At 44.7% G+C, this 288358-nt stretch overlaps 3 protein-coding genes and 1 long non-coding RNA gene across 12 annotated transcripts; 1 reads left to right on the top strand and 3 right to left on the bottom strand.

Annotated features, from left to right (window-relative positions):
• Positions 1 to 7722: 7722 nt before the first annotated feature.
• Positions 7723 to 21083, bottom strand: LOC142495904 (proteinase-activated receptor 3-like). Its single transcript, XM_075602009.1, has 2 exons — positions 20798 to 21083; positions 7723 to 9396 (listed from the first exon to the last, which is right to left on the bottom strand). The coding sequence occupies exons 1-2, from the start codon at positions 20892 to 20894 to the stop codon at positions 8354 to 8356; spliced, it is 1140 nt and encodes a 379-aa protein (XP_075458124.1). The 5' UTR covers positions 20895 to 21083; the 3' UTR covers positions 7723 to 8353.
• Positions 21084 to 56687: 35604 nt separating this feature from the next.
• Positions 56688 to 66739, bottom strand: LOC142495903 (uncharacterized). Its single transcript, XR_012801846.1, has 3 exons — positions 66568 to 66739; positions 56858 to 56950; positions 56688 to 56759 (listed from the first exon to the last, which is right to left on the bottom strand). It is a non-coding gene; the product is annotated as an uncharacterized LOC142495903 (long non-coding RNA).
• FCHSD1 (FCH and double SH3 domains 1) lies at positions 64830 to 153332 on the top strand. 8 transcript variants are annotated; one of them, XM_075602005.1, is made up of 23 exons: positions 66219 to 66334; positions 66681 to 66745; positions 68730 to 68827; positions 76177 to 76274; positions 79441 to 79483; positions 101792 to 101837; positions 105023 to 105096; positions 113915 to 114059; positions 114321 to 114457; positions 118216 to 118279; positions 119711 to 119839; positions 132595 to 132717; positions 135141 to 135236; positions 137200 to 137319; positions 140766 to 140870; positions 143473 to 143634; positions 144283 to 144408; positions 145970 to 146053; positions 148331 to 148511; positions 149494 to 149699; positions 151772 to 151874; positions 152083 to 152150; positions 152322 to 153332. In XM_075602005.1, exons 4-23 carry the CDS (start codon positions 76178 to 76180, stop codon positions 152385 to 152387), a joined length of 2175 nt encoding a protein of 724 aa, XP_075458120.1. In that variant the 5' UTR covers positions 66219 to 66334; positions 66681 to 66745; positions 68730 to 68827; position 76177; the 3' UTR covers positions 152388 to 153332. The 8 variants fall into 8 exon arrangements, with proteins under 8 accessions (XP_075458117.1, XP_075458116.1, XP_075458119.1 ...); XM_075602002.1 differs by lacking the exons at positions 66219 to 66334; positions 66681 to 66745 and adding an exon at positions 64830 to 64956 and having other exon boundaries at positions 148331 to 148505; XM_075602001.1 differs by lacking the exons at positions 66219 to 66334; positions 66681 to 66745 and adding an exon at positions 64830 to 64956.
• Positions 153333 to 159018: 5686 nt separating this feature from the next.
• Positions 159019 to 207373, bottom strand: RELL2 (RELT like 2). Of its 2 annotated transcripts, none has more exons than XM_075601999.1 (8): positions 206766 to 207373; positions 180147 to 180354; positions 177693 to 177758; positions 177539 to 177602; positions 173878 to 174066; positions 170853 to 171291; positions 161891 to 161927; positions 159019 to 160803 (listed from the first exon to the last, which is right to left on the bottom strand). In XM_075601999.1, exons 2-7 carry the CDS (start codon positions 180346 to 180348, stop codon positions 161895 to 161897), a joined length of 993 nt encoding a protein of 330 aa, XP_075458114.1. In that variant the 5' UTR covers positions 180349 to 180354; positions 206766 to 207373; the 3' UTR covers positions 159019 to 160803; positions 161891 to 161894. The 2 variants fall into 2 exon arrangements, with proteins under 2 accessions (XP_075458114.1, XP_075458115.1); XM_075602000.1 differs by lacking the exon at positions 206766 to 207373 and adding an exon at positions 199121 to 199296.
• Between the last annotated feature and the right edge of the window lie 80985 nt (positions 207374 to 288358).

The raw sequence follows: 288358 nt of genomic DNA, 5'->3' as shown, positions 1-288358 counted from the left end.
GACTCACTCCTACCTAACACTTCCGATCCCTGCAGCAACGCACTGCAACCTCACACGATGCCCTCTAAGCACTGACCGCTGTGACATGACAAGAATGCACCCACTAACCTAAGGGCAGAGTCCCTAACCTAGGGGCCGTCCCTTATCACTTACCCACTAATCTGGTGGGGAGTTGGGGCCTGTCTGGGACCTGTCTGGGACCTTACCTGGTGCAGGAGCCACTTGCTTTCTGCACCCTTCCTTCCCCTTCTTGCTCCCAGCTCCAACTGCCATTCTCAGCACGCGAAATGTATCTTTTCCTCTCTGTGCAGGGAGATACTCTAGCCCAGCGTTTCCCAAATGGTGGGTCGCGACCCGGGCCACAGCACCAAAATTGCCGGGTCGCAGCGAGGCTGGCCGCGCGGTGTCTCCCGTCCCCCGGCACCAAAATTGCCGGGTCGCAGAAAGGCTGGCCGCGCGGTGTCTCCTCCCCCCCCCCCCCAGTCAAGTTAAAAAAAATGGCGGCGATTCCCCCCGCGGTCCCGCGCGCATGCGCAGGGCCCGCTCCCTTCCTCCCCCCGCTCCCAATGTGGGACGGAGGAGAAAGTAGCAGCTCCTCTGCGGCCCGCACGTTATGTGGGACGGAGGGGGAAGTACAAGCTCCTACTGCGGCCTGCTTCCCCCCGCGGCCAGCTTCCCGAGCTCACCTCCCATGGCACCCCCTCCGAGCCCATCTCCCGTGCCCCCAAGCCCACCTCCCGTCCCGGGCAGCAGGGGATATCGGGGGCAGCAGGGGAAAGCGTCCGGCAGCAAGGTAAGTCACCCCACCCAGTCACTGTCACCCAGTGACTCTCTCCCACCCAGTCACTGCCTCCCACCCAAGTGTCCTTGGCCCCCTCCTCCCACCCACCCACCCACCCAGGTGTCCCTGGCCCCCTCCACCCACCCACCCACCCACCCAGGTGTCCCTGGCCCCCTCCTCCCACCTCCGTCATTGCCTGTAATTCACTGTTTGTGTCTGTGTGCGTATAGGGGAGAGCGAGTGTGTGTGTATCTGTATCTGTGTGTGTGTGTGTGTGTGTGTGTGTGTGTGTGTGTGTGTGTATCAGTGTGTGTGTATCTGTATCAGTGTGTGTGTATCAGTGTGTGTGTATCAGTATCAGTGTGTGTGTGTGTGTGTGTGTTTATCAGTATCAGTGTGTGTGTGTGTGTGTATCAGTGGCTGTGTGTGTATCAGTGGCTGTGTGTGTGTATCAGTGGCTGTGTGTGTGTATCAGTGGCTGTGCATGTGTGTGTGTATCAGTGTCTGTGTGTGTGTGTGTGTGTATCAGTGTCTGTGTGTGGCTGCGTGTGTGTCAGTGGCTGTGTGTGTGTATCAGTGCGTGTCTGTCAGTTGCTGCGTGTCTGTCAGTGGCTGCGTGTCTGTCAGTGGCTGCCTGTGTGTGTGTGTGTGTGTATCAGTGGCTGTGTGTGTGTGTGTGTGTGTATCAGTGGCTGTGTGTGTGTCTGTGCAGGCCCTATAGGCCAGTATAGGCGATAACATTTTTAGTGGGTCATGAAGGAGAAGTTCAAAAATAACCGGGTCACGGAAAAAAAAGTTTGGGAAACCCTGCTCTAGCCCTATTGGCTCCCTGGCATCACGTGGGGTGCGCAGAGGCTCATGGGACTCGTATTTCCTGCTTAGAGCCTTCCCTGGTAGGCAAGGGTTTCGCGGGCTCATCCCTGCGCATGCATGAGCTGTTTGGGGTCCTCCCGGCGCCTGGCTCTCACTAGCCTCTTCCCTACTCTGCTCCGCGCATGCGCGATCGCGCAGCATGCGCGCGCACCTGCAATGGCGGCCCCCGCTAACCGGGTACGCCGCCGAGCCTCCTGCAGCTCGGCTCACTCCCTGCTCCGGCCTCCACCTTTGGGAACAGCCGGCGGGTCCATCGCTGCCTCCGGCGGAACCCGCGACCGCGCTGACCCAAAGGAGGGGGTCTCTGGGAGCCGGAGAGCACCAAGGCTACACTTCCATTAGAGAGGAACAAATTCCTTTTCAGGCATGTGGAAGACATTAACTTCAGGTCTGGTCATGTTGCATATTATCATAACCCCCTCCAGAAGTGCCTGAGTTACCACACAAAATATCCAACGTTACTTTCCATCCTTGACTACAGAGAGATACATCAGTTCCTGTGTGTTAGTATGTCCATGTCGCTGAGGATCCAATAAAGTTTTTTCTGCTGCTGAGCGTTCCAGTCTCCGTAATTTTTTTTACTTGACACGCAGTGCACCGCTTAATGCTTCCCCCACGGGATGCCACTTCCGTGTTCCTGTTTGGGCTGAGAGCACGTGGATTTCTTCGGTTGCTTTAGTACCAACTGTGAGTACTTTATCTGCTTGAGATCTTTTAAGGATTGCATTATTGATTTATGGTCTATCTCCAGGGGAGAGATGGCCTAGGCCAACCAGGGGGTCTAGGTACTCTCCTCACGGGTGCGCAGATACACCCCTCAGGTTCCAGCAGTGTTCTGCTTTTCCTCCACATCGGAGCACATGTGACTTGTCCTTATTCCACTTATGCTCCGAGGTTACTGTCTACAACAATTACATATCCAATATTGCTGAACATTCAATTTCCAATCACTTATAAGTTTTTTATGAATAACTCTGGGGTGCTTTAGGAACTTAATGTTTTCACATTTACATAGAGATACGACTGGGTAAGGAACCCGTTTATGCCTGTTTCATCTAACTTAGGGGCTCATTCGCTAAACTTCTATAAGTGACTTATAGCACTATGAATGCCCTTAACGTGTGATATTGCATGTCTAGCTATTCACAAAGCTCCAATAATATGACAATATCTCACTAAAACGGCTTTTTATAGTAACATTTTTGGGGCATTGTTTAACACTATGCCAATCAATGGGTAGCGGGGTGGAGGTAGTTGCAACAGGAAGGGTGGGTGGGCCTCCTAGGTGGGTAGCGGGGGAGGGAGGTTAACCCCTTAATTACTATAGCGGCTACTAACCGCTAAGGTGATTAAGAGGTTAGTGGCCAGTAGTTTTTTTTTATTGTAATGTTGCTGCCCATGGAGGACGAAGAAGACAGGGAAGAAGACGAGGGCAGACTTCATCTTGGCCGGGGTAAGTAGAACTTTAATTTGCTTTGTGCTGCCTGGTTTTATTTTTAATGTGAAAATGCACTATTATCCATATCTGGATAACAGTAATTTTGACCATTACTTTACTCTTTGTTGGAGGGGGTTGTTGGGGGTACAGAGGGTGGGTGGGTTATTTATTGGTAGGTAGTAGGTATTTTCATGTTTATTGTGGATAGAGGGGGTCAGTGAAGGGGGTACTTGTTCCAGGGTGGGTGGTTAGGCCTACCAGGTGGGTAGTAGGAGGGGTTTACCCCTTAATTACCAAAGCGGTTACCACCGCTATGGTAATGAAGGGGTTAACTCCTCCCGCAACCTTCCTGGTAGGCCTAACCACCCACCCTGGGTCAAGTACCACCTTCACTCACCCCATCTACTCCCAATAAACCAGCTATTGTACTTTAACCCCTTCATTGCCTTAGCGGCTAGCCGCTAAGGTAATGAAGCTGCTTTAATATGAATTTTAATAATAGTGTACAGAAGCAAGGGGTCTCCTGAGCTGAACCTTATGTATTTCAGCTTCGGCGACCCCTGCTTCCCAAGTTATAGGGGTGCCAGTATCTTCTGTAGTATTTAAATCCTCTGGGCTGTGGGCCGTGGGCCGTGATGCCGAGGATTTAAAAATGGTGGGGATACCGGCACCACATACCGGGGCCTGTGACTCGGGAAGCACGGGCTCCCCGAGGCTGAAATCAATGCGGTTCAGGTCAGGAGACACCCTGCTTCCTTACACTATTATTAAAATGAACATTTGAATTGCACGATCGCCTTTAAGAGCTATGTACGGATATGCAGCTCTCTCCATGCTTAAGTTTATACAAACACTTTTAGTCCGATAAGACTTATGTAAAGGTGTTTCCCCCACCCGATGGGAGATTCTGCCATTACAGCGTGAGTGGTGCATGCTACCTGTTGGTAAGCAGGACGGCTGAGTCATCCGCAGATGTTTGTGGGGACACAGGACAGGTTTCTGGGGTACATACCCCACATGGTTCTCTAGCAGTGCAGCGCCTCCATCTGCTGTAGGCTCCAGATGTATGGAGGCAATCTCCTACGATAGAACGATCACCTCTCACCCCAGTAAGATCACAAACCAGGCAGGAGGTATATGAAACAGGAACGGTTCATTCTGTCAGCACTCAGTCACGGCAGGCTTCTGCCCAATGCAGTCTCTGGCTCGGATATCCAGCTGTAGGATGGTCTCTGGACCTGCACTACGGGACAAGGGCCACCACAGCAGTCCTAGCTCTTCCCTGCCCCTCTAGCAGAAGCAGGGGAAAGGTACACACTTACTCTCCCCCGAGGGGAAGAGGCACAGAGAAGGGCCAATGTCCAGGAAACCTGTGGTGTGACCTGCCTCTCTCAAGTGGGGAGAGGCACTGCCTAAATTTGGGCGGCACTCCCCTTAAGTACAGCCAGGAGGAGGGCACCAGGTCTGACCCAAGATTGGGCAACCCAGGCCTGGTTCCACCTCCTCCCCCTGTAACTCAAAGGCACTGCTGGGAGTGGCGAAAACCCATAAGTACTGGCAGGCATGCTCTTACCAGGGCTTACCAGGGAGTGAGGGCAGACTGCTAGTCAAGAACCAGTCCTGGCTACACTTAGGGGAAAAAAAACAATCATTTTTTTTTGACTATGTTAAAAACGTGTGTTTTTTTCTTGGTGAATACCGTTTTGACACGTTTTTATAGTACGGTAAAACAATGCAATGTCGATCGGCAATGCACTGAATTTATCGAGGTTTAGTGAATAGGTACCTTCATTTCTATTTCAACTGATTGCAGTCTTAAAATCAAACACACAAGTAATCTCTGGGTATGTTCTGAATTTCTGTTAGAGAAGAATATTCTGAAATTGCAAAAAAAGCTTTAACAGTTTTGTGGTGATTTTCTACAACCTATTTATGCGAGTTGGGATTTTCCACACTTACGAGCATTAACTGCAATAAAAAAGGGAAGTACTACACTGTGTTGAAGATGAAATGAGAGTATGCTTATCACGTATATGTCCTGATGTCAACGAAATCACACAAAAACATTAAGCTCGTGTCACATTAATATCAGCATAAGCTTTTTATGTTCTATAGATAACAAAAAATGATTCTGACTTAAGGATCATTTTATTTGGTCAATTAGGTACATATCAAGATTATATAAATTTTACAAAAATGTGTAATTTTATTTGTAAACCTAAATCCTTATTCTCAATTTTCTATCCAGAGATCCAGAGTTCGAAACCCGGTCAAGGTGAAATACGTATGCGAGTTTCTTTGCCTTAGCTCACTTAGCAGTATTGGTGCTAAATGACAATTTGGTCCCAGTTCCTGGCTATAGGCCAAAACTCCATACAATGAAAATACTCCTTGAGAAGGCGCCTGTTTGGTGCAAATTGCGTGGGTTTTTTTTCCTCTGTTTTTGTTTCGTCTTTTTAGCATGCAATGAACTATTTATCTATTTTTCAAGTTCCTTTTCCTTGGGGTTTGTGTCCGCTACCGATCTTCTTTCTTTCTTTCTTTTTCTTTCTTCTTCTCATGATTGGAGAGTTGCATACGGGTTCTATGGATCCACTCACAGTACCAGCTGATCAAGCACACAGCCAGCAGATGAGGAAGCGGTGCACGGCAGGAGTATATGTAGCTCCACACCAATTTAAAAATAAGAGGTAATGGTTAAGACTTGCGATCCCAGCTATCATGGAAGGGTAATGTCTATGCCCTTTACAGACCAGCTGGGTAGGTCACTTATATAACCCTCTATGTACTCTCTCTTTTCCTCTAAAAGGCAATTATATTGTAATTATCCCGTTCTTCAAATGATACCCCGCTACATATACCAGAGACTCGACTTCCTTTTCTATTTTCAAAAATCCATACAAGCCAATCAATTTTACATTTAGTGTGCTGCAAAGCAAAATGATATATTATTATTATTATTTATTATTTTCCTAGTCTGCCACCAGCACCGAAAGGTTGAGAAACACTGGTTTAGAGAGACGTTCTTCAAAATGAAACCAACAGTATTATTTTGCGTTGTTTGACCTTCCTCATTCACACCCAGGCTATATAAGTTGTACTTAGAAAAGTCTGACACTGCCAAAAATAGTACCAGGTAAAGAGGAAGTAAACAGAAGTGACTAGAACTAACTTGTTCCTATGTGGTAAGATTCAGCTACGGAGTTGCAGCACGGCTATGCCTTAGTTATTAGCAGAGGGAGCAAGTGTATTACTAAACATGTTCTCAAGTGCAAGAAGAGCTGTTTCCCCTCAATATAAACACAGGCTTCAGTATTTAACATTTTTTATTCAATGTCAAAAACGTTACATTGTCACACCAATCAATGTTGGTTCATGCTTTATTTTTCTTGTCAGTTACATATTCACAGGAATGTTGTTTTAGTTATGAACTAATTACGATTTACATATCATTAACTATAGAATATATTAACAGGATTCCTCCCCTCCCCCCGCCCCAAATACTTATCATTATACAGTTATTTAATTGGTACAGAAAATTCCCCAAACTTCCTTTTTCCATGTGACTTAAGTAGGATGTTTGTTCACAGCAAAGGAGAAGGAGCTGCTACAGAAACTCACAGAAGCTGCAGTCAATTGCTAAATCTTTCTTAAACACACAGCCGATAAAAAAAATATTGTGTTTGCTAAATTGTAATTTTTTATTATCAGAAGTATTAGGAGTGGACTCTGTGTAGTCGTTAGGAAGCATAATGAACAATTGCTTAATTACTGGCACATGAAGTGGACTCACAATCACACACTGGTCAGTTACGTATTTAATGATTCCTCAGATCCTCCACAATGCATAATGCCAGGGATGCTCAATTCCAGTCCTCAAGGGCCACCAACAGGTCATCCTTTACAGATATTCCTGCTTCAGCACAAATGTCTCAATCAGTGACTTATGGTCACCTGTGCTGAAGCAGGGATATCCTTAACACCTGACCTTTTGGCTGCCCTTGAGGACTGGAGTTGAGCACCCCTGCTCTATGCTATTAAAAACCCAAATGGGCTGATTAAAAATCCCCCTTTTAGTTGAATCTAACCAAGGAGATGCTGTTTGATGCATGATATCCATTATTTGCAGATATAATGTAACACCTTGATTGCAATCTATTGCTGCCCATCTGGTACGAAAGGGGTAGATATTTCTAATTCTTGGGGTTTTGCCATAACCAAAAATGACTGCTTATAGCTTCCATGTCAGCAAGTCTGTTCATAGTTGCTACATTATTTGATGTCCCCTCTTGATTGGAATACACAAACTGTTTGAAAAACTCTGCTATAGTAAATATACAGTCAATCCCAGTATTACTTTACTGATGTACAGTATGTTCCTATTATGAACTGTTAAGTTTGAGTTACGTGTTCATTCTTAGCACTGAGACAAAACTTAAATTGTTAAAACCCCAATGGCCCAAACAGCCACTTTGGGCGATATAGACTAAGGCCTTTAGGGCCAAAGCGGCCACTGGTGGAGTTTGTGGTCATAATTCCCCATTGATTTCAATGGGGAATTTTGGCCAAACAGGCCAGATCTGCCACTTAGAGAGATACAGAATAAGCCTCTTAAAGCTGCAGTTCAGTCTTTTTTTTTTAAATTTATTTTTTTACTTCAATAGTTTCATGTGTGCAATCTCTAATTACCTAAAGAACTGTATAGCTGCAGGTCAATTCGTTCTCCATGTATTGATCTGCAAAATTTGGTGAAGGGATCTGTTTTTTTTCTGCTTCTGTCTCTCAGTGGAAGCTCATGAATATTCATGAGCACTCCTGCACTGACATGTGCTAGAGGGAGGGCAGGGCTGACAAAAGGGGTGTGCCAGAGCTTGTGACAGGACATGAAGGGGCAGTGCCTTAGCAAATGGCTGTTAAAATAGAATACAAGAAAATTTGTCTTTCAAAGTTGTTTTTTTAAAACAGAAAATGCTAAAAGTATTTTTTCTTACTACAGAACTGATTTATTAAAAAAAACATACATGCAGGATATTGACTGAACTGCAGCTTTAATGTGCAACACGTTTTGGACATTGACAACATACTTAAAGTTCTCAGGCATGCAACATCTAGTCTAGATATTTGAAGATTTCTGAATTAAGAATTGTACAATGACATGTTATTCAGATAAAAGGTAAATACAGTATAGAGATAATTTATGAAAAATTTATACATATTATTTGGTCAGCATCAGTGGACATGAGAAACACGTGTGTTGTTTTTTAAGTCTCTATTTTTATTGCCTCTTTATTATCCGAAGACATTACAAGATTAGATTTTTTGGTGCTCCCTGATGCCTCGCTGTTTGATTTTGTACCACAAGAAAATGTATCTTTCAGTATTGTCCTGAAGTCATGGGATATGTAATAGTAGATGAAAGGGTCAATACAACTGTTAAAAGAACATAAGGACACTGCCACCATGTACCAAATGTACAGTTGGTTATGACATTCCCACTTCTGTTCCTTGTAGTGAAGGAAAAGCAAGATGTTACTAGGTGTGAAGCAGAGAGTAAAAGTGAGGAGCACCAACACTATGAGTTGTATAACGTGTCTGTGAGATTCCCTCTTTCTTGTCAGTACTACCAGAATGGACACATAACAGAACAGAACTACAGCCAAAGGAATAGCAAATCCCAGGCTAAAAAGTCCAAGAAAATATTGTGTGTACCATTCATAGCCATTGCATGTTGCCCAAATGTCATGGCATGTTGTAATACTTGGTTCTTCAAAACTTTTGGACTGTGGAACAAATAGAAATAGAGACATTGCTGCTATTACCACCAACCAAATTCCTATAGAAATTACTATTGATATTCTCCATCGACGTAAGTCCATTGCGACGAATGGATGGACCAAAGCAACGTAGCGGTCAATACTGATGCCCATCAGAAATAGGATGGAGCAATACATGTTTCCATAGAAAATGGCAGTGACCGTCCTGCATAGAGTCTCACCGAAAATCCAGTTGTTTCCTAGGTAGTGGTATGTTATCTTAAAAGGCAATGCCAGCATGAACAAGAGGTCGGCAAGTGCCAAATTAAGTAATAGAAGAGTGGAAGGCATCTTCTTGGTTTTTGCAGTGAGCACCCAGAAGGCTATACCATTTGCTGGAAGACCAATGAGAAACACAACCAAGTAAACTGTTGGTACAATAATGGTTGTAATAGGAGATTTCAAATGCTTCTGAATGTGTCCTTCAAGTATTGAAGAGTTGCAATTATCTTGTTTTATTGATCTTCCCTTTGAAACCGGTATGTCAGCCCCTGAAGAAAAAAAGAAAAGAGACAATATTTTAATGATAAATTTGTTGTAGTGTCTCTGAAAGGCCCTGGTTCAATATGCTATGAAGTCAATTCTTCATGTCTTTGTGCAGCATCTTGAATAGGGGCCAAATGTCTAAAGCAGGAATCTTACCAAATTGAAATTGGAGATTGTTTTCCAGTTTACCAGATCTAGGAGGATCAGCACAAAACTAGTCCTAACTTTATAAGGCCAAGGTTTATGAGTTAATCAACTCCAAATCTCTCTTTTTGTGTCAAAACGTACTGATTTCAGTACTTGGGGAGGTTTACATCTCTTAATGGGGGGGGGGGGAACAAGAGCTTAAAAGGTTTGTTGAGGCTTACGGAACATAATGGAAGCCCAGAGCCATAAGCAGATGGCGTTGTTATGCGGTAGCTCTCATTGGTAGGGAGCTATGGCCAGTTCCTGAACCGAGGTGACTTGGGGCTGGGTGGTACAGAGGTAAAAGGAAGGGTTCACAGTTTACTGTTATGACCTGCATTAATTTTGGTTTACCATGGCATGGTATGCAGGCATACAGTATGACGCTTTGGCCAAAGGGTTTAACTAAATAACCAAGTAAATATTATTATTATTATTATTATTGAAGTATTTAAACTTTATACTTATTACTTTATGTTTTGTCAATTGGTTTTAGCATTGGGCACCCCTTTCTTTTGTTTGTATACATTGGCCACGCTCAGTATATGTGTGTGTGTGTATATACTGTATATATATATATATATATCCGCCAAACAGAGGTGGCTAAGGCTACGTGGTCAATACAAAAAAAGTGTGCTGTTATTATTTTTTGTATTGACCACGTAGCCTTAGCCACCTCTGTTTGGCCTGTTGCCAGCCCCACTGTGTTAACCGTGTCAGATACATTAGAGCAGGGGTGAGCAAACTTTTTATGCCGAGCCCCCCTTTTCATCCATGAAATTTCTCGGGCCCCCCCTGCCTGATGTAATCAAAATCACATGACGTCAGTGCATGTGCAGTGCATGACGTCAGTGCGAACCAGCTTTGTAACGCCCCCGCCACGCGTCTACAAAAAAAGTATTTATAGCACAAATTACATAACTTAAAAATAAATATTATAATATTTGTCTAATAGCGTTCCCATTTCTGCTGTATTATTAATCTCTCTCTTCCCGCCGCATTAGAACACCTCAGGACCTCTCTAACCTCTTCCAGTCTCTCCCTGTATTTCTCACTCCCCCTCCAGTCCCTCTCTATTCCTCCCCTCAGTGTCTCCCCCTCCCCCCCACTCTCTTTCCCTCCCCCCAGTGTGTGTCTCTTTCTCCCTCCCCCCATTGTCTCTCACTCTCTCCCCTCTTCCAGTCTCACACTCCTCTTCCAGTCTCTCCAACTCCCTGTATTTCACACTCCCCCTCCAGTCCCTCTCTATCCCTCCCCTCAGTGTCTCCCCCCACTCTCTTTCCCTCCCCCTGTGTGTCTCTCTCTCTCTTTCTCCCTCCCCCTAGTGTCTCCCTCCCTCCATTGTCTCTCACTCTCCTTCCAGCCATTGCCTCTCCCTCCCCCCAGTGTCTCTCTTGCACTCTCCAACCAGCTATTGTTTCTCCCTCCACCCGGTGTCTCTCTCACACTCTCCCTCCAGCCATTGTGTGTCTCTCTCCCTCCTGCCAGTGTCTCCCTCCCTCCCACCAATGTCTCTCTCATCCCCATCCCCATGTAGCTCTTTCACCCCCCCTCCCCATGTCACACTCACTCTCACCCCCCTCCCCATCTCACACTCTCACCCCCCTCATGTCACTCACACCCTCCCCATGCCTCAGTCTCACACTCACTCCCCCATGTCCCAGTCTCACACTCACTCCCCCATGTCCCAGTCTCACTCTCCCACCCCCCCATGTCCCAGTCTCACTCCCCCCCCATGTCCCAATCTCACTCCCCCATGTCCCAGTCTCACTCCCCCCCCCATGTCCCAGTCTCACTCCCCCCACATGTCCCAGTCCCCCCCCCACATGTCCCAGTCCCCCCCCCCCCATGTCCCAGTCTCACTCCCGCCCCATGTCCCAGTCTCACTCCCGCCCCATGTCCTAGTCTCACTCCCCCCCCATGTCCCAGTCTCACTCCCCCCCCCATGTCCCAGTCTCACTCCCCCCCCCATGTCCCAGTCTCACTCCCCCCCCCATGTCCCAGTCTCACTCCCCACCATGTCCCAGTCTCACTCCCCCCCCATGTCCCAGTCTCACTCCCCCCCATGTCCCAGTCTCACTCCCCCCCCCATGTCCCAGTCTCACTCCCCCCCCATGTCCCAGTCTCACTCCCCCCCCATGTCCCAGTCTCACTCCCCCCCATGTCCCAGTCTCACTCCTCCCCCCATGTCCCAGTCTCACTCCCCCCCCATGTCCCTGTCTCACTCCCCCCCATGTCCCAGTCTCACTCCCCCCCCATGTCCCAGTCTCACTCCCCCCCATGTGCCAGTCTCACTCCCCCCCCCATGTGCCAGTCTCACTCCCCCCCATGTGCCAGTCTCACTCCCCCCCCATGTGCCAGTCTCACTCCCCCCCATGTGCCAGTCTCACTCCCCCCCATGTGCCAGTCTCACTCCCCCCCCATGTGCCAGTCTCACTCCCCCCCATGTGCCAGTCTCACTCCCCCCCCATGTGCCAGTCTCACTCCCCCCCATGTCCCAGTCTCACTCCCCCCCATGTCCCAGTCTCACTCCCCCCCATGTCCCAGTCTCACTCCCCCCCATGTCCCAGTCTCACTCCCCCCCATGTCCCAGTCTCACCCCCCCATGTGCCAGTCTCACTCCTCCCCCCATGTCCCAGTCTCACTCCCCCCCCCATGTCCCAGTCTCACTCCCCCCCCATGTCCCAGTCTCACTCCCCCCCCATGTCCCAGTCTCACTCCTCCCCCATGTCCCAGTCTCACTCCTCCCCCCATGTCCCAGTCTCACTCCCCCCCCATGTCCCAGTCTCACTCCTCCCCCCATGTCCCAGTCTCACTCCCCCCCCATGTCCCTGTCTCACTCCCCCCCCCATGTCCCAGTCTCACTCCCCCCCATGTGCCAGTCTCACTCCCCCCCCCATGTGCCAGTCTCACTCCCCCCCATGTGCCAGTCTCACTCCCCCCCCATGTGCCAGTCTCACTCCCCCCCCATGTGCCAGTCTCACTCCCCCATGTCCCAGTCTCACTCCCCCCCATGTCCCAGTCTCACTCCCCCCCATGTCCCAGTCTCACTCCCCCCCATGTCCCAGTCTCACTCCCCCCCATGTCCCAGTCTCACCCCCCCCATGTCCCAGTCTCACCCCCCCCCATGTTCCAGTCTCACTCCCCCCATGTCCCAGTCTCACTCCCCCCATGTGCCAGTCTCACTCCCCCATGTCCCAGTCTCACTCACCCCATGTCCCAGTCTCACTCCCCCCATGTGCCAGTCTCACTCACCCCCTCTCCCCATGTCGCTGATGCAGGAAGCAACGAGATGCTGCTGTGTACTGTAGCACAGCGCAGCACAGCGCAGCACAGCGCAGCACAGCGCCACCTAATGGCCAAAAGAAAAATTGCAGCTGCAGACGGCTTTTTTCCCTCTGCTCCTGGCAAAATCGCCGCTGCTTCCTGCGCCCCCCCTAAACAATCTTGCGCCCCCCCAGGGGGGCGCGCCCCCCAGTTTGCGCACCGCTGCATTAGAGCATTTATCTTGTCAATTTTGGCAATTGTATTGTTCCCATTGGGATATACTTGTTGGAGGATTTATCAAGTTTTGCTACAGACAGGGGATCCATGCCCTATTTTAATTTTCTGTGCGTTGTTTTTTAACTTTTGTTCTGTGACAACCTCTAATAAAAATTGTGTGATTTTGTACTGCCAGGCATACCAGAGTGCTTTCTGTTCAGGGCTCTTTCTCTCTCTCACAGTATATATATATATATATGTGTGTATATATATATATATGTGTATATATATATATATATGTATATATAGTGTGTGTGTGTGTGTGTGTGTGTGTGTGTGTGTGTGTGTGTGTGTGTGTGTGTGTGTGTGTGTGTGTGTGTGTGTGTGTGTGTGTGTGTGTGTGTGTGTGTGTGTGTGTGTGTGTGTGTGTGTGTTGGAGTTAAAGCGTGCTGGGATTGTGTGTGTTAGCTATGGCCAGTTCCTGAACCTAGGTGACTTGGGGCTGGGAAGGAGCCTCATGATTAGTCAGGTGTGAAAAGAGTGTTTTATATTTAATAAGTTTGTTAGCATTTTTAACACAGCAAGCAGAAGACCCTGCCAGAGGTTGTGTGACTTAATGTTATGTAAATTAGTCCCATGTTTGGAGTCTTTCGGAAAGGTGGGCCTTGGTAATTGGTTATGGGTCTGGGCTTGAGGCTACCTAACTCTTGGGTTAAGGGCCACCAACAGAAATCATGGGGCCCAGGACAAATGAAAGGAGCAGGGCATTCTCTCAACCCACCCCCACCCTCCCCACCCCCAGTGCACCAACCACGAAAACATTTTTTTAGCGCACAACTTTTACTTAACTGTTTTCTTCTTATTGTAATACGGAAAAAAACATTACAATGCAATATGTTTATTTTTATATTTTTTAAAAAAAGACAAAGATACCCAATGCTAAATACAATGTGACAACAGGCCTGAGGGGGATTCAGTATGGGGGTGGGGAGGGGGAGGTGGTTAAGTATGGGCCTGAGGGGTGTTAAATATGGGTGGGTGACTAAGTGACTGCCTTTGGGTGACTGAGTGACTCTCTGGGTGGGTGACTGAGTGACTGACTGCCTGGGTGAGTGACTGCCTGGGTGGGTTACTGCTGACCTTGATCAGGTGGATGCTGCTTCCTGCTTCCCTGCCTGCCAGAAACTTGCCCCATAGCGCTGCTGCTCTGCAGGAGGTAGGCTGAGGGTGGGGCAAGACTGGTGGGCTAATTCCCGTGGGAGCATACCCCCCCCCCTGGACCGCGGCTGCTGCGCGGGGGGAGCAGGTTGGTGGGTGCGGGCACGCAACTGCGCTTCCCCTCTGTCTCACGTTGGAAGCGGGGGGGAGGGAGCGGGGGGAGGAGCGGGGGGGAGGGAGTGGGGGGGGAGGGGGCCCACAGGCAACAGGCCGGACACCCTGCTTTTGCTGCGCATGCGCACTGAGACCTCTGCTCTGCGCATGCGCACGGGGATCGGCAGCAATTTTTTTTGTTTTCTGGCTTTAAAAAAAAATATATAACGGACACGGTTGCGCAGGGGGCCCGGGACGCCAACCCCGGCAGACCCCCCATTGGCGGGCCTGCTTGGGTTTATATGGTTTTAGATTATCGAAACATAAATTCCCTCTTGGCAGACGGAAAGAGCATTGGTGTTATATATAGTCAGCTACTGAGATGCAACACGCTATGCCTTATTTATTAGCAGAGTGAGCAAGTGTATTACTAAACCGGTCCTCAAGTGCAAGAAGAGCTGTTTTCCCACAATATATACACAGTCTTCAGTATTTAACATGTTTTATTCAATGTCAAAAACGTTACATTGTCACATCAATCAATGTTGGTTGATGCTTTCTTTTTTTTGTCAATTACATATTCACAGAAATGTTGTTTTAGTTCTGAACTAATTACTATTTACATATGATTAACTATGGAATATATTAACAGGATTCCCAACCTCACCCCCAAATACTTTTCATTATACAGTTATTTAATTGGTACATAAAATTCCCCAAACTTACTTTTTCTATGTGACTTACAGTAAGTAGGATGCTTGTTACAGCAAAGGGGAAGGAGTAACTCGAAGTCTAGACTCTGCTGCAATCAATTGCAAAATCGATCTCTCTTAAACACAGCAAATAAAAATAAAAATTCTGTTTGCCAATTATTAATGTAAAACAAATATATAATCACTGCGCTTCTCCATGTAAAGAGCATGCAGCTAGTGAAGGAATTGGCCATACAAATGTGCAAAACAGAAAGTGAATTCACTTTCTGTTTTGCCAATTATTAATAGAAGTATTAGTAGTTGACTCTGTCTAGTCGTTAGGAATCATAATGAACAATTGCTGTGTATGTGTGGAGCTGATGTGTGTGCATAGAGCTGCAGTGCGTGTGCGTGTGTCAGTGTGTCAGTAGCAGCGTTTGTGTGTGGTGTGCTTTTGTGTTTTATGGGTGTAGCAGCAGCAGAGTTTGAGTGTGTGTAGACCTGTTGTGTGTGTGTGTGTGTGTGTGTGTGTGTGTGTGTGTGTGTGTGTGTGTGTGTACACAGAGGGGGCGGCAGTGTGTGGATATAGATAGCTGCAGTGTAAGTGTTTATAGAGGTGCTTTAATGTATTTACCATTTTATTTTATTTAAAAATTCTATAAAACAATACAAAACTGTCTATTATTTATGCAAAAAGCCTACATTTAGCCTATAATAGTAATAATCCCTGAAGAACAGGGCATTACTGGCCAATAATGCCCTGGCTGGGTTAAAGTCCCTCGGTTTCGCCTCGGGCCTTCAACTCATCCAGCCAGGGCATTATTGGCCAGTAATGCCCTGTTCTTCGGGATTATTACTTAAAAATAGACAGTTTATTAAAAAAGAGGAGACAAATGACCACTAACAAGATGAACAATAAAAACAAGCATTGGCTATAACACCCGGTTACAGGCAACCGGCTGGAGACTCCGCAGTCCACTGGAGAAAGATTTCGATCCGTGCAGAACCTGCAGTAGCAATGGAGATCCACGAACCTCAGCTTGAGTATACCAATATCCAATTGGCACAAAAATGTCCTCATAGAAATGTCCGCATGTAAACTACCCAGGACAGTATACTCATTAAGATGAAATCCCAAAGGTAAATGGGGAGCAGCTGCCTGCTATGGGAGTATCATGCACGGGCGGCATTGCCTGTCCAGGCTGCGTGATGATGCAATAGCGGGCTGGCGCTGAACGCAATATACTGCGCTGGCTTGTGTAGTTTACATGCGGACACCGTGTTTTTAAGCCCGGGGAAAGTTCCTCCAACTGCCTCCCCCATTTCACCTACCTGAAGGTGTGATGAATGGGCATCACAGAGAGGTCTGATCACGCCAGAGCGCCAGACCATCGGTACCCAAAACAGCGGGTCACCGGTATACTGAGTCTATCCAGACTCCGCCCGCTGGGAACGTGCCTCGGTTCTACTGACTGCGAGGTTTCTCACTCTGGCTAGGGCAAAAAGGTGCCCAAAAACATCCACTACCATACCTAGCCTCACTTTGCCAGGATGGTAGCATCACTCCACAGAACCATTAGAGGGCCCACTACAAGAGCCACGCTCCTATACCCGTGATACCCCCAACCCAATCCTGGGAATACTGACTATACCTTGGGAATCCTAGCCTGACTTTGTTAGGAGGCTAGCTACCACCCATAATGACTAGGCCCCACCCCAAGAGACACACTCCTATGCCTGGGACCCAGATTACATGACCTTACCATGATACCCATATGGGTTCTGGGGAAAAAGGGACCTCCATGAATGCAGAGGGTCCCCAGAACACGCAAAACAATTCCGCAATCCCTGCACCAAGATCACAATGATCCCAACCTCTATCACCCTGGTGATCTCTGGGACACTGGAATTTCCACTTAGAGAATTCCAGATCACCCAGTGAGCACAAAGCAAGTACATGAATCACAAGGCACATAAAGCAACAACCCTAGCCGAACTCACTAGTGGGAAGCGTCTGAGCAAATATCCCAATATACAGTAGGTCACAAGTTACACAAACCATGTGGGCTAACAGTCAGGCATGATAATAGAGCGATTGAACAAGAGTGTAATCTAGTGGCTATAGTACACAAAATGGAACATGCAGTCAGCATCAGGAAATGAAATGGGAGGGTATTATAAATGACAAGAGTTTTTCTCTGACTTGCAAGGAGTCAGTTTCACCTGGGGGAGCAGGAATAAAGTATTTGGGATGGTGCAGGGCAGAAAGGTAACTGTGCAGGCCACTATGTTCCACAGAGTTCACAGCATCTCAAATGTCTTCCCCAAGTGAGTCAACTGGCCGGCTGAACTGGCTCCTTTTAGGAAAGTGGCTCCATTCAAGCCTATGGGAGTCCGCTGCGCCAATCAGGGACTGGTTGCTAGGGGAGGGGGCCAATCAGGGGACTCTGTATCATGCTAAACTCATAGCCCTGCTCCAGGGCAAATAATTTGGGAGGGGGTGTGGCTTGTAGCAGGCCAATTGGAAGGCCCAGATTAACTAACACAGAACTCTCTCCCTGGTGTGAAACCCCAGTGCCTGCACAGGGAGAGAGAGGTACTGGGGTCTGGGAGGGTTACACTTTAAACTTTATTCTCTGACAATTAGAGATGGACGAATCATTCGCGGACATTCGACTTCGCTGCACATGTGGTGTTTATTCGCATGCACGAATATTCACAGTTTGGTTTAAAAAAAGGGACAGCATATGCAACGCATATTGAAATGACCATTCAGAGGATTAACTAGGTGTTTTTTCTGCCCGGGGCAAGTTCCTCCAACTGCCTCCCCCCATTTCAACTACCTGCTGGCTCTTCTCCCACGACATCGTGGCATCGTGCAGTCACTGTGTCACATGACAATGCATTATCATGGCAACGCATCGCCATGACGATGCAGCATCACATGACACTACAGCGTCCATGGAGGAGGGCTGCTCTGTTACAGAGGCTCGACTCTCTGCCCTGGCAATCTGTTTCATTGCTGTTGGAAAGAGGGTGCAACCTCTGTAACCGCGATTCAAAGCGCCTGCTGGCGTGCTGCGGGTGTGCTGTTGTGGCACCGACCCACTGGCCCACTGGGCATTTTCCTAGTGTCCCGATGGGCCAATCCGCCCGTGTTCCAGAAGTCACCTTACTACTAATAATAATAATTTCACAATCATATGGATAAAAAAATTATTTAAAACAATATTTCATTTTTGGAGATAGGGTGCCCCATAGGACAAGAGTGAACTCATTGCAGTAATAAGTTTATTTGATGACGTCAAAGTGATCATCATATTTTCTTTTTAATCTGACAATCATAAATATTTAAAATTGTGTGTGTGTGGGTACATAGAGGGGGCAGCAGTGTGTGATATAGATAGCTGCAGTGTACGCGTATATAGAGGTGCTTTAATGTATTCACCATTTTATTTAAAAAAAATCTATATAACTATACAAAACTGTCTATTATTTATGAAAAAAGCCTACATTTAGCCTATAATAGTAATAATCCCCGAAGAACAGGGCATTACTGGCCAATAATGCCCTGGCTGGGATAAAGTCCCTCGGCTTTGCATCGGGCCTTCAACTCTTCCAGCCAGGGCATTATTGTCCAGTAATGCCCTGTTCTTCAGGGATTCTTACTTAAATAATGGCTTTTGCACTTCAATGGATACATATCCACAATGTGTTGCTCACTCCCCCCACCCCCCCCCCCCCCCGCCTCCCCCCTGGCAGCAACGGGTTAAAAATAGGATTTACTTCTCAATCTTAGGTCAAAGTGATATTGAAAAGCAGTGGTACTCTGTTGCTAACCCCTCAGACTCTTACCATTACCTCTGATTACTGATATCACTGAGCATTCCCTGGTAAAACTTGTACTACATAAATGAATAATAAATAACAATAAATTGATAATAAATATAAAACATGCCTCTTTTTCAGTACTACAGACTACATTCAAGTAGGACTTCTCAAGTTACCATTTGAAGAACGTTATGCAAAGAGAGGCACATTTCAATGTACTGTATAACATACTAATGGCATAGAATTAAAATTATTATTATTATCATCCTTTATTTGTAAAGCGCCAACATACTCCGAAGCGCGGTACAGTGGGTGTGCAGAGTGACATCAATGACATAAACTGAATGACATACAAGGACAGCCAAGCGCAAGCAGATACAGAAGGTAATGAGGGCCCTGCTCCGGTGAGCTTACTCTCTAGAGCAGGGGTGGCCAACTTCAATCCTTAAGGGTGACCAACAGGTCAGGTTTTCAAAATATCCCTGCTTCAGCACATGTGGCTCAATCAGTGGCTTAGTCGTTGCCTGTGCTGTGCTGAAGCAGGGATATCCTAATAACCTGACCTGTTGGTGGCCCTTGAGGACTGGAGTTGCCCACCCCTGAGCTAGAGGGACATAAGGGGCAATGTTGAAACAAAAGGTAAAGTGCCTGCTCATTGTGGTGTTAACTATGCTTCAGGATGGAATATGGCATAGCCACCCTGCTGGATCTATTAAGGTTGGGGGAGGGGGGGTGGATGTTAGGGGTTGTTGAACCTAGTTACATAATCCCTTGCTGGACCAAGGTGTACCAATTGTTAATTACATATTTAATATAGTAGGTTGAATGTAGGTGATTGCCAATAAAAAATAAAAATAATCGGACAAGCATAAGTCTTTTTATATATTTATTTCTATCTTTTAATGTCTGATGGTAACCAAATGCTTTGAAGACGTTTTTGTGATCTTAATGGAAATTGTCAATAACCATTGTTTTTCTTTTGATCTTTTTTTTTGTAAGGTAAGTATAGATCGCCCATTACTTAAACAGGTAAGAGCATTTGAAAATCATTATCAGAAAATCATTATCTGATAAGAACAAAGTATGTAGGGTTTTAGGGACAGATAAACACATGAATTATTAAGCATCCTAGTTTACGTGTGATCAAATCTTTTTAAAGTGGCTGATTACGTTGATAAATTGTTAAAATGATATATTTTTGCTTATGATGACTAACCCTTTACGTGTCAAAGTTGAATAGCTCAATTTATTTAGCAAAAATCAACATATCTGTCCCTATACAGACTGTAATTAGTAGTATAGGGCCAGTTATATGTTCTTAAAAAATACTTTTATACAGTACAGATGTAGCCAATGTTAGTACACCAGTTACCGTGCAGTAAGCCACTAAAATGTGCAATGTGTTGTTTTTTTTTGTGAAGCGTGAATAGCTATCACTTTTCCACAGGAATACAGAATTTTATCATATCGGCTACCTAAATTAATCTGTGTGACTAACGATCGAATTATAATGGCTTTATAACCAAAGTAAAAAGCAAAAAAGGACAATTTTTCAGTGGCTTGGACAGTCTCAGTATCAAAATACATTAGATAAAGATTGTAAAATAATAAATATAAATAATAAATATGCTCCAATGTTTCTTTACCATCAATATGTTAAAGGTTTAAAAAAAAAATATATATATATATATATACGGTATATTTATATATTAATTTAACCTGTCTGATTTCTTTATTTTTTTATAACATCGCTTAAGACACTATGAAACCACTATCTCCCAATAAGCAGTACAACCACTTTTAAGCTATTATACACGCCACTGTCCTTAGTTCACTTTCCTACTAGGCTGGATTGCCCCTTCAAATTGAAGATAACAGTTTTAAAGAAGATTCCTTACATTACCTATTGAACAGGCTGCTCTGGAGAGACTTGAGAGAGTAAGAAGAAGCATGGATGTATGCAGAACAGATGTGGTCATTGCAAAGTGTCGCAGGTCCATACTGTATCTTTCTGAGGCTCCTCTTGAGAGTTGCTTCTTGCTGCTTTGTCTGCTCTGACGGAAATCTTGCAGGATGTCAGCTAACCCAAAAAAGCACTAATTCATGAAAGATTAAAGTGTGACATTTGGTCACCAAAGGGTTTTTTTAGGCTGTAAAGAAAAAGTTACATTCCATTTCCCTTTTTTGGTCATATGACATGAAAATGAGTTACAGCGTTTCATTACTTTTTTTTTTTAAGTCTCACACATAACGCTGACATAACCAACCTGCGGTGAGACATAACCAAACAAGAAATATATGTGCCATATACAAATGAACATACGTTTTCAAAAGGGTCTTGTGTTTATATGGTAATGTTATGATTATGAGAACCAAATCCTGGTCTATCTGAGAACCAGTTAGTGTAAGAATAGATATCCAAAAATGGTAATGTAATACAAAACTAACCAATGAGCCACAGCCCTCAATCCAAACACTTACAGTGTATCCGTATTTCATAAGATACAAATACATTTGAATGAATGAAGCTTAAGGGGCCTATGCACTAAACGGTGATAAAATCAGTGCATACTCGAACGACGTTGCATTGATTTATCACACACTAAAACATGTGGGCAAAAATATTATTCACTAAGAATGAACGCCATTTTTTTAAATGTGCGTTTAAAAAAAATGCACTGTCGCCCGACCAGTTTTTTTTTTATCAGTGCTATCGCGCTATAAATCCTATAGCGTGGCAATTGATAGAAAAAATCAGCCTGGAAGAGCTGCATGGAGACGCTGTGTCTCCATGCACGGCCCTTAAAGAAGATCGTGCAGTTGAAATATGAATTTTAATAACAGTCTACGTCAGCAGGGGGTCTCCTGAGCAGAACCACGTTGATTTCATCATCGGGGACCCCCCTACAGTACTTCCCGAGATACAGCCACTGGTATGGGTGCCGGTATCCCCTGCGCTTTTAAATCACTGCACAAGACCCAATGCTCCCGCACACTAGAATCAAAACCCAAATAAACTTTAAAAAAAAAAAAAAACTCAGGAAGCATGGGTCCCTGAGGCAGAAATCAAAGCGCTTCAGGTCAGGATACCCTCTGCTCCTATACACTAGTATTAAAAATTACATTAAAGCAGCTAAATTACGTTAGCGACTGGCCGCTAAGCCACTAAGGCAATGAAGGGGTTAAGGAACAATAGCAGGTTTATTGGCGGCAGAGGGGGTGAGTGAAGGGGGTACTTGGTCCAGAGTGGGTGGTTAGGCCTACCGGGAAGGCTGTGGGAGGAGTTCCCCTTCATTACGATAGCCGCTATGGTAATGAAGGGGTTAACCCCACCACAGTGACCCAACCGGTAGGCCTAACCACCCACTCTGGGCCAAGTACCCCCTACCCTTACCCCCTCTACCCTCAATAAACATAGCAATACCTACTACCCACCAATACACAAACCACCAACCTCCTGTACCCCCAACAATAACTCCCCCCCCCAAAAAAAACACATTCAGTACAGTAATAGACACAATTACTATTATCCATTAGCCCATTTAAAATAAAACATAAACCAGCAGCAAAAAGTAAATAAAACTTGCACTTACCTCTGCCAGCCAGCCAGGATGAAGGGCGCCCTCATTCTCATCACTGTCCATGTCCTCCGGCAGAAACAATACAATAAAAAATACAATTCTAATGGCCCCTAACCCCTCAATCACCTTAGTGGTTAGTAACTGCTATTGTAATTAAGGGGTTAACCCACCCTCCACAACTACCCACCCGAGAGGTCTAACCATGCTACCCGGGAACACTACCCCCACCCTTGCTACCCATTGATTGGCACTGTGTTAAAGCATGTCCATATAATATGGGCATGCTTTACCACTATGACAGTCAATGGTCAACTTAAAAAATTAACAACCACCAAAAATATAAAATTCAATCAACAGCCAACAGGGGCAGGATGGGAATATGTAGTTTCACCAAAGAACAAGGCCAGAGGCAAAGGCCACACTGGGGAGTTACAGATATCGGGATCCCCACCTCGAATGCCTTTGATACACTGACCTGTGGGGACATAATGGATAAAATAGAGGATGGAGAAACACCAGAAGCCCCCAAAAGTGAGCAAGAGGAAGGGGAGGAAATAGCAGATACTGTGAGAAAGAAAGATGTATCTGCCCACTGACCCCAAGCAGCCTATTCAGGTGACACTGTGAATGGTAACAATATTGAGTCTGGCATTCCTCGTGGTATCGCAGAGTGGGATAATGTGAATATTTGAAATGTTGTATTTGTGTATTTTTCTCCCTTGTATAGTATGTAATATTTGATGTTTTTGTATTGTATATATGTAACAGTGTTTCCCCCACCCAGTGGGAGATTTGGCCATTACTGGTTGTGTGGTGCATGATACCTGCTGGTAACATGAGGGCTGAGTCATCCACCGGTGCTAGTGGGGACACAGGACTAGGCTTCTGGGGTTCATACCCTACATATCTCTTTAGCAGTGTAGCGCAGGGGTTCTCAACTCCAGTCCTCAAGGCCCTCCAACAGGTCAGGTTTTCAGGATATCCCAGCATCAGCACAGGTGGCTCAGTCATTGACTGAACCGCTGATTGAGCCACCTGTGCTGAAGCCAGGATATCCTGAAAACCTGAGGGCATTGAAGACTGGAGTTGAGGACCCCTGGTGTAGCGCTTCCATCTGCCGTAGGCTCCAGGAAACTGAAGGTGATCTCCCACGGTATAACTATTACCTCTCCCCCCAGTAAAGTCACGCACCAGGCAGGAGGTATAAACAAACAGGAACAGTTTACTACTCTTCTGTACAGTACAGGAAAAATGGCATGTTTCTGCCCGATGCAGTGTCACAGTTGTCATTAGATGATGGGCCCTGGACCGTCACTACAGGCCAAGGGCACCCGCAGCCGTCCTAGCTCTTCTCTGCCTCCCTAGCAAAGGCAGAGACATGGTCCACATTCACTCTCCCCTGGAGGGAAGAGGACTGGAGAAGGCCCAATCTCAGCCTCTCCCCTATGTGACCTGCCTTCCTTAGTGGGAGAAGGTACAACTAACAAATTTGGGGTGGTACTGCCCTTAAGTACAGCCAGGAGGAGGGCACCAGGTCTGGCTCATGATTGGAATATGTAGAATGCCAGTGCATCAGAAAAACAAGTCCTGTTTACTATAATAAACTGCGGTTGGAATAAACTCCTTTCATATAAGGATATACCATAACATAGCCCTAATAGGGTTAGGGGACTAGTACCTAATGCCACTGGCACCATTAATGATTAGTACAGACCAGAGTCCCATTGTGGTAGAAGGAGAAAAAGGGTACAGCGACCCATAAAGTACACTCATTTTATTTCTCCTGGAGTATCCAACATCAGATGTTTTCTTTTGATAGGCGTGCAATCTCCCAGGTAAGCAGCAGGAACAGGTAGAAAAATTTGTCAGTGCACTGCCAGAAGGAACAGAAGGAGGCTCATGGTATGCAGAAGCAACAATTATTTATTACATTAAAAAATGGACCAAATGTCCCCCTAAGCCACAGCAAAGGTCCACCAACGCGTTTCGGGCAGTATGCCCTTTTTCAAGGTGTACATAACGCCATAAGAAGCCGAAATTTATACCCTGGCGCCGATCGCACTAACGGGTGACGTCACGGACAGTCCAACCAATCAGATGGCATCTCCTCCTAGACGCATCCTGATTGGATAATGGGATCGCGTCATATCAACAAACTTTATTGTAACGAACACATCCCTCCTTATAATGCAAGGGACATGAGCTTAAGGGTGATGCCCTCCGATTGGTGCACTGAGCCCTAGAACAAAAACAACTTTATTAATTATGACACAACAGTTTATCTAAAAAAACGTCTGTGACATCAAAAAACGGCTTCATACCCTGGTGCAAAAAGAAAAGAAACATAACAAACACAAACATTTTTCAAAAGATCTAATACTAATAATAATAATAATAATACTAAATAATATACAAAAAGAAGAAAACAAAAGTTAAAACTAAAGTTAAGAGTTAAATAGCACTTTTTAATTTTTAGTTTTAACTTTAACTTTTGTTTTTCTTCTTTTTGTATATTATTTAGTATTATTATTATTATTATTATGCTGGGTACATGCTGCAACATTTCTGTGACATTTCTGCAGAGACTAATGGCCCATCGGATTAACACAGCAGGGGTCCCTGGCAGTCCCATTCAGTTTGAATGGGACTGCCAGGGGGGCTGTTAATCCGATGGGCCATTACTCTGTCTGGAGAAATGTCACTGAAATGTTGCAGCATGTACCAAGCATGTACCTGGGTCTTGTTGGTGATTGCCCCAGATTTGTTTTAGAATACTCGTCGGCACTACAGTATAAGGTGGCGAGAATAATGTGATTTTTACTGTAACATGTATTGCAATAGCAGTGTATTCCCATAGCCGCGCAAAGTAAAAATGGCTATAAAACCCAGCAGCTTGCTGCACAACGCATAAGCGTTTAGCTGACTTCTGCTAGGAAGGTCCTCGCACGCTGAGATTTGCTGTGAGCGCTGAGGGAGTAAAATCATAAAGAAGGGTATAACTCAATTTTTATAAAGTTTCATAAAAATTGATGAATGAAAGTCCCCTTATTTTACTAGTTCTAACATTATGGGTGTAAGGGGATTTTCCTTTAGAGGAGCAGACATTGTTATTGACAAAACACAATACAGTATAGGTTGATTAATGTTTATGGACACCAGAAAAAGAGTATGACGAAACTTATTTGAGCACATAAAGCCATATTTATTTCCAAGTAAAACGGTGCTATTAGCTGGAGATTTCAATTGTGTAACGTAATCAGGATCGGGCAGGGAAAAATGAAAAGTTATTATATGATGAAGTTTTCCTAAATCAAATGTGTAGAGATGCAAACCTAAAGGATGGATATAAGGCTATGTTTCCAGGCAAGCCTGGGTATGCCTATAGTAGGGGGGAATACAGTAGTCGTATAGATAGAATGTATGTGACCAGCGCTGTTGACATTGGTACAATTGGTTTAAAGCCAGTAGCATTTACGACCACCTCTTACTAGAGGCCACTATTAACCTTAAAGAAGCCATACGTATAGGTAGAGGAGTTTGGAAATTAAACTCCAATCTGTTAGAGCAGGAATCCTTGAAGCGGCGATTTGAAACCTTTCTGATAACTATGCAGAATGGTGGGAAAATGTCAAATTAGATATAAAAATGTTCTTCAAAAAAGAAGCTAGGGTTTGTATATCAAATACACAACAGAAGTATATTCAAGTGAGAAATAAACTTACAAGACTGTATTCAGAACTACAACTGGGGAGAGAAGGTTTGGGAAAGGAGATAGCAGAAATAAAGAGTAAAATGCTAGAAGTCCAGTATAACAGGTATAAAACTCTACAGGAGGAGAGCAATTTTGGGATCCAGACCCCTTTGAGTCATGTAAGGGGAGGAGAGAGAGGGAAATAATTCCAGGTCTGTTAAATGAGGAGGGTGTAATGATGCAGAAAAATAGGGAGATATTAGACCTAGTCTCAAGATTCTACAGTGATTAATATACATCAGAAGACCTGATGAGGTCACAGCAAGGTAAACACCCTACAGACACTGTGTTTGTAGAGCCCCAGACAGTATGCACTCTAATCTATAGAATCATAGTATAAGAATAGTGAGTGGATAACCTTATACTATGATTGTATAAGTTACAGTGCATGCTGTCTGGGGTTCTATAAACACCTTGTCTATATTGTGTTTACCTTGCTGTTCACACTTAATTTACGCCTTTTGCACTTACCTAATTCCTGTGCCTGGGTCGAGCGAGCGGTCTAGGATGCTTCAGCGCTGCCAGTTTGCCACAGTCGATCAGCCATAGGCATTTAGCCGCCACAAATCAGACTCAGGGTACAGCTAACCGCCGGCTGTTTCACCATGAGGGTAAGTCCCTAACCTTAACCCCTTAAAGGTAATGAGACCCCTTACCCTAAAAACACAACGCCTTACCCGTTAACCCCTTACCCTACAACCCCTAACCATACCTTTTAATCCTAAAAAATTAAAGTTAAATCCAACTACTAATACTAACCCCTCTAACTTACCTTTCTTACTTACCTTCGTGGTGAAATGGCCAGCGGCTAGCTGTCCCTTGCGGCTGATCGATGCTGAGTAAATGTCTGCGGCTGATCGGCTGCAGCGAGATGGCCGCGCCGAAACGTCCCATTTCGTAGAGCAAGTGTTGTCCCCTCAGCTCTTTTTTAAGCATGAACTCAGCGTGCCTAAAATGTTTTACAATGCATTTATATGTGGATGATCTATATACAGTAATAGTGTGTGTGTAATATAAAACACCTTAAAGATCTCTTGGGCTTATATACTGCATGGCAGAAGCTGTACTATACGTGATGATCCCTTTCACTTTAGTGGGCTTGGTGCTGCTTAATAAATAAGTGTGTATTTGTGCTAACATGACTTGCCTAAATAGGATAGCATCCTACATTGCTTACAACTTCAGAAAGTAGAAACATGAGACTCAGCAAAGGGTTCACTAAAATCTGCTTAGACGTGCAGCTAAATCAAAAGGTACATTAAAGAATTCCCAGAGCCATTATCACAAGGATCATAACTGTGGCCTTCAACAACCTGTAGCTAGCCCTAAAGATAGTGGCCCATATTTACTAAGCAGTGCTATTGCATAACGCATCTTTCGGCTCAAAAAGGCACCTTACCCATTGACTTGATGTCACCAGTATGTGTACATGGCATATAAATGTAGCCCCCTTTCCCTATGACTAAGGGAACTATGTGTGCTGATATACCAGTTTGCTCACAGGACGCTAAGCCTCTGCCACTGGGAGCCTCGGGTGAGCTCTTTCTCCTCTCGGTACAGCGCCTCCACTTATGAGAGATCCCAGCGTTGGCAGGATAACACCTCACAGGAAACAATCACAGTAAAGAGCAATACACACACAGGTATATAACTAATATTTACTGACAAACGCACATACAATAACAATATAATTGTCCAATGCACTATCCCAACACAATACCCAACACCCAGGTGTGATCCCGTCCAAAGTACTGAGGGTGCCATAGGCACCCAAACACCCGGTGTCCATAGAACAGTCCCCACCCAAAGTATGAGGTAGCGCTACCTCTGTGTGAATCATTGGTGCACTTAATACCTCCCTGGGCACTCCTGTACCCAGGTACAGCTGATGGATCAAAGGGGTCAGTCAGGTCACACGCCATGGGGCCTCCGATACCAATCCCCTCGCTGCTTACACGTCCCGACCTGTCTTGTGAGGCGAGCTCCAGCTGGAGTGTCTCACCTAATGTCTTAGGGTCCTGTCGTCTGGTCCACTCAGGTGATGACTCAGGGCCTAGCTGGGGCCTTAGGGGCAAGTTTAGGCCTAGCCCAGGGAAGCACTACTCCCTGGACACCACCTGCTCCATTGCCTCCCTCTGTCAGACTGCCTCGCGGGGTGTTTGTGTGCCAAACATCTATCCCTTCCTCATAGAGGATCCTGGGACTTGTAGTCCTGCAGTATGCTATGCAGAGACACCTAAGATGGCCGCCGCAACTTACACTGCGCATGCGCACCTGTGCTTGTACTGTGCATGCACAATCACTTAAGATGGCCGGACCCGCAATCCCGGTCCGCCGTGAAGCTCCGGCGGCTCAGATCAATCCGGCAGCTCCCCCTCCGCACCGGAGGTAAGAAGGGGGCTCGGTTACATAAACTATATATTGGAGTGGGTAGGGTTAAGTTACAGAAAGAGTGCAGGAGGAAATGAGGTGAGGAAGTGAAATGTTCTAGTATTCATGTAAGTAGGTTACAGAATTAATTAGGTATACATTGTTTTGCTGTTTAATTAAAAACTCATTTAGTTTGAGTTAGTTCATGTTTATTTATGGAAAACAAATACTCTATTATACCTGCGCTCCTCCCTTTGTGAAGTATGCAGCTGGTGTAACAGTGTTTCTATCCCCCCTCCACCCCCACCCAATCACAGATAGGGGCCATTACAGGGTGTGTGTGGTGCATAAGTGCTGGTAACAAGAGGGCTGAGTCGTACGCGATGACTTTGGGACACAGGATCAGGCTTCTGGGGTCCATACCCCAGATAATACTTAGCTGTGCAGTGCCTCCATCTGCCGTAGGCTCCAGGGATGTATGGAGATGATCTCCCATGGTAGAACTAATACTCTCCCCCCAGTTAGATCACGCACCAGGCCGGAGGTATATTGCAAACGGGAACGGTTTATTACTACACACTTTGCAGTAACACAGCTACGCAGCAGTCGTCTGCCGGATACAGTCTCCTTAGATCAGCTCTCACTGGAGATGGTCCCTGGACTGTCCTAACTCTTCCCCACCTCCCTAACGGAGGCAGAGGTATAATCACACTCACTCCTCCCCGCAGGGAAGATCACATGGGAAGGCCCCAATCTCAGGCTTCCAGTCGTGTGACCTGCCTTCCTCAGAGGGAAGGAACAACCTCTAATTTTAGGGCGGTCTTGCCCTTAAGTACAGCCAGAAGGCGGGCACCCCTTGTCCCAGCTACAACAGGAGGTACCACCCCCTGCTGTCACTCAAGTGCAGTACCTTTGTTGTTGCATTCTCCAAACAGACTGAAGAATGGAGGCTGCTTGATTCTGGCGATAAAGCTGACGAGCTTTCATCCCTCTGTAGGCAGCTTGTATGACGACGGTTACGGGGCATTTATGCACATAGCTTTCTCGCTCTTTTCTCCTTTGTACACAAGCTCTATAGTATTTCTGAAGGGTCAGAACGCTTTCCTTCTTTCTCTCAGAATCCGCTTGGATCTGAGACAGTTCCCATTGAAGACATAGGGATTTGTTCTCTTTATGCATCAACGCACCCTCTGACTATTCCAATACTAACAGCAGGTCTGACTTTTCTTGTTCCATTTGCTTCTTCACCTTTCCTACTTTGAGAAGCTTCTCATTTCTTTCGCTGATCTGGTCAGTCAAATCTGAAATCTCCACTGTTCTTTCTATTTACAGTCTCTAAAATAGTCAGGGTCTTTTCATCAACATCCTTCAATTTACACGGCTCTGTGCCGAGAGTGCGAACCTCTTTCTGAGAGACTTCCAGCTTTGCGGCGAGACTGTAGACCTCCTTCTTAGAGACTCCAAGCTCTGTGGTGAGACTACAGGCCTTTTTCTGAGAGTCTCCAGCCTCAAACTTGGCCTCGTCATACTTCTGTTTCAGGTTAGCAATAATTTTTCAGAATGACTCTACTTCTCATCCATGGCGGTAACAGCAGCATTTGCTGTATCCAGATCCATCATCACGTCCTCCAACTCAGTTCATAAGAGACAATCTGTCTTCTCCAAAGTGTCACACTCAAAGGTGACTGTGAACAGACACCTCAGTAGCTCACCGTTAGTTTCTATCTCTTTATCCAATAATTCACGGAGGAGATCACAGTCATGTCTGGCAGTTTTCAGCACATTTTCTGTGTGGGTCAAAGGATTGTCACTCATTTGCTCCTGCTCTGCTTCTATGGTACTGTTTGCTGAGGGATTCTCACTGGCAGAACCAGATAGAAGCACCTTCTGGGTACACAACGTCAGCATTGGACACCCTGCTATTCCCGGGACGATTACGCCAGTCTCACTACACTGCAGAACATCTCGGCTCCCTTCTGACGTGCTTTTCTGACATCACAGGCTGATCATAAAACATTTCTGTAACTTCCTTGGTAGACTTTGATCCATCAGTAGTACTGAGTTCCCCCTAATTGCTTGAAACTTTCACTGTGTCCACCTTTGCTTTTATTGCAGTAGCTGGCGATAATATTCCTCACACTGCTCGTCCTGCTCTTGCTGCCACCGTTCATGTTCAAGGACGTAGGGACACGACTCTTCCGTGTGCCCGGGGTCCAGGCACCCCCTATAAAGGCATTTTGCTGGTGGGTCTCACTCTCGCCATGCAGGCTGGAGTTCAGCGAACCAGCCAGTTAAAACTTGAACACACTTTTTTTGGTAAACTTTCACTTCTGCTGTGCAGCCTTTTTGAAACCCCCTTTTTTTCCCAACACATGTGTTGGGGCAAACTTTACTCCCAAATTCCGTACCTCATATGGGTCCTCATCTTACACGTCATACTGGCTGTTGCAAAGAAAAAATAACCTCTAGCATCCCACTAAAACAAAATGTAGGCGATGCATGCAGAGGTGAAGACAGGAGACTTGTTTTGGGGGAAATAATGTAGGCTTTTATTCAACCGCAGTTCCAGCAACATAAAGTATAGGCTTTTCCTAAGGTTCAGGGTTTCCAGTGGATGAAAGTAATATAAATGAAATACTACCCCGCTACAACTTGGTAATGATGATGGTAATTAATGTAGGGAAAGGTGCTATGGGTGGTTAACAGATGAGTATGTACAAAGAGCAAGATCCCAGTACTCAATACCCTATTGTGAATGTTAATGAATGATATAAAATAAATGTTTAATGATCATCAGGTTAGAAAATTGGGGGTTAAAATCCAAGGATTGGACACACACAGTATAATCCAATGTCGAGTGCTTAAGGCACTCTGGATAAATACAAATTGAACAAATTGAGTGGAATTAAATCAATGTTCCAAAGGGAGCTGACGCGCAGCTTACCCTAATAGGGTGTTTCTGAGACAGCAGGGATAGGATGAGAATGGTGAGACGTGGACTGCCTGTACAACTGGTGTAGCCACTAATAGTTGTATGACATAAGGCTACAGACGTGTATAGGTGCCTTAGGAATCCCACAATGATATCCTGTGAGGGCACCACATTGTACCAGTACCGTCCGTGTACTGGTAAAAGGCAAATGAGTGTGTGAATGTACAGAGCCTGCCAATGCTTCTATAGCTACCACTTATACCAGAAGCACTATGGTATTGGTGTTAAGAACAGTGGATTAATAGCATACAAGTACCAGCAGAGCGGTGTGGCTAATGTGGCGGTGTGGCGGTGTGCCTATGCCCATATTAAGGGGTGGGTTCTACCGCCAGGTACTGTGCATAAGCTAGTAAAGCAAGGGAACCTAAGGATAATACACTGTAAGTGCGTCCCTGTAATGGTACATAACCTCTCATATATATCAACTGCAGTGCAACGGTGTGGCAATGTGTATGCCCGTGTCCATATTAATGAATGGACTCAACCGTGCAGAGCAGAGGTACTATCTCAAAAAAGCACGTCCTCACCTACTGTGTGCCGAGTGAACACCGTTACTCCTGCTCATGTAAGTTATGTGCGAGCGCGGGGTCTGGCAGCTGCTCGCTGTGCGAGGCTAGAGGCTGCCATGTCAGTACTGACCCTGTGTGTGCACGTGTGGAGAGCCGACGCGCGCATTTCACGTAAGAAACGCTTTCTCAAGGCTGAGATGAGAGGGGCATGTACATTTATAGACGTCTACATAGTTACCGGCGGTCCCTATTCATCTGGAACATGGATAGCCTGCATGCCCTGGTGTCCCTAGGAAGCAAGGACATGCACATGTGGTCTATGTGGAGACCAGAGAGAGATAATAGAGAAACATTTTCCTTTGCTGCCTTTTAAATCCCTGCTAGACTCAGCTGGGCTCGTTAGTAGTCCTGTCTTCCTCCAGGCAGGGATTAACCACTACCTATCCGACACACAACAGCCCTAGCTGTTGTAAACAGGCTTGCCCCTGTTACAAGAAGGTTTAATGTTTCACTAATATCATCAAGTATCATTTTTGATGGTGCTAAGCCCAATATACCCATACAGTAGTCAGTAATGATAACTGGTGTCAAAGACTGCATGTTGCAAAGAGTTGTACTTGAATAATATTGCCAGTGAGCCACACTGTGAGAGTTGGGGCAACTGAATTGATGGCCAATCCTGTAAGAGAGACCGAGAGAGGATGCAGCAGAGGTTGTTGTGATACTGTAACGGACGTGCTCACCACAAACCGGGACCGGACCAGGGGGCTGAGGTGGGGATGTGAATACAACAACCACAAAGCCGGTTCTGGATTGCGCAGTCCGTAGTCAATCGTAGCCGGTTTGGGGTTGGAGAAGGCAGGGTAATCTATGGACAAGCCGGGGTCAGAGTTGGAGACGTCAGAGTAATCGATATCCAGGCTGGGTTTCGGCAACGGATAGGCTAGTGCGAAGCGCTTCAGGGTAGCAGCTGAAACGCGTGAAAGGCCCCTGCGCGAGGAGCAGGAGCGGCCCATGATAAAGGTCTCTGCAAGGGGAGAATGCAGGCTGGCCTAGGAACACCGCAGGGTAGCACTGGGAGACCAGAGCTTCAGCACAGGAACCAGGAAGCAGACCTCTGCCAGGAGGGAATGCAGCAGGTCTCAGGAACAAGGCAAGACAAGCCCTTTGGATCCAGCGCTTCAGCACAGGAACTAGAGAGGGCACTGCAAGGAGGGAATGCAGCAGGCCACAGGAACAGACTGGCTAAGGCAAGGTAGCTTCTGGCAAACAGAGTTACATCCAAGTCCAACTTGGTTTATGCTCAGCAATGAGGAATTGGGAGAACCCAGTACAAGAAGGGCAGGGAGCCAATCCATAGACAGGGGTGTGTGGGAATTCCTCCAATGACAGAACAGAGAGACAGAGCTGCAGTGATTGCACGCACAGGTGATAGTGCAGGTCCAAGGGGAGGTCTGTCTGAGAGCTCACCAACTCTGCAAGAGTGAGCTCCAGCCAAACCCAGGAACGGATTCCTTACAGATACTGTATGTATTTACACCCCACACAGAGAGGATTGAAGCCCAGTAGATTTCTCCACCGATAGCTTGCCGGTGTTTTTATTATTTATTTTTTATTACTTTAATTTGTATTGAATAGTTTTCAAAGATTATGGGGAAAGGGTACATAAAAGAAAAAAAGGGGGGGGGTGCATAGATACAGATAGTTGGTAATATCACATTTGGGGGAAGGTTAAGGGAAGGGAAGGGGGGAGGGGACAGCATTGCTTACAGGTGGTTTGAGCAACTAACACAAGAGCAAGCCACAATAGGGATTGATGTAAAGTATTTCAGAAACAGGTGGCCACCCAGGACTAGTCACTCAATATCAAAGACGGCAAGGGTGCAAGGGCTTTGCATTTCTCTCCAGTGAACGATGAGTAATACTTACTTTCTTAGTAATGTTACTTTTTGTATCTAAATCAGTGTTTTCCAACTTTTTTTGGTTAAAGATAGCTTTGTGAATTTCTGAGGAACCCCCAACCCTCTCTAATAAAGCGTTTGAGATCAGATGCATTGTAAGGAACCCTGACCTTCACTAATAGCGTGTGTGAAATCGGATGCATTGTATTGAACCCCAACCCTCTCTAATAAGCACGTTTGAGATCAGATGCATTGTAAGGAGGCCCACACCCCTCTAAAAGCGCGACTGAGATCAGATACATTGTAAGGAACCCCAACCCTCTCTAATAGCGCGTCTGAGATCAGATGCCTTGTAAATTCGGATTGTGAGATACACCCCATGGTACACCCCCAATTGAAGTACCATGTGATAGCAGCCATTTAAGATGATGTCACATCCTTTTTTTTTTTAAATGGAAGCTGTCACATGGTACTTCAACCAATCGGATTGGGAGTGTACCTTGTGATGCCTCACATGGTATATCTCACAATCCGATTGGTTGTAGTACCATGTGATGGCAGCGATTTTTTTAAGCATGTGACGTACCTCCCTTTAAGATGTCACATCCTTTAAAAAAAAAAAACCTGTCACATGGTACACCAGCCAATTGGATTGGGGCTTATTTTTCAATTATTATAAAGGCAAGCATAGGGGCTTCACCTTGTACCTTTGTGAAACATTAATGGAGACCTTCACAGCGCTGGAATTTCACAGTGCTGGAGGGCTGGAATTTGTAAGGCAACTACCAGGTGTGGGCTATTCTTCCACAAGCTGTTGCCAGGTGGCAAACATCCTGAGAAAAATACCTGCGCTTTCAGGAATCTATGATCTGCAAACTGCATTGGTTCTAGGGAATAGGATTGCCACCTAGCAACAGCATCCTCCCTCCAAGTATTTGCTGTGGTCCTGTTAGTTGCAGTTTCCTGCTACATTTTCCTAATATTAATACGGCACTTAGTACTGTATTTGCATCTCTCAGGTAAAGTCCAGAATTCTTAAAGGGACTAGTCTTTGATAAGCAAAGACAAGTCAGTCTGAGGTAGCAAAAGGCTTTGATGCTTTCCCTTCTTTTGTCCAATCTATACTCTACTAACAAAAGTCTTACATTTACATGTATTTATTTTGCTACAGAACGTTCCTGTTACAGATTTGTAAGGACATTTGCCACTGCCTCTGATTTTGCTACATGTGCTTTATCTCTCCTATAGGAGTTATAGTGTTCTTCTGTTAGTGGTGCACAAACTCGGTCCTCCAGGGTCACCAACAGGGCAGGTTTTAAGGATATCCCTGCTTCAAAACAGGTGTCTCAATTAGCAGCTCACTCATTTTGACTGAAGCACCTGTGCTGAAGCAGAGATAGCCTTAAAACCTTTTCTGAAGCAGGGATATCCTTAAAACCTGGCCTGTTGATAGCCCTTGAGGACTCCGTTTGAGCACCACAGTTCAGTGTTATTACGGACAAGTTTGTTTATATATTGGCATGGGAGACCAGTACTTTTAAACACATTTACCTGCCGGGATCAATTCACTAGGCAGGACACAGTATTGGAATTAAATGGGGTTTATTCTGGTAAAACCAGCAGGCATACAATGGAAAATACAGGGAATACATGCTTAACTGGGGCCTGGGATGGGGCTCTAGCCTCACTAGGTGCAGAGCGCCTGCTTCAAGAAGGCTTACCCTGTCCGCTCCGCGTCCAGGAACACCACCGTACTATATACGGGATAGATACCTGGCTTACCCCGCTGACCGTGTCCTCATTCGTATCAGACCTTGGCCGCATCCCTAGCACTTGTTCTCAGCTTGGCTAGGCTTCTCCGGCACCTCAATGCCCAGTGCTTTGCTATTGCGAGCAAAGCACCTTTGAAAAGCCTGCCTCTGCTTCACCGGACCCAGCCTAGGAATAGTCAAGATGGCCCGGTTCTCTGGCCGGGCAGTCTCCTTACCATAGACCTTGGTATCCTATGTGTAACATGGAACAGGGACTGCCGACCAACCAGCGCACGGATCATAGTGCAAGCGCCAATCACAAGCGGGAGGCTTGGCTGGTTGCACTCGTCAGAGGAGGGGGTGTATCGAGGGGCCCAGGTAGTTGGCGAGCCGGAAATTTAACTTGGCCAATGGGAACCGTGCCTATGAGCAACTGTTTTCCCCTTGCCAGCCCCCATACCTCCCGTTGGGTTGGCTCCACAGTGGGAAGCCTTGTTTCTGGACCTGTTTCTTCGTCCTTCGCCGCTCAACCAAATGGCCCGACACCTCGCTACTCCCATCCTCCCCTTTGATTCAACATCTCTATGCAGACATCCCGGCTAATCAAATTACCAGGGCTGCCTTCATAGCAATGAATACACAGTTTAAACACATTTTATTTCTCTATCTTGGGCTCTGGGCTTTTGAGGATAAAACCTTGGGTTTGGGGCAGGCAAGCTTTAATACCAAGTTTCAATAACTGGATGGCAATATTACTAGGGTACATAACGGGATACCGAGCATATGCGTACCCGTAAATCAAGTGTGATTTGCGGTTAGAATTATGGGACAACTGGTCACTTTGCCCCAGAATATTTTATACATATTTTAATCCCTTTCCCCCCCCCCCCCCCCCCAATACCAACTATTAAACTCCCGCTCCCGAAGGCCCAGTTTGGTACTGAAATCACATAGAGGGTCAAAACACACACATTGTCCCCGGTTTATAGCGCTAAGTCGCCAGGGAAACACGGTTTGAGGGGTAGCTAGCCGGGCTGCCCCTTTATTATAAAGACTGACTACCCCCGCCATCGCATATATCATAGAGTAATTAAAGTTAGTTCAGGCATTCCTGGCTTTTTCCCCCCAACTCTTCTGTTTTGGGGCTGAATCATAGATCTTATTATCTAAATAAGGGGATGTCATGTGAGTGTGGTGCATACTGTAACTCTCAATATAAATCTGCTGTTATCATGCATAGGGGCATTTGTTCTTCTGCACGCTTGCCACCTAGCAACAGCTGGTGGGACCCAAGCCTCCCAAAGAATACATGCTGCAGGCAAAACTGTTCTAGTTGTGGCTGCCTAGCACATGACACAGTTTCTATAACTATCACAGACTTCATGGTGTTTTCATCTAGGAGTTTCTCCATTTCCTCTTCTAAACAGTATAAAGTGCCACAAATCACTCTTTCCTTCTGATGCCAAGTTTAGAGGATAAAATGCCCATTAAAGGAAAAAATAATGGGTCAGTCGAAGGAGGAGTCCTAGCTCTCCAAAAACAGAGCATAATTACCCCATAAACCTTGTTCGAGGGAGCAAAGTAAGGGGTTCCATATAATTCGGTGGTCCACTTCTGTCAGTTTAACCCTCACGTGCATTCTGTCAGTTTAACCCTCACGTGCATTCTGTCAGTTTAACCCTCACGTGCATTCTGTCAGTTTAACCCTCACGTGCATTCTGTCAGTTTAACCCTCATTTGAATTCATTCCGACGAGTGGCCTGCATATGGAAATTTAAATGCATGAGCTATATTGTTCCTTTGTAGCATAATAAAAACCAATACATACCATATTGTTCCTTTGTTTAGTAGATAAAGTAGACTGCACACTATAGTAGAACAGTAGAAGTAGACTGCACGCTATCATAGCGAATGCACGGTAGACCACAGATCACCGGTAGACTGCACGCTATAGTAGACTGTTAAACAACTGACTGTGCTTGGTAATGGCTGCTTTTTAGAAGAGCTCCTCACAGCCCTCCTGTATAAACACCAAAACAGACCATAACACACAAAAAAATAAAAGAAAACAGGAGAAGGGCGAGGATAATCAGGCAGGCAAGCGTGACGACTACAGTGCAGCTCTCTGCCAAAACCACGGGGAACCAAGGCAGATGAGTGGATGTGCGATGGGAAGGAGAAACATTTTGCACAGTATCTCGGAGATCGAGGAGGGTGTGCATGCAGTCGGACACATTTGGGCAAAGGCGCGAAAGCGGAGGATGCCGGATGGAGAGGTATAATCAGCCGGAGTGGTGGGGAGGAGGCCCGGTGGGGATTACCCTCCTACACCGCTAAGAACAGGCGCCGCGGCCAATAGAGTGGCTGGTGGGGTAAAACACAGACAGGAAGGAGCTCATGAGGTGCTGCAAAACAAAGGTATTACCAGCCGGTACACAAGCCCCAAGGAATCAAGGGGCGGTCGGCTGAAACACGCGGCTGACGGCCTGTCCTCCCACCATAGCCCTGAGCAGGCGGCCATCTTGGTTGGGCTGGTGTGGGCTGCGGTGAGTCCACCCCTTCTCCCCCTAAAAATTAAAGCCATACACAATCACAGAGCAGATAAAATACATCTAGTTGAGTTTACAACACACATCTGAGTGCAAAAAGCAACCCAAACACATTTTAAAATGGACTAATTCATAGATAACGCAGGCACCAGCAAAAAGATTCATATACAAAAAGACAAAGAAACCAGGAAAAAACGGTGGCCCTAGAGACACAATCCCCAGATATATCTGAAGGAGAAAATACAACACCAGTACCCAAAACACAGGAAATGTCCCCGGTGGAGGCCACAGGCAGAGAAATGCTGAAACTAATCTCGCCACTTTTTGAGGAAAAAATATCAGACCTTAAAAATATTATGCAAGAGACGTTGTCACAGTTGGCCTCGCACGGACAGAGATTGGAGGAGGTGGAGAGCAGAACTCTGGTGTGTGAGAAAGAAGTCCAGCAACTGCAAATCAAAGTAGAAGCACCATCTAAAACCATAATATCTATAAGGGAAACACTAGACGACCTGGAAAACAGGAGCCGTAGGAAGAACCTACGTACTGTATAATAGGAATTCTAGAAACTGAGAGGGAAAGATCTATTTCAGTTGCTCTCAAAATGGCTGCCACAAGCATTGAAAATACCAAGTTCAGCTGAGGAATTGAAGATAGAGAGAGCTCACAGACTGGTACCAGAAAGGGATTAAAACAAAATCAGATCTAGATCGGTCATAATGAGGTTCCTGAATTTTGCAGACAGAGCAAATGTGCTAGCAGCCTACAGGAAAAAAAATCAGACTTGCACTATGAAGGCAACAAATTACTAATCTTCCAAGACTTCTCAGCCCAAGTGCAGAAAAAAAGGAGAGAATTCTCCCCCCTATGCAAAGAATTGTACCAGAAGGGAAAACAATTTGCATTACTTAAACCCGGCAAAACTGAGTTACATAAGGTTCCAAGACTTTTCTTTTGGAGTCACTAGAAAAAACGCAAGTGCACTTTAAAGAGGGGCCAAAGTCACCACAAAAAGAATCATGAATCATACAAAAGACAAATTTGGCAAGTTTGGGTTGCCAGAAGCAAGCAAGGTTGACCTGGTTGGTAAGACGCCACAGAAAATGTGCTACTGTACAAAGTTTAAAGTTACAGCCTGTTGCTGTTTGTTAAGATGGACCAAGCAAGATATAATCGAAAAAGTCAACCACAATCAACATTTCTCTCAACTCCGAAACACCAAACACCTGGAGGGAGCCGCTCGCTGGGAAGTCTCACCTCCAATGGAAAGTAAGCAAAACAAAGAATCCGCCCTCACAAAAGAGATTGGATAGATGCAGCCACAAGGAAAAGCTAAAACGGAAACCGAGAACTCCCAAATCTGGATAGATAACCTCAAGATGGTCTCATGGAATGTTGGGGGTCTATATTTACCATTAAAGAGGAGGATAGTCTTCCACATCAAAAGATCCAAAGCGCAAGTGACATTTCTCCAAGCGACCCACTTCCTGAAGGCAGATACCAAAAGACTCAAAGCACCATGGATCAAAGAAATAATTGCGGCACCATATACTGGAAAACAAAGAGGAACTGCAATATTAATAAACAAAAATGTGAACTATGACATCCATAAAATTCTGAGAGATCCTGGTGGAAGATACCTCATGGTTGACATCACCATGGAAGACTTGAGACTGTTGTTGGTTAATGTGTATGCTCTGAACTTGCCTAACCACTTGTTTTTCACAGATCTCTAGCAAAGAATCTTGGATTGGCGACCGTTGTTGTAGGTGATTTCAACCTGGTGGAGGACTGGACCCTCAACAGATCTGGAGACAATAGGGTGGAAGCTCAGCGGCATGGGGTAGAGAAAGAAAGAGGCTTATAGGCAGCTGAGAGACGGGGCCTGGCTGTGACCGGCAGCAGGGCCTGGCCAGAGGTCGGGGGAAATGTGCAGTGCCAGACGGCAACAACCCCAGCAGACCCGCCCAGTTGGCGGCCCTGATTATATTGGACACCAGTAGTGTCATAGGCTATGGCCCCAGTCACCAGTTTAAGCCGCGATCTGAGGTCTAGGGGTAGCGATGGGATGCGCATCTTGAGTAGGGCAGGAGGAGGCATGGTGGGGGCGCGGCCAGGACATCACGCAGCAGGTTCACCCTCATTGGCTAGAATGCCGCCATGACGTGGCCAACGTTCGGCCCCCACGCGAAAAGCCCAAAATATTGTCAAAGGCATTCGCGCATCACGCTTTGTGCGCGCACGCACACATGCCAACTGGTGCCTGCACCATAGAGGCTGTACTTTGTGTGCGGTGTGCACGCCATCGCACATGCAGCTGCGGCCACCTGGGACGAAGCCTTAAGCTGTAGATTAGGTAGGTTAAAAAATGCCTAAATAAATAACTAATAATATAGTGATAATGCACATATTAGAGCATATATGAAGCCAGTATGGTCTGGTGTATTATAGCTTATATTGGCTTGAGGTATTCATCCAGTATCTGCAAATATATAATGCCTCGGTAAACAATGAGTTAAATCTCATTAGCAGCCGGATGCTACACAGAGTACTCAAATCCTTGTGTTGGGTGTATGCACTGTGTATGTATGCAACATACTGTACATAGGGTAAAAGTTCAATAAAGCTATACTTTCATCGCCATACGACCAGTGCTTCAGTAGCTCAGCTCCAGATCAAGCAGCTCCCTCCACCGGCATCACCGATGTGACGTAAAAAAGATGGTGCGTTTTGCGTGTATTCTCACGCTTCTTCATGGGAGTTGTTCCCTTATGCACCGTGTGAACTTTATTTATCGCCCGCCAGATTTGGCAAGAGGTACAGTAGGTAGAACTTTGTATACACAATATGTTTTCAAGAATAGATCGTTTTCTAATCTCAGCCGATGTACTGTAATGCAGAGAATAAACACAGCTAAAATAGAAAATATAATTTCAGACCATGTGCCGACATGGATCAATCTAAGACTCAGTAAACCTAAAAAACATCTCACGAAGCTGGCGCATGCCTACGTATTTAGCGGACTCAAAAGAGTTCAAATCTTATCTACAAACAGTGGTCCAACTATGTGTGAGGATTGCACCTCGGTCCCCCCCCATGACGCATTGGGTGATGCCCCTCATGCGAGCGCCGCAGTAATCCTGCCGGCACTGGACCTAGGATTCACACCCCCCCCCCCCCCCGGCGCAATGGAGGACGCGCCTGTCTCCAATACACGGCGGCGTCGCATGACCAGAAACACTTGAGGGGTTAATGCTAACTCCCTTCATTACTCCACAGCTGGGATACACTCCGCCCCTGCCTATCAGTACACAGTCTATGTGTGATGACTCACTGCCTGCAGCCTTCCCATTGGCTCCCTGTGCTTTATATGCTCAGCCAGTCCCTAGGCCAATTGGCTGAGCATAAACCTTGTTTATGTTTCTAGTGCTTGCCACACACATCCTGCTGCCCTGCTTTTGCCTTTTCATTCTGCCTTGTTTCTCAGTTACCTTTGGCCTCAGCTTGGACCCAGACTTCTACCTTCTCTGATCCCTGGACCTTGGCTACCCACTACGACCATTCTGACCTCTGTACTCTAGACCCCGGCTACGCGCAACGACCTTTCGACTTCTCCAATCCTAGACCACGGCGAGTATCATGACTAATCTGACCTCTCCTACCCTGACCCAGCTACACGACTACGACTCTGCAATCCGGACACGGTTGTTGGTCGGTGTACTCTAACATCCCCACCTCAGCCCTTCGGTCCCGCCCTGTTTGTGGTGAGCACTTGTTATGCTATGAGAGAGACAACCAACAAGCACACTGTAGAACCAATTCTGTACTGGGAAGCATCCAAAGTAGTACTCAGAGGGCATATCAGGAAAAACAGAATCCTAAACACAAAACTGAACAATCTAAGCACACACCTAGCACTGGCATTCCAATTATACAAGTCAAATAATACAGAGCAAAATAAGAAGCACTATCTAGAAACCAAAGAGTTGTACGAAGTACTACTTACAGAGAGAGCACAAACCCAAATTACAGTATGTATAAAAAAAATTGTTATTTTAGGTGGGGCAATAAACCATGGAAATTGTTGGCCAATCTAACAAAAGAAACCAAGATCGCTAATTAAATAGTGTCCATTAGCACTTAGGAGGACAGCAGAACAATAAATGCCAAAGAAATTTGTGTAACATTCCTAAATCACTACAAAGAACTTTACACAACAATCCCAAATGAAAAAGAAATGGAAGAAAATGTTATAAAAGAAGCAAATCTTCCCCAAATATCCCAAACAAATAGGGAGGCACTGGACAAACCTATAACAACCCTGGAAGTACAGGAAACCATTAATACACTTAAAAACAATATCACCAGGACCGGATGGTCTTAGCACAGAATATTACAAATTATTAAACCCTGAAATAACAATATCACTGACTACCAGCGGTGAGCAAACTTTTTATGCCGAGCCCCCCTTTTTAACCATGAAATCTCTCGGGCCCCCCCCCCCTGCCTGATGTAATCAAAATCACATGAAAAAAAAAAACTTTATTTAGCGGTATACAATGTAAATACAGATATGTCTAAATACTTACATATTTCAACAGCTCGCAAATGCAAAATTAGGCTGCGTTCACGCTGCCTCTGAGAGTGGTGACATCACCAACTCTCCAAGCATGAACACAGGGTGTCCTGCATAATTTTGCAAGCACGAGCGAGTATGATTGATATAGTGGCAGCCTACCCTTTCACTTGCAGAGGATCGCAGCGAAGCAGGTTGCCAGCGGAGGAGAGCAGGAACACAGCCCTATTTCAGGGCAGACCCCGGAAAGAGGGGCGTTTGACATCACAGCGCTCGGGCGTGCTCCTCCCCTGTACCTTCGAATCACGTGGCTGCCACCTGCACTATCATGTTCGGCCACCCGCGCACATCTTCGGCTGCCCGCCCGTGCAGCTTTTTCGCCTGCGCACCCAGGTTTTGCCGCACGCGCCCCCCTAAATAATCTTGTGCCCCTCCCAAAACACACACAATCAACACTCAATCACAACCAACACACAAAACTCAATCACAACACCCACACACTCAAACACAACACACACACAGACAACCAACAGACACAACACACACAGACAACACACATAACACATACTCAATCACAACCAACACAGACACAACACACACTCAATCACAACCAAGACAGACACAACACATACTCAATCACAACACAGACAGCACACACACACACACACACACACACACTTGTCTCCAGTCAATTATTGGTTTGTGGGAACGTAACCAAAAAAGGCCCAATACCACAGGTGCTCAGGGTGAGTGGATTACCATGAAAGGGAGTAGTTCCTTGTGTAGAACTCCAATGTTCACTACCAGGGAAATAGACTCTTGGTTGACGGTCCCGGGTGCTAGAGGTCTTCTGTCGATCACCAGAATCTCTAATGGAATCTCCAAAGAGCGAAGGGGAATTGCGTGCTGTTTGACGAACGAAAGATCGAGGAAATTACCGACTGGTCCGGAATTCACAAAAGCCTGAGTAGAGACTGAGGCCGAACCCCATGAGAGGGAGACTGGCAGAAGAATCCGAGAAGACAGAAAGGGAGGAGGGATGGTAGTGATGTCCAGCGAATGCTTCTACACATGGGCATATCCCGACACCGCAACGATCGGGCAGTCACGGATCCGGTGGCCCTGGGCTCCACAGTATAGGCACAAGCCCAAGGTACACCACCTGTTTCTCTCCTGACAGTCTGTATTACCTAGCTGTATACACTCGTTATCCAAAGGGGGCGGAGAAACGAAGTTGGGAGCCAACCGAGTAGTCGGGTTCCTAACAGCACAGCACTTAGACAGGCGTTCCTGCATTCTGAGATCGATCCGTACGCAGAGAGAAATTAACTCCTCAAGGTCCTTAGGGAGGTCCCGGCAAGTCAACACATCTTTTTTAGGTGCTCCGATAGACCCTGCCAAAAGGCCGCTACTTGAGCTTCATTATTCCAGCTGGTCTCTGCCGCGAGGGTGCGAAACTCAATGGTGTACTGGCCTACTGTGCGAGTTCCCTGGCGAATCCACAGGAGTGAAACTGATGCTGAAGAAACATTTCCTGGGGCGTCAAACACCAACGTGAAGGTTCGGATGAAGGCAGGGGAATTGCTGAACAGGGGCGAATCCCTCTCCCATAGCGGAGAGGTCCAGGCCAGTGCCTTGTCAGTGAGAAGAGAAATTATGTAGGCCACCCTGGCTCGGTGCATGGTGAACATGGTTGGTTGTAATTCAAATTGAATAGAGCATTGATTAAGAAATACCCTGCATGCCAAAGGGTCCAAACCATACTGTAGAGCAGGGGTGCAAAAACTGGGGGCGTGTCCCCCAGGGGGGTGGGAGATTTTGCTATGGGGGTGGGGCGTGGGCGGTTACAGGGGCCCACGCTCTTTCCCATGGCTGTGAAAGTGAAAGGGTTAACCAGGCTTACTAATAATGGTTAAGCCCAATTGGTTATCCCTGATATGTGAGTTGAGGTTCTAGAGTGTCAGCTCTTGGACCCAGATGTCAGAAATGCATTACTGTGACTGTGTGCAAATTATGCGACATTAAAGATTTATTTGTCTTTTGCCTTTCCTGGGGTGCTGGGACCGGGAGATTTCTAGGCTGTAAGTTTCAGGGTGGGTTTGCCAGAGAAAGTCTTTACAGAATCTGTCTATGTATCGGGGTTCCAGAGTTATGGGATACCCCAAATGTTTGATCCGGAAATCGAGTGAGATTCTCGGATACAGCCAAGCACATTGCTCCGGGCAAACTGACTCTGAAAACATTCTTACGGCTCACCTCCAGGATTCCTGCTGCAGCATCATCGAGACAAGGTAAATGGGCATAAAGCGGTTAATGTATACCTGCAACCATACAGGGGGTCCCTATTAGAATTTATTTATTTTATTTATTTATAAAATGTTTTACCAGGAAGTAATACATTGAGAGTTACCTCTCGTTTTCAAGTAAGTCCTGGGCATAGAGTTAAGACAAATAATACATGGTTACAAACACAGTTGCATAAATGAACAGGGTATACATTATATACAAGAAATTGCATGCACAGTTAAAGAAAATATGTATTATAGGCTTATGAAACAGTTACAGACCAGATTTCAATGTGAGACAGCCTTAGTTTTGAAAGAACTTAAACTAGTGGTGGATGTGAGATTCTCCGGTAGGTTTTTCCAGTTTTGGGGTGCACAGTAAGAGGAGGAGCAGCCAGATACTTTGTTGAGCCTTGGGACCATGAACAGTCTTTTGGCGTCTGATCTCACATGATAAGTGCTGCATTTGGTAGGGATGAGGAGCTTGTTCAGATAGGCGGGTAGCTTGCCCAGAAAGTATTTGAAGGCAAGACAGGAAAGGTGAACTTTGTGCCTAGACTCGAGTGATGACCAATCTAGTTCTTTGAGCATTTCGCAGAATGTGTGTTGTAGTTGCATTGGAGAACAAAACGGCATATTTAAATGTAGAGGGTGTACAGTTTGCTAAGGTGGGTTTGGGCTGCTGAGCCATATACTATGTCTCCATAGTCGATAATTCGCATTAGCATCTGCTGTGCGATACGCTTTCTGACCAGCAGATTTAGGGAGGATTTGTTCCTGTAAAGTACACCTAGTTTGGCATACTGTAGGTCTTGGATGTCAGGGTATCAATGTGCATTCCGAATGTTAAGTGGGAGTCAAACCATATGACCAGGTATTTAAAACTAGTAACAGGAGTAAGGGTGGTTTTAGCGTTGGTTCTAATTTGGAGCTCAGTCACTGGAAGCTTTAAAAATTTAGTCTTGGTTCCAAATACCATTGTTACAGTCTTGTCACTGTTTAAAAACAATAGTGATTTGATATTAATGACATGCAGGCTATATAGCCTAATTGGGCAATTAATTTTTAATTGGTTAGGGTATATGTACATGTCATTCAGTGTCAGTCTTTGTAGCCCCTGAGGAAGTGGAGTAACATCCACGAAACGCGTAGGGCAGGTGACACAGTCACTTTGAGCTTGGTATTGGACTTTTTGGGACACTTGGTCACATTTGAGCCCCATTGCAGCCGTTAGTTCTTGGCATACAGGACGCTTGTACTGTCCCTTCAAGGGCACGTGCACACTCGCGTGCAGGCACGCTGAGACAGCCTGTGTAACCGGAGGAGGAAGTGAGGAGAGCAGCCTCACGTGGAGGAGAGCTGTGAGCCCCACAAGCAGGCTTCCAACACTGCCACTGTTCCTGTTAACCCCTGGAGGGAGAGTCAGCACGAAAGTCACGGTGCAGCAGGAATTACATCTCTGCAAAGACATCAGCAGCAGCCGGAAGACTCTTTGTTGCATTGCCTGTATTTGTCTTGCTGCTTGTAAGTAGGGCTCTGATTTTTCACATCTGGATGACCAGCGGTGTTCTCATTTGTCCAAACCATTTTATGGCATAGTTCTTTTTATTTAATAAATAGTTTTTATAGTCACTAGGAGTCTCTATGTTATATGTGCAGTGTGTGTATTAGTGTAGACCTGTTTTAACCCTACAGTGTTGCACTATGATCTGTGTCTGTTTGTGTTTTTTCCCCTATATGGCCTGTCAAGCAAGTGTGCTGATCCCCTGAGGAGTACAGGATTATCCAATGAACTTTTGGCGCCAGGTTTTTCTTTGTTTTCACTTTCACTTTCTCTGTCAGTACTGACAGTATTACTAGGCAGCCTTTATATATATATATTGTGCAATTGTCACACTGGTGTTTTAGTCTTTAGCGCTTGTGCACATTTTATCTTTTTCACTGTTTAAAAACAGTTTGTTTTGGGAAATCCAGTTTTCGAGTCTCAAAAAGTCAGACTGAAGCATGTGTTGAAGGTCGGCGAGGCTATGGCTGTGTGCATATAGGATTGTGTCATCTGCATACATGTGTATTGAAGCTTCCTTATAAGCTGTGAGAAAGAGGGGTCCCTAGTATAAGGAGGGGTGCCCAGATAAATGCCCAGGTACCCTGAACCTGATATAGGGGTTCAGGGGGTGCTCCAGCTATGTGATAAAGCTGAGAGTGATTTCTTGTGTGTAAAAAGTTTTAAAAGTTGTTTCTAAAGTGTGCCAAGAATGAGGCTAGTGAATGTAGGCAGTATATACCCTCACTCCATCCCTGGCACCAGAATAGGAAAGCCTTAGGGATGCCAAAGTGTTAGAACAGGAGGGGAAGTCCTGCTTTTTGAGAACGTAGCGGTCGCATCGGGCATTGCATGCCGAAATCAGTTTTAGGATTTTGTGAGTACCTCTCGGTCGTTGGAAAAGGCTCCTACAGAGGTCATTTTTGTGAATTTCGTTTAAAGGACAGTAAGTGTGTTATCCCTGTAAATTGTGTTACATTGTGTATGTCTTTTCCTGAAATAAATTACAATTTATTTTACCTCCTTGCTTTCCACAATCAATGATCCTGGTATAAAAAGGTGTTGATAAACCTGGTATCCCGTGACAATGGCATTTAAATTAATTGCTGGGGGAGGCGTGAGGCCTCTGTAACTTACTTACCTGCTGCCAGCCGGGTCTTCGGCAACGCGTCGCCATGGCAATGTGGCGTCAAATGACGCCGCAGGGTCATGGCGTGACATCACATGACATCACATCACATGCGGGGGGCATGCCGGAAAGGAAGGTAGGGGGTGTGAGCACCAGGGGCGTAGGCAGGGGGGGCGCAGCACGAATAGTTTGCACACTCCTGTTGTAGAGGAGTCTGGATCCGAGGTTCTCTGATCGCTGGGGATAACAGGAATGGTATCGGAGCCCCATCTGCAGCCCTCAAGTCTGGCTGGTGGGTGCCCATTTAGGTGACTAAGTCCTGCACCGCATGACACATTCGTGCCAGTTGTTGCTCGTGTAGGGCGAGGCGTTGCTCATGAACCCCCAAGTACTGTCCTTGCAGGGTAACAGCTCATCCTACCTCAGTGGGGTCCATATTTTGGCAGAGCAAAATATAACGGTGCTCGTCTCGAGCAGGGCTGAGGTTGGAAAGTGAAAGAACCAACTTGAGCTGAGGGACAGAGTACTGATAAAGTAGTAGGCTGAAGGTCAGGGCTGGTAGCAGAGTTGCAAAGTTTGTGTGGATTCAGAGGTCGAGGCAGGCTTAATTCAATGGTAGTCAAGATACTTGCAGTCGTCGGGGCGGGCTGAAGGCAAGGGTAGTCGAGGTACGTGAGCCGGATCTGGTAACACGAAAGACAATGAGAATAAACGCGTTGCATGAACACAGCTGGAAACTGGAACTTTATAAGCTCAGCGTTTGCCTCTGCAAATTGGCTTAGCATACTGTAACAGCTTGTTACTTGTGACGTTGTGCTGGTCACAAGCACTCTGTTGTACCTTGTCCTGCCTTGCTTTGCTGTGCCTTGTTTTGCCTTGCAGTTTCACATGAACCTTGACCACGGACATTTATCAACTACCCTCCAGTCTCCTACCCTTGACATCTGCTGGTATATCTACTACTCTACCTTCTACTACGTGACCTCTACTACCCTCCAGTCTCTTACCCTCGACCTCTAACGTGTAGCTCACCACAAACGAAGTGCGACCGTGGTGATGAGGTAGGGAATTGGTTAACGCCGACCCACAGCCACGCGGAGGAGCCTAGGATGTAGAGTAGTCGTTCAAGCCAGGACAGGATTACAGATTGGAGAATAGTCAAAGTACTTGCCAGTGCGTAGCCAAGTTCAGGATTGGAGAGTAACGGATTGTCGGGGTTCGTAGCCAGGTTCAGGATAGGAGAATATCGGATTGTTGGAGTACTTAGCCAAGGTCAGGACTGGAGTCAGGAGAATGGTCGTTCGTAGCCGGATCAGGAGAGGAGAGGTGCGGAATCCAAGAGACAAGCAGGGTCAAGCAACAAGAGGTTAATCAGAAAGGCAAGGCAAGGTCTGGAGGTAGAATGCAGCAAGGCACGGCGTCACACTAGACTATGCTCAGCAAGGAATGAGAGCAGACTGAAGGTATATAAAGGCAGAGCCTCCAATAGCCAGCCAGGGCGGAACCAGGAAGTAAGCACCGATAGGCTGCTGGTGCACACAGGTGTGCCCTATGATGCAGCCTAATCGGAGATGGGGGCGGAACTGCTCGCGCGCCGTCCTGCGAGCGTCACGGAGGTACAGGGGCGGAGTCTGGAGCGCGCGTCACTCCCACGCCGATTCTGAGTGACCTTAGGACAAGAGGGGGGGTGGGATAATCGCACATCGACCCGTGCGTGTCACGGAGGTCAGGGGGCGGAGCCGAGAGCATGCGTCACTCCCACGCCGGTTCTGTCCATCACCAGACTGGGGGTGGGGCTTGTACCGCATGTCAGCAGGGAGGCCGGCCGAACGCACCCATCGTGCGTCAGAGCGGGGGGCAGGGTCCGAATCCGCGGGCGGAGGATCAGGCCGCGCAAGGTCCGCGCGTGCGTACTGAGACCACAAGACTGCGCATCCTGTGTGTCTGCGACGGAAGGCTTGTTGTGGTGAGGAGACGGTCTGCGACCGCCAGGATGGCGAATCCTCACAGTATCACCCCTTTTGGAGCAACCTCCGGGCGACTCCATGATGGCTTCTCCGGAAATTTGGCGTGGAACATACGGACCAGTTTGGCTGCGTGGACCCGGTGATTCAGAATCCAGGATTTCTCCTCCGGGCCGAAACCACTCCAATGCACCAGATAGTGTAGCGAACCTCTGGAGATCTTGGAGTCAAGGATGGATTGGATCTCGTATTCCGGTTGTCCTTGAACCATGAGGGGAGAGGTGGGGGCCACTGGAACTGAAAAGGCATTCTGGACCACCGTTTTGAGAAGAGAAACATGAAATACAGAGGGGATCTTCATGGTAGGCGGGAGAGCAAGACGGAATGCCACCGGATTAATCCTTTCGGATATAGCAAAGGGTCCAAGAAATCTGGGTGCGAACTTCATAGAGGGTACTTTCAGCCTGATGTTCCTGGATGACAACCAGACATTGTCCGCAGGTTTAATGTCCAGAGCAGGTCTGCGGTGGCGATCTGTCTGATTCTTTTGCCTATTGACTACTTGCCTGATATTGACCTGGATCTTTTTCCATAGGTCTTGTAAGGTTTTTATTCTGTCACCCGCCAATGAGACCCCTGAGGAGGGTAGAAGAGGAAGAGTGGAAGGGTTGAAACCGTAATTTACGAAGAACAGCGACTCCAGGGTAGAGCTGCTTCGTGCGTTATTGAGGGCGAATTCGGCCCAAGGTAAGAGTTCCGCCCAGTCATCTTGGGAATCCGACGTAAAGCAACGTAGATACTGTTCAAGTGACTGGTTAGTCCTCTCCCTTTGACCATTGATCTGTGGGTGGTATACCAACGAGAAATGGAGGGCGATACCTAGCTGGAGGCAAAACGAACGCCAGAAACGAGAAATAAATTGTGATCCTCTATCTGAAACAATTTCCAAGGGTACTCCATTTAACCAAAAAACTCCCTTATGAAGATGTCAGCTAATCTGGGAGAGTTGGGCAGGCACTTGAGGGGTATGAAATGGGCCTGCTTCGAAAAATGGTCTACTACTAAAGAATCGTGTCCATACCCTTGGAACTAGGCAAGTCCACAATGAAATCCAAAGACAAGTGTGTCCATGGCCGATCCGGAACAGGTAAAGGTTGAAGGAGACCTGCAGGAGGTATTCTGGGTGTTTTAGTCCTGGCACACGTAGGACACGCAGCTACAAAAATGTTGATGTCCTTTTGCATTCCTGACCACCAAAAGGTGCGAGAAATTAGGTCCAAGGTCCTTTTGGTGCTGGAATGGCCTGTAGATTTGGACAAATGACTCCATTCGAGGACCTTCTTACGGTGTAGGGGTGAAGTGAAGAGACGGTCCTGCGGAGACGAGATGCCAGGAGGGATGTGGCTTTGTTGACGGACAATGTCCTTGAGCGATCCAAATGATGTGGCCGAGAGAATACATTTGTGTGGTAAAATGGGTTTTTGCTGATCTGCAGTCTTGTCGTCCAAGAAAAATTGTTGAGAAAGAGCGTCATCTTTAATATTCTTGGATCCGGGAAGGTAGGAAATTATGAAATTAAACCTAGAGAAAAACAGTGACCATCTGGCTTGACGGGCTCCCAGGGGGCGTGCGCCTTCAATGTAAAGCAAGTTCTTATGATCCATGAGGATGGTTATCGGATCTTCAGTACCCTCAAGCAGGTGTCACCATTCTTCGAGAGATAGCTTCATGGCCAAGAGTTCTCGGTTCCCGACATCGTAGTTGCATTGGGCCGGATAATTTTTTTTTTTAAATGCACAAGGATGCAACCTGGACAAGGAATTCTTTCTTTGAGACAGAACGGCGCCTACGCCCACATCTGAGGTGTCGACCTCAAGGGTAAAAGGAAGTTTGGGATCAGCATGAATGAGAATAGGGGCGGATGCAAAGGCCTTTTTGAAACAGGCGAAACACTGGAGGGCAGCAGCAGACCAAGAAGCTGGGTCCGCTCCCTTCTTGGTTAATTCCATAAGTGGAGCAACTAGAGAAGAAATTTTTTGGATAAACCTACGGAAATAGTTTGAGAATCCAAGGAAGCGATGTACTGCTTTCAGGGTGGTAGGTTGTGGCCAATCTAGGACAGCTTTTACCTTGGCGGGATCCATGGTGAGGCCGGTATCAGAAATGATGTAGCCTAGAAAAATGGTGGATGTTTGATGAAAATGACATTTCTCCAGTTTAGCAAAAAGTTTGTTCTGGCGTAAGCGAAGGAGCACCTGTTTCACATGAGAGATGTGTTCCTGTCTGGATTTAGAGAAAATTGAAATGTCATCAAGATAAACGATTACAAAGAGTTGAGGAGATGTCTGAAAACTTCATTTACGAAATCCTGAAACACGGCTGGGGCATTGCACAGACCAAAAGGAATGACCAGGTACTCATAATGTCCATCTCTGGTGTTGAAAGCCGTCTTCCATTCATCACTCTGACGGATCCTGACAAGATTATAGGCACCTCGTAAATCCAACTTAGAAAAGATACTAGCTCCTTGTAATCAATCAAACAGTTCAGAAATGAGGGACAAGGGATATCGTTTTTTGACGGTGATTTTGTTAGGGACCGGTAGTCTATGCAAGGGCGGAAGGTCCCGTCGTCCTTCTTCTTCACAAAGAAAATCCCTGCGCCTGCAGGAGAGGTAGATTTACGAATAAACCCCTTCTGTAAGATCTCCGCAATATACTCCTTCATTGCCTTGGTCTCAGGCATAGACAATGGATAGGAAGTCCCTCTGGGGTGTAGTGCCTGGAAGCAGATCGATGGGACAATCGAACGGGCGGTGAGGGGGAAGAATCTCCGATCTGACATTATCGAAGACGTCCCGAAACTCAGCGTACTCATCTGGCAACTGTACCTTCTCCTTCTCTTCTCCTCGGACACGTTGGTACCCTCGATGCTACTTGCTTCCAGAATGCAGTTCTTATGGCAAAAGGGGCTCCTTTGGATGGGTTCCTTGTTGAGCCAATCTACCCAAAAGTTGTGAATCTGTAGCCAGGGTAACCCGAGGATCACGCTGATGGATGGAGTGTGGATGACATTGAATTGGATCTTTTCCAGGTGTGTCTTGCACCTTGAGTTGAAGCACCTCTGTCTCCAAGGAGATGAACGCCGGCTGCAGAGGTCTTCCGTCAATGGCTTCAAGAGCGATGGGCTTCTTTCTGTGCCTGGTCAGAACCAGATGGCGTTCTGCGAAAGCTTGTTCTATGAACTTTCCTCCGGCACCTGAATCGATGAAAGCAAGCGTACATACTTGAAAAAGAGAAAAAAAATGGGAGTAAACGCCATAAATCCGATGCTCCTAATTCGTGTGTAAGACTGTTTAGATGTCTTTTAACCTCTTGTCAATATATAATCACCAGGTATGGGAATCTTACTGCAAATATGAAATAATAAAAGTCATAAAGGAGGGTAGTATATAGAATGAATACCTGGGTGGAGGGCTAGTGCACAGGAAAATGGTTAGAGGCAGGAGAAGAAGCATTCGCAGATGCCTCTCTCATGAACTCACGAATCACCCACAACCTGCTGCCCTTACCCGACCCGGTGTCTTCACTGCCCGTCCCTCCGGTCTCAGCTCAGGAACACTCCAACGGTGTTGTCTCTGGTAGGAGGCTGTTCGTCCGGATGAATCCCAGCTTGCCGTGCGCTCCGTCACGTCCCCCCATTCCAAGGGACGGCGCCAGAAGTTCACACTGGGAAGGGATGTGAGGCTCCCTTATAGTGCAGTAAGATGCCTGCGTACTCCAGCCAGAATAGCAAGTAGTAGAATAAAGATGATAGGCGGTCACTGCAAAACGGGAGTCAGCCAAGCTTGGGATAAAATCAGCTTTATTTAATCAAAAGTGCTGCACATCACAGAGAAAAATACTCTGACGCGTTTCGTCCCGTCATGGGACTTTATCAAAGAGTAAGGAACTCTCAATACACAGACACCTTAACTTAAGTAGGTAATTGCTCCTCCCCCTATTTGATCAAATAATGATAAGGCACAGCAATTGACAATCAACCTGAGGGCTGGGACCCGCTGCGCCCGGCGGCGCGGGCGGCTGCACAGGCTTTCCCCACCAGCAGGGGAATCCTCCCGAGCCGGTCCTGGTCCCCCCTGGCTGCACAGCTCACTACACGCTGTGACGCGTCAGCCGCTAGCGGATACAAGAGAATTGTGATCCCTAGCGTTGACGCATCACGTGGTGTGGCTGTGAGCCAATGAGGAGGGGAGGCTTCGGGAGGAGGAGAGGCTTCGGGAAGCGGGGAGGAGTGTGGAGTGAAAGCAGCATGAGTGCCTGTCTGTGTGTGTGCCTGAGTGCGTGAGTGCCTGTCTGTGTTTGTGTATGTGTGTGCCTGAGTGCGTGAGTGCCTGCCTCTGTGTGTGTGTGTGTGTGTGTGTGTATGAGTGCCTGCATGTGTGTGTGTATGAGTGCCTGCGTGTGTGTGTGTGTGTGTGTGTGTGTGTGCCTGCGTGCGTGTGTATGAGTGCCTGTGTGTGTGTGTGTGTGTTGCTTTATTTACCTTCAATCAGCAGCTCCAGCCCGAGCTCGTGGAGGCAGGGGGGGGAGAGTAGCGGGTCCCTCTGCTCAAGCCACGCCCCCCCCTCCCGCTCAAGCCTCCCACTCCCTCCCACTCCCGCCCACCTCCCGCTCCGGCTCCGGCTCCCTACAGAACGAATATCGCGGTCTGTGTATGTCAGCGCCCCGCCTGTCTGCAGTGCGGGAGCGCTGACGGAGGGAGCGGGGCCTTAGCCTAATGAGCTGAAAGCCAGGGATGGAGTCAAATTACTCTGTACAAGACATCATGTGTTTGACAAAATTAAATAAAAACTGCCCTAATACTACAGTACATATATATATCTATATATATATATATATAGATATATAGATATATATACACAAGAAAAAAAATAAACAAAGAAAGGAAAATAAAAAATATATGTATGTTGTTTTTAACATACATATATTTTTTATTTTCCTTTCTTTGTTTATTTTTTTTTCTTGTGTATATACATGTAGTATTAGGGCACTTTTTATTCAATTTTGTCAAACACATGATGTCTTGTGCAGAGTAATTTGACTCCATCCCTGGCTTTCAGCTCATTAGGTTGATTGTCAATTGCTGGGTCTTATCATTATTTGACCAAATAGGGGGAGGAGCAATTACCTACTTAAGGTGTCTGTGTATTGAGAGTTCTTTACTCTTTGATAAAGTCCCATGACGGGACGAAATGCGTCAGAGTATTTTTCTCTGTGATGTGCAGCACTTTTGATTAAATAAAGCTGATTTTATCCCAAGCTTGGCTGACTCCCGTTTTGCAGTGACCGCCTATCATCTTTATTCTACTATAAGCGTAGATACTTGAAAGCCCTCCCCACAGAGTGTAATGGGGACAAGAATGCGAGACGGGTTGTCAGTAGAGGGTTGTTCCCTTCATTATTATTTTTTGTTTATTAATTCCTCAGCAAGGAATGAGTGCAGACTGATGGTATATAAAGGCAGAGCCTCCAATAGCCAGCCTGGGCGGAACCAAGCACCGATAGACTGCTGGTGCACACAGGTGTGCCATATGATGCAGCCTAATCGGGGATGGGACGGAACTGCTCGTGCGCCGTCCCGCACGCGTCACGGAGGTCCGGGGACGGAGTCTGGAGTGCGTCACTCCCACGCCGATTCCGAGTGACCTTAGGACAAGAGGGGGCGGGATCAATCGCGCGTCGACCCGCGCATGTCACGGAAGTCAGGGGGCGGAGTCGAGAGCGCGCATCATTCCCACGCCCGTCCTGTCCATCACCAGAGCAGGGGCGGGGCTTGTACCACGCGTCAGCAGGGAGGCTGGCCGAACGCACCCATTGTGCGTCAGAGCGGGAGGCGGGGTCTGAATCCGGGGATGGGGTATCAGGCCACGCAAGGTCCGCGCGCTCGCGCGTACTGGGACCATGAAACCGCGCATCCTGAGTGTCCGTCACGGAAGGCTTGTTGGGGTGAGGAGACGGTCTGCGACCGCCAGGATAGCGAATCCTCACATGACCACATCGAGTATATCTACTACCCTACTTCTCCTACCCTGACCTGGCTACACGAATATGAACCTGCACACCAGACCTGGCCTCTCGGCTTCTGGTCGGTGTTTACTAATCCCCACCTCGGCCTCGTGGTCCCGTCCTGTTGTAGTGAGCACTCGTTACAGTATCCTCAGTCTCGCAAGCATGGACCCCGCTGAGGTGGGTCGAGTTTTAACCCTGCACGCAAACATGTTCGATCAATTGCAACAGTACCTAGATCAGAATAACAAACGTATGGACCAGATACAATCCACTATAGACCAGCGTTCAATCTTGCTCCCCCAGCAGCGGCTGTCCCGACACCGAGTTCACCCACGCCGCCGCTTAACCACGACTCCCTACGCCGAATTGCTATGGCGGGGATCCCCTCAGCTGTCGTGAGTTTCTAAACCAATGTTTTATTCAATTCGAACTTACCCCTTCTCGTTTTGTGTCTCAGCGTTCAAAAGTCGCATACATAATGTCCCTGTTAACTGATGATGCCTTGGCTTGGGCATCTCCTCACTTTGCCAAGTAACAAGATACTCCCCCTCCATAGAGTTTTAGGTAATCCCGCTGCAAATATTCCAAGACATCTCCCCTACTACCTTAAATAAGAGGCACACTCCAACCCATAACAAAGATCCTTTGCGACAATGGTGTGCGTTATCGTTGGACCTTTTCCTTTGGGCTGCTGCTGCTATAAAATGGAAATGCTATTGCCATGAAGAGTCTGGAGGAGGGGGCCAACTTTCTTGGAAAACTTAAAAGATAAAACTTAAAAGATAAATTCACCCACCCAACCGAAGAAGGGTCCTCACTCGAGACGTCTTGGAGGAAAGTGAGGATCACATCACGAGGTAGAAAGGAAGTGGAGGTGATCTGAGTCCAATTATCTAATTGAGCAGTTAAAGAAACAGGGTTACATTTCAGTCTGTTCTGTACTCCAGCCATTAAAGACACAGTACCTTGATTCACTCTCTACAACTCTCACCGATCCAGAGGGCTGGCTCGGGTTTGCCTCCTTGTTTCCCACTGCTGCGGATCCATCAGATGCTGTGGTCGAGCCAAGATGCAGTAGCGGCCTCTGTGGAGATGAAGGAAGAGAGGGCCCATCAGCACAAGCTGAGAGGAAGATCAGGGGATCCGGAGGGGTTTCCAGGACGTTTGAGATCTCAAGATAACTGAAGGGCTGCAAAGAGGGCCCCGATGGAGGTGCCGAGATAGGGGGTTACTTGGAATAGATGAGGTCGAGGCTGAAAGGAAAGGTTCCATTGGGAGGGGGGTGAGGGAAGATACCAGTTTGCTTGGGGTAAAAGGCCTAAGTTGGGACCTAAAAGACTGAATACGCTGAAAGTTTGAGGGAATGGGGCATTAAAATCCGGGTAAGATGGGCCGGAAACTGGCAGAAATGTTCGTCTTATATCCTGTTTCTTGCGGGGTTGGGATCCAAGTAGAAAGTGGGTGGGGGTGTTTCTTGTGTTAGTCATGTCTGGTAGGCAGGTCAGAATAATTGGTCACCTATGAAGGCCTAACTCAGTCCTACCAATCACAGGAGTCAGGGAAAGGGTTATTAGGGTAATTAGCCCTCAGCTCTCTCTCTTCCCCCAGCTCTCTCTCCCATGCCTACCTTTGGTGAGAGGAGATAATGAGGAGCCGGCAGAGGAGCTGTGGCAGCAGACACCGGAAGTTATATAGACTTCAGGGTCAGACTGCTAGAGGGCGCTCATCCCCTGCCTTGCTGATTCCTCTACCAGCTTCTGTTTGCCGGGGCCCGCCGCAGCATACCATCACCCCCCGCCTGTCTCTACAGGGGGAGGGAAGAGAGCGGGCTCACAAAAAATGCGGCCCCACAGGCTTTGCCTGGGCTATAGCTATGCCCCTGGCATGTGTTCTTCATGAGGCTTGCATACCACCAGCTGTTACTAGGTGACAATCCTTTATCCTACAGCAAAACCAAAAAACAAGTTATGGTGAGTTAATAAATGACAAAAACCCTCCACCGTACTATGCGTAGCAAATAAAAATACCACTTGTGGCTACATTTGCATGTCACATTGCATAGCCAGTAACCCAGTGGTTGTCAACCGGGGTTCCGAGCACTCCTCAGGGGTTCCGCAGTCATCAGGGGGGGGGAGAGCTGGAACAACTCTCCCAGCTGTCCTAGACACGACAGCGCGGCGGCACCCCCACATTGCAGTGACCGGCGGCTCCTGAGCTAACCAGAGGCTATGTTTCCTCTCTGTGCCTGTTCCGGTCTGCGCCGGATGACAACACCGAGAGAGAGAATTGGGTGCGTGCGGTCTCGCAAGGGGGAGGTCTGTGTGGAAATATTTTAACTCAACTCCTGTAAATGCCCCTTGTTGCAACACTACAAGTGTGTGTGTAAGTGTGTGTGAGTGTGTGTGTAAGTGTGTGTGTAAGTGGGAGAGAGAGTGTGTGTAAGTTGGAGAGTACATGTGTAAGTGGGAGAGAGTGTGTGTTTGTGTGTTTATGTGGGAGTGTGTGTGTGTAAGTGGGAGTGTGTGTGTGTGTGTGTGTGTTTATGTGGGAGAGTGTGTGGGTGCGTGTGTAAGTGGGAGAGAGAGAGAGTGTGTGTATGTGAAGTGGGAGGGAGAGAGTGCATGTGGGAGTGTGTGTGTAAGTGGGAGTGTGTGTATTGTATGTCTTTATTTATATAGCGCCAAAAGTGTACTCAGCGCTTCACAAAGAATACAGTACAGGGAATTATAATAATACATTAAGTGCAGCAAAATTATACAATAGGAAAGGAAATCCCTGCCCCTAAGAGCATACAATCTAAGTGGTTTGATGGGAGACTTACAGAGACAGTAGGTGAGTCAATAAGTGCTGTGGGAGTGAGTGTGTGGGAGTGGGTGTGTGTAAGTGGGAGAGGGTGTGTGTGTAAGAGGGAGAGGATGTATGTAAGTGGGAGGGTGTGTGTAAGTGGAGAGTGTGTATGTGTAAGTGGGAGAGTGTGTATGTGTGTGTGTGTAAGTGGGAGAGAGAGAGTGCATGTGTAAGTGGGAGAGATAGTGTGTGTGTATGTGTGTGTGTGTGTGTGTGTGTGTGTGTGTGTGTGTGTGTGTGTGTGTGTGTGTGTGTGTGTGTATGTGGGAGAGATTGTGTGTGTGTGTGTAAGTGGGAGAAAGTGTGTGTGTGTATGTGGGAGAGAGTGTGTGTGTGTGTGTAAGTGGGCGTGTGTGCGCGTGTAAGTGGGCGTGTTTGTGTGTAAGTGGGAGGGTGTGTGTAAGTGGTGAGTGTGTATGTGTAAGTGGGAGAGTGTGTGTATGTATGTGTGTGTGTGTGTGTGTGTGTGTGTGTGTGTGTGTGTGTGTGTGTGTGTGTGTGTGTGTGTGTGTGTGTGTGTGTGCAAGTGGGAGAGTGTTTGTGTGTGTGTGTAAGTGGGAGAGAGAGAGTGTGTGTGTTGGTGTGTGTGCAAGTGGGACAGAGTGTGTGTGTGTGGGGGGGAGTGTGTGTGTAAGTGGGAGAGTGTGTGTGTGTGTGTGTGTATGTGGGAGAGTGTGTGTGTGTGTGTGTGTGTGTATGTGGGAGAGTGTGTGTGTGTGTGTGCAAGTGGGAAAGAGAGTGTGTGTAAGTGGGAGAGTGTGTGTGTGTGTGTGTGTGTGTGTGTGTGTGTGTGTGTGTGTGTGTGTGTGTGTGTGTGTGTGTGGGAGTGTGTGTAAGTGGGAGAGAGTGTGTGTGTGTGTATGTGGGAGAGAGTGTGTGTGTGTAAGTGGGCGTGTGTTTGCGCGTGTAAGTGGGGGAGAGAGGTGGCGTGATGGGGAGGGGGGGGAGGCGAAAGGCGGGGCTATAGGGAGGGGGGGCGACTCCATAGGGTTGCCAGGTGTCCGGTATTGAACCGGACAGCCTGGTATTTGGTTACTCTGTCCGGTAAAAAATGGAGATAATACCGGACATGTATGTGTGCAGGGGGTTTGGACATGTATGTGTGCAGGGGGTGGGGACATGTATGTGTGCAGGGAAGGGGTGGGGACATGTATGTGTGCAGGCGGGGGGGGGGGTGCCATGTATGTGTATTACCTCTCTGGACTTAGTAACCAATAGTGGGATTTCCCCTGAGAAGGGATAGAGCAGGGCTGCTGCTGCTAGGGGGCTGGACAACTTCCTCCATCCTGATTGGCTACTGCTGTGTAATGCAGCCAATCAGGAGGAGGTGGTAGGAGTCTGGAGGTGGGGCCAAAGTGCGGTGGAAAAGCATGAACCAGAGAGAGGTGAGGCTGTATCCTGTCTGTGTCCTGTGTGTATTTATTCTGTTTTGTCCTGGTGTGTGTGTGTGTATTTGTACTTTTCCTGTTGTGTGTATGTCTGTGTGCGTGTGTGTGTGTGTGTGTGTGTGTGTATCTTCTCCGGCTGTCCTGCGGGGTGATAATGACAGGGAGGGGGGGTGAGAGAGGATGAAAGGAGAGGGATGTGAGAGAATGAAGGGAGGGGGTATGAGAGAGGATGAAGGAAAGGGGACGAGAGAGGATGAATGGAGGGGGGTTGAGAGAGGATGAAGGGAGGGGGTGAGAGAGGATGAAGGGAGGGGGGTGAGAGGATGAACAGAGAGGGGTGAGAAAGGAGGAAGCGAGGGGGTGAGAGGATGAAGGGGGGGTGAGAGGATGAAGGGAGGGGGGTGAGAGGATGAAGAGAGGAAGGTGGGAGGATGAAGGGAGGGGTGGTGAGAGAGGATGAAGGGAGGGGTGGTGAGAGAGGATGAAGGGAGGGGTGGTGAGAGAGGATGAAGGGAGGGGTGGTGAGAGAGGATGAAGGGAGGGGGTGAGAGAGGATGAAGGGAGGGGTTGGGAGGATGAAGGGAAGGGTGAGAGGATGAAGGGAGGGGGATGAGAGAGGATGAAGGGAGGGGGGGATGAGAGCATGAAGGGAGGGGGGATGAGAGAGGATGACGGGAAGGGGGGGTGAGAGCATGACGGGAAGGGGGGATGAGAGAGGATGAAGAGAGGGGGGATGAGAGAGGATGAAGGGAGGGGAGGATGAAGGGAAGGGGATGAGAGAGGATGAAGGGAAGGGGATGAGAGAGAATGAAGGGAGAGGGGTGAGAGAGGATGAAGGGAGAGGGGTGAGAGAGGATGAATGGATGGTGTGAGAGAGAATGAGGGAAGGGGGTTGAGAGGATAAGTGGAGAGAGAGGATGAGGAGGGGTGCAGTATTGCTCGCCATGGGCCTGTATGACTGCAGATCAGTTATTTATAAAGGATCTGACCATTACATAATTTGTTCTAAATTTCACTAGCAGCATGCACCAATTTGCACTATTTCATATTCCATTTCCTAAAAAAACCTCGGAAGGGCACTCCCTCCCAAGACCCCTCCCCAGATTTTTTACAAAACAGAATATGAATTGGTGCAAATTTGTGAATACTTGGAGTGAAATTTAGAAAAAATTACGCAACAGTCAGGTCATTTATAAATAACACTCCTCCCCACCAACGATTCTCCCGCGCGTCGCACCTTTCACCATTTTGTCACCTTTCACCATTTTGTCACCTTTTACCATTTTGTCCAGTATTTTTGGACAAGCGACCTTGCAACCCTAGGGACGAGAGACGGAGACGAGGGTTGGGATTCCCCAGAATTTCAAAATCGAATTCCCTGTGTAAGGCTGCGCTTATAGTGCCGGCGACAGCGATGCGACGTCGTGGCAAAAACAAATGCATTGCCGCCGTTGTGTGCGCTTATAGCAAGCGAGACGCGATGGAGCGACGGATTGGTCGTTATCGCTGGAAGTCATTTCTATTTGATTTTCCATCGACCGTCGCCTGACCGTCGCGTCGCTGTCGCCGGCACTATAAGCGTAGCCTAAGTTGGAGAGAGAGAGTGTGTGTGTAAATGTGAGAGTGTGTGAGTGTAAGGCTGCGCTTATAGTGCCGACTACGGATGACGTCACCCGTCTTCGTAGCCCTTGCGAAAGTTGTAAGGCTGCGCTTATAGTGCCGGCGACAGCGATGCAACGTTGCGGCATAACAAATGCATCGCCGCCGTCGCGTGCGCTTATAGTTTGCGCGATTGGTCGTGATCGCTGGAAGTCATCTCTATTTGATTTTCCAGTTACCGTCGCGTGGCCGGCACTATAAACGTAGCCTAATTTGAGTTTGGGAGACCGTCTCTTGCTACAAGGGGAGGGACGTCAGGCAAGGGGGAAGGCAGAGAGGCGGAGACAAGAGCAAGGGGGAAGGCTGAAACGGAGAGGAGTTGTAATTTCTGTTTGTATGCTGAATTTACTTTAAATTACGGGAGAATTTACTATTTTAAAGTTGTTAATGTAGTGTGTTTCAATTGACAGACACACAATCACACACAGGGCCTCCAACAGAAATCATGGGGCCCAGGACAAATGAAAGGATCAGGCCCCCCCCCCCCCAACCCACAGCGCACTTATAATGTAAAAAAAAATGTTAGCGTGCAACTTTTACTTAACCCCCAATACATATAAAAATACACCCCCAACCCCCAATACATATAAAAAATACATCCCAACCCCCAATACATATACAAATATACCCCAACCCACCAATACATATACAAATATACCCCAACCCCCCCAATACATCTAAAAAATACCCCAACCCCCCCAATACATCTAAAAAATACTCCAACCCCCCCAATACATATATAAAATACACCCCCAATCTTATTATATATTTGTGAAAGCACTGTATGCCTGTCTGCATCTTCCTGTGTCCCTAGGGGAAATCTCATTGGTCCCTTGGCCCGCCCGCCCCCGCACCTCTGATTGGCCTGAGGCGGAGTGACCACACACACACACACACACACACACACACACACACACACACACACACACACACACACACACACACACACACACACACACACACACCTCTCTCTCTCTCTCTCCTCTCCCACCCCCCATCACACTCACCTTCCCCCCCGGTGCTCCGCTCAGCTCCCCGCTCAGCTCCCCCCCGGTGCTCCGCTCAGCTCCCCGCTCAGCTCCCCCCCGGTGCTCCGCTCAGCTCCCCGCTCAGCTCCCCCCCGGTGCTCCGCTCAGCTCCCCGCTCAGCTCCCCCCCGGTGCTCCGCTCAGCTCCCCCCCGGTGCTCCGCTCAGCTCCCCGCTCAGCTCCCCCCCGGTGCTCCGCTCAGCTCCCCGCTCAGCTCCCCCCCGGTGCTCCGCTCAGCTCCCCCCGGTGCTCCGCTCAGCTCCCCGCTCAGCTCCCCGCTCAGCTCCCCCCCGGTGCTCCGCTCAGCTCCCCCTCGGTGCACCGCTCAGCTCCCCCCCAGTGCTCCGTAGCGGGAAATTTAACTCACGGGCAACGCCGGGTCTCTCAGCTAGTACATATATAAAATACACCCCCAATACATATAAAAATCAGGCTTACCTTGGCTTTACCGGTGACTGCAGGAGTAGGGGCGGTGCTGCGGGGGGCTGTGACTGCAGGGGCTGGCAGTGCTTCTGGGGGGCCCAGTGGCTGCGTGATTCGGGGGACGGTGGCAGGGTGCTGTGGGGGTGGAAGTCCGACGGCTGGCGTTGCTGCGGGGGGGGCGGTGGTTGGCGGGGGCCCGGTGGCTGGCGGTGCTGCGGGGGGTTGGGGGCGGTGCCGGGGTGGTGTTTGGCGGCGGCTGGCGGGACTGCGGGGGGCAGGTTACAGCAGTTGCTGCTGGCCCTACCCCACTGCAGGCACCTGTGTTTCCCACGCTGGCTGCTCACGTGCACGCCGTTCCTCCCTCTCAAGCCGGCGCGCCGGAAGCTTAGCACAGCTGACTTCTGGCACTGCCGTCAGAGAGACCTGGCACCAAGTGCAGCGTTTTTTGTGTTTTTAATGAACTGGCCTGGCCGCACAAGGGGCCCAGGACGCCAACGCCGGCAGTCGGGGGACTGCACACAATCACACACATATACAACCACACACATATACAATCACACACACACAATCACACACACACACAATCACAAACACAATGACACACACACACACATCCCCCCTCTCCCTGCATCAGAAGCTATCTGATTGGTTTACAGCCCTTCAAATGGTGAGACCATCGCTGTAAAAATCAAATTCTACTGACTACAGAGATTCAGGTTGCTCCATCGCGCCTACTATAAGCTCATGCTTATAGTGACTTGCGACGGTGACCCAACGTCGCTCCAAAACAAATCAATTGACTCCGTCGCAAGCGCTTATAGTAAGCGGGACAGAAGGACGGAGCGTTCAAAAATTTTGAAGCCGGGTAAATTTGATTTTTTTAGAGACAGTCGCCACATGGGTCTGTCTCTAAACCAATCAAGAGAGCGCTGCCCGCCCCCTTCGTGACGTCACTGGCCTTGTCGCCGTCGACGTCACTGTACACTAAATTATAACTTTCGCTAGTGGCGACAGGTGACATCATCGGTCGTGTCACCGTCACTATAAGCGCGGCCTAAGTGGGATAGTGTGTGGGAGTGTGTGTTTAAATCGGAGAGTGTGTGTGTGTAAATGGGAGTATGCGTAAGTGGGTGTGGGTGTGTGTGTGCGCACGCAAGGGGGAGAGTGTGAGGGGGAGAAAGGCAGGGCGATGGGGAAGGGGGACAAGAGGGGGCGAGGGTTGGGGTTCCCCTGAATTTCAAAATCGAATTCTGGGGTTCCCTAAACCAAAAAAAGGTTGAAAACCACTGCAGTAGCCAAAATCTCACTGATGAGACCCAAAAGGTCTAAACCGCTGTCTGTGAGCAGGTTTACTGGCTATGCACTCATTTAACCCAGGCTGTGCTGAAAAAGCTGTGATGTGGCAGGCATAAGCTTATAGTGGTCCATGTTAAAATGGACAAGAAGCTAAAGGTGATAGTACTGTATGCTCATTTGCCTATGATTACCCAGAATCCCTGGCTGCAGTGGAAGCATTGTATGCTAAGTGATAATAGGGAAATACAGGATTGCAGACCTGTTTTTAGACATATAAATGTACCCACAAGTCGTATTTTTCTTTTCTCTACCCTACAACAAAGGAAGTTTGCAGATCATTGATTCCTGCAAACTGGATTGTACATGCACATGATGGCTTCATCACGCGTGCGGTCACTGGTAAGCTGGTGTTTCCTTAGAGGCCTGCATCTCCCACCAGCAAGTGCTACAGTAGGTGACAGTCCTATTCCTGTAAACAAATAAAGTCTACAGATCATGTATTCCTGCAAACGTTGCTGCTATGCCCCTCTCTGCAAATGAACTGTGTCTTTTTCGTGAGCTATTTGCTTGTATTTGTTTAATCGTTGGAATTTAAAAGACTGTTTCCTGTCATAGAAGTCATTGCAAGGTCTTCCTGCCTATCAGTTAAATGGCCACTCAAAAGCTTCATAATTAAACATTTAAAATACGTTTAATATTTTACAAGTGCCAGCCTTTCCTGTCATTTCTTAAAAACATGAAGTCTTCCTGGTTTAGTACTGTTTTAAGTAACCTAATTTGTAACCTAATTTTCTTTTTTTTTATTACTTAAGCTTTTATTTATCATTTTTCAAGAATAATGGGAGGGGGTACATAAAAGAACTGGGGGGACGGGGGGGACGGGGGGGACGGGGGGGGAGAACATTGGTACATATAATCTAGAAGTATCTTATTTGGGGAGGGATTAGGAAAGAGGGGAAGGGAACAGCATTTGTACATATATGATATATGATATAGTGAGCATCAGTTTATTTACAACATAAATCACAACGTTCATAGTATTTTAATCTAGATATGGGGATATACTATATGCCAGATTTTATTGTTTATTTCATTTAAAGGTGGGGGGGGGGGGAGAGTGGGGGGGGGGTAAGATTACTTCCAGTTCTTGGCGATTGTGCACCTAGTGGCATTTAAAATTTGAGATAACTTTGGCTTCCTTTTTGTTTTGGTTGATCATTGGTTTATAGAGGATCATGAGAGAGTGATCCCCAGGACCTAATTTTCAATTGATGAGTGTGTATATATACACTATCTACATTTAAAACCTGTATATACACTATCTACATTTAAAACCATCACTATTTTTTTTTGTTTTGTTGCAAAGATTAGGAGCGAGCACAACACGAGGTGGAGCAGTGAGAATGGACGTGTGAGGGGAATGAATTGGGCGGGGTTATTGGTGGAATGGACTGGACTGTCAGTGACGTGGGGTGGTTATACATACGATGGGCGGGGCTGTCGGTGAAGCGGCGGTGAACACCGTGGGCGTGGCTATACATAAGATGGGCGGGGATGTCTGTGAAGCAGCGATGCACAGTGGGCGGGGTTTTAAAAGAGTTGGGCGGGGCTGACGACGAAGCACGCGTGGCTGTCAGCGAGGTTGTTATGGGCGAGATTGGCGGCGCTGTCAGTGAAGTGCATGGTGGTGGGCGGGGCGGGTAGTAATGGGGGAGGACGCCAGACAGAGAGGTGAAGCGAGTTCCGGCCACCTTCGCTGCAGGAGCCCTGTGGATAGATTTTGCAGCGCAGAGAAGAAGCAACTAGGATGCAGCCGCCTCCTCGTAAAGTGAGTGATTTACCCCCCTCGGGGGGACCGTGAAATACTTTGTGAGAAGCTCACCTGAGGGGGAAGGGGATGTGACAGGGGGAGGGAGAGAGCTGCCTGTCCCACACACCGTGGTATCTCTGTCTCACTCCAAGGAAGAGTCATATACTTCCCAGGAAGGGAGAGAGAGAGATACCTAAACCTGTCAGAGGGAGTCATGTTTCCCAGGAAGAGAGAGAGAGAGAGCGACCTACCTGTCGGAGGCATCTGACTCCCAGGCAAGGAAAGAGAGACATACCTGTCCTGGGCAAATGTAGGGACCCTGTGCCACTAATCTTTCCTACATACATTCTCATCTGTGTACCAGGAACAAGCAAACCGAATCATCCCTATCCCAGGAAGAGAGAAGGAGCTACAAATACAATCCAGAAGGTGTGTGTGTGTGTGTGTGTGTGTGTGTGTGTGTGTGTGTGTGTGTGTGTGTGTGTGTGTGTGTGTGTGTGTGTGTGTGTGTGTGTGTGTGTGTGTGTGTGTGTGTGTCAAAATACTAAGACACACCTCTCTTTGGCCCAAGCAGAGTGATTTTGACAGGGTGACTGTCCCAGACTAGAACATGCAGTCTTCTTTCCAAGTCATTGGAAATGGGTCACCTAGCTTTCTCTGTGCACTGTCAGAGGCACAGTGATCTCCTGTAGTGTGAGAGGTGAGGGGACCTCAGTCCCAGCATGTGCAGGCGTAATAAATAGGTATTTGTCCTGGTGCAGAAAGATGGAAACTTATCAGACCTGACACCTGCAACAGAAACATACTTTGCACCTTAAATGTGCAAAGCAGAGTACTTTTTTATTTAAGGTTCTGCACTCCGAGAGTTTGGTCTTTTGAGGCACGCATTGTGCCACTGCATTGTATTCATATTGTCATTGTATTACTGTATATACCATTCTGCAAAGTAAATTTATTTTTTACATGTCTTGCTAATTAATAATTGCTATACCCTCTTTTTTTTTTTTTTTGCACTGACAAACCAATCCTTTGCTTTTAACTCTACACAATACATTCAGGACCGAAGTGCAAAACATATGGAGGTGTTATGGCATATGACTTGGGTGTTGGTCGGATGCGCTGTCAGTCTTCCACCCTAGAAGAGGCTGCACGAGTGCTGCTTGGGTATAATTGTTACAGATCTTTAGAAATGAAAGATGCTTTATACATACACGATAATATTATAAATCACAATAATTTAATTTATTTTTAGGTGGGTGGTTGCAGAAAATGCAGTAAAATGTATTAATTTTGTTATAAAGTAATCGCTCAACTGTTGAAATGCTTGAATGAGGTAGATTATGAAAAGCTGGCACTCACAGGAAATATTACAAAAAAGGTAAATTAATGTCTCGTCTTGTGTATGGACCTTTGTCAAGATTCAATTTATTAAGTGAACCTTTCTTAACATACAAGTTAAGTGCCAGACTCTACAGACCATGAGTCCTTGTTTGAGTGCTACAGTACTTCTTACTAGTTTAGAACAGATACGTTCATGAAAAGTTGTTCATAAAGCAAAATTCTGCATATCGAACTCTATTTTCCCATTGACTTCCATTATATAACGAGCTGTGTTCCTACAGAAAAAAAAAATCATGACCAATCCATAATAAAATTGCACTTAAGAATGCAGTTAACTTTTTTCTTTTTTAAAAAAAATGGGAAATTGATAATTGTACGATAAAATATTAATAATAATCATTGTCAAAATGAAGAGCGTGGGGAAGCCAGTTGAGTATGAAAAGCGCGCGCAAACTACCTAGAGCAGTATGAACTGCGTTAGGACAAACGACAGACCGTGCATTGTACGATCTCCCCCCCCCCCCAAATGTATAGTTTAGAGATTAAAAAGTCTTTAAATGTGATTTTCTTAACATTCCGTATGTCTAATTTCTTCCCTAATTTATAAACACATATGGAATTTCGTTATATTGAGGGATACCTATGCTTCAGTGTTGGCATACTGATAAAAATACATCAACTATTGACATTTTATTTTACATTTCTATTCCTTTTTGTATCATATTTTAGTTTTTTTATCCTGATAAAGATCCACGTAGAAGCCCGAAACATCAAAGCCTCAATAAAACCTTTTTGTTGTTGTTGCAATGGTCCACGTGAGTGCCAGATTAATGATGGTCCACCCTGTTTTCAGTCAGAAACTGCTTAGTGCTGTGACTACATTGTTGCCCCCTACAAGACCACAACCGTGAATCTCCAGACCTGGTTTGGAGCCAGTAAATGTTTTATAGTGTCTTTAAACCATCACCATTTTAAACAGAACAATTTGGTGCTCCAGCAGCGAATTGTACAAAGAGGATATGCATTTAGTGCAATGACGAACAAGCATCATGCTGTTTCTGTACCTTTCCAGGTGAAGGTTACCCAAGAGGTGAAGGTTCGTTTTGGGGAACAGCTATCTAGCCTCCAGAATAAGCAGCAGCAAGATACAGAACTCCTGGAGGATATCAGGTAACCTGATGTGTGCTAGAAACACCGTAAATATGAACTACAGTACACATTCTGCTGGGAAGCCATATGTGACATGGTGATTATTAAGGTGTCAAACATGAATATTCAAAGTTTTGCCTTGAATACCCATCTCATTCACCTGATCGTCTTTTTACACTTGCTGTAGACTGCTTGGCTAAAACTTGACTGTACAAATGACCTTGTTACCATTCTGAGATATATACATATACATACACACATTTTAAGTTATGATGGGTGAAAATGCAACAAAAAACCTGCAACCCTGCCTTTCAACCATATCACCTACAGTAGCATACAGTGCTCCCACTGAGCAAGGGATTCTGGGATTCTGCATGTCATTTCCCAGAATCCATTGCTGCAGTGGGAGCACTGTATGCTAGGTCAGCCGTGACTGCCTGCGGGGGGGGGGCGCGCGGTTTACAGAGCTGCCGGGCTTCTGTAAACCTTTACTTACCTTGGCTCCACACACGTCGCCATGGCAACGCAGCATCATTTCAGGTGACATGACGCCTGAGGGGGAGGGTGCGGGGGTGAGGTGACCGCCGGCAGGGGGGCCCAGGGAAAAAAGTTTGTGCCCCCCCTGTGCTAGGTGATAATAATGTATATAAAAAATAAATAAATATTTTCTTTAAATTTATTTAAACACTGCTTGAACTTTTATTTTTGCTGCACCCCTCTCTTTGGAAACTGTCATTCAGAGTTTCTGAAACGAGCAGCTAGGATTCCACCCTACAACAAGCCTTCATGCTAAATTAGGATTATAAATGTAACTAGTTTTGCTATGCAAAGGGATCTGTCCAGCTCAGAGGTGTGGGAATCCTAATTAAGACTCTGGGGCCTATGCAGAGAGCAGCGAATTTTAAAAATGGCGAATTTAGTAAAAAGTAGCTTTTTTGGAGAGTTTTATTCTCCATATGCAGAAAAGTGCGAATTCTGCTATGTTTAACATGGATGCGTGTGGCGAGTTTAAATTGGCGAGATGCGCGCTTCAGAAACGTGTAAAAACAAATTTGCGCCTTTTTTTCCCTTTGCTATGGCCGCGAGCGGCAGCTTCTTGCCAATTTTTTCTGGCGAGGCAAAAAGGAGACAATCGTGCCATTTTATTGGCGCGAACAGCCGCTAGATGGCGTTCGCGGCTCTCTGCATTAGGATATTTTTAAAACTGGCGAGATTGAGGTTCTCGCCAGCCGCGAGGCGAGTTTTACAAATAGAAAAGAAAAATTGGCGCGTTTTTCGGAACTCGCCATTTTCTGCTGTTTTCTGCGCGATTTTCTCCAAAAAATGGCGAATTTCGAAATAGCGCTGCTCTCTGCATAGGCCCCTCTGTCTGTTAATATGCCTTCAGTAGTAAAAATAATATTCACTTATAGTATTTCAATTTGATATGAATACTTTATATTTAATGTTATAGACCAGAAGACTTTAATTTAAATAATTCTACGGCTGCTGTTGATGCAAATTGGGGGATATTGCCTTTTTACATGCACAACATTAGCTTTACCTTTTTCTTATCGTTGTTTAAGCATAGGTATCTAAAGCGTACTGTAACACTTAACTGTAAAATTGCCTATATTTTGTCATTTTTGATGTATTGTAATCGCAAAAAATATAAATACATATTATAATAGAACAGTAGTAGGCACTCAAAGTGCATGTAGGTTTAAGAAACAATCCACATATCTTTCAGTGGGTGCAAGCTGGACTGTCATAGAACCCCCCCCAAAATGATGAACATACAAAAAAAAAAAAAAAAAGTTGTCCGCAGCACTCCATTAATAACAGGTGTTTTTTTTTTTTTTTAACTTTATTAATGGGCTTATTTCTTATATTTTTGTATATGACGGTTAATAAAGTTAAAAAAAATGTTGATGGCGTGCTGCGGACAACTTTCTATATCTTTCTATCTCTCTCTATATCCTATCTATCTCTATCAGGGATGTAAAAATCCAACGCGCCTAAAATGTTCCCCCTTGCACCGGAGATGCAGCGCTGACTGACCTGTCAGTGACCGCTGTTACCGGCAACAGCGCACCAAATCCTGCTTTACTACTGCTACATGAAAGCAGGATCGGGCGCACTGTGGCTGACTGCGGCGGTGGTTACCAGGTTAAGGGGAGTGCAAGTGGAATCTGAGAGCAGGAGGCAGGTGCACAAGGACTGGGGGAGGGAGCGGGGGAGGCAGTGAGGCAAAGTTTTAGGACTCTGTCCGTCCCTGCTCTCAATGTTCATCAGTGTGTGTTTTCAGAGACACACACACAACCTGCCGGGGTTGTTACCAGAACATACGCCCCCACCACTCGACAAAAGTTTGGCTCCTAAAAATTCTAGCTGGCTCCTATGCTAGCATTTTTTTTGTCCACCCACGGTAGAGATTTTTATACAAGTGTGTGTATAGTATAGTGATAATGTACTTTATGAAGACAGATACAATGAGTCCCTTCACTGATTGTTGTCAAATTTGTTGCTTGAGGGACTCAAGGTGATTTGTTCTAAATTGCAGGTTCTGCCTCATAAAAATAGTTAATAACCACCCATAATTTTATCACCCTGCTATTTATCGTTTTCTAAAAAATCATTAATCTTCATTGCGTCTTCGTATGTATCCTCTGAGGTTGACAGGTGTCTCCTTGCACAGGTAGGTCTGTGACGTCTTACTGTAGCTGGTACATTCCTCAGTGGAAAACAGTTACACGGGAGGTACTGTATTGTAAAGTAAATCGGAGGAGACCTGCTTGAGGAAATCATGTTCTCTGCGCCTCCTGTAATTCTTTATGAAGCATATTTTAACAGTGCATTCACTTCCTTTCAGGGGAGAGCTAAATAAACTTCTGGCTTTTCAGGAGTTTTAGTGAGTGGGTGGTTAGCAAAAATTTCTGTAATTTAAAGCAGTCGTCCCATCTAAAATGCATTTGGTGTCAAGTTCATAACATGATGTTCCTTTAAACATACATTTTTTTCCTCCCCGACGTTCATAAAGATGACAGTGTTACAGATGCAAACACAAATCCTAAATACACGCACACATAAAAAGGAATAAATGCAGTAACTAAAACAATTCAGAGACGGAAGCCACATTCTCCACCATAAATCACATGGTCCTAATGTATAGAAGATAATGAAAGTAACCCACCAGACTGGGATGAATAGAATATATAGTGTTTAAAAAAATAATAATAATTTACATGGCTACAGTATGTTTTCTATTCTTTTCAGTCTGGTGTGGTACTCTGATTCTCTTGTAAGTTATAGCTGTAGCAAACCTTGCTGTTCCCACTTGTGTGCGATGAGGTATATATTGTAAAATTCTGCACCAACACTGCCATTGAATCCTACAAAAACTCTGTGATATTCTGAGTTACAGATGTAGCAGGACTTGCTGTCTCCGGAGCCGCGCCTAAAAAAGCTTAAAGTCACGGCTCCGGAGATACAGATGTAGTAAGACTTACTGCCACAAGTGCCGCGGACGAACAATCAAAAGTGTGCGGCGCTGGGTGCAGTGTCTACAGTGATCATGCTCTGAGGGGTCCATGATTCTGTTTGGGACCCCCCACAGAGTTAATATTTCGTTGCTACGATCACTAGGGCTAAGGCACTGAAGATAAGTCTTGCTACATCTATAGTACTTCTGCAACACCGCTGTGGGGTTCCATGCTTAACGCAGGTTTCCCGGTCGCCGGAAACAATATAACTTGCACTACAGATGCAGCGGCCATTATTTGAACATATCACGCGGTGTATACCTCAGAATAACCATGTCATGGTGCGAGATTTCTTCCAACTGTACCACCTTAATACGCGTGTGCAGGCGAGTGCATAAAATGGCATTTTAGTGTTCTGGCTTTTAAACACCTGAAATTTACACAGTAGCACAGTACTGTACACATTACAATTCATTCATTTCATTGCACACAATCCATGAAATTCAAACAAAGCAACCGCGATAAACATATGTGCCTGGGGCGATTGTCCGCGTTCATGCCGCGTGGAGTACAGCAGCTCACACAAACGGTGCCGTGATTTGTTAAAATAATGGCCGCTACATCTGTACATCTGTGTAATGAATTATATAGTGTTATCCATGAGAACAAAGGCACGCTATACCATCTGCGTCATTATATTTTATTTTTTATATGGCTTTGATTACTGTGGCAATCCATGAGGCCATTTTATTCCATCTCGTGTACGCTGGTTTTCAAAGCATCGTACCTCGGGAATGGAAAACATTGATGCTGAAAATGGGATTGAAAAGAGGAGAACAATGGCTTCAAAGGTTAAGGACAAAGTAATCGGTTTAGTGCTTTGTGAATATGTGTATGTGTGTGTTAGAGGAGGTGGAAACTAGGCTGCCTAATCTTGTTAGAGACATCCCCAATGATTCCGTGTTATTGAACTTGGACCTATTCAATATAGTGGGTGAGTAAAGCATTCCCTTCTGGTCCCTTGAATGGAAGTGAATGTATTCCAGCAAGAATGTTTCCATCATAAGAAATCAACATATTCACCCCTTTATCAACATTGTAGAGTTATTTAGCTCTAAATGTAACGCAAAGGCCTCGTGCCAACAATACTACGTTGTCATGGCAATAGTCTGTGCAAGATGTGATCAACAGAGCGGCCATGTTGAAAATGTGACGGATTTGGGAAATTTAGAGTATACTTTGAGATGATGATACATAACTGCCAATTAGATAATGATTTAGGCTGTGACTAAGAGACCAGTAAGAATTGAAAATCAGGAGTGGATCACTATCACACTGCTGATGTGGAGATAATTGTTTAGCCATGGCATACCTGGCAGCCAGTGACGGTTTAGAAATAGATGATAGAATGTTTTATAAAAAAAAAGGTGTTTTTTATTTAAGCTACAATGCCTCTAAGGCTGCACTTATAGTGCGTGTCATGATAATGTCATGAGATATTGGGTATTTTTAATCCCTTTTGGTGCTTGAGGGGTTAATGAGCTACACTTGTGTACAAAATACCAAATGCTGGGTTTGAAACTGGTCAGGACTGTTTTCTGTCTGCTCTGAATTTCAAAGTATTCTGTAGAAAGGGGTGGGCTTATGACGGTGCCTTAAGAAAATATTGTAGCTAAGGCTAAGGCCCCGGTCACGCCGCTGTAACGCGCGCCCGTGCTTTTGGCGGTGAGTTCAGCCGATTCCCCGGTCTGCAGATCACTGCAGGAGGAGAGACCGGGGGGGGCGTGGCGGAGGAGTGACGGGGCGCGGCCATGACGTCACCCGGCAGGTTCGCCCTCATTGGCTGAACCGCCGGGGGGCGTGCCTAATCGCTCGACGCGGGTCCTTCTCTGAATTCTATTGAGAGCAGGAGTAGCTCTCGCGCGAGCGCTGCGGCCCCCCCTCGCAGCGGGCCCGGCGGCATTGCGGGGAGGGCTCTCGTGCGTGTGGCGGACGCTGTAGTAGGCAGCGGGGGCAAGGCCTAAGTCTGGAGGAGATTGTTACTGGGCAGATCTGACTAGGGGCATGCTTGGATAGCATAGCAGACCTCATCTTCTGAACCAGTGCCTCTCTGGGGAAAATCCATAGCATGTGGTAATGTACTGTATAGGATTTTCTGTTTTACCCCTTTTATTTTAAGAAGCTGTTCTGCCTTATATTGTAATTGTATGTTTATTTTTTAATACCTTTTCTGTAATTCAAGCACTGTATTTTTATATATATTAAACCATTTAATAAGTAATGCTTTGGGCTCTGAATGAACTTTGTGCACGCTGGAGAGAATAACTTGCTAAATTCAGGCACATGTTACTACAGCTGATTTTGTGTTAAAGTGCATAGTTTTTCCTATAATAAACAGGGACCTGAGGCCCTGGCGGATATTTTAGTCTAAGATCTTTTATCATATCTGCATAACCTCAGGTGGTGGCAGGGGATGGTTATGATGTGCAATTGAGTAGGGGTTAATACTAACTCGCTGGTTCCTTGCAGAGGAGAAAGGGGGGTTGCTAGAGAAGCCTTTGTGTATTAACCCTGATTGCATATCTAAAGTCACGTGCTCACTTGTGTGCTGTTCGTGGCGGTGGTATATTGGGACGGCTTGGAGGAGAGATACAACTCATTTGAGGGACCCTTGAGGGGGTGAAGAGTGAGGCAGCTTGCGGGTTGTGTATTGATCCTTGATCCTGTAAGAGGGGATACTGTCCATTTGACGGACCTTTGCGGAGGTGAAGAGTGGGTGCGCTTGCGAGCGTCTGTATTAACCCTTGTCGCGTGCTAGCAGGGGGTCGTACGTGACAGTGCGCGTGACGGCGCCACGACGGGTGACATCACCCATCGCAGTAGCCGCTAGCGACAGTTGTCATTTGCTTTGCGGCGACGTTGGGACCTGGTCATTGATTGGTTCAGAGGCTGTCACATGTGGCGACAGCCTCTGAAAAATCAAATTTGACCGGCTTCCAAATTTTGCATCGCTTGCGTCGCGCTTACTATAGGCGCACGCGACGGCGGCAATACATTTGTTTTCGGGCGACGTCGCTGGCACTATACGCGCAGCCTTAGATACTAGACATCTTATACTATAAAGCCAACGATAAGGAAGGTGTTGAATACCTGAGTGCTTTTAATTGGGATGCGGTGCGGGTGTAGGTGAGGGTCTGGAAGGGGGAGGGGAGGCAGCGGTGCAGGTAACCAGCTGGCGGCGCTCGTGATGGGGGTGCGCTCCCTCTTGGGATGCGTTGTGGGTGGAGGTGAGGAGATGAGGGGAGGCAGCGGTGTGGGTAACCTGGAGCGGCGGCGGCCGGGTGTAGCGTGTGAGGCGGGGGGGTGGCTGGTGGAGGTGAGGAGCTGCGGGCGGGTGCTGTGTTTCATGCAGCGGGGTGTTGGGGTTGAGGTGGCGGTCCCGCTAGGGTGGGTTTGCTGTGGGTTTAGGGAGTTGGCTGCACGGTATGTGTCTCTCGGTCAGAGCGGCACGCGGTGTGTGGAGGCTGAGGGTGTATGTAGCCCTGTTTTGTGACGACAACCCACCCCGCAGGTCAATCAGAGCGTGAGCCACCGCCAACCAATCAGCAACAACCCATAGACAAACAATTTTTCACTTTTTATATATAGATATAGATTATATACTTTGCCAAGAGGGATTAAGATTTAAGAAGCAATCCAATTTAGCTGATCATTTTAAAAGATATCCTATCTATCCATTAAAAGTACATACACAATCATAAAAAAAATACATATATTCAGCAGAAATCCATAAGCAATGTATGCACTGTTCGATCCACAAAGATTAATGGTGATATTAAATATCCAGTTCAGGTAATGGTTTTTATATGCAGCGTAAATGTAAACAGCCCTCTCCCCGCTTCTTCACAGCATGCCTGAAGAAAATTTCAGCATACAACGACATGATAAAGATATGGATAGACTGGACAACCACAATTTAGACCGCCTCCAGGACCTATCTTCGGATGGTACCCATTTAGAAATACAAAATAGTGGCCTGAAACGCAAGTCCATATCCTATATATTCCCATAGCGACAATATTAAAGTCTCTTTTTTTTTAACCTTGTCATATAGATGTAGACCTTCTATGTACACAAGGAAACACAAAATATAAATAGAACACGACGAAAGAGAACAGCCCTAGAAAGGCTAGCACAAAACAATACAATACCTCCTCTTTTGATTACAAATGTTGTTGTTATACTAAAAAGATGTGTCTACATAAAAGAAGCCTATACATCAGGAGTGGCCAACTCCAGTCCTCAAGGACCACCACCATGTCAGGTTTTTAAGATAGCCCTGCTTCAGCACAGTTGGTTCAGTTGAAGTAAAGCTTCATCTGCAGGTACAGGCCAAGCTAAAACATACTCATACTCCAAACAGATTAATTGTAATTTCTTCATCTACAGATTAACCTAGGGGTGTGCAAACTGGGGGACATGAGCGGCTGAAAAAGTCTAGCGCTCTTCCCAAAGGCATTTAAATTAAATGCAGAGGGACTGCGCAAGGCCTGTGCAACTTCTACTTACTGGCTTCAGGACGCGTCACCATGGCTACGCTGTGTCAAATGACGCTGTAGGGTCATGTGTTCCCGTGGTGTCATTTGACGCCGTGTGTCACGTGATGTCATGTGACCCCAAGTGATGCCGCACCGAGATAGGGGGGGGGGGGCGCCAGAATGGAGGAGAACAGGCAAGGGGGCACAGCAACAAAAATTTGTGCAGCCCTGGATTAACCTATGCATGGCTTGCTAACATGAAACAATAATAAAATAAAACAATAACATATACTCATCCTTGGAAAAGTTTGGGCACAAAGCATATAACCTTGATAGGGTACAAAATGGAACTCACTTGTTCCTATTTACCTATTAGTCAGTTGTCTTCCTTTAAAAGTGGGAGATTGTGGAATGTGAGAAAAACACACCATGAAACGAACATCACAAAATTAGTCTAGGAAAACTAAATGGATTATTGCAGACAAGAAGGATTTTGAATAACATTCTGAATCACAGAAATCCATCTTCAAACACAGCTATTTTTATTTTGAAGGAATTTTTTATTCAGTGTTGTGGGACTGTAATGGGCACCAGGTTCGCCCCTGCATATGAAAATCTATATTTAGGATCATGGGAGGAACACACGATTTGGAAACGGAATCCATTTATTGAGCATACTGTATACAGTAGAACTATACAAATGCTACATTGATGACATTATCATAATTTGGAAAGGTGGCAAAGATCTTTTGGGATCCGTTCTTTCATACATTAATAATGTTAGGGTTCTTGTTTTTGTGTGTCGGGAGAAAATAGCATTTTTAGATATCCAATTGTTAATAGACGAATTGGGGAACATCCTCAAGAAACTTTGCACTATAAAAAAAGTGGCTGTCTTGATGCCACAAGCGGAAGGGCAACTACAAAGAACACACCCAAATTTCAAGGTTTCAAGAAAAAAATTGTAATTAGCAATTCATTCTTTTAAACAAAGGTTTTGAAGCAGGGGCTCTCCGTAGTTGAATCCCATTAATTTTAGCAATGGGGACCCCCTGCCTCTTGACATACAGACTGCCATATGGGGTGCCGGTATCTCTAAAGTTTTAAAGCTCCTGCGTCATGTGGGACAATAAGAACCTGCACCTGATGATGTCACAGCTTCCTATTGGCCCATAGTGCCGGGAGCTTTGAAACTCCACAGTACGTGATCTCTGCTAGCAGAGCAGCTACTGGCACCCCTATGGAGGGAAGTGTCTCCGGAAGCAGGGGGTCCACGGAGCTGAAATGAATGAGGTTCACCTCCGGAGACCCCTTGCTTCATTCCCATGCTAAAAATAAAAAAAAGAAATTGTAAAAATCGGCCACATGGATTGTCTATTTTTTTTAATAGAGCATATGAAAGTGTTTAAAATGGACAGACACACACTGACACAATTAAAATAAACGAGACCAATGGAGTAAAATTTATTACAAAATATAATAGACGCAACAAAAATACATGGCATTTAAAAAAAAAAAAGAAAAGGACTGGTCTATCCTGCAACCGGATGGAATCCTACATGGGATATTCCAAAAGAATCCAACCATCATATTCAAGAGAAGCTTGAATCTCAAGAAAAGGACAGCACCCAGTGAATGAAGGAAAAATACAAATTGGAAAAAGTTCAAACCACACTATATGCAAGGCCTCGGCCAGGGTTCCTGCTGGCGTGCGGAGGCGCGCTGAGGCTCAGGGAAAGCGGGTGCTTTCCCTGGCCTTAGACAGCGCGCCGTCCGAGGGCGTGTCGGCGGGCGGGCCAGTGACGTCACGGAGCTGGTTTGCCCTCATTGGGCGAACCGCTCACGTGGCCGGCCCTGCGCTCCGGCAAGCGCTTGGTTTAAAAATTTACCTAAGACCTACGCTTCCGCGCACTTGCGGAAGCGTAGGCGAGCCCCTACTAAAGCCGCTTTCATTGCGGCTGCAGGGGCTCACTGGTAAGTATCAGCATGGCGCGCTGACCATGCCCGAGGCTTAAGGGTGAATCTGATATTTTAAAGGGCAGTTTTAAATGTAATGCTACGAGATGCTTAACATGTACATTTATAAATGTAGACAAACCGTTGTATTCTTAAATGAATGGTCGCTGTTTTAGCATCAAACAATTCATCAACTGTAGTTCCTGCTACTACGTTGTTGACCTATTGGTGTCCCTGGGTGCTAAGATATGTATGACGCACCACAATAAGTTTTAAGAAGCTTTTTCTTTGGGCATGAGAAATATTGTGACCGGTCTCACCAAGCGTGGAGTGTCAAAGCACTTCCTGACGCACCATAACAAAGACACTACAGGAATGCATGTAAAGGGGATTTAACGGGTTGCCTTGGGAAATAGGAATTTTCACTCATTAAACTGAGACCATGTGAGATTTTTTTGGGATCCATTCCATGCAGACCATAGCACAAATTGGTTTGAATCAAGACACAGATCATGCTGCTTTCATTGAGGGAGCCCGACTACACATGCAATCTTGTTAGAGGACACTCCTCTTTGGTTCTGTTACCTTTTTTAATCATTTATTTGTTTAATGTTTCATGACATTTCAAATTCTTTTACCAATAATTTTTTTTCCAATTTTTTTTTTGATCCCTATACAGGCATACCCCGCTTTAAGGACACTCACTTTAAGTACACTCACGAGTAAGTACATATCGCCCAATAGTCAAACGGCAGCTCACGCATGCGCCTGTCAGCACGTCCTGAACAGCAAAGTTGAACTCCCTACCTGTACCAAAGCTGTGCGCAAGCGGGGAGACTATAGAGCCTGTTACACATGCGTTATTTACATCAGTTATGCACGTATATGATGATTGCAGTGCAGTACATGCATCGATAAGTGGGAAAAAGGTAGTGCTTCACTTTAAGTACATTTTCGCTTTACATACATGCTCTGGTCCCATTGCGTACGTTAATGTGGGGTATGCCTGTACTGTTGTTTTTATCATATAAATGTATTTTTTATGTTGGCAATCTTAATATGGCTTTTATTATACATTCTCAAGCCTGTATTGTTATTTTATATCACTGTCTAAATCAAATCTCTTTTTTGATCAGCTTTGTCAGAATTTTTTTTTCATGTGTCTTTATATTTGGAAATGTACACGTATGTGTATTAGAGCTGTTTTACCTTTTAATATCGGAGTTGCACAACTTTTTTTTCAGTCATCTAGCCACTGGTGCCCATACACATCTGGATCCAGCAAACTAACAGTTTAACATTATGAAGTGATTCTATAATCAAGTGCTCAGCTGCTCACCACACAGCCAATGATCTCTTGAGAAAGGAACGAAGTTGTTCCGAAATGCATTGAATTGCTGTGGCAATGATTCTACCACCTGGTTGCAACTCCGACAGTGATGCTGTGACGTCGGCTTTCTGTACCCCTTCAGAGGTCCGAACCGAGACTTTGGCAAGTGAGTAGTGTGGTGGCTGCAGATGGACCACCGCAGGACAAGGGAATCGTGTTTCTGGAACAGTCGGTTGTACGATCTCTCTAAATGCTATTATTTTAGCTATGTTTGTGAGTATTGCATTTGCATACATTAATATTAAATTGATCTACACCATGGAAGAGTTTTTGGTTTTTTTTGCGCTTATCTTCTAGGTGTGTGTGTGTGCGCGCTGTATATCTCTCAATGTAACTGGCTTCCTTGGAATGGTCCCTGGCCATATTCACTGTAGTTCTAGTCCACATGACAGTTTTTGGCGCTAGAAGACACCATGCCCATTCACGTGAATCCAGCACTAGAGTAGCACCACTTAGTAAATATGGCCCTATATTACCAATAAAAGTAACTGTTCTACTTATTTGTCTTTTCAAAAGTGAATATGCTTTTCTGTTCTCCTAGGACATTGATTCAAGCTACTTCTGTTTGATCTATTTGTCAAATGCTGACTTCATGATTTAGCTCTGAGCTCTGAGCACTGACGAACAGTCTTATCACCAAAAAACATTAACTAAAAGTTGTAAAAACTCACCAAACGATTCTCTATACAGTATTTAACTTATTAAAGCCACAAGCCAATGTGGTTTAAAGGAGTGGTTCCTTTTACATTTTTAAGGAGTTTTTCACCTTACAGTAGGGTATCTTTGTTCACTTCTAGTTTATTTTTCTGCTTGCTGATTTAAAAATAAATAAAAATAAAACGATTTCAAACCAAATCCTCCAACAATCGACACGTAAAACTAAGTACATTGTGTTTGCTGTTTCCGTGATCTCTAGGAAGGTGACACAGAAACATATTTACTATAAGCAAAGATCATATTAGCAATATGTGTATATATTTCTACAGTATATTCTTGTATACACACACAATAGAAGTGGTGTTAACCTCCCTCCTAACCAGCTGATTATTAGCAAAAATGTAATCAATTGTCCAGCTGCTTTAATTAGCTGAAGTTTCAGGAGCCTTTGGCAGAAATTGGTAGGGACCGCTGAATTAAATAGGTACTGGACATAAAAAAAACAAGCACAGTATCTGCTCAATAAGTACAGTTGGATGGTATGGTATTGTATTCCTAAAAAAATCAACACAAACCCTAAATGAATATGGCTGTTAAGCCCCTCTCACTTCATGATAGTATTATACCTTTTCTGGTCGGCATGGAAAAAAAGCTGTGTTCTGCCTGGTGGAGCAGGAATTTCTGTGTGAACACTTTACTGCAGACTTAGGCCGCGCTTATAGTCCTGGCGATGCTGCAGTCGCTGACAAATCAAATGTAATTGACTTCCAGAGATCACGACCAAGCCATCGCGTCTCTCCTATAAGCGCACGCGACGGATTCAATACATTTTGTTTTGACGCGTCGTCGGGACTATAAGCGCGGCCTTAGGCCTTCCCAAATAAAAATGTACCTAAAAGCAAAAGCAGCTGGGGAATAAAATGACATCCGTTTTGGCGCACTAGTATGTACACTGGCGACACACTTTATTCGAGCTCGGCTAGTCCCACGAATTCGGGTATACCCGGGTGTATTGAGGTTTGTGACTGTTTTCTGCCCGAGTGCATTGAGGTATTTTCCAGGCAGGGATTGAAGCATTTTATTCCTGCTGGCTGCAATACTGCACAGTATATATATATATATACTGCATTACAATTCATGAATTTATGCCATCTGGTAGACACGCGAAGCATTGCAGCCTATTAAAGCCTAATCATTATCATTTAACAGATCAGCCGCCCATCAGCCAGGCATGAACCCAGGCTGGGAAGGCAAACGCAACGGGGCTTGTCAGAGGTGAGGAGCGGTGCATTCCAGGTATCTGCCAGGTACATACTGGGTATTTGCTCGAATAAAGTGTGTCGGTGCAGTAGGTACTATGTCATTGGATCTGGCACTCCAGGGGTCCCGTGGCGACGTTCTGTAGCTACACTGGCGACACACTTTATTCGAGCTTGGCTAGTCCCACGAATTCGGGTATACCTGGGTGTATTGAGGTTTGTGACTGTTTTCTGCCCGAGTGCATTGAGTTATTTTCCAAGCAGGGATTGAAGCATTTTATTCCCGCTGGCTGCAATACTGCACAGTATATATATATATACTGCATTACAATTCATGAATTTATGCCATCTGGTAGACACGCGAAGCATTGCAGCCTATTAAATCCTAATCATTATCATTTAACAGATCAGCCGCCCATCAGCCAGGCATGAACCCAGGCTGGGAAGGCAAATGCAACGGGGCTTGTCAGAGGTGAGGAGTGGCGCATTCCAGGTATCTGCCAGGTACATACCGGGTATTTGCTCGAATAAAGTGTGTCGGTGCAGTACCTCTGAAATTCCCACTCATTTTTGGTAGTGGAAATCGCCCATAGAACACAGGATACAATGTGCACTGATCAGGAACGGAAGGAGCATTACTCCTCCCCATCCGTCCTATAATCAGTGACTGAGCGATCACGATTGCTTCGGCGTGCCGTAAGGGAAGCCACCCAGTGGCTAAAAGGCTTTACGTGGAGCTCATCTAAGTTATACTGTATTTGGGGGAACTGAAAACTTGAATTCAAGTTTTTGTCCTGGACAGGATGGCCTATTTATGTGGGGGGTCCTTAAGTTCAAGGCCATTTCTGTAGGACATCGGGCAAGCCACTTATGGCCTTCAGGGTTAATTTGAACCTGTATGTTTCTCTCATACAAACAAAAAAACATTGTCTTGCTGTTTAAAAGCACGCTGACCATTTTGTGGGATAGTAAGCATCCTTTTGTAGTTTGTACATAATGGCAGCAATTAGCTAAAAGCAAGTTAAAAATAGTGTCGGTGTCAGGTAAGGTAGACTCCAGATGCCAGTTCTATTTTTATGGATGTGCAGTTGTAGGACAGAAGAATGATGCAGTCAGCAGGTCTGGAAAGGACGGTTTGTTTGAAACCTGTCAGGATGGAGCAACAAAAATAAGGCTGACACTCTCATATAGGATTTTTTAGATAAGCAGTTTTTGTTTCTTCAACCTTCCCATCCCGTCGTCTGGCTTGATTCTAATGCTGTCGCTCATTCATATAGATATTTATTTTTCCACTGGTGCAAAAAGTGGGATTTTAATCGTGAACATTTCTTCTGGGACTCCCACCCAATGGGCACCAAGCACCTTCGCTATCGAAATTCAAAATCAACCTGAAAACTCACTTCTTAAATAAAGAGTATAAATAATCCCATAGACTAAATAGAGCTACTACTCGCTAAACTATATAGTATGCTCTTATACACACACTACCCAATGCACTGAAATGTATTGCTACTGTCTCTGCTAGTATCCATACATGCTCATTAGATTGTAAGTTATTTAGGGGCAGGACTCCTTTTTCCACATGTCACATGTGAGTCTTGATACACGTATCCCATCTGAATTGTTACATTCCCAGTATTGTAATGTTTGTTAAAAATGTAACATACTTCGTAGACGGTTGGCTGTATAAAAATATACATACTTACTTTTCTGTCCCCATTTGGATGTCTTCAATCTGGCTAGCCTTTGCTAATGAAGCGTTCCTATTTGTATTTAGTTTCGTCTTTTCCCACAGAGGTTAACATGTGCTGTATTCTTTAAGCTTCAGTTGTTTTTGAGATAAGAAAACCAAGATTCCAAAGAACAGTAACATTAGTTAGAAGGCTCATTAATCACAATCCATCCCCAGCTTTTGAAGAGCAGTGGTGGTGGGGAGGGAGGAGGAGAAGAGACAGAAATAAAATGGTAGAGACTATTGACCCAGCGACTCGGGTAAATGAGACCCTTGTTCAGCCTTCTTTAACTGGCAGCCGGACAAATAAGAGACATGATCAACCTTCTTTTATCAGTCTTACCCTTACTCTACCTGAACAGTAACATGCCAGCCTAACCCTTTCCCTAACTGTTACCCTAATCTGCAATCTCTAAATCCTAATCCTAATGATTTCCAGCTAAATAATGGGAGGAAGGAGGTTTCTAGAGACAGCTGCCAGGTGAATAGATATAGATATATTGATGTAGAGGTATCTGTACCGTGTTACCTGAGCTTTAGTAATCAAGAATGAATAGATGATACCGTTCTGTGGCTAACGAAATGCTTTTATTTGTGCGAGATTTCGCGATACACTGATCTCTTCTTCCGGCGATGTTACATTGAATAAAGTAGGCAAGGGTTTTACTTAAAAACAGTGTCTCTTGGAATGTAAAAAATTAGAACATACAGTGCGCTACTATAGTGATCCTCTAATGTTAATGTAACTACTTAGTTACCCAATTAAAACACCTCAGTGGTAAAATATATTAAATACCAACAACCTCTGATTGTTGAATTGGCGTCTGCAGCTGTTAAGTGCATAGAGGCTCAGCACCCCTAAATAACAGTGAAACAGAAAAAAAACAGCGCAAACGCAATCTGGTTGGTCAACCAGATGTGCTCCTGGGGTTTAAATACCCTTTGGCCACAACCATTAATAATCCCCGAAGAAGTGGCTACGGCTACGAAACGCGTAGGATTAATGCTACACGAGTGACTCCTGAATTATGTTTGGGCACCTTCAGTCACTACCTCTCTACGGAAGAAGAGTGCTATCGCGAGTGACATCACTACTAGCTGACGGCTGTTCTCACTTGGCGGCGTGTCGTGAAGCTGCGCGGAGTAATTGAACTGCAGGCTGGACAGCGGCTCTTGCTGCCTCTGCAAGTTCTTCCCCCGACCTCACGGATTAGCTGGACGGAGGTTCTTCACACGCCGGAGGGAGGTCCTTCGATGCAAGCACAGGACTAGCTATCTAAATCCAGACACCCACCCTGAATGCCCAGCTGCAATACATCCGAGGGACCGTATACAGGAGTGTTCCATTTCCCTACGGCGAGCGGTGCCTGGTAACATATGCCTGATTTATTCTAACTTGATGTACGCAGATAATATTTCTTTTTTATAATATACATGTTTTGAAAGTACTCACTATTGCGTTTGCGCTGTTTTTTTCTGTTTCTCTTGGAATGTAATCTGTGACCAGAGCCTATCCCTCCCCCATGTGTAGTATGCGATTTATGACTTCATACAACAAGTCATAAATTGCATACTACAAATGGGGGAGGGATAGGCTCTGGTCACAAATTACATTCCAAGAGACACTGTTTTTAAGTAAACCCCTTGCTTGCTTTATTCAATGTAACATCGCTGGAAGAAGATCAATGTATCGCGAAACCTCGCACAAATAAAAGCATTTTGTTAGCCACAGAACGGTATCGTCTATTCATTCTTGATTCTCTCTCTCTCTCTCTGTGTCTCTGTGTCTCTGTGTCTCTGTGTCTCTGTGTCTCTGTGTCTCTGTGTCTCTGTGTCTCTGTCTCTCTGTCTCTCTGTCTCTCTGTCTCTCTGTCTCTCGTCCTGCCTAAGGGGAAAGAAGTACAGTGGCATGTTTGATGGATTAAAATTAATTGGCACATTTTGATCTAAAAGAAACGTTTTGTTTTTAATTTTTTTTAGATGTTCAACATTTCTATGGTATACATACAGATGTAGCCAGATTTAATGTCTACGGTGTCGCAGTCATGGCACCGTAGGGTTAATACAGCGGTGGGTCCCATTCAGAAGCACAGACCCTCCCACAACTCCATTGCGGCAGGCTCTGTCCTCAGCACCGCAGACTTTTACTTGATCGTCACGGTGCTGGTTTTAGTACATCGGTATGCTTTAGAGGTTTTCATTTAATGCATTTTCTGTGATGAGACTGTTTGCCAGTCCTCAAAGCCGAAGGTATAGGGCTTTCCTCTGGTCTTGGTTTGCCAAGTAACAAAGATGCTACAATTTGGTCAAACTCCAGTTTTTGGGCTTAGGACTCAACAAATCTCGCTCATCTGCGTAACCTGGATACTATATATATATATATATATATAATATATATATATTATATATATATATATATATATATATATATCCTTACTACAGTCACACAAGTAGACATGCTATATTTAGATGTATTAAGAGAACTGTAATGCATGTATCCAATTCCCATAGTGGGTGTTTTGGCTTTTAAATTATAATAAAAGACGCCGCTTAAAATACATCTAAAGGTCAGTATCTTAACAATTCATTGATTTGGATTTTATGTGAAGCTGTAAGAGGTGTTACAGGAGTTACTTAATGTACATATTGATATTTACAGTTTTAAGATGTCATTATTTTGTCCACGTATCAAATAACGTGCCAAGTCTAAGCTGGCATTAACCTTTCTACCCATGAAACTGGCATCACAAAAGGAAAACGAAAAGATAATAGCCTTTGTCTCTGACTATTTGACCTCCAGCTGTGTAAACAATTGCAGTATATATAATATAAAAGATCATTTATTTATTTTTACATTTTTTTTAAATTTTTTCTAATCGTGATTACACAATGTCATTCTTTTTAATGTAGCCCTTTTTGTGAACCGGCCGACCCACCCAATCTCACATTGGCCCCTCGTGGTCTAACCGGGTCCCTTTCCCCGCAACACACCTGCTCTAAGGGACTACTGGTAACTGCATAACACCTGTGGCTCCAGGAGATCTGAGCCTCCGCTAGCTGGGAGCCTGGGGAAACCCTTACCATTACCTGGTGCAGCGCCTCCACTTACCCAGGATCCCCGTTATGAAAGATAGCCCTGGGTAAGAAATACAATAACACTCATAGATAAAATACTAACACTTTACTAACACGACATGTCACACATCACATAACATAACATAACCTGATGCTCTATCCGCATCACCTCGGCCCAATGTCTGGTGTTCCCACCCAGTGTCCTGTGATCCCCCACACCCAATGTCCCGTAATCCTACGGAGGTCGTGGGTGACTGCGCAGTCACTAAATTAAGCTAGGGCCCAGTTGGTGCACTTATAATACTGAAGTACCGCTTCCCGGGAACTCAACCGTCTCTCGGTAACACCAACCGCATGGGAACAGCAACCGCCGCTATCCCTTCCTATCACTAACTACTCCTAGAGTGACAGTAACCCTAACCTAGGGCCTGTCCCTGATGAACCGCAACCTGGGATGGCTTGGGGAAATCTCCTAGGGCCTGTGGAACAATAACCTGCCCCCCCCCTTCCCCTAGCTACCCAGTCCTATCTGTAACTAACAACTAGCTATTAACTAGCTAACAGTCTGCAGCAGACACACAGCTCACACTGTCAGCCTGCAGACATCCACACACGCTGCACACACTGCGCCCAGCACATGCAGCAACACACACAGAACGATACACACCATTCACTGGAACCCGCAGCAAATCCACTGCTCGCACGCTGTGCCTATTTGCCAGTGCGCACAGCTCTATCCGCTGTGGCACTGCCAAACTGCACCTTCCACACCTAAGGGTAACCTCCCTAGCTAGGGCCGTCCCTCTTCAGTTACTCCCTGCCCTTACCGGGAATTGGGGCCTGCCTGGGGACCTAAGGAGAACCCTTACCTGGTGCAGGAGCCACGCGCTCCCTACACCCCTCCTACTCCTTCCTTCTCCTCTTCCTGACTGACTCTGCAAAGCCCGGGAAATGTATCTATATTCCCGGGCTGAGCTTCCTCCAGCCCTATTGGCCACAAGGGAGCACCTGACCTCTGTCTCCCTAAGCCTCCTGGGAATTGTAGTTCCCAGGGGGCTGCCTAAACACTGGGGCCGCGTGCGCGCTTCTCCCGCGCATGCGCGAACGCCTAATGGCCGCCGCAACCTCTCTCCTCCCTGTCCTGCCCTCGCGCGATCTCTCTGGGGCCTTCCCTGCACTTTGTGCCTACTGCGCATGCGCGAGCTAACGCGCAATGGCGGCGCCCTCTTCTCAAGCCGCCGGGCCAGTGGCAACGCGATCGCGGCCTTAGCGACGGCCCGATCGCGTCCCCGGCAACCGGCCTGCACCGCACAGTCCCGCTCTGCTCCCTGCAATGGCCCCCACCCTCGCGTTCTCCCGGCGGGTCCACCGCTGCCTCCGGCGGCACCCGCGACCACCCGGTAAGCGCGGAGGGAGGTCAGGGAGCCAAATTTTACCTCGGGGCTATATTCTCCCCTTCGCAGAATCCCAACGCCCTCGCTTGGGTAGCAACCATACAGTGGATTATATAATGGAAAATGCATTGTAACCGATACATCACACACAAGCAATTCCCCATTTGTACCCAACATCCCCGCATGGATACCCGAGGCCAGCTGAGTCTCAGAGTGGAGTGCCTCTAACAGACTGGGTGAGGGTATCCCACCTTGACTCCTGTGAGTCTTTTGGAGCTCAAGACCTGTCCCTTGCACCAACCCACCTTCTCCCTCTCGCAGAAAAAAATGTACGGGGTCCTGGGTGTTGACCCTTTCCGGATCCTCCGGTCTCGTCTCACGGGAGACAGGGAGACTCAGTCTCTTTCCTCGGTCCACCACATGGCGAACATAGCGCTCCATCGCGCACCTGGGAGAGGCCACAACTACCAGAGCGGTCTCAACACAGTCCTTGTCCGCTCCAGCAATCCCTTTAACGGTGACTTCTTCCGCGGACGGCACCACTTCTTCGGGTAGGCCCGGATCTTGAGAAGGCCAAGCTTGGAGACTCCTCGTGCAGGAGTATGTGTCGCTCCGGTCCGCTACACCGGATACCTGGATGAGGTCGGATTCGTTCCATGATCCGCAGAGATCTTCTGGGGGAGACACCTCCACCAGGACGCGATGACGGGGTGAGCCCATCGCCCGGGTGACCCTACCTCTGGAGTCACCAGGCTCCACGACCACCGGGGAGCTCACACCCGACACCCCTGGGGCAGTCAACTTACCCCTATCGTTGTCGGCAGGTACTGATCCCAAGCCTGGGACCGCTGGTACATCGGTGGTAGGCCGGACTGGCAGTTGCAGGGCACACGGGCCCACATCATGGTCTGCATCAGTTGAGGGGGTTGCCGCGGTGACCTCACTGGAGTGGTCCGCCAGCAGGCGCATCACCACGCTCGGTTGGTCGCTAGAATCACCACACATGGGCGGGGGTATAAACACCTTACCCTGGCCTTCCGGGATCTGTGGTTCTGGCATCAGTGGTTCTTGCTCGGGAACCGGGTCTGGAACCGACATCGGGGGTTCCGACATCTGAAGCTCCGCCTTCAGCGACTCCGGCTCAGCATCTAGAAAGTCCATTTGGGCACACGGCCCCTCCACCACCTCCATCGCTGAAGTGGGAAAAATTAGTAACGGCTTCACCCACCTTGATAGCACCATCAAGCGCATCTTTCTCCGTAGGTTCCGCCATCAGAGGTTCCTGCTCTTCCTTCTCAGGGAAAGAACAATCCAGTTCTGCTACAGTGTCCTCCCCCACTGGCAGCTCGGTAGGCTGCGGCAGTTTGGGTTGCAGGAACTGCGCCGCACAGTCAGGGCACTCGGGCCCTCGGGTCAGTTCACCCACAGGACACTCAAATTCATGCAGACGGCCGTGCAGGCATTCTTCCCCGTCTACCACGGTCATCGTGAGGGCGACGGCTAACTCAGTGGACCCGTCCGCCCAGCCACCAGTCGCTTTCCAGTCTCTTAATGCACACGGGCACACCACCATTGGCAAGACTAAATGGGGGGCCCGTACGATTCTATACAGCCAAGGGTGTTTTTCTCGGCATCCCTTGTTTTCCTTAGGGGGAACAGAATTTTCTGATTTCTGCTCAAGACACTCCCTCCCCCTGGTGGACTCTATAGGAGGAGCAGCACAGTCTTTCAGGGAATGTTGCGAGCTCTGTTCTGAGTCACTCACAGTGTGGGGGCGGGGCTCTGGCTTTCCCGCCAGTCCTGGGAGAAGGTTTGCAACATTTTCCGGTGCATGCTGGCAGTCAGCCGCACACGTGCCATTTTGATTTGGCGGGAGCCGCCATTTTAGGTGGGGCTCACTATCAATGTCAATAGGGCTCTCGGTGCAGGTAGAAACTGCCAAGTCAGGGTAGATAAAGGGGCACCCATCGGTCGGACCCCCGGGCAAATTTAAGAACTTAGGGCCATCTTCCTCGCTTAGGGTCTGGCCTACATATATCAGGACAGTACTCCATTGCACGGTGTCATCATACCTTCGCCCTCTGACCCACGTACCCGACAGTCCAGGGAGCTTCCGAACCTGCGCCTGGACTTCTAACAAGGGCACGCCAGCCGGGACTGCCCCCACGGCAATCACGCGGTTAGGAGTCCCGTTCACCTTCAAGGCCCAAGCGTAGACCTCCTGCTTTGAGAGCACCCACATGGTGGAACAAAAATAGGACACAAATTAGAAAAACATGTACAGGGCACCCCAGGTCTGATATCTCAGCAGCGCCTCCAAATGTAGCCCTTTTTGTGAACCGGCCGACCCACCCAATCTCACATTGGCCCCTCGTGGTCTAACCGGGTCCCTTTCCCCGCAACACACCTGCTCTAAGGGACTACTGGTAACTGCATAACACCTGTGGCTCCAGGAGATCTGAGCCTCCGCTAGCTGGGAGCCTGGGGAAACCCTTACCATTACCTGGTGCAGCGCCTCCACTTACCCAGGATCCCCGTTATGAAAGATAGCCCTGGGTAAGAAATACAATAACACTCATAGATAAAATACTAACACTTTACTAACACGACATGTCACACATCACATAACATAACATAACCTGATGCTCTATCCGCATCACCTCGGCCCAATGTCTGGTGTTCCCACCCAGTGTCCTGTGATCCCCCACACCCAATGTCCCGTAATCCTACGGAGGTCGTGGGTGACTGCGCAGTCACTAAATTAAGCTAGGGCCCAGTTGGTGCACTTATAATACTGAAGTACCTTCCGAGCACTCCGATGCTCGGGACCGCAACACTCTTCTAAAAGGGTCAGACGTCCGTCTGATCCTATCCAGGTACTTCTCTCCGTGGACCCCAACGAGGGTCCCACCGCTTCCCGGGAACTCAACCGTCTCTCGGTAACACCAACCGCATGGGAACAGCAACCGCCGCTATCCCTTCCTATCACTAACTACTCCTAGAGTGACAGTAACCCTAACCTAGGGCCTGTCCCTGATGAACCGCAACCTGGGATGGCTTGGGGAAATCTCCTAGGGCCTGTGGAACAATAACCTGCCCCCCCCCCTTCCCCTAGCTACCCAGTCCTATCTGTAACTAACAACTAGCTATTAACTAGCTAGCAGTCTGCAGCAGACACACAGCTCACACTGTCAGCCTGCAGACATCCACACACGCTGCACACACTGCGCCCAGCACATGCAGCAACACACACAGAACGATACACACCATTCACTGGAACCCGCAGCAAATCTACTGCTCGCACGCTGTGCCTATTTGCCAGTGCGCACAGCTCTATCCGCTGTGGCACTGCCAAACTGCACCTTCCACACCTAAGGGTAACCTCCCTAGCTAGGGCCGTCCCTCTTCAGTTACTCCCTGCCCTTACCGGGAATTGGGGCCTGCCTGGGGACCTAAGGAGAACCCTTACCTGGTGCAGGAGCCACGCGCTCCCTACACCCCTCCTACTCCTTCCTTCTCCTCTTCCTGACTGACTCTGCAAAGCCCGGGAAATGTATCTATATTCCCGGGCTGAGCTTCCTCCAGCCCTATTGGCCACAAGGGAGCACCTGACCTCTGTCTCCCTAAGCCTCCTGGGAATTGTAGTTCCCAGGGGGCTGCCTAAACACTGGGGCCGCGTGCGCGCTTCTCCCGCGCATGCGCGAACGCCTAATGGCCGCCGCAACCTCTCTCCTCCCTGTCCTGCCCTCGCGCGATCTCTCTGGGGCCTTCCCTGCACTTTGTGCCTACTGCGCATGCGCGAGCTAACGCGCAATGGCGGCGCCCTCTTCTCAAGCCGCCGGGCCAGTGGCAACGCGATCGCGGCCTTAGCGACGGCCCGATCGTGTCCCCGGCAACCGGCCTGCACCGCACAGTCCCGCTCTGCTCCCTGCAATGGCCCCCACCCTCGCGTTCTCCCGGCGGGTCCACCGCTGCCTCCGGCGGCACCCGCGACCACCCGGTAAGCGCGGAGGGAGGTCAGGGAGCCAAATTTTACCTCGGGGCTACATTAATAATAATGTTAGAGGTTGTGTCTGGGAGGAACATGACACCATGGTATTATAGGAATATGCTGATACGAAGGCACCACATTTTTATTCATATTACCCTTGCGTTCCTCTTACAATCTAACTTCAACTTAAGGCTCAAAACAATTTTCGTTTTGGATCTGGCGTTGTGTTATATATAATGCAATTGTAGCTATAGGTTAATGTGATCTAAATCACATTGTGCACTAAAACGCAGCATATTATGATTAAAATGAGGGTTATTTGCACTGTTGGTGTGAGTTTTCCTCGAACCTTTTTAGTGCCAGCAAGACATTTTGCTGGCTACTCCTGACACTGATGTGGTTTAAACAACCTTTTATTTTATCTAAATGTTCCTATCAACATCTGAATCATAAACCTCAAAACGGTCTGATCTACAATTTATGCACATCAACTCTGGTCATTGTCTGCTGAGCTGGTTTCGGTCATACTTCCCGTTTTCTTAATGCTGGTTGTTTATATTGCACCCTGCTCATAACATCATCTTATACTGTACTGTATCTTATTTGACTTCTCTGAGTCCTCTAAAGATGTCACAGTACCCACTGTACCTTTCTTTGTTTCAGGAACATCCAAAAAGGCCCTCTCTCCCTACTTCTGTTTCCTTCTCATCCTTTCTTTTCCTTTCTCTTACCTTTTTTCTTTCCCCTGCTCTTACTCTGTTGCTCACTTATTCTTTTTGTCACACTTTTTAAAAAAAATTTTTTTCACGTAAAGCTGTGGTTTCATATTCTACGCTACAGTAGGTTTGAGAGGAGTCATTTCATAATTAATACTAATAAAGAGCGTTATTGATACCTTCAGACGTGGCTGGAGTTTCCGAACAACGGCATATTGAGACACCCATGACCTCTTTATTCTGCACCCGTGCAACGTTTTGCTTTCAATCTTTGTTTCTGAATGCCAAAGAGGAACATGTTTTCTAGAACAGTACAAAGTACCCTTTTTCTTAGCGGACAAGGTGGTAATAGAGCAGCTAAGGATAGAGCATGTATAGTCAAGTTACTTTCCTGACAATATCAGTAATAGAGTTAATGATTTATTAAAGTTTACACTACTTATATGATTTTTGAGTCTGTGAAAATGCATGTACAGTACTGTGTGTGAAAGCTATTCTACAGGGCAGACCATTTTCTTGTGGAAAAACCATATGGTCATTCATAGTATACATAGGGTTCCCAGGTGTCCAGTACAGGCATACCCCGGTTTAAGGACACTCACTTTAAGTACACTCGTGAGTAAGGACATATCGCCCAATAGGCAAACGGCAGCTCACGCACGCGCCTGTCAGAACGTCCTGAACAGCAATACCGGCTCCCTACCTGTACCGAAGCTGTGCGCAAGCGGGGAGACTATAGAGCCTGTTACAAATGCGTTATTTACATCAGTTATGCACGTATATGATGTTTGCAGTACAGTACATGCATCGATATGTGGGAAATAGGTAGTGCTTCACTTTAAGTACATTTTCACTTTACATACATGCTCCGGTCCCATTGCGTACGTTAATGCGGGCTATGCCTGTATTGAACTGGACTGTCCTGTATTTGGACAATGCCCAGTAAAAAAAATTAGAGGTAATATTGGACGTGTCCGGTATTGTCTCTTTGGACCTAGTGACCTGATCGGCTTGGGGGGCCCGCAGGATTTCCCAGAGGGAGCTAGCAGGGCTGTAGGGGGCTGGGAAGGTTCCTCCATCTTGATTGACTGCTTTAGCCAGCAGCAGCCAATCAGCAAGAGGTACCAGGAGCCCGAGGTTGAGGCCAAGGAGAGGAGAAAAAAAAGCATAGAGCAGAAAGAGGTGTGTTTGTGTCGTGAGCGTATCATATTTTTCACCAGTTTTTTTTGGAGAAGCCAACTGGCAACCCCAAGTATACAGTACATTGGTAGGTGGCTATTGGAGCAATTAGAGAAGGGTTTGTTTGTGCAATGGCATAATCTGTAACTGCTACAGTTTTCCTTTTTCGTTCTGTCAATTACATTTATCAGATCTGGGGTAGCATAAACCTCTTCACTAGACATTAGTATTAGAGGCAAGAAATTACACCTTTTTTATATATTTAAAAAAAAAATCTGGTGCCAATAAAAATGGAAATTATTGGGCTGTGCTGAAAGCACAAATTGACATTAAACTCAGGAGGATATTCCATACATCACCATTTTCTACTTTCTCACATTGCCCCGAGCCTCCCACCCTTCAGCTTGAGTACGTGACCTTCTTCTAATGCTATTCTCTCTCTGAGATAGGCTTCAATCCAGTACTTTGTTGAAACCCTGTATGCATTTGAAAGTTTCTATCATATCGCCCCTCTCTCCCCTAAGATGTGGATATTAAAACCTATTTAGGCTTTCCTGATGAATCTTATGTTGTAGGCCATATAACATTTTGGTAGGCCTTCTTTGTACATTCTCTTATTTGTGCCCTTCCACCAGAGATATGGTCTCCAGAACTGAGCACTGTACTCCTAGGTCTTACCAATGATCTATAAATTGGCCTCCTGTTTTCTTACCCCAGTGCTTTTGTGATATTACTTGCCTACTTTTAAGTCAGTTGAAAGTATGACTCCTAGGTTCTCTATAATAGTTGACATAATGCCATTTATCTTGTATTCTACATTTGTAATTTTTTTGCATTATTTACCTTTTTTGGCATTCAATTGCAATTGCCACTGTCACGGTAACTTATGACACGATATAATGAACACCAAATATCTGGGTTGAACTGAACGAGGCTTAGATATAATAAAATATATTTATTCCTTAAAAAAGGTGAACACAGCAATATAGTACAAATAACAGGCAAGAAGGTAACACTTACTTAGGGTTGGGGGATGGAGAAGTATCAGCTAGCAATTCTCCAGCAATCCGGTGACATCCCAGGTGGAATCAGAAGCACAACTAAAAACTGTAGGGTTGACACAGTTTATATACCTGTGTAACCCTATTCTTAACATTGAATACAGACTATTGGTGAAAAATTATCTGTATCCAATCCCTAACGTGGAGACACAGATTAACCCATGCCCCCCAGCTAATTAGCCCATGTGTACTGGGACTCTATGGGTAGCCCCATAATTAAATCAGGGGCGACGACCAATCTACCAAATGAAGTATCTGCATTGTTTGTAGGTGTAGACATAACACTTACAAACCACTCCAGTTTGATGATTCTCCGCCCTCAGGTAACAATTAGAGTGGCAGAGTCTTGTTGATTAGTACTTGGTCTGTTGATTAGTACTTGGTGTAAACAATCAGGGCAGCTACCTTTTGATCACAGTGCTTAGGCTCAATCAGCCGACTGCCCTTCATGACCTATTTAGCATAGCAGATGGAGTCTGCATTTTTCAGAGCAGATCCAAAATACCATACATATACACTTTAATATCTACACATATTAATAAGTTCCATTTTGGTGGGCTCAGTGGGTCGAAATTTGTCAGTTTTTAATGCCTACAGTGACTCCACATATTGGCCAAATATCAACTCTCTGTGACCTCCAGAACTGGAGATACAGAAATGCACTTTAAAACATTAAAATACAGGATTATAATGAAACATGGGAACAGGGGAACATACAGTTTCCTGACATGACAAGGTGTAAGCCACATTCCTGGCCCGCAGTCCAGTTAACAGCTTGCCTCCCTGGTGAGGTCAGGGGGTGGCCATATGGGGTGCAACCCCTTTAATACCAGGCCAACCCCCCTCTCCCTCTACAGCCACACTCTTGACCATTCCTCTAGCCATCCTAAATCATTAATCATTTCCCACCCCCACCCCCTTCCAAAGGCATACGTTCCCTTCCAGACAAATTATAATGTCACTAATAAAGATATTAAGGCAGACCAATTCTTCCAGTACAGATTCCTGAGGTACTCCACTGGTCAACTTTCTCTAATCCGAATTTACTGCATTAACCTCCATCCTCTGTTGCCTGTCCATCAACCAATATATTATCCTCTGAACCACCTTAGAATGTAATCCAAGCATTTCAATTTATTTTGTCGTCTGTGTGGGAGGCCCTATTAGAATCTAGGTAAATTATAGCCACTGCCCTACCCTGATCTATTACCTTGGTCGCTCAGCTAAAAAAATTCTTTGTTTGACATGATCTCCCCCCAGTAAATCCATGCTGCCTGGGATCTTGTAATGCTTACTGGCATACTGGTGCCTGCCTCTTCCTTACACTTTTTTTTTTCGCGAAGAGGGACTGCGTTTGCTCTTCAGTCCTCTGGAACTACACTTGTCAGTTACTAGTTTAACGGGTAACAAGAAGTACAAAATATAAAACAATTTTATTGCCAACGTTTTGGATGTTCACGTGGCATTCTTGCTCGGGCTAATAATATCTTCTATGCCTCATCTTATTGTGTCACTAAATATGCTGATACAAAAATATTAACAAGTGGGCGAATGCACTATGTGTCAGTCTTCCTAGACATCCTGCTCCTAGCCACAGTTCCCTTCTCTGTTGACCGGGTGTGCTGCTGTTTTTTGTCTGCTCTGGGGTTCCTCTGTCTGTCTCCTTGTTGCTCCTGTCCTCTGTCCTTTTATAGCTTCCTGTTTCCTGTTCCTCCCTTGCCTTTCTTTTGTGTCCAGACTCCCTCTGCCCTGATCTGTTTATGTTCCTGTTCATATTAAAGGCCTTTGCTATTGAACTAGATTGCCCCGTCTGTTTCCTGCTAGCAAGTTCCAGTCCTGTTCCTGCTCCCTAGTCTCAGTTCCTGCTGCCCTGCTCCTGCCTTCCTGTTGCCGACCCTGCCCGTGACCATGACGATCCTGCTTGCTGCCTGCCACTGAACCCTGCTTGTGACCCTGACAATCCTGTTTGCTGTCTGCCACAAAATCCTGCTTGTGACTCCCAAAATCCTTGCCTGCTCCCCGCTGTTCCAGCCACCGAGGTCCTACCTGCTCCAGGAGTCTCCCCTTGACAAGATGCAGGCAAGGACGGAGGCATAAGAGGAGAGTTCTGCATGCAACTGGGGGGAAAGCAAATAAAAACCGGTTCCAGACTTCATGAAACGTGGTGAAAACTACCCTGCAAAGCAAGTGGAACCCTCCAGCCACACCAAGAATGCCAAAAGGGAAGAAATCACAACCTGCAATGGAGGTAGCAGACTTCTGCAGGAGATGAGGTATCTTGAGCATGGTGGCCATCTTAGTGTGAGTCAGAAGCAGCCCCAGCACCAGACCCTGAGCCACTCTCGTCTGTAGAACATATAGGCATTTATTTAATCATAAAGGCTATGTTCCAGATGGAAATAAAAACTGCCCTGAAAGAAAATGGCATGGAGATCTCTCCATTTGGGGAATGGACAGACATCCTGGAGGCCAAGATGGATGACCTTGTAGGGGAATATAAATATCTCTCCCAAGCAGTCCCAGGAACTAATCGTAGAACAGCAGGAAAAGCATTAAGATTTAGAAATCCGCTCGAGGAATAATGTTCGGATCCATGGAATCCCTGAGCAAGTAGACTATCTTGATTATTACCTACATAGACTTTTCTCCCAGTTACTCCCAAATACAGACTCAGACGTGTATTACTTAGGGTGCCCAGAGCCTTGCAGGAGAATTAAAAACACACAGATGGACCCAGTGATACCATTTTGTGCTTGCACTATTAAAGGATTAAAGAAGACTTTCTAAAAGTGTCCAGGCAGGCTGGACCTATTGTACTTGAGAGATCAAGTCTCAAAATGTAACCTGATCTCTCCGCTCTCCTCCTTGCCCACAGAAAGCAGCTGAAACCTTGCAACTACGTACTAGCGGAATTTAATATTGCTGGTGCGTCCTCTTTGGTTTAATGGTTTTGGCATACTGTATGGGTAAGACCATAATGGCGTGGAGCCTGCGGGAAGTGGAGGATATACTTAAAACGATAAGTCTAAAACAGGATTTGCCAAGTTGGGGAGCCAGATAAGGACGGGCTGGAACGCCTGCCACCCTAGAGAGAACCTGAAAGCAAGTCTGAAGAGTAGTGCAGAAAATGTACTCGCTATGAGAGTTTTAGACCTCTGATCACTCGTTTATAGGCCGCTTAAATATAGCATTGAACTTTTTACTAGACAGGCCAGGAAAACGCTCTAACTCATTTAGGCCCCCCAAGTAGAAATCAGAGGCTACTTTTCTCAACCCTTATCAAACATTAAATAATTGATGCGTGGAGGTGCTTACATCTGGGTCTGAGGGATTATTGATTCTATTCTAATACACATAGCTCCTATTAATTTCACAACATGTATTCCCACTCGTCCTCAGGTAAAATTCATCCCATAACATAGTGGAATCATGATCCAGTTTAAATTTGTTTAAAAGGGTGGCAGATTGACAAAACTGCCGCCCTTAGGCTATGGTTAGAATGCCGGCTACGGTCGCTGGAAAAATCAAATTGAGATGACTTCCAGTGATCGTGACCAAGCTGTCGAGGTGTCACGCTTACTATAAGCGCACGCGACTGCGGAAATGCATTTGTTTTTGACGCAATGTCGCTGTCTCCGTCGCCAGCACTATAAGCGCAGCCTTAGACACTTAACTGGTGCCGTGCTCCTCCTTCATGCCACCCTCCTCCTTTAGTACCAAGTGATGCTGTGATGCCACGTTGCAACCGCAAGACTGGATCGCACTGCATCTTGTTGCCATGATAATGTGCCGTTGCGGTTTCATTTGCTGTGGCAATGCGATGCCATGTTATGTCGCACTGTCATTTCATGCTGAAGGAGGAGGGCTGCAAGAAGGTAAGAACTTAAGAGAGGCCCCACGCTTTCCCCTGGAAATCGGTGGAGAGGAGAGCAGGGCCGCTGTGTATGGGCGGAGAAAAACGGAAATTTGCTGCCCCAAAATGTTGGCGCTTGGTTGACAGGGCTCATTACCATTACACTCGTGGAGACTAAATAATATGCTACCAACTAACCAGGATATTATCCTGCAAGTATCCAAAGAGTTGGAACTATTTTTAAATCCCACACCACTTCTGATATTTTACTAAGTTCTACCTGGGTAACATATAAGGTCTTTTCACTAGAAGAGCCTCGGAGGAAGAAGTGTAAATCTCAAAAGATACAGTACCTTCATTTGAAAATAGAGTATCTTTAACTCCAGAGCACCATAGCCCCTCAGTAACCAAATAAATAGTATAAAGGAGTTACATTTACTATTGATAGGACAGGCAGAAAATTCACTGAGTTGGACCGACCCAGAGGTTCTGTGAGAGGCAATAAACCAGACACTATGTTGGCTAGAAAACTCAGTACAAACAGTAAATCAGATCACCGCTTTAAAATTAGAATTGTGAATTCATTTAAAACAAAATATATTTTATAACAAACTTTATGATGGTCAGAAAACAGATTTGCTCGAAAAATATAACGGACTTGATTGATTTCCTTAAGGCAAGTAGACTCCCACAAATATCTCGGCCCGAGAATGACAAACTCAACCTCCCAATCAAACATGATGAGGTGGAGTTGGCCATTCAATCTTTGAAAGAATCTAATGCTCTAGGCCCGGTCAGGTTCCTTGGGTCATATTAGAAGACCTTTTGTAATGTACTCATTTGCAAACTACAGTAACTAGCTTGTTTAACAAATTCAGGGCACTTCAGGATATCTCACGTGAGATGTTCCTAGCGGCCATCTCGGTGATCCATAAAACTGGGAAAGACCCTAAAAACTGCAAGTTTTACTGCCCTATATCACTGATAAACGTAGATATCAAAATTCTTCCAAAGCGTAATCCATCCTTATCAAGTGGGGTTAATCCTGGATAATATAGGGAAGATTATAGATCTAATCCACAGAGCTAAAATAGTAAAAATCGGATATGCCTCTATACGACACTCCAAACTTTTTGCCTTGCGGGGAATTTTGTTAATTGGGCACCGCGTATTTTGCTCCTGTATATAAGTAAATTTTCTTCACACTATGGGGTACTGCGAACGTTTCCATTTTAGACAATGGTAGGAGGATGTTGGTGAACTGTTGGAGATACAGGAGCGGATGGAAATATTGGCCACTGTATCTAGGATCTTATTAAATACATTGGTAAAAGGGAATCGCTATAAACTTCTATATAGATGGCATTTGACCCAGGTCTAAATATACAAGGTCCACAAACAGACGTCTCCTTTTGTGTTTCTGAGGATATAGCCAGGGAGGTACCGTTTTCCATATTTGGTGGCAATGTCCAATAATTAAAGAGCTCTGGTCTGAGGTGTTTACGCTTCTCAATGACACACTGGGTACATCGTTCATGCCCTCCACTTAGGAGGCACTTCTCTATAGAAAACCAGCAAAGACGAATGGCAGGTAGGGGAAATTGATTTAACCATATTTTCTTGGCGTCAAGGTGTATTATTGCAAAGCCATGGAAATGACCGACCCATAGTCATTAATAAGTTGTGGCACATCATGAGTCTCGAAGCTTAGCTTGGTTTACTGACTGATAGATGTATGATGACTTGGGACCCCTGGGTTATGAAATGGGAGCGCTTGTCTTTCTAGAGGAGCACATTGTCACTGTAATGTGTGATAGAACGATGAGATGAATAACCTCCCTGTTAGCACTTCGGACCACAGATTTATACATATACTCTTTGAGATGTATAGATATGCTAATATTGTTGGTTACCTACCCGTATCTATCAGAGTTTGCATAACCCTCCCTAGCCCACCCCCCTCCTACCGCAATACACACACGATAAATTGCTTTTAACTGCACGTATATATACTTTTGAGCTGTCCCCTTAACTGAAACTTTCTAAGCCACTCCATTGCTGCAGAGGAATGCAATACACTTCATTCCATTGCCACTTTAAGGCACTGGTCAATGCAATCTTATAGTGCTTGTGATGTGTCTTTCTCTTCACAATCAATAACTGTTACAGACCTTGGGTGAAAAGCTCAGCGAGATATATTTTTGTTGCTTTGATTCTTTATTGAGTTTACCGTGTTTTTTTTTTTTTTTCCACATGAAAACCTTTGCATAAGATATATGTATTTACAGTAGAAATACGTGTAATATTCTGATTGCTTGATTTCACTGCAGGCTTCTATCTGCTTAGAGCTACTCCTACCTATGCATCAGATTCACAGTTACAGGTTATTGAAGCCCTCTACTAATTACAACTGCTAAATGACAGATGCTCTTAATCTCTCTACCCTCTCCAATATCATTTATTTATTTTTGGTAAGTACAGCACTCTCCTATTGGTTTTAAGGGTGATGGTGAGGACTGGCTCTATTACTCTATGGAAGAAGATAGAAATAAAATGGAACTTTTCATTGCAGCATGTTCACTGTCATGTGGCAAAATTACTACTCCTCGCCTGCAGATCTGAAATGCTGCTTTTAAATGTGTTCTGTAAAAAGATCTATTGAACCTTTCACATATTTGTAAGACATACAGCATGACCACCTGTTCTTGTTTCTCTCCTGTCAGGTCCTTCTCCAAGCAGAGGGCAGCCATTGAAAAGGAGTATGGACAGGTAAGATGCTGATTGCTAGTCTTGGTTAGGGTAACATCTGGTAACGGTAACAATTATTTGGTGGAAGACCAAAGCTTTTGGAGGCTGTGAAGCATTTTATTGGTCCAATGTGAAAGTTGTCTTATTGTACCAGTCTCCACTCTTTAAATCAGAAGAGAACACCTTCTTGGTCTGAAGCATTAGAATACAACAATGAGGGAGAATGCTTATGTTTGACCAATACAAGGACAATAATCAAGGACTGAGGCTGTGTGATTAAGCTGTCCAGATGCTCCATTTAGCGCTGCTTACATTCTTCCCAATAATGTCTAATTCATGGACATTCCAGATGATTAACATTGATTGATTGACGCATGCTGTTCTAATTTATACATTGAGTCTGTCTTGCCATTCAGCTCTCAATACATAATTGAGTAAATTAATAGATCATTATATTTATGGGGGAGATCTACATTTCAATGTTAAATACACACAATTTGTCTTTTAAAGATTTAATAAATATTTACTTTAATAATTTTTGATAAAGTAAACCCTCCTTTAATCCATGTCACACAGGGGTTTGGCCCAGTATTTCAGGAGGGACCTGTACCTTGTGAGGCTCAGACAAGGTGACAATCCCCAAGATCGAAAGGAGTAAACCCCTCTGTTTGATCTTGGGGCGGGGGGGTCCAACAGATTGATTGCCCCAATGTGACGTGGTATTCCCCATTGGCTGTAAAAAGCAGCTGAGAGCAGCTTTGTCTCTTGTATTGCTCAGAGGAGGGTGGCGGGGTTGTCTTTGTGGCTAGTGTTTGTAAAAGGGAAGCAGCTCTTGTCTGTGCCAGCTCCCTAGGGTCAGAGATAGAGTTGGGGTTATGGTTAAAAATAGGGTTTGAATTCGAATTTGGTCTAAAAATAGGGTTAGGAATTTGTGTTGTAGTTGAATTTGACTTTATGATAGGGTTATTGTTGTGTTTTTTTTTTTTTTTTTTTTATGTTTGGGTTTTATATTAACCTTTTTGTTTTTAAGGGGTTTTGGTTCTGGTGTGGGTTAGGGTTGGGAATACATTTTGAATTAGATTTCATGTTTAAAAATAGGATTTATTTTCTTGGTAGCATTTTATCTTCTCATAAGTATTGAATGTGAAGTTATGTTTTGGCAAACCACTTTTTTTTTTTTTTTTTAAATCTTAATTTTGGTTTAGAGATTGGATGTTATTATCTTTTATATCACATTCACTTCCCCAGATAAATGTGGCATGCTTTATTTGTTTCTGCAAAGTTAGCAGTGATCATTGACATTAACATTCATGATGTTATCAACCTCCGGGAAGCCAATTTTCTTTTGTAACGTGTCTAAACATGTTATACTTGTAATCAAGTGACTCCAGAGATCAAAGTCTTTTATGTGACAATGGTACACAGGAATAAACGTTAAAAAAAAAAAACCTTTGTGTGCATTTGTTTTTTTCACAATATTGACATTTTATTTTAGATGGGTACAGGCAGAAGGGACGTTGCATCCACACGTTATATATGCTCTCTCCCTGCTCCAGTCCGTTACATAATGCCACTTACATACACACTTGCTAATACTGTCCGGCTCTCTGGCTTCCACTGGGAACTATTGATTAGCACAGGAGAGGAGCAATATTTATCAGCGTAGTGACATTAAGCAGCTGGGAGAAGCCATGATCCACGCCAGCAGAATCTCTGCTTTTTCTGCACTGGCCAGCAGGCAGAGGTTGAGGGTCGCAGGTGAAGCTTCAGGGGGTCACCTTTTACCCAGCAATGGTCTTCAATTACTGGAGGTTGCAAACGCCTTCAGTTCAATGTTAAACTTTGACACACACATTTTTAAATTCCACAGAGAGGATGTTACATGGAAATATGTAATCAGGCTATTGCAACACAATAATACATTGCTACACACAGTTTGAAAGCTGCTTATTTTCACAAGCAGTAAACGACAGGAGGAAATGAAATAAATGCATCTGGCAAGTGGTACTAAATGGCAAACAAACATAAGGAACTGGGATAAAAGAAGGAGCCCATGCAGTTAGCTGTACACAAGGACTCTGTTTACTTAGAGGCAGCAGCAACAAACAGTGGGATGTTGAAGGGAAATAAGAGTGGAGACATCAGGGGGCTGCTTATCATGCACATTATAATCATGATAATCATTGGAAACATGTGACGGCCTTTGTTGGGGTGGAGTGGGAGAGGAGTAAATGGAGCTACTAGTTTTCCTCTGACATGCTATGCTTGTTGATGCTTTCAGGAGGGAGAGGACCATTTTTTTGCATCTTTTCAATTAATTACTGGGACGAGCTTGCAAGCATGAAGGTTTCTTTTCTTGAAACGCACAGGGTTCTAACAATGGGATCAAACTTGCATAGTTGCACAACACAGAGGATTCCGCCCTGCCAGCCTGAATAAGGAAATGCTGATATTACACCACAGAGAATATTAAATTAGTGTACAATGTACACATCACTCGCCTACAGTATGTCTGAAAATAAGATAAAACTGGTCACTTCCTTTTAGCTTCTACCTTTTTGTGTGATGTCACTGTGTGTTGAGAAGGTTGTGGCTGCCTCGTTCCTCATTCTCCTTTTTTGTATTTGGTCTTATGGCAGGGATGGGTCATACATAACACAAACAATATGGCATCACCCAAGGGGCAGGGAAATGCAATAAAAAGACCTCGCAGAAGACAAAACCTAATTTATTTAAAAAAATTCTAATGATTATTACATTTGTTTAAGGATTTTTACTACAGTTTTTAAAAATTGCTCAGTTTTTTGCGTGAGCTTAACCAGACTGCTCTATAATTTTCTTATCTTTAATAAAAAAAAATATATACTGTACATATTTTGATGACCCGTTCTTGGCTGTCAGAGTGGGGTTTTTATTTAGAGAAATGCATCAACATTTTTCTCTTGGTCAAGGGGCAGTCATGTTCCTGTGTGAACTGTGTTACTGGCAGCTAAAGCACACATCCTGCCTGACTAGGATCAATATTTGTGAGACCAGTGCTGACCTCCTGGGCTGTTGGTATAAATCCGACTTGTAGGTGGAATGTGTGGGCCTCATACACTAATGCAGAATGTGGAGAAACAGTGTTAAAAGCGCAAGATGTTCCAGTAAACAAGTGTAGCAGAGAGAGAGGGCTTTTATGAACATGCTGTTTTTGTGACCCTCAGGCACTGCAGAGGCTGGCGGGTCAGTACCTTAAAAGAGACTGGACTCGTGGGAAAAATGAAACCGATGAATGCAGGTAGGTGAAGTGGGGAGAGCCTTTTAATCAGGCCTAATTATTGCAGCATTCTTTTCCCAATTGGACAGCAACATTGACCAAAAGCAAGAGAACAGAGTTTCAAATATTAGTGCATCAGAGTATTCTTTGTATGACAATGTATAAATGTAATCCTTTTTACTGAGGACATAAATGTTATACACCTGTGAGTCTATTGAAGTATTTCTTTAACCAATGAGCTCATATATAAAAGGGTATGTCTAATCTAATACCTAGATCAGAAGGAAAAATAGAACGAACTTCTGCCTGTGAGAGCAGCTATGGCTCTAATCTCCTCCTATACTGATCAGGCTATATACCCTAGAGAACAAAAAATTGAGGAATAAACCTCCAAGTCTGGTGCTCGATCAATAGCAATAATATAATGAATGTCATGTAATGGGCATGATCTTGAATCCTTCGGATGTGTCGGTGTATAGGGGTAGTAGATACTTGATGGCTTGCAAATGTCTTTAGTGTGTTTTTAATAAGACTCAGCTGGGGTGGGGGGCTAGTAAGCTATTTGCAGTCCAAAGCATCTATGGAAACACTGCTGCAAAGTGTCCCACAGAATACTCACGGAATCCTTGGTAGCTACCCTCACCGCACCCCATCCCACATCCCCATATCCCACACTTCTAGGATCAGCTGCTCGGTATCCACGATGATTTCTCCGTGTCCGCATGTTGCTGCTGATGAATGCCAGAACGTCCCCGTAGACCGCCGACACTGCGTGCTCCAGTCGATGAGTAATGGAAGGAAAAAGTCGGAATAGTTACATAGTAGATGAGGTTGAAAAAAGACATAGGTCCATCAAGTTCAACCTATGCTAAATTTAGACAACAGATACTTTATCCTATATCTATACTTACTTATTGATCCAGAGGAAGGCAAACAAAAAACCCCATTAAGGGGAAAAATTAATTCCTTCCTGACTCCAAGAATAGCGGTCACTGCTCTCCGAATCAGGATATAACCAAGCGCAGTAAAATCAGGTAATTATTTATTCATCCAAGTAGGAAAAAAGACATACACAGAGTGTATAACTCTGACGCGTTTCGTCTCCGTAGAGACTCTTTTGACTCTTTGATAAAGTCTCCTCTACGGAGACGAAACGATATTGCGGTGCGAAACGCATCAGAGTACCCCTGCCACCTTCCCATGTTGTCACCCCTCCAATAAAATGCATTTTGAACCACATACTGTATTTGTTTGCTAAGCCCCAGTTTCTGCTATAGTTCTGCTCTGCTTTTTTTCTCCTTCATTGGATCCATTCTCTGGATAGCCACATTCCCTGTGCCTAACAATTTGTTCTCGGCTCAGGTCTTCATGTCTGGAGTTCTGTCAAACCTCTTAGCAGACCTGAGCAATATCCTGTACTTTGGGGTGTTGGTTATTGGCATTATGCAGCTAGGACTGTAACTCTAAAGTAGCCATGACATGGCCCCCAACCTGTGCAACGATGTTCAGAATTGAAGAAGTCATTTTCTTCTCTTGTGATCTTGGCTGATCTTTGCTATTGTGATACAAGAGTATTCTGCTTGTTTCTTGTGACCTCAAAAGGCCACCACAGTGACAACTCTTCTAATGTTTGCTCAACATCATAGGGCACTCAAGTGCTTTAAACAAATCTCTGTGTATCAAGTAATTCTTAAAAATAGTAGCAAAGGGGTTAAATGGCAGAGGGCTTTGACTTGAAGCCTAATTTAGCAACATAATCTATTCTTGTATAGATTCACTTCTGCTTCCATAATGTATTTGATAATATTTTGATGGCCAACAAATACAATTTGCATTGAAAGCCAAAGTCCTATTATTATAGCACAGGAAATTCAGCGTAAACCTTGCAATGATATGGACACCTCCAATGATGACCCCTCATGGCCCATGTCAGTAAATGGACCAGTACAGGTCTTGTGGAGTAGCACCACTAAACAAGTGTAAAAAAAATGGCACACAATTTATCCGAGGGAAAAGAAATCCCATTTGCTTTAAATCTGGTCATTTTTCTTGTATAAATCCGGTGCTGAATTTTGCATCAGTTGTGCAGCTGGCAGACTACAGTATATAACCCCCCTCAGTATGTTGTTGTTGTTTCCCCAAAGCTTAATACTGCGGAATTTAGTTTGAGATAACTGGTCCGAAAACAGTAACCATTTCAGAAATCTCTCTGAATTTGGCAGGGTTGTGTAGTATGATCCACAGTGATAAATAGCAGCTCTGTACTTTGGACTAGGGATACTAGATGCTGCCAAACATCACAGACACTCTTCCAACAAATATTGATGACATCAGTGGAAGAAGCTGGGGAGAATCGGACTTGTTGTGTAATGAGAAATCACAAGAGGACGGCGTTGCTGGTTTCAATTACGGTTTGCAAGAGCATTTAAACATGGTTCATTGACTCCTGCTTCTGTGCTTACTGCCAAAGCTCAGTCCTGTTTTGCCTTTGATTTGTAGTGGCACATACAGTATGATCCTGCAAACTTTCATTTATGATAAAGTATAAAGGGAAGCTCTGTGAACCCTAAATGGCTCACTGAAACATACTTGCTAATTTCCCTACTTAGCGGCACTACATGCTGCATTGCAGGTTTTAACATTTTCATTATTATAATTACAGGGGGTCTCCGTGGCTGAACCAAGTTAATTTCACCTCCGTGGACCCCATGCTTCCCAAGATACCTCTGTAGCAACCCCCCTCCCCCCTGGTGTGTCAGCAGCCTGGCAAGCCCCCCTTTTTACACCTCACTCTTACCCCTCCCTCTATTCATCTCCCTCCCTTCATGTATTTCTCACTCTTACTCACGCCCCCTCTCTCCTCTCACTCTTCCCCCCCCCTTCGTTATCATTCCATGAGCCCCTTCTAACTCAATCCTGCTCCCTCAATCCCCCCCTTCTCACACTCATTCCGCTCCCCTCCTCCGAAACACATACCTACACTTCCCGCCTCCACAATAAACACAATACAATAACGCACACAATCTCTCCCCTCTACAATACAATACCTCCCATACAAAATTCAATAATCCCCCCCCCCCACAAAATACAATAACCTCTCTCTGTTCCATGTAGTTTCCTCTTCTCCTTGGCCCCACCCCAGTCTCCTGCCACCTCCTGCTGATTGGCTGCTGCTGAGTAATGCAGATAATCAGTATGGAGGAAGCCCCCTAGCAACAGTCATGCTCTGGGAAATCTCATGCCCCCCAAGCCGGTCAGGTCACTATGTCCAGAAAGGTAATAACAGACACATACATGTCCAGTATCATTGCAAATTATTTTTTTTTACTGGACAAGGTGTCCAAATACAGGACAACTCAGTTAAATCCTGGACCAGGCAACACCAGTTGTTATGTGTGGGGTGAGAGTATGACTGTAGGTATGTTATTTATAAATGATTTGACTGTTACGTCAAGTGTGCACCAATTTGCACTATTTCATATTCTATTTCGAAAAAAATTCTGGGGAGGGCGTTCCATTCCCAGAATATTTACAAAATAGAATATGAAATGGTGCAAATTGGTGTACACTTGATGGAACAATCAGATCATTTATAAATAACATGCTCCCCCATGGATTTTTATCAGACGCGTTGCACCTTTCACCATTGTGTCCAGTGTTTCTGGAGAAGCCACCTAGCAACCCTACGCACAATTACCCCCCCACCCCTTCCCCACGCATACAATTCCATACAAATCCCCACACACAATACCCCCCTCCCCCTGACACACACACAATACCATAACCAACCCCCACCCCCACCCCAAAATACAATTAAAGAAAACACACACTTTACCTTGGGGGGGGGGGGGGGAAATTCAGTGCGCAAACCTCGGGTGCTTCTGAGAGGGCCTTGCTGGCTTCAAGTGGGGGAGAGGCCACAAAAGCTGGAGAGAGCTAAGGCCAGGTGGCAATCAGAGGCCTGGCAGCCGGACAATAACATTGGGCCGGGCCAAACTTCCAGCGCCGGCCGGGCCCCCCGCAGCCATCGTGCTTGGGACGTTTGTCCTGGCTCTCCCCCCCCCCCTCCCTTTCAGAAGCCCTGGTCCCCTTCTGCTTGCCTGTAGTCTCGCCTCTGTAATCTGTTGTGATGACGTCCAGATTCTTATCTAGACTATGGATCACTACAGGGGCCAAAATACATCCAAACACGTTTTACACTTTGTGCTTCATCAGTGGATGTTCAAAGAATGTGGGGTTGCTTGTATTTGTAGCAACAGCTGATTGCGGCCCCTAATCTCTTACTCAATTTAAATAATTACAAATGTATGAGCTCCATACTGGGCTCTACAAGCAATACTGATAAGCATGGCTAACATGCACCAACCTCATGCAGCCTAATTAAAATCACAAAACATAACAAATCGGGGTGAAGGGTGGGAGGGGGGTGCAAGGGTTAGGTCCCACATTTACGTAGAGAAAGTAAGTAAATGTACCTCTGTTCGAGTGTTGAGTGGGCACTAAACAAATTATTAGTTTACAATCTTGGTAACTCATCGCCCAACAACCTGAATCCAGCCCCTGAGTCAAGCGAACACATGTGGAGTAGTCCTACATAACACACTGATGTAATATCCCTACAAGCCAGGCAGGGAGGGTTACATATATATATATTTACATATATATACACACAGAAAAAGAAATGAAGTAGCGCCCACCCATATCTAAAACCAACACAGATTGACTCTCAATAAAGGTCTGTGAAGCTGATTAATATACAGACCATATAAATTTGGAGATTATTGCAAATACATGAATGAATATAAGCAATACCAAATAATATCGTATAGATAAATAGCTATAAATGAACAAATAACAATTTTATAATAAAAAATATATAAAAAAGAAAAATACGATACAAATGAAAATCCAGTCCCAAAAACACTTTCCATCAGTCTATGCAGCCTGATTATAGGGATCACCACTCCCTCAAGGATATTTATGGAAAAAACAAACAGAAAACAGGCACATTCATAGTGTAGTAAAGTTACAAATTTATATGGAACTGGATAAAATAAAAAATGCGCACTCACATGCTCATGTTCCTGATTTTGTTTGTATGAGATCAATTCTCAATCGCCAACATGACAGCAAGCTCCCAGCAAAGTGGGATGTCGATGTGGGATGTCGATCTGGTGTCTCATTCGTGTGCTGCAGAAACGCCCTACGCGTTTCGTCATTTAGACTTCGTCAGGGGAGTCCCTGATGAAGTCTAAATGACAAAACGCGTAGGGTGTGTTTTTGGAGACTTAAGTGCAAGTATAGCTTGTTTTTAACATTGTATGCACGATCGTACAGTCAGGAACATATAGCCCCTTCTTTGTGAGGACTGCTAAAGCAGGGATTCCTTGCTGGGAATTGCTACAGCCAGTCCGGAGAGCCCTGTGACGTCACTAATAACTAGAGGCTTTGGTAACCGGAGAGAATCATCTGTGGGCGGAGGGTTTGAGTTGGTGGCGCGCACGCCCTGCATCCAGTACACAGAGACTCGGATATATCCACCGGATACTGCAGCACACGAGTGAGACACCAGATCGACATCAGAAGTTTTGCTGGGAGCTTGCCGTCATGTTGGCGATTTGAGAATTGATCTCATACATGCTCATGTTCCTGATTTGTTTGTGAGTGCGCATTTTTTATTTTATCCAGTTCCATATAAATTTGTAACTTTACTACACTATGAGTGCGCCTGTTTTCTGTTTGTTTTTTCCATAGATATATATACACACAGACAGTGTTTCTATATTATATAAACAAAAAAGAAAATCAGATCCAGCAACTTGGGATGTCCAAACTGGGGTCTGGTAATGTACCAGGTAATTAGGGTGGGTACTAAGGCAAAAAATCTGGTCAAGATGTAATGGTCATAGGAAAACAGAGTCAAGCACACTAAAGGGTATTGGGCTTTGGTCCCGCTGCGTCCGGCGGCGAGCGCAGCCGCGTTCCTCACCAGCAGGGGTATCCTTCTGAGCCGGTCCCTGGTCCCCCTCGCTGCACGGCTCACAACGCGCTGTGACGCGTCAGCCGCCAGGGGATGCAAGAAAATTGCGATCCCGAGCGGTGACGCGTCACGTGGTGCGCTGATGAGTTTATCAGCGGCGGGAGCTGTCAGAGAGCTTCCTCCACAAGGTAGGGGGTGGTGTGTGTCAGCGTGTCGGCACTGAGAGGATGAATACGACCGTAGTGATGCGCTGGTAACCAGATGCTGCCGATGCACAGCTGATTCAGACTGCCTCCTGCAGCCCGGGAGACTGACCCCCTGCTGCAGCCATCCGCGGGGGGGGGGGGGGGGGTTTATTGGAGCAGCAGAGGGCTTGTGGAGGGAGGGAGGGGGAGAGTAGCGAGTCCCTCCGCTCAAACCACACCCCACGCCCGCCACTCCCGCACCCTATAGACCGCATTTAGCAATTGCCTGTCAGCGCGCCGCCTGTCTGCAGTGCGGGCGCGCTGACTGAGGGAGCGGGGCCTTAGAGTTCATTGGGTTGCAATTTTTTTAATTTTTAATAGCTTAAAGAAGCCATAGTAGCATCCAGCGTTTTGGTGCTACTATGACCTCTTTAAGTCATTAAGATTACCTTTTTTTGCAACCCATTGAACGCTTTTATTTTATGGTGTGCTTGACTCTGTTTTTATACAGTATATCATATCAAACATATTACATTACAATATAACAAATGTACTTGATAAAGTGAAAACTGAAGTCATAAGGACTTGTTACAACAAGGTCTGTTACTACCACTTCAGAGGACATAAAATTAGACACGACTATTCACCTATATTGTTTTTTCATAGGATTTATTGCTCTGTTTTAATCCTTGGCTATAAGGATAATGTAATTGTTTAGAAGTTAGATTATACTTTCAAGTGCCATTTACCTTTGAACTGCTCTTTAAGTTTTACATTCAACTTAAAGAAACTGGGATCGCTGCCTCGCCTTTTTGCTGCTACTGAACCTTCCTATAAAACAGATTTCATTTAATTATATAATTTTTAAAAAGCACCCCTTATATCCAAAGATTCACCATCAACCCCTTCACGGCTATGTCTGTCTAAAACAAAAACATTGCCTTTCTGCCCTGAGATTCACATGAAATTCAAGTTCCCTCTACCTTTAAAATAGAACTCTCCATGACTGTAAATTCTCCACTTTGGAGTAGATAAAAACAAGGTACTGGACTGTACTGTGGAATACTAGAATCATCCTCTCTGAATCTATTCTTCACGTGCCTAAAGATACCATCTGACTTTCTTTGGTATTACAGCAAATAACCCTACTTCAGAATAATCAACTAACATACTGTAATCTTAGATATAATCTGGGATTAATATACAATTTAACACCCAACACCCCAGAAGAATTCTAGAAGCCATACTACCACTGGGTTACATTATCAGATAACGTGGCCAGGCTATCACTGCTTTGAAGATGACACACAACTCTACTTGTCCTTTGCACCGGGCATTAAGGACCCATTATCTTTCCTTGCTTGATGTCTAGCAGAGCTCCTAAAGTGTACTGTATGTGTGACAGATTCTCGTGGTGGGAGCTCGTGGTCTGCAGAAGACTGCAGCTAGGTCAACCAACTTGCACTCTGGGGTTCCCAGTTGCTAAGCTCTGACGGTGTGGAGAATTTTTGTTTTGCCCTTTATTGTTGTTTGACACGTGAACGCAGCTGACACATGATGTTTAAGTTCTCATTCTTTCACCTGAGGGACATAGCCAGGATTAAGCACTTGATTTCCCCCAGAGGAATTTCCTTCCCTGGTTCACAGTCTAGGACATTCCGTTACGCATCTGCAGGAGCCGGGGGTATGTAACCTCTAAACCTAACCCCTGATCTACCTCCGGCGACCAAATGATGGTGGTGGCAAAATGGCCACATCAACCATCCCGCAGCAGCTAAACGGAAACAGCTAACTGTCGGCGGTTAAATGGCCGAGACAAAGAGTTCCATGCCGCCTGGTTCATGGTTTTGTGTCCTCACAAGGAAACAGGGTAGTCACTCTGCACTGGTGCTGTCTGATGGAATGAAGGGGAACGGGGAAGAGCTGTCTTGCAGCCGTCTGCCTATAAGGGACTCCACACCCCTAGAAACGTGAGCTCCTGGAGGGGAGCTCACAGACAAGAAAAACAAAGAGGCAGAATGGCGCACTGAGAGATCTAATATTTAATAACCCTTTTCGGGTTATTAAATATTAGATCTCTCAGTGCGCCATTCTGCCACTTTGTTTTTCTTGTTTTTTTGTGTCCTCACACCTGGACTACTACAAGGACCTGGGATTTCTGGAAACAGAGCTGCACTGCCTGCTGTTGGTACAGAATGCTGCTAACCAGACTCGTTCTTGCCACATCATACAACGACTCCATTCTCTGCATAGAGCACCTACGTATAATACGGATAAACCTATTTAAATATAGGCCTTTTGATATGCAAAGCATGACAAAATGAGACTACTAATCATTCCCAGAATCTCCTTGACTTCCTTTGGGACCTGAATCTTTAGCCATAGTGCGCCTACTCTGTCTTCTACAGTATGAGAGGCCCCCTCTCTGGACATCTTTAATCTAGGTTTTTACCCAGCCATTTTATGAATGAACTACAACCTGTCCAGCATCTAATACTTGTCTTTCCATTATGTATCCTGTTCATCTTAATGGTTTATCTTGCATTACAGCTGTAAAAAAAAATGGTGTAATTTATGAAGCTCTCTAAGTCCCATTGTGAGAAAAGCGATTTAAAATAAAGTACTGTACAGACTATTTCATTCAATGGTAATGTATGATGCATTCCTTTTTTAGGAGTGTGTTTCTGGTATGGAAGTCCGTGGTAGAACGCACTGCATCCATTGGACAAACCAGAGTGACGGCCGCAGAAAACTATAGGAACTTGACTACAGAAGCTGCAAAAACAGCTAGAACTGCAAAGGAGCAATTGCTAAAAAAGGTAATGGGTGTTAGCTGTTTGTTTGGCTCTGCTAATAAGTGAAGGTGTACAGTATGTATCTATGCTGGGAGTTGGGAGTTGGTAGACCTGAAGGTCACAAGTTGAGCATATATCATATTAATCTAATATCTTGATAGAAGTTGAACAACTATCCACTATGAGCTGAAGTGGTCCTTTTTTCCCCCCCCCAAGAATAGGAATTTTCTGACGGTTTTAGACGTAATCAGTCAGACATAAATAATAAAATGAATGTGTTCCTAGAGCATCGAGCAGCTACTTAAAGTGCAGAATGAACTGCTGGAGACGGTGAAAGAAGTCAGCAAAACCAAGAAACGGTATGTCCAGTTGGAGCGTGTCAGTGAGGTGGCCAAAGAGAAGGCAGCAGACGCTGAGGCTAGGTGAGCAACCTTCCATGTACCCCAAGTGAATAGATGGTCTTCAGAGGTGATGAGCATCCCGACCGCTGCCTTGAACTGCTGCTACCTTTTTGGATCGTTTAAGGAAAAGAGAGAGGATTGCTTTAGTGGCAAACCGGCAAAGAATAGTTGTTTTGACTAAAAGGGAACAGAAGGGCCTGGCTGTATTGCCAAAGTATAGGACAGTGAAGACTTCTTAAAGCAGTAATGGGACTTGGGGGTGCGAGGAGGGAGGGTCCTGAGATACCATTTTTTTTTTTTTTTTAAATCTGTGTCTGTACTGTATACCTCCTCACTCACGTGGCCAGTTTAAAATATATAGATCGGAAAAGCACGGTTTAGTGGTGATAGAAGATGCTCAGTATATCGATTCAAATAGTTGGTAAGGATAGAAAATGTTTTCTGTATTGGTTTGGATATACTGTATATTGTAACTTCTCTTTGATTCAGTGTGAATGCACAGCATTTTAAATCGGTGCATAGAATGACCCTCAGAAATAAAAGGCTATGTAACTTTAGTATCCAACGTATACAGTTTTAGTAAACCATTGATAATTTCACACTAACCACTAAAGGACTACTTGTTTTTTTGTTGTTGGTTTTTTTTCTGTAAAAATGTCTATGTCCGAGTTGGAGATCTGAGGATCGTATTTTACTGTATATCAGCCAATTGGCTGGTTCACCTTTTATAGAATAAGCCCCTCAGTCCTACAAAATGTCCACATGTTTGTGTTACCTATTTCTCATGCGAAAAAGAATTCTATTTTGGATTATGCGAATGTGTATGTTTAAAAAAATAAATAAAAAAGTAGAGGTACTTGGTACTACCTAATAGTGCCAATGTTGCCCTGTAAAGGCCTCACAGCTGGCAAACATCTACAGTATTTTCCTTTTTAGGATGCAGTTCTGCACTGTCCATTTGCCACAGTGCTTGTATTTTATTTTGATGCAGCACCTTCATTCTGTTCGAAAGTGGATAAAGGTCTCCAGAGCTGCTGTTTTAGTGACTTTCTTGTGGTTCAGAATGTCAAAATTGGTAAACATGAAATTTCCCAGAATCCCTTGTTGCAGTGGAAGCACTGTATATGCTAAAGATAATGGTGAGAAGCAGGGTCGCAGACCTGTCTGAGATATATGAATGTGCTCACAAGGGATATTTGTATGTGCTGTACACTGTACGGTGGAGGGATTTTGTCACTTTTCTTTCCCTACCATAACTTGTAGTATTATGTGTGGTTGCAACCTATTCCAACTTCACAGTGCAAAGCCAGTATAACCTCACACTGAAGAGAAACAAAAGGTCAAAACCGGTCTCTGTGAGTAGGTTTACTGGCTATGCACTTTAACCCAGACGGTGCTAAAAAGACAAAGCAAAACTGTGTAATACGGCATGCATAATCTTATAGGGATTGATGTTAAAATTAACATGAAGTAAACGTTGACACTGTGCTCATTTGCATGTCATTACCCAGAAACCCCTGGCTGCAGTAGAAGCACTGTGCATGCCAGTGTTTTCCAAACCTCTCCTCGTGACCTATGGCCACACCAGGTTTTGGAAATAACCAATGCACTTGCATCCAGGTGAATGCCCCCTTTTATTTTGTTTTTTTTTTGCACATTAATAGAATGTTAGGTGGTTGCCTCAGAAACCTGGTGTGGCTGCGGTTCACGAGCAGAGGTTTGGAAAACACTGGTGTCTGCTAAGAGATAATGGTGAGAAACAGGGTTGCAGACCTGTCTGAGACAGGTAACTGTGCTCTCAAGTGATTTATTAATTTTTTGGATTGTTTTATGGTAAACAAACAAAAAAAGTACTGTATTATAATTTGACCATCATAAAGGCAAAAACTGGTGCCAGAGTTCTCAGATACAGACCTAGCAAATCAGGTCCATACTGTATGCAGAATAAAACCATTTCTAGCGCCTGGCATAGCAAAAACTAAATCAATTAATGTATATTTAATGTACCCAGAAGAACAAGCTAATGTTTTGTTCCGTTAAAGGGCGTTTAATAAGTATGAAGAGATTTATATTTTTAACCTCCCTAGTGCTGGTGGTGCTAGCAACATTTCTTTGATATTTGTTGCAGGCTCCTCTATAAACAGAAGAAGTTAAAGATGACAGGTTTCTTATTGGAGTGTGATAGCTGTTATTGATCATTCAGAGCCGCTAATGAATGGTAATAGCTATTGCACGTTCGTGAATTCATCCCTAAATATATGTCCCTATTTTAGATGCTGTAGGGCAGGGGTGCTCAATTCCACTCCTCAAGCCCCCCCAACAGGTCAGGTTTTCCCTGCTTCAGCACAGGTGGCTCAATCAGAGGCTCAGTCCTGGACCTGCACCCCTGCTGTAGGGTATCCTAATTATATAGTGCAGACAGGGCTGCCATCTCTCTGTGTTTGACCCGGAGATCCAAGGTTCTGGACACTTCTTTAGGCTTCGGGTTTACCCTGTGAATCTATGGGTGGGGGCCGGGTTCATCGGCATCTCCGGCAATTCCCCTCCAACTGCAGTGAACATGGCCGCACAGCGTCAAATGATGCGGTGTTGCCATAGCAACGGGCCGTGACGTCATGACGCTATGCGGCATCACGTCTCATGGCAGCGTGACGCCGTGTAGCGTCATGACATCACGTAGCATCCCGTTGCCATGGCAATGCAGCATCATTTGACGCCGTGCAGCCATGTTCACTGCAGCTGGAGGGAAAATTGTAGGAGGATGCCAGGAGACGCAGCCGCACCAAGTAGAGATATATATATATATATATATTTTACTTTGTTCTCCGGGTTGGCCTTCAGTAGAAGGTGGCAACCCTGGGTGCACACCAGAACGTCATTTATGTTTCCTAGCAGTTTTTTCTGTGTAAAGATTTGCCATAGCAAATGCAGAAATACTGCAGTAATGGGAGAGAGGAAGGGTGCTTGTTTTGGAGGCTGCTTCTTTGAGTCTAAAGGGAATTGATAGCAGCCCAGGCCAGGGGGTATTTATAAATTATTATTTTTTTGAATAACGTTTTATTGTGGTTTTTACACAATCATAGGTTTTTTGGGGGGGGGGGACGGGGGGTGTTTAACCGTGAATTGATAAGTGGGGGGTGATGTGTGCTTAATGTCTGCTATGTGCCACAAATTCTGGGCATTGCTGACCTATTAATGCGCTACATTTTTAGCCAATCAGAAGGCAGCCTACAATGCGGTTTAAACAGCGTTGGCTGAATATCGTTGTCATAGAAGTAAAACTTATTAAGTGCATTTTTGGCAAAACTCCCTAAATGCACTTCCCAACTTGTAATGTTTTGATATTTGTGTTGAAAAATCTCATTCAAGACACCTAATCTAAAGAATTTGACCAATTTGAACCAAACTACCTTTTTTTCCGGTCAAAAAGAACATTTAATCACCCTTTCCTCAGTACTCAAAGAATGTAGTTAATTACACATACTTTTACCTCTACAACGATGATGTGTCAAGCCTAAATATGGTCTTTGTATTCCTTTTTTTTTAAGGTGAATGATCAGAAGATTCTAGAGATTATCTGTATCATTGTACAGTGCAATGTGTTCAAACAATATTTTAGTCCCAAAAATGGCTCCTTAAAATTAATGGATGCTTTAATTCCTTCAGTACTCTGAATAGATTAATACTAGCTTGAACTAATGAAGGACCAAGTGTCCAGATCAGATGTCAGATCGGTACGTCAGAGTAACATCAAGAAAAATATTCTCTATCCTGAACAGGTTGAAGAAGAGTGATCATGGGATCTTTCACACAAAGGCCAGCCTACAAAAGCTCAGTGCCAAGGTATGGATGATTCTGCGATTCTGGAATAGTTTCTTGATAGGAAATTATTTGTTGGTACATACATATTTTTAAAAGGACCAGAGTGAACTGTATCAAGCAGATTGTATTAATGTAATTCATATTCCCTACCAACTACAAACATTTTATTTTAGGTAGACCTGATCATTTTATGGGGACACACAAAGTGGGGGAAATGATGCCAAAGTCTTGTGTATCAATTATGTACAAAGGAAAAACCAGGGGAGCGAAAATACCTAGGAAAGAATATATAAAACTACCATGGTGCAGTATTATTAAAACAAAACACAGTGATAGGAAAGCTCTCAATATGGCTATAATGACACACTAAATGATATCAGCAATGTCCAACAGCAAAAAATATCCAATAGCAAAAAATGGGAGCAAAAATAGGAGGTAGTGTAGATTCCAGAAGAGAAACCCAGAGCCCAGATAAAAAGTAACCAAAGCAATTTATCCAACACTGATAAAATGAGAGGCTTACAGGATTCCAAATGGGTAACAGCATAGGTAGTGGGGTCCAGATGGTAGCCGAGTAGCGATCTCGGGATCCCGTCACACCGCCGCTGCAGCCACAAGTCTCCGTCCTGCGTCTCTGCTAGGAGCCGATACGTCACTTCCGGTTCCTCCGCCGATCGAAATTGACGTCACGGGACTTCCCAGCAGGTTCTCTCCCTCCAGATCACACACTGAGGGTCACGCTATACGCGTTTCGCCGTTCTTAGTGATGGCTTTGTCAGGACGGAGACTTGTGGCTGCAGCGGCGGTGTGACGGGATCCCGAGATCGCTACTCGGCTACCATCTGGACCCCACTACCTATGCTGTTACCCATTTGGAATCCTGTAAGCCTCCCATTTTATCAGTGTTGGATAAATTGCTTTGGTTACTTTTTATCTGGGCTCTGGGTTTCTCTTCTGGAATCTACACTACCTCCTATTTTTGCTTCCATTTTTTGCTATTGGATATTTTTTGCTGTTGGACATTGCTGATATCATTTAGTGTGTCATTATAGCCATATTGAGAGCTTTCCTATCACTGTGTTTTGTTTTAATAATACTGCACTATGGTAGTTTTATATATTTTTTCCTAGGTATTTTCGCTCCCCTGGTTTTTCCTTTGTATGTATCCGTTTGGACCTTGAAACAGTCCTCCAAGGGTTTGAGTGTTTTATTACCTTTTTTCACTTTTTGCACTGCACATTATATTGATTTATTTATTGTCACTATATGTTCACTTGCACTGCTTAGAGGTCTAGAGAGTTTTAGAGCGCCATCTAGTTTATTTTTATATTGTGTATCAATTATGCCTTGAATTGAATTGTCAGTGGATTGGACAGGTCCATACAGATTTGATGACTGCAGAGATAATGAGATGAGGTATTGTCATGCAATGTAATATATCTCTCATATTAGTTCTCAACACAGTTGGTGGATTGCACCCAGCAGCTGGCAGAGGCACGGAATGAATATCTTCTGGCACTAGCAGCAGCAAATGCCCACCTGAATCATTACTACCTAACACACCTGCCCAATATCATGAAGGTGAGTTAATAATAACTTTATTTCATAGAGCACTTTTCTCCCAATGTGATGCAAAACGCTTCACAACTAAGGTATAGCGCGCAGGACACAGGAATTTTTACAGACACAGTCTCTGCCCAGATGAGCTTACAATCTGTTTTTTTTGTCTGTGGCACAGAGATAACGTGACTTGCCCAAGTTCACACGGAACGGACACCGGGAATTGAACCAGGTTCCCCGGATTCAAACTCTGTGTCATTGCTTTTTTTAGAGTCCGTATTTTTACTCGCTGAGCAATCCTCGTTCTACCTGTCATATTTTCACCCGACTAGAAATAAAATCCGGGTTATTAGGTTCTGGGAGCCTTGTCAGTCCAGTTGAAATTGTGCAGCAACTAATAAGTTCTTCAATAGTAGATGATACCTAATTTGTTTTGACTGACAGAATATACAGTATTTGAAAGATATTTTGTCAAAAGGAAAGTTCTCAGGTCAGGTAGTATGGGTCTTCAAATGAGGTGTATCAAGTTAAAAAGCATACTTTCCAGTGTTTATCTCCGTTACCCTGCTTGTTTTATTTATAAAATATTTAACCAGGAAAAACTGACCTCTCATCTTCTCCCATTCTCCTGATCTTTATCAGCACGCCCTTTCTGCTTTTTTACTTGTTACAAATAATTTGTCCAGGTTAAGAAACAAATGCCAATACCTTGAAAATGGCACGGCCGTGGCAGAGTTGTCCAACTCTAGTGGCAAAAATTCAGTGAGATTTTGGGATTCCAAAAGGAAATTACAAAGACCCCTCCTGGGACTTCATAATGAGTTTTTGTCTTGGACTATTACTATTTTTTGTGTATGTGTCATTAAGGAATGTTGTTGTACTTTTTCATAATCGGGGTTCCTGTGCTATTACCGGTTTCTGCTATCTGGTTTGCTGCTGCTACATATTCTCTTCCTTTTCATTCTTAAAGTGTGTTACTAACTCTAGTGGGACTGACTCCAAATCAGAGACTCCCCGATTGGGGGACTCCCCAATGGGTCATTGAAACTCTGTTGAAGACCCAGTAAACTGATGGGTTCTCGGACATTGCACTACTTTATACAGTCATTTAAAAAAAAACAATTTAAAATGCCTTTTGATGTCACTCATTCAAATTTAGCCTCTTAAACATGTCACAAGTACAGGTGTAGAAGATGTGATTGCTCCCTCTGGCGTGTTTTAGCGGGACACACATGATGCAGGAGCAGACACCATTGTCTTTGAATTAGCCGTGCATGAAAAGGGGCTAATGCTTTATCATACCCACTGGTGCGTGCCAACAATGGCAGTAACCTCTTCTACAACTGTAACTGGAACTCTCTCAATGAAAGCAGAATGTATTGCAGTCTGTGAAATGTTTTTTTTTTTTTTTGTTATTTTTTTGAGTTGGGTTTTTTGGTCTACTGTAAATGTAAAAAGTTATTGAACTAAAAAAATAGCTGAGAAGGGTTTAAATGCTCGACTGCTTGCACTCTGTCATTGAATTTCTGTGCATGTGAGTTTAGCTTTAGCTATCAGACAGATGGCCTCACATTTGACTCTAGAATACTTTGGTATACAGAGAAGTTCATGGTGGACTCAATGACTGCAAGGTTCCCAGGTCCTGTGATTGCAAAATAAGCCCAAATCATCACCCTCCACCACTGTGCTTGGCTGTTGGTATGAGGTGTTTGTGCTGATATGCTGTGTTTGGTTTTCGAGAACGTGGCGCTGTGCATTATGGCCAAACATCTCCACTTTTTGGTCTAGTCTGTCCAAAGAACATTGTTCCAGAAGTCTTGTGGTTTGTTCAGATGCAACTTTGCAAACCTAAGCCGTGCTGCCATCTTCTTTTTAGAGAAGAGAATTTCTCCTGGAAACCCTTCCAAACAAACCATACTTGTTCAGTCTTTTTCTAATTGTACTGTCATGAACTTTAACATTTAACATGCTAACTGAGGCCTGTAGAGTCTGAGATGTAACTCTTGGGTTTTTGCAATTTCTCTGAGCATTGCACGATCTGACCTTGGGGTGAATTTGCTGGGACGTCCACTCCTGGGAAGATTGGCAACTGTCTTGAATGTTTTCCACTTTTGAATAATCTTTCTCACTGTAGAATGATGGACTTTAAATTGTTTGGAAATGGCCTTTATAACCCTTCCCAGATTGATGGGCAGCAACAATTGCTTCTCTAAGATCATTGCTTATGTCTTTCCTCCTTTGTATTGTGTTAACACACACACACTTGAATGCTCCAGACCAGCAAACTGCTAAAACTTCGGCTTTTATAGAGGTGGTCACACTTGCTGATGCTCAATTAATCGAGGGAATTTGATTAGCAGCACCTGTCTGCTACTTAGCACCTTAATTCCTATGGAAGCAGTAAGGGTGTACTTAGTTTTTCACACATAGCTTCTCCATTTTGGCTTTATTTTTGTTAAAAAAAATCATGACACGGTGTAGTATGTCATGTGTTGTTGTTCATCTGAGGTTGTATTTAACTAATTTTTAGACCTGCTAATGAACAGATGATTGTTATTATGTCCTGATATGTAAAACCATGGAATTCAAAGAGGGTGTACTTTCTTTTTCACATGACTGTACTGCTTGGGTATGTCCCTACGGTGCCCACTGCCATGGTGAACAGGAAAAGGTCAAATTTAACCAACTTACTGTAATTTTCTTTTCCTGGAACCCTGGCAGTGGGCACATATCACATATAAGTTGTATTTTTCAGCTATGGGAGAATCCAAAGTTTATCTGAAGGGGGGGGGGGGGATGCTTTTTATGGCCTACCGGCAAGAATTCAATTTCCTGTCCTACTTAGCTGGGGCTAGAATTAACCCGGTGCCCACTGCCAGGGTTCCAAGAAAAGAAAATTACGATAAGTTGGTTACATTTTCTCTATTCTTAGGCCCAGATTCACTAAGCTCTGTTAGCCTATTTAATGTAGCGTTAACCCAAGGTAACGTCCCTTTAATAGGAAATCTGTATTTGATAAAAGCAAATAATGTGACATTAACAGGCTGTTATTGGCCAGCTTAAATATTGTTTGCATATCCTTTTCACGAAATGCTACAAAGGAGTTAATATTCCTTTAACACTAAACTACCTACCCACCCTTCCTTACCAAAGTGGCTAGTAAGGTATAGCATTTTGCCTTTGTCAAACAATGGGTTAACCCACATCTCCCTCCATCCCGGAGGCCTAGCCACCAACCTAAATCACCCATCCCCACTACTTCATCAGGGAAAGGTGCCTTATTGTCCTTAAGTTTTTCTTGCCACCTGTACACTTCTTTCCGTGTTTGCCAAATGTTAGTTAAATTTAAGGCTGTGGCTGCTATCGCAATATTTTTGTAAGTAGCTCCTCTTTGGTATATACAGAGGCAAATCAGGCTCAGGCATGTACTGTATCATCATTGGCAGTAATAACCGCTAGTTCCTTTAGGGACAGGGAAGAGGTGTTACACTTGCTTTCTCTTTCATGCCCAAATTCACTAATGGATGCTATCACATCTTACCCCATCCCTAATTTGAATGGGAGTTTGGAAACGGTAAAGTGTAGCACCCTTTCGTGAACATGGGCCTTGCATGCTCAACTTCTGTCTTTTTGGTTCTCATCTCACAATCCTCTGCTGTATTTCACTCTAGGTAAAATACTGTGACACACACAGAGGAAATGCGCACACGCACATATATTCACGTGTAAACACACACATGTACACACCATAACACAGCACCAGACATAGCTTGCTGGAAACGCATCATTCCCCATCCACATTAAAAACACTAAGAGGGAAAGGTGATGTAGAAAATAAATACACTTAATGTCGTTCTTATTTATAATTACAATAAAATGCTGGTAATTAAACCTCCTTGTGCTATGGATTCAAAATAGGGTACAAAGCAAAATATGACAAGGTTTTTTTTTTTTTTTTTTTTTTAGGTTTTTAAATATGTTTGGGTGGAGATGCTACAACTGCTCAAGTTCTTCTTCCTCCACTTAGGGGAGATGTGTTAAGACAAAAAATGTTTTGTTTTTGCATTGTGCAATTTTCTGCTTGTATTACACCAGATGTAAGGGAATTTCTTACATTTTGTCATTTTTAGCAAGGGAAGAACATGGGTTTACCCACATCTCCCTCCATCCCGGAGGCCTAGCCACCAACCTAAATCACCCATCCCCACTACTTCATCAGGGAAAGGTGCCTTATTGTCCTTAAGTTTTTCTTGCCACCTGTACACTTCTTTCCGTGTTTGCCAAATGTTAGTTAAATTTAAGGCTGTGGCTGCTATCGCAATATTTTTGTAAGTAGCTCCTCTTTGGTATATACAGAGGCAAATCAGGCTCAGGCATGTACTGTATCATCATTGGCAGTAATAACCGCTAGTTCCTTTAGGGACAGGGAAGAGGTGTTACACTTGCTTTCTCTTTCATGCCCAAATTCACTAATGGATGCTATCACATCTTACCCCATCCCTAATTTGAATGGGAGTTTGGAAACGGTAAAGTGTAGCACCCTTTCGTGAACATGGGCCTTGCATGCTCAACTTCTGTCTTTTTGGTTCTCATCTCACAATCCTCTGCTGTATTTCACTCTAGGTAAAATACTGTGACACACACAGAGGAATTGCGCACACGCACATATATTCACGTGTAAACACACACATGTACACACCATAACACAGCACCAGACATAGCTTGCTGGAAACGCATCATTCCCCATCCACATTAAAAACACTAAGAGGGAAAGGTGATGTAGAAAATAAATACACTTAATGTCGTTCTTATTTATAATTACAATAAAATGCTGGTAATTAAACCTCCTTGTGCTATGGATTCAAAATAGGGTACAAAGCAAAATATGACAAGGTTTTTTTTTTTTTTTTTTTTTAGGTTTTTAAATATGTTTGGGTGGAGATGCTACAACTGCTCAAGTTCTTCTTCCTCCACTTAGGGGAGATGTGTTAAGACAAAAAATGTTTTGTTTTTGCATTGTGCAATTTTCTGCTTGTATTACACCAGATGTAAGGGAATTTCTTACATTTTGTCATTTTTAGCAAGGGAAGAACACGCACACACGCACACACGCACACACACACACACACGCACAGCCAATGACAAAATGATGCATTGCGATGCAGAGTTTGGTATATCCAATTACAATAAGTACAGTGTGTAATCCCCTAACGCCTTCCACTGCCACCACCCAAACTGCAAACTGACACACAAGGCAACATGGGAGAAAAGTACCTTAATATATTAATGCTAAGAAGTGCAGATGTAATCACTTTGTTCCCACATTTTTTGGATGTGCCTTAACCATTTGTTCTTTGTCGCTATAAGCATCTGGTAGCACTTTTCTAGTAACGTTACATTCAACAGTGGGCCACTGAGCATTGTAAAACTGCAGTGTCTTTATTTTGTGGTTTAATTTCCTGGTATAGAACAGGAAGGAACACCAGAGTGACAGTTTTATGTGTGCAAATTATATTTTCATTACAGTTATTTAAATGTTTGTATTTGGGGGATTTTTGTTGACTTAAATACTACACAATGTTTTTTTTTTTTTTTTTTTTTTAATTCATTCATTAAATTCCACGACATTATTCTGTCGTTGCTGTAAAGCCTTCAACTACAGCAACAAACTTTAGTACGTGAATGAACATGAATATGGGCTATAGCCTATTGCTGCAGAGGATTAATTTCACACCTGTCTTACTGTAGTTACTGTATGTTTGTCACGGCTGTGCTCGCCACAAACCTGGGTCGGACCGCGTGGCTGAGGTGGGGTTGTAAAAGCACCGACCTTAGACCGCGCAGGCGGATCCGGATTGCGCAGTTCGTAGTCGTACGTAGCAGGATCAGGATAGGAGAAGACAGCATCGTCGGTGGACACGCCAGGGTCAGGACTGGAGACATCAGGGTAAACGTTGTTCAAGCAGGCGTTCGGCAACAGGTAGTCAGTAGAGCCCCGCTTCAGCTTAGGAGCGCGGGAGTGGCTTCTGCGCGTGCGGCGACCATGGCCCATGGTACTGGTCTCAGGAGGTGGTAGACAGACCAGAGTAGCACACCGCCTAGCTGCACTGGTAAACCAGTGCTTCAGCGCAAGAGTCCTGAGCGGGCTGGGGAATCCTCCGTTTCAGCGCAGGAACCAGGACACGGCCTCTCTAGATTAGGGAAAGAGTAGGCCCCAGGAACCAGGAAGATGAAGATACACAGGGAAACCTCCGCTTCAGTGCAGGAAACATGAACAGACCGCTGCGTGACTATAGCAGCCGGTCACAGGAAACGAGGAGCTGAAGTAACAAGGAGAGTACTCATCTTCAGCACAGGAAACAGGAACTGACCACTGCATGAGACTAGCAGCCGGTCACAGGAACCAGGGAGCTGAAGACAACAAGGAGAGTACTCCGCTTCAGCACAGGAACAGACCGCTGCGTGACACTAGCAGCCGGTCTCAGGAACCAAGGAGACAGACAAGACAAGGCTTAAGGCAGAACACAGAGACATCCAGGAAGGACTATGCTCGGCAGGGAGCATTGTGGGAAAGCAGTACTTAAAGGTCAGAGAACCAATGGCAGAAGGGGCGTGTGGCAGTATTGCTTTGATGAGTGAATCCAGGCTGCAGTAAATATCCGGGAAAGTGTTCCAGGACTGCACAGGTCTGCAAGTTAAGGCAAACAGTAAACCGAGGAGCGGATTCCTTACAATGTTAAAGCAGCTATCCCAGCTGCTTGGTTTCTTTTGGGGGTTGGGGGGTGTAGTTTGGACAGCCATTCCCAGAAGAAACCAGCAAGTAATGCAGGTAACCTCATTGGTGAGTGTCTCAGAAACCAGGTGATCCCCAGAGCTAAAAATAAAGCAGTTCAGCTCCCTATCCAGTTAACCAAATATCATTTTTTGTCAGAATTGCTGATTTAAGCTCTCATTTGTATTCCGTGTCTACTGCTCCGTCATGCCTGAAATCTTTCGCTAATATCTCTCTCGGAAGCACTATATACATAAAAATACAATACAATGATTTAGACCTTCATCAACAGAAAAAGATTACATAAGCTTGTGTGTTTCAGAAGATTTTGTTAACATACAATTTCATACGATGTGTTTTGCAGAACAAAATTATAGGTGTCATATTGGTTCTGGAGAGAACTACATTCTTAAATTTTGGTGTCTTCTAATTGGCCAAGGTGAAATCTTCATACTTTAAATGAGATTTAAACAAATGTAGTTTTGTATTTGAGAATTTCTAATGCCTGTTTTACAGCTCCATATTTCTGATTCAGAATGTAACTTTTGGCTTTGCCTTATTTAGCTGCAGTACAGGGCTTATTTTTGTTTCTTTAAATTACTCGAGGTAGAACACTGCATATACCATCAGCCCTAGTCTATTCAATGCTGGATGAAGGCCTCACCAAGGATCTTCCAGGTACTGCGGTTGCAAGCCGCTTCATGTTGCTCCAACAAATTTTCTGATTACATCCTCCCATGTTTATTTTGGTCTTTTAATCTCTCTTGGAATCCAGTCGATTTTTTTTTTTAATTTCTTCACCCTTGTGATGATGTCACAGACTTTTTTGTTTGGTTTCGTACCCATTCATTCTTTTCCTATTTCTTTGGTAATAACCATCATACATCTCTCCATACTTCTTTTGAGGTGTCTGAAGCTTCTAAATAATCTTTGCATTTTGTGTCCAGGTTTCACATTCATACGTGAGCACAGGCAGAATTTGAAAACTTTCCTCTTGAGGCACAGTGGAAGGTTCCCTAGAAATATTGTCTTGTTTCTTCCAAATGCCTCCATCCCATCTTCATTCTACTATTGGTTTCATGCAAAAGGTTCCCATCGATTTATTTGCCTGGAAAGTGCGTAGACCTTGTCTTTTGGCTTCTACAGTGTAGTTCTATTCCATTTATTTCAATCTTTGCCGACTTGACACATTTGAACATCAATTTGGTCTTGCTGAGATTCATACAGTATGTAGGACCACATTCTTATTTGCTTCGGCGAGTTCTCCAATTTGTTGCTGAAAATCTTCTGGACTTCTGGCAAAAATATTGTAATCTTCAAATATAGTCGGTGACTCAAATATTCACTGTTGATTTTGATTAGTTTCTCTTCCCAATCGAATGTCGTGACCAATTCTTTGTGTCACTGTTAAAATCTTTGGTGACATGGTGTCTCCTTGCTGCACTCCCTTGTCGATCCTTATTTTGCTTGTATCTTCATGTAATCTAATGCTTGAAGTGGCATTATTGTAAATGTTCTTTATAATATCAATGTGCACTTCTTCAACACTTTGTCTTCTTCATGCATCTAGGACCGCTGAGTAGTAGACCGAAACAAATGCTTTTTCGTAATCTATAAATCCTAAACTGAGTGGTAGATCGTATTTATTACTTCGGGAAATCACTTCTTGTACGACGTGGATGTGGTCCATTGTGTTGTATCCGCTGCGGAATACCACTTGTTCTCTAGGCTGGGCAAAGTCCAGGCTCTGTTGTAGCCGATTAATGAGTATCTTTGTAAAAGTCTTGTAAGTGATTGGAAGTACACTGATTGGTTTGTGGTTCTTGAGGTCTTCTTTTTCTACTTTGTTGTGAATGAGGATAACTATGGTATTTCTCCACTGTTCTGGAATGTACCTGTTCTTTAACATATCTGTATCGGCAAAATGGCCGTAGACCCTAAGTACAGTACATTGCATCACATCTGCCTGTACAGGTATTGTAAACGGGTTAACAGTAAGTCAATAAGGATCACAGCTGGGATCCAAAATACCAGCACAGTAATAGAAAAATAAAGAATTTATTAAGTCCAATAAGCAAACCGTAAGCCTGACGTGTGTGTGTGTGTGTGTGTGTGTGTGTGTGTGTGTGTGTGTGTGTGTGTGTGTGTGTGTGTGTGTGTGTGTGTGTGTGTGTGTGTGTGTATCTATAATCATCTTAGAGCATTAACATGACCAGGCACTACTGCGCAAAAAGCTCAATTGAGTTGAATTGGAGTTTCCACTAGTAAGTGCCTGCTTGACATGATCACATCAATGAGCATCATCTTGCTAAACTTCATTAGGCCGTTTAACATTACATTATACCTGCATAACGTAACAATCACGTTAAAAGCCTAGCATTATAAACAACGGACGTTGGAGGAAAATAACTCGCTGTCGTAAGAATACCCTACTCTCAAAGCTCTGTTGGTGTTATTGGCAAAAAAATAACATTGTTATTGAAGTCATATCTAAACCTGGCGTTCCTCACATCCAGACACTAAAATAGGGCAAAAGCAATAGGCAAAGTCCTATTTTAGTGTCTGAATGGAAGTAACAGGTTAAGTTATGACTTTAAAACAAAGAACAAAAAAGCCCAATGCCACTTCCACTATGACAAAAATACACAGTAAAATACTTATATTCTCTTGAAAAAGGGTCATTTAGTTTAACCCTTTGGCCAAAGTGTCATGAGACACAGCAAGGCAGAACCTGCTCACAGGTCCTAACACTACCAGATAAAATACTAATACACCTATACTAGGATTAAATCTTAATTTTTTTGCGCTCTTTTTTGACACATATACATTTATATATTTGTGGGGGCTCAGGGGTTCCCAAAATGAGCTTCTTGGGGTTCTGTGTGTTGTTTAAGTTATGACTTAACTAACAATGTTAATTCCCTGATATTTCACCCTCTTCTGTCATCCGAAAGCCCTATTGCTGTGTCTGGCTGAGAGTAATGCCAAAACATACATCCATGTCACGTTATTTGAAGATAACGCAGCTTTATCCTGAAATAACATAATATTATGCTAATGAGCTCAAGTATGGACGTCATTTTGGCATATACATTTTGAGTGTACCCTTTCATTTCTAATTTAGGTAACGTCACGTTACGTGCCCCGATTTTAGTCGGTCTGGGTCTTCGTTTCTGTGTGGATAGCTTACGTTTTACATCAATGCAGCAGGAAATGAATGAAATGAAGACTGGTACATAAAGCTCAACCTTTGTTAAATTCTAATTAGCCGAGATACGCGTCCTCTATTTATAGTTTTATATGTATATTGATCCAGAGGAAGGCAAAACAATAACAAGTGAAACAATTGCAAATTAGAGGGGTTGAAATCTGGCTCCAGTAATGGCAATCCGATTTTCTCCCTGGGTCTCAATAGCCTTGCTGTGTTTAACTTACGCGGCATATTCGTTTGTACCTTTGAGTGAAAATGTATTAGAAAATCCCTTGCATTATTGGATTTTTTTAAAGGTTCTTGTACTTTAAAACAATATCCTATTCGTCTGCACTTGTACAGTGTTATGCGTGCACTTTTAGCTGCCTTTTTCCGATATTGATGTTTGTTAGTATTTTGCCTTCTCGAGAGAATGTATACCTTGGGGAAGAAAATGCTAACTTTGTGATTACTTTTGTCTTCATCTCTGTGCAGTGCACAGGTACAGTATATGGAGGTCCTAGACCCTAAAAAAAGAAAATTGTGCATTAGGTAGAAATTAACACAAACTACATAAAAGGCAATTTGTGTACTACTGGATTTATTCCTATAAATCAGACAGTTTGTAAAAGCTTTAATACTGTTTAAATGCTAATGTAGTGGTTGGACAAGCAAGAGTTTAAAATGTAATTTTAAAAAAAATGAGTTGGGTTGTTCATAAGCAAACTGTGAATGTACATGATATCAATCTGGCAAAGTTCTGTTTAAATTACTTTACAAAAGAAGTACTGTAGTTTGTTTGCATGCATCAGCATAGCATTTTACAAACTGCTTGATTTCAAGGGGTTCTACTGTATTTCTACATTTAAACCCGTTTGCGGTGCTATAGATTTACTAAATCTAGCCCTACATGTAACCATCTTATCTTTTATCACTCAGTCGATATCAAAAACGTCATTTGGGCAGAGAAATAGTTTGTTCGTCTTTTTTTTCTTCGTTTTTTCGAAATCCTACAAATGTATCCTATAAAGTTCTAATGAAGAAAAACGCTTCACAATTTCAGTCCATGTGGCATTTTTTTTGTTTTGATGTAATAAGTTTGAAGCAGGGGGTCTCCGGAGCTGAACCGCATCGATTTTCAGATCCGTAAACCCCTGCTTGCTGAGATACTTCGGAAGGGGTTGCCGGTATCTCTGCACAGTTTAAATGCCCTGGTCATGTGGGCCAATAGGAAGCCGCAAGGGATGACATCACGACTTTCTAGTGGCCCGCGTGACGCCGTAGCTTTGAAGCCGCCTTTACGAGAACCCAAACTAGCCTAGCAGGAGCTGCTACTGCTACCCCTTTCCCGGGGAGACGGGTTCCCCCAGAGCTGAAATCAACTCGGTTGAGCTGTAGAGACCCCCTGTTTAAAGCTGCAGTTCAGTCAATATCCTGCATGTGTGTTTTTTTTTAATAAATCAGTTCTGTAGTAAGAAAAAATACTTTTAGCATTTTCTGTTTTTAAAATAACAACTTTGAAAGACCAATTTTCTTGTATTCTATTTTAACAGCCATTTGCTAAGGCACTGCCCCTTCATGTCCTGTCACAAGCCCTGGCACACCCCTTTGTCAGCCCTGCCCTCCCTCTAGCACATGTCAGTGCAGGAGTGCTTATGAATATTCATGAGCTTCCACTGACAGACAGAAGCAGAAAAAAAACAGATCCCTTCACTAATTATGTCACCAAATTTCGCCTATCAATACATGGAGAACGAATTGACCTGCAGCTATACAGTTCTTTAGGTAATTAAAGATTGCACACATGAAACTATTGAAGTTAAAAAAATAAATAAAATAAAAAAAGACTGAATTGCAGCTTTAAAACCTATTACAAACAAAAAAATATGCTTGGACTGCTCCTTTTGTTGATAATGTAAGTGGCGCCACACTGTGCTGAGATTGAGGAGGTTCAAGATGATTTCTAATTCAAAACCAAAATGCATCTATAACAAAGAAAGCCGCATCAACAGACCCTTTGGTTTTTTTCCCCTTTTGATTCTGATTTCTGTGTTAATATAAGTTTTTTCAGCTATCTGAAGATTCCCCCACTTGCTTGTTTTCCCATTCTTAAAATGATTGAATATCGGTGTTTATAAGTTGCTCCCTTAGAAAAATAAATACTGAAATTAAAAAGAATATCCATACTACCCCATCCAGTGTACAGTCTCCTTTTTGGGAGATCCTTATTTTTGACCATAATTAGGCTGTAATGGTTGTTTTGCTTTTAGTCGAAATGACGATCAGCTTTGCAGGCAGACCATGTAATAGTGGTCTTGTCACTGCACACGCCTGGTGCTTTTTAGCACTTCTAGATTCCATCTCGCATATCCAATAATGTTGCTAAGAAGGATACGAATAATTTCAATCACCCAAAGGCACCAAAGAAGGTCTGAAGGAGCAGCTCAGTGGTAATGACATGGTTCGTTGACCTTTGGCAAGACTCTTTTATATCCCTGTGTCCCAGGCACACAAATGAGTTTGTAAGCTCTGCACGACAGGGACTCATTCTAAGTGGAGCCTGCCTACATTGTCAGCGCCATATAATAAATATACTGTTATTACCAAAATGCCTGCAGACCCATTGGCCTCCTCAAAGAAAAACGTACAGGGACACCGCTCAATATCAGCATACAGTAACAAGTATATCATGTTTTGGCCGGGATGCGTTGCGCTTTGAAGTTTATCCAACATTTGTATTTGGCTTCATGTGATTTTTTTTTACATTTATTTTTTGCCCACTTTTTTTGGTTCTGATTCATGTTTCTTATGCAGTGTTTAGATGGGGATCTTTATGAGCGGCTGCGAGATTACCTTACGCTGATCAGTAAGACAGAACTCAACACCTGCAAGTCCACACAAGAACGATTCCGAGACCTCCTTGAGATGTCGAATCAGGTAACAGCTGCCCAGGACACCTAAACCTTGTACAATATGCATTTGCCTTTTGTTCTGTGGTATTACTTGCATTCCGTTCAATTCTTTGCTTGGGAAAACAGGATTGGTGACTGCCCACAGGTTTAAGATGCCTTCATTTAAGCACAGTAGATATAAAATAATGTCCCTGTGTGCAGATTACACTGCATTAAAGCAGCAATTCAGGCTGATTGCCATTTTTTGGTGTGCAAGTTTTGCTTCCTTTATGAGATCTCTTCTTGCCCTTTCAAACAATGCTCACAATTTCATGCTCTTTACAGGAGAAATAAGCGTTGGAAATATTAAGTGTCCAAGAGGTTAAAATGGAAATCTTCCCACAGGCCAGTGCAGTCTAAAGATGCTCAGATGCTAGAGCTTAAGACAACCATGATTATTATTACACAGAAAAAGGAGAGAGAGAGAGAGAGAGAGGCCAAGCATTTTTAAATTGCTTTATTTAATTTCCATCCCATATACAGTACCTACTACCCTTTTAATAAAGATGCATTTCCTCAAATGTTCTGCGTCTGTTACCAAACCGCTTCAGGGAACTGCACAGACTTTATAAAAGGGTGTGTCTACCTTTTTATGCTTTTGCAATTCACCTCCCAGCTTTATAACAAGTACCAAAGAAATCAGAGTTCAATACAATATATATGTATGTGTTACTGGTTCCTGACCTTACACCACTGACCCAATCTATTCCTCTGCAAATACTTGATATTGATTCTACAAAGAAGGCCTTTGCTGTTAGTTATAAATGTGAGTTAAAGGCCAGCAGATGTGTAATCCGCTATGATCCAACATGAGCATTGTGACGGTAGGACCAGTCTGGCAATTAATGTATATTAAAAGTTAAGCCCATTGGTTGCCCCTACCCGTCCAGATGGCTGCCTATGTTGTAGACTCATGTGGCCATCTGATTGCAGCTAAAATGGCAAGCAGCATGTTTTTCTGTGCTTCCCATGTAGCAGTTTATTCCTCATGTTTATTTGTTGTGTATTTGTAAGGCTCCATTATGTGGTGGGCTGGAAATCTTCTCATTCCGGCCAGCACACAATGGAGCATTGGGCCATAATCTATTTTGGGTCGGGTGAAGTGCTTAGAAACACTGGGAAAGTTGGAGAGGACATGGACAAGGTCGGTGGGGAACATGTCCTTCGAAAGTGGAGCCATTGTTCATCTCTGCGGGAGATAGCAGGCTGAAACTGGGAACCTAGCCCCGCCAGCTTGATTTCCATTGGTCAGTTTGAATTTTCTACAATCCATAAGTCCACATCTGTGGGCTGTTTTTAAAGCACCGTCACCTCTGATCGGTCCATCTCGGGCGAGCGAGCCCTCACTCTCTGGTCAGCGAAGACAATCTCTTGGCTGATTGGTAGCCGGTCTTCCATGGTTTCAGATGGAGGTCTGAAAAGCATGTAAGCCGATGCTGATCAGAACTACATAGATTGTTCTGGGGTCCATAGCTAGTCTCGGTGTCAGAGACAGCGGGAGATTTAAACCTGCAAGCAAGCAGCTATCATCCCAAGGTACTCGGATAGCCCAAGGCGGATGGCTCGTGGAAGACATCCTGACTATGCTAGCTATGGCAGCACCTAGCGAGCTCGGATTCCTGCCTGTAACCCTGTGTTTGGCTAACTTAAGCTTGTATTGTTCATTGTGTTGCTCTTATTGACTCCGGCCATAATAAACTCGGTTTATTTAATTCCTTCGTCCTATCTGTTGCTTGCAATCCCGGTATACAGTAATTGTCTGGTCTTCCGCGACAAGCATGTTAGACCTTGCAAGGATGTATGTTGATGGGAAATAAGTGATGATATCTCCCAAATTATTGTACACTGCAACATGTTCAATACCTTATTCCAGGGGTGCGCAAACTGGGGCCTGCACCCCCCAGGGGAATAGGAGATTTTGCTGGGAGGGGCACGGGCCGTTGCAGAGGCCACGTGCTCTTCCCAACGGCACTTAACTTAAATGCCGGGGGATCGCGTGAGGCCCCTGCAACACTTTACTTGCCCAGATTCAGCTGCTCTGTGATGCGTCGCCATGGCAATTGGCACGGGTCATGTGACATCACACACGTCAAATAACTCCGCGGGTCACGTGACGTCGCATGACCCCGCACCGTCATTTGATGCAGCTCTATGGTAAGGAGGGGGCGCGGGCGACGCAGCAGGGAAGACGGGGCGCAGCACAAAAAGTTTGCACTCCCCTGCCTTATTCAATATACTGTATATACATATTTTGTTTTCTATGTATTCCATACATAACTTTGTGTGCTTCTTTTTATCTGTCTTGGCAGTATAATATTTTGTAGCATACAGTATATCCTTTGTGCATCTGTGCACAATTGATTTTTTTCCCCCACCCTTTTGTTCTTTACCTCTATCCTTTATTCCCAGGTTTCTCGACAGCAGAACCTCCAGCTATTCTTGAAAGATACCAACCTTTTCTCCCCAACACCCGTCCAGCAGTTCCAGCCGGCCGGGACAGACAAGGTACTGAATGTGTGGCGTATTCGTTACTGCACATGCTGTCCAACTTTCCAATTTTAGGTCACTGCCGCCCTGTGTAGGGACAGGAACATTTAAGATTGCAGGAGATACCGGGACCCGATACAGAGGCCTGTACATCAGGAAGCAGGGGGACCCCCGACCTAAAATGCGGTTCAGCTCCGGAGACCCCCCGACTACAATCCTACTGTATAAAATGAAATTTTTATTTCTAGTACAAAGAGCTGTGCGGGGGAGACACAGAAGGACCACTTCTCTTTGCTCTCTCTGCGCAGCTCTTGCAGGCAGGTGTGGTCCGGTAGGATTAACGCAGGGGGAGTCCCATTCAGAAGCAGGGGCTCCCACTGCTTTAATCCTTATGGGAAATGAGTGTACTGAGTTTTGGGGCGTGGGGAAGCCTCGATCGAGCCGCAGTCTGGATCTGTTCAGCTGCCGTTTCCTTGAGCCCAAAATGAACTTCAATAACACTCCATCTGTATGTGTGGCGTTCAGACTGCTTCTGTGCATTCCATTCCAATTGCTCAAGCAGAGCAATTTCTCACAAAAGCTTATTTCAAAGAAATGATTTCAATCAATGAAATAGTAAAATGTCAGTACAATACTACACTGTTAAACTTTTATTTATTTTTTTTAAATGTAAGGATATTAAGTATTTTAGATAGATTTTGAAGCAGCAATCCCCTCTACCCCACAATTTAAAAAAACAAAGAAAGAAAAAAAAGATGTTTCCTTTACTTTGAACATTGCGAAATCCTTTGGCTCCTGTTTTTAAGGAAGGGCGATTTTTTTTTTTTAGATTTTTTTAATTTAAATTTTCAAGATCTCATTTGCAGAAAATTTGCCTCCCAGGGAAATTTAAATTGCAGCTGCCATCCACTTTAAAACAGAGGTTGACATGCTAACAACTGCTGCCAGGGAAATAATGAACAGGTGAAAAGTCCGCAAAAGGTTTTGAAAAAAAATTTAAACGGAAAAATAGATTAGCCCAACACAAACAAATGGTTTACGTTATGAATTCATTTGGTATTTTGGGGGGGGGGGGCTGTTACTTTAAACGACGTTCTAATAATCCTTTGGCGTTCTTATTCTGACCATCTTTCTGATCTGGCTCCTTACAAAACAATGAAATCAGACTACAGGTCTGATCAACTATTTTCTGCAATGACCATGAGGATAAACTGCAGTTAACAGAGGCGAAGAAAATTAATGGTTAAAGAAGGTACAAAGTAGTACTGAGTAACTTTACTTTAGTAACCTAAACTATAATCTTTTCTAATGACTAATCTACATATATTTGAAATGCACGCCAACTCTTATAGCATAGATGTACTGTAAAAAATGTTGTCCATGGAGTTTTGTTCCCCTGTTTCAAGAGATTGAGGCTGCCCCACATTCATTTTTACTGGTACTGGGCAGCTGGATAATATAAGTGAATTTGGCAACATTACCATAGATCCAGGATAAAATGATTAACATTGTGCAGCCTGCTGAACACAACACTTTATTCTTAATAAGGTGCAAAAAATGTAGGCTCGGTTTTAATCGTCATAATAGTGGAGAAGATTTTTAATAGTGGAGAAGATTGGAAAAAACAAGAAGAACTGGTGAATAACTTTTTCCATGTCGGATTGATCCGCCTTTTTATTTAAATATTTTGGACACATTTAGAGCCATATTTAGTAAGCGGTGCAATAAGACCCCATTCAATGCCAGAAGGTATCTTACTGCCCATAGGATTTCTTGACTCCTATTTTACTCCATGTGTGCCATCTTGAGGTTTTGAGAGCGTCAATGGGAGTTGTTACAGCATGTAGTTATCTGAATTTGTGTTGAAGATGATAGGCTAGAATGCTCTGCCATGCTATTTTTGGGGGGGAGGGGGGTGTTGTGTCGGAAAAATGTGATCCTTTCAAAATGCTTACTGTTTCTTTTGCAAACTTATCTGTAGGTGTCTCATTTAGAGAAACTAACTAAAAGTCAGAATGGAGAGAGTGTCTTGGATAAAGAAGCTCGAAGATGGACAAGCCGAGCTGCCAGGGATTATAAAATCAAAATTCACGGAGAACGGGTTAGTTTGTAGCTCATATAATATAAACCGATATGTGATTCTTTATGACACTGTTAACTCAAACTTCCTTATTCTATATAGTCTGAAGCAGCCAAAGATAGCCCAAATGTCCACTTCGGACTATATACAATTACCCCCTACGTGAGTTAATATACCTTTCTAGACTTCTTTATATCCATAACATGGGGGTTTGAGAATGAAGACACAGGATGGAATATATTCAGACACTGGATAACACGGTTCCATTTTATAGCACTCGTAGGGTATGTCAATAGAATTATTTTTTAAAAAACTTTCATGCGGCCATGTGAATTTCCCATGGGCACAAGGAGCTGGTACTGGATCTTGAACTAAGTTCTTCCCTCGCCAGTAGCAACATGATTGGATACATCGAGTGAAACTCAAAGGCGTTCCTGACTCCACACACACCTATTGATGTCACCATTCATTGTTTGACTTTCCAGCCACCTTTTTGAATGACAAGATAAGAATACTTCAGACATGGTGGAGAATCATCAGTGTGGTCAAGCACCAAACAGAATTCTCGGTTCTCAATATAGGTTACACAAATCCCACAAATGTAGGTTTGAGAGAAATTGCTACTTTGATGGTGCTCATCAGGGCATTATTACATAGCAGCTCACGTTCAAGTCAATGGTGGTTTGCAGGCAAGAGTACCTCGATCGGCACTATCACAGTTTAATGAATAACCCACCCTGAACTCATTATTTACCCTGCACCTTTTCCTTGGCTGGATAAGGTCTGTGATGTTGCTGATATCGAGTTGCCTGTATTGATTTCCTGCGGTTTAACTTTGCTACCTATTAATGTGTCTGCGGCTGGGTGACCTTGCACACAGAAACCTCTAAGAGATATAGTATATCCAAGGACACAGGAAAGCAACTCCAGGTGGAATAAATAGACGCCATAGTTGGTACATTTCTAAATATATACCTTGCAGTGCAAGGAACCATGCTAGTTTGTTGGAAACAGTGATCAGAGTATGTATAAGGGATTAAGAAACAAAACTCCAGATTATTATGTATAAACACGCCCACTCAATTCACTGTATCTCAGAAAGTAGATTTTTCAAAGGGCTCTCTATTTTTGTCCTTCAACTAGACTGTTTAGAACGAAGTGCTGTATAAAGACTTTTGCTCCATTGGTTAACAGGTTTAGGATCAAATGAAATGTGCCACATTGCAAAAAAGAAAAAATAACGACATTGATGACTGGTTAGAAAAAATTACCAAAGAAGATTTTGCAGTGTAAATTCATATAAAGCTGTCACACAAGCTCTTACTGAAAATAGATGTCCGTTCTCCTGTGTTTCATTTAAAAGACTGTTGATCCAGAAATTCTGTTTAACGTGTTATTATAGAATGAAAGAGTGCAAATTCATTCCAAACTAGTCAAAGCTCAAACCCATGACTCACATTTTGGTGCATTGAGAGCTCTTCTAGCAACAAAGATCACCCGTTAATGGTGTTCATTTAAATATACAGAACAACAATGGTCAAACAATTTTGTTTTCATAACCCAAATGGCATAGCACTTCTCCGTAAATATTGACCCAAGACAGCTTCTAAGCTAATGGACAATAAGGTGTCTTTCATTGCCGAAAAGTGTCTGGTACTGTAGAATAGAAACACTTGCCATATACAGTATGGTCGACACAAACAGTTGTCCTACCGCTCAACCTATTAATCAACGTTTATCAAGTTACTGAGGTGCAAAGGGAATATATAGAGACATAGAACACAAAAATGTTTCCCTAGGCACGGAGACACAAGAAATCCTATAGATTGCACTCGTTCAGATGAATTACAGCTAGGTGTTGAGAACAATTGCATCTCTGAGCTATAGCTCAAACTCCTACTGTACACTAAAATCAAAAACAATAAACCAGTTAATCAACAATCATGCCATAATATATACAATTAAAGGACTGTTATAGATATAGATATACACACACACACACACACAATAGTGTGTTTAAAATTCCTCAATGGTGAATAGTGGGTCTTCAAGTTCATGCAGTCAGTTCGTATATAGGAATGCTGCCATCTATTGGTTCTAATGTGTGTATGTGTGTTACAGGAATATATATACTGATCTATATCCTAGAGGTGCTTCAAAACTGCAAACGGTTCGCAATCATGAGGAACACACTATGTTTGTATGTTTGTGCAGCCTCCCTTGAATGCTAGGGTATATAGTGAACGATCAGATGGTCAGAGATATACCTTACTTCTCAGAGAAAGGGACACAGGGAAATAACTTCCCAAACCTACTGTTAGACCACTATGGATAAATCAAGATGTTAACAAGCAAACACATAACAATTCATGTGCACCTTAGATCACACGTGTGTAAGAGTGTGGTAACAGATGGTAAAAAAAGTGCTCCATTCGTTGGTGTGTAACACATGGGGTTAATATCCCACAACCTGGTGTATATACCATACATAGACACCCTGGTAGAAATATATCACCATACAACTTAGGCAAAAGCTGTTTTTACTAGTGTATCTCTTTTAGGAATTGATTCCTGAATGTCTGCTTTAAAAAGGGGTTCTAATATATATATATATATATATATATATGTAGCGGTCATGTAAAATGCCTACAGTTATCTCTCCTGCTGGCAGCAAGGCCTGGTAAGTGTGGGCATGCCAGCAGTAATCATGGAGGTTTTCCCTCACACCCTGGTGGGGTGCTCTGTGTATGGATGGGACTGGTCACATGCTCTGACTCCATGGTTAGTGATGTCAGAGGTGTGTCAGCCTCAGAAGTTACATAAGGCACAGCACTGTTTTCTAAAGTTAGTTGAGGAAGGAGTTCAAGTTCGTGCAAGGTGTTTGCAGAGTTCAGAGACTAGCTGACAATTATGTTATAGTAGCTGATTTAGGAGTCTGTGTCCAGGGACCTGGCACAGAGCAGTGAATCCCTAATCTAGGAGACATACCTACCAAAGGGAAGCGGCTGGAAAATGATTGGCTAAGTACACCCCATTGTGGAGGGCAGCTATGCCCACCAGTACAATAAAGATGGAGCTGATCAGAAAGACCCCTGTGTGTGAGAGTATGATTACACAGGAGGTTGCACCACCGAGGAGTTCCTCACCAGGACCATCCCCATGCGGACGCAGGGACCCTGATGAGGTGGAGGCGCTGCACTGGAACTCAGCACACTACCTCAGCTGCCTGTCTGGACGGGTCCTCCCCACACACCATCATGCGGGAGACTCAGGAGTCCTGTAGCCAACAGGTGCACCACCCGACACTACCACACTGTAATGGGGACCGGTTAGACCACAGGGGCCAATGTGAGATTGGGTGGGTCAGGCCGGGCCAGAAATACCGTTACATATATATATATATATTATTCTTATTAGTCCAGATGCTTGCAGAATGTTTCATAGCGGAGTTTTGTCATTACATTCAGGTCCTGCAGAGGTTGGAAGCCAGAAGGACAACTTCCTCTGAAGATGTAATGCCCAGCATGGAGTTGAAGATGGAGGAAGTGAAGGAAACTGTGAGGAAAGCGGAGGTAAGCCACAGGACAATGCCTAGATCTGATGTATCTGTTGTCCTAATGATTTTTTATTTTTTTTTGCTGATGATTCTTAGTCTGTGATTTAAAACATTACTTGAAACGGTATTTATTTTTTCAGGTGTATTTTGGTCCCATGTTCTTGAATCTGTTATTATACATCTTGATGCCACATGCTATTTATTGTAAAAAGATAAGGGGCAGCTAGATCAGGGGGGCTCAACTCCAGTCCTCAAGACCCCAAACAGGTCAGGTTTTAAGGATATCCCAGCTTCAGCACAGGTAGCTCAGTCAAAAATCTTTAAAAGGTTGAGTTTAGTGCATGCTGGGCGCTTACAAAGAACCCCAAACAGGGTACCAAGGGATAGATTAAAATGGTAAGAAGAGGGTGTAAGGGTTCATTGATTTACTTTTTTTTTCTATAACTCCTTAATTTTAGAACAAAAATAAAATGGTTCTGCTTGGAGAAGAAGGCTGCACCACAATATGTATTTAGCTCTAAATGCATGTATTAGGCAATTGATACTATTATTCTTGCAAGGTAACACAATACTTTTGAGACAATCACAACTGGGACATTACCTCTTACTTGTAACTTGAGCAGTAAAAAGGCTGATCACTGCAGCCACAACGGTTGGTGTTCTGCGGATAATGAGGATAAGAAGTGTGGGCCTGGGATAAATCCCAGTCTCTTATTAGATTTCAGGATTCTAGAAATGGCTTCCATAAGGGGCTCAAAAAAGTGAGTGTTTGGGAAAAAAAACAGGGTCACATTTATTACTGTTCTTAAAGTATTTTCATGTTTAGAGGCAGGAATTAGAGCAGCGATTAATAATATAACGATAAGTAAATCCCTATCCCTTTTTTATATATAAGCTGAATAAGTCACAATAAGTCAAATCCAAAAAGGATCAGGTTTGTTTTCCTTGCTCAATATACACAGATACATTTTAATTAACAGTTGAAAAACAAAATACATTATCGAGCTTTCTTGCAGTTAGGCACAGTCTAATTTTTTTCCATTCATTTCAATATTAATGGTGTGGGCATCTTAATAATGGTGTCTTAACCTGATCTTTTCTATATGGTGTACTAGACTTGGCAGGCTGACAAATTATACTGATACTACAATAAACAAAGAAGCCCCAATGCACATCCTATTTGACACATTGTTTAGTTCTTTACTACCGTATATGGGGTTTTTTTTCCTATATTTTTCCGTGTCCTACGTATGGGTCATTTAGTTCTATTCTTTGGCCAAATATTTCAAGCCTGCAACCAACGTCAAGGAACTTGTTAAGATTGTGTGTCAAATTGTAGATTATACAGATACCCGTTCCCTTTTTACAGCGTTTCATTTTTAGAACTACAGTATTTGAGATTTTTATCCAGCACCCTTCCCACTCCCCCACTCCCTCACCCCACCCCCCAAAGTTTTCTATAATTTGTTGCTTTGCTCAACTTCCTCCTAAAGAATCTTTCATTGCTTATAGTGGCAGCCTCACAAAAATGAACTTGCTTTTTTAAGTAATTTTATTGCTTTCAAGCCTGCGTTTCACGTGTTCTAAATTGACTGACAAGGTCACTTGAATACTGTAAATCGGAGGCAACCAAACAGTAGTATTTTTTTTAATGCACATAGGATAGGTACTGTATGTTTGGACCCCATTGAGTCAAAGTACTGTAAACTCTGACATGTTTCCATTGTTCTAATCCATACATTTTGAAGTTAAAAGGATTGAAGACGTTTTCTTGGTCTCTACTTTCTTTGTCAACTGCAAGTTCTTTTTTCAAACAATGCTTACTTTTTCTTTGTGGTTCCCAAAATTAATCGTAGGAATTTAATTTCCACGGGGAGATTTTGCAGTGGATGGTTGTAATGTTTTAAGAGGCACTTACTAACTCGTTCCTCATGTATGCAGTTTTTCCCCCTCAGTTGGGTGCGAGCCCCTTATGAACTCTTAATCATACTTTTTTTTTTTTTTTTTTTCAACGGAGTTAGGCTTCCTGTCCTACATTTACAAATATATTAAATTATAACATATTTAAGAAACGTCGATCATATTAAATGGCTTACGGTTTAAAATCTAGTTGAGCGGGATGGTACGTTTAGGTGTTTGTAAGACGGGAAATAACATTAAAACCATGTGTTTGTAAGAGTAAGTGCACGTTTAGGATCTTTTTTTGTTCAGATCATAAAAATACATCATCCCAGATTATCCGTCGCGTTTTTATATTCCGTAAACCAAATCAGCTGGCTGTTAGCTCTAGGAGAAACCTGCCCGAGCAGTGTCAATGTAATTCATAAATGCCGTAGCAGACACTTAAGGATAGTAGGCACTATAATACAGAAAGCGCCACTAGCGGCGTGGGAGGAGGAGCTTTTTTGTCTGCATGTCATCATTTTTTATGTAGTTTAAATGAAGATTGTTTTATTTCAATTTTTGACCGGTGAGTTCTGCTGTTTGCAAGGTTTTGCTGTCACTCGGATCTTTTTTCTATCTTGCGTTTTTATATTCGCAGTGTAGAATTCTGGTTTTTGTTTGCTTTTTTTTTTGGCATGGTCCACTGTCTTGCTTTAACAAGTCTCCCTATATAGGTCAGCAAGGTGAAGGCTGATGCCCGAGTGGAGCTGTTACGCCAGGCCAGTGTGGATGTGGATACCTGGCTGTCTGGCGCCATGGTGCAAGCTAATGAAGAGCTTGAGCAGGAGAGGCGGCTGAGTGAAGCCAGGATGTCTAATGGAGACATTTCACCCACAGTAAGATAGCTGTCTAATCTCATAATTTGTTGGTACCCTTCCAGCAATAATAGACTCTGCCACTTGGATTTCAGTTAAGTCAATAGTGTAAATAGTTCATTTCTTTTGCTATGAAATGAAAAACCTTAGAGATCAACAGGGTATGGACAAAGCACTAGAGCAGGGGATGCCAAGTCCAGTCATCACGGACCACCAACTGGTCAGGTTTTAAGGATATCCCTGCTTCAGGGCAGGTGGCTCGGTCAATGATTGAGCCACCTGTGCTGAAGCAGGAATATCCTTAAAACCTGATCTGTTGGTGGACCCTGAGGACTGGAGTTGGCCACCAGTGCCCTCACTAGAGCATATACATTTCAAATAGTGTTACAGGTTGGGTCATTAATTTCAGACTCCTTTCTCTCTGTTTTACTAGACCACATCATTGAAGATTGTTCAATTGGAGTTAGGTTTCTTGCCAGATTTCTACACTAGCATTTGTTAAAAGCTCATAACAATTTTGTTTTATGGCTTTGAGATTTCAGCCCAATCTCTATTTTTTTTTGAATTTTTTTTTTAAGAAACATGCAATAAAATATTGATGAGTTTCCTTCTGTGCATGGGGTAAGTCTTGGGTCCCGATTATTGGTAGTCCTTTTCATGCTCTTTCAGGAAGAATTTGATTTCACAGAGTTTGATGACTGTGATGACAACGGTGAGATATTTGAGGAATCCAGCCTAAGTTTGAGTGGTTCCCGTTCCTATCCATCTCCTTGTCAAGTGCTGTACAGTTACCAGGTGTGTTTCAATCTTAAAAGAAAATGATCTATCTTATATACAGTACTTCTTCATCTATGCACTGTACAGGATCCAGGAGAGAAAATAGGAACGTGAGCTGTTCATTTTTGTTCCAACCCACTTTAATGATTCCAATTCTCTATCTATACATGGACATAGCTGTTACCTGCTACAGTAGGTTTACTACACAAAGCTTTATAACATTTTTAACTCAGATTTCTTGTTTCTGTGTTTTAATTTTGTTTCCTTTTTTTATATAACTTAACTTAAAATAAGAACATTAAATAGTTGATTATCGAGTCAATTGAATGACTTCCACCTTCCAAATGGTGGAATTTGGTCATAAAAGCTGTTAAATGTACATCATCTTAGGAAATGATTTAGAAACATTTGTAAGTTCTGTTGAACATTATAAGTTTGCCAAGTGTTGCTGTAAACCTTTTATTATTATTTTTTATTGCCATGACACTTTATGTACAGTATGTGTTTTCAATAAAGAAACGACATTGCTTATTTATATTATGTTTAACTCGGCTTCCACATGTGTGAAGCAGAATTGTCTGTGTACGTGTCATTTTGATGCAGTATAACATGATTTCTGGGTTCTGGCGGATGACACTTTGGAGGTAACTCTCTCTAGTGCAAAGTGGCTGTTCAGGCCATTTTGGGGGGGTTGTGGGGGGGAGAGAAATACTTATGGACTTCAATAGAGATTGAAAGGCCACTTCGGACAACATAGAATGAGGGCCTTTGCATTCTCAACCGTTATCGCAAACATTATTAAAGAACCCACTGTACAAAGTACAGCAGTAGTAGTGCGGTTTAATTCTAGATGGTGTTCACTAAATCCAGTTTTCAAATAGTTGATGGTATAAGAATATGATATAATTATACAGTATATCCCTTTTTAAAACTGCAGTCACACATTCCAGCTCCTTAATGGCTGGCAATGAAGTAAAAGCCCTCTGCCACGTAACAACTTCTCTGCAGTTTGTTTTGCTGCTGTTTCACAAATTATGTTTAGGAGCTTTGTAAATTTAGGCAAAAAAGGTTTAACTGAGAAATAGGCAATACAAATGTCAAGGAATGGGTGAGAAGTACAGACTTTATTGGGGCTTAACTCAGTAGTGTTCAGGGATTACAGAAATAGCAGGCTTCATTGTTGCCCTAGGAAACACAACATATTCCATAATAACGCAGAGTATCATAGATTTTCTATGGGACTCATTGGCAGTGTTGGCGCAACATATCCCACCAAAAGAGATCAATGAAGCCTACTACATCTGTACTTTATAAAGCATGTTTTTAGAGATCTTTATTTTACATTAATATTTCTCCGTAATCGGAAATGAATAAGGAATTTTTACACTGAAGTGGGCGATCAAAATGGAAAACAGAAAGCATATTTATACAAAATACACTTTTTCTAACTAGTGGGACTGATTTAAAATGAGTACCATTTTGTCCATTGAGAACTGAACTAGAGTTATCCATTATCTTTTTGAACTAGAGTTATCCATTATCTTTTTCTGCTAAAAATCCTAATGTATGTCGTATCCAGGCTTCCCAGTCAGATGAGCTGACGATCACTCAAGGTGAACGACTGGAGGTCATTGAGGATGGAGATGTAGAAGAGTGGGTAAAGGTCAGTTTGGGGATGTTTTGACCCTTGGCAACCTTACACAAAAACATTCAGTACCATAAAACCATTAGGAAACCAATCACATGCAAGCCATCAATGTTAACTCTTCATCCAGTGCCGAAGAAACAGTCCCCAAGAGAAAGGTGACCACAAAGGCACTCCAATACAAGATTAATCACCATCATTGTATTACCTGACCCCAATAGTTTATTCTTTGGAACCCAGTAATGTTCGGTTGATTCTATGCAAATATGCCCTGGTCTTCATGGAGGTTCTATAGAATCATATTGGAAGGCTATCCACAAATCAAGCACTTTTTCCATGGATTAGTACTCCTTCACATTACCCTGAGCCTACCATAACCTAGCTTCAGCGATTACCTTCTAGTACGTCTCTAGCTCTGAAATATAAACCTCTGAGGTGTGTGTAAAATATATCCACAAAACCTATATGTCAATGAACATTGAACATTTTAAAGGCTAACATACATTTTTGTGTTTAGATTATTGTAAATTGCTTTATTTCACCTGTCTTCCATTATCCAGTAATAATAGCAATAGTAAACTAATTTGGGCCTTCTAAGTAGTAGTGAAAAAAAGGCCTTTGTTGACATTTTCTCCAGCATTGATATGTTTTTCATGGTATGTTGTGGTACCTTTTTGATGCAATCAAATCAAGGAAAAATGAAATACATTTACTTTGGTGCTTAAACCTTCTTTAACCTTCTGCCACAAAAAAAGTGCAATAATAAGTAGTAGCACACACACTGAGCTTAATGTGCTAAAGATTTTCATTAACCCATAATATATTATGTATAATTATGAATCGGAGATTCAGGGCAAAAGCCAAGAAGCATGGCTCTCGCAATCTAGACATACTATTAACCTATTCTTATGGTGTCCACATATTCCACAGTGCAGAGATCGTCTTGGTTAAGTCCCATTATTTTTAGCATTCCACCTTTCGGTATACTTGAGCATGTTTCTGAACTTACACTACAGACGAGCCAACGAGTATTCTAAAGCTTGCCTTAAACTTGCCTTAAACTAGCCAGGTACATGCTGGGTACATTTCAGTGACATTTCTGCAGAGGCTAATGGCCCATCGGATTAACACAGCATGGGTTTCTGGCTGTCCCATTCAGTTTGAATGGCACTGCCAGGGATCCCCGCTGTTAATCCAATGGGCCATTAGTCTGTTTGCAGAAATGTGTGAAATGTTGCAGCATGTACCCAGCATGTACCTGGGTCTTTTTGGAGATTGCCCCAGGTTTGTTTTAGAATAATCGTCGGCACTACAGTACTTTGCAAGCCTCAAGTCTCTTAATAGGCAGTACATATTTACCCGTTTAGTCTATTTATAAGGCTTATGAGCATCCTGGTAAAACATTTTATAAATAAATAATATTGCCTTCACTGTACTGCACTGCGGAATTAATAGTCAAAATAGAAATACGTTAATACACTGCACGTCACTCCCTTACACACATTGATATATTGTATATTTCGTGTAATGTGAATATGTACAGGAAATTAAAATACCACTGGTGAGCACATTCACATGTCTGCAACCCTGCCTTTCCCCATTATCTCTCCGCATACAATGCTTACACTGCTGCATGGGATTCTGGGTAATGACATGCAAATGAGTTCTCTGTGTGTAACTTTTTGCTTCTGGTCCATTTCACAATGGAGTAGAAGCATAGTATGCCAAGAGATAATAGGGAAAGGCAGGGGTTGCAGACGTGTCGAATACATGTGAATGTGCTCGCAAGTGGTATTTTTATTTGACCTATATTAATATCTACAAGTCTAAACAATTTTAAAGCCTCAAATATATAAACATTAGACACAGTCCAACATAATACTTATGAATAATGTGAATATTAAAGAATAGCTTATCCAACAGTGTTAAAAATAGTTTTAGTATTTGGAATTCAGATAATGCTTAAATTATATTATGTATATATCCTAATCTTCATATAGGAAAGGTTGTATAATTATTAAATGATTAATTCTACATATTTTGTTTAATGACTGTGTACTGTTATAGTGAGGCATATAGGTATCACAGCGTGCAAACAATCCTGGTAGCAGGGGTTGGACGCTGTGAGAGCTTCAGAAGGGGAAGGCAACGCTTTAAAAGTGTACAAACCACAATCTGCAGGGACTGAATGAGCATAGAAGCACATCGTGTTCAATACTTGTACACCTGGAACAGAAATGTATTTATCTGTTATTAGACTGTTAGAATAACTGTATCTCCTCATTTGAACTGCAGGCTCGGAACAAGACTGCACAAATCGGCTATGTCCCAGAGAAGTACATTGCCTTCATAAATAATTCTGCTCTTAACCAGAGAGTTGCAGACTGGACATACACAGGTCACTTTGGTGGACTTCACACACAGAAAACACTCACTGGAATTTCCGAGCTGGACTGGGCTGGAACAGGAGGTGCAGGTCTTTGTATCTGTCTTGTTGCACATTCGTGTTCATTTCTGTGTAGCAACCCATCTTGGTCATCATTCTTTTTTCCACCTTGTTGATTTTAGTTCACCTGAACCAGGGGTCTCCCTGAGCAAGATTGCTGCTATATGAGCATTACGAGACCTTGGTTCATCTGCCATGTAATCCATCTGTGGTTATTGTAGGTTGTGGTACCTTTTTAGAGGACCAACAGAGTTGTTGATGGATTACATTATAGTGTACAGGGCTTTCACAGTACACTTTAAAAATAAATGTTTGAGGTTTAGATCGAAAGCTCTGTACCCTATAGTTTCATCTATGCAGAACTCTGTGAGTCCCCTAAAAGGTATCACAGTCTACAGCAAATCTATATTTCTCCAGAACCACTATGGCTACTAGAACTTTGAGCCCACATACAGTGTGACAATGGCCATGTTATCCTTCCTGAAATACCATGTCAACTAGGAATCTCACGTTCGTAAGACTGTGTCCGAGTGATGGCCCAATTCAAAAACAGTACAAAAATATGGCTGGCGTTTTTTTTTTGATGGGGAACAATGGATTTAAGTGTTTGGATGAAGAGTGGCGATTACTGGTGAAAAATATTCTAGGGGAACACCATGAAAAGTGAAATAGTGAAGCAATGCATTGCAAAGCAATCATAGCCGTAAAGAAGTTAATAAATCATATATATATTCTTTATCCCGACCCGCATTGTCACTAGTAATAGAGTGCAATTTTCATACGCATTCTGTACGTTTGTTTCTTTCAAAGAATCGGTGCCCATTGGATTGATTTGTATTTAGGGGATGAGGGATTGAGCTTGCTCCTTAATGTATTGCTGGCTTTTCTTGTGTTCTGAAATCAAGTAAATTACCATTTAACACGGCACACCTTCCCTGTTGGGATCACACATTTTCTGTCCATCACAAATAGAGCTAAAAGCTAAACTATTCTCCATACCTTTTTCTCCTAGTGTGTCTAGCAAGAGCGCTTTATGATTATGAGGGTCAGAGTGCAGAAGAGCTCACATTTCCAGATGGAGCCATCATCCAAATTATCCGTAAAGATGAAGATGGGGTGGATGACGGGTTCTGGAAAGGGGAATTCAATGGCCGGGTTGGAGTCTTCCCATCACTGGTGGTGGAAGAGCTGCTGGGGGAGGATTCAGAAGCAAACCAGGTGCACCTTCATTTTGCTACAATATACTTTTTTGTAAAGTGTCAATGATTTTTTCTTTTTTGTGTCAAAAGATTTTTGTAAAGTGTCAATGGTTCAAAGTTTAACTGATAAATATAGACTGTGACTATTATTTTATAATGATTTTTGTGTATTTTTCTAATGCCAAAAATTGCAATCTAATCGCCTGACACACTTGAAGATAAGGTAACTTGTTGAATGTCTGGCAAAGTAATTTGAACTGGGTTGTCATACTCTGTAGCATGTGCTTTTACCACAAAGCTACTGGATCTCTTTTTATTTGTCATTCACATTGCATCATTCAGCCGTGTATTTTAGTAGTGAACCGATGCTTTAAAGTACTTTTCAAACAGTTCCTTAGATGATAATCTTCTCTTATACACCAAGTTACTGTTTGCAGAATTTTTCAATCTATTAGAGTGCCAGTCTATCTCGCAATCTGGCGATTACGTCATTTGTAAGAATAATTTTCTCTATTCTAAACATTTTGTTTTTATGAAATGTTTCCTAAAAACCTACATACATGATCATTGAACAACGGGTCATGTGGTCTGTTCCCTTTCTTTTCAAAGAAGAAATACATTTTCTGAATTTGTCTGCTTTGATACTGGTTTGTAAAGTAACTTGTCGGGAAGAAGAAAACAGTCACACGGTCTTAATCTTCATCAAGTTTATTGTGCCAGTGAAACCAACGTTTCGGCAGGACAAAGCTGCTTTTTTCAAGGTGAGGGCTCTCACCTTGAAAAAGGCAGCTTTGTCCTGCCGAAACGTTGCTTTCACTGGCACAATAAATTTGATGAAGATTAAGACCCGTGTGCCTGCATTCTTCTTCCTGACTATTTACCTTGGGACCCTTGGATCTCCCTGAAGCAAGTGCACCGGCAGCCACGTACCCCCCACCTCTATACCAGTTCATTGAGTGCGTGTACTACCCTCCTTTGTTGTAAAGTAACTAGTGCATTGTTTATTTAATGGTGAAGTTAAGCTACCTGGGGAAATGTAAGGCTGGAGAAGTATAAACAGAGGTGAAATTCCATTCATTTACTATGTGAAACAGAAATAGTTGATGCATGTTCTGCTGACTTGATGTAAGGTTTTATAAACCACGGCCTATTACTTCTGCATTAGAATAAGTGCAGCATAGCATACTGTAGCTAGGATAGTTTACACCCCGTTACAGAATTTCCTACCTACTTCCTGTGTGTACATTCAGCAAGACCATGCTTTGGCGACCACAACCAGTGACCTATTTGTACATAAAGTACTGTAATTACATGCACATTTTATTCTGGAACTCATTGTTAATCTCTAAAATATGGGCTGTTCCGTGAGAAGTGGATTTTTTTTAATGACCGATTACCAGGTTTCTTCAATAAAGGATTTGAAAACTGCCTTTTCATGATTTGGCATCCCTTTAGTAAATATGTAGGCAAGGAAGGATTTATACAGGATCAAGAGAAATTTATGCTAAAAGATGCATTTGCTTAGAGCTTAGCGCAGCACAAAAAAACCAGAACTGATAACGTTTCAGGGCATCAGCCCTTTCATTAGATCACCCCCAGTTTTAGTGCAGTAACATTAATCAACATTTAAATCCAACACCCTTTGAAGATTTTTCTATCTTTTATAAACATTGAGTGCAGCCTTTACCCATTTATTTTGCTTGAGTAAATATCCCACCTTCCATTGGCCTGGACAACTGGACTATCAGAAAGAGAAACTTTCTACATTCTCCATCCCATTTCTAAAAATAGGAGTGAAAACACATTCAATAGTCTTCTAACAATAGTTTTTCAGGTTTTTTTTTTTGTTTTTTTTGGCAGCTACAGTATTCAAAGAAAGGAAACAGTTAAGATAAACAAATTAAATACTACTTACTCAGCCAATCATCTCAGTAAATGTAATTGTTATTTTCAGATCAACTAGCATACATTTTAAGATATTTTGGGCCTCGCTGTTATACTTGTGCTGCAGTTAGAGCTGTACAACATTGTATATATAGGGTTGGAGGGATCCTTAGAGCATATTAGCTATTTGGCTTTATATTTCTGTAGGATCTCCCATCTCCAGCACCACCTTCCTTTTCACCACCTGTGCTTGCTCAGTTTTCCAGCCAAAGGATCCAGCTACATGGAGCAGCATCCTCAGCAGAGTCGGGTATGTGCTTGCACATTATTGTATAGGTAATTTTGTGTTATGATGCAGGGAACAACCCTGTGAAAGGCTTTTTTTTGGAATGTTATCACCACGATTGATTGATTTGATAATTATAGACCGTTTGGCCAACTGTTCTTTCTACACTTATTCTAATGCAATGAGGCCGTAAGGAATTGGATCCGCTATCAGTGCTTTCCTCTGCTTTCAGACACCAGGCAAGATGGTTCGGGGAGTTCTCAAGGCTCACCAGACTTCGCCGCCACACGCTTGAGACCGGTAAGTGGTTATTAAGAGAAATAGATACTCAAAGGTCCTACAGAGAAGGGAATACTGAAGATTTTATAAGGATTCAACAGCAATCCTCATCTGTATAGCTGTATCACATTTCATGCACCACAGCTGTATTATTGACCTCCTTAAAATGAGTTCATATCTTTCATTCTGCAGATGCGGGCAGCTCCTCCACCACCAACAAAGCCATCTGAAGCAGGAGTAAAGGAACACTTTTCTTGATCACCTAGGCTAAGCCACCGGCCTAGCGTTAAGTCGGTAGCTTGCACCCTGCATGAAATACGTTCACCGCCCAGAAGAAGCCTTCCTCTTGCTTGTGAAAATGGGATTACCTGTAGGAGGCCCAGAGTTTATGTGGAATGTGTACATTTAGAGTGTGCGGTATCTGGAATGGCTCCACCTTGGGATTTGTGCTCACAAAAAGAAGAAACCAGCGTTGATACAAAAGTGACTGAAATACTGTATTCTTCAGAAGAGCCACTAGTCGAAAAAAGTGACATTTAAATTGACTCCCAAATCGGCAACCTCCCTTTTTATTATGCTGTTTTTGGACTATTAAGATACTCCCCGCAGGGTGCTTTTTTCCTGTTAAGGATAATACATATTTTAAGGGCTACCAGTGAAAAAATGTTAACAAAATAAAGTCGCTTATTGGGATAATAATTATCCTCATTCAGATCCTTTCACCTTTTCTGCGGTGTCTTGTGTCTTTTGGCTGGCCTTTTCCAACGCCTCTTCTAATCTAATTATGACGAATGGTGAAAGACAGCACTGGGGATATTGGATTTTAAATATTATATTTGTAAAAGGTTCACAATGCAATTACAATCCGGTCAGGATACTGTTGAGTTATCCTGAATAGTCCCAAAATGTTTATAAAAATAGAAAGTCTTCTAAAGCTTAACTTCAGAGTATTTATTTCATATATTTTTTTTTTTTTTTCTATTTTATTCTCTCTTCCTGTTGTCAAAATGTACTGATTGTACACTTGCTGACATGCAATAAATCAGTATGGTATTGTATTGCTGAAACTGCATTTTCACATTTGGCTTATACAGTACATGCAGTTGCCTCCAATTCTTGTATATTGCTCTTGCTCTCCCTTGTCACTGCTCTCTGTAAATTGAAGGAAGTGAAAAGTTTCAATACAGTATTGCTATGTTGAAATAGCTGCTTACCCTGTACGTTTTCTTTGTTTATGCTGCCACTGAATAAGCCTTTTCTTTTTCATTACTTTCATGGAACAATGTTAGATTTACTGTGTATATTGTTAATTTGATCTTTGAAAAGCTGCCAACTACCCAAAACAATTGTCATCTGTTCCAGTTTTAGTGCATCTCCGCTCCCCCTTACTTGTGTATTTTAGCCGGTGTCCAAAAACACAGTGGTCTTTTATCTATTTTTGTTTTTTAGTGCAGTAACACATTTCGGAGCAGTGGGTTGCTGGCTTCTGGCAATGAAAGAAGTTAAATATTGCACAATGCAGTGGGAGGAAACTCAACGAGTTTTGCACCAACCGTGAACTCGACGTCCTGGTGTTGATAAGACCAAAATAAGGCTTGTCATCTGTTGCTTATTAAAGCAGTGGTTCATGTGAGTGACCCCCCACTAAAAAATAAATACTAGACCCAGTTTCACTACATACCTCAAACCCTTTAGTATTTCCTGAAGAATGGACACCCACAAAATATTGTAGGCTCAGGCTATTGGTTACAGATGTTGGCCTTTATAATATATAGAGAGTCCGTAGCCACTACTGCCCCAAAGATCTACAGCCACCTTCAAATGCTAACGGAGAAACTCCTATGTGAAAAAAAACCTCCTTGTATGTTGTTGGAATACCCAGCTAGGAATCAGGGACCATACTTACTATGTAAGGCACCTTATGACCTAATTGAACGGGCTAAAGGTGCCTTATGGCTTACCAATGCTTACTAAATATAGCTTTGTGTGTGGAGGTTCTTTTACATCACACTTTATTTAGCAATGAGTGAGGTTTAGGGGATTAGAAATGCAAAGCCATATTCCGGATAATGATATATACATATATATTCCAATCTGAAAAAATGTTTCTGTCAGTTTGTGCCCCCTGTGATTGGCCGGGGACGGCCACATCTCATTGGCCTACGGGGTGGGCTGATGTCACGGCCATGCCTACGCAGGGCGTGACAGACACACCACCCTTAGCACACAGCCACCACCCCCAGGGAACCGGGAATCAGTCCCTCCTCCCCCCTCCCTCCCCCCTCCCGTTGCCGGCGCCACCCCCAGGGAGCCGGAAACCAGCCCCCCGTCTGCCACCACCCCCCCCCCAGTGAGCCTGGAACCAGACCCTCCCCCCCCCCGGCCGCCGCCACCCCCAGTGAGTCTTATGCCAGAACGCAGCGCGCCACCGCCACCTCCAGTGCCTGTGAACACCGTCTCCCGCACCCCCACCCCTCCCCCACGGAGCCGGCGCCGACAACCAACCCGCCGCCGCCACTCCAGCGCACCATCACCACCCCCGCCGGGAACTAGCCCCGCCCACCCCCGCAGCACACCGCCACCACCACACCCATCCCTGTGAACACCCTCTCGCCTCCCCCCCTCTCACCCCCACAGGGCGCCACCGCAGCGCACCCCCACTGCCTGTCAACGAGGGGGGGCACAGCTGTGAACGGGGAGAAACGGAAATCTGAACGGGGTGCCGCATTACTGTGAAGGGGTGGAAATGCCGGACACAAGAGAGAGGGGGGGGGGGACAGACGGGAAGTGGGGGACAGAGAGGGGAAGTGGGGGACAGAGAGGGGAATGGGTAGAGAGACACGGGGGGGGAGCAGACAAAGAGGGTGGGAACAGAAAGAGATGGGGAGCAGAGAGGGGGGGAACACAGAGACGGGGAGCTGTCGCCACTAAGCCGGCGGAATGGGAGGGGGGGCTGCGCTGTGCACGGGGGGGCCGCAGTAATGTGATGGGGGGGGAGAACACAGGAGAAAAGAGTGGTGGAGAGAGGGGAAGTGGGACAGAGAAACAGAGAGGGGGGGAACGGAGAAACAGAAGGGGAGCGGAGAAACAGAGAGGGGGAGCAGAGAAAGAGAGACGGGGAAGCGGGAAAATTACGTCCCGGGCAACGCCGAACCTTGATGGGTATTATCAGTGTGAGGTTGGTTTATACTTGCTTTGCAATATTTCTTGGCTGGGTAGGTTTACCATTACATTTTAAGTTATGGTGGGGGAAAAAGGCAACAAAAAACCTCCACATTTAGCATATAGCCAATAAAGAATAAATGGGCTCCATGTGTATGGATATTCCAGGCAAAAGGTGACACATTGTGTGTCACCAAGAATTTCCAAGAATCCCTTGCTGCAGTGGGAGCACTGTATGCTAGGTGATAATGGTTGAAAAGCAGGGTTGCAGACCTAAGACATGTGAATGTGCTCACAATATAAATATATATACACACACACACACACACACACATATCTTGTGCAGCCCCTGCTATTGGTATACTGTGGTATAGCTATCAATTACTGCAGGAGCTTTCAAAGTTACTTCCCACAATGCCTTGCCGCTGTCAATGCAAAGCATTGTGGGGAGCGAATGTGACGGTTAAGGAGTAACCAGGCTCCCTAATAAAGGTCAAGCCCATTTGGTTGCCCCTGATCCATGTTTTGGGGTCCTAGAGTGTCAGCTCTTGGACCTGACTTTTGTGTATGTACTGCAGTGCCTGTATGTAAAATATGCGACAATAAAGAATTTGTATGTTTTTGTCTTTTCAGGAGTGCCAGCAAGCAGAGATTGCTAGGCTATGAGGTTCAGGGTGGGTTTTGTGGAGAAAGTCTTTGCAGATTGTGGCTATGTAGTGGGGTTCCAGAGTTACTGGATGCCCCAAAAATGTAACCAGGAATCAGGTAAGATTCTCGGATACAGTGAAATACAGTGCTCCGGTCAAAATCCTACCCTGAAAACTTTCTTGCAGCTCACCGCCAGGAGTCCCTGCTTCAGCACAGACCAGAAAGGTAAAAGGGTCGTAGGGGATCAAGGTATCCCCAGAACGGTACAGGGATCCCTAGTATGGAGGGGGGTGCCCAGTTCATGCCCAAGTCACCCTAAACCTGGTATAGGGGTTCAGTGGGTGCTCCAGCTATAAGATAAAGCTGCAAGGTTTATTTTATATAAAAAATGTAAAGTCAGGTTTTTGCAGTGTGGCAGGGATATGGCTTGTGAGAATAGCAAGTATAAATTCTTATTCTATCCCTGACACCAAAGAAGGACTTACGACATTTTTAGTAAGACACAGTTTCCAAGTATATTTTATTAAACGGGTATGTTTAAAATGTATAATGCTTGGTGCACTGTATATGACCTGGGGATTTCTAAGTCCATGGTTCTGAGAGACCAGCTGGCTATTAAGTTGGTGCCACCAAGTCTGCTTGGGTCCTGGACTTGAAAGCTACAGAGATGCCATGGTATTGGGGCAGGCGGAGTACCGGAGTTATCCTTGAGTACTCATGTCCTGGCATGAATCCGGGCTATCAGGCGACCATTTGCCCGGCCCCAGACTTTGAGGAGCCTGGCTCGGCAGGGGGTTCTATAGGCTAAGAGGCAGAGGTGCCAGGTTGGCGTATGCCCCTTTGCAGAATTGAAAACCGTGCCCACCTAGCTTCAGGGTACCGGCAAAATGCTGATAGGCTGGTGGCAAAATTCCCACGCTCTGATTGGTTGAGGTAGTCTGTGAATGGGACTGAAATCCTATACGAAACCTAGCACTTTTCGGGGCCAAGTTCTGAAAAGAGAACGTAGCGGATGGAAATACAAGCCGAAAAGAGTACCAGGACGTTTGGTACTCGCTCCCAGTCAAGGGATTTCAGCACCTCCAGAGTGGAAAGAGCGGTGGCGGCAGGAACTGCATGCCGAGTTCAGTACCAGGACTTTTCGGGCTTAGTCCCAGTCATCTAAAGGACTTGTAAAGACTTTCTGTGCTATTTCAACTAGGAAAGGTTAGTTTTGTAGCCCAGACCCCCAGTAAGTGTGTTTTCTTCTGTATAATTGTAATCCACTGTGTGTACATCTGTTTCAATGGAATAAATGATCATTTGTTTTACTTGGTTTTGCTCAATGAGTGATCCCGGTTTAAAGGTGTAAATTCCTGGTCTCCCGTGTCTGCGACTTTGGAAGCTCCTGCTGTAAATGACAGCTACTGTACACCACCCATGCTAAGGTGCCGTTTGGGGCCTTACAAAGTACGCAGGCCCCACACAAGCTCAGGATCCCACTATACTGCCTGGGATCCACCATTACAGATTTTATGGGTGAACCCATTGGCGACACCTCGCGTGAACCCTAGGGGTTCCCAAATCGCCTGTTGGGAATCACTGCTCTACAGGATGCATGTTCCTGTACACTGGGAACATTTAAAGAAAGCATCAAATATGTCAACCTAACTGACCCAATTGCTGTTCCAACCCCTCCAGTGGCCTGGCATCCTGCAATGGGTACATTTAGTTTGCAAAATGCCTTGATTCTGATACCTACAAATAATTAAATAACACAAATGTATTTAGCCTCTAAGGCAAAGCCACTTAGAAAGAAAACATAAACAAAGAGCACATATTCTACTCCTTTATAGGTCCAGAGCTGTAATGGCTTCTGCTTGTTAGGGTAACAGTTCTGTGTCCATGCATTGCATCCATTTCAGACTGGGCGTTGGTAGGGGAGATGCTACACATAGGCTGGGGTAATTTGGGAAGGGGGGGATGACCATACAAGTAAAGCTGAATCAAAATGTAACCCCATTGCTGTCACAGGTGCCTGTAATGCATTTCTAAAGGTTGCTTTGCAGGCCTGTAAGGCAGCCCGTGTGAACTGCCAGCTAGTTAGCAACATACTGTACTTTGCAATTACTGTAAAGTGAAAGCGCTCATGTAACACTCTTCAGAACATTTTACGTTTCAGATTTTCCAACACATTTAATAACTTTGCAAATCTATGTCCGAACACCTAACTGCAAAAAAATATGACAGCGAATATCACAAAATATACGATGCACACAGCTTTTGTTAACGAATATAGAATTTATGTATCAAGGCCAAAGTGGGGAAATTCTGGAACAGAAACACGGAGATGCCTCAAAGAAAAACATGCTATTGGTTTCAATGGAACTTGTTTCCTTGAACCGTGGTGCAGGTATTATGTCCCCCAATTCCTCAACTTTTGCCTTGATAAATAAACCCTGTGACTGATCTAATAGCTCATTTAGGAAACAAACCACATGGCAGCAATGCGAAAGTTGGAGTGATGAAGACTTTGAGGGCAGACATTTTTAGAAGTCCCTGCAAAATTAGCTATACACGTATTTCTCTAACAGAGATGTGCTTTAAAACTTTGCAGTTTGTGCTCACGATGAGAAAAAAAAAACAAGTAATGAAAAGCAAATCCGCAAACCTGTTACATATTGTAAATTGTGTATGTGTAGGACTACCCTGAATTAATAACTGATAGAGTCTACTGTAGATAGCAAGGCAAAAATTAAGCAAGTCCATGGCAAAAGATAAAATTAAAAAAAATCCTATTGATTTTCATGGGACATTTTTTTTTTATCATACCTACAGTATGATGCAAAGAAGGGTGGGTAGCTGTGTTAGTCCTTCCATGTAGTAGCCAAGGAGAGAGAGGGAGTAGGTGGTATGATACCTTTTATTTGGTTACCCGATGAAGGACCCTGAGAACATAACTACTTGTTGGTTCAATAAAATATATCATACCACCTACTCCCTCTCCTTCCATTGCTACTACATACAGTATGATGGAGTTATTTCAACTTTTGTCTGGCTACATAAACCCTGATATACGGTATGTTGAGCTTCAAACGCGATGATTTGATGTTTTTTTTAATATAATAAATACAGACAAGTACAGGTGTTTTCAATTATACCAGCCCCCTTCCCGAATTGATGCTCAGGAAGTAAGTTACTAAATCTGATTACCTTTATCATTTCGGTGGGAAAAAATACATTTGACTATCACCTTTCCTTCCATTTATAATCTTTGTTCTAAATTAAAACAAAGTAATATTTTAAGACTTTAAAAAAAAATGTATAAATATTTGTACGGCATTTATTATCTTTTTTGGTCACATAGTTGTCTTTTAAATATATCACTGCATCAATGCCGCTGGCTCCCTCTGGGAACGAGTGTTTATGGGCAGGTTAATAGTGATCAGGAGTGTAGAGGCTGTAAAAACGCCTGCTGCTATGGCTTCATTTTCTGCTGTGTTGGGGGCCCTGGTGTATTTACCTTGTCTCATAACTTAAGATCTGTTTAATAGCTTTTGCAATTGAGCCCAAAAGCCATACGCTGAGCATCACAATGGAAAATAACAGACACTGTGCTATAATCTCTATTGCTTTCCCACAGGCAGCACACACATTGTAAAAGAGGAAACAATCACATTTTCTCTCTTAGGAATGACACTATATTTCCATGATCTCACTGTGAAAAGTATACACCAGGGCCTTGGGTTGTTGAGCGCGAAGGCAGTGTTTGGTGGGACCTGCAGTCAAAGGGGCCTGGCCGATCACCCCCAGTTGACCTGGTCCCTGTTCCCCCTCTTTCCACCTTTTTGGCAGCCCTGTTTATGGCTTGGGTTTGTTTTAATACCTAATGGATGATCTTCTACAACATACAGAGCATCAGTCAACATAATTTAATCAGTGTGGTGTCAATGATGTCTTATTGTGGTGATATACTGTAGACTATAACCAGGTAATGAGATGCCTCATATAATCCTGTCTGATGGGAGACCTTATAAATAGGTGGCAGACTAATGAGTGGAACAGAGCTTCTCTCTTTGATCTGAATGTTAGATGTGCCATCATTTTTTTTCTCATGTTAAATACAAAGAAAATAAGCTGCTCTTAATTTGTACCGACAAGTCATTTAGCTTAAAAACCATTTAACGAAAACATCTCAAGAATGGATGTGGTATTTCTAAATCTCGAGGTACAACAGACTCTATTGTTATTTTTGGTTTAATTAAATGTATTGTAATCACTTAAAAATCACTTAAAACCAAATATACTGTTGGTCAGTGTATGCATGACAACAACCAGAGCCAATTAGTGTTCGATCTATTAAAGTCCTGATCATTGGACAACTCTATTGAAAAATCAGAAACCTTTGGAGCCTTATACTGTAGTTAGTGAATCTCATGCCCCTTATTTATAATGTGTGTAAAATGGTGTAATCACAATGCCTGCGACTTCCACTCGATGAACATGAGTTGAGAGGTTACAAAAACCTGAGAGGGTCTCGGACATGACACTATGGTAACACCTAAGTGAGTCTCATTTCCCACAGGGATGAATGCCACGATTCAAATTTGTGCATTGTGTGAGCTCTGGAGGAGGAATTCCCCTCATGCATGAAACCTTTTCCTTTTATAGAAGTTCAGGTTAACGGGGAAGGACCAATTAGAGATTTAAATATTAAAAACAAAAACTTTGCCCATGTTGTGTCTTGTTACATCAGCCTTGTCTGTGCTATAAAACTTCATACATGGCACCATCTTGCTTTCAGTAGCAGTTGTTCCAGTGGATAAATGAGGTTTCGTCTGGACTTTGCTGGAGCTTCTGGCAGCTGAAACAGACTTCAAAGTAGCTGCATATCAAAAACAGAAAAAAGGGACATTGTAAAAACTGCAGAGATCATACAGGGAGATGCAGATTAAAATAAGATAAAATATCACCCTGGCCAAAAAACACTCCCCTCCCCCTCCCCCACACACACACAAATTGGTCACGAGTGTAAAATGTATAAAAGAACACGAGACATATTGCCGAGTAAAAATAATAATGATTTACTGGAGCAGTTAAACTACAATGGTTGGCCTGTCACAGGTGCATAGCGAATTCAGGATTAATCACAGAATTGCAGAAGATGAAAAACTCAATGAGTACTCACAAGGAGCTTCGTAAAAAGAATTGTTGTGATCAACATTTTAGCCCCACACGACGACCTTTATGAATGTCCTTAAAAAGGTCCTAGTACAGTATGTGACCTAAAAGTTAATCCCAGTAAACAACTCTTTTTATGTAGGTCCATGCGAGTGTTGGTGAGTTCTTCACCTTCTAAAATAACACAAGGCAACCAAAATGCATGCAAAATAATTTATGATTACCACTTGTGTATTCTAACTGGCCTTTTTAGATGCTATTTGAAGACCATTCTCTACTCGTACAAGAAGCAGGAAGTGGAAAGGAGCGCACGATCCAACAGGAGCAAGGAGAGGACCCAATTCCAAAAAAATATAAACTTTAATGTGTCATACTGTAGACCTAAAATCCAACGCTGGTGCGTTCTTTATCTTTGGCTTTGGCTATCATTGGTTATTATACCTAGCATTTGAGCGCTTCTCCATCTATCTACTCGTACAAGAAACCTTTTTGTTTAATTTTGTTGTTGGTAGTCCTGGTTTCTCAACATGCTGAACTTTGTGTGTGTTTGTGTGAGTGTACTGTATATAAATATACGTGTATACTTGCGTGATATATATACTGTACAGTGATACTGTATACTGTACTGTGACAAATTAAGTTTGATTCCGATGGAAACTATGTGATTGTTATGATTTATAATTGGAAATGTTGTGTATCTGGGGAAAAGTTAAAATCCAGGGAAATATGCAAGGTAAACTGTTCAATAGATAATGTTTGCAATTAATATAAACACAAAAAAACAGACTTACAGTATCATTTCTTCCGGGAGGAATCGTCTTGTTTTATCTATGGGAAAAAAACAGAAGACATTATTGATAATATTCACCCCGATAAAGTTTCAGCCAGAGCAAAAACGTTGTTTCTCAATGAAGATTCAACTATTTTTGCTGCAATTCAGCATGCTTGTTACTACATCCTCTTGCAAAAATATTACCATTACTCTTGAAAACTGCATTACCACCCAAAAAATACCTTCAAGCTACAGTAAACATATATAAGGAGAAGGCAAACAAAAAACCCTAGTGAAACATCATCCAATGATGTCAAGGGAAAAAAATGCTGACTCAATAACGGCAATCAGATTTCTCAGTGGATCAACATCCTAACTATGTTTACTTTATTTGGTATATCCCTGTATACCTTTCCTTTCTTAAAAAAAAAAAAAGATGTCCAATCTTTTTTTTAAGATATCTAGTGTATCTGCCATCACAGTCTCCATGGGTAATGAATTCCACATTTTAACTGCCCTTACTGTAAAGAACCCTTTCCTTTGTTTGTGAAATCTCCTTTCCTCCAACCTTAAGGGATGACCCTGTTGTTGTTTGTACTGCCCCTGGAATAAATAGTTCTTTTGCACGCTCCTTGCAGTGAGCCTGAATATATTTGTATATAGTTATCACTTCCCCTATTAGACACATCTTTTATAATGTAAACAAATCTCATTTAGCTAGAAATATGCCAGATTATCCATCCCCTTTATTAATTTGGTGGCTCTTTGCACTTTTTCTAGTTCCATATTTTTTTTGTTATGGAGTGGTGCCCAAAACTGTACTCCATATTCAAGGTGTTGTCTTACTAAGGCCACGTCCATGTTTAGTGCTTGCGGGCGGAGGCGCGCTGAGGCGTGCTTCCGCTTGGCACTGAGCCCCTACAGCCGCAATGAGAGCGCCTTTAGTAGGGGCTCGCCTACGCTTCCGCGCGATTGCGGAAGCGTGGGTCTTAGGGAAATTTTACATTTTCCCGCTTGCCGGCGCGCAGGGCCGGTCACGTGAGCGGTTCGCCCAATGAGGGCGAACCAGCTCCGTGACGTCACTGGCCCGCCCGCTGACATGCCCCCGGACGGCGCGCTGTCTGAGGCCAGGGCGCGCTGTCTAAGGCCCTGAGCCTCAGCGCGGCTCCACCCGCCAGAACCATGGCCGAGGCCTAATGCTTTATACAGTAGCATAATTATGCTTACTCACTTTCCATCCATACCTGTTTTATGCAAGATGAGATCTTATTTGCCTTTGCAGCTATGGCCTAACATTGGGCACTATTGCTAAGCCTGCTGTCTTCAAGCACTCCTAAATCCTTCTCCATCAAGAATTGACCTAATGTTGTCACATTTAATTTGTAAGTCGCCTGCCATTTACCTGCCCAAGTTTCCAGTCTATCCAAGTCCTTCTGGAGATAAATTACACTCTGCTCTGATTTTACTACCTTACACAATTTAGTATCATCAACAAAGATGGAGACAGCTATCTATGCCAAACTCAAGGTCATTAATAAACAAGTTAAAAAGCAGTGGTCCCAGTACCTAGCCTTGAGGTACTCACAACTTTAGCCCAACCTGAAAAGGTTCAATTTCTGATAACTCTCTGGTCTATCCTTCAACAAGTTCAATCCAGGCGCAAATATTTTTACCAAGATCAACTTTGTTTATTTTGTACACGAACCTCTCGTGTGTTAACGTATCAAAAGCCTTTGCAATATTGTCTTGGAATGTTTTGTAAACGTAAACGTGGGCATCTTAGTTCCTTTATTCAATGCCTCTTGTTGCCTTTCACCTTAACTAGCTAAATTCACGCCAGGGAAGACATGTACGTGATTTTTATTATATTGTATTTGGGTTGGTAGAAACAGAGTTAAAAAGTTTTAACTGTAAATGAAAAGTGACATTTTATAAAAACGATATACGAAAATCATATTGCTTGTGCTAAATTTATAAGGAATCGATGACCAAAATTTAACCCATTAAACCTCTGTGCCATTAGTTCCATTTTGTACCTTTCCAGGTCTGAGCCTGTAAAATGCTACTAAACCAGGGGTGGGCAACTCCAGTTCTTAAGGGCCACCAACAGGTCAGGTTTTCAGGATATCCCTGCTTCAGCACAGGTGATACAGTCTTCGACTGAGCCACTGTTTGAGTTCCCCGTGCTGAAGCAGGGATATCCTGAAACCCTGACCTGTTGGTGGCCCTTGAGGACTGGAGTTGCCCACCCCTCATCTGTTTTCAGGTGGGGGGTGAGATTGTGCTCCTCAATAAGAAGTAGGTATCTGTTCACTGGGTCTTTAACAGGTCAGCAATGAGGAAGAGAAATGCATGGTTCCAAGAGAAGCTGAATTCAAACGCATTAGTGATCAATGTCATTTCAGCATCTTTGATAGTTCCAAATTAAACATCGCTGGCTCTTAAACCGTGTGAAAAAAATAAAGATATCTCTATTTAGTTTTAGATTTCATTTAGTACACATGCTTTTTTTGTTTACCCACATTTGGAGGTTACTATAACATAATGTGGTCATTGCTACTGTACTTCTATACTGACTTTAAACCGTTTATTAACCAAGTAAAATGCATCATTTGGGGGGAAAACGGAAAGCATAAAGCACATTTTAAAGGTCACAAATGATGGTAACAGCAGAATGTGTTCTATGCTTCTCGTCTGCATGTCTTTTAATAGATGCTTTTAAAAGCCATTAGTAACTGCTGATGAAGTGCAGGCCCCCATAATGTCTGGGCTCAGTTCCAGTAAACTAGGTCATTGAACACCCTGAAAAGAAGTACATATATTATGGTCATTTACAAACCATCTAAGTCCCTACAATAGACACTCAATACTTGGACCACTGACCACCCAGGCACTATATTCAACAAACCAAACGCCCTTCCATTCTCTGTGCTACTGGGTTTGCCACTGCGTGTGAGATCAATGCCTCAAGCATTGTAGCCTGATTAATTATGTTTGGAAACTAGTTGCTGTCAGCAATGTCTTCTTCTAAGCTATAAAATGAGCAAGTTGCTTTCCTCCAGTCTCTATGGGAAACATGCTGTTTACAAAGGAAATATCATTGGGATCTGCTATGCCAGCAAATTTGTGAAGTCGTTAAATAATTTTTGTGAAAAGGTCATTGACGTATTCCTTTTGTTTTTCTACAGACCTGCACTTTATTCCATGGTGATGTGTCGTTGGCCCAAACTGCACCCAAAACAAACTTCTTCATTCGGTTCTCTAAAGAAAAGCTACTGTCTCAAAATGTCTGATAACTGATCATTGGAAAAAGAATAGGGACCTTACAGCCATTTATTGTATATACAAAAGACTACAGTAGATAAGCACAATGTTTAGAGGTGCAGAGAAAAGCATTCCTCGGGTAAACCACAAAACATTATGCCACCTACTCTTATGTACAGTGTTCGACAATCCTATACATTTACTCGCCCGGGGCGGGTGGATTTAACCCCCAGGCGAGTAAACATTGGCCCAAGCAGCACACGTGTTTTTTTTTAAATTTCCCCCGTTCGCGCTGAAATTTCCCTGCTCGCGCTTAAAAAAAAAAAAAAAAAACTCCCTACCTGACTGCTGTTTGGCGCGCGCTCCCAGGATTTGTGGGCGCGCGGCCAGGCTCTATATGAGCCCGCCCCCAACGAGCGGCCATTCTTTCTGCCCGGACATCAAGAGTAAGTACTCGCCATGCTGCGGCCCCTCTGCTCCTTCCCTGCGATCCCCCTGGTCCCTACATGGCTCCCTACTCCCCACCGCGGCAGCTCTCCTGTCCCCTCCTCCTGTCCCCGTCCCCTGCTCCTGTCCCCTTCCCCTCCTCCTGTCCCCTTCTTCTGCTCCTGTCCCCTTCCCCTCCTCCATTCCCCTGCTCCTGTCCCCTTCCCCTCCTCCTGTCCCCTGCTCCTGTTCCCTTCCCCTCCTCCTGTCCCCTGCTCTTGTCCCCTTCCCCTCCGCCTGTCCCCTGCTCCTGTCCCCTTCCCCTCCTCCTGTCCCCTGCTCCTGTCCCCTTCCCCTCCGCCTGTCCCCTGCTCCTGTCCCCTTCCCCTCCTCCTGTCCCCTGCTCCTGTTCCCTTCCCCCTCGATCCACCGATCGCTGCCCCGGGCGGGAGGTCCCCACTGCTGGCAGCCCGGTTGGCGTGCGGGGGGGGGGATTCGGCCCTCACCACGTGACTCCCACCTACCCTGCCGCCTCCCCGCCAGCTAGCTTCATGCCGCCGCGGGCTGGGGGGAAGAAGCAGTCTGCAAAGCTGCTTGGCCGCGCACTGTGAAGACATGCCGGCGAGGGGAGCAGGGTAGTGGCGGCCACTGCGGGGCTGACTGTCCCCTGGGGGATACCTCCCCAAAGCTTCCAATATGCCCGCGTGAGGTATGGGGGGGGGGTGTCGGCCTGCCCCCCCCCCCACGAGCGGGGGGTGGGTGGGGGAGGAGCGTGGTGGTGGTGCTGGTCGTGGCCTTTCCTCCCCCCCCCCCCTCCCGTGTGTGTGTGTGTGTGTGTGTGAGCAAGTGTATGTGTATGGGAGCATGTGTATGTGTGTATGTGTATGGGAGCAAGTGTATGTGTGTATGTGTATGGGAGCAAGTGTATGTGTTTATGGGAGCAAGTGTATGGGAGCAAGTGTGTATGTGTATGGGAGCAAGTGTATGTGTGTATGTGTATGGGAGCAAGTGTATGTGTGTATGTGTATGGGAGCAAGTGTATGTGTGTATGTGTATGGGAGCATGTGTATGGGAGCAAGTGTATGTGTGTATGGGAGCATGTGTATGTGTGTGACACCAGAGGTACCCCCCCCCAATCAGTCACCACCACCCCAATCAGTCACCACCCCCCCAGTCAGTCAGTCACCCCCCCAGTCAGTCACCCCCCCCCCAGTCAGTCAGTCACCCTCTCTCTGTGTATCACCCACCCTCTGTGTGTGTTACCCACCGTTTCTCCCCTCTGTGTCTCTCCCCCCACACTCTCTCTTTCCCCCACACCCTCTCTCTCCCCCACACCCTCTCTCCCCTCTCCCCCCCACACCCTCTCTCTCCCCCCCACACCCTCTCTCCCCCACACCCTCTCTCTCTCCCCCACACCCTCTCTCTCTCCCCCACATCCTCTCTCTCCCCCACACCCTCTCTCTCCCCCACACCCTCTTTCTCCCCCACACCCTCTTTCCCCCACACCCTCTCTCTCTCCCACACCCTCTCTCTCTCCCCACACCATCTCTCTCTCTCCCCCCACTCTCTCTCTCTCCCCCCACTCTCTCTCTCTCCCCCCACTCTCTCTCTCCCCCACTCTCTCTCTCTCCCCCCACTCTCTCTCTCTCTCCCCCCACTCTCTCTCCCCCCACTCTCTCTCCCCCCACTCTCTCTCTCTCTCCCCCCACTCTCTCTCTCTCTCCTCCCCCACTCTCTCTCTCCCCCCACTCTCTCTCTCCCCCCACTCTCTCTCTCCCCCCACTCTCTCTCTCTTCTCTCTCTCCCCCCACTCTCTCTCTCTTCTCTCTCTCCCCCCACTCTCTCTCTCTCTCTCTCTCCCCCCACACTCTCTCTCTCCCCCCCCCACACTCTCTCTCTCTCCCCTCCACACTCTCTCTCTCTCTCCCCCCCACACTCTCTCTCTCTCCCCCCCACACTCTCTCTCTCTCCCCCCCACACTCTCTCTCTCCCCCCCACACCCTCTCTCTCTCTCCCCCCCACTCTCTCTCTCTCCCCCCCCCACACTCTCTCTCTCCCCCACACACACTCTCTCTCTCCCCCACTCTCTCTCTCCCCCCACTCTCTCTCTCTCTCCCCCCACTCTCTCTCTCTCCCCACTCTCTCTCTCTCCCCCCACTCTCTCTCTCCCCCCACTCTCTCTCTCTCCCCCCACTCTCTCCCCCCACTCTCTCTCTCCCCCCCACTCTCTCTATCTCCCCCCCCCCCCACTCTCTCTCTCTTCTCTCTCTCTCCCCCCACTCTCTCTTTCTCCCCCCACACTCTCTCTCCCCCCCACACTCTCTCTCTCTCCCCCCCACACACTCTCTCTCTCTCCCCCACACACTCTCTCTCTCTTCCCCCCCCCCCCACACACTCTCTCTCTCTCCCCCCCACTCTCTCCCTCTATCTCTCTAACCCCCCCACACTCTGGATCTCTTATTTACCCTATATATCTTACTTGCCCTATACTACACCGAAATAACCTATACTGCTGTCTTCCAGATCTGACTCAAGCTTCACACGGAAGATATCGGAATCCCCCCTAACCCAGAAGACAGGTAGGGAACACATCCCCTCCAATGTGTAACATTGCGGGAATGAGGTACCTGGACATTGAGGGACTGCGGATCAGGTAAGATCCCAGGCGGGATTAATGCTTTAGATATTGTGAAGCGGGGACGTCCAGACACTGGTTAAGAGGTTCAGGAAACTAGTCATTCACATCTGGCTTTTATTTCTAGATGTGAAATTTACGCACACACACACGTAACAAGGCCTAATTGTAGTATAATGTAATACAATAAATACATTTATGTCAAAAATGAATGTTGTTCTGACTAGGAATTTATTAAATGTATTTTATTTATATATTTTATTTTAAAGCGGGGTTGGGGGCGGGACTAGGGTTGGGGGCGGGACTAGGGGCGGGGTTGGGGGCGGGACTAGGTGGCGAGTAGATTTTTTGGTTGGCGAGTAGATTTTTGGGTGATTTGTCGAACACTGCTTATGTATATCCAATAAATGACCCTGTGGGACTTTTTTTTTTTATTATTATTTTTTTTTTTATTAGATGTGTGCGTCTATCCTTTCATTTTTATTAAAAAAAATATTTAATGTATGAGATTCGATTTGCTCTATCATTCACTTTCTGCTTTAGGACTTTTAAATTCTTAATGACAACACTGCATTCTGGCCCATGTTTCTTAAGCGGTGCTATGTCATAATACACCTGGAGTTGGAAGATGCTGTAAGGCAGCGGTGCGCAAAGTGGGGGGTGCTGGATTTTTTGTTTTGTTTTTTAAATTAAATGCCGGGGGATCACGTGAGGCCTCTGCAACTCACTTACCGGAGTTCTGCAAAGACGCGTTGCCATGTCAACGCGCCGTCAAATGCCGCCGTGGTGTCATGCGGAGTGACGTCACGCGTCTCTCCATGGTAACGGGGTCACCCTCGCGTCTTTTGACGCCGCCATACAAGGTGAGGGGGAGCAAGCAGGAGGGCACAGCTCAAAAAGTTTGCGCTCCCCTACCGTAAGGTGTCTTCTGGCATAGCACCAATGATTAAGAATGGATCACAGTCTTTATAACTATTCCTTATCATTGTTATTCTCAATTCAATTATTTTACTTAAGATAACTGAGCGGTCACTCATTCCAGAGGACAAATTGAGGAACAGTATGTGGCAGGAGGTTGCCCCGCAGTCTTCTTGAAATTAGATTAGGGTAAGCAGCAAACAAATGTATATATACAATTTATATGTCTGTAGCCAGGGTCCCTCTGGTCCCCCTGTCTGCAGGTTTCTTTCCCCCTTGCGTGTGTGCTGCTGCAGGGGCGAGCGCGTTCCTGGGGGCTCCCAGTGGCAGCTGCGGCAGGATGCCGCCCTGTTTAATGTGTTCGCGCATGTGCGGAGGCTTGCGCGTAAGCAGAGCAATCGCGGCGGCCATGTTGAGGTTGGCGCGGGAGTTCGCGCCTGTGCCGTGCAATGCACAGAGGTTGGCAAGCATAGAGGTGGCCATTACATGTGTGCAAGAGCTCTTGGAAGTTGCGCATGCTCAGTTAAGAGTAGCGGCGGCCATTACAGCTTCAGACATGCGCAGTAAAGATCGCGCACGCGGTCCCCATAGGAAAGAGCTGTACCAAGAACTACAATTCCCAGCAGCCTCTGGGGACTGCACTTTCACCCTGGTCACAGGCAGCATTGAAGCCAATAGAGCTGGCAGCTTCTCATGCTGCAAAGTTGCAACAATGTTGTGTGCAGACAGGGTTTTGTCAGTTGGATCCAGGAAAAGATTGGGGAAGGTAGTGTAAACAGAGCAGGGCTCTGCTGTACTAGGCCAGAGAAACCCCAGGCCCAGGTAGGCCCCACTCCCCACTAGGTTAGTGGGTAAGTTCATAATTAAGGCCCCTTAGGTAGGGAACCTGCCCTAATCTGAGTCTGAGTCTTGTCACTGACACAGCTGCAGTGCTGTGGGCTCTGACAAGAAAAGACAGTGTGGCTTGCAGTGCAGCCACAGCAATTAGTTGGCAGTTTCGGGAAAGGCCCCTTTCAGTGCAAAGGGGGGTTTGCTTTCTATAGTACCCAGTTCTATGTGACATCACCGGTGCCAGTTGCACGCAGTGATCGCGGCCTGCGTCTAGGCTCAGACAGGCTCTACTACAAGAGACATTCTGTGGGTGCGACGCTCCACGAGGGAGACACCTCACCCGGAGGCGGATTCCTGTTCCTGCGTCAGACCCTTTTTGAAGAGCTTTACACCCAGGCACGGACGTGTGCCCGGGCAGGTATCTATAAGTGCACCAACTTTACCAACAGCCACTCATTTGGGGTATTGTGGGACATTTGGGACTATTGATATAACGTGTGGGGTACAAAGCCCTACGTGGTGACCGGGTAGTTGTGCCTATTAGTGTTATAGAGGGACACTGTCAATGTCATATTGTTGAAGTATGTTATGTTGTGTTATTTGCCATATAGTAAACCCTTTTAGCCATAACCTTTGGTGTGGGCTGGTTACTTTATGGAGGTTCCTATGTGAGGGCCACTCTACACTCCTAGAATCTCACATAGGTGGAGGCGCTTACAAGAAACGTTCCAGAGATTCACCCCAGGCTCTCACTAGCGGAGGCTCAGACCTCCTGTGGGCCTGACAGGTATAACGCACCACACCTGGTAACATATAGGTTCCCCATCGCATACGCCATATATGCGATTGGGTGGGGGAATACCTGTTGCATGTCAATAGTTTATAAAGTTGGTAAGACATACATTACCTTTTTTACCGATTTATCTTCTGCTACATATGTTTTTCCTTTGTGTTGTTCTCCTCCTTTCATTTCACTTATGTCTACTCGTTCCCTTTGTTCTGCTGTCTGCTCTGGAGCACTGCACCTTCTATCTTTGGATCCTTTGCTCTTTATAGAGTTTCCTGGTGCCTTGTTCACCAATTTCCTTGGTCCAGTGATGTACACACTTTTAATACCCGCATCTCCTTGCCTCTCCAACTTTGCTAAACCCACCTCTTCTGGTCCATTTTGTGGTAAGCCCTCTGTTCCCTGTTTATTGCCCTCTTGTGGGACGAGTCCATTTTGGGGGTTTGTCACTTGCTGTTCCTCGTGATATTTTTCAGATGAAATAGGCTCAGTGCTGGCATCTGGGTCATCTTGTGATCCCTGAAGACTAGATTTCTTCCCAATGTGAGTAACGCGAAATCTACAATTTCAAAGGATTGCAATCAGACAATAAATATAACTGAAGAAAATACACGTTATGAGTGTTATTTAACGTGGGCACAACAGTAGTATAATATCCTGGTTTATGCTGTATTTTTGCATTCTATTTTCTAAATTTAATTATTTCATTTACAATTTCACACAATACTGGTAAGTTTACCATCTCCAAATTGTTACTGAAATCGCTTGTCTAGCTTGTGACATAAACAAAAGATGAACTCAATTTGACCTTGTACCAAGTCATGAAAAAGACACTGATTTATGTCACTCATTATATATTTTAATTAGTACAGCTTTATACTCTGACTTGCATTTTTAATGTTGCATTTGTTACAAGAAGTCTTGTGATGCTAGCACAACTTGTCAGCGCATCGCCTATATTTCTTAATGAACTATACCTCCGACCGCTATGACTGTGAAGGAGAACTATACACATACCTGGCCACTTATATAAAGTGCTTTAAATAGCAAATATTTATATTATAAAAATGGCGGGGGATATAAAGTATTTTAATTAATCTGGTAATTCAGGGTTAACGTTCGTTAGAAATTGTGTTCAAAATACAACATTGTTTTGTCTGTGCTAATCTACAAAGAGGGCTTAATTGGGGGCTATCTCTGATGGCCCTCTAAAAGTGAAAAATGTTTAGTTTGGAAGGCTATAGACGATCGCCAGATCCTGGGCTGTTAGCCTCAAAGAAAACCGTAACATTCTTGAAATATCCAATGTGCATCACAGAGAGGTGACAAACCGGTCACCACTTAGTTGGAGGGCTTTATTAAAAATGAGGATATAATGTGATGACATCTATTGTGAAGAATAACGTTTAGATAGTTGTACTCGTTGCAAGGAGACATGCAATAAGGCCAAAGACTTGAGGTTTAGAAGGTGGCAAGGGACAGATAGCCATTTGTCACTACAATTTAGAAGCACACCAGTCAAAGTGAGTATTAATACATTCAGCAAACTCGCCTGAACCTACTGATATGACTCACGTGTGTCTAAGTATTATGGCCATAAAGTTTTAAAGCCTTTAATATATTGAGGCAGCTTTTAAACGGTACAGGACAACAGGTTTTTTTCTTTCAAGTCATAAATATCAGCCCGAGCAGATTTACGGCAGGGGTGGGCTTATGTTTTTTCAATGGGAGAAGAATGGTACATAAGTCTTAGCAAGAAGTTATTAAAATCAGAATTCAACAGAGGTGTATCTGGGATACAGACACGTGAATTTTCATCTTCTACTCCAGTGACCTCTCTGGGAAAGACCTATGACTTATGGTAACGTACAGTATATGGATTTCTGTTTATGTTTAGCCTTTTATTTTAAGAAACTGGTCTACATTTATTGGAACTATGTTCTTGCATTAATCTTTTTCTGTAATCTAAGCACTGTATTTAAAATATATATATATATATATATATATATATATATATATATATATATATATATATATATATATATAAATATAAACAAAACTTTAATAAGTGATGCTTTGGGCTCTGAATGAACTGTTTGCACGCTTTGTATAGAGAGTAAAGTAGATTTTCGGACACATTTTGCTACAACAGAATTTTGTGCGTTAAGTTCATAGCTTTTCTTTATTAAACAGAGACCAGAGGCTCTGTATATTTTTCTAATATCTTTTACCTCTGGTGGTGACAGCGGCTAGATATGATTGCAATCGAGTAAGCGGTTAATATTAACTAATTGAAAGTACCTTGCCGAGGAGAAAGGTGAGTTTGCTAGACTAGCTGTGTGTATTAACCCTGGTTGCATATATGTCACGTGCTGACAAGTGTGCTGTTCGTGACAGATGGTATATTGGAATGGAGTTGGTGGAAATATTACTCATTTGAGGGACCTTTGCGGAAAGTGAAAAGTGGGTCAGCTAGTTTGCTGTGTATTAATCCTTGTCCAATATGCAGGTCACGTGCTCACAGGTGTGCCGTACATGACAGTTACCACCGCTTAATTATATTTTTTTATAAGCATCCATTTGCTACATTAGCTCAAAGGAAAAAAGGATATTGTTTATCTTGTTTGCTGCATCCCAGTGACAACTGTACATGACCCTTTCAGTTCATCCAAGGACCAAGAAAAGGGAGTGGTAGAATATTTAACATGTAAGGAGACAAACTTGGTAAGATATGACAGCTTTGAAAAATTATTTTAAAATTACTAGTCTGATTTTTGTTTTTAAGAAATTGATTACAAAAGTTAAGGGCCATATTAACCAGAAAATGCTATCCAATCACACACTTTCCATGTCGTAAGACGCCTTGTGGCGCCCAAGTGAATGAACCATAAAGCGCCATATTTACCAAGCCGTGTGAATGAAAAGACCCCTTTCATTCCATTAACTTGAATGGACCGTAGGTGGCCATAATTACTAAGCCATGCTGGACGGTGTCTTATGGAGTAACACTGCTTGGTCAATATGGCTCTAAACTTATTATCTTTACACTCTGTCATTAGTTCATTTTGGCTCTATGTAGAATTGCCGCTTTAGCCGTTTCTGTGGAACGAGGAGTGTAGTCATTAAGAAATATAAAGGGGAGTACCTTCCAACAGAGAAGACTGTGACCTCTCCAGGATGTATCTTTCCCCTGCTGTCCTTGGATCTGCCCATACGGTGTAACAGGCTTCTCTTCTTGCGAGTACAGTGGATACAGGGCGCGTGGGTTGATCCGAGGTGCACCGTGTGATGGTGAGGAGGACCAGCATCTTGGCTCTCACGGTGTGGACATAGACTAACAAACAAGGAGGTATGGAGAAGATGTAAATCCATACTATACTCTTATTCCCCTTCAGTAATTCAAACATTGGTAAGACTGTCTCTGATCAAACCAGTGATCAAACTGGGATGGTATGATGGTACTAAGGACCCCTACTTTTTTTTTTTTTTTTAATCCCACAGTTTAAATAATTTTTTTGGGACACCTGCTGCCCTCTTATTGTAGCTCTTTTATAACAAAATTCAATTTTTCTGTATTTAAACACAGTACTATAAATTTTGTATTGCACTTTAATCAGAAGCCACAACATTGTCTTAATCGCTTTGCTACCAGGGGCTCCTGCAAAGTAGAACCAAACACATTATTTTTGCTAGCATGTTTAATTTTATTTATTTATTTTGTCCTTTTGAAGTGAAACACCTACAGTGTTTTCATGGGAAAAAATCCTTGCATTGTAACGAAAAACCGTAACGTGGCCATCGCGCTCGCACATATAACCACATTTTCCAGGCCGCACGGAGGTTACACTACAGTATATGCATGCGCAGAAGAAGAGGTTGTGGGCCGCAGTGCGCATGCACAGAACCCAATAGTCACCCCCCTACATTCGCATATGCGCAGTGGCTGCCGGGCTCGCCGCACTTGCGCAGCAGCCACCGGCTTGGAGCGCCGCTCATGCGCAGGAGCACCAGCAACTCAGCTTGAGACAGAGGCACGAGAGGCAACAGAGTCATAAGAGGCACCAGAGTCAGACACACACACCAGAGGCACAAAAAAGCACACCAGAGACACACAGACACACGCACACACACAGAGGCACACAGAGGCACACACACAGACAGTTAGTAAACTATTGAAGTGCAAATAGCTAAAACAGAGGTTTGTGCCGATCATGCGTGTTCTAAGTCAAACTTCTTTGCGTTTTGTCACTGACATTGCGTTTTGAATTTTAATTAAAATATACCATCACAAATACAATATCTGTGGCAAAACAGTGACCAAAGACAAAGAAGTTTCACTTAAAATGGGCGTGCTCAGCACACACAACTTTTTTTGTAACATGTTGATTGTAGCCTTAAAAGCAGCAATCTCAGGAAAAATATAAATGTTTATATTATTGGAATCGGGGGACAGCTCTACTTTGTGTCAGGGACTCTCAGTTTTCAAGATACATTTTTTTTATGTCACTGCATCTCAGTGATAACATAATCAGTCTGATACAGTCTGATACTGTACACTGGCGACACACTTTATTCGAGCTCGGCTAGTCCCACGAATTCGGGTATACCCGGGTGTATTGAGGTTTGTGACTGTTTTCTGCCCGAGTGCATTGGGTTATTTTCCAGGCAGGGATTGAAGCATTTTATTCCCGCTGGCTGCAATACTGCACAGTATATATATATATACTGCATTACAATTCATGAATTTATGCCATCTGGTAGACACGCGAAGCATTGCAGCCTATTAAATCCTAATCATTATCATTTAACAGATCAGCCGCACGTCAGCCAGGCATGAACCCAGGCTGGGAAGGCAAATGCAACGGGGCTTGTCAGAGGTGAGGAGCGGCGCATTCCAGTTATCTGCCAGGTACATACTGGGTATTTGCTCGAATAAAGTGTGTCGGTGCAGTACATAAACTTTTCCTTTCAAAGGGCCAAAAAACGAGTGGAAAAATATTTAACATATAAGGAGACAAACATGATCGGATATGACAGCATTAAAAAATAATTTAAAAAAGTTATACTAGTCTGATTTTAGTTTTTAAGAAATTGATTGCAAAAGTTACTGTAAGTGCCATATTTACCAGGAAGAGCTACCCGATAACACACTTTCCATGTTGGAAGACGCCTTATGGCCCCCAAGTGAATAGACCAAGAAGTCAATTTTTGGTGCCAATGCATCCAATTGTAAAATCCAATATGGCCAATATCAGCCAATAGGAAGCTGCAACCGATGACGTTGTGGCTTCCCATTGGCTCATGGATGCTGTGAGATTTCATGGCCACATTGTTTTCCAAGGATGGAGCATCAACATCAATTTATTCGCTAGTATTTATCTCTGCAATCGGTGGGTCCCCAGTGTTGAAAATAGTACGGTTCAGCACCAGAGGACCTCCTGTTTGTAATTATGTAAAAATAATAATACAGTAATAATAATATATTCCCTGGTGAGATTGATGTTTTAAGATATGTTTCTGAGCTGGTTTTAATCTAACTTTGAAAGGTATTTTTTTTTTATTGCCTGGCTGCAAAATGCTCTTAACATTTGAGTTTTATTTTCTCATTACAGAAAGGCAGAACATCATCAACGTACATTAAGCAGCTGGTATACTGATACTTCCTGTCTCTCAATGTAACTAAGGCATAGCTGCACTAAATTCTACGAAATGAGGGAACATAAAGTGACGTTACTTAAAATTGGAACAGACGTTATGTTCCCTGACTTAGCAATGGATCGACAAAGCTAGTTATATGCAAAAATAATTAGCCGTTACTAGGCTCATTGGCATTGGGGTAAAATCATGTTATTTCAGGGTAAAAACTGTTATCTTAAAATAGCATAACAACATAACATGATATTACTCCTACCCTTACACTACATGATAAAAGGTCATTTTACTGGCATGAAAATTGCTGCAATTTTCTCCTAAATGTTTATTTTAGCATTTCTAATGATGATTGGAATATGGAATATGATTTTTTCCCCCCCACAAAATGCCAAAAAAGTCTAAATTCCAATAGTTTTGTTATTCTAGAAAGACTGTTTCAGAAACTAATGTGGCGAATGCAGAAAAATGAAAATACATGAAGTACGCCGTTTTCAGTGGTGCAAATACAAAAAACAATTGCACAAACTTGTCGCTGTTACACAAAGATTTATGAACTGGGACAAAATCAAACATCTTTAACTCGTAAGATATACATTTTTACCCTGTTCTTGATACTTTGTGATTTTGGGAGTGACCCTAGGAGGAATTAGTAACAAATTACAAATGATAATGAAATATCAAATTCTGCTTCGCTCTGCATAATTATTTCTCCCATATTTGCTAAAAAAAACTCTGCTTGGTCTGTAGTAGTTTAAACCACTTTAAGGAACACATTTACATGATTTAAAAAAAAGTGTTTTACATCTCATACAGTCATAAGTAAAAAAAGAGCGCCAAAACAAACTTTTTTGGCAATGATACTCGGACCCCAAAGTGCAGAAGTGGCCAACTCCAGACCTCAAGGGCCACCAACAGGTCAGGTTTTAAGGATACCCCTACTTGAGTACAGGTGGCTTATGTTGACTGTGTCACTTATTGCCATAGTGTTGGCTACAGTATTTAGTTAAAACAAGTAATGCTGCCTTACCCATTCAGTGACAAAGGTTGTTGCAATGTACCATTGCCAATTTAAATGGTTGTATCTTTTTAATCAGGTGTGCTTTAACATGAATTAACTTATAAGAAAAGCTATGTGTCATGCTGGATAGCCTCACCTGGGGACAGCTGGCACTTCCCCTTCGGTGTCACCCAACATCTGCTTTAGTGCTTCTGCATTTGCTAAGACATAGAGGAGATGAGTGTCATCACGAATGTCCTCATACTCTGATAAATGCTTTCAAATGCCTGAAACAAGACTTAGACACCAACCTTCATTCTGAATGATGCACTTGACTATGCGCTCAACAGTGTCTTCATTGGAGATCTCCTCTGTATCTATATGAGAGGAGGAAAGCCACAACATGGTGATTTATACACAGGGGAGACGGGAGAAATTCGGAAACATCAACAAAAGAGATGCCCCAAACCAAAATAATTATCATCTGAAGCATTCTCCCTATACAATAAGTAAAGAATCCATATAATAAACCCACTGAGCACTTAACGGATAATAAAATATTTATGCAAAGTGATGCATACAAATTGGGTGCATTCACCCTCAGGGTGCTAATCACTGAATTATATTTGAATCGGTTATATTGTATTATAGTAATCATATTTTATTTCCTTTCATTGACTTAACAACCTATTTCAAGAGCTACTGTACAGCAGGGGTACTCAAGCTTTCCCTGATCACAGAGCACCTAATGTTGATGATAATTTGGAGGACCACCTAATATTCATTTAGGTACTTAGTTCTGTTGATCAGACACACATCTATATATGAAACAGAAAAATTAGATACAAGCGCAGATGGGGAAACAGTGAATTCAAGGTCTAACTAAGTATAACCACAAGCCCCTAAGGCAAAATCACAACCAGTCTGTGATTGATATACTGTAGATAAACGTTCCATTGGAGAGGACTCCTAAAAATAAGAAGAAAAAGGCAAAAATGGTATGATAGGATTTATGCATGCAAAGGTGAACAGCTACTCACAATATAGTAGTGTAATTCAGCATAATGTATAGAATCTCGGTGCTGCGGTCAAGGTCGATGTCGCCGTCTCTGCCTCCACACTGGGTCACAAGCGTTTCATTTTTGAAGAAACTTCATCAGAGGCATCTGAATTCACCTGATGAAGTTTATTACAAAACACGTAGGGTTAACTTGTGTTGCCTGCTGCGCTGCATACCATATACACTATTGAAGTGTTCACCAAAAGACTCTGCGTGTCTTTTGCCTATCCGGTACACGGATGCTTCGGCTCCCGTCTACGTCATCGGGTGGTGACGAGCAGGGGAAAAAAACGCGAATGTTTGATCCCTGGATTCCGTCAGCTGTTCAAGTTTGCACCAGTGTGGAGGCAGAGACGCTGACGTTAACCACGACTGCAGCACCAACATTCTATACAGTATGCTGAATTACACTGCTACATTGTGAGTAGCTGTTCACCTTTGCGTGCATAAATCCTATCATGCCCCTGAGGAAGTTGCTTGCCAGCGACGAAACGCGTAGAGCTGTTCTGATTGGTGGTTCCGGTAGTGGTCATTTGACATGCTGCGTCTAGCCCCGCTCCCCGATCACAGACAACTTGGGAATCCACTGCTTAGCTGTGTGTCGCGTACACATCAGCTGCTGAACACCGAGTGTGCTCTTTTTCATGGTGCCACCAGAGCCCTTCCCCTGGGACACTGAATAACATCACAACTGAGCCCAGACTGGAGGTTGCAGCAGGGAGGTGATTCTGGTTCCAGTGTGTTCCTACAGTCACAGCAGTGCAGAGATTCCTACCTGTTATCAGATTTTTCTACTATGCGATTTTAACACATTTGTTTGTGAGTGTGCATGTTTAAGGTTTTTATCAACCTAAAATATGTATTAAACGGTAATACACTATGGCGCATGCGCTTCTGCTTTTTGTTTTTTTAGATCACCTGGAACTTGGTTTATTCCAAAGATGCTGCTCAGACCCCAGGAATTATTTGGGCCGTCTACCCTTTATCTTTTTTTCAACTGACCTGGGCTTTGTTGTAATGATCAATATGTCCTTCTGCTTTAGGATACTATTGTTTGTACAGCTTTTTAGTGCTGATTATCTGTCTTTTCTGTATGTATGTATGTATGTATGTATGTATAATCATCATCAGCCTTTAATAGTAACATCAATCCAGTGGTTTGTAGAAGGGGTTTCACTGACCACAACCCATCTTTAGGTACTACTAGCGTTTTAGGGACTACAGTTTGGGAACCCCTGAGTTACAGTATTGCAGGATTGTAATGATTAGTTAATTCACTGAAGAGCATCATTCGTGGAAAACTACTATATACTATTATTTAATATACTGACATTCATAACCTAACCTGGTAATGTTTTAGATGTCAACCTGAACAAGTGTAGGCAGTCTAGGTTTTTTTAACCCATGCGCAGAAAGGTAAATAAATCGAATTGCATGAACGTTTCCCATTTTATCTTGATCAAGTGTGTGAATTTCTTATCAATGTAAAATAATAATGTAGGATAAGCAAAAAAAATCCACCATTGTGATGTTCCTTATTTAGCCCTGATCACTGCAACTATGCAATGGACATACTGTAGCATTTTTCTTCTTTCAATTACCTGTGAGCTCCTAAATATAGGTTGTGAAATGAGACTGCACCTTTAACATCACTCGGTATGGACTTACAAGAACGTGTTTCTCTGCCCCATGCACTGCTACTCACTCTCTTCACTTAGACCTTCCTTGGATTCTGGGTCCAGATCCTCTGGAGACGTGCGGCACCGGTAGCCTTTCTTCTTCAGGATATGGCAGATAAGAATTCCAACAAGTCCTGTGATGAAGAAGACTATAACCAGCAGGAATAGCATGTACGGGCTCTGCTGGGGGTCGGCCTCCTCACTGTCCATGCTGATCTCTTTTGCCATGTTGATCTGTGGTTCGGGAAAGAAAATACATTTGTTGAATTGTTATCCTTGTCTGTATTCCTTTTCAGGTAGCAACAACTTTTAATGGCCCACTCTGATTTATTTTTTATTTTAGTAGATGTAGAAGTAGAAGAGGTGTATGGGCTCTACCAGCCTTATATATGTTAATGTAGAAATACACAAATAACTGATGTTCAGACAGTTTGAACTAAAAGAAATCATGAAAAGATATTGGCTCATACTTAAGCATCAGGTGTCTGCCACAAGACACCTTACAGCCTATTTACTTGACTGGAAGATGTCTTATGGTAGAAGATTACTAGTAAATATCGCCCACTATGCTTACCAATATTGTGTGTGTGTGTGTGTGTATATATGTGTGTATGTAATATATAAATAATATTTTTTTTAAATGGCCTGCTCTCAAGAGAACAGATAAAACTAGCACTGGACACTTATACAGTAAGTAAAACAATGTTTGCTTTATTGGTCACAAATCTATATGTTAGATCCCTAATGGGACTTTCTTCAGGGGTATGTTTTTCTCTGTCTCTGTGTCTCTCTCACTCTCTGTTGAGAGAGAGCGAGATTAAAAAGAGAACCAAGAGTTTACATTTTTATTAACAGCTCTCTGAAGTTGGCTGCCAACGACTTCATTACTCCTGGGTCATTTCAGGCTATTCTAAATAGTCCAATTTATTTCAAAGCAGCTGAAACCAGAAGTTGTTCCGTGGCCATGTTTAAAAAAATATGTTGAATATTTATTTTAAATATAATACCTACTCTCATGGTGGGCTTCTGCACTAAACTTTGTAATACAAAAGTATGGGGGCTCTATATAAAGAAGATGTGCATGTTGCACTAGATGTGCTAGATATTAGAGTTCACCTTGGAGTGAAAACAATAAAGGATAAACTGTGGGAGAACAGATTCTGGTGGTAAAGTCATATGAGACTGTGACCAGATGACTACGTAGGTAATGTCACCGGATGGATGCAAGCGGATGGGAGGTGAAGGATGGGATGACCCGTGAGAACATGAAAATATATACAATAATAAGGGAGAATATGTAGGTGTGTGGCATGTCAAATGAGGTAGCTTGGGATCAAACGATGTGGAGAATGAGAACTGGACATGTGGACCCCAGACCTGCGACAAACGCTAGGATGAAGCAGAATATCTTGGAGCAAAATTGACACAAAGTATGAAAATGTAATCTCGTTCTCTTTGCTTCATGGTACAAGTTGTTCGCTTCAATTTTTGCTTCACGTGTATCAGCTTGCGATTTCAGGAGTGTTTTAACATTAGGAGTTAGATGATGCACATGTTATAATGAGATGGATCAAATGCTGTACTTCAGTGGATCACTTTTTCCCAGCTTGATCTGTGTCGAACAATTCACCAAGTTTATGGCCACAAGCATGTACGTTGTTGGCGAGCCAATAAGTGCTAGTGATATAATGCTGAGGTGGACAAAGCTTGGAAGGAACATGTTTTTCACTGTTACGACCCCATGATGTTGCCAAGAATAATTTACTAAAAGAAGTTGCATTTTAATCTCCAATGTTTGTTTAAAAGTGTTCAGCGGTTTCAGTATTTACCTACAGTATTTTTATTGAAAAAATTACCCGTTTTTTTCCATCTAATTCCGTTTTTACCAATCTACATAATGTTAGTGTCCTTCATCTTATTAAAGTATTCACTATAGTAAAAAGTGTAAAAATTTCCTGTAGCCAAAAAGTACAAAACACATTGAACAGAACAGCATAGTTAATATTGTGCTATGATTGGCTCACGTACGTGATAAGGAGATGCTGCTCACCTACAGTAGAGGCAACTCTTATTCGAACAAAAACCAGTGGCAATTCCCCAAAAAACCCAGGAAACACCCAGGTACATTCTGAATACATGCCTTAAACTTTCCTTAAACTAGCCCCAGCATTTCTGCATTGATTAATGGCCTATCAGATTAACAGCGGGGGTCCCTGGCAGTCCCATTCAAACTGAATTGGACTGCCAGGGATCCCTGCTGTGTTAATCCTATGGGTCGTTAGTCAATGCAGAAATGCCTTAAACGTGCCTCAAACTAGCCCAGAACATACCCAGCACATACCCAGCACATACCCAGAATGTAACCCGGCTAGTTTACGGCAAATGTTAGAATAAGCGTTGCCTCTACTGTATTTTGCTTCAGGCTCTGGTTTGGCGCGACCGGAGGTAAAAAGGTCAAATGTGTATGAATTACATTTTTCTTTTTCACAATTCTTTCCAATTTCTAACTTTCTTTTTTATGTTTTATACTTGATTTCATTCCGGTTTTAATGTATAGAAAATAAACACCCCAAAATTCCAAGAATTTATTTTCGAAATAAAAAAAAGAAACCGCGTGTAGCCCTACCTTTGGGGACTACTAGTTAGCACAAGGGGTTAAAAACCTTAATGGGTTAACTGTGTGGGATCACTCAGGTTACTCCCCTCCCCATCATGTGATGTAGGATGACTATGCAGAATAGGGAATCCACTCTTTTGTATGTCTTGTGACCAGTTATGTCACTATAGTGAGATAGAAGGGTATAAATAAATCCTCCCTATATTCTAGAAACAGGTTTCTCAGAGTTCAGTGCAGATTTGTGTGTGAGCAGTGCACAGCCAAAATAGGGTGATAGCAGGTCTGGCAAAAAAATCTTTATTAAATGGTCATAAAAACGGAAGGTTGCAACCTTCAACGCGTTTCGTGCAGTCAAAATGCACTTTATCAAGAAGTTAGTTTTAACATGGTACTGACAATGTTTATATAGCAGCTGCCTGCAGGTTTGGCGCCAAAAAATCAAATCAGTGACTTTATTATTGATTACAAATTGACCTCAGCTTCGCTGCGCAAGCGCTATGCAGATCAACCACTTACTGAGTGATGCTCCGATTGGTCTGCTCCCCACCCACCATCGGTGACACGCACCTAAGGGGCAATGGAGGGCGAACCATCGCGAGATGCGGCTCAAGCAAGCTGCGTTCGCTCGCGCATACAATTCTCAGAGTTCAGACTGAAGCCTCACCGTGAGTCCTGTAAATAGGTTTGTGTTTTAAAGATACCTGGTCGCCGTTTAATGTTTTTAGTAAAGCAGAAAAATGGGGGGGCGGGGGGGAAAAGCTCATAGAAAAAAACCTGCATGTGTAGTCAAAACCACAGTCCAAAATAAAAAAGCTACAGGATCACTTCCAATATTGAGAACAAAAAAGTTCTACTTTTATTTGCTGTTAAATTCTCATTTATTTTCAGGAACATGGGAGAAACACGTTTCAGGTCCTACATGGACCTTTCATCAGGTCACAAGTAAACTTCCGATGCAATATGCACGAATGAGGGAGGCAGTACACGGAGTGACGTGATACTGATCCCTGAGGACAGAATATTCCCACCATAGGCCAACTTAAGATGGGGCACTATTGATTGATTGCCAATCTAACTATTACTAAGGGAAACAAGCATAAGTACCTGCCCAGCATAGGAGTGAGAGCTACCAGTGGAAGAAGTACAGGCATACCCCACATTAACGTACGCAATGGGACCGGAGCATGTATGTAAAGCGAAAATGTACTTAAAGTGAAGCACTACCTTTTTCCCACTTATCGATGCATGTACTGTACTGCAATCGTCATATACGTGCATAATTGATGTAAATAAGGCATTTGTAACAGGCTCTATAGTCTCCCCACTTGCGCACAGCTTCGGTACAGGTAGGGAGCCGGTATTGCTGTTCAGGACGTGCTGACTGGCGCATGCGTGAGCTACCGTTTGCCTATTTAGCGAGATGTACTTACTCGCGAGTGTACTTAAAGTGAGTGTACTTAAACCGGGGTATGCCTGTACAGAGTAACCATATTATTTACCACCAGTTAATGGCTAAAGTGAAGTCTGTTTTGGTATTGCACACATTATAAACGGATGTGAATAAAGCTCTTGTTTGTACTATAAAAGTTCCTCGCACCCATCATTATTCTATCTGCATATCCATGCCCAGCCTGCACCAACCCAGCACCCTGAACAGGTATGAGAGACTAAGCACGGCAGTGTGTGTCTGTGTGTGTATATGTATGTATGTATATATATATACAGCTAAACCCCGTTATAACGCGCCTCGTTATACCGCGATTCGGTTATAACACGGTTTTCCCGTGGCTCCCGTTTTAAAAAAAAAAAAAACTCACTGCACACACACTGCTCATTGCTCACACTGCCACACTGCACACACACTGCACACTGCACACACACTGCTCATTGCTCACACTGACACACTGCACACACTCACTGCACACACACTGCTCATTGCTCACACTGCCACACTGCACACACACTGCACACTGCACACACACTGCTCATTGCTCACACTGACACACTGCACACACACTGACACACTGCACACACTCACGCACACTCACACACACTCACACACACTTACGCACACTTACGCACACTCACGCACACTCACACACACACACACACACACACACACACACTTAGACACTCACAGACACTCACAGACACTTACACACACACTCAGACACTTACACACACTCACAGACACTTACACACACTCACACACACTTAGACACACTTAGACACACTTAGACACTCACAGACACTCACACACACTTACACACACACTCAGACACTTACACACACTCACAGACACTTACACACACTCACACACACTTAGACACTCACAGACACTCACACACACTTACACACACACTCAGACACTCACAGACACTCACAGACACTCACACACACTTACAGACACTCACACACACTTACACACACACTCAGACACTTACACACACTCACAGACACTTACACACACTCACACACCCATATATACACACACACACACACACACACTTTCTCTCCCATATATACATACACACACACTCTCTCACTCTACACAGACGGGGGGTGGGGTCGGAGCAGAGGAAAGGCCGCGACCAGCACCACCACCCGCTCCCCCCCCTCCTCCCGCGCAGGCAGCGGGAGCACCGGGGACAGCGGTGGAGAGAAGAAACCCCCCGCTACAACCTCCATGCAGGCAGCATGGTTCTGAGGTAAGCGGCGACCTGAGGGACATCCCCACTCCCATCTCCTGCCCCGCGGGCTGTCCCGCGGTGACAGGGTGAAGCGGGGACAGGAGAGACATCCCCGCTCCCATCTCCTGCCCCGCGGCCTGTCCCGCGGTGACAGGGTGAAGCGGGGACAGGAGAGACATCCCCGCTCCCATCTCCTGCCCCGCGGCCTGTCCCGCGGTGACAGGGTGAAGCGGGGACAGGAGAGACATCCCCGCTCCCATCTCCTGCCCCGCGGCCTGTCCCGCGGTGACAGGGGGAAGCGGGGACAGGAGGGACATCCCCGCTCCCATCTCCTGCCCCGCGGCCTGTCCCGCGGTGACAGGGGGAAGCGGGGAGCGGAGGGACATGCCCGCTCCCATCTCCTGTCCCGCGGGATGAATATGCGCTAAAGCGCGGCGGCCATTTTTTTTTCTCGCGACCCCGTTAGTAACGCGGTGGTCTCGGGGTGGACCCCGAGACCCGCGTTATAACGGGGTTTAGCTGTATATGTAAAACACACAAAAAGGTGTGTTGCTCAACACAAATATATGTGGTTAACTCAGGCTCTAAATAATACTGACTAATTAATTTGGTAAAAATAAATTGATCCAAAAACAAGTCAGTTTAAATATAAGGTAAAGAGCCTAATGGTGCTAGGGGGTAGAGTGTTAACTGAAGACAGCCTTCATGAGATTTTTTCCTGTTGTGACTTTACCACTGAACTTATGCAGCAAAATGGATTTCCCTACTCTATTCTGAGCAACCGATGCAACACTGCTGACTTTCTTATCATGGACTGATGCCTCCTGCTATTGAGCTACAGCTGAGTATTATCTCTCTCCGCTGTTTTGGCATCACTTGTCCTTGCAGTGATTCACACTATTGTGTGCTTTATATGTTCTGCTTCTGTTTGCTCATATGTTTATCATAGCTATTATGTGTTAATTCTTTGCTGCATCAGTAGTCAGTGTTTCAATCCCCTTTTTTTGGGTAATACTGTTCAGGGTGTGAGACTTATTTTTTGATCTCCCCTGTATGCCTCCCTCCCCCTTTTTTTTTCTTTTCCCTTGGTTGTTTTTTGATTATATATTTATTCCAATGCTGTGATTTGTATTTTACATCATAGAATCAGGCATCTATACCAGTGGGTAATATATATATATATATATGTATTTTCTTTAATCTTTGTCTTATTAAACTTCTTTAGTATCATTAATTAGTATATATACAGATACATATTTATTATTATTCAGATACACTTTAGTTTTTTGTTTGGTACACAGTATTCCTTGATATATAGTCACTTTTCACAGATATTATTTTGGCTGTCTTCAGTATGTCTATGTTTTTAAGTTAGTGTGTCTTGCTGTATTTACAAATTAAAAATCTGTTCATTTTCAATCTTGGCAAAGCATTTGATTCTTTTGAGCTATATTTTTCCTTTTTATTTTTTTGTTGGTGTAATTTAGAGTGCTATTAAGGGGATTGTCTTTGTCTTTTTTGTGTGTTAGATATATATATATGTATATATATATATATGTAACCCATAGACTAAGGTGTTCTGTGGTCTGGCTACATGACTTGGTGTGGTGCATACCTGCTGGCAACAGGAGAGCCTGAGTCTCCCGCGGTGTCATGGGGGAACAACAGGACAGGTTACTGGGGTGGATGCCTTCGTTCTTCTTCAATGGTGCAGTGCCTCCATCTTTAGTAAGCCCCAGGAATACAGGGTGGAATCCCTACCACAGAAATCTCCCTCCCAGGGATGAGAGATTCCAGTCTCACACAATGATCCTTTTAACAGCAGAATCCTTTATTCAGTCTCCAGTAGCAGCAGACAGGTACAGTTGATATACAATATCCACTAGCTGTTCTCCTTTGTGATGGTCCCTGCCTCCACTCTGTACTCAGGGCCGTCCAGAGTGGGGCTAGCTCTTCCCTTCCCCCCTATGCAGGGTAAGAGGTATTTGGTCCACCTCACTACCTTCTATTAGCTCTACTCATAAGCTGCTTACCTAACTAACTCACTACTTGTCACACTCTAGACACACACTAAATAGGAAGTGACACTGCTCTTTGTAACTTCCAATAGGCACCGCCCCTGTGCCTCTTGATTAGACACAGGGTCAAGTGACCTACCTTCACTTACTCAGCACAGTGTCAGAAATGAGGAAAACCCATGATAACTCATGGCAACCTGCCCTTAACAGGAATTATACCAGGAGGAGGATAGAAATATAGCCCCTAATCTTACCAGGGCTACACTCTCCCTCAGGTGGAATCCAATGGTCCCCACTTGGACCTAATTTGCTGGACCATCCTGCAGGTGAAAAATCTGTGAACATACAAACATAATTAATATTGTGTACACGAGACTGTAACACCCATGATGGTGACATAACATGCGGGAAACTCCCAACATGGAGAACCCTTAACGCAATAATAATTACGGGGATCAGGCTTCTTCACTTCCCGCCCATTATGATCCACAATCTTAACAAAGAACGGTTGCACAGGCCCATTCTCCGGTCTGTACAATATGTTGTGCATAAATATGGTCCTGCCTGTACTCCAAGACTTCATTACAGAACATATTTTGTCTTCCCTCAAGTAAGCAGTGCTACCAAATTTAATTTGTAGGTGCTCAATGACCGCGTCCCTAAGCCAGGTGTCCCTTTTATCCTCGATTTCCTGCATGATCGGCTCTGGCACGTACGGAAACTCATAACCATGAGACTGCCGGTACCTCGCCGCTATGGCTCCATCTGCTCGACTTAACTTAGTAAGTTTCCGGTTCCCAGCCTTTCCTGGCAATACCCAGTACTTTGGCTCCTCAGGTGCAATATCATCATACAGAATAGATGAACCTTTGGGGGTGATCACTTTTTGCATAATGTCTCTCCACCTGTTATCTAACTCATCGGCAACCTCCTGTGGAGAATAGGTGCCTGCGTCCCACCAGTGATCTACAGTGTCTTTCTTTATTAATACAAATCTGGTGCGGTCCATCCCCTAATCATACCCTGTGAATAACGGTGCCCACCATTTGTCTCGGGGCTCATATGAGGATGACACACTCATACCTTCCTCGGACTCAGGTCACGAGGACACACCAGATGTCTCTGCCTCAGTAGAGTGCGAGCCTTTACGCCTCCCTCTAATGACATTCTTGTAAACTGTGGGATTCATCTTAGGTGCCTTGGGACTTATGGAACCTGCTTTTGCAGTAGACTGGGACCCTCGGGTCCTACCTCTAGGAACAGGATTAATCACAGTGGGGTTAGATACATGTATCACACTTGACAAAGGTATCTCCCCATCAGAACCCTCATCACTTGTCACCCAATCCCGCCAATCAGTTGAAAACTTGGGCGTCTCATCCAGTTTACTCCCACTAGGACCCGGTGGCACGACACGTGACGGGGCAGTGGCCGGGGCAATGGCGCTAGGGGCGGTGACCACATGATCGCCATAGTCCATTACAGTGTCTCTTAGTCGGGCGATGCCACGAACGGTAGGTAAATTCTTACTGTCTCTTGCGGCAGCGCTTCGGGCTCCTCGCTTGGCCACATGGGCCTTAAATTCCTCGAACTCTGCTTCCAGCCCAGCTCTCTTTATTGAAGCAATCAAAGCTTCCGGGCCTTTGCGCCAGTCCGACCCGGAAGTGACGTCATCGTTGGTCGTTGCGGAATCTCCATCCGCTCCTTGGTCCCGCACCGGTAGTGCGTCGGGGACCGGAAGGGGCGGCGGTGGACCATCAGGGTCGCGGACGGGCAGGTAGGCCTGAAGCCCTTCTCTCTCCACAGGCTCCTCCTTCACCTGGCAGGAATAAGGGGGTGGTGGAGTCCTCTTACCGCTCTGCTGTCTTGCGATGCTCTGCGGTTCCTCTGGAGCCGTCTCGGGTCCCATCTCCGCCTCACTGGGAGTTGCCACGGTCATGGGACTTCTACGCGGTTCAGGCCGCTTCAGCGCTCGCCATCGGGGGGTCTCTGGACTCGTCTGCTCCATCTCAGGGGTAAGTGGAACCTCTTCTTTACAGCTGGGGTGGTCCGCCGGCCGGCGCATCACCACCGATGACAGGCTGTCTCTCTCATCATCAGACGAGGACTGCAACGGCACCTCCGCTGGGGAGTCACCTCGGGTCCTTGCGGCACCGCCAGTGGGTATAGGTACGAAACGGGCCCGCTCCGGTACCTCCACTGCGGTCGCGCTCTCCTCTATCGGAGCACATTTTAGTAGCTGGGCCTGGGTCCCTACCGCAGGGGTGATATATGGGACCAGGGCAGCCTTCGTGTCCGCCTCCTCCACTTCGATCAGTGTCGCTGGAGAGGCCTCTCGCGGGGTCACGATAGCAACATATGGCTCGATAGGCCAGAGATAGAAGATGCCACACTGTTGGCACCATGCTGTCATACTTGGGGCCGGTCCGGGTGACCTGCATTGGACGCACAGGCACCGCAGATACTCATGGCCATCAACCTCGACAACCAGGAAGTCTCCTGGAATCTGATAAGTAGTTACGCTTAAGTCCGCCATCTTTTGCGCAGGGGTTGATTCGCTCAGCTTATTGGTTTGACAATCAGGTCCTTCTCCTTCACCAGTCAAGCAGAAGTGAAGTTCCTCTGCCTCACTTCCTGTCCCTCCTTCCGCTGGGGAGGACTGTTGGGATTGGTTCTCAGTGTGCCCCCTCCCTCTGGTGGAAAGTAGAGGAGGGGCACTCTCTCTCTTTGGGTGACGTGGCTTCATCCTTTGGCCAGTCACTGCATAGGTGGGTGCGGCTACAGCTATCGCGCCGCTCCCTTCTTTTAGCTGGGGTTCTGGTTTTGGCGCCAAACTCTTGCACATCTCTCACCACATTTCTCGTGCAGCTTGCTTGCACGCAGCACGTGCGAGATCTAGGCTTGGCGGGAGTCGCCATTTTGGATCGGCTGCAACCCGCGTTGCAGTGAATGGCGCAGCAGTCGCCATTTTAACCTCCTCCATGCCCCGCAGAGCACATGAATCTCTCACCACCATCTTTAGTGAGCCCTCTAAGCCCACGATGCGCTACTCTCAGTGCCTATGGTGCAACTCGTTCCTAGACACTTACTACTCTCAATGGTGCTCTAACCAGTGAATATAACGCATGGCATACCCCAGGCTAGGCATAACTCGCTCCTTGTACACCACACTCACTGACGGTTCATTACAAGCACTCTGTGGTGTTTTCTGGATACTGGCTAGTGTACTTGGACTTTCCTATAGTACTTGGCGTCAACCTACTTTTGGCCACTCATAGTCCAGACCCTATGCTGAAGTCCCTGTACCATGTTAACCAGGCTACCCCCACAGGAAACCTACACTATCTGCCTCAAGGCGACTAGAACAGCTATAGCCAAGTGTACCCAAATTTACATCACCCTCTTAGGGCACCTAGGGCATACTGTGCGAAAGGACTGTCTCTCCTCACTACCCCTAGTCTTCAAAAATGCCCATCCTTCTGCAGCACTTGCTTTGAAAGTGTACATACTACTTTCAGCTCTGCTTCGCTGAAAACCTGTCCTGATAATCTTAGCAGCGCCTCCAACTGTAACCCATAGACCCTCACCCAATTGCAGATCGGGCCCCCTAAGGTGTTCTGAGGTCTGGCTACATGACTTAGTGTGGTGCATACCTGCTGGCAACAGGAGGGCCTGAGTCTCCCGCGGTGTCATGGGGGAACAACAGGACAGGTTACTGGGGTGGATGCCTTCGTTCTTCTTCAATGGTGCAGCGCCTCCATCTGTAGTAAGCCCCAGGAATACAGGGTGGAATCCCTACCACAGAAATCCCCCTCCCAAGGATGAGAGATTCCAGTCTCACACAATGATCCTTTTAACAGCAGACTCCTTTATTCAGTCTCCAGCAGCAGCAGACAGGTACAGTTGATATACAATATCCACTAGCTGTTCTCCTTTGTGATGGTCCCTGCCTCTACTCTGTACTCAGGGCCGTCCAGAGTGGGGCTAGCTCTTCCCTTACCCCCTATGCAGGGTAAGAGGTATTTGGTCCACCTCACTACCTTCTATCAGCTCTACACATAGGCTGCTTACCTAACTAACTCACTACTTGTCACACTCTAGACACACACTAAATAGGAAGTGACACTGCTCTTTGTAACTTCCAATAGGCACCGCCCCTGTGCCTCTTGATTGGACACAGGGTCAAGTGACCTACCTTCACTTACTCAGCACAGTGTCAGAAGTGGGGAAAACCCATGATAACTCCTGGCAACCTGCCCTTAACAGGAATTATACCAGGAGGAGGATAGAAATATAGCCCCTAATCTTACCAGGGCTACATATATATAAAATCTCCAACTCCTGGCAAGGAAGGTTACATGTGGAACACTAATAATGTTTAATGAAAATAAAGATGCAAGTTACCCTAAAACATAAATGTAACATTGCTGCTTTCAGGTGGCTGGAGCCATGTGCTATTCATCGGATACTTATAAGCATATTGGTCCACCCCGCTGGTGCCGGAAGTTGGGCCCAACTTCTGTCCACCTCCAGGCCTCAGCTCCCCTCTGCCCTGTGACCAGAGGCCTCCCCCCAGGGTAAGATTCTTAGAGGGAGGAGGAGTGATAGACCGATGGGAGAATTGAGTGAAAGGAGGAGGGGGGATTGAGAGAGGAGTGGAAAGGGGGAATTGAGAGGAAGGTGTGATTGAGTGAGAGAGAGAAAAGGAGGGGGGAGGAGTAGGACAGTGGTCACACCTGGTATAAAGTGTGTACATTAAAGAGCTATACAGATGCAGCGGCCGTTATTGAAACAAATCACGCGGTGTATACCTCGGAATACCCATGTCATGGCGTGGGATTTCTTCCAACCGTACCGCCTTAAGACGCGAGTGCAGGCGAGTGCAGAAAATGGCATTTTAGTGTTCTGGCTTTTAAACACCTGAAAATGACACAGATGCACAGTACTGTACACATTACAATTCATTCATTTCCTTGCATTTAATTGCACACAATCCATGAAATTCAAACAAAGCAACCGCGATAAACACGTGTGCCTGGGGCGATTGGCGGCGTTAATGCCGCGTGGAGTACAGCAGCGCACACGAAAACGGCGCCGTGATTTGTTCGACTAACAGCCACTGCAGCTGTACATCAAAGGAAACACAGGGCAGGAGTAAAATCTGGTTTATACATATGGTAATTGTTACCAAAACCCAGATTACAGTACATTTGTAATCAAACCTCCACTTCTTTACTGAAGGCTTCGTGTGTCAGCCTGTATGACAATTTTTATTATGAGGAGCCCACTTTAATACAATTAGAAAATAAACACCTGAAGCATAAATAATTTTTTGGGTCAATTGCTATGTTTATATATACACAATATATCTGTCAGATTCAAGCTTCAAATGAGTAATAATAATGCATTCTAAATATGCTATAATACTACGAGTCTAAATGATGACTTTTCGAACAGTACAACTCATTATTTGCAGGGTACTGTACACTGTTAAAGTAACCGAACTTCAATGGTGCCGATTGGGGCACTATCGCATACAAACTCTCATTGAAGTCAATAGTAGTTTTCTGTGCCTCCAGTTCATTAACTTCCCCCCCCCCCCCCCTGTAATTTAAATATGTGGGTTATTTTAAAGCAATTAGCTGATAGGCAGGAACCAAAAAAACTTAAATATTCACTGTTGAAAGCTGGTTTAATAACCTAGCAGTTCTGCACAGGAAAGATATAATGCAGCACGAAACACTTCTTTGTTCCAAAAGTAAAACACTTCAAAGGCTTCCTTTGCTCATTCAAATTGTCTTTTTTTTTTCTTCTCCTCTACAGATATTTAAATAACAGAAGGAAATCTATATACAGTAATGTACTTTCTTGGAACAATGAGATCTGTAAAGTGTTCTCAGGACAATGAGATCTATAAAGTGTTCTCAGGACAATGAGATCTGTAAAGTGTTCTCAGGACAATTAAGTGGTTATCTTTGTATTTCCATGTACGTTATACTGTGTGTGTATACATGCACATACAGTATATACACACACATACTGTATACAGTATGTATAGGCCAAAGAGCATGTAAGCACTCAGCTCATTTTTGCAGTGTTTGCAATTGCTCATCCACTGTTTTACACAGACCTGTTTAATCATTTTATACCACAGATTATGAACTAACCTAGGAAACAGCTTGTAATGCTTTTCAAGTTGTTACACACGTGCCCCTTGCCTGCCTCATCGCTAGTCTCCACCTATACTTTGACACACACACACACTCTTTCTTATGCTGCGTCCATAGAAAGGCAGACTGCGCTGATGCGTCCACACGCTGCGCGATCAGACTGCCTAAGGCAGTGATCGCGTTTATACAACGCGCGGGAGGGGGCGCGCGATGCACGTGAAATCAGTCAAAACTGGTTTTTCGCGCGATCGGGCGCTCACATGAGCGGTTCGCCCAATGAGGATGAACCAGCTCTGTGACGTCACTGGCCCGCCCATAGACACGCCCCCAGATGGCGCGCGAAGGAAGGCCAGGGAAAGCACCCGCTTTCCCTCAGCCTCCGCACGGCTGCTGTGTCTATGGACGCAAACTAAGTCTCCCTCCTCCCTACTCCATCTGTTTCTAGCACTCTCATTTAATAACATTTTCACTACTGCCTACCAACCTACGGTACATACACACTCACTCTTTCTATCGGCAAAACTCAATTTAAAACCTACCTCTTCAAGGAAGCCTCTCAGCAGTATTTCCACCAATGTAAGCCCCCCTTCTCGTAAATCTAAGGCCGCGTCCATAGTGACGGTGCGAGCACCAAAATAAAAAATGCCGGAAGGCAATGCGCACAACCATAGTGCACATGTGCAACGAGGAGACTGACAATTCGGGAGACAAATTTGTTTGATTTTGCCATGCGACGGCCGGATCACATGCGTGGTTCAGCCAATGAGGGCGAACCGCTCACCTGACATCATGGGCACGCCCCCCCCCGGCACGCCCTCACCACGGCCCCCGTCGCGCAATCCTACAGGCCACGAATTGCTTCTAGTAGAGACGCGCTTGACGTCAAGCGTGCCGTTTACATACAGCAAGCAGCCTCTTTGTTTAATCATATCACACTTACATATAGACCCATATTCACTATGTGGTGTTTATTTCACATTCAGACACAAGAATGTGTCTTACGGAATAGCACCGCATAGTAAATATAAACCATAATCCTCTTTTATACGTCTCCCACTACACTGATCAGATGGTAAACTCTCCGGGAAAAGGACTCCATCTCACAAGGTCAATTCATGTCTGTAGAACGTAAACTTGTATTCATATGTTTCCTCATGTATAACCACCAAAATTGTACTTCATTCTTTAAAGCACTGTGCACTATGTTGGAATAAATAAATATTATTACTGTATGTATACAAAATATTCAGAGTAACATATTGGGTATGGTTCTCTCTCCAGGCCACAAACACTTTGTAACCTTGGGTATATCCATTCACTTCCCAATGCACTATACTAGGATAATGATATCATGTGTTGCAGGCTGGTGCCACTGCTATGAAAATTAGCATTCCTCCAACATCATTTTTTCTAACAGCATCACAATGCACAATAATAATTCAGACGCACACATGAATTTATGTACAGTACACATCCACCTCTTGTATGGGTGACTGACAACATAAAGTAAATGTCCCACTTTGATATCTATAACAGCATGCAAAAGTTTCTCTTGAGAAAGGAAATTGTATTCTTTTTCATTTTGTTGTTTTTTTTTTTTATTGTCAACGTAAACCATGCACTTATAAGGATGATAAAGAACAGGAAACCTGCTAGCCATTCCAAAACTAGGTTCTACATCCTGTTTGTCTTATTTCTAAATATGATTAATTTCCCCATATACTTCACTTCTCCATTTGACAGTGATTTCTCAAGGACCTGTGCTACCGGGGTCTATCAATCTCCCCTCTCTACATTTTCCTTTCCCTTGATATTTTTTCATTTTTTCCTTTATTTCTTTTGTTTTCCTCTATTATTGAACCCCTGTTTTTTTCGACAAACCTCGACTTTTCCTCTGATTTCTCTTCACTGTAAAATTTTCTATACAGTAAATCCAACGGAAAAATATCCAGTGGGCTACTCAGTCATATGCTTGTATATTATTTTCATCAACAAATTTCCTTATGCGACAATCTTAGCAACACTTTGTTGGGCCCCCTGTACTTTCCCAGGAGACATCCACTGCACTCGTCAAACAAAACAACCCAAAGAAATGATCTGGGTTAGGATAAAAGCATACAGGTTTATTAGAGCAAAGTTATATCTGCATTTACACATTAGTACTGAAGCACGGAATCCAAACTGTAATCCAAACTGTAATCCTTCTTCTTTCCATGGAGCTAGGATTTGTCACAGGTAAATCCCCATCTCTGACCACAACATGTGTTGTTCATCCATCATTTTACGTCACACGGAGGATTCCAGGGATGACGTGAAATGCGTTGGGGTCAGTTCAGGGCATGTACCTGTGACAGAGTGTAGGGCAAGTGGTTCCAGTAAAGAGTCCATGAATCAGTAGAGCTATCTAAGAAAACTGTATTATAATAACATTGTCGACCTTCTGCCTGACCTGGAGAGTCCCCTTTTTTGTTTGATTATATATTTCTAACTTCCTTTCTTCTTCCTGTTCTTTGTTGCATTCCAAGCAGTGCCATACCTTATTTCTGTGTGTGTGTGTGTGTGTGTGTGTGTGTGTGTGTGTGTGTGTGTGTGTGTGTGTGTGTGTGTGTGTGTGTGTGTGTGTATATATATATATATATATATATATATATAGTTATACGTTACCGTTCCAAGGATTGGTAAACAAGAGACAGCACTCAATGTTGAAAATCAAAGTGTATTAGTGAAAGCAAAAATACATCCAGAAACCCAACGTTTCGGTCCTACAGAATGGGACCTTCCTCAGGGGGATCCTTTGTATCCCCCTGAGGAAGGTCCCATTCTGTAGGACCGAAACATTGGGTTTCTGGATGTATTTTTGCTTTCACTAATACCCTTTGATTTTCAACATTGAGTGCTGTCTCTTGTTTACCAATCCTTGGAACGGTAACGTATAACTACAAATATAACTGTATGCTCATCTGCATGTCTCAGGCAGGTCTGCAACCCTGCCTTTCAAAGCTGTGACCATGCAGCAAGCTTAAGCCTATAGGGAACCATGTTAAAAATGGTTATTGAGGCAAAAAGTGACACTGTGTGCTCATTTGCATGTCATTTCCCAGAATCCCTTGCTGCAGTGGAAGTGCTGTATGCTGGGTGATAATGGGGAAAGGCAGGGTTGCAGACCTGCCTGAGACATGCAGATGAGCATACAGTTATATTTGCATATTTGCTTTCCTGTGGAGGGTTTTTGTCACTTTTTTTACTCACCATAACTTAACTCAGTATTATGGTTTATATATGTGTGTGTGTGTGTGTGTGTGTGTGTGTGTGTGTGTGTGTGTGTGTGTGTGTGTGTGTGTGTGTGTGTGTGTGTGTGTGTGTGTGTGTGTGTGTGTGTGTGTGTGTGTGTGTGTGTGTGTGTGTGTGTGTGTGTGTGTGTGTGTGTGTCTGTGTGTGTCTGTGTGTGTGTCTGTGTGTCCCGTCCTCCAAGCCTCTGCACAAAGGCATTTTCTGGCTTTCTTATTTACATTTTTATAGTTTCCTCACTCAAAAAAAACAACATATGAAGATGTCTCTGCTATTTCTCCATAAACCTTGTTTTCCCTTTTCTCTTTTCACTTTGCATCTACCACACCCACCTATATCTGCTGTAATATATAATTTATCATTACAACATTCTTAGACATTCTTCAGCATACTTACAGAAGAACGCCACAATATGTATATTTCCCCCTCTATTTATAATTCCTTTTAACCCCGGTGTTGTTTGCTGTCCTACCATCACTGCCCCTTGTTTGTAACTAGAGATAGGCGAATCCGTCCAAATCCGTTTCTCGCATTCCCCCCCTCCCCCCCAAATCCATTTAACGGTGTAAAATCCGCAAACGGATTTGACCTGTTTTAATCCGCGCGGATTCATCAATAACCGCCATTGGATACAATCCGTTGACTGCTTTGTAGAATCATATCCACGGATTCTGCAATCTATTAGCGGATTCTTAAGAATCCGTCAACGGATTGTGGAATCCACGGAGTGTATTGGTAAAAATAATAATACAAAATCCACAAAACCACACCCACCTATATCTGCTTTAATATATAATTTATCAGTACAATATTCTTAGACATTCTTCAGCATACTTACAGAAGAACGCCACAATATGTGCGAATCGCCCTTTTTAAAATTGATCCGCGGACCAAATGAACCGGCCGATCCGTTGCGGGTCCAAATTCGCCCACCCCAAAATTGCCAATCTCTATTTGTATCCCCGCAGACTTTGTATAAGTGCATGTACAAGATTTGGCTATTATGTGCTTATACAGTACCTGTTAGAAACTGGTAAGGACATTTTGACCCACCTTACCTGTCCTATACTATTTAAATCTTTTAACCCTACCTGATCTCCATATGTTTCCCTGAATCTGCCCAGAGCGTTTTTCTTAATTCAATTAGTGATGCTCACAACCTCAAGTCTGAAGTGTCATTAAAATCTTGAACAGCAAGACAAAATGTAGAACGATCCACAAAAATAAAACTTTCATTTAAATTCACTTTTGAGAAATAGTGAAAACATTGCATTTACATTAATAGTGAAATACATCTTTAAAACTATTGTTTAGCACAGCTTTTACATGGAAAAAACAGCTGATAAGAGCATAATCTGTGTTTATAATATACACTAGGAGAGTCACCAGGAGAACCACTGTTTTACCCTTGCACTGCCAGAGGGACTAGAAGAGGGTCACACAGGAAAGGAGTCAATGTATTTGCATCCACCGGTACACGCATTCCTTATCCATTCAGTGAAGAAATACAAGTGTTAGGTTAGTAATCATTAGGTTCTATTTCTAGTAAATAAAATGAATAAGTATTTCCCTCCTCCCATGTTTCATCCTTTAAAATTCCCAGGCATGTCCTCTTGCTTCTAGCTACATTCAACCCCCTCCCCCATTCACATTCCAACAGCCCTAGACGTCCTTACACCCAACAAACAGTCCCATGTAAGATCTGCAGTGATAATATGACTGTGACCGATAACTATTCTAACTAGTCAGGTAACAAAGACATCGCCAAGGGGAATATTAAAGTGTATTAAGAATGCACCAGCAAATGACTGCCCAGCTCAGAACCATGCTGCAGAGTATAACACTGCAATTTTAACATGTTCCATTCTGCATCTTCAATCTGCAGAGACAGCAACATTTGACTCTCTGTGTTCTTTAAACTACAGCTACAGCGATACGCAATGCATGACCTTGACTGCATCAATTCACAGATTGTTGTTCCCATTCGCAGATTGTTGTTACCATTCACACCCTATTTCATGCATTTTCTAATGTCAGTCAGTTATTCCTAGGTGCATGCTGCAGTTACACACTGATGCTGCAGTTCCTATTGCCTGCTCTTCCTTTTCCCAGTCCCTGTCTAATCTACACATAATGTCTGAGTATCCACAGATTTGCTTTGGTTACAACCTTCCACTGCTGGGATCAGTTCTCTAAGCCCTAATGCAGCTGGCTTACCTGGATACCTGGGCACGATGAAGATGCTTTGTCTTCACCTGTATCTTAGCAACACAACATCACCCCCCTGGTGCCAAGGACCAATTTGGGGCGATGCCTTCTAAATCTTGTAGTTATTCCCATGTCCCTCGCAGGTCACATAGCTGAAAGCATCAACTGAAGCAGCTGCAGGCCTGACAGAAGAACCCCTCCTCCTTTTCTCCCTCCTTCCTGCTTGTTTCTCCCAGTCTCAGTAAGCGCCTCTAGCACCCATGGAATACATAGATCATTCTCTCAGTGTAATGACTGGCTAGGGTGACTGTGTGGTACATGTGACAGTTATTGTATGTCAACTGGAAGCAGAAAAACAGAAGTATAATGTTCATGTATATAATTATATTGTGTGGCTATGAATGCTTTGAATACATGCACATGCAACTGATACTGACTGGGTGGTATTATTGAACGTTTCTGCAGATAATTTACAAGTAAAAGTCAAGTTTAAGCACACACATTCACCAATATTGATTTCTTAGACACAGGTGCTCAGTTTAAATGCCTGTTTCCCCAGATAACCCATTCATCACTGGAGATTCATACAATGCATTGATGTGCAAAGGGGGTACCCTGAATATGAAAGCCCAGAAAAATCTGTGTAATCAAAAGTAGTTGGACGGTATATACAGTAGGTGCATAAAAGCACAATACCGTTAATCAAAAAAGCAAACTCTGAGGATATCAGTTTAGAAGTTGTAAATGTTACAGGAAGAGCAGTGGCATAAAGAGATAAATAGTAACCACACCTTAAGGAGCCCCCGGCAACGCCATGGCGTCATGATGTCTCTGCGTAACATGGCGCTACGCTGCCATCGCAAAGCGTCACCATGATGACGTGACGTCATGGGGGAGGGCTGCTCTGTTTCAGAGGCCCCGCTCTCTCCACGGCAATCAGTTTCATTGCTGTGAGGAAGAGCGCAGAGCCTCTGTAACCGTTTGAGGGGGTTATCAAGCGTATAGAGGGAAGGTCCCGACTCTCTTCGGGCCCCCCTCCCAGAGCTGGGGCCCCCGGGACATGCTCGGACCTCCCGGGCGGTTGTGACACCACTGATGAAGAGGTCCCGTTTAAAAATAAAAATAGATTGGTTTGCTAATAAAAAGTAGAGGTACTCCCGTACACACGTTAAGTCCCATCGCATTTAGGCCACTGCAGTTAGAGAGCAATGTGAAAAAACTCATGTTTGACGCTGATGGAGCAGATTGAGAAGTTACAGGTTAGTACCTGTACACAGGCGGACAGAAGTATAATTTAACATTTTTCCATGCACCAATTTAGAGCCAAAAAAGCCGTTTCAGAGGGTTAGTATAGTACATAGGCCATAAGCTGTTTGTTTATTAGAGAGAATTGTTACAGCTAATCAGCTGAACTACAGGCCATAAGAATACTTGTACAATGTTCTAACTCACACCAAGGGACCCATATACTGAGATAATATATGAATCTATTTGTGTGGCAAAATATTAGGACTAAAAAGTAATACAAATCTTCATAAAATATTTGTTGTGTATATGACGACTTCAAAATACAACACAACATTCTTTGTCGTTTTGTTGAACATCTGATTGATACAATTTAAATCAAAACATAATTATGTTATTTATAACTAGTGGTCATAAATATAAATTATTACTCTAATATTATTTACTATAGCCATGTGGTGAAAATAATACATTATCTAAAAATAAATTGTATAAACTACAACCTGTTACACCGAGTCCCCCTTTTCAGCCATGATATTGGTCTGGCCCGCCCGCCTGATGTAATCCAAATCACATAACTTTTTTTATAAATCGGTATAACATTTTTAAAACAGTAACACATGACAAATGTTATAGGTTTGTTTTTAAATAAATCAGCATAGTAGTATAAGATAATACTGACTGCAATTTTGTTCTCCCTCCCCACCCCCATCCTCTACCTGGTCTTCTCTCTCTCTCCCTCTTCATCTATCCTCAGCCCTCCCCATTATCTCTCCTCATCATCATCCCTCCTCATCTCTCCCCCTCCTCCAGCTCTCACCCCCTCCTCCATGCCTACCTGTGGGACAGTGTGGTGATAGAGGCAGGCGGCGGGAGATGATGGTACACAGCGGGCCACGAGAGTGAAGCAGAGGAGCAGCTGGCAGAGGAGTTAGGAGTTGCACGGAGGCAGAGCAGGACGGCCAGGAACGAGCACTCCTCCCCAGCTGTACTGCTCTGCCTCCGTGCAACTCCTAACTCCTCTGCCAACTGCTCTCTGCTTCACTCTGGTGGCCCGCTGCTACCATCATCTCCCACCGCCTGCCTCTATCACCACCCTAATTCACTCTGCGCCCCCCTACAAAATCCTGCGCCCCCCAGTTTGAGCACCCCTATACAGTTAACCTATAGTAAAAAAAAAAATAGTCAGGGAACAGTCCAAAGCATAGTCTGCACTCTATGTACAATTTGCAAAAAGTTTGCATTTGAAAGTTAATACAAGTCAAGTAAGTACAAAAAAAAAAAATCTATGTGATAATATCAATAGTGCAATATCAAAATACAAAAAATACAAAGGGCCCCCCACACCTGCGAAATCCTCAATGTTTCAGGGTACAACATCTTGACAAAGGGCTCCAATTTTGGGGGACCTTGTCATGGGATTCTGCACATTATAATTACCTTTTAAGGTTAGATTTACTTATTTTGAGTGCACCACTACCCTTTTATGAGTAACCTATGGAATGAAACATCTGTGCTGCGTCAAATACATTTCTGCTTGATGCATACCCTGTAACAACTCTGTGCTAACACTAACAGTGTTTCTAGGGTTAACCGCCACGTCTAAGTTGGTACACTGTAGATGATTTTGACACACTATCTACTTTTTCCTTGACACATAGAAACATTATTTTTTAGTACATATTAACATCCATACGCCTAGCTCTGTTCATTTCAGTGTGACCCCAAAAAAATGAATAAACTCCTTTTGACGCTGATGCCACAAACTGAGAAATGTCAGGTTAGTACATAGGCGGACACGTGTGCAATTTCAAATAAGATTCCCGTGCTTCAATTTTGCACCAAAATAAACAGTTTGAGAAGTTTAGTACATAGACCCCTAAAGTTATTTGCACTTGTTAATTTATTAGGAACTAGTGCTGTATGCTCAAAACCAACTAACATCTATAGTGATGAAATGTACTGTATCATGCTAAAATGTAATACTCAAAAATCCCTCTCTCATATTCCCAAACTGTAACGTTATAAGACATCTTCACAAGACCTTTTACATAAAAATAGTATAATAACTGCCAATAAGATATATATATATATCTACTATATATTTCTGAGTTCACTGTATGTCTGCGTCCCTAGCGGCAATCTCATTGGTCCCTTGGCCCCGCCCGCCCCCGCACACCTCTCATTGGGCTCACACACTCACACCACCCCCTTGGCCCGCCCCCCCACACCTCTCATTGGCCTGAGGCGGAGTGACGGCCAAAGGTCCAAAAAAAAAAAAAAAAAAACACACACACACACACACACACACACACACACACATACATACATCTCTGTCCTCTCCCCATCACACTCACCTCCCTCCCGCTCCACTCCCGCACTCACCTCCCTGCCGCTCCACTCCCTCTACACACCACTCCCTCCCGCTACAAACCACTCCCTCCCGCTCCACTCACCTCCCTCCCGCTACACACCACTCCCTCCCGCTACACACCACTCCCTCCCGCTACACACCACTCCCTCCCGCTCCATTCCCTCCCCGGCGGGGAACAGGCAGGCTGCCACGCGGCGCCTAAGATGGCGGACCCCCTTCCTCCCTCGCGCTCCATTCCCTCCCGCTCCATTCCCTCGCGCTCCATTCCCTCCCGCTCCATTCACCTCCCTCCCGCTCCATTCACCTCCCTCCCCGCTCCACTCACCTCCCTCCCGCTCCACTCACCTCCCTCCCGCTACACACCACTCCCTCCCGCTCCATTCACCTCCCTCTCCACTCACCTCCCTCACGGGGGAACAGGCTGCCACGCGGTGCGTAAGATGGCGGACCCCCTTCCTCCCTCGCGGCGCCGAGTGAGAAGATGGCGGCGGCCGGAAGTACAGGTAGGTGTCGCGTGTGTTGCTCCCCCACCTCCCCCCCCACCTGCGGCGCCGCACGGAACTGAGAAAGGGCGCATCACGGGACTGAGACGTGTGTGTGTGTGTGTGTGTGTGTGTGTGTGTGTGTGTGTGTCTGAGTGCGACACTGCCCTCCCTCCTGTCCACTGCCCCCCCCTCCTGTCCACTGCCCCCCCCTCCTGTCCACTGCCCCCCCCTCCTGTCCACTGTCCCCCGCCCCCCCCCCTCCTGTCCACTGTCCCCCGCCCACCCCCCCTCCTGTCCACTGCCCCCCCCCTCTCCTGTCCACTGCCCCCGCCCTCCTCTGTCCACTGCCCCCCCCCTCCTGTCCACTGCCCCCTTCCCACTGCCCCCTCCCCCCTTTCCCACTGCCCCCTCCCCCCTTCCCACTGCCCCCTTCCCACTGCCCCCTTCCCACTGCCCCCTGCCCCCTTCCCACTGCCCCCTTCCCACTGCCCCCTCCCCCCTTCCCACTGCCCCCTCCCCCCTTCCCACTGCCCCCTTCCCACTGCCCCCTTCCCACTGCCCCCTCCCCCCTTCCCACTGCCTCCCCCCCCCCTCCCCCCTTCCCACCGCCTCCCCCCCCCCTTCCCCCCGCCTCCCCCCCCCTTCCCCCTTCCCACTGCCCCCTCCCCCCTTCCCACTGCCTCCCCCCCCGAGTGGAGCGGGAGGGAGTGGTGTGTAGCGGGAGGGAGTGGTGTGTAGAGGGAGTGGAGCGGCAGGGAGGTGAGTGCGGAGTGGAGCGGGAGGGAGGTGAGTGTGATGGGGAGAGGACAGAGATGTATGTATGTGTGTGTGTGTGTGTGTGTGTGTTTTTTTTTTTTTTTTTTTGGACCTTTGGCCCGTCACTCCGCCTCAGGCCAATGAGAGGTGTGGGGGGCGGGCCAAGGGGGTGGTGTGAGTGTGTGAGCCCAATGAGAGGTGTGCGGGGGCGGGCGGGCCAAGGGACCAATGAGATTGCCGCTAGGGACGCAGGCATACAGTGAACTCAAAAACAAAGAAAGAGACAGCGCAAAAAACCTCATTGTGCAATATTTAAACAAAATTGTATTGGTAAACTGGTGAGTATCACACGTACATCAATATAGTTAGATTTAAGCAGAACATGTTATGGACATGTTACCAATCTGTGCTCAGGGTACAGGACTTCTAGGTTAGCTGGCTTCTCACAGGTCTCGTGGAACAGCATGCAGGGTACAGCAGTCGTCACCGCAGGGGAACTGCACTCCAGATGAAGAGAACACTCCGATACCGAGTGTTACGGTGGAAAGTCCTATCAACTGTATCCAGCCCTCTGCACACCAGCTTCAAAACGCCACACGGGGCGGAGGATGATTCGGCTATGTAAGCCGCTGCAGGGAACCTCACCGTCAGCCGCTTGCTCGGAGAACGCTAGACGCACATCTGTGACGTCATCGGGCGGCGTCAGCGTCGTGCGCGAGTGAGTCACTGCTTGAGGAAGCTGGAAGTCCCAAGAATGTCCCGTATAGTGCCCGCTTGGAGTCGCGAGCAATTAGACAATGTATTAGACAATGTATTAAAACATCCAGTATGTAGGAATAAATGAATGCGCCCCTCAGTCCAACGCGTTTCGTGTTTACAACACTTCGTCAGCATAAACCTCTCATATTGTAAACAGGTTATCTTATTTGTATTATTAATATCACTAAGAGCACATTAACACATTTTTTAGAGCGCAATTCACTTTTTTCTTCATACAGTGAACTCAGAAATATATAGTAGATACTACCTATTACGCATTTACATCCCGGGCAACGCCGGGTCTCTCAGCTAGTATATATATATATATATATATTATATATATATATATATATTTATCTTTAACTGTGCATGCAATGTCTTATATATAATGCATACCCTGTTCACTTATGTAACTATGTATGTGTAACCATTTATTATTTGTCATCAGAACTATGCCCAGGACATACTTGAAACGAGAAGTAACTCACAATGTATTACTTCCTAGTAAAACATTTTATAAATAAATATACACGCATCAATACATACATAAACACATACATAGAGAGGGGAATGAATTGTTATAGGTAATTAGTTTATTTAGGGCTTTCTTAAAAATAAAAAAAATAATGAGCACTTCAGTATTACTGTAGGTGAAAAAAGTAGTGTCCAAAACCCATATTTAAAATATTGTGATCTAGTATCTTCTGAAATACAGAAGGAAACCTTATACATGTAAATTGAAATCTTGGTCCATGTATGTGTCATTTTATTTATATAGCGCCAACAATGTACGCAGCGCTTCACAATATTGCAATACAAGGTAAATAAAGTACAAAGCAACAGGAATACGCTCCACAGGTAAATGGTGATATATGGCAAAAGCTTACATTCTTACGGTAAGGTCCCAGTCTGCACTGTGGCACGCGCGCCCGGCGGGGGGGGGGAGAGGTGTGGTTGGGGGTGGCGGTGCGTGCACAGCGCTAACCGCGATCTGCGGACCTCGAGGGAGAGGAGATTGCGACGGGAGGGGGCGTGGTGGGAGTTTTGTGGGGCGTGGCCATGACCCCACGCAGCTGGTTCGCCCTCATTGGGTGAACCGCCGGCAGGGGCGTGGCCACACCTCCGTCGCCAGTTCTAAACTCAATTTCATTGAGTCTAAAAAAAACCTGGCAGTACGGCGCGGCTGCACCTTCAGCGGGAAGGTGCGTACTGGGCCCAGCCCCATTGAGGGGCGGTGCTTATACGCTGTAGCAGTTACTGGGGCTGCAGCCTATGGCTGAGTCCCCTGTGTCACTAACCGTGCTCATGCTTGGAGAGCGGTGACGTCACCAACTCTCCAAGCATGAGCGACGGGTGTCCGCGCTCTTTCGCAAGTGCGCGTGGGGGGCGTGGCAGGCAAGCTGAGCGCGGTTCAAAGTCAATTTTTTTGTTTTTACGCAAGCGTCAAGCGCGGGTGAGCGTCCTTGCCCGCACACGAGCGCGCGCACTCCGCGTGAGCGGGGACATACAAATTGAAATTGCCAGAAGCAACCTCGCCAAGCACCGCACGCTCAGCGGCACAGGTGACTCAGCCCGAGTGAATAAAAGGTAACACAGCCTACGAAGTACCTTCTTTATCTTCTTCAGTATAGTACATTACGGATATATAGAGAGAGAAGCAGAAAGAGAAAGCAAAATAATGAATGAATGTCATAATTTCTTCACCTTTAACCCCAAAGAGCTGGATGCGCTTATAGGGTTAGGACAGGGGTGCTCAACTGCAGTCCTCATCCCCCCCCCCCTCCCAACAGGTCAGGTTTTCAAGATATCCCAGCTTCAGCACAGGTGGCCCAATCAGTCCCTGCTTCAGCACACGTGGTTCAATCAGTTCCTGCTTCAGTCTTTGACTGAGCCTCTGATTGAGCCAACTGTGCTGAAGCTGGGATATCCTGAATACCTGACCTGTTGGGGGGAGGTGGCGGCTTCAGTACAGGAGTTGAGCACCCCTGGGTTAGGGGATGAAATAAACATGCAGGACAAGTGACATTATTCTTACCAGGATAGACGCGCTGCAGGAGTTGCGGGATCAGAGGGATCAGCTCCTTCTTTGGAGGTCTTGCGCTGGGGAAACTCCCTGACATGAACACTCTTCAGAGAGGATATCAAGGCAAATATTTTCTTTAAAGACACCGAGTCCGTGTCGCCCTGCCATGTCAGAGGTTGTGCGGGCTCACATTACACTTCAAAGGGGATAGCGATGCTTTATATTCAGTCAGTAAGGAGAAGGAGAGGGAGGGAGAGAGAGAGAGAGGGGGGGGGGGGGGAGAGCGCGAGTGGGGGAGAGGGGGAAAGAGAGAGGGGGGGAGAGGGAGAGAGAGGATGGGGGAGAGAGAGAAAGAGGATGGGAGAGAGAGAAAGAGGATGGAGAGAGAGAGGGGAGAGAAAGAGGATGGGGAGAGAGAGGGAGAGAGAGAGGGGGGAGAGAGAAAGCGAGAGAGAGGGGGGGGATAGAAAGAGAGGGAGAGAGGAAGAGATGGTGGGGGTCTGCTGAGAGCTAAACCCACCCCTTTGTATGTCGCTCACTCAGTTCCTATTCCAGACTGGAGAGTTTCAGATTGTACTGTAGTATAACGAAAGCTGTCCTGCAGTTCAGGTGCTGAGGCAGCGTGAGTGAGACCATGTATAGCTGGCTGGTTGCAGCCCCGGTTATTTGCATGTGTATCTCTGCAAAAAAAAATGCAGGGATATGTTGCGACACCTGGTGGCCTCTTGAGTTCAAGCAGGATGCCGGAACCTGTCTGCTGCCCCTTAGCAACTAGTGACGCGCCCTGCTGAGTGGGGATGCGGTCATGATGGTAAAATAGATCCGGAGCGCCGAGCGGGGAGGGACGCATGTCTCTGATGCTGGAGAGTTCGGAGATGTATGTGTCTGCTCGGCTGCGCAGTCATTATACATACAGTATGTGCAGAGCACTGACCCTCCCATTATACATACAGTATGTGCAGAGCACTGATCCTCTTATTATACATACAGTATGTGCAGAGCACTGATTCTCCTATTATATATACAGTATGCGCAGAGCACTGATCCTCCTATTATACGTACAGTATGCGCAGAGCACTGACCCTCCTATTATACATACAGTATGTGCACAGCACTGATCCTCCTATTATACATACAGTATGTGCAGAGCACTGACCCTCCTATTATACATACAGTATGTGCTCAGCACTGATTCTCCTATTATACATACAGTATGCGCAGAGCACTGACCCTCCTATTATACATACAGTATGCGCGGAGCACTGATTCTCCTATTATACATATGTAACGGGTTTATCCCCCCCCAATCACAGATTGGCCCGGGTACTCTAAATAACCAACTCCCATTACGTGTGTGTGTGGTGGTGCACCTGTAGGCAACAGAACTCCTGAGTCTCCCGCTTGATGGTAGTAGGGGATTATCAACAGGCAGGTAGCTGAGGTAGTGGGTGCGAGTTCAACTTACATCATGTGCAGCGCCTCCACCTCATCAGGGTCTATGCTTCCGCAGGGAGATGGTCCTGGTGAGGAACTCCTTCTCGGTGGTGCCATCCACTTGCGAGTAATTTCACACTCACACAGTGGGGGTATCTTTAAACAGGGCATCTTTATTGTAGACGGTGATGTAGCAGACTGCCACATGCAGCTGCCGGCTCTAGCCGCACATCTCTCCGTGCTGTCCCTTCGCCAGGTACGCCCTCCTGAATTGAAGTGGGGTTCCCTCTTCTCCTAGGGAGACCCTCTCTGTGCCAGGTCCCTGGACACAGAGTGGCTGGACAGGCTGATAGGCCAACCTGGACCGCTAGTTACTTCACTAGGGTCACAAAGTGTTCCCACAATCCTTTATGCAGGCCATACAATCTTCCACTGTAGAGAACACTGTAGAACTACAGGTAGAACACTTGTCGAACTCTCTACTAACTAACTGTGTTGTGCCTTATATACTTCAGGAGGCAGGCGCATCCCTGATGTCACTGTCCAGGGACTCAGAGCATACAGCCACTCCCCTCCATACATAGGGCACCTCACCATTGGATGAGGGAAAACCTCCATAACTACTGCTGGCATACCTGTTCTTACCAGGACTTACTGCCAACAGAGAGGAAAGCAATATACCATTATTATGCATGGCTATATACTCCCCCTGGTGAATCCCCACCGTCCCGGCTGGGTCCTAAATTTTGTGTACCTTGCTCCAGGAAACACTGAAAAAGAACACACAAACTTAGTATTTAAACATTATCACTTCACATAATAATGATAACATCCGCTCACCGACCAGCAGTAAGCAGCAAAGAATAAAGGCAGACCACTCGTTGCGGACCTAATAATAGTGTCGAGGGTCTGGTTTCTTCACCTCCCGCCCTGCTGCATCATGAACGGTTACACTGTATTCTCGTGGTAACCCCCGCTCGTTACAGTATACCACCTTGTGCATATACACACTGCGTCCTATCTTCCAGACCCGCATGAGTTGGGAAACCCTCTGCTCGGCCTGAATCCCCTTAATGGCCCCTCCCTTATTAACAATATAGTACTCGATATCGTTTTTGAGCCACCTTTCTCGGTTCTCCTCAATTTCTCTCATTAGAGGTTCGGGTACATACGGGTATTAGAGCCCATGCGATCGCTTATACTGAGCTGCGATAGCCCGTTCAGCTCGGCAAGTCCTGGTCAATTTACTTTTCCCAGCCGCTCCTGGCAACACCCATGACGGGCTCATCTGATTCTACCGGGTCATCCAACCCTGCTGATCCCTTTGGGGTAATAAGGCCTCCCTGGATGCGATCCCATCTTACCCTTAGGGCCCTAAGGTACGCCTCATCATCAAAATCTCCGGGAGCCCACCAGTGATCAACCACCCCCTCCCTTTCTAGCAGAAAATGGGTGCGGTCGAGCCAGGCGACATACCCCTCGTATAAAGGTGCCCACAACCTAGTCTCCCTTACTTCCTCGGAGTTAGGCTCTAGTGGCTCCTCTTCATCATCAGGCCCGCCCGAGGATACCCCTGAAGTACCCTCAGATCTCGCAACCCTTTCCTTGCGCTGCGACCAGTGTCCACCTTCACGACTCAGCGCGCTAACAATAGAACCTCGGGGTGAAACTCTCCCTCCACCCTCCGACCCATCATCAGATGTTCCCCAGTCCAGGCTTCCAGTCCGTTCAGTGATAGGACCCCGGGAATCCCCTGACATACCCAGACTAGATGTCGACCCAAAGGAACAGGTGACAGGGACAGGGGTTTGAACTAGGGCCTTGGGGCTAACCCTGGGAATGGACGGGGTTGGGGGACGGGAGTGGACGGTAGGTGCCGGCAGGGTCATGGCCTGCTCCTCCGCAACACCAGACTCACGTGCACCACAATGTCAGCTCGATCCTCCGGTAGTGGGTCCTCTCGTTCTCCGACTTGAGCGCCCACTCCGTCGGCTGTCCGTAGGGGATCGATTCCCACCGTTCGACTGTAGAGGTGCCACTGCCTCCCACTCGACACCTCCCAGGTCGTCCGGAACTGTCTCGGAATCCGCACGTGCTGCGACGCCATCTTGGGTTGGGTCCCCAAGCGAGACCTCTTCCTCCACGAGGATATCCGGCAACGCCCTTCTGCTGCGCGGTCCAGCTTGACCATGGTTCCGCTCTTCGCTCGCTTCCAACTCCGGCATCTGCAGTGAGCACAGAGTTAACCTGCTGCTCCGCAGGGTCGGAGTAGATCGACCTCCTTCCGACCCGCTAGTCACCACGGCAGTGGGACTCCGGCGATCGGGTTGTCGCGGCACTGGAGACACACGGCTTCGTGTCTCCACACCATGGGGAATGGCATCTCGCCTCGGAATACCAGTAGCATGGTACTCCTCTAGCAAGTCCTGTGCCTCTGCCAGCCTGGCACACTCCTCGTCCGAGGACTCTATTTTGCTGTTCGGTCGGGGTATTCCGGTAGGGGACCGTCTATGGGCTCTTTTCCGGTCACCTTTGTGATGACTAAGCTTCCCTTGCCGGAGAACCCGGTCGGGTTCCGGCTCCACGGAATCGGTATTCTCCCTCCACAGGGCACCTGGAAGCTCCGCTGCCGACGTCGGGGTAGGGTGTTTCATCCCCTCAGTTTGTATCGGCACGAAAGTTGTCATGGGCCACATATACTGCAGGCTACAGTGAGGGCATCGGGCCTCACTGCCCATGGCTCCACCAGGCAGTCTGCACTGCAGGCAGAGACAGACCACGGTCTCCACACCTTCCACTCGGATGATCAGGAAGCCTCCTGGAGCCGAGTAGGGGTGGGTGGATATTAAGGGACTCTGTTCCACTTTTTCCGCTTGCTCAGCCATGGTCACCAACGGGAGCACTCTTCCTAGGGGTCTGTAGTGATCGATGGCTCTTCGCAACTGAAGTGCAGGGGATGGGTGAGCTGTCCCTCCCCCCACTTCCTCCATCAGCATCCGGTGGAACTTTAGACCACTCCCCCTGGTTGAAACTAGGGGGATGTCTCTCCTCTTTGTAGGCTGACCCAGCACTGGGGCTGAGTGAGTCATGGTCCATGAGGGCGCGGCTCCAGCTTTCGCGCCAAACTCCTCTACTGGGTGGAGTTTTCTCGTTGCCGCCAATCCTGGCCAACAATTTGCAAACTGCAGAGTTGCAAGGCTTTCTGCAGCTGGCCCACGCGGTGTCCCGGGAACGCGGGAACCGCCATCTTGGTAAGTATTGTCCCTTTTTCCACTTGAGGTAGCGTCTGGCTGTTTGTTAATTGGTGTGTAACAAAGTCCATTTCGTTCCTCCCATCGCGCAAGACTGTCGTTCTCACCATTCTCAGGGGTATCATCCTGAGAACAAAAGCATGACACACACGGCGCAGCCATGGCTTTCACGCCATTCCATAACAAACACACAAGAGTCTCTCCTTTAGCTTGTTCTCCTTCCTCTTCCCGACATCCTGGACCTTCTGCTCCTTGCAGATCCTCCATTCCGACGGTCACGTCTTGCTCACGGTATATCGGGTTACTGTACATGGAGCTCCGCTCTGCTGGGCAGCTACCACATCCGTACAATAAACATGCCTTGTGCACCACCTCGTGTACCTAACATATGTTCAACTCGTGTCTGCACTACCTCAGGCTAGGCTCACTCTCTCAGTGTCTACTGTATCTCCTTCCTCCCAGTCTGTGCTCCCTTCTGTAAGTGATCTGGAATGGACTAGAGTACTCTGGGGCTTCCATGCAGTACTTGGGCGTCTACCTCTCTTAGTCAGCCTAGTGCAGACCCTCTCCAGGATTCCTGACAATTAGTTAACAGTCTACCCCTTCAGGCGTCCTACCCCTAGCGCGACCTCAAGGTGACTCGGACAGCTATAGCCCCTCTCCAGACCCACTCACTCCTCTCAGGTTCCCAGGGTATACCATCCCTGCGGTCCCTGCCCAACTCAGCACAAAGTGGCAGTATACACTTTCCCTGTTTCCTAGCGTGTCTAGCAAAAGCCTGTCCTGTTGATAGGTATATATCTCTCAGCAGTGCCTCCAATTGTAACGGGTTTATCCCCCCCCAATCGCAGATTGGCCCGGGTACTCTTAATAACCAACTCCCATTACGTGTGTGTGTGGTGGTGCACCTGTAGGCAACAGAACTCCTGAGTATCCCGCTTGATGGTAGTAGGGGATTATCAACAGGCAGGTAGCTGAGGTAGTGGGTGCGAGTTCAACTTACATCATGTGCAGCGCCTCCACCTCATCAGGGTCTATGCTTCCGCAGGGTGCACCAGGTCCTGGTGAGGAACTCCTTCTCGGTGGTGCCATCCACTTGCGAGTAATTTCACACTCACACAGTGGGGGTATCTTTAAACAGGGCATCTTTATTGTAGACGGTGATGTAGCAGACTGCCACATGCAGCTGCCGGCTCTAGCCGCACATCTCTCCGTGCTGTCCCTTCGCCAGGTACGCCCTCCTGAATTGAAGTGGGGTTCCCTCTTCTCCAAGGGAGACCCTCTCTGTGCCAGGTCCCTGGACACAGAGTGGCTGGACAGGCTGATAGGCCAACCTGGACCGCTAGTTACTTCACTAGGGTCACAAAGTGTTCCCACAATCCCTTATGCAGGCCATACAATCTTCCACTGTAGAGAACACTGTAGAACTACAGGTAGAACACTTGTCGAACTCTCTACTAACTAACTGTGTTGTGCCTTATATACTTCAGGAGGCAGGCGCATCCCTGATGTCACTATCAGGGACTCAGAGCATACAGCCACTCCCCTCCATACATAGGGCACCTCACCATTGGATGAGGGAAAACCTCCATAACTACTGCTGGCATACCTGTTCTTACCAGGACTTACTGCCAACAGAGAGGAAAGCAATATACCATTATTATGCATGGCTATACAAACAGTATGTGCAGAGCACTGATCCTCCTATTATACATACTATTCTGGAAGCCAGGGGTCATGTGTAAGATGATTTAGCCCAGATAGTGTCAACTCGGCCCTCTTTTCCAAGCACAACAAGTTCTGTTTCTTTTCTTTACTTTATTTGGGGAAAGTAGCATAAAATTCAGTCACTTGTGAAGAGATGTTGATGTATGAATAGTGTCTCTCTGTGGGTGCCTTGGTAGTTAAGAGCAGGTGAAAAGATAATCCTACCATACAGGAGTATACAGAGGTAATGGTGGAAAAGGAAGTGAGGGGCAAGGGTCACACTAAAGGTTCAGTGAGACTGCACTAACTGTCAGCAAAAGACATGGGGGAAAATGGGAAAGCCCAAAACTAGGAGGACTGGAGAAGTTGCCAGAGCAACCAGGGGTATGACAGACTGGAAGGAAAAAGAGATACATAATGTATCCATACCATCTGCACTGAGAGAGAACTGCAAGGAAAGTGACATCCTAGTGCAGCTAGCAGGGGGAACTGCCAAGGAAAGGGGGGCTGAAACAGAAAAGGCAGACAGGGGTATTTCTGTTCCATGACACTCCCCGTCTGGTATCTGGAGATACCAGTATTTAAGGTGTATGTGGAACATATGTGCAATACAACATAGCAAAAATAACATCACATTCTCAAACAATGCAAGAGTCCATGTCCACTTAGCGATGTGACACCGGCCGGTATCACTGGTACCAAGGTCCCTTGGCTAAGGTTCTTTGGCAAAGGATGCAGGGTGGATGCACAGCTCCAGGTTTGCTGGTTGCACCACAATGTCTTTGTGTAAAAGTCTCTGGCACTGTTTCCTTTTAGCCTTGTGAGAGAACAGTCCTTTTGTCTCTGTAGTTTTACCCACAGAGTGCATCCCCTTGTAGTCATGCCAGTCGTGGTAGCCTGTGTTTCTATCACCTGGTGTTTGGCAGAAGGAGATGGCTTTTGGCTCCCTGCGGAAGCTGAGCAACACTCCTGGAAGACTGGTTGTCGAATCTAGTCCACTAAAGAGGACGTCGTTCAGGGAGACTCCCTGGAGCTGAGCGCTGGGGCTGAACACTATCCGGATCTGATCGGGTTCCTGAAGGTGATTGGCCCCAGATGATTGGGAGTACCGGCATTCTTCACCTTCCTTCATTAGAGGTGCTGGCTTTGCATGGCCGGTAAGGAATATCTTCTGGATTAAGGCCACAAAGTTGTTTTTGGTCTATGGTTCCCTTTGTAGGTCGCAGAGGTGCGAAGTGAACCTAGAGATGGCATGTTCTCCATTGTTTGGGAAGCCCCTTCTTGGTGAACGGAATGGTAGCGGGTTCGCCCAACTGCCAGGTCCGTTTCTGACGAGCTCCTTGACCGTTGACATCAGGAATTCTCCATCTCCCATCAATGGTGTTTGCTTGTCGTCGTCCTTTGTGGTCTGGGATGCTGTGCAACCCTAAGTCATTGGTGCATTTCTCTTGCAAGAGAACGTTTCCACGTATTTTGGTGATACGCCTTTGTATCTCTTTGTTGACTGCCCTCAGGAGGTTGTTTTCTCCTTGGACATGACGAAAAACAGTCTCTTTTGCCCTAGTAAATCCCTTTATGAGATGTCTCTGTGATTGTCTTTTTTTAGACGTGTGAGAGGACAGTCTTTTTGACACTGTGGCTTCACCTGTAGGGCGGAATCTTTTGTGGTTATGCCAGCCGTGACAGCTGGCTGCTTTATCGCTGGATACTCTGTGGAGAGGAACGACTGTACGTCCTAGCCGTGCCATTGCTCGCGAGAGGATCGTCCGATTGTTTATTGTCTTTTGGATGACCCCTTTGTCGGTCACCTTTGGGAGGTTACTTTCTTCCTTCAGTGGAGTCGACTCGTCATCCTTGGTTATCTGAACCGCTAAGCATCCTAGGCCATTGTCACGTCCCCCCGATGCAAGGATGTTTTTGTTGGCTTCAGGGCTGTGACCTTGTCTTTTCTCTTCACTTGGCCCTTCGGTCACTTGGAGATGGCCAAGACATGGTTCAGAGAGAGATGTGTGTCCACATTCTGTTACTACCGTTCTGCGGGCGTCGACATAGTCTTGCCCGTGCTCTTTGTTGGTGCACTCGTTGCCCACTATCACCCATCCTAGGTCAAGTCTTTGGGCGTATGGCGCGTTGTGGGGTCCGTTATGCTGTTTACGGACTTTATGTACCCTCATGATGTCCCTGCCGAGCAGCAGCAAGATCTTGGCTATTCCCTTGAGGTGCGGGTAATGGCGTGCCATGTCTGGTGTGGGAATCTCGTCCCTGTTTGTGGCCATGTGGCTGCACTCGATGAGTGTGGGAAGGGGCATGTTCACTTTGCTGTCTATTGAGCATATGGTGTAGCCATTCACTCTTCTCCCTGTGGTCTCCATTCGCCCTGCGCACGTTCTGAGAGTGTAAGGAGAAGCACCGTCTTGTATGTTAAACATGTCGAAGAACTCTGACCTGACCAGCGATCGGTTGCTCTTGTCGTCGAGGATTGCGTACATCCGAATAGCCTTCTCAGGTTGTCCCTGGGGGCGTACTGCGTCAAGGCATATTTTGGAGCAGGATATTTTGTCACCTTCTTTTCCGCAAACCTCAGTGCGCTGAGATGTGACAGATGTTGGCTCTCCTTCTCCTTCCTCCCCGCCATGCTCCGCTACGGAGGATGGGTTCTTGAGTTGGTGGAGTGTCAGCGCCTCTGGGTGTAACGATGTCACGTGCTTGTCACTTTCGCACACTGTGCATTTGATCTCTTCTTTACAGTCCCTGGCTAGGTGAGTCGTGGAACCGCAGCACCTGAAGCAAATTCTGAATCCTCCAAGTAACCTCTTGCGTTCCTCTAGGGACTTCATCCTGAACCCAAAGCACTTGTTGAGTGGGTGTGGCTTCTTGTGTATGGGACATTCCCTGTTTGGGTCCCTTGGTTCCTTGCTTCCGGGGACCGACTGATCGGGAGTAGTTTGGGTCGTGGGAGGCACGTCCGTCCTGCGGACCGAGATGGGTGTTTGGGTGTTACCATATCTCGTCACTGGTCTCTCGTTCCTCAGGCTGCTTGCACTGTATGTGGTTTGCGCACCTAAGATGAAACTGGGATCGTTCCTTGTCCTTGCCGCTTCGCGGATGAAGCTCAAGAAGAATGAGAATGGGGGGTAGACGACTTGCTTCTCCCTTTTGTATTTGGAACCTTGTGAAATCCACCTTTCTTGGAGGTTGAAGGGTAGCTTCTCCAGGATGGGTCTCACTCCACGAGCTGAGTCTAGGACGTTGAGACCTATTAAGGAATGGTCTTTCCTTGTGAACTCCAGTTCTTGCAGCAGGTCCCCGAGCTCTCGTAACTTCGAGTAGTCTTTGGTTGTGATCTTGGGGAAGCTGTCGACTCTTTTGAAGAGCGAATCCTCGATTGCTTCGGGGCTGCCGTAGGACTCTTCTAGCCTTTCCCACACTAGCTCAAGACCTACTTGGGGTTGGTGCGCGTTTTCCGCCCGCAGTCTATTCGCGTGCTCTCTGGATTCGTTCCCTAGGAACTTGAATAGCAGGTTGAGCTCTTCCCTCGCTGAGAAGTCCAGGCTTTTGATTGCGTCTTTGAATGTGAACTTCCACGTCCGGTAGTTGTCAGGGCGGTCGTCGAAGTTGGTGAGTCCTGCTTGCACCAGGTCACGCCGGATCATGTACTTGACTATGTCTGTCAGGCCTGAGGCCTCGCGTGTTTGTCCCGTTCTGAGGTAGTTGCTGGGAGGGTTCGTGCGGTCGCCTCTTCCTTGGCGTGGACGCGTGATGACTGCTGGCCAGTGTGAGGGGCTGTTTTCTCCCGCGTGGGTGTACCTGGATTGCGAGCCTGTTGTGGTGCATCCGTGTGCGCGCTGGCATGTGGATCACTGTTGCGGCTGTGGCTATCCCAGGCAGCATGTACCATTGAAGGAACAGCATCTTCTCCTCGTGGGCCTAGCAAGTCTTCGTTGTCGGTGGAGTCACTCCATCCGTTTTGAGATGGTGCGCCGGTGTTTACACTGAAGAGGCTCCTTACGTAGTCTTCAGTGCGTTGGGCTGGATCCTCTGAGGCTATCCGTCTGTACGGTTGCTCCCCGCCGTCCTGTTGCGCTGCTGCTTCTAGGACTTCAGCTTGGGCTATGGCGGCAGCGGCTTCCTTCTCTTGATTAAGTGCCTCTAGTTCCGCATCGAATTCGGCTTTCCTACGCGCAGTCGCTGCGGCAGTAGCGGCAGCAGTGGCGGTAGCGGCAGTGGCAGCGGCATTAGCGGCAGCAGTGGCGGTAGCGGCAGCGGCATTAATGGCGGCTGTCTTTTCCTCCTCTTCTATGCGCGCTCTTCCTGCTCTTATGGCTGCTTCTCTGGACTATATTCGGCCCTGGCGCGTGCAGCCTGTGCAGTGGCTCGCGCCTTGGTAGCGTTTGCGCTTGCGCTTGATGCGTGAGATTGCGCTGATCTTGCTGACCTTGATGAGTGTCTGGATGTGCTTGAGCGCTGTGATGCTGTCTCCAGGAGGATCCCTTTTCTCTCACTTTGGGCGTCCGTGATGGCGGTCTGCACGATGCCATCACGTTCTAGGTCGATCGCCTTTTGCAGGGCGCGTTCTCGCAGGCTATCTTCCGTGTTAGTTCTTGTTAGATAGGTAAAATATGCCTCTGACAGTGCTTGATAGCGCGAGTGATCTATCTTCAATTGAGTTATTGCATGCTCGAGCTGTTGTATATAGTTACCAGCGCCGGCGACATTGCATATCCCAAGTGTGGTTGTTTCCCAGGCCAACTCTAATTTAGCGCGGTGCGCTTCAATGTCAGTCTCATATTTTTCGCTGGCCTTTTGTGTCAGTGTGACTGCCCGTTTGGGCCTTGCGCCTGCCTGCGCCTGTTGCAGATGCGCAGCGGTCTCTGTGTCTGAGTGATCGCTTTCCTGCATGATGTCTGGTGAGGCTCTGAGTTCTGCCATGCTGTAGGTATGTGTAGGCCTTTAGCCAGTGCGTGTGGCGTGCGGTCTTTTACCATGTCAGCGATGGGCGTCTGTCTCAGATGATGCCGAGCGGTGTCCTGCAGCGTGCAGCGTAGGGGTAGCTGTACTCACAGGTGTCCGCTGGCTCTGACCCGTGTCCTGGTGGGTGCCCGGTGGCGTGGCCCTTGATGGCGCTGGCCGTGGGGACGAGCGCAGGGGTAGGTGAGATGGTGGATCCTCACTATGGGGCTGTGCAGGGGGTGCACTCAGACAGAGAAAGGCAATTAGGTTTTGTGTAAGGAGCACTGTTTGTCTGCAAAGCTGCTGCCTCGTGTGCAAGGTTGTTTGCTGGTTAAAGCTTGCTGACCTGTCTGAAAGGCTGCTTGTGCAGTGTAAGCTGCTGCTTGTCTGTTAAGGCTGCAGGCTGTGTGCAGTTTTAGCTACTTGGTGCTTCTTTGTCTGCAGAGACTGCTCTGTTTTATCATGGAGTCTGGAGTAGCAGCTCCTGTAAGTGTCTGTAAGGCACACGGTATCTTTTCACTATTCTGGAAGCCAGGGGTCATGTGTAAGATGATTTAGCCCAGATAGTGTCAACTTGGCCCTCTTTTCCAAGCACAACAAGTTCTGTTTCTTTTCTTTACTTTATTTGGGGAAAGTAGCATAAAATACAGTCACTTGTGAAGAGATGTTGATGTATGAATAGTGTCTCTCTGTGGGTGCCTTGGTAGTTAAGAGCAGGTGAAAAGATAATCCTACCATACAGGAGTATACAGCAGTGCTCACTCATCCAGAGGTAATGGTGGAAAAGGAAGTGAGGGGCAAGGGTCACACTAAAGGTTCAGTGAGACTGCACTAACTGTCAGCAAAAGACAGGGGGGGAAATGGGAAAGCCCAAAACTAGGAGGACTGGAGAAGTTGCCAGAGCAACCAGGGGTATGACAGACTGGAAGGAAAAAGAGATACATAATGTATCCATACCATCTGCACTGAGAGAGAACTGCAAGGAAAGTGACATCCTAGTGCAGCTAGCAGGGGGAACTGCCAAGGAAAGGGGGGCTGAAACAGAAAAGGCAGACAGGGGTATTTCTGTTCCATGACACATACAGTATGTGCAGAGCACTGATTCTCCTATTATACATACAGTATGTGCAGAACACTGATCCTCCTATTATACATACAGTATGTGCAGAGCACTGATTTTCCTATTATACATACAGTATGTGAAGAGCACTGAGGCTCCTATTATACATACAGTATGCGCAGAATACTGATCCTCCTATTATACATACAGTATGTGCGGAGAACTGACCCTCCTATTATACATACAGTATGTGCAGAACTCTGACCCTCCTATTATACATACAGTATGCGCAGAGAACTGAGCCTCCTATTATGCATACAGTATGCGCAGAGCACTGAGCCACCTATTATACATACAGTATGTGCACAGCACTGATTCTCCTATTATAAATACAGTATGCACAGAGCACTGATCCTCCTATTATACATACAGTATGTGCAGAGCACTGACCCTCCTATTATACATACAGTATGTGCACAGCACTGATCCTCCTATTATACATACAGTATGTGCAGAGCACTGACCCTCCTATTATACATACAGTATGTGCACAGCACTGATTCTCCTATTATACATACAGTATGCGCAGAGCACTGACCCTCCTATTATACATACAGTATGCGCGGAGCACTGATTCTAAATGTTTCAACATTGTACAGTATTTGTAAATAAATGTTTTTGTACTGACTCCACCAATAAAAGAACATGTTGAATTGCTGCACTGTTTTTTTACTGCCTGACCGCAAAGCCGCAAGCTCGGCAACATTGTAAAAAAAGAGCAATGAGCGCGCAATTGGCGTGGGAACTAGGTCAATTGGCGTGGGAACTTCTGTTCTAGGGCACCTAGAGATAAAATTCCTAGGAACCCTCTCACTTGACCCCAACAGGGTCCGAGCAGTAATGGCGGTGAGAAAGGGTCACGCCGGCGAGGAGGGTCCTACCATTGAGTGTAATGGTGAGAAACCCGCGCTGCTTTGAAACGACTAAGGGGCCTATGCAGAGAGCTGCGAATACATGGCGTTGTGCATGTTGTGCATGTATTCGCCAAGAATTGCTTCCTGTATGCAGAGAGCCGCGTGTGTATGGCGAATAAACAAGAATTCGCCAGGAGAAATTTAAAGAGCTTGAAATCCGCCAAAGTGTTGGCGAGAACACTGTTTTAGAGTAAGATCGCCATATGCAGTAAGGGATAATTGCATAAATTCGGCATTTCGGAGTGACTGTCGGCGTTGAAGACCGCAAATGAGAACGCCACGAAAAATCGGCAGTATCTGTTGCGTGACATGCCTTACATTGCTGTCAGTAACACAACTGACACGAAACAGCAGCTGAGATTCTTACTACACGTTAACTATTTTGTAACCCTGTCCCCTGTAATTAAAACATATTGCAGAAAACCAATAACTTCACAAAGGGTTAAAACATATATAGCATCAATGAACACCCCCCCTCCCTGTCTGCAAGTTTATCAGCTGATCGCTAGCAAAACCTATTAGAAAGTTCATAAGTCAGCTCCCTATTTGTTTAAAATAATACAAAACATAGATATGTAAAATATTCTTGTTACCACGTTCAGAATATAACAAAAGCCCTGGTGAACAGCATTGCCTTCACATGTGTCTGAAATTTAAAGATGTGCCACAGGCAAAAATATAACCCTGTCACAAGTGTCATACTGGCTACTCAGTTATAAATGCATCAACATAGTGCAAATGTGAGTACATGACAATAAATAAAGATGTCTTAGTTATGATGTTTCAGAACATGTACACAAAGATGTGGTCGTCGAAGAAGGTCAAACAAATAGGAATGTCGTTGTAAAAACGTGCCAACAAATTATCCCCATACTTAAAACAATGTTAACACGTTGTAATGTAAAAAGAATACACACAAGTTTGCCATATTAACAGTACTGTCAGTGGCCCACTGTGTATGCTCCTGATTATTTCCATGGGAGACATATGTTTTTAAAACATTTTCATCTTACATTGTCTGCAGGTAAGTACCATGCTAACAGTAAGGATGTAACAGTGACAAGAGCATGTAGAAAATGGGAAAAATACAATAGTGCATAATGTATATTGGTATTAAGTAAGAAATATATCATTGATATACACATTAAAAGCTATATATATATATATATATGTCTATGTAAAAATAAAAAGAGTTATGCATATGTTATAATATTTGTGTTGTGCAAACGAAAGGCTATGGCAAAGGCTATGTTACCGCAGAATGACATTTATTTTTATTGTAGCTACTTTGGGGGTTTCATCAAGGCTCTCTACGTAGCCCTGGTTTGTGTGTTAACGTAACGGTAGGTTTATACTCCCGTGGTTGGGTGTTAATGTGGCAGGGGCAGTATGTCGGCAGAGTGCAGGTGGTTGTAAATGTTTGTTAGATAAGCCTTCAGTAATATATATGTGAGTAATGGTGAAGTGGGACATGACATTTGTAACTTGTAGTTTAATGACTGTTCAGCATTACAAATGTTTTTTGTCTATCAATGGACATTGCAAATAAGAACATCATCCTTGTTTGTGTGGCAAAAATGTGATATGAAAAATTAGTCTTTGCTTTGTAAGTAACGGTTAACTATGTAACCATTGCAAAACCTTAAAGAAGCACCAAAGTAATCATACATAAAAACATCAAGACAGTGATGTATGTTTGTGTTAACATATCTGTCTTGTTGTGAAGTGTTGAACATTTACATTGTAGTCTTGTGTTACACATTTATTGCGTGTGCGGAATATGCGCAACATGAAAGCAGGAGCATAACTATGTAAATTACAGTTCGTGTGATCAACCTTGTGGTCCCCAGAGCAGAGCAGCGTAGTTGTGTTGCTCTGAGACCCACATTTTCAGCCTTGTTAGTGAACGGTTTTGCCGAACTGTGCAACGTTGGACGCCATCTTTAAAGAGCCCACCTCTGTAATAGTAAGTTTTTAAGATGCTGTTCAAACGGCAAAAAGATGCGCCATACAGGCGCCTATAGTAGGGGAAGCACTGGCTCAAGAAGGTGAACATGTCAGTGGTTCAACTGTATTCAGCACTTCGTATAGCTGAATGTTAAAAAGAATACACGTATGGCGGCTATAAAGTTGTGGATACATGGACTACTAAAAGGAATGTCTGTTGTTCTTCATATGACTCTAACTTGAATAATAAATGCGCGGGGGGTTAGCATAACAGAAACTGACAGGCTACAGTGCGGAGGAGGCGCAACTTTTGGAGATTGTGGCCCCTTTAAGGGCTCAATGGTTCTCATGCAGAATTTGAAGAATGCGATCACGTGATGCGGAAGTGTTCAACAACATGCGATACCGTCACACCATTACTGAGCATATATCCGATTCACAGCTTTGTCCTCAGACGTCTAAGAAATGTACTTAACTTCAGCAATACCCATGCTCAGGTACATTGTAAATATTACTGTGAAAAGAAGTATACGATCGTCGCAAACTGCGTTGTTTATAGAAACATAAGTACAAAACATAAGTTGCGTTAACCTGTGTGTGTTAAAAGTTACTGTGCTGAAGCAGGCGTACCAATAAAAAAACTATGTACATAACATGGACGCAAAATAACGTATCGGCATGCTTAACAATGACCTTATCATTTCGTTGATTACCTTCCTGATGTTTGTAACATTGTACATGACCCATTGCCTCAGATGCTGCAGAAACCGTACAGCTTTTAAAATGCCTTTTGAATGCATAACATGTGTTGAAAAAATGTTGAGCGCTTTGTTGTCCTGCATGTTCTACTTCATGTAACATAAAGAACGTTATGTAAGTCACAATGTACGTTGCTACACACATGTGTATGTGACAGCATCTGTGTAGCGATTTATATTTATTTAAATATATGTATACAGGTAAGGATAAAATTTATAACAAGTGAATAAATATATATATATGTATATATATGTATATAGCTATATATATATATATATATATATATATATATATTTATATATATATATATATATGTAGGTCTATGTAATAAAAACCATAACATCAGCATGTTTTCACGTTGTCTGCTGAGGTACTTAACAATATTATTCACTGAAAACAGTAGGAAATGTATACCTTGATGATTCAAACTTTTTTCCCCATTGTGGGGATGTCAATTATGTTATCTGACATTCGTAGCAACTTTTTACGGAAAGTGTGTCCAATCTCACGACCTTATTGTATATTATCCTCATCAGTAATCACATGTGGCAAACAGTTAGCCTATGTTGTTCGTAAGTAATGTCATAGTATATGGTAGAAGGTGTAGCTAATACAACAGTGCAACAGTTGTCTAAGCTGAAGCAGGAGTTAGTAAAGTTATGCTTCATGTTCCCACAGTGACCTTTGTAACAATACTAATACAGGAAGAAAAGTGAAATCGTTGGTGTGAAATATTTTATTATACTGCTCTGTGCAAGTAGGAACATACATAAAATCCTAAAACTTTACACATTAGTCGGTAGTGGTGATGAAGTTCTGTATCATTATTTCGGTAACAAGCACTGTGTCCGCATTCCTCCACAATTATGAAGTTATTGTGCTCCCATGTGTGCACTCGGTCTGTGAATAGACAGACAGAGATTTAAAACGCACGACAATAAATACTCAATCTGTACACTTGTTTCCGCCCTCTATATAATTGTTAAAAAGTACTTTAAGTTAACCGTTACGTGGCAGCTTTGCAGGAAAAGTAAAACAATTACCTTAGTAATGGCAAGAAATTTATTGCAGTCATGTTCAGATTGTGCAGCAACACTTTCTCTTGTCTCTCTTCAATTGGAGCCATATGTGTTCTTTCACCAACAGAAGGTTGAAGCTGGCCGGTGCATACTTTTAAATCAGATGTTGATTGGCTCTCCAAGGGCCTACATTAATTAGAACAGTTAATATTAGTCCCCAATGTTGAATGCTGTTGCTGCATCAGGTATCCATTTGTAGGCACATCTGCAGAGTGCTCTCCATAGCTTTGTAGAAAATTGGCAGCCTTCACACCTTGGACCATCTTCACAGGATAGAAAGCCTTTACAATCCTTCCTTTTGCAATCCCCAACTGAGAACATGGGCTTAATTTCCAAGGCCCATAAGTTTTCCCTGCACGAGCACTTGTTCTCATAAAACAATCATGCAAGCATAGATTTTTCCTGATACCATTTTTCCAATTCTTGTCATTTGCCATTACTTTGAAATATGCGTATTGTTTCTCTGTGAAGTCATAAATTTGTTGGACTGTTGCTTGCTTTGATATCTCATTAGAAATTGCGGCAATAATTATATCTTTGTACGTTAAATCTGGCCGATTCACAATTCTACTGTGTGTGCTCATCCTTGCAATACAGCATTGTGTAAAAGTATTTTATTTCACCTGTAAGGCGATTTTTAATGTAGCGAATATTACATGTGTTTATCTGTACCTTATCCTCTTCAAGGCTGTAACACAAAGGACATACTGTATGTATGTAGACCTCCCTTACACAGATGTGAAATGGAAAAGTCGTTTACAAATCATACACAAGAAATAGTTTTCAAAAGTATTTTATTTTCCCTATCTGTGAGCTTTAACACAACACATTAGTATGACATACATTTCCGTCCATTTCTATACAGACTTTACATGTGGACCCATTGTCTGTCACACATAGATAGCAAAAAATGTTGTTTTTTTACATAAACCTATTAAGTTGCTTGTGATTGCTGTGAAAGGGAATAAACCTTTAACAAGTGTCTGACATAGAAAAAAAAAGTGTATGTTAGTGTTTTGAAAACTTGTACTAATCTTTATGGAGTTCTATAACTATATTTAACGGAGTGTGTGGGAGATATTTACAATGGTGTGTGAAATGAACTTTTGTCATGCTTAAATGAGCACAAAAGACCATACTGATGTTTTCCTTTTTTTTGCCTGCAACAGTAGTAAATAACAACAATTATGGCTTTTTCTGTGACCGTGTTAATGGTCCTGCAACTTTACAGAGGATATTTTTTTTTTTCCTGATACTTTTTTTTCCTAGCTTTGCAGGGACACTGGCAATGCACTCACTGCTCTTTGTTTTTTCTCCTTCAGTTTCAGTACATAACAGTGTGCTGGAACATAATTGCTCATGTACGCATGACACTGAAGATGATGGTGTTGCGCTCTCTAACATTGGTGATGTGTAAGGTGTTTCCTTTCCTATGGTTTGTAACAAAGTTACGTCACTGTGCACTGCTAAGGGGACAGATTGATTTTGGGGTGCTGTAACAATGTTATCTGATGAAATAAATGTTGCAGGCTGGTGTGCTGCAATTTCTGCTTCTGTTTCTATTTGTGGCTCAATGTTCTGTTGAAACACATCATGAGCCTCCAAAGTACCAACATATGTTGATGGTAAAAAGGATGTGACAACTGTTGAACTGTGGAGGTCATTTTGTTTAAGTAAGCAGTGTACAATTGCCTCCATATATGTGTTATGTTTGCGTAGCTCTGCAACTGTACTATTTATCAGTTTTTGTACACCTTTTATTTCTGTCACCATTTTTTCATGCACACACAGTAGTTGCCTACTGCTGCGGCACAGTTTATTCGAGCATTTGCCCGTTCTGTGTCGCAGCAGTAGCCTGGCGCGCGCCCGAGTGTGACGGGCGCGCGCCGAAGCAGCGGAAGAGCGCCCTCCGATCGGGGCGCTCTCCCTCCCGCTGCCGGGTCCGCCGGGTCCCCCGGAACCCCCTGCCGCCGTCCCGCAGATCGCGGGACACCAGGGCTCCCTCAGGGAGCCCTGGACGCGCGTGCAGGGGGCGCAGGCTCCCGAAGACGCGTGACCGCGCGTCTATGACGCGCGGCACGCCGAGGGGCGGCCACTAGCAAGCCGGGAAATCTCCCGGCTTGCGGATCTGGCCGCACTGCGATAAAGTGTGTCGCCAGTGTATGTCTTTCTTCGTTGCTTTTCAGCAAACGTTCCTCTGCTTCTTGCAAGGACTGCAGTTGCTGCTGGTGGTCACTGTCACTCCGGACACTTTCTGCCGTTCTAGGCCTTGCAAATTGTATGTGACCATCACATGAGTCCTGAGACACATTTCTTAGTGTCCTGCTCCCTTTACTTTGTACGTCTGTATGAAACAGAATATTTCATATTACTTTAACACAGAGTGAACAGTTCATAAGACTGTAGTATGTTTATAAATGTAAGAACAAATGCGTACACATGTATAGTATGGTCACACCATACCAGCAATAGCAACATTAAATAAATAGTTTTAATCTTTATGAAGATAGCATAGCATCCTATAATGCTATAAAAACGTCTACCAACGTTATTTCTCTCCTTAAATAAGTAATTAAATTTTACATTATATATGATTAATATTAGAAGGAAATAAGTTGGCCTTTAATAACACAATTGTTATATGACATTGCTATACAAGGACCATAAATTAATATAACCGTTTGTAACAGGTTATAGAATAAATTGTTATATTATAAGTCACCTTCAAAATCTGCAAGCGAGTTATCGGGGGACAACAATTCTGTGTGCATGCTGTCTGCTGGTGTTCCTGCTTGTTCATTGTCAGTCATATCTGCTGGAGATACAGGGAATTATGCAAATTATACATGCATTATGAAATCTATTTTAAGCTATACTGTTATTGCAGTACAGTTATTTTATTAAGTAGGTCTTATGTATAGAACAGATGTTAAATTTTTTTGTTTTTCCCCAGTCACACTAGTGATGATCTGTAACATGCCATAAAGTTACAAAGTACTAAGGTATTGTAACCGTTTTGTTTTTCTTTACGTATACTCTGCAACATAGGTATGTAAACATTTATCTTTATGTAGCATTTAATGATTATAATGTTGCCACAAAAAGGTCAAAAAACACTGTTGACATTACATACAGAGATGATAGCCAGTTTCTGTGTGATGCTTTTTATAACTTGTTCAATGGCATAGCATTTGTTAACTATTATGTATTGTACACATTATAAAATAATTTAACATGTTTCACCTTCCTGCATTTCTTTGTCGTACACGCCTATATCAAAATCCCCTTCCAATCCTTCCACTTGAATACTAGGCAACTTAGAACTTAGCTGCTCCTCCAGTGCCGTTAGTTTTAAATGTAAAGCAGGGGGGCCTTCCCCTGTTCCTGCGGCATGCGCATTAATTTTTTGCAATTTGACCTTTAATTTCCGTTTAATGTCGTCAAAACGTTTGCGACAATTATCGTGAGATCTCACTTGATTCCCACAACCTGACACGGATTCTCGGATGTTCTTCCACAATTCTCTCTTTACGGAAGAGGGAGTTCTCACTGCAAATATACAGTACCAAACAAGTTATGTAAAAATTTGTTCACATATCTTATACTAACATACAGTTATGGACAGTGCTACAGCTATTTTTTATTAGATTGGTATTGGTAGTTATTTATTTGCAAACCATGTTAGGTCACAATATTTGGGGTACTAAGGTGATCTGCAGTTTAATGTACTGACAAGTTGCACACATGTGTTAGGTTTTTTTCAGAACATGAATGTACAGGCACCGGTTAGGAAGTTTAGTTACATGGCTGCCTTTGACATCACATATGTGTGTGGGACATACACATTGGAGTACATAATTTGTACACTGTGTAATGAGTTGTACTTTTTTACTTACTAACTAGATGGCCAAACAGGCGGTCATAGTTTTCTACTATGGCAGTGACTAGCACCCGATTCTCTTCATCATTGAATTTTATATTTCTTTTTCTCCCATCATGTCGTGCTTCTGTGTGACTATGTGCAACATCCATGTGTGTATTCTCTGCGTGTTGTACATTGGTGGAGCTGAAAACCATGTCCTCGTCGACATAATCTGAGGCCTCAGTTGCAGCAGCACTAAAACTTCCATCAGCTCCTGACATTGGGCCTGCAGGCACAGTTGTCGGGCGACGAACAGTGCCAGAAGGTTTTTGCTTGCCACCACCACCCACAGTCATAATACGACTTCCAGGAAAACCCCGGTTAGCCCTAACACCACCACGCACACGGACACGACCAGCACGACGTACACCACCACGCACATCACCACGCACACTACCAGACACTGTACCAGCCACTGTACCACGCAAATGTACTTGCGCACTACCACGCGCACTACCATGCACTCTACCCCGCATACTCCCACGCGCACTACCCCGCACACTTCCACGCACTGTACCACGCACAATTGCACTCCCACTATTACTCACACTGGCACCAACATTAACCCCAACACCACCATCACCATCACCATGACTCACAGTACCACACACAAGCGAGACACCTATTACTGCATCAGGCACTGTAGCAGTACCACTTTCTCCAACTGTCCTTCTTGCACTGGGTCCAGCCCTTTCATTAGCACTTACAACTCCTGTCACCCCACTAAGTACAGCACCACGACTCCCCAACGCAGAGGCACTTCCAAGCACACGAACATGGGTGTGTGGTGCAGATGTAGAAGCTACATGTCTCCCTGCAGATGCACCCCCTTTCCTAATAGTACCTCTTTGCACCCCAGACATACTGATATGTTGGAAAATTACGTAAAATCGCTACAGAAGTTGTTTTACTGAACCTTGCTGAATGTATGTAACTTCGTGCAATGGCAACAGTTATTGTAGCACACTGAATATATTAGTACACAATGGTCAGCATTAATATTGCACAATAACTGTTAGCCCCACACAACAGCCGTTTATGTGCTATGGCTATGTAAGGAACGAGTGTGTGAAACGCTCTGACAGGACACTGAAGTGTCGTTTTGAATTTGAGCGCCAAATTGCAATGAAGTCTCGCGAGACTCGCGCGCGCAGCATACCAATGCAGACAGGCAAATTTTCGCCGTATGCTAGTAGCTCCGTTGCTGCTGCCGAGATTAGCACTGACGTATTCTCGCCATAATTAAACATTGAGCTAATCTTGCCGCTTTTGGCTTCCTGCATATGGAGAAATAAACACGCCAGACATTGCAACTTTTAAAGCAATGGAGATTTTTATTCACGATCCTCTCTGCATAGGCCCCTAAGTCAGAATGAGCAGAAACCTGGAATCCATAACTCCGGTTCTGTTCAACCTAGAGGTCTCAGATTCGGTCACCATGTAGTCCTAGTTGCGGCAGGATTGCATGGCAAATTGCGACCCTCTTGTGGCAACAGAACGGAGTCAGGGTAATGTTAAAGTTCAGGTTTCTGCCATTGACTTGCATGGCAGAAAAAAAGCCACTTTGGTAATGTGCTTTTAAACTGTCTTTTGGTACCTCCGGTTCCGGGGGTCGTGCAAGGCTGATATTTTGCCACTGTGGCAAGGGACCTTCCGCATGCGGGCCAGGCGTATTTCAACCCGCTCAGACCCACAGAACGGGTTATTTTAAATTATATTCACGCAATTGGCGTGGGAACTACTTAGGGCCTCGGTCAAGTTCACGGCCAATTGGCGTAGGAACTTCTGTTCTAGGGCACCTAGAAATAAAATTTATTGTGCCCCCAGATGTTAGGAACCCCCTCACTTCACCCCAACAGGGTCCGAGCATGTACAGTACTGTACTTTAAAATAAATTAAATATGCAATTTTACTATTACTGCGCGAGCACGCACAGACTGTGTTGAACCGCGAAGGTATTAGACTTCAAAGACAACAGCTCGCAAACGCCCCCATGAGTTTTTACACGGCATTGCAGTATTGCAGACAGCGGGAATAAAATGCTTAAATCACGGGCGCGAAAATAACGCAATACACTCCGGGCGAAAACGATACAAAACCGCACATCACCGGGATATTCTGAAATTCGCGGAGCTAGCCGAGTTAGAATAAAGTTGGTCGCCACTGTACTTGAAAACAAGAGGTAACTCTCAATGTATTACTTCCTGGTAAAATATTTTATAAATAAATAAACACAAAAGTTTTATTGGTAACATGTTATTCGTATACAGTTAACTGCACATACAGATGTAGCTAGACTTAGGGCCTCCTACAAGCCAGGTATTAGTGATATCCCTGCTTCAGCACAGGTGGCACTATCAAGTCCGGACATCATTCTGACTAAGCCACTGATTGAGCCACCTGTGCTGAAGCATGGATATCCTTAAAACCTGACCTGTTTGTGGCCCTTGAGGACTGGACGGCCACCACTGGTCTAGACTGTGTGTGTAGGACCTAAAAAAAAATAGACACCATTACAATTCCAGCAGGGGAATGGATGGAAGTTTCATAATATTCTAATGCAGGATGAGGCTAAGTAAAAACAGGATGACACAGCAAGAACAGGCGAGACGGCAAGCTGTTATCAGTAACCTCACCCTACAACCTGGTCAGTGACGTCAAGCCCTGCACAGCTGACGACACTGCTATCAGAAACTTCTATACCTCCTGTCTTGTTCTCAGAGCTTACACACCACTAATATTAAGAAAGTTACAGAATTTACAGAAACTTAGGGTGGGGGCAGACATAAAGAATGGGCTGTGAATGTTGCTAAATAATGGCTTTAATAGGTATAAATATTGTACCATGAGAGCTTGTCTAGATTAAGCAAGACCCCAATGTTGCTTGTCTATTTTTACACAAGGATAAGGGTGAACTTAGTAGTAGAGAAACAATGGGGAAAAAAACCTGGCGCTTACCTTGAGTTTACTACAAATGGTGTGCTTACAATCTGGCAGTCAAATCAACCGCGGCTCTCTAGCAGACTACTTTACAGGGGAGCAGAGAGAAGGATATTCAGCGCTCGTGCTGCAGATGTAGAAATTGGAAAATCCCTTTGCTGGACGAGCACGGAGCGTCTCCCCAGATGCTCCCACTTCAAAGGTGATCCCCCCTAAAAAAGGGGGGAGGGCACCCTGAGAAACAGAAAAGAAAAAATGCACAAATGCGCACCAGGGATGAGATTAGTATTATTTATTATAAAAAAAAATACACATAAACAGCTGAGAGGATCCAACCCCTCCTCAGCTAAATGGGTTAAACTGCCCAGATATATAAACCATACATATGGACTCTAAAAATAGAATACCCTAAACAGTAAAACACACACAATAAAAATCAACATTCAATGTTATAAATAATACACAAACAAAGAAAATAGCAACAGCCCAAGGTAATTTAAGTTAAAACCGCCATAGAGGACTATAATACAGCTGACAGGGGTAAACGAAGACTCACACTGGGGCAGAGGTGGGGGTCCACGGATGACCGCACAGGATCCGGATCGTGGCACCGCAGAAGATGAAAAAAGACCACTTGAGCCTCAGGCAGGCTCCGTCTCAGCCTCTCAGCAAACACGCACAGGATGACCTGTCGTGACCTCTACGTGTTTCGCACCACAGCGTGTTTGCTGAGAGCCTGAGACGGAGCCTGCCTGAGGCTCAAGTGGTCTTTTTTCATCTTCTGCGGTGCCGCGATCCGGATCCTGTGGGGTCATCCGTGGACCCCCACCTCTGCCCCAGTGTGAGTCTTCGTTTCCCCCTGTCAGCTGTATTATAGTCCTCTATGCCGGTTTTAATTTAAATTACCTTGGGCTGTTGCTATTTTCTTTGTTTGTGTATTATTTATAACATTGAATGTTGATTTTTATTGTGTGTGTTTTACTGTTTAGGGTATTCTATTTTTAGAGTCCATATGTATGGTTTATATATCTGGGCAGTTTAACCCATTTAGCTGAGGAGGGGTTGGATCCTCTCAGCTGTTTATGTGTATTTTTTTTATAATAAATAATACTAATCTCATCCCTGGTGCGCATTTGTGCATTTTTTCTTTTCTACTTTACAGGGGATTAGAGGTGGTCCCTGATAACTGGAGGGGGGGAGATAGATTGAGACGTCTACGCCAGAGGGAGACATTTTGGATATACCGTTTGAAATCCATGTCTCCTGCAGGTCTCAACGTCGATCTTGACATTTCAGCATTTAATTAAATATAACGGGTTACCCGCGTATCCCCTAAGTTATACAATGCATATATCTAAGTGTGACCAAATGTTGAGGGAGGGATTATATATCCATACCTAGCCCTATGGGACATTATTATATGACTTGGGTTTGATTGTACCTCTCCCTCTCCCCTTTTTCTTTCTTCCTTTTTCAGACCTTTTTTCAGCTTTTTTTGCCAGCTCTCTTTTTCAGCTTTTAGCTTTTAGATTTCAAGGGATTATAATGCATTGTGGGAATTGGATTTTTAAGAATTTTTATACAACTTTTATGTTGAAACATGATTAATTTTATATACGAATTAGATATAGTATGATTTATTTATAATCGTTTAATATCCTAGGTAATGAATTAAAAAAGTTTTTGTCATTTGCGATCAATTTATAAAAAGGAATTTTAAGAATTTTAATTATATCTGCATGAAGTTGTAGTCTTAAATTTGTATGTGAGCAGAGAACTAAAAAGTGTTGTTTGCGTTCAGAATTTTAGTAATAATTGCCATGTGAACTGTAGTTTTTATATGTCCAAAAATGCCATATGACCTTATGGACCTTTCTGAGGTCTTAATTTACAGAATATGTTATTGATTTTAAATGGAATGATTTTGGAGGAATTTGTATAAAATTGTATGTTTAAAGGTTTAAGAAATGACCTAATGAGGCATTGATCAGATTATTTATTTAACAGAGAAAAATTATGTATGTGACTTGAGATTCCAATAATATAACACCTTGACATGTAAGGTTATTAATCTACTGAACATGAATGTTTCTGCGTATATTGCATATTAAGCACCTAGTCAGTTATGTATGATAACACAGTGTGAATCCAGACACTGGTAATTGCACACCAAAGCTGAATCCAATGTTAACAGGGATCTGTGATGCATAGCCTGTTTCAATTAGTATTTGATTGCACAGTGGGTCTATATAAATTCAGGAGAACCCCCCCCCCTACGTCAGCACATGAGCCTGAGGAAGCCGATAAGACGGCGAAACGCGTAGCTCCTAATCACCGGCTGGATTTGACCCACAGAGGTACCCGTAGCCGGATCGACGAGCAGCCATTGAAGCCAAGCAGGAAAGGTTTTTCTCCTGCCTCACGGACGCGTGATTGCTTCTAAACAGCTGCTCACACTCGATCCTGGACTACTTGAGGAGGCCAGGGGTCCAACTTCTATGTATGTATGTGAGTCCTGTTGTCTATTTTTATTAAATAAATGCCCTTTTAATACTCCATTGACATCGCGCCTAACTTGTTCTGCCCCCCCCCCCTCATATAACAACCACCGGGGAGAGTTCCTGCCTGACGCCCAAGCCTGGGTTAGAATTGCATGCTGATCTCGAATTGGAGAACAGCCCCCATCGGGTGGCAAACGGATGCGGATGGGTTAATTTAACCCCAAAGTTACCAATTTTCTGCAAGGACTCACACTCGGCCGTGTGAGTACAGATATATTTATATATTTATTCCACAACCCTACAAACCACCATTTACTCGATGTTGGGAGGGATTGGAATTGCCTAAAGAAAGATACCAAATACTGTGTCTGCTTACACATGGCCGTGTAAGTGCTTTAGCATTCTTATCACACCCCATAACCCATCTTTGAAATCACAGTTATTACTATCTTTTTGTGTTTTTTCATGTTTCTCTAATCCCATGCTCCCCCATTGCTTGTCTGTTTCTGAACTTAGTAGTAGTATGTACTGAGCCTATTAAAAGTGACATTAATGCAAGTAAAAATCTCTGTGTGAGACTCACCTTTCAGAGACTAAGGTCGCGCTTATAGTACCAGCGACGGCGATGCGACGTCGCGGCAAAACAAATGTATTGCCGCCGTCGCATGCGCTTATAGTAGAAGTGATGCAACGGCGCAACGGCTTGGTCGCGATTGCTGGAAGTCAATTTGATTTTTCCAACGACCACAGTGTCACGTCGCCGTCACATTGCTGTCGCCGGCGATGGCACTATAAGCGCAGCCTGAGCGTTCATTTGGATACATTGGTTAGAGTATATATGGGAATACACACATGTAGCAAATCTTAAGGTTTGTGTGTCTGCGGCACGTGCGGTCCCTCAACCATGATAATCGGGGACCGTACAGATTATTGCTGCGTGGGGGAGGGGGGGTGTCAATCCCTTAGTGTGCCCCCGCTCTCACCCTTGGTCCATCTGCAACTTTGTGATATTAGTGGTTCACTGTCAGGGTGTATGTAGATTTGTGCACCCCACCTCCCTCTCCCTTTTTTCTTCATTTTGTACCCTCTCCCCAACAACTTCGCGAAAAAATAAATAAGTCGTTTAAAAAAAAATATAGAGAAAAATAAAATGCATATAAATACAACAGATTTAAAAAAAGGAAAAATTAATCTAAACAAGGGAACAGTCATTGAGTTCCTAAATGCCCAGCTTCTTCAAATGGAGTATGGGGGAAATCTGTAACTGCTGGAATGTTGCTGCGACTCTTAGAGAACCTACCAAATTGTTCAAAGTAAAATATCAAAGACAAAAAGAGCCAAGTGTCATGTCCCGACTGCGCTTCCATCTCGGTCCTTGTCGGGTTCCCCCGGCGGCCCAGGTTACACAGGAGTAATTCCTTGGACCTTCTCTGGTTTCCTGGTTTTCCAACTGTTCCTCAGCAGAATAATTTCCTGGGTTGGTGCTTTAAAAGTCCCAAGAAATGCTATGCTCCCTGCTGCAACAGATTATTCCTGTTGTTCTGTTGCCTAGGTCTTTGCCTCCTTGCTATTTGGACCCTTCGATCTCTGCTGTTCCTCCTGTGTATGGCCTATGCCTGTCTGACCCATTTGCCTCCCCTTTGCCTCCCGCCTGCCTATAACTGTGCCTCTGTCACAAGGAGCAACTGCAGGGCTGGAGTCCAATGGCTGGTACAGGCTAGCAGGCGGGTAGTGATGGTCAGTAAACAAGCAGAGGCCAGGGCTGGCAGCAGGCAAAGGAAAATCAGGAACAAAGCAGAGGTCAAGCCTGGAGAGAAGCAAGCGAAGTGGGGTCTGAGCAGGGTTTGGTAATAGAAAATAGAAAGTAATAGCAACAATATATCAGCAGGCTTGAGTACTGGGAAGAATCACAATAAAAAGGAAATATGAAGAAGTATTTTATACTGCTGACTGGAGGTAGGGGACAGGTGCAGGTGATTAAGCAATTAGTATCTTCAGAGAGTTCTCTGCAAAATTCAACAGCTAGAGCAACCAAGGTTAGTGACATCCATGACAGTCTGCCTTATGGCCTCTTCTCTAATGTACCCCACCTCACTCCCAGATCCCAAAATGAGGAAAACCCCAGATGAGGAATTTTTTTTACATCCCGTAGTCTATTATTTACAAAAAATGAACGGGTCTGGAAGTAAACTGCTCCATATATGACAAAGAACATTTGGCAATCAAGGAGGGGTTCCAACATTATTGACATTACCTGGAAGGTGCTTCCCATCCTGTCAAAGGAATCACGGATGATAAAAACGTGACATTCCTAAAGTCAGCTACCTGTAGGTGTCCTAGACATGCTAGAAGGGTGTTTTTTTTCAAGCTTTCATTATGTTATCTCATAACAACAAGGAACTAAGCAAGGGAAGGCCAATGCCTTGTCCCATCTCCACACAGCCAACAGGTATCACCCTGAACCATTGCCAATCTTAACCCCTCTGAACGTTATTGCAGCTATAGATTCGACCACCTAGGAGACTCAACTATACTGTATGTCAAAAAAACAAAGAAAAGGATAGGGAGTGATCAACTAGGAACCATACTAATTTAATTTAATGAAAATTCGATAATTATCACGTGGGTGCAAACCTGTGAACTGAAGTGAATATGGAAGGGGACGAGCACACAAAGCAGTGCTCTCAGAGTAGAATTCACTTAGATGCACACCACATACATTTAAAATATAACCTTTATTGACATTACATAAAACATATATTACCGATAATGTAGGTGTAACCAAGATTAAAAATAGATTAAATTAAATTTGACGACTGTCTTCCATCTAATCTAGATATAAGCCACTGAATAGCAAATAAAGCTAATAATCTAGGAGATGCAAGGCAGATACAGCCGTGGTATAGGTAGACCACCTAGGACCAAAACTTTGTTTGCACCTATAAATCCCATATATTGATAGTACCAGATAGGTGCATGAAGTTACAATCATAGGTGGGGAGCTCACTAGATAGAAAGTAAGGTATGAAAAAGTCCTAATACCAGACTACTGCTCCTAATAAGGTGGTAATACTAGGTCAAATACACATAGTGATTGTCATAGATATAGTGTGATCCAGACAGAGACTAGAGGTGTATGCAGCAGAAAAGGTGGAACTCCCTAGGAGAGCAGGTTCAAATGTGGCAAAGCCTAATATCCTGACCCAACACTGCACCAGAGTCACACAGATATCACCGCAGATGTTTTGAGCCTTAGGCACCGCACATATATACACAGGCACAGCAAATAAGTGCCAGTTTGTGAAACCCACACTCAAACTATGAAAGTGTAACTATTGGTCAGCTGTAGATTCGTCACTTTTAAATAAAAAGACTTCCAAGTAGGAGTCTTACAACATCACTACGTGCCCTACGCACGTTTCCCTCCAGCTATGGAGCTTCCTCAGGGACATTTTTGCAAACGAAGAAAGGCGAAGCTATTTATAGGGGCTGATTGCAGTGACACACCAATCGCAGCTCCGCGCATGTGCAGATCAATGATTAAAGAGTTGTAAAAAAGTTTACCCTGCGCATGCGCATATGTCGCTATATTACGGTGGAAAATCTAACTTTTAAATGGATCAATGCATGCATCCCAGGAGTTGAAAGGCACTGGACAAATAATATCCAATCGCATAGCTCATACAGACTCACCTACTCCGCAATGTTGGTCAGCTGCAGACATCGCTATTACTGCCAGTGCGCATGCGTGATAACTCAGTCACTGCTGCTATTGCCTGAGACGTAATGCGCATGCGTCGCCTGATGGGATAGAAATTGATGCCGAGTGGAGAATAACTCTCCTCCACATACCAAGCATTGCTGAGTTGCCTCTAAAGGTCTTTACGCATGCGTGCCGACATAGTGATACTTCAGAACAATTGGTAACAGCACGCATGCGTGTGCTGATAGCTGAAAATGCAGTTTGGCTGTATAGTAAAGGGGAGTGTGGGGGGGGGGGGGGAATATAATGTACCATGATGGTACAGTACTTAGGAACATACGTAGTTCCTCCATACCTCCATCGTTTACCCCACCTCTAGGCCAAAAATAATGCATAATAAATAATCAGCTAACAGTGTGTTATAGAGGCTGGGTTGCCTGCACCCTCTTCTTATTTGCAAAAACGTAATGATGTCAATACAGAGTGCATGTGTAACAGTCTAATGATGCGTGCATAGAATATATCCAATAGACATCTACATAGCAATATAGCACGCATCATATGGTTACATTGGAACAAAATCTTAACATAGGCATTACCTAATGGCAATATAGTCACTGATATAGGAATAATATGCATAAATATAGTTGCAACGATGTTAGTAAATACCAAGTGCATATTATTCCTATATCAGTGACTATATTGCCATTAGGTAATGCCTATGTTAAGATTTTGTTCCAATGTAAACATATGATGCGTGCTATATTGCTATGTAGATGTCTATTGGATATATTCTATACACGCATCACTTGACTGTTACACATGCACTCTGTATTGACATCATTACGTTTTTGCAAATACAGAGGCGGCACACTTTATTTGAAGTGGGCTGGAGCCGCAAGCCGGGAGGTGTCCCGGCTTGCTCGTTGCTTTCCCTCGGCGTGCCGCGCGTCATCGATGCGCGGTCACGCTTCATTGGGAGCGTGCGCAGGGCACGTAGTGATGTTGTAAGACTCCTACTTGGAAGTCTTTTTATTTAAAAGTGACGAATCTACAGCTGACCAATAGTTACACTTTCATAGTTTGAGTGTGGGTTTCACAAACTGGCACTTATTTGCTGTGCCTGTGTATATATGTGCGGTGCCTAAGGCTCAAAACATCTGCGGTGATATCTGTGTGACTCTGGTGCAGTGTTGGGTCAGGATATTAGGCTTTGCCACATTTGAACCTGCTCTCCTAGGGAGTTCCACCTTTTCTGCTGCATACACCTCTAGTCTCTGTCTGGATCACACTATATCTATGACAATCACTATGTGTATTTGACCTAGTATTACCACCTTATTAGGAGCAGTAGTCTGGTATTAGGACTTTTTCATACCTTACTTTCTATCTAGTGAGCTCCCCACCTATGATTGTAACTTCATGCACCTATCTGGTACTATCAATATATGGGATTTATAGGTGCAAACTAAGTTTTGGTCCTAGGTGGTCTACCTATACCACGGCTGTATCTGCCTTGCATCTCCTAGATTATTAGCTTTATTTGCTATTCAGTGGCTTATATCTAGATTAGATGGAAGACAGTCGTCAAATTTAATTTAATCTATTTTTAATCTTGGTTACACCTACATTATCGGTAATATATGTTTTATGTAATGTCAATAAAGGTTATATTTTAAATGTATGTGGTGTGCATCTAAGTGAATTCTACTCTGAGTGCACTGTCTTGTGTGCTCATCACCTTCCTGATATACTGTAGGTCACACTCGTGGAAAAAAGGAATTGCAGTTTTTAAAAAAACATCCCAAATCCCAATCACCCCTAATTTAATCTCGCCCACCCTCTTACGAAGGGCTTCAGTTATTTCCTCCTGGGACAGTTAACCTTCCCACCAGTGGTCCATGATAGGACCATCCCACCAGCAGTAGCCGTGTTCTATTTTAACTGGCGGAGTAGCCCTGAAACATTGGGTCCCACCACTTAAGGGGCTCCCCGCACTGATTTTCCTCATGTGGACTACTGGACCGTGTGTCCATCTGGGAGGACACACCAGAAGTAGCAGATTTCTGGGACAGGGATGAGTCCCTAAATGACTTAAATGACCCAGGGACTTAGCTACCAGTATCCGGTTTGCATAGGATATTTTCTCCCTCAGAATCATCCTCTGACCACCCATCTTTTCCACCAAAGTCCCAGTCCCTCAAGTCCATTGACTTGATAACCAGGGGACAGGTTATCACTAGGAAACTTGGTTAACTCAAAGGAATCGGTAGCAGGGGCCGAAAAATTGGGATTAGGAGCCAAAGTTCGAGGCCTAGGATGATCCTGGACATAACGCACAGGGTTGGCCTTACCCTTACTCCCAGAGGATGGTGTTGGATTGGGTGCAGGGGGTGGTGACGGGGCATGGGCAACTGGGGCCGGTAAACTAGGCCTAGCAATGTCCATGACCAGTCCAATATGTGTACCTTTAGGTCGGCCACGACCTCTAGGGGATGGTACAGGGGCCGCTTTGCATGAGCCTCGGGTCCGATGACCTCTTCCCCGGAGTGGGGTCTGTGGTGGGACATGGGCAGTGGATCACTTTTTGGCACTCACCCCAGTCTCTGAGTCAGATTCCGCAGTGGACGCGGAGGCCATCTTGTTGATGTCATCTGATAGGGCCAACCTTGCGAGATCCTTAGCCAGGCACAAGTTCGCCGGCAGCGATGACGTCACATCTTGCTGCGCCGTAAGTGCATCACCCCACGGCACACCAAACAAGGCTCCGCCTGGCTCCTCGTCTGGCAAGGCTGCAGTGAACTCCAGGTGAGCGGAAGAAGATGGCGCCTCACCCAACTGAAGGTAAGAGATGTCATCTGGCTCCACAGTGGGCGGGTCTTTAGAAGCGCCGACGTCTTCCTCGGGTGTGGGGCTCCTCCGGGGCTCCGGCAGCACAACAGCCTTCAGGGTGGACGTCGCTGACTCAGGACTAGGCCGCGGAACACAGGTAAGCATAGAAGTTTTCTCAGCAGGTGTCTGGCAGCTGTGTTCTTCATCAGAAGGGGAAGGCAAGGACACCTCCTCCGGGCTGCGATGTTGGGGCGCCTTGCGCCCCCTGACAGCAATTAGCACGGTACAGGCCTGCTACGGCACCACCAAGGGAAACACACCCAACCGCCTCGGGGCAGTCGACTCACCCTCCAGGCACATTGACACCGGTTCCAGTCCTGGAACCTTCAGGACTTGGACCACGGGCGTCGTCTCAGCCACAGGAATGCTGGGGCATGGTAAAGCAGGTATTCAGGTTGGTTTTGGGAGTAATCCTCCATTTGGGGTGGGCCTCGTAAACTATGGCCGTTTCATCGATTATTATCATTATTATCATTATTAATGATATTATCATTTGGGAAGGTGAAGAGGAGGCATTTAAAAATATTTTATAGTCATTAAATGATAACCAGCTGGGACTCAAATTTAGTGATAGTATTAGCTTGAAGTCAGTGGTCTTTCTTGATCTTTTACTTACTACAGATCGGGATAAGATTATTACACAGGCCCACTTTAAACCGGTTTCGGTTAATAACTATATACATGCCTCCAGCAACCAACATAATCAATGGTTAAATAATGTACCCATTGGTCAGTTCCATCGCTTGAAGCGGAACTCTACACGGAAATGTGATTTTGTGTCACAATCTGAAGTTCTTGGCAAGAAATTCTTAGGCAAAGGTTATAGCAAACTACTTATTGACGAGTCCTTTAATAAAGTTTTGGTAATGGATCGTGTGACTCTATTAAGTAAATCAAAAGAAAAAATATTGAAAAGGTCCAGTACAACTGCTAAAAATAGATTAGGAACTGATGTTAATTCAGCCCCTAGGTTTATTACTACATTTAACCAGTCCCATAGAGCAATTCAGTCAATTTTGAATAAACATTGGAAGATACAACTGTGCGATCCACAATTAGGACAAATTTTACCTAAAAAGGTTCCAGACTTGTATAGGAAAGCAAGGAGCTTTAAGGCCCCTGTGGCTCCTAGCAAAATTCCACTGTAAACCCCTGCTTCAAACACCATGATTGCCAAATGGGGCAATTATAAATGTGGTAGTGGCCGGTGCATTACATGCAAACACCTTATTCAGGCATCTAGTTTCACCTCATATACGAAAGGTGGAACCTTTAAATTAAAAACTAATATTAACTGCCTGAGTACTCATATTGTCTATATGCTATCATGTAGTTGTGGCCCACAATATATGGGCCATACTATTAGACCTATGAGTTCACGGTTCCTAGAACATAGACGTAATGTGGTTAATGGCAATAATGCACACAGTGTGTCACGCCACTTTAAACCGTTTCATAACAAGGACCCTAGTTCATTAACCATCATTGGACTTGAACAAGTTTCTCCCCTTACTCTAGGGGGTGATAGGTTTAGGACATTGTGCAAAAGGGAAACCTTTTGGATCTACCAGTTGGGCACGTTGGCCCCTGGTGGATTCAATGACTGTATCGATACAAGCACAATAGTCTAATTGTCCTTTATTATTGGAGCTTGAAGTGGTTGTTTGTCAGTTTTTTCATTCCTCGCTCTCCCATCCATTCCTGAGCCCTTTTGATATTTTTTATACATTTTTTTATACATTTTGAACTTTTTTAACTAATATTTAAATTATTATTTTAATCAATAGTTTTATAGTAATCCACATCCAATTTGCTGCTTGGTTTAATCCCACTACGTGATTCTTGTTGCTCCTTTTTCCCCTTTACCCTCTTTTCCCTCCCCCTCCTTCCCTTGTTTTTTTTTTGTTTTCCCCTCCTTTCCTTCCCCCCCCCTCGCTCACCTTTTGTGAATTCACTTTTATTCCCCTACATTCACATCCCTTTATTTAATTTTGTATTGTATGCATGTATTATGTATTTGAGTTGTATTAATGTTGTTAAATATGTCGTTTAGTTTTTAAGACTTGTATCATGAGCCTATTAAATGTACATTAAACTTCCAAGGTTAGAATCATGCACTGCGGTGGAGAGCTCCCTCATTGGCCTTTCAAACCTTGACCGGCCATTGGTCTATGGTTGTCAGGCAGCCTTATTGGCTAAATAGTGTTGTGCTTGATGATGGGGGAGTACTTCAGATGCAGAGGAATGACCCTACCCAGCGACGAAACGCGTTACAAAAGCACGTGACACCGGGCATTACGCCATCTACATGCAACACGATTGTGGCCGATCGTGCCGCGTTTATTCTCCTGGCTCGTAGCAGTGAAGGGATTCACCCCTATCAAGGGTATTCCCCATCTTGCGACGGGCGAACCGAATCTGGAGGAGCTTTGATACAGTGCTGGGACAGTCCTCCTACATCGCTGGCGGTGATATGATGTACAAATGTTAGTTTTAATTTCATCCTTTGTAAGTGTGTTTGATCCCCTTGTTCATACTCTCCCTTCCCCAATAAATTTCATATTGCGCTATGGGGTTGCACTCTCTTTTTTAATATAGTTTTTATAAAATATATATATATATATAAATAAAAACAAAATATATATATATTATATATATATCAAATGAAAATATTATTGTATGCTCATTTGCATGTCTTAGACAGGTCTCCCACCCTGCCTTTCACCATTATCACCCAGCACACAGTGCTTCCACTGCAGCAAGGGATTCTGGGTAATGACATGCAAATGAGCACAAAGTGCCACCTTTTGCTTCAAAACCATATAACATGGTCCCCTATAAGCTTATGCTTGCTTCATTTCAAAGCTTTTGAGCACGGCCTCGGTTAAGATCCATAGCCAGTAATAACAGAGAGCCGTTTCAACCCTAATAGGTCCCATCAGTGTGGAGTTGGTTTTACTGGCTTTGCAAAAGGAAGCATGGAATAGTTTTCGCCACACTCAGTTAAGTTATGGTGGGTAAAAAAAGTGACAAAAACCCTCCACAGTAAAGCATACAGCAAATGGAAATATTACTGTATTCTCAATTGCATGTCTTAGACAGGTCTGCAACCCTGCCTTTTAGTATTATCACCCAGCACACAGTGCTTCCACTGCAGCAAGGGATTCTGGGACATTACATACAAATGAGCACACAGTGCCACCTTTTGCTTCAAAACTATACAACATGGTCCCCTATAAGCTTAAGCAATATATCCATTTGGTTTATATGCTTTACTGTGGAGGGTTTTCGCTGATACGGCGGCACCTAGAAGAGGGCCGCCATGTTGGATCCTAAGTAGCGCATGCGCATAATGGGCGGGTGCACCCGGCGCGCATGCGCAGACCACAGCTTGCGCGCGCATACTGAAGTTTGCGTGCCAGAGCATAGGTCGCACATGCGCAGAATGGCAAAAATGCCGGTTTGCGCATGCGCAGAACTGAAAATCGCTATATGGCGGGCCTCTGGAACAGAATGCGCCGTATACCCGGGGCCCTCCTGTATATTCTGTATTTGTCTTTGGTCACTAGGCTTAACATATTCTCTATTGCACTTAGAGCTTATTGTTTGTTTAGAAGGTTCTTGGAATGTTAAATTATGCATTTCTCTGAATAATACAAAACAAAGACTGAAACTGCAGTGTATTTATATACATGTGCTATATATTATGGCAGTTGATTTTGTTAGTATGCCTTTCTGAACATTAGCATCAATTGATGTAGCAATGGACATTATACTCTGCAGAAACAGCCAGCTTCAAATATTCTTGATATTTTCCATATGAACTGCTAAAAATAGGGCAAAACTGGTTGACAAATACTGTACCAGATTAATCAGAAAAGAAAATGCAATTGGTTTACAGTACATAGGAATTTATTTCCCCCTCCCCCCCCCCCAAGTTTTTGCAGCCAGGAGACGTTACTAAATAATCCACATGGTATTTTTTCACAATATTTAACTTATACTTTACAGTAGTTAGGACAACTGTTAAGATGCTACCTCATTTCTTGAGTTTGATACAAGAATCATTGTAATAAATAATATTCCACCACTGAAGCTCAAGAGTGAGCTTCATGTTTGTTTAATGTTCCTCCTGGAATTTAAGCTTCTCTCAATCCTGAAACGGTAAAGTATAACCTGCCCAACTATTTCTACTGAGAAGATTCACCTTTAACTGCTCACTATTCAATTGAAACTCTTACACTGTATAAGAATAATCTTGTACAGATGCAGCGGCCATTATTTTAACAAATCAAGGCACCGTTTTCGTGTGCGCTGCTGTACTCCACACTGCATGAATGCAGCCAATCGCCCCAGGCACACGTTTTTATTTGTGTGCCTCCCCCCCCCCCCCCCTTCATGTGCTATGGGGCTTTAGGTATCCCATTTGGTCCCACTATACCTTTTTTGTGCTTTGTTTTATTTTATTTATTGTTTGAATTGTCTGATTGGTTAATTCTACTATGGGTGTACTATTAATTTTATACTGTATTTATTGTATTTTCTCTCTTTTTCAGCATCCATACTAATGTTCCTTTTTATTAGGTGTCGTCCCATTTATATGTTTATTGGGTACTTCACCGTTTATGTATTTCTCTATGCATGTTTTTTTAAATTAAAGCTTGTGCCGTTGGATCGGCCCCCCTTCTACCTTGATGATCACTACATTTTGTAACATGCCCTTGACTCCTCCTTGCCCTAATCCGAATGGTGGTGCTGTGCTCACTCGCAACCAATCGGAATCGGTAGGGGGGTATTTCAATGGTGCCATATGAATTGATTATTTATTCCCTGATGAAGGAACCTCTAGTGTTTCGAAACGCGTTGGAATATCTATCTACAAGCGTTTTTGAGTGAGCTCCACAGCGACATTCCACTGTCTGCTCCAAAGGCTTTTGGTGAGCGATCGAACTTGCGGCCTCCGGTGTCGCGGCCGAGTGACGTCATTTGGAGGCAGACGGTGAAGCAGCAGGACGTGGCTGAAAAGTGTTTAGTGCTACCACACGCCATTTGGTGTGGAACTTGTGCTGAACAAATGGACTAACATCCTGGAACCAGCCAGACCTGCACTGGATCTGTTTTGCTTGAGAGACTGAGATTTATAACTTCTACTGAGAAGACATTCGTGAGAATCTGGGAAGCACTTGCTGACATCCCATCCCTGACATCCCCTTGTTTCTGGTGCTTGGGTAACATATCCCTGAAATGCTGTTTTGAATGTTATTTGATGTACGCAGAATACTCACCTACACTGTTTATTCCCAATATTTGTAATGGTTTTACACTACGAGCATTGTGCGCTGTTTTTTTTGTATTTTCTCTACACGTGTTTATCGCTGTTGCTTTTTTTGAATTTCATGGATTGTGCGCAATTAAATGCAATGAAATGAATGAATTGTAATGTGTACAGTACTGTGCTACTGTGCTACTGTGTCAATTTCAGGTGTTTAAAAGCCAGAACACTAAAATGCAATTTTCTGCACTTACCGCACTCGCGTCTTAAGGCGGTACGGTTGAAAGAAATCCCGCCCCATGACATGGGTATTCCGAGGTATACACCGCGTGATTTGTTAAAATAATGGCCGCTGCATCTGTATAAGGAAACTAAGCATATTATTGTTTAGTCTGGAAATATTGAAGTCATGTAATATGTTATCCCTCTGCCTCTTACTGTCCATTCTGGAGAGCAACTTATAATATGCCAGAGATGTTGACCCTAAGGTTGTAGTATCTACGAATTCACAAATATCTTGAATATTCTGTTTATTTTTTCAATTCCTGCTTAGAAAAAACACCAAAAGCACCAGCTTCTTAAAAACATTTAATAGAAAATGTCACCTGTTTTTAAAATGTGCGTTTATCCCCGAGGCAGGCCTCTCCAGATTGCCACCGCAAACTAAAATAATTCTGTGTAAAGTACCGCAAATCGATGTTCCACTTATGTGCTGTTCCCCCCCCCCGCCATCCTCCCCCTCGCCCTCCTCCCCCTCGCCCTCCTCCCCCTCGCCCTCCTCCCCCTCTTTTTTTTTTATATATGACACCGCCCCTCCCTCCCAATATCCATTCTTTGATGTTATATTAACGTATATTTCTGTTTGAAAAAAACAATAAAAATGTACGTTAAAATAAATAAATAAATGTGCGTTTATCCTAAGAATTCCTTCGTTTTGCAAAGAAATGTTACAGCAGAAAAAAAATTGAAAAAAGGGAAAAAAAAACGATTAGATTTTTATCTAGGCCCATATAATCACCCACACTGTAGGTGGCTATGCAGCTTTTATGGTTAGAAGTCATACAGTAGAGGCAACTCTTATTCGAACAAAAACCAGTGGCAATTCCCCAAAAAAACAAGGAAACACCCAGGTACATTCTGAATACATGCCTTAAACTTTCCTTAAACAAGCCCCAGCATTTCTGCATTGATTAATGGCCTATCAGATTAACAGCGGGGGTCCCTGGCAGTCCCATTCAAACTGAATTGGACTGCCAGGGATCCCTGCTGTGTTAATCCTATGGGTCGTTAGTCAATGCAGAAATACCTTAAACGTGCTTCAAACTAGCCCAGAACATACCCAGCACATACCCAGCACATACCCAGAATGTAACCCGGCTAGTTTACGGCAAATGTTAGAATAAACGTTGCCTCTACTGTAACCTTATAACAGATCCTAAAGAAGCGATAATGGACCATATTTACTAAGTCTTTTGTTCTAAGGCACCTTTCGGCGCTGTAAATACGGGCCATTGTGTCACCATACAAATAGTTTTTATGTTGTCAGGAGCAATGGGGTTATATAGTGCATTTTGGGGCTTTAATACATGGAATTGTTCTCATCCTGAGCGCCTGAATAATATCTGGTTAAACATTGTAGAGGCTGAAAGTGATGACTTAAGTCATAAAAACATAACAACAGAGAGACAATAGAGGGAATAAGGAACTCCACATGGCTTTAAATTGTGGAACGTGCTCCAGAAATTGTTGTATGTTACACGTTAGATATGTGTAAAAATACAAAATGTTTGCAATTTTTAAAATTCACAAAACGTTCAGGGGAAATTTCACCAGAGAATCTATATTCGAAAATTCAAACAACATGCAGAGCCCACTTATGTCTTTTGAGAGAGAGAAAATCCCGTTTAATAGAGGACCCATTTACTTATATACCACCAGACTATACTCAACATGGAGAGATACCCGTGAACACACATAATTGTACAACATCTTAAATTGTGTAGATAGAATAAATAGGGAACTATTATTCACAAACTCACATAATACAAGGACAAGGGAACACACACAAATCATGTTTCGTTATAAGGTAATGAATAAACATCTGGGATTTTCATCCTCACGTATATAGCATCCTCATATAACCAGAAGTGACATGGCGCAATATAAGCACAATTTATCTACATCCATATACTGTGGCAAGACGGCCTCGCGGTGGGGTCAGTAAGACGCTAGATACAATGGGAAACGTTAAACTGTAGTGGTTTATTAGCCACAACCAAAATAAAGTACGGATGCACTGTCCCTTTAAGAAACTACTTTCTAGAAAATAAAGCCTGTTCCCGTTAGGGAAACTATCTCACTTCTTGAGCCCTTACTAACAGGGCAGCCAGCTAATCTGGTTATGCCCAAAACATATGCTCTACAAAGTATAACGAATAAGTATCATAATAAAGTCTTATCTGTAATGCAGCTCCAACAGCAAACAGGAACACGGTTCCGGGGAGCAGGATGTATCCAGCTCGCAGCAATCTTTATCTTTATCCTGGGTTGGGGTCCCAGCTGGTCCCAGCAGCATAGCTCCTCGCAGGACTGGGGGACCAGAGCAACAGCTAGAGCTTCCTAGCCGTGAGAAGTCTCTCCACCCTCCTGTGGAAAAACAAGCTCACCGTGTGTGAGCAACTTCCTGCTTTTTAAAGCACTTGTTTCACTGATGAGTTCAGCCCCTGTTTAATCAGTCTTCAGCTGTGCTTTCTCTCTCTGATGAGATTAACGCTCTGTGTACTGGCTGCAGCGTCTCTCCATTCACTATTCCAGCCTACTGAGTCAGTGCCTCTGTCACATATCCCTCCCCCCAGCAAAACATTGTCCTGTGTAGCGGCCCGTGCACCATTCCCGTGCACAAGCATGTTTGTCGAAAATGTCCGACGTCGGCCCTTCCCTCCCCCTTTTTTTTTCTTGCCTTCCAATTTAGGCATTTTCTTTTTGGGGTAATTACCAGGCCATCTGTGCCTGAGGACTGGTACTTCACTATCTCCTTGTGTTGTGGCAGTTTAAGGTTGATGCTCTGCTTTTGTTGTGTCTCTTCTTGCAAAGGTTCCTGAGCATCCTGCTGTCTATTTGCTCTCTCTGCCAGGACTCTACGCCATGTTGTGACCTTGATCTGCAAATCCCAAAGATGCATCGTTCTCTTGTGCTCAGAGTCTCCCTTACCCTGTAGAAGAGCCTTGACCTCGTCAGCTCATTGCATACACTCGCCAGTGACTGTTTGGCCTTCTCTTGTGATGACAGCAACTCTGTTTTAGCTGTGATGGCTTTTGGACCTTTCTTCTCAGCATACCTTCAGTGTTAGGTTCCACAATATTTATCCTTAGTACTTCAACTTGGTCGGGATTCTTATTAACCAGAAGTGCACCCCATGGCACCTCTATTTTACCGTCAGCAGACTCATAGGCTTGGGCCTTTCTGTCTTGACTCTTTAACTTATTCTGTTGAGAGAGTCGATGGACAATCTGTGCGGTCTTTCGCCTCTTATGATCACGGGCACACTTCCATCTTATTCACGACTGTCTCTTCACAGTGGCTGCCCTCATGGCAAGGAATCCACATTGGGTCCCCTGGGCACTGTAGTATGATTGGATTCTTACTGTTCTTCTGCATCGCCACTTGGCCTTCGCCATCCGTGCCTTGTGGAAAGTAGACTTTAGTACTGCAACGGTATCACGGTCATGCTTCCTGGTGCGTCTCCCTTGCTTTATCTCTACTGCCACCTTTTCCTTGGACTGCTTCAGTGACCCAAACGTCTGTCTTGGGGTTGTAAGCTTTTCCTCCAGCTTCATCTGAGAAACCTCCTGCTGGGCAGTAGTAGAGTCCAACGTAGCGTCCCGCTCAGTCTTCAGAGCCTCAAGCTCCTTGCCTAGGTCACACTTTTATTTCTCCGCCATCTTGCAGCCAGCACACAGACTCCAGGTCCTTCCACAGGTCTTGAAGCAGTCCTTCTGCCTTTCTTCTTTCACTCAGTGCGGCTGCTAGTTCATCTTCGTTAGAATTGAGTCGCGATTCTACGTCTCCTAGCAGACTCAGAGCAAAGCTTAAATCTGTCTCTGTTTCTTTATTCTGGACCTGCAGCGGCTGGTGCTCCTCCCGGACCTTGTCCAGCTCCAGCTGTAGCCAGGCCCCCTCATTGGTCGTGTAGTCCAGCCGCTTGTGGATATCAGCCATCTCGGTTTCATGCTGCAAAATCAGGCAGGCCACCTGACGGACGGACACCTCCTCCCTCTTGGCGCGCTGCATCTCGCGCTCAGCCATCTGCATCTGTAACTCTTCAATCTGATGCTGCCAGTCCCCTCTCAGGGCCTTCACCTCTTCCCAGTGCTTACTCTGGGTTTGCATCAGCGCCTCCTTCATCTTTTGGAGCTCTGCAGTTCTTGTTGCTAGGATCGCTGCTGCTTCTGTTTTCCAGGCCTCTTTCTCCTTGGTATACTGACTCGTTGGGATGGCGCTGCCTCTCTGCTTCTCCAGCTCTTGCTTCAGTCTTTGGACCTTCTCATGTTCCCTCTCACACAGAGTCACCTGGCTTCTAAGCTCCGCCTCCAGCGATGCTCTTGTGGCGCTCATCGTGACCTTCAGCTGCTCCAGGGCGAGGCATTCTTTTCCCAGCATTTTCTCTGCATTCTGCAGTGTAGCCTGTACTTCTAATTTTTCTTGCGCCAATTGCGTCTTCACTTTCTGTGCTTGGTGAAGTTTCTCAATCCCATCACTGACCTGACCAGTCAGGTTTAAAACCTCTTCCTTCAGGTGTTGTCACGGTAACTTATGACAAGATATAATGAACACCAAATATCTGGGTTGAACTGAACGAGGCTTAGATATAATAAAATATATTTATTCCTTAAAAAGCTGAACACAGCAAAATAGTACAATTAACAGGCAAGAAGGTAACACTTACTTAGGGTTGGGAATGGAGAAGTATCAGCTAGCAATTCTCCAGCAATCCGGTGACATTCAAGATGAAATCAGAAGAACAAAAAAAACTGTAGGGTTGACACAGTTTATATGCCTTTGTAACCCTATTCTTAACATTGAATACAGACTATTGGTGAACAATTATCTGTATCCAATCCCTAACGTGGAAACACAGTTTAACCCATGCCCTCCAGCTAGTTAGCCCATGCGTACTGGGACTCTGAGGGTCTTATTTCCGTAGCCCCATAATTAAATCAGGGGCGACGACCAGTCTACCAGATGAAGTATCTGGCAGGATCTTCATTGTTTGTAGGTGTAGATATAACACTTACAAACCACTCCAGTTTGATGCTTCTCCGCCCTCAGATAAACAGTTAGAGTGGCAGAGTCTTTTGATCAGTACTTGGTTCCTAGTGTAAACAATCAGGACAGTTAACTTTTGATCACAGGGCTTATGCTAAATCATCCGGTTGCCCTTCCTGACCTATTAGCATAGCAGATGGAGTCTGCATTTTCAGAGCAGATCCAAAATACCATATATTCTTTAATATCTTCAAATATTAATAAGTTCCGTTCTGGTGGGCCCAGTGGGTCGAAATTTGCCAGTTTTTAATGCCTACAGTGACTCTACATATTGGCCAAATTTCAACTCTCTGCAGCCTCCAGAACCGGAAAAACAGAAATGCACTTTAAAACATTTTTAAAATACAGGATTATAATGAAACATGGGAACAGGGGAACATACATTTTCCTGACATGACAAGGTGTAAGGCACATTCCTGGACCGCAGTCCAGTTAACCCCTTGCCTCCCTGGTGAGGTCAGGGGGTGGCCATATGGGGTGCAACCCCTTTAATACCGGGCCAACCCCCCTCTCCCTCTACACCTCCCCTTCTTAAGGGGTGACCTGTGGCCCACTTGCCCTAACGGGGAGTGGGGCACTGCTGGCATCCTTAACGAACTCAGTCTCAGAGGGATAGTTCTGACGTGAAAGTCCATCAGCATTGCTGTTTTCACTACCCTTTTTGTGCTGAATAGTAAACTCGAATTCTTGCAAGGCCAAGCTCCACTTTAGCAACTTGGCATTTTCCCCTGATGCTCTCTGCAGCCAACTCAGGGGGTTGTGGTCTGTGAGGACCGTGAAAGCCCTTCCATACACATAGGGCTGGAGTTTTTTGAGTGCCCACACAATGGCCAAGCACTCTTTCTCAATAGTGGCATAGGCCACTTCTCTGGGGAGTAGTTTTCGGCTGAGGTACACCACGGGGTGCTCTCTGCCGTCGTCCCCCACTTGGCTCAACACAGCCCCAATGCCATAGTCTGAGGCATTAGTCTGTATAAGGAAATGTTTGGTATAGTCCGGGGCAGCCAGTATGGGGGCCCCAGCAAGCGCAGTTTTCAGTGCCTGGAAAGCAGTTTCACAGGCAGGTGTCCAGGTGATAAGCACAGGCAGTTGCTTCTTAGTCAAATCAGTCAGGGGTTTGGCCACGGCGCTGTACTGTGGGACAAACTTCCTATAGTACCCTGCGGTGCCCAAAAATGCCATGACCTGTTTCTTGTTTTTTGGAACAAGCCACTGAACTATGGCTTCTACCTTGGCTTGCTCTGGTTTGAGTTTCCCTCCACCCACCCTGTGCCCTAAGTACAGGACCTCTGCCATCCCTACCATACACTTAGTGGGTTTCAAGGTAAGCCCAGCCTCCCTGATCCTATCCAGCACCGCAGCTACATGTCCAAAGTGGGAGTCCCAGGAATTACTGAAGATAGCGATGTCATCTAAGTAAGCCCTGGCATAGCTCTGCATCCCTTCCAGTAACCTATTGACCAGGCGTTGGAAGGTAGCCGGGGTATTCTTCATCCCAAATGGCATCACCAAAAACTCATAGAGGCCACTTGGAGTGATGAATGCTGACTTCTCCCTAGCCTCCAGGGTCAGTGGGATTTGCCAATAGCCTTTGCTCAAATCCATAGTGGTCAGATACTTTGCCCCCGCGAGTTCATCCAGTAACTCATCCATGCGGGGCATGGGGTAGGCTCTGACACCGTCCCAGCGTTGAGCAAGCGGTAGTTCACGCAAAACCGGGTGGTCTTGTCCTTCTTAGGAACTAGAACTACCGGGCTTGCCCAAGGACTCTGGGACGGAGTAATTACTCCTAGGGTCAGCATCTCCTCTATCTCCCTTTCCATACTGGTCTTGACCTCTGCTGACACTCTGTAAGCGTGCTTATGCAGAGGCTGCAGATCCCCTGTGTGCACTGGGTGTTTTGTGTGATGTGTGGTCCCTGGCATGTCAGTGAAGAGGGCCCTAAACTTATCTAGCATGTCCCTGGCTTCTACCTGCTGCCTAGCACTCAACTGTGCCCCTATCTTTACTTGCTCCACAGTGTTTCCCTGACTAGCCTCCCCTAGGAGATCAGGCAGAGTATTGCTCGCCAGCAGTGGGCTACAAATGCCCATTACTGCTCCCATACTCGGTGCTCTGTATTCTTTCAGCATATTGACGTGATATGTCTTATGCCTCTCAGGCTCTACTGTACAACGTAGATGTACTCATTCACCTTTCGGCTAACCGGGTACGGTCCCGACCAGGCAGCCATCAACTTGTTCTCCCAAGTGGGTTTGAGAACAAGCACCTGCTGTCCTGGGATGAATTCCCTGCTACGGGCATTCCGGTCATACCATTGCTTTTGCTTGGTCTGAGTGGCTCTGAGGTGGTCCTGGGCCACCCCCATGAGCATGTCTAACCGGTCTCGGAGATCTACTACATACTGGATCACTGAAGCATCAGTAGCAGTAGCCTCCCCTTCCCATCCCCCACGGAATAGGTCCAGAGGTCCACGTACCCTGCGGCCATATAGTAGCTCGAAGGGGGAGAAGCCTGTAGATTCCTGCGGTACCTCTCGGTAGGCAAACAGCAAGTGCTGTAAATGAATCTCCCAGTCCTTCCCCTCCGCCTCTATAAAGGTCCGAAGCATCTGCTTCAGGGTACCGTTAAACCTCTCACATAATCCGTTTGTCTGGGGATGGTAAGGGGTAGTGTGCCGGTGCTGTACACCGCATGCATCCCAGAGACAATGTAACAGTTAACTCATGAACTGCGACCCCTGATCGGTTAGGACATCACTAGGGAAACCTACCCTAGAAAAAATGTTCAGCAAAGCTGCTGCCACTGTCTTGGCATCTATGGTGTCAAGCGCTACCGCCTCAGGGTACCGGGTGGCAAAATCCACCACCGTGAGGATTTAGCACTTCCCTGACCTGCTAGGAATCATAAGGGGTCCTACAAGATCCATCGCTACTTTCTGGAAGGGTTCCCCTATTATCGGTAGGGGTTCCATGGGTGCCTTCACACGGTCGCCCGCCTTACCCACTCGCTGGCAGGCATCACAAGAGCGTCAGAAATTGCCCACATCTCGAGATGCCCCCGGCCAGTAGTAACGCTGTAATAACCGGGCTCGCGTTCTGTTGACCCCCTGATGTCCCGCTAACGGAATAGAGTGAGCTACCCGTAACAAGTGCTGTCGGTACCCCTGGGGCACTACTAGCTGTCGCTTACTGGTCAATCCCTCCTCTATCCCTGGGTTCCCTTCTTCTCTATACAGGAGTCCCTTATACCATAGGCAGTGCTCAGTGCCTTCCCCTGCCTGATATTCGGACGCCCGAAGTCTCGCGCCGGCCAGGGTAGGGTCTGTCTTCACTGCCTCCCTAAACTGGGCTCCTAATTCTGGCTACCCCCCAGTCATGTCATTGTCTGGAGAATGGGGAAGGTTGAGGGGGAACAGTAAGTCAGTCTGTGGTTGCAACTGATCCTGGCTTACCTCCCCGGGCTCCTCTGCGCCCTCCGCTAACATTGGTCCCAAAGGCTGGGGGACTGGTGCCGCCGCCATTGCCGCTGTCTGGCTCTGGGTAACTGCCGCCACTGCAGCGGGCTTGGGCACTCGGTCATAGGTGCAGGTCATCGGTCCCAGGTCGTTGCCAAGAAGAACATCGGCATCCAAACCTCCCGCACACCCTGGCCCTCCCCCCAATCCAAAAAGATTCTGGACACTTGCAGGAAACGTGGCTCTCCATCGGCCACAGTGATCTGTATCCCAGAGCCTGGGATCAATTCCTCTGGCCGGACCATATCAGGTCGGACCAGGGTCACTGCAGCTCCTGAATCCATCAAGCCGACTACTTGCCGGTCACCGACTGTGACCGGGGTGAGATGTCTGCTCCGGCCATCCGTCTGCTGCAGGTCCGCGCTGAGATGTCCTCCGCTCCTGGCTGTAGGCACCGATGAAACCGGGACAGGCGTTGCATGGGATGTCTCGCTGGGAGTTGGTTCCATGACCGGTCCGGAGTCTGTGGTGGAAGCCACCCGCACGCGGGCTACCGGCTTCGCAGCTGGGGTGCGTTGCCCCTGATGGGGTCCGCCTGAACGCAGGGGTTCCGGGCAATCTGGTCTGATGTGATCAGGGTGGTTGCAGTTGTAGCACCGGCGCTCGTGCCGGAGTTCCCCCTCCTTCGGTGGACTGCTGCCCGCAGGCGGCCTCTGAGTCCATTGGGGGGTATTGGCAGACTTTCTGGCCGGTGCCGCCGCTACTGCCGCCTTGGCTACTGCTTTGGCGGACATCAGGGCTCGGCTGGCCACATAGTCGTCTGCAAGCCTCGCCGCCTCCTGGTAAGTCTTGGGCTTCTTGTCGTACACCCAAGCCCTCACCGCCGGCGGGCACTGCTGCATGAGCTGTTCCTGAAAGATGAGGTCCAGCAGGTGTTGGTCCGTGCCTCATAGCCCTCCACCCAGCGTATCCCGTACAAAGCCATGCGGGTCACGTAGGTAACATAGGACTCCAGGGGCTGCCTCTCTTCCTGCCGGAATTTACCCCGGTAGGCTTCAGGGGTAAAACCGTACTGAAACAATAACAGTTCTTTCAGGTGTTCATAGTCATCAGCATACTCATCTGGAAGCGCCATCATCGTCTGCTTACCCAAGCCGGACAGTAAGGGGTCCAAACGTGCAACCCTATGCTGGGGAAGCACTTTGTACCGCCGACACTGTGTCTCAAAGTTCTTTAAAAAACTGTCGATCTGATCAGTATCTTCCACGAACTTGGTGAGACTGTGCTGATCCAGTTTAAGTTCATTGTTGTTGGGTTGGACAGGGGGGCAATAAGCGGGTCTGTACACTGCCATAGTGATAAACTGCAGCCGCTCCTTCGGTGTCCCTCTGTCTCCCCACGCAGTAATCAGTGCCAACATTTCAGGGGTGAACGGACTGGTAGCTGCAGCAACCAGTACCCCTCCTGTTGCACTGCTCCCGGGAGGTGCACTCGTTCCCTCCCGGGGATTCCGCCGCCCCGGCACTGGGTTCCTTCCCTGATCTCCGGGTGGCTGTATAAGGGCAAGCTGAGCTGTATCCAGAGGCTCTGCAAGCCGGGCTTCATAGTCACCGATTGCGTCAACCATGTCTGCGACCTCCTGGTTCTCATAGGGCAGTCCATATTCATGGGACTTGTCCTTCAGCTGAGCTTGGGTCCTCATGTTGGATGAGCCTTCAGCCTCGCTCATGGTTCACGGTCGCAGCAGTGAGGTGGTGTTACAACTTGTGTTAACTGTTGCACTACTGTGTGTTCAATATCTTTAGTCCCAGGAACTCGCAATTCCCTTCGAGTTCCCACTATATTACAGGGTCCCACAGAACATTGTAATATAGGTTCAGTTCAATCCCACCGCTTGCCACCAGTTAATTAAAGAGCTTGTCACGGTAGCTTATGACAAGGTATAATGAACACCAAATATCTGGGTTGAACTGAACGAGGCTTAAATATAATAAAATATAATTTATTCCTTAAAAAGGTGGACACAGCAATATAGTACAATTAACAGACAAGAAGGTAACACTTACTTAGGGTTGGGGGATGGAGAAGTATCAGCTAGCAATTCTCCAGCAATCCGATGACATTCCAGGTGGAATCAGAAGCACAACTAAAAAATGTAGGGTTGACACAGTTTATATACCTGTGTAACCCTATTCTTAACATTGAATACAGACTATTGGTGAACAATTATGTGTATTCAATCCCTAACGTGGAGACACAGATTAACCCATGCCCCCCAGCTAATTAGCCCATGTGTACTGGGACTCCATAATTAAATCAGGGGCAACGACCAGTCTACCAAATGAAGTATCTGCATTGTTTGTAGGTGTAGACATAACAATTACAAACCACTCCAGTTTGATGATTCTCCACCCTCAGGTAACAATTAGAGTGGCAGAGTCTGCTGATTAGTACTTGGTCGGTTGATTAGTACTTAGTGTAAACAATCAGGCAGTTAAATTTGATCACAGTGCTTAGGCTCAATCAGCCGGCTGCCCTTCACGACCTATTAGCATAGCAGATGGAGTCTGCATTGTCAGAGCAGATCCAAAATACCATACATATACACTTTAATATCTACACATATTAATAAGTTCCATTCTGGTGGGCTCAGTGGGTAGAAATTTGCCAGTTCTTAATGCCTACAGTGCCTCCACATATTGGCCAAATATCAACTCTCTGTGACCTCCAGAACTGGAGATACAGAAATGCACTTTAAAACATTAAAATACAGGATTATAATGAAACATGGGAACAGGGGAACATACATTTTCCTGACATGACAAGGTGTAAGCCACATTCCTGGACCGCAGTCCAGTTAACCCCTTGCCTCCCTGGTGAGGTCAGGGGGTGGCCATATGGGGTGCAACCCCTTTAATACCGGGCCAACCCCCCTCTCCCTCTACAGTCATGTCTGATCAACTTATGGAATAAAGTAGTTTTTATGCACCTGTGAGCCTCCTCCTGCTTTTTTAGGCAGTGCACTGCCTTTTTTAACCTGTATTCTGCTTATCTTGCCTGGTGGACTGCACGCCGTTGAATTACCGCAACAGGACCTTACTATGGATCGTGGAAGCAGTGAGTCATTCCTGTGGGTTTCCATGCCCTCATTCAACACTGTATGGGATAATCTATGTACTGTGTATATGTGCCAGTGAGCACTAGGTACTAGTCCCCCATCCCTATTAGGGAAGTTATATTGTATACAGCTGTTATCGGAGTGGTCCTAGCAGAGATTTCTACATCCATTAATGGGACTTTTCAATTTCTGATGCACCGGTTATCCACACTTCTAGTTCCATGTGTAGTAGAAGGAGGTGTCAGAACTATATGCCCCTTCCTTATCACAGCGCCCATAAAAGACTGCATGCCTTCAAGACGACTATTTTCATTAATGGGGTGTAAAGGGGAGGGTTTCATTTGTATGTTTGAATGCATGTGTCCAAATTAAGATGTGCTCAGTCTAGAGCAAGCATGTCAAAGTCAAAGGCTAACACGGGCCAAATAAACAAGGTTTAAGTTTATGTGAGCCGCAAAAAAACAAAAACTTAAATTTTCATAGAAACTTACGTTTATTTCGAAAAGTACAGTATAAAAAAAAGAACGATAAAATTAATGTTTTTTTCCTGACACTTAGCATCTCTGACTCTCTCTCTCCCTCTCCAACTCTCTCTCTCCCTCTCCGACTCTCTCCCTCTCTCTAACTGACTCCCTCCCTCTCTCTGACTGACTCCCTCCCTCTCTCTCTCTGACTGACTCCCTCCCTCTCTCTGACTGACTCCCCCCTTCTCTGACTGACTCTCCCTCTCTGACTGACTGACTCTCTCTCTCTCTGACTGACTCTCTCTCTGACTCTCTCTCTCTCTCTGACTGACTCTCTCTGACTGACTGACTCTCTCTGACTGACTGACTCTCTCTCTCTCTGACTGACTGACTCTGTCTCTCTGACTGACTGACTCTCTCTCTGACTGACTCTCACTCTCTCTCTGACTGACTCTCTGACTGACTCTCTCTCTCCTGACTCTCTCTCTCTCTCTGACTGACTCTCTCTCTCTCTGACTGACTCTCTCTCTCCGACTGACTCTCTCTCTCTGACTGACTTTCTCTCTGACTGACTCTCTCTCTCTCTGTGACTGAATCTCTCTCTCTTTGACTGACTCTCTCTCTCTGACTGACTCTCTCTCTGACTGACTCTCTCTCTCTCTCTGACTCTCTCTCTCTGGCTGACTCTCTCTCTGTGACTGACTCTCTCTCTCTCTCTGACTGACTCTCTCTCTCTGACTGACTCTCTCTCTCTCTCTGACTGACACTCTCCCTGACTGACTCTCTCTCTGACTGACTCTCTCTCTCTCTGACTGACTCTCTCTCTCTCTGACTGACTCTCTCTCTCTGACTGACTCTCTCTCTCTCTGACTGACTCTCTCTCTGACTGACTGACACTCTCCCTGACTGACTCTCTCTCTGACTGACTCTCTCTCTCAATCTGATTGACTCTCTCTCTCTGGCTCTCTCTGACTGACTCCCTCTCTGACTCTCTCCCTCTCTCTGACTCTCTCTCCCTCTCTCTGACTCTCTCTCCCTCTCTCTGACTCTCTCCCTCTCTCTGACTCTCTCCCTCTCCCAGACACACTCTCTCTCTCCCAGACACTCACTCTCTCTCTCTCTCTCTCTCTCTCTCTCTCTCTCTCTCTCTCTCTCTCTCTCTCTCTCTCCCAGACACACTCTCTCTCTCTCCCAGGCACACTCTCTCTCCCAGACACACACTCTCTCACACACTCTCTCTCCCAGACACACTCTCTCTCCCAGACACACTCTCTCTCAGACACTCTCTCTCTCAGACACACACTCTCTCACACACACACACACACACTCTCTCTCTCAGACAGACACACACACAGACACACACACACAGACACACACACACACGCACACACACACCCTCAGATACTCACATACACAGACACTCAGACACACACTCAGACCCACACACAGACACACTCACACACAGACACACACACACACACACACACACACACACACTTTATTATTAACCCCTTCCTTTGCCAGAGATGGGTCAGCACTACCCACAGTGATGCATGCAAGGAAGACTCATCAAAGGGGATGAGATATATGACAACTAGCCCAACCAATATATTAAGAACACAGATGTTGTGTATAGAGTTGTTGAAGAAAAAAATTGACTGATTCTTTCCCTCCCAAACCCACGTGTGCAGCCGGGAGCGCTGACAACGCGATACATGGCTTTGAAGGCGGGCGGTGGTGTTAGCAGATGGGAGAGCTCGTGGCACACTTAGCTTGTTGCTGATTGGCCTGTGCTATGGTTTGACAAAAGTGATACGGGATGAAGGGCCCGCTTGCTGCGGGCCAAAAAAAAAAACACGCACCAGCCAATCAGGAGAGGGAGAGGCTTTTTTCCCCCCTTTGCAGAGAGTGTGACGCACGCTGGGCCGCAAAAATAATCGTTGTGGGCCGCATGCGGCCCGCGGGCTGCGAGTTTGACATGCTTGGTCTAGAGTATATATCCATTGGATATTGAAATCACCCTAATTGAATGAAAACATATTTACGTTAAAGTCGATTGGAAATAACATCATCTACAGAAGTGATCCTAATCTATTTGAATAAGAAAATCTAAATTTATTTTTATATATTAAATATTTATCAATAGGGATCAGAATTGATTTTTTGCAGAAAAGAAGCAGAACAGATTTTGGATGCCCCAACCTTTGAGTCAAAAGTCTAGTCAACAGACCATCTTCAGTTGTACAGCAATCATATATGTAATATTATTATTACTATTTATTATTCTATAGATTTTGAATATATTTGTATATGTATATTAATTAATGGTGTAAAATTATTAATGTGATATTAAACATATTTAAATACCTATGTGTGTATATGTTTGTGTGCTTGTTAATCAATCCAATATTGCTTATAAAGGAAAAAAATCTAATCTGATATAAATTCTAATTTATAATGTATTTAATATTAAAATCATGAATATTGTGCTATAACCAGTGAATAAATGTAATATATATTAAAAAATGAAAATATGTGTCATTATAGTGATGTAAATTAAATAACGTGACTAATATAAATCTATAATGTTACTAAACTATCATGTCAAGTGTAACTCCAGCCAATGACCTCTCAAAGAACAGAAAAAAAGAGAACATGTCAAGCATGTTCAAACCAGATCTCTGTACTAAATCAATAGACAGGGGGAGGAGAAACTCTCACAACAGTACTGATGTCTATACACTCATTTAGACCCATTGGACCCAATGTATCTAATACATGGATCCAATAGGTCTCTTAATTTATTGTGTCTATCTCCACTCAATAGGGAGGGTGTAATTGCTTCTATACCCATTACTAGAAGTGAGGTTGGATCTTTGTTATGTTTGTCCATATAGTGTCTAGACCAGTGATTCCCAAATAGGATTCCGTTGAACCCTGGGGCTCCTTGAAGCAGTCTCAGGGGTTCCTCCTATGGACCACAGACCCCCCCCCCACCCTAGGGGTGGGTTTTTTTGGTATGTATTTTGTAGGGTGGATTGAGAGAGAGTGGGGTAATTGGCGGAAGGTAGGGTCGAGTGAGAGAAGAGAGGGGGCAGGAGGGAGTGAGTGAGGAAAAGAGGGAGTAAGAGTGAGACGCCAGGGATAAATACATGCGAGGTGGGAGGGGAGAGAGTTAGTGAGATGGATGGGACAGAAATACATGGGTAAAGGGTGGGAAATAGAGGTGGCTCGTGAGGTGTGAAATGTTGTGACTGACCCCTGTCGAACCTAATATGTGTCAGCCAGATAGGGGTTCCCCGAGATTTTTCGAAATACTTCAAGAGTTCCTCCAAACAAAAAAGGTTGAAAATCACTGGTCTACACAGACTATGCATCTGTAGACAATGTAATATATTTCGACGCTGTTCCAGGAAGTGCGTACTCAAAGTACGGGCCGTCCGCCCCACATATTGAATGCCACATGGACAGATGATAAAATATACAATGAATATCGGTAAACAGTTTATGCGGCCCTGCATTTGATGTGTTGACCCATTGGAATGTGAACTAATCTTATTCAAGTACTTGCATGTCAAGCATCTTGTTCGCCCACATGAGAAGTTGCCATTTAATGGTTTGCCATTTGTTGTATTTTTTTAAATAGTTTTTAGTCTACTTGGCGCTAACCATGTTTTGATGTTCTGTGCTTTTTGGGAAACCACCGGTATTTTTGGTGGTAATCTTAGACCAATAATTGGGTCATTTAACATATTGCCCCAGTGCTTGTTTAGAATGGATTTGATTGAATGGGCTGCATTATTAAATTGTATAACAAAAAATGGCGGTTTTGAATTAGTCCCTTTACCTGCCAGTTGTTTCTCCTCTTCCTTCGAACATGACTGTCTCTTTTTTGATTTTTCTAGAAGGATTTTCCAATCTATCATACAGACCTGTTTGAAGGTCAAAAGAATATGATGGCCCCGCTCAAAACTACTCCTTGTCAAAACCTGTGTGCTGCCTAGGAGATATAAGTATTCAAAATAAACAGTACAAAGAAGTACCACAGAAAAAGCCTCCCAAATTGCAGCGCACTACGGTATATATGTTTAATGAAATGATATAAAACTTAACATTTACTTACTGTAGAAACCCTCTAAAATAAGACCGCTTATGTGTAAACAAAATAAATTCTAAAAAAACAGTACTAGGTGTTGACTGTATATACCTGTCTGGATATGTTCACAGGAAAAAAAACATCTCAAAAAATTACCATATAGTTATAGACATAAAGTTGTCAGTATGTAAACTCAAGAAACAATGAGCAGGGTTAAAGTGTTCCTGGACAACCGGTGTTTAAATAAATGATCAAATAGCCTTAGTTCTTAATCACCCATTAGTGCTTCAGATTCATAGTCACAGTTGTATGTATCACAATCTATTATAGCTTTGTACACATCATGTAAATAATGTAATTCCACATTGGAGCTAATCCCTGTTTGAAGGTCTCCTGAATGGTCTTTATATCATAGCCTTTAGCCACAAATTTGTCTACCAGAAATTCCCCCTGAGCCAAGAAATCAGATTCAAGAGAACAATTTCTCCTCACCCTGAAGTTGGCCCCGGGTGATTTTTTCCAACCACTTTTTGTAGTGGTTGCTCGTATTATGGAGATAGCCATTGGTAGCAACTTTCTTAAACTGTGTTTTGGTAACAATTTGCTTATTGGCATCTATTGTAGTCTCTAAATCTAGAAATACAGCCCTCCTCCTACCTGTCTCAAAAGTGAAACATAAATCCATATTGTTCTCATCTAATGACGCAAGGATGGCCCTAAGATCATCCAATTCCAAATCCCAAATTAATAAATGGTCGTCTATGAAACGGCAATAGACCACCAGACCCGCCCCCGGCCGCGCATTCCCCCAAACATGTAGATCCTCCCACAATCCTATGCAGAGGTTAGCGTAACTGGGGGCGAATCTGCGGCCCATGGCCGTCCCACAGACTTGTAAATAATATTGGTCCTCAAACAAAAAATAATTGTGTTCTAAAATGAACCGGATAGCTTTCAAAATAAAATCCTTCTGTGTACTACATAAATTGGAATCTGAATTAAAAATTTTTTAACTGCTTTTATGCCTTTTTGAAGATTTATACACGTATACAACGAGGCCACATCACATGTGGCCCAGATGTACATAGGCTTCCATAAATTTTTGGAGATGGAGTCAATGACGTGCAAACGTCCCTCAAATATGATTTTAATTTGACCACAAATGGATGCAGAAAATAATCTACATATTGGGACACATTGGACGTCATCGACTCCACCCCCGAAACAATTGGTCTGCCCGGTGGTTGTTCAGTACTCTTATGTAACTCGGGAATATGATAAAATATAGGGGTTCTCGGATATCTAGTGTAAAGAAAATGAATTCTGATTTGTTAATGAAGCCCTCTCCCTGTGCTGTCAATAGAAGACTCTTAAATTCTTCCTGATAAACCTCCTTTGGGTCCCTCTCTAGTATACAATAAGAAGATCTCTCACCTAAAAGGCGTATGCTTCAGCAATTAATCAGACCTGTCCTGTAGGACAATTCCTCCCCCATTGTCTGCCTGCCTGATCACTAATCCACCCATCCCACTAGATTCTTTTAATGCTAATGTTTCTTCTTGCAAATTTCTTTTTTGAAATCTGGTAGTATTTAGACACATGGATTCAAAATCTTTTAGAACCATGTTGTAGAAGGTCTCTATAAGCCCCCCCTTTGAATGATTGGGAAAGTAAGTAGATTTGGGTGTGAATGGGGAATGTTGTATATCTCTAGACCTCAGATGGTTAGAGTTTGATATATTTTTGGGTTTAACGATTGAGTTTGAGGACCATTGAATTGAGACAAATCATGATCAAACAGGTCAGTCTGATAGAAACAGGTCTGTCTGATAGATGGGAAAATCCTACATATACACACATAGGTATTTAAATATATTTAATATCACATTAATAATTTTACACATTCATTAATATACATATACACACATTTAAAATCTATAGAATAATAAATAGTAATAATAATATTACATATATGATTGCTGTACAACTGAAGATAGTCTGTTGACTAGACTTTTGACTCAATGGTTGGGGCATCCAAGATCGATTCTGCTTCTTTTCTGCAAAATATAAATTCTGATCTCTATTGATAAATATTTAACATATAAAAATAAATTTAGATTTTCTCATTCATATAGATCAGGATCACTTCTGTAGTTGATGTTGTTTTCAATCGACTTTAACTTAAATATTTTTCCATACAATTAGGGTGATTTTCATTTACATGTATGGCTATTCTTTACTCTGTGAGAGTTCAATGATGATCTATTGAAATTTACATTAAATTTAGTATTAGAACAATGGAATTAAATGGTTAATATACATAAACAGTGGTTGACAAATCACCAAAAAATCTACTCGCCACACAAAAAAATCTACTCGCCACCTAGTACCTAACGTGTGCTGCTTGGGCCAATATTTACTCGCCCGGGGGTTAAATCCACTCGCCCGGGGCGAGCAAATGTATAGGTTTGTCGAACACTGTACATAAATATACAGTTATTCCATTGGATTTATGTAAATAGATGGGCATTATGGAGCTTAGGTTCATTAGTAATTAATTAAGTAATAATCCCCGAAGAACAGGGCATTACTGGCCAATAATGCCCTGTTCTGATGAGATTATTACTATTACAGGCTAAATGTAGGCTTTTTGTAAAAATGTGTTTAATTTTTCATTAAAAAGATAATTTTTGTAGTCATATTGATTTTGATCAGCATGATTGTCTACATTCTTATGCTTTTACTGCATGTTTATTAAAAGGACATTGTACATACACACAGACCCTCTATATATATACACACACTCACAAACAATCTGCAACCCCCCCCTCTATATACACAAACACACCGTGCAGTCCCCCCTACACACTGTGCAGCCCCCCTCCTCTACACCCACAAAACATACTGCAGCCCTCCTCCACCCTCTACACTCACAAAACACACACAGCAGCCCCCCATCTACACCCACAAACACAGACACACACACCAAAACACACTCTGCAGCCCTCCTCCACTATCTACACCCACTGACACTGACACACAAACACACTCACACACACTGCAGCCCCCCTCTACACCCACAAAACACACTGCAGACACACAAACCAACAAAACAGACTGCTGCCCCCTCTACATCCATGAAACACACACAAGCAGCCCCCCTTTACACCCACTGCAGTCCCCATGTAAACTCACACACTGCAGACACACACACACACACACACACACACACAAAACACTCTGCACCCCTCCTCAATCCACAAAACACACACAGCAACCCCCCTCTGCACCTACAAAACACACACTGCAGAGGCACAAAAAAAACAACAAAACAGACTGCCACCTCTACATCCACAAAACACACACCAGCAGCCCCCCCTCTACACCCACTGCAGCCCCCTGTAAACCCACACACCAACAAAACACTCTGCACCCCTCCTCCACCCACAAAACACACACTGAAGACACACACTGCAGATCCCCCTCTACACCAACAAAAAACACACACAGCAGACACACACCAACAAGACTCTGCTGCCCCCTCTACACCCACAAAACACACACCAACAGAAGACACACACATAAAACACTGCGCTTACTGCCTTTACACCCACAAAACACACAGACACACAAACCTTTCTCCCTCACTCTCCTGTGCGGAGCTCTCTGTAGGCAGGGTGGGGGAGGAGTCAGTGACTTGCTCCTGCCTTCTGTCCAATCACCTCCCCTGTCTAAGAGCAAATTTCATTCTTTGTGAATGAGAACTGAAAGCTGATTGGCTGAAAAACTTGGCAAGCTGCAAAAAATTCCGGGCCATTACTGATTGGATAATGCCCGGAATTTTAACCAATCAGAGAGCAGGGATTTCAATAATGCCCGTAATTTACCAGCTTAAGGCCACGCTTATAGTGCCGGCGATGGCGACGACGACGCAACGGCGACACGACGGGTGACGTCACCCGTCGCCACAGGCGAAAGTTATATTTCGCTGGGTGTCGTCGTCGCGGGTTTCCGGGCTTTTAATTGGTTCAAGGGCCGTCACATGAGGCGAAAGCCCTTGAAAAATCAAATTTTGCAGGCTACCAGTTTTCGCAACGGCTCCGTCGCTCCGTCGCATTGTCGCCGTTGCGCTTACTATAAGCGCACGTGGCGGCAATGCGTTTGTTTTCGGGCGACGTTACGTCGCCGGCACTATAAGCGCGGCCTTAGCCTATAATCAGGGCCGCCAACAGGGGGGGGCAAAAGGTATGGGTGTCCCGGGCCCTGTGATTCAGGGGGGCCCGGCCATGGGCCCCCTGCGCGGCCCTGCCCGTTATATTAAATAAAAAAAATTACAAATGGCGGCGATTCACGATGCGCAGAGCCGAGGTCCCTCAGGGCATGCAGGGTGTCCGGCCTGCTGCCTGTGGGCCCGCTCCCCCCTCCCGCTCCCAACGTGGGACGGAGGGCGGGGAAGCACCAACCCAGCATCCCCTGCGCGTGTGCACCAACCCAGGATCCCCCGCGCGCGCCTCCTGCCCCAGGGAATGCTGAAGCCTTCTGCCAGTCTCACGCCCCGCCCCCGAGCCCACCTCTGCGCGCCAACCTAGCAGCAGCCGCTGGGGATGCTGCAGCCACCAGCCAGTTTCGCACCCCCCCTCCCCCCCAGCCGCTCACCTCCTGTGCGCCCCCCCGAGCCCACTTTCCGCCCCGAGCAGCTGCCACGGGTATATCGGGGGCAGGGGGGAAGCGTCTGGCGGCAAGGAAGCAGCACACACCCGGTCAAGGTAAGTCAAGTCACTTAACCCACCCAGTCACTGTCACTCAACCCACCGAGTGACTGTCACCCACCACCCAGTCACTGTCACCCACCACCCAGTCACTGTTACCCACCCAGTCACTATCACCCACCCAGTCACTGTCACCCACCCAGTCACTCTCGCTCACCCAGTCACTGTCAAACTGTCACTAACCCACCCACCCAGTCACTGTTACCCACCCAGTCACTCTCACTCACCCGGTCATTGTCAACTTGTCACTAACCCACCCACGCAGTAACTAACCCACCCACTAACACACCCACGCAGTCAGTCACCCACCCAGGCAGGCAGGCAGTCACTTGTCTTTTGTTGAAAATATAAAAATATACAGGTTGCATTGTAATGTTTTTTTCTGTATCACAATAAGAAAACAGTAAAGTAAAAGTTGCACGCTAAAAAATATTTTTTCGTGGTAGGTGCGCTATGGGTTCGGGGGGTGGGGGCCCTGCTCCTTTTATTTGTCCTGGGCCCCATGATTTCTGTTGGCGGCCCTGCTTATAATATACAATATATTGCTCTGAGATAAAAACAGTGCAATATAATCTTTGCTGTCCTCTAACAAGCCAAATAATATAGAAGGGGTTTTCCCCCCACATTCTTTCAATGTTTTGTACAAACTTGCTATTCATTTAAGAGTAATTATAATTGATTATTATATCATATCATATTGCACTACTGGAGAAGGGGTTATCCTTTTCTCCAACCAAGGATTTTAACCTCGTTGAGTGGGTTAAGGATCTAAACCTGTTCTCCCGATAGCTGCTCCTACATAAATTCTATGCTAAAAAAGCCAGACGTGAAATTGAAATTGAAAATACCGGTTTCACGGCACAAGATCAAACTCACATTCAGCAGTTAGTGTCATTACTTGATGACAACGGATGTCCTACTGATAACCAAGAAGGTCCGTTTACTAACTGTAGACCTAAAAGTAAATTTACACCACTAATGTCAATATGCCCTCAGGTAGAGGTCTTCACTAACCTTGTCACTAAAGACCTAGAGAAGATGAAACCTAAAATGCACATGCGGAAGAACATCACCAAAAATGAAAATAAAGCTCTAAAGGATTTAATGTCCCAAAAGGAAATTACCATAAAGCCTTCAGACAAGGGCGGTAACATTATTGTCATGGACACAGATCAATATGTGAAAGAATGCAAACGCATCTTAAAAGACAAACAGAGTTACTCCATATTAGATCGAGACCCCACTATTAAGTACATCAATGAATTACAAACTATCTTGAGAGGGGCCCTTGACAATAATCTCATTGATCAAAAGGAAGTAGAGTTTTTGTCACCCAAATCACCTACTGTTGCAACATTTTACATATTACCGAAAATACACCAAAGGACCAACAGAGACCGCCAGGTAGGCCGATAGTCTCCGGTAATAATAATCTGACCGAACATTGCAGCATGTATTTAGACCAACTTCTACGTCCATTTGTCACCACCCTTCCGTCCTATATTAAGGACACTAAAGATGCTCTTCTCAGGCTTAATGGTATTCACTTTGACACAGACACTTTATTTGTAACACTGGATGTAGAATCTCTCTACTCCAGCATTATCCATGTTAACGGATTGGAAGCATGTATTTATTTTCTCTCTACCAGAGGACAGAGGTATATACCACATAACTCATTTATGTTGGATCTCCTTAAGTTCGTCCTTTGCCACAACTATTTTCTGTTTGATGGCACTCTATACCACCAGACCCAGGGAACAGCAATGGGTACATCATGTGCACCCACATATGCAAATCTGTACCTGGGCTGGTGGGAACACAAATTTGTGTTCACAGACGAACTTAAGGAGTATACACAGTACATTGATCTCTGGTTAAGATTTATAGACGACATCCTGTTGATCTGGCATGGCCCTGAATCTGTTTTAACTGAATTTGTGTCAATATTGAACAGTAATGATTTGAATTTAAAACTGACATCTGAATATAACAACAGTGTAATCACCTTCTTAGACTTGCAAATAAGTAAAGATGCCAATGGTGATGTCCAAACCACGGTTTACCGGAAGAAGACTGCAACAAACAGTCTTTTAGCGGCCACCAGTCACCACCCACCATCATTGATTAAGAGCATCCCGTTGGTCAGTACTTGCGTCTTAGACGCAACTGCTCCACATTAAATGAATTTCGCCTACAGGCTAAAGACCTTAAAGACAGATTCCTTAATCGTGGATATTCCATTGGGACTCTCAAACGCGCTTACCATCAAGCAATAGAGAGTGACAGGGATAGACTGTTGGGACCTACCATCAAAACACCTAGCACAATAGTCCGTTGTATAGGTACCTACAACTATAGATGGAAACAGATCCAATCGATCTTCTCTAAACATTGGCACATCCTCAAATCGGATGATGATCTTACTATGGTTTTAAATGAAACACCTAGTATTACCAGTAGAAGATCTGGGAACCTATACGACGGACTAGTGCACAGTCATTTTCGACGTTATACCACACCTACCTGGTTGGCATCACCACCTAAAGGCACCTTTCAGTGTAAAAACTGTAAGGCGTGCCAATATATCACACCGGGCAAATCATTCTTTACCAGTGATTATTCCAAATCTTTTGATATTAGACAACATATCAGTTGTAAAACCATCAATGTTATCTACCTTATTAGTTGCAGTTGTGGCCTCAGATATGTAGGCAAGACTATTAGGGAATTTAGACGACGAGTACTCGAGCATATCAACTCTGTTCACAATCTATTAGATACCCCAGTAGCTCGTCATAATAATAATCTCCATCAAGGTGACATAAAATGTCTTTCCTTTATTGGTATCGACCACATTAGGAAAAATATTCGTGGCGGTGATATTAACAACAGGCTGCTCAAACGCGAAGCTGAGTGGATATACAAATTAAAAACTTTGAACCCTCATGGATTAAATGAGGGTTTCATGTATACAGGCAGTCCTCGGTTATCCGACACAATGCGTTACTCAAAATGGCGTTGGATAGCGAAACGTTGTAAAGCGAAACACGTTTCCGATAGGAACACTGTTTAAATGAAAGGTTCCGTTCCTGAATGCATTTTTAACACTAAAATACACCAAATATTTTACGCAGGCAATAAGATATGCAGCACACACATAAATTATATAGTGTATATACTGTATTATATATATAACATAACATAATAAATTATATATTATATAGTATAATATAATATTATATATATATATATATATATATATATATATATATATATATATATATATACGCTCTTACAACGCTTTGCAACGTTGTTTATGTGTATGTGTGTATATATACTGTATATACACACACACACACATAAACAACGTTGCAAAGCGTCGTAAGAGCGTTGGATAAGCCGTTTTGGCGTTGTAAAAATGAACATAGGTATGCATTGCATAGCGTTGGATAAGCCATTCGTTGTAAAACGAAGCGTTGTAAAACGAGGACTGCCTGTACACCTTTTATTTGATTATCAAACCAGGCTAATATACCCACTTGTGCAACCTCTCACTGTTTATTGGGTTGTGGAATATTATTTATTGTATATATTTTATGATATGTATATATATACTTTCCATCACACTCATCAGTGTGGCAGCCACTACTACAATGATATTGAGTTTGTGTGGTCTTGTGATTATTACATTCATGACATTGTCATTATGATGTTAATCTTCCCTTCTCTTCCCTGCTAGGCTCTCTAGCACCATCTAGTGATGGTTAAATATCTCCAGTCTGCATTCTGACTCGTAGTTTATTATTCCATGAGCTTTATCCCGACAATGCTAGACTACAGCCTTACAATAGTTTAAGTTAATTCATTATTGGTTTTAACACTTTAGTGTGCATTTTTGCACTTCTTATTCTACTACTACAGAAGAAAACCTTATCAAACGTGGCGCTCTGTATATTAAAGTAAAATGAGTGAATACAACTGTGAGGTGTAAAATCAACTTAATAAAAAATAGTGATACTCATACAAACACATGTAATGGATGCTGCTGTAACCCGCTGTAGGACTGCTCTTTCAGTCCTCGTGGCAAGTGAAAAGGTGTGGATCATCAGGAAGCGCAAACATGTGAAAACAAAACACAAATACTGATGGTGCAGTATAGTAGTGATAGTGGCGTGGGTAATATATTAGCAGGTCTATGTGCAAAATACTCACAAACGTGAGGTGATTATGGACCCGTAAAGGTATCTTTGGGAGGTGTGCTGCAAACAATGTATTCAGGATAGCGATCTGTCACCCACCAGATGAATCACTCCAATGGACCTTAGTAAAAGATAAATCCGGACATAGTGCAGACTGTACAGGATAATTTATAAGGGTAGATAAAATCCAATACACTCACATGGTCAAAGATTTAAAAAGCATTTAGATCTCACGCAGTGGATCTCTGCAACCGGTCGAGTGGTGTCTCTGCTATCCCTCTGTGCTGGCGTGCGTGTCACGGATGCGTCTCACCGAGGACCGGAAGTGACGACATTCGCTTCCAGAGGTTCCGGTTGATGCAACGATGTCACTCTACGCGTTTCACCTTCTCGGACTCCTGAAGAAACCGTATAACTTGCGTGCTTGCAGTATGGTTGTGACAACTCTAATACAGAGTGCTTTTCCTGGTAATGTACAGGTTAATAAAAGCTTCAATCAGACTTAGAACTTTGCAACTAATATTGACAGATTTACTATAAATCATTCTTCCTGTTATTACACAGGTTATTAAGAATTTATATTAGCGTTAGGGACCCCTGAATTGTGGTCTGCCGTGCAGTTGGCTCAGGGGCTTACAACAATTTTGGCCAAAAATGTTAAACTAAAAGACCATTTTACTTAATAGATATTTATACATATATATTTAGGCACTGTACCGTGTATGAGTTTCACTGGATGTGCTAAAACTGAGCTTTGTCTGTGTTTTATGTTCTGTCCCTGGTTTTGGATTTATCACTGTTGGCAATCATGAGACTCTATGACCTACATTAATAGGTGACCCTAGGTGTTTATTTAGCCTATCTTTGCCCTTATAATACTGAGGCAACTTTCAATTTGCGCTACACACCTTGAGTTTAAACCTTACCTGCCCATCACCCTTCCCTTTTTAATTACATTGTGTGTTTATAAATATTACATTGTGTGTAGAATTTATTTTAGTTAGATACCTATTACATGCTAAGTTTTAATAGCCCAGGAGTGCTATTGAAAAATGAGCTACTAGTTGGAGAGTTGAGGCACTAATATGCTCCCACCCTCTAATCTTTGTTAGTACAATATAATCTTTGCTGTCCTCTAACAAGCCAAATAATATAGAAGGGGTTTTCCCCCCACATTCTTTCAATGTTTTGTACAAACTTGCTATTCATTTAAGAGTAATTATAATTGATTATTATATTAATTGTATATGGTGCAAATTGGAAGATTGTACATTTTATAATACTCAGTGATTGACTTTATAGGTCATATTCTCTACATAGGATTCTTTGGGGGCTATGCACTAAGCTCCGTAAAGTGGCTTTAAGAGCGGAAAGTGCTTTGCGAACGTGATATTCTGCTCAGCACGATTCACAGAGCAGGCATAACAGGCACTTTCTGTTCTTAAACGGCCTTTTTTCCTGAAATTTTTCTAAGTCCCACCAAACCCGGACGGTCAGCTAAATAAGCTGATTTCTGCCCTTCTGCTGGATTCTCTAAGCTACGTCAAGAGACCGTTCTTTAAAAACCTGCCGAACAAAACCCGCCAGCCCAAGGCAGGCGGAAAAGAATCAGGACTTTGTTTACATTTTTGCAGGCACACCATCCATACAACAGGCCGGCAGGTGTCCCGGCTGACCCCGCGGGGGTCACAGAGGGAGCCCGGGGGTCCCGCGGGTGTCCCCGGTTGACCCCGAAGGGGTCCGGGGGTCCCCGGCACACCAATCGGGTGTCCCCACAGGAGTCCGGGGGTCCCCGCGGGCCTGCGGTACCAATGTTGTGCCTCCAAAAAAATAAACAATATTTCTAACTAAATACACCCCCCTAACACATACAATACAGTAATGGGCAAAATTACTATTATCCACATATGGATAATAATGCATTTTCCCATTTAAAATATATATAAATCACAATCAATACAGTAAATACATATTTCACTTACCTTTTCCAGGCACCCACGATGAAGGCCGTCTTCATCCTCATCTTCATCCTGCCTATGTCCCTCCGGTGCTGCAAAACATACAAAACAATCAAAATAGCCAATGTAATGTCCCCTAAACCTTTAATCACCGTAGCGGTCATTAACCACTACAGTCATTAAGGGGTTACCAACCTTCACCCACCACTCGGGAGGCCTAAATACCCTCCCCCAGTACCCAGCCCGTGAGGCCTAACCACCCTCACCCATTACCCAGGCGGGAGGCCTACCCACATACCCTTGGGGCCAATACCCCCTTCCCCCACCCCCAGTACCCACAATAAAAACAATACACAGCCCCACAATAAACATCATTCTATTTATTAAATACATAACCCACCCCCTGTGCCCCCCCATAAATACATGATTTATTATTTTACATACATGGTTAATACCCCAGGCCCACGGGAGTCCCCGGTGGGCCTGACGGGTGTCCGTAGACCTCACAGTGGCCCAGCAAAAGGTTTCAAACAGGGTCTGGATCTGGGTAGTCCCCGCCAGGTGCCGTGGTCCACCAGGTGGTCTCCGCGGTAGGCCCGCGGGTGTCTGGGGGCCCCGGGTCAGCCCCACAGGTGTCTGACGGGCCTTGGGTGGTTCCCACGGGGGTCTGGGGGCCCTCGGGTGTCCCTATGGGTCCGCAGTGCCCCCATGTGGGGCCACCGGTTCTTCCCCGCAGGTATCCTCCGTGGACACCTCCAGCGTGGTACCTGTGGAAAGTCCGAGGAGACCTCAGGTGGTCTCAAGAGGTCCCCACAGACCAAAGGAAACAACCCTGTATGTAAAAAAAATAAACCTGTCCTGTACATTTAAATACACCACCACCCCATCCCCCCCACACACATACAGTACAGTAATGGGCAAAATAACTATTATCCAGATATGGATAATAGATTATTTGCCCATTATTAAATACATAAATCAGCAGAAATAAATGGAGTTCTACTTACCACCTGCCAATAGTGGGCATCCGGGCATCAAACGGCCACCGTTGGCGAAATAAAAACATACCAAATATTTTCAAATGCCAGTTAACCCCTTAATCACCTTAGCGGATAATAACCGCGACAGTAATTAAGGGGTTAACCCACCCTGCCCCCATTCATTTGTACTCTTGACAGCCTTGCATGGAGATGCCAAATCTCCATGCAAATGTTACATGCGGCTTTTTTTTCTATCAGCTACCGTACGTGAAGTTTCAGTGCGCTAGCCAGGGGAAAAAAACAACACGCACGGTATGGCTGTTTTGAGCCCGTCCGATAGAAAATGGGCTGAAGGGCTTAGTGAATCTCGCCTCCGGCTTCACTTTTTATCGCACGGGTTATTTTTTTTCAGCCTGACGGATAATCACGGAGCTTAGTGCATAGGCCCCTTTGTATTTTTGTTAAAATATACTTTATTATTAGATGATTAAGGGACTTGAATATATACTTATAGTGTATAATTAGCAAGGTCTCCTTTGATTGGATTCGGGCACTACATAAGGCACACAAGTGCAGACAGAAACCATCCCCTGATGAAATCAGACAAGACTGATGAAACGCGTAGGGTCACTTGTTGCAAGCAGCTGTGTGTAGCTGTGTGAGTCACGACGCCGGAGAAGGAGGCTACGGTCTGCCCTTGAGCACTGGAAACTCTAAGAACAGGAACTCTCCTCTATAATTGCGGGTTGCTGCAGGACGTTCCAAGGAGCGATACCAATAGAGGAGATCTGGAGGAAGATATCCCATAACAATCGGGTGGAGCAGGGTCCTGGAAAAGCATGTTGGGGCATGAGTTTACTCATACAATGCTCAAAATTCACAACTGTTTGTGAGTTTTAAATTGTTATTGTCCAAAATATTAAATTTTATCCACTGGTATCACACTGGAGGTACCTTGCACAGGCGAAAGGTGAGTTGGCTAGAGTAGCTGTGTGTATTAACCGTGATTCATATCTAAGTAACGTGCCCACTTGTGTGCTGTTCGTGACGGTGGTATATTGGGACGGATTTAGGGGAGATGTTAACTCATCTGAAGTACCTTTGCGAAGGTGAAGGATGGGGCACTTGCGATTGGGGTTTTTAACTATTGTCCTGTAGAGAAGATTTTGTCCATTTGAGGGACCTCTGCGGAGGTGAAAAGTGGGAGCGCTTGCGAGTCTGAGTATTAACCCTTGTCCCGTATGCAGGTCATGTCCTCATAGGGGTGTCGTACATGAGAGGCCTAGGACAAATTAAAGGAGCTGACCATACCCTTAAACCCCACATTAACCTCTCTACCTGGTGCACTGGAGGTCCCTGAGGGGGAGGAAATGAGCTTGGGTTTGGGGGTGTTGGGTGGCGGAGGGAAAGAGATATGGGCCTGGAGGGGTTGGGTGGGGGAGTGAAGCTAATAAGGATTTAGAGATGGTAGTTATGAACCTGTGGGACGGGAGTTGAAATAGGGGAGGAGAGAGAGAGGGGGGAGGAGAGGGAGGAGGAGAGAGGGGGGGGGAGAGAGCTGGAGGGAGAGAGGGTGAGAGGGGTGTGGTGGTGAAGAGTTTGGGGAGAGAGACATATTTGGTAGAGACAGAAGGAGGAGAGACAGGGAGGAGAGAGAGAGAGAGGAGGGGTTAAGAGGGGGGTGGGAGAGAGATGGGGAAAGAGACAGAGAGGTGAACAAGGTGGGAATAGAGGGGGAAGATAGAGATATATGGGGGGGTAATAGAGACTGTGGGAGGAGAGACAGATGGGGAGAGAAAGAGGGGGAGAGAGATGGGTAAAGAGACAGATGGGAGAGAAAAGGAGGGAGGGGGGAGGGAGAGAGACAGATTGGGAGACAGAGACAGATGGGGGAGAACATAAAGTTAGTAAAAACATACACCTCAATCTCCCAGATGGACTTATTGGACTAGTAGTGGGCCACACCCATCAAAAAGAAAATCCGGTCCATTTTACCCCCATTTAGAGCTGGCATTTTGTGTTAATTGTAATGGTTTTAAGGCCCATGGGGTAGTAGGTACTTTGCAAAAACTGCACTGCAATACTCCGGACTGTGCCTAAACAGTATGGAAATAAATATTATTGTAGTGCATAGCTTCACCATAACTGAACTGGACAAAGGCACTGACACTAAACTTATGGAGGGCTTTTTACCATTCAGAGGCAGCAAACGTGAAAGACCATGTTGGATGCGTAGACCCATTTATTGGGGTCACCAACGTAAGAGTGATGTACCACAAGCATCTTTGGAGCTCTGGGTGGGGCTGGTGCCTCTGCATTCGGTTGTTGTGTGTTCGTTTTGGGTGTGTCATTGTAGACAGTGCTGACTGCTGGTTTCAATAGGTTTAAAGGGATTGATACCGTATGTACAGTAGATGTATATTATGCATGTATATTATTTGTTGCTATACATGGTATATTGTTGTATGTTGTAGTTAACGTATACATGTTAGATTGTATTTTGTTTACTCGACAATAAATATTTTTTGAATAAAATGTATTCAAAATTGTTGCTTTTACGGTACAGAAATATAATTTATTTTACACCTGAACAATTGCCAACCACTGAAATCTGTTTAAGGAAAGAAACACTTGTTAAGTTAAGTTAATGCCCTTCACCATTTCACCGTTCTAATGCCGTTTATGCCGCCATGGACAAAGATATTCAGTGTGCCATCTGCTGGACACATACTGAATTGCAATTAAATAAATAAATCCTACAAGGTATTCTGTTGGCTGAGCCTCAGTAGGACTGCAGTCAGCAAAGTGTTCCTCCTGTTGGAATCTGACGCCTTGTCAGGGTAGTGAAGACAGTCATTATTACTTTCACTAGACGCTGAAAAAGCTTTTGATCGGCTGGATTGGCAGTTTATGAAGGCCACACTTTCACAAATGGGATTTACTCCCAAAATCTTAAACAGCATAAACACGTTATACTCTGTTCCAACAGCCATAGTAAAAACGAATAACTCCTTGCCTGACCCTTTCCCAATATCGAACGGAACCAGACAGGGGTGTCCACTGTCCCCCTTGTTGTTTGCTTTGGCAATTGAACCATTAGCCTGCCAGATAAGAATGAACCCCAATATCACGGGTATCAATGTTGGACAGAAGGAATTCAAGATAGCTCTCTATGCGGATGACATACTATTGACGCTCTCAAACCCTCTTATCTCCCTCCCCAACCTTTTCCAAGCTCTATCTGAGTTTGGCTCCCTCTCAGGATACAAAATGAACCACTCTAAATCTATGGCTCTTAGCCTAAACCTTCCCAAGGATATGGTAAAATTACTTCAACTTAAGTGGAATCAGACCCACATTAAATATTTAGGGGTTCAAATAACAAAAGACTACTCATCCCTATACAAAACAAACTTTAAACCTTTATTTGACCAAGTTGCAAAGGACTTGTCCACCTGGAATCCATACATCATAGCTTGGTTCGGAAGGATCGCCACTATTAAAATGAACATTTTACCTAGAATACTGTACCTCTTCCAAACTCTCCCAGTAAAGATTTGTCAGAAGGACCTAAACAATATTCAAAATAAAATTCTGAAATTTATATGGCAAAATAGACGTCCTAGAGTCCGCAAAGATATCCTTTATAAATCTAAGCTAGAAGGAGGCCTAGCCCTTCCAAACCTACAAAAGTACTATAGAGCGGCACAACTAGGGTAACTAGTTAGTTGGCATTCAAACCCAACCGAAAAAAGATGGGTTGAACTAGAAGAATCGATCTGCTCCCCATGCAAAATTAAGACTCTCCTCTAGCTTCATAGAAAATCCAGACCAGCTGAGGTTTACACAAACCCAGTGTTATCTTTCGCATGTAATCTTTGGGACTCCTTTAAAGTTAGGTTCCAACTGGCTGGTACCCCATTCCTCATGCAACCCCTGTTTTCAGATCCCTCCCTCCCTTTTTACACTAATAACCAACAATCCAACCTTTGGGTCCAAAAAGGACTCCTAAGAGTTAATGATATTCTCATCAAAGGTAAAGTCCCTCCGTTCATCTCGTTACAAACGAGCCACGACATTCCCTCCTCTGAATTTTTCAGATTTCTCCAAATTAGGCACTATATCCAATCCATTTACAAGCCAAACCAACCACATGTGTTAACGCTATATGAAGACTGGTGTGTACGTCAGCCTCTTATGAAGGGCATTACTTCCAGGCTATACCATAGTTTGACTCCCGTCAAAAATAGCCAAACTCCTGATAAATATATGGTGTCCTGGGAGGAGGAGTTAAATATCAATTTGGACCTTGATGTTTGGAAGGATGTTTGGGAAGCCGCCTCCAAAAATTCTTCCTGTGTGGTGATTAAAGAGAATATTTACAAGCTAATATTTAGATGGTATATGACTCCTACCAGGTTGAACTCTTTTCTCCCAGGTGTCTCTCCTTTATGTTGGCGTGGTTGTGGCGAAAGGGGGAATATACTGCACATATTTTGGTCGTGTCCAAAAATTCAGCAAACATGGAGGGAAGTGTTTGCTTTAATACACAGGGTTCTGGGAATCACTGTCCCACAGGACCCAATATATACAGTCTTGGGAAAACCAATGGCCAATCGTAACAAAAAAGAAATTAAAGTTATCTTGTCATGGAACAGGAATACCCCTGTCTGCACTTCTGTTTCACCCCCCCCCCTTTCCTCGCAGCCCTGCTTGCCAGTTTATTAGTGCCAGCTGTATGTGTTTGGTTCTGCACACAAACAGAGTGCTTGTGTGATAAATACAGTGCCATTTCCCCTCTCCCAGCAGCTTGCTGTATTAGAGATGCAACATTATTGCTACATGTTGTAGCTCCCCCAGACACTCCTGTGAGTTGCCATAGCAGCCCCAGCCTTTCTCTCAAATGGTCTAGTCTGCTTTCTCCCCCTCTGCTCAGCCCACAGATGGTCTGTCCCCAGACTATCTTACTACCAGCATACATTGCCATTTTCTTTCCACCACACCACTGGACGAGTGAGTACCTCGCTGTAACCCCTGTAATGGTGCTGCAGGATTATCTTTTCACCTCCCTTTACTACTAAGCACACACAGAGATATTTAGACCTACACCTCTACACAAGAGACTGTATTTCCCTGCTTTCTCCAAATAAAGTAAGAAAAGAAACAAACCTTGTCGTGCTTGGAAAAGAGGGCAGAGTTGACACTATCTGAGCCAAGTCATCACCACGTGACCCTCTGGCTTCCAGAATAGTGAAAAGATAACGTGTGCCTTACAGACACTTACAGGAGCTGCTACTCCAGACTCCATGATAAACAGGGCAGTCTCTGCAGACAAAGGAAGCACCAAGTAGCTCAAACTGCACACAGCCTGCAGCCTTAACAGACAAGCAGCAGCCTACACTGCACAGCAGCTTTGCAACAAACAGTGCTTCCTACACAAAACCTAACTGCTTTTTTCTCTGTCTGAGTTCACCCTCTGCACAGCCCCATAGTGAGGATCCACCATCTCACCTACCCCTGCGCACGTTCCCACGGCCAGCGCCATCAAGGGCCACGCCACCGGACACCCGCCAGGACACGGGTCAGAGCCACCGGACACCTGTGAGTACAGCTACCCCTACGCTGCACGCTGCAGGACACCGCTCGGCATCATCTGAGACAAACGCCCATCGCTGACAAGGTAAAAGACCACACGCCACACGCACCGGCAAAAGGCCTACACACACCTACAGCATGGCAGAACTCAGAGCCTCACCAGACATCACGCAGGAAAGCGATCACTCAGACACAGAGACCGCTGTGCAACTGCCACAGGCGCAGGCAGGCGCAAGGCCCAAACGGACAGTCACACTGACACAAAAGGCCCGCGAAAAATATGAGACTGACAACCAAGCACACCGTGCTAAATTAGAGTTGGCCTGGAACACTACCACACTTGGGATACGCAATGTCGCCGCCGCTGGCAATTCCGTACAACAGCTCGAGCAGCCAATAACTCAATTAAAGATAGACCACTTATGCTACCAAGGGCTGTCAGAGGCATACGTCACTTACCTGGCCAGGGCTAATACCGGCGAAAGCCTGCATGAAAGGGACTTACAGCATAACCTTGACTTGACACGTGACAGCTGCGTGCGAACCGCCATCGCAGATGCCCAAAGCGAGAGAAAAGAGCTCCTCCTGGAGACCGCATTGCAGCGCTCGAGCACATCCAGGCACTCATCAAGGTCAGCAAGATCAGCACAATCTCACGTGTCTAGCGCAAGCACAAACGCCACCAAGGTGCGAGCCGCCGCAGAGGCCGCACGTGCCAGGGCCGCATATGCTCAGAAAGAGGCAGCCTTGAAACTAGAAAGGTTCCGCTTGGAAGAGGAGGCGCAGACAGCCGCCGCTGCAGCCACTGCCACCGCCACTGCCACCGCCGCTGCAGCCGCTGCCACCGCTGCACGGAAAAAGGCAGAGGTGGACATCAACCTAGAGGCCCTAAATCAAGAAAGAGAAGCTGCTGCCGCTATAGCCCAAGCCGAAGTCCTAGAAGCAGCCGCGCAACAGGACGGCGGGGAGCAACCGTACAGACGGATTGCCTCAGAGGATCCAGTCCAACGCACTGAAGACTACGTAAGGAGCCTCTTCAGCGTAAACACCAGCGCACCATCCCAACACGGAGGGAGTGACATCACAGACACCGAAGACTCGCTAGGTCCACGAGGAGAAGACGCTGCTCCGTCCGTGGTACATGTTGCCTGGGATAGCCACAGCCGCAACAGTGATCCACACGCCAGCGCGCACACGGATGCACTACAATGGGCTCGCCATCCAGGTACACCCACACGGGAAAACACAGCCCCTCACACCGACCAGCAGTCATCACGCGTCCACGCCAAGGAAGAGGCGAACGCACGGATCCTCCCAGCAACTACCTCAGAACAGGACAAACACGCCGATGCCTCAGGCCTGACAGACATAGCCAAGTATATGATCCGGCGTGACCTGGTGCAAGCAGGGCTCATCTGCTTCGACGACCGCCCTGAGAACCACCGGACGTGGAAGTTCACGTTCAAAGACGCAATCAACAGCTTGGACTTCTCAGCAAGGGAAGAGCTCAACCTGCTATTCAAGTTCCTGGGGAACGAATCCAGAGAGTACGCCAATAGACTGCGGGCGGCAAACGCGCACCAACCCCAAGTAGGTCTTGACCTAGTTTGGGAAAGGCTAGAAGAGTCCTACGGCAGCCCCGAAGCAGTCGAGGATTCGCTCTTTAAAAGAGTCGACAGCTTCCCCAAGATCACAACTAAAGACTACTCGAAGTTACGAGAGCTTGGAGACCTGCTGCAAGAACTGGAGTTCGCAAGGAAAGACCATTCCTTAATAGGTCTCAACGTCCTAGACTCAGCTCGTGGAGTGAGACCCTTCCTGGAGAAGCTACCCTTCAACCTCCAAGAAAAATGGATCTCACAAGGCTCCAAATACAAAAGGGAGAAGCAAGTTGTCTACCCCCCATTCTCAGTTTTCTTGAGCTTCATTCGCGAAGCAGCAAGGACGAGGAACGACCCCAGCTTCTTCTTAGGTGCGCAAACCACATACAGTGCAAGCAGTCTGAGGAACGATAGACCAGCGACGAGATATGGTAACACCCAAACACCCATCTCGGTCCGCAGGACGGACGTGCCTCCCACGACCCAAACTACTCCCGATCAGTCGGTCGCCGGAGACAAGGAACCAAGGGACCCAAACAGGGACTGTCCCATACACAAGAAGCCACACCCACTCAACAAGTGCTTTGGGTTCAGGATGAAGTCCCTAGAGGAACACAAGAGGTTACTTGGAGAATTCAGAGTTTGCTTCAGGTGCTGCGGTTCCACGACTCACCTAGCCAGGGACTGTAAAGAAGAGATCAAATGCACAGTGTGCAAAAGTGACAAGCACGTGACATCGTTACACCCAGAGGCGCTGACACTCCACCAACTCAAGAACCCATCCTCCGTAGCAGAGCATGGCGGGGAGGAAGGAGAAGGAGAGCCAACATCCATCACATCTCAGCGCACTGAGGTTTGCGGAAAAGAAGGTGACAAAATATCCTGCTCCAAAATATGCCTTGTCGCAATGCACCCCCAGGGACAACCTGAGAGGGCTATTCGGATGTACGCAATCCTCGACGACCAGAGCAACCGATCGCTGGTCAGGTCAGAGTTCTTCGACATGTTTAACATACAAGACGGTGCTTCTCCTTACACTCTCAGAACGTGCGCAGGGCGAATGGAGACCACAGGGAGAAGAGTGAATGGCTACACCATATGCTCAATAGACGGCAAAGTGAACATGCCCCTTCCCACACTCATCGAGTGCAACCACATGGCCACAAACAGGGATGAGATTCCCACACCAGACGTGGCACTCCATTACCCCCACCTCAAAGGAATAGCCAACCACATCCGGCCGGTAGAACAAGGCGCTAAGATCCTGCTGCTGCTCGGTAGGGACATCATGAGGGTACATAAAGTCCGTAAACAGCATAACGGACCCCACAACGCGCCATACGCCCAAAGACTTGACCTAGGAAGGGTGATAGTGGGCAACGCGTGCACCAACAAAGAGCACGGGCAAGACTATGTCGATGCCCGCAGAACGGTGGTGACAGAATGTGGACACATATCTCTCTCTGAACCATGTCTTGGCCATCTCCAAGTGACCGAAGGGCCAAGTGAAGAAAAAAGACAAGGTCATACCTCTGAGATCAACAAAGACATCCTCACGTCGAGGTGATGCGACAATGGCCTAGGATGCTCAGCAGTCCAGACAGCTAAGGATGACGAGTCGATTCCACCGAAGGAAGAAAGTAACCTCCCAAAGGTGACCGACAAAGGGATCGTCCAGAAAACAATAAACGATCAAACAGTCCTCTCGCGAGCAATGGCACGACTAAGATGTACAGTTGTTCCTCTCCATAGAGTATCAAGCGACAAAGCAACCAGCTGCCACGGCTGGCATAGCCGCAAAAGATTGCGCCCTACAGGTGAAGCCACAGTGTCAAAAAGACTGTCCTCTCACACGTCTAAAAAGAGACAGCCACAGAGACATTTCACAAAGGGATTTACTAGGACAAAAGAGACTGTTCTTCGTTACGTCCAGGGAGACAATAACCTCCCGATAGCAGTCAACAGAGAGACACAGAAGTGTTTCACCAAACGACGTGGAGATGTTCCCGTGCAAGAAAAATGCACCGATGACCTACGGTGCACAGCGTTCCAAACAACAAGGGACGGCAAACGAACACCATCAAGGGAAGATAGAAGATTCTTGAGGCTAACTGTCGAGGAGCTCTCTATAGACGGACTAGGCAGTTGGGTGACTCCGCTACCATCCCATTCACCAAAAGGATGCTTCCCAAACAATGGAGAACATGCCATCTCTAGGTTCACTTCGCACCTCCGCGACCTAAAAAGGGAGCCAGAGACCAAAAACAACTTTGTGCCTTCATCCAGAAGATATTCTTTACCGGCCACGCAAAGCCAGCACCTCTAATGGAGGAAGGTGAAGAATGTCGGTACCTCCAATCACCTGGGGCCTACCACCCTCAGGAACCCGATCAAATCCGGGTAATGTTCAACCCCAGCACTCAGCTTCAGGGAGTCTCTCTGAGAGACGCCCTCTTTACTGGACTAGATTCGACAACCAGTCTTCCAGAAGTGTTGTTCCGCTTCCGCAAGGAACCAAAAGCCATCTCCTTCTGCCGAACGCCAGGTGATAGGGTGACAAGCTACCACGACTGGCACACCTACAAGGGGATGTACTCTGTGGATAAAACTACAGAGACAAAAGGACTGTTTTCTCACAAGGCTAAAAGGAAACAGTGCCAGAGACTCTTACAAAAAGACATTGTGGTGCATCAAGCTAACCAAGAGCTGTGCATCCACCTGGCTTCCCTTACTGGAAGGTTTGTCCAAAGGACTTTGACGCCAGTGGTACCGGCCGGTATCACCTTGCTATGGGAATATGGACCTTTGCATTGTTATGTTATGTTTGCATTGCACATATGTTCCACATAGCCTGTTAAATAGTGGTATCTACAGATACCAGACGGGGAGTGTCATGGAACAGGAATACCCCTGTCTGCACTTCTGTTTCACCCCCCCCTTTCCTCGCAGCCCTGCTTGCCAGTTTATTAGTGCCAGCTGTATGTGTTTGGTTCTGCACACAAACAGAGTGCTTGTGTGATAAATACAGTGCCATTTCCCCTCTCCCAGCAGCTTGCTGTATTAGAGATGCAACATTATTGCTACATGTTGTAGCTCCCCCAGACACTCCTGTGAGTTGCCATAGCAGCCCCAGCCTTTCTCTCAAATGGGCTAGTCTGCTTTCTCCCCCTCTGCTCTGCCCACAGATGGTCTGTTCCCAGACTATCTTACTACCCAGCATACATTGCCATTTTCTTTCCACCACACCACTGGATGAGTGAGTACCTCGCTGTAACCCCTGTAATGGTGCTGCAGGATTATCTTTTCACCTCCCTTTACTACTAAGCACACATAGAGATATTTAGACCTACACCTCTACACAAGAGACTGTATTTCCCTGCTTTCTCCAAATAAAGTAAGAAAAGAAACAAACCTTGTCGTGCTTGGAAAAGAGGGCTGAGTTGACACTATCTGAGCTAAGTCATCACCACGTGACCCTCTGGCTTCCAGAATATATCTCCCAAATTCTAAATGCTACTAGATGCACCATCGCCAAAAACTGGAAACAACCGACTCCCCCATCCTTAAACCAAATCAATAACAAAATCTGGCATATAGTCTACATGGAAAAACTCACTGCCTACCTAACTGGTTCCACTTCACAATTCTCCGAAACATGGGCCCCTTGGTTTAGACATGCAGGTATATCCCCATATTTAGACTAGATTATTCTGAACAGAGTGATTTAAGATTTATGATCTATGTTGTACCTCACCTGTTATTTAACATGTTACATGGTTTCAAATGCTGTCCCCTTCCCCCCATCCCATATTCTCCTCCCCTCTTAATGTGTAATTAGACTATTTGCAATATTGTACCGTTGTATTGTTCCCCCCCCCCATCCATCAGTATCTTCATAGGGGATTTCCCCTGTCTGATACATATTCTATCACAGGAGGATGTCAGGGTTTGTTTTAATATTTTTTGTATTTTATGTTTGATTATTTGTGCTGTTAAATAAATCATAATTTTCTTTGATATTTGTTCTGAGTATACTTGAGTGCTGAGTTGGGACGCTTTTCTTTTTCTTTTCATTGTTATATATATATATATGTGTGTGTGTATATGTATATGTGCGCGTGTATAGATTGTTTGAAAGTTAATAATTTAATATAATATTTAAAAAATGTAAAAAAAAACAGACGTGAGAATAAATACTTTATTAACGTGCAACTTTGATAAATATATATACATGCATAAATAGAGAAAAGAAACCTAGTATATAAGCACTCTTCTTCACAACTAAATGTATAATGAATGTATTAAAATACTTTATTGGTATCAATGAATAAAAAAATGGGGTTTAAAATAAGATATATATCAAACAGTACGTGACTGTCATTAGTAACGTAACTCTGGTATGTTAGGTTGATGAAACATATGGGGATCCCTTATGGATATTCGGGATCCTTATGCTATTGTATAGCTGCCTATTAATATAGGACTAAGGCCGTCACTGGGCCACTGCTTAGAAACTGATCTGTCCCTTATAAGGCGGATCTGAAATGTGTAATATAGTAAGCTATAAAATGCTTTATTCGTCCGCTATATGTGTAATCTGTATAAAGACAGCTGGCAGCCTCCCTGGCGGTGTGTCTTATGAATAGGGTTAAACCAAAGCACTAGGAGACCATTTACCCCCACATTGGGGGAAGAATACTTTTATTCCTCCACATTAGCCTTCAGTGGTATCCAGTACCCATCGGGCTGTCATTGCCTGAATACTTATTAGTTAGGGACATCTGGTTACTTTTTAGATAAACAATAATACCTCATAGGCTAGTGGTGGTTTGGGGAAGAAACTCTTACGTGGGTCTTTTTCTAGTGCTTTGGTTTAACCCTATTCATAAGACACACCGCCAGGGAGGCTGCCAGCTGTCTTTATACAGATTACACATATAGCGGACGAATAAAGCATTTTATAGCTTACTATTACACATTTCAGATCCGCCTTATAAGGGACAGATCAGTTTCTAAGCAGTGGCCCAGTGACGGCCTTAGTCCTATATTAATAGGCAGCTATACAATAGCATAAGGATCCCGAATATCCATAAGGGATCCCCATATGTTTCATCAACCTAACTTACCAGAGTTACGTTACTAATGACAGTCACGTATTGTTTGATATATATCTTATTTTAAACCCCATTTTTTTATTCATTGATACCAATAAAGTATTTTAATACATTCATTATACATTTAGTTGTGAAGAAGAGTGCTTATATACTAGGTTTCTTTTCCCTATTTATGCATTCTTGTTTCTACCTAGTTAGCACCTCACATTGGTTCAAAATACTAAGTTGTGCGGGTGTTCTCTGTGTATATATAAATATATATACATACGTATATATATACACATATACGCACACACATACATACATACATATATACATTGGAGCCTCAATAAAAGCGGTAGCAGCGTGAAAACATACTTTTCGGAATCTTCCCCCCGATTGTCCAGCTCCACGCTCACTGCCATGCGCGCGGCCCTAGTATAGAACAGCTGGCTAACCACAGCCAATTATAAGTGCCGAGCGCGCGCACGGCGGAGAAAGCGCGCCCACTATATTACGAGCATAATATTACCCAGATTGTACTGCAAAGCCTGGGACAAGGAACTGCAGGATTAGAAAACGCACTCAATCCCCGAGATTCATCAAGCTCCAGTACGGTTAACTCACCCGGAATGAGCATTACCTCCCATTGACTTGAAAGCGAGTTAGCCGCCAGTGGAGCTTAATGTATAATCCCTAAAATCCGCTGTTTCATCCTTTTGAACTCAGATTGAGTTTAATTATTTGTTATGTACACAATAACATTATGGTGGGTAAAAAGTGACAGAAATCATCCATTGTGCCAGTTGTGACATGAGAACCTGAGTTCATGTCTACCATATGTTCCCAAAATCTCCCATTGTAACTTCATATGGTAGTTAAGAAGTCCTACTGACTCTGACGATATTACCCCCACAAGCCTTTGACCGTTCTACGGCGAATCTACAGTTGCGGTTGGCTACTATGGAGCTCTACACCAGCCTCCATCAGACCTCGCGAGACCAGGAGTGGCATGCTGCCCGGACGGAAGTTACTGGAGGACAGGACGCAGCCTGTGTCGGAGAGCGGGGTCTGGAACTGCTGTGCCATAGACGAGAGGGGAGACTCTCAGATATCTCCACTGTGTTATGCCACTTCCCAGCTGGTAAATGGGCAGCTCATCTGTTATAGAGGAGGTTCCAGTAGGACTTATCACATCTCATTAGTTTTTTATATTGTGTCATTTATTAAATGATTTTATAATTATCCAGTCCACCTGTTATTCGTCTCAGCTTCCATTAGCATATATTTGTTTGTTTATATGTTTTTGTTTAGTGTGTGCTTTACGCATTTTAGCTCCACAGTATTATGCTATGTACTCTGTTTGTTTAATTACATGTACACCATCTGCATCGACTGAAGCCAGATCCGAGAATTGAGTCATCTGCCAGTCCTGGTTGTATATTTTATTTTTTATATATTATTGTTAGTGTTAGGCGCCAGAGACATACCTCCATTTATGTCTTCCTCTGGTAGTTAAACTACAGAAAAGGATTCTGGGTAATGACATGTAAATTAACACTCTTAGTTCTGCTGAGGGGTTTGGTTACTATTTTACCCACCATAACATCGTGCCAGGGATGATACACTAAACGTAACCATTTTTAAAGATATTCAAAAAATATTTCTCCCTCCAATTCAATCATACAGTTAATTCATTTTTTTTTTTAATGAAAGGGAATACATTTAGTTGTTAACTGGGAACCAGTTACCAACTAAATGATAGTTGTTAGAGGAAAATAAAATGACTGTATAAAAAGAGAAAATATTTGTTAAAATGTTCTTCACCTAAAATGTGTATTTTTAAGATCTATAGGTAAAATTACACCAATAATTATGTATCATACAAAGCACATTTTTTTTGTTTCAGCAGTACCTGCATTCTGTTTTTCTAACACCAGGTGGAGCAGTGATTAGTTTACAAGCCTACATATAGCGTCCACACCCTGGATGAGTCAATGGTGATGACGCAGGCTTTTATTTTGTTTTTGCCAGAATGAATTGTGACGAGAGTTTCTTTGTAAGGCAAAAAATATATAGAAAGAAACATAAGATGTGATGACAGAATTTTCCAAACCTAGAAAGCTTGTGTATGTTTCTCCCCTTAAAGCCCCAATCATACTTAACAACATAGTTTCAATATGCAGTAGAATGAAAAAGCACTGAGACATGTAACATCCTGTCAGATTACATCCTTATTTGTCATTTAAAGGTACAATTCTTCTCTGAAGGGTTTTTTTTTTTTTTTAAATAAAGATGCAGGAAAGGTTCCCATTTGCACACACCTCTTTTAAGATACAGGCCAAAAGAAATTGAATGTATGTATTTGTGCATTTTAGAACAGATGTGATGTACATTGTTCTTTGTCACGTTTTATGCGTTATAGTTTTATATGCATCATTAGAAAATGCAGAAATAGGGCAGCAATAAAGATTGCGGAATACATGTCTCCCTGACACAAATGCTGCTGATTTGAATTAAATCAACGGTGAGCATACTGTATGATTTACATGCCTC

This window comes from Ascaphus truei, chromosome 5 (genome assembly GCF_040206685.1).
Source record: "Ascaphus truei isolate aAscTru1 chromosome 5, aAscTru1.hap1, whole genome shotgun sequence".
NCBI classification, from domain to species: Eukaryota; Metazoa; Chordata; class Amphibia; order Anura; family Ascaphidae; genus Ascaphus; species Ascaphus truei.
Note: the sequence above shows the minus strand (reverse complement) of the source record. Positions and strands in the feature narration are given on the sequence as shown.

Bases quoted from the DNA above. Each gene is read 5' to 3' on its own strand.
- LOC142495904 (XM_075602009.1), bottom strand. From the start codon at position 20,894: ATGGACCTGCGACACTTTGCAATGACCACATCTGTTCTGCATACATCC. The intron at 9,397-20,797 runs GTAATGTAAGGA...TTTTTTCTTCAG, and splicing joins CAGAGCAGCCTGTTCAATAG to GGGCTGACATACCGGTTTCA.
- FCHSD1 (XM_075602001.1), top strand. From the start codon at position 64,870: ATGCACATGATGGCTTCATCACGCGTGCGGTCACTGGTAAGCTGGTGT. The intron at 114,060-114,320 runs GTAATGGGTGTT...ATGTGTTCCTAG, and splicing joins AGGAGCAATTGCTAAAAAAG to AGCATCGAGCAGCTACTTAA. The intron at 118,280-119,710 runs GTATGGATGATT...CTCTCATATTAG, and splicing joins TACAAAAGCTCAGTGCCAAG to TTCTCAACACAGTTGGTGGA.
- RELL2 (XM_075601999.1), bottom strand. From the start codon at position 180,348: ATGGCAAAAGAGATCAGCATGGACAGTGAGGAGGCCGACCCCCAGCAG. The intron at 177,603-177,692 runs GTTGGTGTCTAA...TCTATGTCTTAG, and splicing joins GTGCATCATTCAGAATGAAG to CAAATGCAGAAGCACTAAAG. The intron at 174,067-177,538 runs GTGAGGCTATCC...CTTGTTTGTTAG, and splicing joins GAAGTGCCAGCTGTCCCCAG to TCTATGTCCACACCGTGAGA.